The sequence below is a fragment of the Syngnathoides biaculeatus genome, chromosome 19 (assembly GCF_019802595.1).
Source record: "Syngnathoides biaculeatus isolate LvHL_M chromosome 19, ASM1980259v1, whole genome shotgun sequence".
In the NCBI taxonomy this organism is placed as follows: domain Eukaryota; kingdom Metazoa; phylum Chordata; class Actinopteri; order Syngnathiformes; family Syngnathidae; genus Syngnathoides; species Syngnathoides biaculeatus.
The window spans coordinates 2,715,652-3,004,009 of record NC_084658.1 but is presented as its reverse complement, the minus strand read 5'-3'; the positions used below and the strand labels follow the sequence as shown (position 1 = coordinate 3,004,009).

At 41.4% G+C, this 288,358-nt stretch overlaps 1 protein-coding gene across 1 annotated transcript; it reads left to right on the top strand.

The window, feature by feature from the left end:
* The first annotated feature begins 49,953 nt into the window (after nucleotides 1-49,953).
* Nucleotides 49,954-181,704, top strand: ofcc1 (orofacial cleft 1 candidate 1). The gene is made up of 15 exons (XM_061805561.1): nucleotides 49,954-50,008; nucleotides 51,167-51,293; nucleotides 57,345-57,587; nucleotides 61,319-61,467; nucleotides 61,685-61,799; nucleotides 62,870-63,158; nucleotides 75,880-75,971; nucleotides 77,871-78,007; nucleotides 106,291-106,548; nucleotides 117,101-117,353; nucleotides 122,497-122,660; nucleotides 129,174-129,333; nucleotides 167,549-167,749; nucleotides 175,042-175,180; nucleotides 175,376-181,704. The coding sequence occupies exons 2-15, from the start codon at nucleotides 51,204-51,206 to the stop codon at nucleotides 175,423-175,425; spliced, it is 2,340 nt and encodes a 779-aa protein (XP_061661545.1). The 5' UTR covers nucleotides 49,954-50,008; nucleotides 51,167-51,203; the 3' UTR covers nucleotides 175,426-181,704.
* Nucleotides 181,705-288,358: the final 106,654 nt, after the last annotated feature.

Here is a 288,358-nt window from a genome sequence, read left to right as displayed (position 1 = left end):
CCGAATTATGGCAAAATTTCGTGATACAATAAGATTTTTTACCATGCCCGATCATGGTGGTTCTTGACATCACATCTGCACACGTAGGTCCAGTTCGTTGTGAAAAATGGATTGCACAGGTGCAAAGGACGGGAGCTTCGTGGGTTCTAAATGACAGGTAGGTCTGTATAGCACTATTAAAAAATATAATAGTTTGGGGGGACGCGGTGTTGTCGTCGCTCACGGCTGAGTACGCTACATACTGTCATACATGCTGTCAGGGAGTCTGTTGTTAGTTAGATGTGGTCCACATATCATCTAAATATGGATCAAAATGATAGGGGAATATTGCCCTGGTCACTTCACTCATTTGTGAGATGTTCTCTTCTTTCCGTGTCCGTGTCAGAAGGGGCGTCAAATCAGAAAATCTCTGTTCTTCGTCTCCCATAGCAGGTGGCACAGCGTCTTCTCAATGGGGGCTGTCGCAGTGTGACAGCTGTAAATGACATAGCAGGCACCCTGGCTACCACTTGGATGTCAAGTGAGACTTCCGCAACTTTGCACACGAATGACATGCTCTCCACTCATATTTATTTTTTCGTGTAGACATTGAAGTAAATAATATTTGATGTAATTTTTTTTTCATAACAATATCTATTTTACAATGTATATAGAGATGACAGTGGCACTTTAAGTGTGTGTATATCATGAATGCTGGCTCTTGTTGGTTTTCTGAGAATGTACTGCCCCAACTGGTAATTTTTTTAACATGTAGCAAAATTAAATATACTCAAAACGTGGAAAAATCTGGTTAGTCACGTTGGAGTGCTGTTATTTTGAACACCTCTATAAGTGTTTAATTGCCTCACTGTATTACATACACAACAAATTGAAGGACAACTTGTTTTGAAATCAGAAGACAAGCATAATTTTGTTCAAATAGTAACTGTTAAATGTGGTTAAGTAAACAACAATGGATTACTTTAGAAACGTGTTTTACAAATACTAAAACCTCATGTAATCTACTGCAAATTTACAGATATACAAAAATGCTGATTTATGATATTAATCATAGTTATTTGCTGTTATAGTTAAATGACTAATTTAACTCTTCATTTACATATATGGCACGACTATTTAAGAGTATTTTACAGTCATGAAATTAATTTAGAACCATTTTAAACTGTCATTAAATTAACAGATTTTCATTAAAATGCTGTTTCATGCTTTTAAATTACAGTTATTTGCTGTTATTGATGAATAACTAATTAAACTGTTAATTTTCCTGCAGGGGTTAACAATTTTACAGTATTTTGCAATTATGAAATACCGCAACATGCTGGTGTAAAGTCACCAAAAATGAATCGAAATTCATGTGTAAAATTACATACACTGTTGGTAGCAGTAATGATAATGATTGGTTTTGGATAGAAATTTGTTTTGAAAAGTTAATTTGATGACACTTGTGTAAATCCTGAAGGAAATATCTTGAACATAAGTTCAAGAATGAGGCAGAGGGGAAAAAATAACAGCGTAACCTTGGTTACCTTCTGCATCATTGCTCGTGTTTTAATATGTCAGTGCACACACTAGTAAAACTCTGCGTTGAATCATTAACTGTAGGAAATAGATCATTAAAAGTTCAAAAGAGATCTAAGTTAAACCCACAGAGTGAACACTATACCCTTTAAAGAACTTAAAAGGCAAAAGAGACTAAGGACGCAGTCTATGAATAGTCCAATGAGCTCACAAGTACCCTGAGGGTCAGCGGTGCGTGTCCTCCGTAGACAAGTAAAGTGAAGTTTGTCATTGAGGACATTTGAATTTCAAACACTCTAACAGATATTTTGACTTGATGTGGCACCCTGTGAAATCAACTCTACAGGAAGAGTTAGTCTGGCAAGTCGTTACCAGGTATATTAATCCAAACCTTTAAAGAATGGCCCAATAGCTGGGCTTGTCTGAGTATTTTGGATACGGTGCACAGTATCTTATGTATATTTACTGGTGCATATTTTTAGGAAAAAGTACAACCCCTGCACTTAGCTGGCAACCAGCTCAGGGTGTACCCCGCCTCCTACCCGAAGATAGCTGGGATCAGATCCAACTCTCCAGCGACTCTTTTGAGGATACGCAGCTCAGAAAATGGATAGATGAGCAAACAACCCACAAAAGTGTGAAATAATTGCAGTCAATAATTTGTTACCCTCGTCTGGAAATGATCAAGAAAGTTTGGAGTTTCCTAGGGATAATTTTATTGGCAGTGTGCCTTTTATTTCCTTAAAGTGCTTAAAGCAAGTGGTAGGTATAAAGTAAAATCCTTAGTGTAAACTATAAAGAAACATGGGACTGCAAAATGTACTAAAAGAATACACATTTTAATACATCATAGCGAAAGGAAAAGAAGAAGGTAGCCTAGCATAGCAATTCCCATATTGTGTATAATGTTGCCTAGACTGTGAGCTTTATTGGGATGACGATAATGTAATGTTTCAGTACATTTTGGCAGTGCAATGATATGATTTCTACATCATTGGTTTTCTGTCTATTAACTTGCATTTGACTACAAAATAACACATTTTGTTGAGGAATCAGTGACATGTGAGAGGCCTCATGACAATCTCCAAGATTCTTCTAAGAGTCACCCCCCCACCGCCCCTCCCACCCCACTTCCTCACTTCCCCTGGCTCTCAACTTCTCTGAGATCATGCCCTAATGATGACCCAAGGCCCACTTTTAATCACCATTTGCCTTGCCCCTTTAATATATCATTCCACTCGCCTGCACAGGTTTAATTCCAGAAAAGATAGATTCATGATTGTTAACTGCCCTTTGGAAACAATCTTTTCGGGCCCATCTTTTTTTTTTTTTTTTATTCCCAAGAACATTTTTATACTAATTTGTATTTGCTTTAATAGCTTTCCTGCAATAATTATGTTCCATCAAGGAAGGCAACCTTAATAATGAAACATACGTCCTCGTTTTTGACTGCCCTCTTTTTTCCCCCAACCAAATGCTATCTACTCTTTCACATACAGAGCAAGGATGCATGGTCCTGCTTTTATGAAATGGGGACATTAAAATGATTAAATGCAGCCTTAAATTATTTTCCTTTGATTGCATTTGTGAAACAGATGATGATGATCACAGAAAAACAATAGTTATGTAGCTATTTTTCTTTGTCTGTAAAGTAAACCGATTAAATGTAAGGCCAGGAGTGCTGTGCCCTTTCTGAAAGTGATTTGCACACCATTGCTTCCTCTGTGATACCTGCCATGCCTCACGTAAATCTGTCACTCTGATAACAGTTCTGTGTGGGGCCGTGAAGACGTCGACTTCTTGTCTCCATCTGATTTGTGAAATGTAGTCAACCATTGCTAGTGGTAACACTAGATTGGTGGAACAGAGTCATGTGACAGCTCCCGAGACACAAGTCTCTCTAATGACATAAAAACAAATAGATCACACAGGTAATAAAATGAAAAGTTGGCTGATTCAATGTCGCAAAGCTTGAGCTGGCATTTGTTACACACGGACATGTACAAAATACACATGAACCAACCACAGGACAGGATCGAACAGCAATAACACAGAAGTAAACTATTGAATATTAGTGCTGGACCCCACCCCAACTATCATCAGGGAGGAGGCAGGGTACACCCTGAACTTGTTGCCAGTCAATTGCAAGGCACATAGAGACAAACAACAGTCGCACTCAATTTAGCAATTTAGGGTAATTTAGAGTCTCCAATTAATGCATGGTTTTGGGATGTGGGCAGAATGCAGAGTGCCCAGTGAAATCCGACATATGCTCTAACCAGTTGTTCTACCATGCCACCTGTTGTGTGTTTTAATGTCTCACAAATATTTTTTTTTTTTGTCAAAATGGCTGTCTGTTGTACTAGAGCAGCTCCAACTAGAGTTTTTGACATACAGTACTTTGCAAATAATGATGAGTCTGATATTGAGATTCAGGAGCAGTGTCCTTTTCGTCTTGGTCATGAAACAGTGGACCAACTGGTATATTGATGGAAGTTCACACAAGTAATAAAGTGGAAAGTTTGTTTTTGTGAATACTTATATTACAGTATATATAAAATACTGCACGAGACACGAAACTCCCAAACTATCATGTATAACTCATCAAAAATGTTTTTGGAAAAAGCAAAAAGAACCGTTACCATCATCTGAATTGAAGCCTATATGAGGACATATGTATTTATGACATGAGAATCAAAATCTTTATTTTTATTTTGCCCTTCTGTAGCTGTTCAATATGCATTTAACACAAGAGACCTGCCCTACAATGTGGCCACATGAGAACAAATGCCAGGTTTTGGTCCAAGCATCAAGGAGCCAGGACCTAGGAACGCTGCAATTTAGTGACGCTATCTGTGCTGCCTAGCTTTTGTTTCACAATCACAGAGGCTGCGGCTTAACCTCACTGATTGGTTGCTACACATTAGGAAAAATAAGGAGGTTTGAATAGTAAATAGTGGACAATAATTTTAATAATTTTTCTTTTAATTTTTCAGAGAATTTAGAACTACGCTTTTGACATCAACATGTGCAGCTATAGCACTGAGGAACGAAACATCATTGCACAGTGGTAATTTGAGTCCCTTGGGTCAATTTCAGAAACGCAGCTTTCTTGCTGTTTTTTTCAATACAAGAATCGCGATTCGAGAATTAGTTAGCTGTTTTCAGGAGCAGGATGGAGTTTGTGATCGCCAAAGATCTCGAAGGCCTTGTACGCCAAGAACTCTTGAGAATCAACGAGAATTGGAGCAAAGCCTGGAAGAAAATCCATCAGTTTCACCCTGAAGATCATAACAAATGGAAGTTTTGCATTCCTCTTTACAAAGAAAGTTGCACAAAATGGACATGTTTACAATAAATGCTTTAAAACACAATATTGAGGATAAAACAAGAACCAGAAGCCCAGAAATTATTTCAAATGTAATGGAACATTTCTTGGACAGGGTCAACCAGGGTAAGACCAAAAACAGTGGAAAAACATTATTTTTTTAAAAACAGGACATTTTGTTGCATAATGTATTGTAATTTCCAATATATAAATATTGCCCAAAATCTCGGAAGTATCATTTTACCTTTTGCTAAAATTTTGTAAGTAGAATTTGAGGATTAGTTAAATGTTTAAAAGGGTCAGTAATTTTTGGGCCATCCTGTATTATTTCAACAATGAAACAATGAAGAACAAATCTCCTTTACTGTGACCTTGTGAGCAACCAACAAAAAGAAGTGCAATCAATGGCGAGGCCCCAGTATTGTATAGTGGTACCCCTACTTACAAAATTAATACATTCTGGAAGTAAGTGGTAGTGTGAATTTTTCATAAGAAGAAGCTCATTTTACATGTAAATAGCTTAATCTGTTCCAAGCCCCCCACAACACCACCACCAAAATAAGCTTTCAAAGTACATAATCTAAAGAATAGTAAAAATTATGTTATTTACCTTTGGCATTGGGTGACTATGCGAAAAGAACGATGAGTGACAAGAAAAGGCGTCACGGGTGATGGAGGAGGAGGAGGCCAACATTTGACAGCTGATAGAAAATATACGTACGAATGGACACACGCACACAATTCCACTAAAGTACCTTGAGGCCCATGGTGAAGAAAGACTCATAAACTTGCAAAAAACAAAAGAAAAGTTGTACTTTACCAATAAGCGCGAGCGTAATTCGGTGACAGTCGTGTGTCCAAGGGAAACGAAAAGCATCAGAGGTTAAGATTGATGTCTTTCCTTACCAATGGGATGCCAGAAAGATGCTATGGTGATAGCCATTGGAAGAGCAGCTCTATTGTGCCACACGACCCAAGATGCAGGATGTTTACTTTTGGTGAAGTTTTGGAGCTGCAAATCCAGCGCCCATTTTTTTCCTTTCGTTTCCTAAATTTTCCTTCATAACGAGAGACAATGTTTTTCCGAGAAGGCGTTTCGTAACCTGAATTTTTCATAACTAGAGATGTTCGTAAGTGGAGGTACCACTGTATTTTAAAATAAGGGATGGATAAAACAACAACACACAAGTGAGTCGTACAAACAGCTGTATCAAGATAAAGTGTCCTTCCATATGGAAAACAATATCTTCACATTAGAGTTTGAAGATGAAAAAAACCTCACTTAATCAACTAACATTGATATTACTTCTGGAAATTAGGGGCCTGCTGGTAATGATATGAGTTTTCAGCTGTAAATAATTATGCTGCCTGCAGGCCATACTTTAATTCTCGGCTGTATCTATAAACAATAATCAAACCAACAGCGGTAGACTAAAAGTTGGAGATTTGCTCTTGCAAAGAGCAGCTTATTGGAGCCCTGTGGTGGTGCCACAAGTCAGGGTCACCTTCAGGTGTTGCTGCATATACACCAGATTGCTATTGCAGATTGCACCCTCCCATTCTCATTCGAGTCATTGCACAGTAACTTCATTATGGGAGCTCAAACGCGAGAAATGTCTGAAGATCTGAAAAAAATAAAGCGTGCAGAGGCCAGAGGTGTAAAACTTGTCATTCAGAAGCCACATACGTTCTAATTTGATATCAGGTGGGCTGGACAAGTAAAATTATAGAAGTATCAACCATAGTATAACAATTTGCATATGCCCATGTCATTTGCACCACCCCGCAAGAATTTGCACAAATCCGCACGAACTGGATTGATTTTCTATGTAATCACACGACATGAAACACCCAAAATGCATCCATTCATTATGTAGCATTAAAAAGACTTGATTTACAGATCTGTCTGATTTTGAAAAGATCTCCGGTGTGAATCTACAGCTGTTGTGTTATATTTGGTGTTTTCACCCTCACATTCTCATTCTAGTTTTCATTTCTGAGTCGCTTATCCTCACAAGGGTCGCGGGAGTGCTGGAGCCAATCCCAGCTGTCATCGGGTACGAGACAGGTTACACCCTAAACCAGCCAATTGCAGGGCACATGGAAACAGGTGCACTCACAATCACACCTCGGGGCAGTTTAGAGTCTCCAATTAATGTATGTTTTTTGGGTTAGGGTTAGGGTTCATAAGTTTTGTTCAGAAGTGAGGCAAGAATGGCGCGGGAGATCGTCAGGCGGATTGGTGCAGCGTCTGCAGTGATGCAAGCTTTGTATCGGTTCGCTGTGGTAAAGAATGAACTATTTTTAAAAAGGAAGCTCTCAGTGTACCGGTCGAGCTACGTTCCTATCCTCACCTTTGGTCATGAGCTATGGGTCACGACCAAAAGAATAAAATCCCAGACGAAATCAGCAAAAATTAGTTTTCCCTGCAGGGTGCATGGCCTCTCCCTTAAACCGGGATGACCCAGGAGTGATTGTGAGTATGACTGTTGTCTATCTTTATGTGCCCTGCGATTGGCTGGCAATCATTTCAGGGTGCACCCTGCTTCCTACCCATTGAGAACTGGGATAGGCTCCAGCACTCCCGCGACCCTTGTGAGGATAAGTGGCTAAGAAAATGGATGGATGGATGGATGGATGGATGAATGGATGGATGGATGGATGGATGGATGGATGAATGGATGGATGGATGGATGGATGGAACCGGCACTGGTTTTGAGATTAATCATGCTTGTCGATACTTTATGAATAACCGATTAACTGACGACACATGGCCAAAAAAGGGCTATTGATCTGCTCCTGGTTTGCTGGTTTATTGGTTGTAGCTGATATTGAGAGTGAAAAGTGACACAAAGTGAAGAAGCTTGTGTGGACGATGCAGAGGGCTTAAATCCAAAATTGCAAATGTATTCAAACTGCATTGATGTGATGTGGTGTCAAGGGAGGCCAGTGATTACTGTGACCACAACTGATCTTATTTGAATGTGCCATAATTCCCATCATTTCAGTGATAATTAATAATGACCCCAAAGGACCCTCCCCTATTTCTACAGAAATAGAGCAAAGGACTCAATCTAGATTAATGGCATTTGAATGGCCAGCATCAAGTTAGCCACTTTATGATAATGATTGCAAAGATAATAATGAACACTTGGATGAAGAATGAACACTCCCTTGTCCTGCAGTGGAATCCCTATACAGGTTAATTAGGTAAGATAATATAATTAGACACTCTCATGTTTCCACCAAGAATAAATTGGACAAGATGGTGACTTAGGTCTTTATTAATCGCTTAAACTATCAATGACAGCTTGGCGAAGACTTTGGCGATTTGTGTTAAAGCATATCTTATTAAATTTAAATATGTCAGTAAGTCACACTTCATCTATTATGTACTTTACAAAGAATATATATGTTCTTTATACATATACAGAAATGCAAGGCCAATGCTCTACAGCTGCGCTGCCCCTGTGTATATATATATATATATATATATATATATATATATATATCCATTTTATAAGCCGCTTATTCTCACAAGGGCCACAGGAGTGCTGGAGGCAATCCCAGCTGTCATGCTGTCATCGGGCAGGAGGCGGGGTACACCCGAACCGGTTGCCAGCCAATCGCAAACCACATGAAGAGAGGCAACCATCACACTCACAGTCACACCTCGGGGCACATTAGAATCTCCAGTTAATTGATGTTTTTTGGGATGTGGGATGAAACCGGAGTGTTCAGAGGGCACCCACGCAGGCATGGGGAGAACATGCAAACTTCACACAGGTGAAGCCGGGATTTGAACCCTGGTTCTCAAAACTGTGAGGCCAACGCTTTTACAGCTGCTCCAATCATGACTGCTTATACATATAAATGGAAAAAATAGGGAGGAGCACGTTGATGGTCAAGATCTCAAAATTAAAGTGTAGGAAAGCAGAATGCAAGTGGAAAAAGTTTAAATTCCAAATTGACTATCAACTCTACTGTCTTTGGAATTTTAACAAATACTTAATCAGGGCTAGATAACGACACTTTTCTGATATCATCAGTAAGAACCTTAACCTAAGAAGAACCTAAAACCCCCACAAATCAGATATCTCCACAACTCGTAACAGCTGACAAATGCAATGAGTTTGCCCGTTATTTTAGGAAATACAATCCACCTAGTCAAATATCAGCACAAATCAGCAAAATGATAAAATGAGTCAACATCTTAAGCCACCCAGGGAATACTCTATTACCTTGTCAAATTGTGATACAGATGACCGAAAAACTGAAGTGAAATTTGTTCAGCAGCCGAAACAATCAATAAGCTGTCTAGATTCAACACCATCTGACTTTTTCAAAACTTTAGTCTGGCGAGTTTCCTAAAGCACTTAAAGGGCTCCTGTCATGAAATGGATGATTTTTAGTATGTTATTAATTAAAAAATGTCAGTCAATATTGACGTATACAGCTTTTTGTAACTCCCGCCATGAAAATCCTCTTGAGGGTTTTCGAGAAGAAGCAGAAGTGACGTAAAGGACAGCAGCGCCCCCAATTGGACTCATTTGTTTCTATTAGTTTTACCTCCGGGAAGGCACCTCGTTGTTTCTTCGTGTTAGCCAAAATGTCGGCTCATTGCATTGCTGGACATTGCTTGAACACTTGGGAGAATGGATTAACCCTTCACAGCTCTGTCATAAGCCACACCAGCCAGCTCAACTGCGATGGCTCATCTCCGCCGCGGAAGTGGATTGGACGGAGATGCGGTTTGGCCGTGATCGCAGATCATCTGAATATGGCTCGAAACAATACTGTAATATTGCCCCAAGGGCTCGAAACAATAGTGTAATATTGCCCTGGTAACTTAACTCGGTTGTGTTGTGTTTTCCTTTTCGAAAAGAGCTTCCGTGTCAGAAGGGGCGCATTTGTCTCCCATAGTTAGGGTGCAACGCGTGTTTTCATTGGCGAATGTCGGGTGACGTCACGGACGGAGGATGCAGCCAATATGGCGACCACTTGGATATCGTAGAATGACACTTCTGCAACTTTGCGCATGGACGACGCGCTCTCCGCTTACATTTATTTTTTCGTATACACATTGAAGTGAACAATGTTATATGTATTTCTCTTTACAATATCTATTTTAGAATGTTTATAGGGATGACACTTGGGCTTTAAAGTTGCTGCTCTTAGGCCTCTCCTAAAAATCAGAGCACAGGATGATTCCATGTTAGTAATATAGACCTATCTTAAATCTCCCTTTCATAGCCAGGTTTCTTGAGAAAGTCATTTTTAATGAACTCAGCAATTTCTTGAACTAAAATGGACTTTCAAAAAATTTTCAATCAGGTTTCCATACACATCAGAGAACAGATTCTACTCCTATCAAAGTACTAAATGAAATAAGGTTTAATACTGACTCTGGAAAGGTGTCAATTTTGGTCTTGTTGATTCTCAGTCCGGCTTTTGATAGACTCGATTATAATATACCGCTTAACAGGTTGGAAACATGGGCAGGACTAAATGTAATGGTCCTTAAATCGTTTAGGTCCTACCTGAAAGAAAAAAACTACTTTGTAACCATTGGAAATGCTCAATCTCAACCAATGGTAATCACCTATGGGGTCCCTCAAGGGTCAGTTCTTGGACCCCTCCTGTTCAGTCTGTGTTTGCTACCCTTGGGTCAAATTCCTCAAAACTTCAATTTTGACTATCATAGCTATGCAGATTACACGCAGTTATATTTAGCAGTGTCTCCAGAATCTGCAGTTCAATTAGGTGTTGTGCCAGTGTCTAAAGCATATTAATAACTGGATGAGCCAAAATTCTCTTCAACTAAACCACAACAAAACTGAGAGAATTGTTTTCCCAATAAAGAAAAGAGAATTGCTGTTAGTAAATACATGGACTCGCTATCTTTAACTTCTAAGGGCTAACTCCGAAACCTTGGTGTTCTGATTGATTCCGACCTGACTTTCAACAGTCATATAAAATCAATCACAAAAACTGCCTTTTACCATCTGAAGAAAATATCTATTCTTCTTTTATTTTTGGCTTGTCCTGTTAGGGGTTGCCACAGCTTGTCATCTTATTACATTGAAACCTATCTCCTGCATCTTCCACTCCAACACCAACTCCTCACGTCTTCCCTCCCAACATCCATCTACCTTGTCTTTGGTCTTCCTTTTGTTCTTTTGCCTGGCAGCTCCATCTTCAGCACCCTTCTACCAATATCCTCACTCTCTCGCCTCTGGACATGTCCAAACCATCGAAGTCTGCTCTCTTGAACCTTGTCTCCAAATCATTCAACTTTGGTTGTCCCTCTAATGAGCTCGTTTCTAATCCTATCCAACCTGCTCATAACCTCAACATCTTCATTTCTGCCAATTCCATTTCTGATTCCTGTTGTCTCTTCAGTGCCACAGTCTCTAATCCATACCTCATGGCTGGCCTCACCACTGTTTTATAAACTTTGCCCTTCATCGTAGCAGTGACTCTTCTGTCACTAACACACACCAGCTGTTCCAACCTACTTGGATCCGTTTCTTCACTTCCTTACCACACACATTGCTCTGGATTGTTGACCCCAAGTATTTGAAGTCATCCACCCTCGGAATTTCTTCTCCCTGAAGCCTCACTCTTCCTCCTCCACCTCTCTCATTCAGGCACATACATTGAAGAAAATAAGTATTTGAACACTGTGCCATATTGCAAGGTCTCCCACTTACAAATCTTGGAGGGGTCTAAAATTTTCATCATAGGTAGGTGCATGTCTACTGTGAGAGAAATAATCTAAAAAGAAAAATCCAAAAATCACAATGTATGATTTTTAACCATTTATTTGTGTTATACAGCTGCAAAAAAATATTTGAACACCTGTACATCAGCTAGAATTCTGACCCTCAAAGACCTGTTAGTCCGCCTCTAAAAGTCCACCTCCATTCTATGTATTATCCTGAAATAGATTCATATGTGTGAGGTCGTTAGTTGCATAAGGACACTTGTCCACCACATACAATCAGTCAGACTGAAACTTGTAACATGGCCAAGACCAAAGAGCTGTCCAAAGACACCAGAGACAAAATTGTACAACTCCACATGGCTGGAAAGGCGCGACGGAGAAAGTGCCAAGCAGCTTGGTGAAAAAAGGTCCTGTGTTGGAGGAATCATTGGAAAATGGAAGAAGCTAAACATGACGGTCACTCTCAATCGGAGTGGAGCTCCATGCAATATATCACCTCGTGGAGTCTAACTGATCCTTAGAAAGGTGAGGAATCAGCCCAGGATTACATTACAGGACTTGGTCGATGACTTGAAAATAGCTGGGACCACTGTTTCCAAGGTGACTGTTCGTAATACACTAAGATGTCATGGTTTGATATCATGCAAGGCACAGAAGGTTCCCCTGCTTAAACCAGCACATGTCAAGGCCCGTCTTAACTTTTCCAATGACTATTTGGATGATACAGAGGACTCATGGGAGAAAGTCTTGTGGCAAAATGGAACATTTTGGTCATAATTCCACTAACCGTGTTTGGAGGAAGACGAATGATGAGTTCCATTCCAAGAACACCATCCCTACTGTGAAGCATGGGGGTGGTAGCATCGTGGTTTGGAGTGTTTTTTCTGCACATGGGACAGGACGACTACACTGTATTAAGGAGAAGATGACCATGGCCATGTATTGTGAGATTTTGGGGAACAACCTCTTCCCCTCAGTCAGAGCATTGAAGATGGGTTGTGGCTGGGTCTTTCAACATGACAATGACCCAAAACGCACAGCCAGGAAAACTAAGGAGTGGCTCCGTAAGAAGCATATCAAGGTGCTGGCGTGGCCTAGCCAGTCTCCAGATCTAAACCTAATCTTTGAAGGGAGCTGAAACTGCATGTTTCTCAGTGACAGCCAATAATCCTGCCTGATCTAGAGAAAATCTGTGTGGAGGGGATGGCCAAAATCCGTTCTGCAGTGTGTGCAAACCTGGTGAACAACTACAGGAAACATTTGCCCTCTGTAATTGCAAACAAAGGCTACTGTACCAAATGTTAACATTGTTTTTTTCAGGTGTTCAAATACTTATTTGCAGCTGTATCACACAAATAAATCATTAAAAAAATCATACATTGTGATTTCTGGATTTTTCTTTTTAGATTATCTCTCTTACAGTGGACATGCACCTACGATGAAAATTTCAGACCCCTCCATGATTTCTAAGTGGGAGAACTATACATACAATATAGCAGGGTGTACAAATACTCATTTTCTTCACTGCATATTCTTTCCTTTCCTTTGGCTAATCTTCATTCCTCTACTTTCCAGTGCATGCCTCCATCTTTCTCATTGTTCCTCCACCTGCTCCGTCCTTTCACTGCATATCACAATATCTTCTGCGAACATCATGGTCCAAGGGGATTCCAGTCTAACCTCATCTGTCAGCCTATCCATCACCACAGCAAACAGGAAGGGGCTCAGAGCTGATCCCTGATGCAGTCCCACCTCAACCTTAAATTCTTCTGTCACACCGACAGCACACCTCACCACTGTTCTGGTGCCCTCATACACGTCCTGCACTATTCTGACATATTTCTCCATCACACAAGACTTACGAATGCAGTACCACAGTTCCTCTTTTGGTATTCTGTCATAGGCTTTCTCTAGATCCACAATGACACAATGTAACTCATTTTCACCTTGTCTGTACCTTTCGACAAGCATCCTCAAGGGAAATAATGTATCTGTGGTACTTTTTCCGGGCATGAAACCATGCTGTTTCTTTCAGGTACTTAAAACTGTCCTGAATCGAGCCTCCACTACTCTTTCCCATAACTTTATAACAGTAACCTTCAGATTACATCGTCTGTCCAAAATATAATCCACCTGCGTGCTTCTACATCCGCTATCATAGGTCACTCTATGCTTCTGCTTCTTCTGGAAAAAGGTGTTCACAACTGCCATTTCCATCCTTTTTGCAAAGTCCACCACCATCTGTCCCTTAAAGTTCCTTTCCTGGATGCCGTACTTATCCATCACTTCTTCCCTGTTTCCTTCACCAACATACTTACACTGGCTTCCAGTCAGCTTTAGAATACATTATAAAGTTCTGCAACTGGTCTATAAATCACAAAAAGATTTAGGGCCTGAATACCTGAAAGAAATGCCTACGGAATACAAACCCACTAGAGCTCTGAAAGCAACTTACTAAGGTCAAATAGGAAAGCACGGAGTCCAAGGCAAACATGGTTTAGCTATTTAGCTATTATGCTGCAAACAAATTGGATACGTTGACAACAGAAGTGACATCAGCCCATCAGCATTTTTGTCATGCTTTTCAGAGTATTTCCAATTTCTAAGTTTAATGTTTCTTGCACTGTATGCTTCTTTTAAATTGTGCTTTTATTTTTTATTTTTTTCAATATATATTTATTGTTGTCAATTTTGTTGTTGTTTCCCCCCATTTTAAATGTTTCATCTCTTTGTATTCAAATCCTTTAATCAAGTAAAACACATTCAGTTACCTTGTTTATGAAATGTGCTGTATAAATAAATTTGCTTTGCTTTACTTTGCTATCAAGTCACAAGTTCTTTCAGGTTATCTGAGAATTTAAAAAAAGAATCTCAGTGCACCACTCATTTGTGAGACTGGGTTGTTCACTTCCTGCATCTTGTCATGCCCTTTTCTGTCCTCTCATCTTGTTCTCTTAGTAATTGCATGTCCTCACCAGGTGTCCCCTTCCCCATCACAATTTGACTGTTTTATTATTTGTGTCCAAATAACTAGACTATCTTACAATTGTTGTGCTGTGGTTCTCCTTTGACTGGCTGGCAACCAATTCAGGGTGTACACCGCTTCCTGCCCGAAGATAGGTGCAGGCATGTGATTTGACTGAATAAAAAAAGACTGGGGTTCTAGGGGCTGCAAGAATGATCAAAGAATGATCAAAGGATGATCACCAATGTTAACATGCAAGTTTTATAAATTATTATGAATGAAATACATCTAGTACATCTATAAATAAAGGATATTCTGTTTTCAAAATGTACACAATATTGGTTCATTATTTAGGTGCATACCTTTACCCCAAAAAATTACAAATTCAAATACAAGATCAACTAAGTTTTAATTTCTTGTTTTTGAAATTGATTGAAATGCATGAATTTGACAATTATTAACGTCATGTTTCGTTATCAGTAAATAATACAAAAATTTTTACAAATAATTGCTTCTGAACTGTCACCTCATTATTGACAACCCTGTCTGTAACTGGAGTTGGTTGTTTCGGTGGATCTTGCCTCTCAATACCGGGAGTAGTGAAGATAAACAAGGGATGAAGTCCGTAAGGCTTGTTGGCCTTGGGTTGACTTCCGAATGTACCAGTTAAGGAAAAGTTCGTTTTCCTTGCTTCCAGTTGTTGATGTGTTTTTGTCGTTTCGCCGGAACTTCCAAAGCCTTGAAACCTCTTGATCCATACATTGTCAATAGTATCCTGACACCATGTGCACAATGCTTTACCAATTTTGTGAATGAAGTCACTTAACAGAGTGGTAATTTCCATGTTTCCAACGGTATCAACGATTTCTCGTTCCATCCAATCCCATCAGAACTTACTTTTTGACATTTCTATCAATTTCTTTCACTCGCGAAGGGTCTTGCCATTGTGTTCACTTGCAAATGGGCCCATTACCTGCCTGTTCACATTTTGCGCCTCGCTTCCACCTCGCTTGAAAAAGTGAATTCTGGCACAGCTTACGGTCGGAATATTGCAGAAAAACATAAAATATAGATTTTTTTTATCAATACAATGTAAAAACACAGAATTCCATCTACAAACGGAAAAATCACATGTGTGTAGCTGGGATGGTCTCCAGTAACCATAAGTCATCCAGAAATTCACACCGCCGGTTTAAGAAAATCTATCTTAAGTGGTTAATCGTCAAGTATGCAGCAAATTCAAGACAAGGAACGTGAACAATGGTCAACATCGTCCAGGCAATCGGACTGAGGGAAGAGATCAGGAAAAGGCCCATCAGAGACGGAATAATGAGAATGTCCATCGTTAACAAAGACTGTGTCAATCATGAGCGAAACCAGAGAGTTCACCAAAGGGTCAAAACAGCACAACATAAGACAGAGGACAGCGATACAACCATAATTACCATCCAAGTCCAGCCAACCAACCCGAAATAAGAGGTCCTTACATGCGAAGTGACATGAGGTTTTTGATGCCTCTAGTTATGATGCCAAGCATTGTCAGGAATGTAGGTGCAACATGTTTGGTTTAAAAGAGTACAAATACCACCCTGTGAAGCCGATATCAGATCAAGGATGATGCAATTTTGGAGAGCCATTTCATGAATAGTGATGACTTCCACATGTGACGCCTCAAGAATGGCAAGGGTTGCATTGACAAAACTATTAAAACGATAATTCAGAGCCTCATACCATAACATCAGTTTGCTGACCCCAATTTGAGGAAAAAGTGAGTATCATATCTTAGTACCTGTACTTCAATTCTTGTGATCAGTGGGGGCATCTGTGCCCCAGACCAGATCGTGTTCCTTAAACCAGGTTTGTCGCCGATGACGGGATCGAGACGTGGTAGAAATAATGTCTGCGTGTTACATCAAAGCAATAGGAGCACACCGACATCACCAATCTGAAATGAGCTTAGTGTAGACACTGTTTCAACAAAGCCAATAAATGACCACAAAAGGCAATATGCCCAACTGATCAGGTGCCAACATATAGAGCAGACAGGTTGCATTGGGGCAGCATGGTGGATCAGATGGAAAGCATTGGCCTCATGGTTCTGAGGTCCTGGGTTAAATCCCAGACCCACCTGTGTAGAGTTTGCATTGTTCTCCCCATGCCTGCGTGGGTTTCCTTCCACATCCCAAAAACATGCATTCATTGGAGACTCTAAATTGCCCCTAGGTCTGATTGTGAGTGTGGCTATTTGTCCTGAAGTGCCCTGCGACTGGCTGGCAACCAGTTCAGGGTGTACCCCGCCTCCTGCCTGTGGACAGCTGGGATAGGTTGCAGAACTCCCCATGATTTCTTGTGAGGATAAGCAGCTAATAAAATGGATGGATGAAAGGCAGCAATGGAAGAAGCCCAAGTAGTGTTCAGCGAGGAATTAGAGACAAACAGCATGCATGTTACATAAAGAGAATGACTTTGGGACCTTCCCAACTAACACAGGCTACACAGACAGAGTTTTGTCCTGCGGAACGTTACCCTGGCACGAATGTGAATTGGGCTCAATAAAGGTACAATACCTGAATCATTAATGAGTTTTGAACCATTAGCATTTTGTGTAATATTGACGTAGGGAAGAGGGGAACCTGTTTCAACCAAGACAGTATAATTAAGTTTGACCAAATCTACATGATTGTATCACAGACTAACAAATGAAACCAATACGTGAGGAGAAAGTGATGATGAATTAGGGTGTGGAGCAGGCACAACGTGGATTTCCAGTTGCATGCCGCATGAAGAAACAAATATAGCAGTTCAAATGATTTTGCAACCGTGCAGCATGAAGGGTATATTGAAAACAAAGAATCATGCTGCAGGAGGTGAACAAATCAGAAGTAGAGGAAATTAAATGTTACCAAGAAAGCTTGTCATGGCTGTCACGTCTTGTGTGGTACAAGATTGTGTCAATTGTCATAGTGTTAGCATCAATACTGAATTTAATGACAACAACCATGAAAATAAATGTCGTCATCTTCTTTTCTTCTGCCGAGTTGTCCGAATGTCTGTGTATGCGTCTGTTTGCGCGTGTGTCAATTCACACAGAGGATTGGTCAGTGCTCAGCTTTATGACCTTTTTTTGCTGCTCCTCTATGACTTATCAACATGCAATCAGTTGCTAACACTGATTGTAGCTAAAAGTGTTCTGTAGACATCATCAAGGTCTTTGGCCACTGCCCAGCTCCCACTGCACGAGACCTCTATTGCCCCTCCTACAGGTGGTGAGCCCATGGGAAGTGGGACCCACGTTACCCCTTTGGGCTATTCAAGCCCCATGGGTGTAGGCCTGGCCATCAAGCGCTCACCTGGGAGTCCGACCTCCAGGCCTAGTTCTAGAGGGGGCCACAGGCAACCCTTAACCAGGCAAGGGAAACCTCAATCCATTTGTTTTATTCATCATTGGGGTTTATGAAGCCAAGGTTTCTCTGGTCCCTCACCTCGGACATTTTTCCACAAGACAATCCTATCAGGGACATGAAACACCAGACAATGGGACACACAAAGCCCTCCACCATGATAAGGTGACGGCTCATGGATGGGAATACAATGTAATAGCATCCACATTGTGTCGAGTCGGCTAGTTGGCTTTTCAAAGACACTCTAGTCTATCCAGTCAAAACAGTATGAAGTTCCAGCTTTGCCTCTTTGGTCAACTTTTTTACTGATTTTACCGAAGGATTCTTGCATGTAAGTACTTTCCTGTATAAACTGTATGATGTAATTCAGTTAAGCAGTGATCAAAGGAGCGTAGGGACAGCAAGGAAGGGCAAATTTTATATTTTTTACTGTGGTATACCAGTGATCTGAAGTATTATTTTCCCTGGTCGAACAATCTATGTGCTGTTTGTATTTTAGGGAGTTTGTGGTTGAGTTTAACCTTGTTAATGTCTCCAAGAATATTGAGGGGTGAGCCTGGTGTCTTTTTTTTAATCTCCTTTACTTGTTCGGTGAGCCTTAGCAGTCTTGTGTTCATGCCAATGATGTAGAATAAAAACGACACTACGGACAGACCCCTTTCATGTGGTAACTCGGGTTCAACTTCCGGTCCGGGAAAAACATTGCTTTTGGTACTATTTTATGTGAAAGTTGAGATCCTTTGATATCCTTATAATTATACATTGTGAAACATAATATTGGAATATATTAGTTTTAGCTTTTTTAATCCCAGTAAGGTTAATTCTTCTCGCTGTTAGCTGTCAAAACCATGCAGGCGGTCGCAAAGAAGTAACTTTTCACCGGTAAGTGTGTTTCAGTTTAACCTTCATAATTAATTATTCTAATTATGAATGTGGAAAATATATAATTACAATATTATGAAGGTCTTTAACTCCTAATACATATGTATGTGTCAATGTATCTTTTAAACCTTCCTGGGCATGCTGCAAATGTTTAGATTATATTCATGTCTCTAGGGATCCAAAACATGCCAAGTATTTAGATTTATTACAACATTTTCCATAATGATGTGTGTATTGTTTACCATGATTTTTCCCCTCACCGGAACTCAGAGCCTGTTGACCATGGTGGAACCAATGTTGGATGCAGAGTTCGCAGTCTAGTTTTTATTCTACGTCATTGGTTCATGCTATTTTGAGGCTGAATGTAGACACCGACAAGGATGATAGACACAAACGTGGAGAATAGAATGCCTTACATTTCAACAACAGTCACTTAAAATTGGGCTGCAGTGACGTCCATGCACCATTTTTCATTGATATCCCATTGCCTTTTGTTTTCCACGACAACTCCGCAAAGTATCGGTAAAGCACAGGGCAGCAGAACATCTTAATTCTTTGCCCGGCTTTGGAAGAGAGTGTAGACCAGCAAGTTGAATTGATAAGAACCACAATCTGTATCCTCTTTTGCAAAACCATGCTTGGATTCCGGCACACTTCCCTCTGTGATGTGTCTTCCGCTTCCATTCGCCAAAGACCACAGACGCTGTGGCAGTCGCGGTGTGTAACTGCACGAAAAAAACTCAGTGGATTTGTGAAAAATGTTGACAAAAATGTTTGGGGTAGACTCCCTTATGGTTAGCAAGTCTTCCCTTTTGTATGCGAGTCCAGAAACAAATGAAAAACACCAAAACAAGTACAGTAGTATGCAGCACCAAACCAAGGGAGCCACACAGATGGGCCCTATTTTGCATAAACTTACAAAATCAGTGAGGTAGGGATCAAATAAATTTTTCTTCTAATGTGCATATGTTATTTTCTTTTGATTGTGATCCAGCCTGATGCTGATGCTTCGCTTTGTCACGCTCTCCAAAATATATCGTCCTGCAGATTTTTGTTGAATTTTTAAATGTGCTGTCTCATGTGTTGTTCATGAGTGTTTCCACTATGGTTTAAATAGTGTGGCATAATTAGTCTTACATTTTCAAATAATAGTCAATCTCACTGTGCTTGTTAAACCTTTCCTGAGAGCAGCTGTTCTGTTTTCTGGGCTTCTGCTTGAGAAATGCCTTTTTCTGCAGCTTGCTCTTAATAATGTATAATGCAATAGTCATATGCTACATAATGCATGTTTACAAAACACTGTGAGTACTTTACGTTCGGTTTTGGGAGTTCATTGTCGTGACTGAAAGGTGATGAAGTGGTCGTCTTTACCAGTAATGTCTACCTCTGTGTCCCAGTAAAACAAAAAGAGGCACTGATTTTTGAGCAGAACAGCATTTCACACTCATTAATAATGAAATGCCTTGACAAGACAACAAACAGTGATGACATCTGCTATTTGAGACTGTAATAAAAATGCAACTTTATTGTGGCAGGAGACAGTTTTAAAAAGGGCATGTTGTCAAAAGGCATATATGTCGTGAATGAAATATGAAAACTGTTTTCAAGAGTTGATTTCCTTTTTCTTAATGCAGATCATCCATCAAAAAAGTCAGCCATAGGCCCCTCTATTTGTACTTTGCATCATACTTTCTGTGCTCCTTGTTGCAGTGGGTGAAAGAGAAGACGAGGGCGTTATATGACACACACGTTTGTGTGCTGACAACAACTCCATGACAACTACTTTGGAGGGGACCATGAGGACAGACCATTTGGGACTCTATAGGTAAAGTCCCTTTATATTAACTTCAAAATGTGTTTATGCTTAAAACGTCAGACTGTCACTGTTGTTGCAGTATGTGGATACCTGTACTGTGTAATGTGTTTCTACTGTGCATTTGTTAAATACTTTTTTAAATGCTTTAAAATGAGTGACTTAATAACGTGTGCATGACATCTTTGTTAGATGGAAGGAGAAAGTCTGTGCCCCCTTCTAGAGCCATTTTTGTTTTGGGTGAGGTTCCCTGTTTTCAAAACTGAGAACAAATACAATATTCTTTGGTGCACTGTGCCCTGTCCCTTGGTGACTATTGAATTACACACCTGATCCATGTTTCGCAGGAAAAGGAAAAGAATGTCAAGTAAAGATTTTCTGTGCCGTAGAAAATTCAAAGTGGCCTGTATAGTGCAACACAGAGCCCAGTGTTACTCTGGATGAAGGCCTGATTGGATTTAGGGGACTGGATAACAGAGGAGATGGTCACTCTCAGGGAAGGAAAGGAAGAGTATTGAAGGTCAACTACAAACCCAATTCCAATGAAGTTGTGACATTCCGTTTAAGAAATAAAAACAGAATACAACAATTTGCAAATCATTTTCAACCTATATTTAAATGAATACACTACAGAGAAAGTATTTAATGTTCAAACTGACAAACATTGTTTTTAGCAAATAATCATCCGTCCATCCATTTTCTTTTGCCGCTTATCGTCACGAGGGTCGCGGGAAGTCCTGGAGCCTATCCCAGATGTCAACGGGCAGGAGGCGGGGTACACCCTGAACTGGTTGCCAGCCAATCGCAGGGCGTATGGAGACAAACAGCCACACTCACAATCACACCTAGGGACAATTTAGAGTGTCCAATTAATGAGCAAATAATCATTAACTTAGAATTTTATGGCTGTTCCAAAAAAGATGGGACAGGGTCATGTTTACCACTGTGTTACACCACCTTTTCTTTTAACATTCAATAAAGTCAACATTCAAGGCTGGCAACATTCAACATTTGACATTCAATAAAGTTTTGGGAACTGAGGATGCTAATTGTTGAAGTTTTGTAGGTGGAATTCTTTCTTATTCTTGCTTGATATACAGCTTCAGCTCTTCACCTGTCCGAGGTTTCTGTTGTCGTATTTTACACTTCATAATACACCACACATTTTCAATATGAGACAGGAGTAGACTGCAGGCAGGCCAGTTTAGTTTAGCCAGTTCTGCTCTCTTTTATTTCAAAGTCAAATGTGCAGAGTGTCTTGTGGCATTGTATTTCGTAAATAAGCAGGAGTGTCCATGAAAAAGATGTTGCTTGGATGGGAGCATGTGTTTCTCCAAAACTTGTATGTACCTTTCAGCATCCAAGGTTCCTTTGCAGATGTGTAAGTTACACATTACATTGGCACTAACACACCATACCATCACAGATGAGGGCTTTTGAACTTTAACTACATAACGGTCCAGATGGTTGGAGCCGGAAGGTCCTTTTCCACTTTGGTCTGGAGGACACAACATCCACAATTTCCCTAAACAATTTGGAATGTGGATTCGTCAGACTACAAATCACTTTTGATCAGTCCATCTTAGATGAATTCAGGCACAGAGAAGCTGGCAGTGTTTCTGGGTGTTTGCTTTGCATAGTAGAGTTTTAAATTGCACTTTTGTATGTCTTGTCGAAATGTATGTACTGACATTGGTTTTCTGAAGTGTTCCTGAGCACATTTGGTAATATTTATTACAGATTCATTCGGTTTTTCGCCTGACGGATCGAATGTCATGGGCATTCGATGTTGGTTTTCTGCCTTCTCACTGACACACAAGGATTTCTCCAGATTCTCTTAAACGTTTGATGATATTATGGACCATAGATAATGAAATCCCAAAATTCCTTGCAATAGGATCTTGAGGAAGATTGTGCCCAAGCTGTTTGACAATTTTCTCACACACTTGTTCACAAAGAGGGGAACAACTGAAAGATTCAGGAAGCTTCTTTTTTACCCAATCACGGCACCCACCTTTCCCAATTAGCCAATTCACCTGTGCGATGTTCCAAACAGGTGTTTGATGAGCGTTTCTCAACTTTCTGAATTTTTTTTGCAACCTGTACCCATTTTTTTCCGAACGTGTTGGAGCCAAAGCATTCTAAGCCAATGATTACTTGCTAAAAGCAACGTTTACTCAGTTTCAACATCAAATATAATCTTTGTAGTGTATTCAATTAAATATCGGTTTAACATGATTTGCAAATCATTTTTTTCAGTTAATATGTGTTTAACACATCACAACATTATTGGAATTGGGATTGTATAATGTCAAGTCATACTGACATGATCAAAGACAAATGGAAAAAAATATATAAGCAGTTTTGTATGTATTTACATTAATTGTTTAAATGTACAGAGTCCAATACATTTGAGTCAAAATGTAGAAACCATCAACCACCACTGGACAAAAATAGACAAAGCAGACTGTTTTCTGTTCCATAAACAACCTCAATTGGGCATGTGCACACTGTCAAGCATTAATTGAGTTAGAGGACAAAACCAAAGCAGAGGAACCTGCTGTTAATGAATGTGTGAGTGCATCTACAGAATCTGTTGTTGCTCCTCAATACTGTTGTTCACCACTACACAAAGATATTCCCATTTTTGGGTTCTTTTTGTATTTGTTTTATTTTATAGCACTCTATATGAATTAATATTGCAGCATATGTAATTCAAATTGATTGCCTGTATGTTTTACATTTTAAATTCATTTTATGCATAATTTAGTTATCAGTTATTTGAAACAACACTAATACTCTCCATTATTGGCATATCTGTTGTTGACCAATACTGGCCTCTCATCTGCTTTAGAAACATCTGCACCATTTGCACAATTGGTATCGTCCCCAATTCTTGCAATCCCAGTCACTTTAAACTGCTTAAAATAATTGAAGTTTCTGTGCCATTTGCACAATGGTCACTGTACCAAATGGTACCAAATTCTTGCTCCATTAGTCATTTCAAACATTTCTAAATAGCTAGGAGAGTCTGTATCATATGCACTATTGTAAAAAAAAATAAAGAAATAAAATAAAATAAAATAAAATAAAATAAAATAAATGGTGGTTTCAACTACTGGAGAAAAATTCCTTGTTTTTTTCACATGCTTGGTAAATAAAGATGATTCTGATTCTGAATTGAGGAGCCAGTTTCTCTATTAGGGAGCTGAGCATAAAAACATGTCTTGGGCAGAAATTCCCATCACTACATCGGCCAGATTGCTGTTCATGATCATCTCCATCTATGCAGATGATGGTCATAATCAAGTGAGTCGCCAGTATCTTATGAATAGTGGCACCGAAAGACATTGTGCGGACCTGACTCATAGTCATTAAATTTGACTTGTTGCTCACTTTGAGGGGTTGGTATTACGTGTTCATTTAAATTAAGGTCAAAGGTTTGCTCAAGAGGCATCACTGTTCAAGCATCTGCCTCACAGTTAGGAGGATTGGTGTTTGAATCCCAGCCTCACCAGTGTGGAGTTTGCATGTTCTTCCCGTGCCTCCGTGGGTTTTCTCCGGGCACTCCGGTTTCCTGCCACATCCCAAAAACATGCAATAATTGAAGACTCTAAATTGCCCGTGGGTGTGAATCTGTGTGTAAATGGTTGTTCATTTCTATGTGCCCTGCAATTGGCTGGCAATCATTTGAGGGTGCACCCTGCGTCCTGCCTCAAGATAATTGGGACTGGCTCAAGCACTCCCATGACCTTTGTGTGGAAGAGCGTCTTAAAAAAAATTGATGGATGGGTTACTTCAAAAGATTGTAATTCTATGACATCCATCTGATGTGCAAATATATGTATATACGTGAGATTTCAATGTAATTTTATAATTACATTTATAGCAATGTGAAAATTGGGACTGTTGTGCAATTTGAAATTATTTTCTTTGAGGCAACCTATTTTGCTGTGAAATGATATCCAATACCTATTTGAAACTCATTTTCAATAAAAGTTTGTATTTTAATCTCCAAATTAGCTTCTTAATTTCTTCAAATATACTCATTTTAAATATCCTAAATAAAGGCTACTAGTTGGACCCAGAAATATATTTTTACTCATTTGATAAATAAGTAAATAAAAAGACATATGCAGTGTATAAATGCAGTATCCTGTACAGTTTTGATCCTTACTCACAGGTAGATAAAAGATGATATTAAGGCTGAAAGAGAAATGAAGCAATGCTATCATAGTATGTCCAAAAGATCATAATATTTAGTGCATTGTATTTTGTCTACACAACGTTTCTGACCAAAATGAAAGACCGCAAAGTGAAATTTGGGCTTGTTTGGTATATTTTCTTATACTACTTCTTCAGTTAGCCTCATTTGAACATCCAGTATTGCACATTTTAGGTCACTGATGATACGATCAATATACAAGTATGTTTGGGTTTTATTCCTTAGTTGTTAAAATGTGTTTTTTTTAATCTTATTTTCCAATGGGCCTGGATAATGTGCATTGATTTCCTGTGGTCTCTGCCTCATTAATGTCCACCGCACACTGGCTCTGCTTTCACGGGCTTATTACACCACATGTAATTTGAAACAATTACAAAAACATTGGGCCACTTGTTACAACACTCATTTTACCGAACATATACAAATCACAGATTCAAAAGTTTTACAAGTTTTTCAATCACATCCCACTGGAGCAACAGTGTTCAGTGAAAAAGAAAAAGTGTTCTATTTCAAACTAGCTTGCATGGTATGGGATAGTCTTTCATAGTTTGCCTGGGGTGTGTTTTGATATTTTAGCAAAAAAACTTGTGCAAGCTATGTTAATTAATGTAGGGAAAAAAATTGTAAAAATATCAATTGAGGTCCAGTTTCAACTGATAAGCTTAGTTGAACAATAAGTGGTAAAAATGTTGTCTATATAACTGGTGTCCATTGTCATATATTTACAAGCAGTATCCCACTGCTTGTGAATAAATTAGTTTAACATTTTTTTTAAAAAACAAAATCCTAAGAAATTATTACATTTAAATCATACGCAGAGACTATTTGTATGTGACCCATGTCGAGAGAAAAGGGGGCAGAGTGAAGAGCGAGTGAAGATGCTGGACCAATGTGACCAGTGACATTTGGCATTCTTCCATGGGGACTGTGGTTCCCCAATAAGGGATTGAAGAGCTTCTCAAGGGGAACTCCTCAAGGGGGAAAACAAAAAAATAATGCCAACAAATCTGAAGGAGTTCCCATGATCCCAGGAAATATCTTGATCCAAATTGTGGTGGATTTCTATTCCACAGATTAGGGCACATAGCAACCAAAAATTTTGCCTGAATTTTCTTCACTTAATCCAGTGTTTTTCTAATTTTTTTTAATATGTACATGGTGATTTTACTGCAATGAGAATTTTGTTCAGAATGCTGGTGATTATATTCCACTATCATTCATTTATCATCAGTCCATCTTGTGACATTTTTGTAGAGGAAAGTTTTCAAAGTCAATTTTTCGCTCTTTTTCAGCAACATACATAATCTGTTAGCATCAGAGGAGCACACATCCATAAATAATTGCCCAATTCACTTTAAGGGGGCTAGTGTGGATTAATTAAACCTGAATACTAATTATGTTTCCTGTCTACACTACACCAACTGATGCGGTTGTTGTGTTAATAAGAAACTATTGGGTGGGTTACAATTACTGTGCATATATAAAAAAGATCACAGTTTGAGGGTAAAATTGGCTCTACAGTATGCCAAATACCTAGCATTAGATGCATTTTTTTATTTCTATATGAAATTTCATTGGCCTCAAATGATCTGTCGTATAGTCACACTGGCAAATTTTAAGAGATATTATTTACTATATTATGTCGCCAGAAAAACCTTGCATCATGCATGCAGGCAGCAAACACAACTATGACATGCTGTATAATATTGTAGATGTAAGTGAATTAGAGCTCCAGGAAGACACAAACGTGCAGCGATTTCCATATAAGCCCTGTCATTTAAAAAAAAAACCCATGTCCTTGACTCCTTTGCCTATTGCACAGGGTGCCTGTCTGCAAATGGTAGCTTAGCTCCGTGAAGATGATTTTTTGTTGTCCACGGTCTCCTGGCACTAGCACAAAACGGGACCGAAGAAGACAGCTTAAAGCCGGGGCCTTGTTTACAGCTGCGTGGGGAAGAAAACAGGCAGACGTAAATGAGGGTTGACGGTTTCATGAAGCACAATTGCTTGACGGCAGATTCAATGTGACTGGGCTGAACTGGGCGATGATCCGTACAGTATGCAAAATTCACTTTCTAGCTGGTCTATGCCCACCAACCCCCAGCAGCAAGCGGTCTTCCCCAAGCTCTTCTAACTATGCCTTTGAATGCAACAAGAACTGAACAAAGCATCGTTGTGCTCAATTCTTTATGACAACAATCGGGGAAAAGTTGGTTATGCCACCAGTAACAAATGGAAAGGAAGCAATTTGTAGGCCAAAAAAAACAACATAGAATGAAGTTGGAGAAAACAAGAGAAAGACAAAAAAAAAAAAAAATCTCGTCAATATACATGAAATAGACACAATTGTTTTGGCACTTGGGTTCTAGTGCGCCAACACATATTTTACATATTTATGCCTTGTATCTACCAGGAAAGCGATCGCAAATCGGCACATGCGCACTCCATTGTTGACGATGCAGATACAGTGTCAGTGCTGTATAGTCTTTCTTTGTGTCCCTGAGGATGCAATTCTTGTTTAGCATTTTGGAAATGCAACATCTGTATGTTCCGTCCAGTTATGGCACATTAAACAACAGGCCCTATACTGTAAGAAGCATGCTGTCAATGTCAGTCGGATAAAGAAAGCAAGACGGGAAGCAGGCATTTTGCTCTCTAGACACAGAGGCTCACGTGGTGTCTCGTGGATTAGATTTTTACTGACAATGACCCAAAGCACTCTGCCTAGGGTGTACTATGTGCTCTAGTGCTGATGTTGATTTTTCCCTTCTGTATTTATGAGGGTTCTTTCTTTTTCTTCGACAGGAACCGAACATATGGCATAAATACAAGATCAGTGATCAGATGACTTTTTATTTTTTGCCAGGTAAGGCCAATCACAGCAGATTCTCAGTTGCAAAGCCAATACAATAAAAACATGCATAAAAATATAAGAAATAAAAACACTAAGTAAAATGTTACCACGATAATATCTACTGGAAAGATTATGTACACAAAACCTGCTTTGCTCTTTTTTCAAAATGAGTGAGTTTGAAAAGTGTGTTTCATTATTATCCTAGTTAATGACATTATTTTAATGAAACAATTCAGGCATTTCAGTGCATAAATTGGTGCTGATCCAATTGTTTTAGTATTGATGATATAATATGTTGCCAAAACTGCTCATCAGCAACATTATTTGGGGTTACATTAAGATTTAAAAATCAACTGCGTTTTCTATTTTGTTTTTGGCAACAGAGAATTATTTTAGCCCCAATGGTAAAAATTATGATTTAAGATATCAAAGACAGTTGTCCTCCTATATTATTTCTCATTTGATAATGCATTACAGGCAAAAACACGCCTTAATTTTCAACAGTTTAAATCACTAAGCATAGACGGAAGCAGCAAAAACCATTCCCAGCGGCAGCACTTTCGTGTGGAAATACTTCTTTTTTAATTTCCAAATTCTGTTTCGAGGTTCCAATAATGTCTGGAATTTTAATACCATGCACCAAATCATTTAACTGTTTTAAATGACCACTTTAATTTGCACTATAATATTGTTAAACTGACTTTGTATGAGTGCTTGATGATGCAGTGCCATTTTTTTAATCCACAAATTACCGGGTTAATTTTCTCATAATAGTTGCTTCCTACTTTGCAAGTACACCCAAACACCATTAGTCTTAGCAGTAGAGATGCATAAATGCAATGAAAATGAGAACATAATAGAAAACACATGAACCACCAATGCTAGATTCGCCTGTCTTTTACTCCTCTGGTTTTTGTAATTCAGAAAGCTGATTGGTACTCAGTCAAAAAGAAAATGGTTTTTAAATAAGTTACAATTAGATAAGCATTAATCTCAGTTGTATAAATGAATGTCTAGCTGTCGGGCTTGTTGAATGTAAAAACAGATTCCCAAAAATTCCATGTACCAGATTGCTCTGGAAGGAGTCCCCTCTCTATTTTAATGACTTTGTCATTGAGAGTTGAAATAACCACCCTCCCCATCCACTTTCCCCCTTGATTTTCTCCTTTGAAATTAAATATTGTATACAAATACATGCCATTCATGGGTATGAGTGCAAATCATCAACAAAATCTGCATAAAATGATGCTTAAAAAGCCTCAAACGCTTTGAGCAAAAAAGACCTTTTTTCTTCTTCTATATGGTGCATCCTTGTGTAAACATATCCATAACCAAAACAACAACCTATGGGATTTACCTCTGCACTCCTATTGTTCTCGGCGCCACAGAAATGAGAGAAATGTGGGACTGCTGAGTTTGTTCCACATTCTGCTGATTTCAAAGGAAACTTGCTTGAAACATTCTTCTTGTTTCCTTGTCACGGAAGTGTACAGGAGACCACCTACATTTCCTGATCGAGCTGTTTATCCCACTTGCATGAATGCAGTGTGGTTGGATTGTACTCCAGAGAACTAATGTAACTTTAACTTCTCAACTGGATAGTGTTATACTTGATGTCAAAGTTTTTGTACCTTGATGAAAAAGACAGAGTCAGGCTTTGTAATTTGCTGTAATATCTCGTCTTTGGCTCGCGACATTAGGTACTCCTGTACAATCTAATGAGGTCCATTACAATTCCTCTTGTCATGCACTTTCTCTACCACAGAAAACCGCTGCAACAATCATAAATACAATACATTAACAGTGCAGGCTGTTATCATAGTTTGTTTTTTTTTAATGACGTGTCATGTCTTCATTTTTAACCATAAGACTTCAAGCTTCCAGTTCACCATAAAAGACTATACAAGAGTCATTAGTAACAGTAAAATGTGCTATTTGGCACTGATAGTAAACATTTGTGGGGAATCATTTGAAAGGGAAATAAAGGCTCTCCAGAAGTACAGCATTTTTTTAATTTGCATTACAATATCTGAACTTGTTTTTTTGTTGACAAGTGTAGTGTAAGACGAGGTACTTAATTTCTTTTAAATAATTAGATCAACAATGATAAAGACACTCAAATCTAATTTAGTTTTTTTTAATTCTTGGTTTGATATGGGGAAATATCTACTCTACTGACACAGCCTCACTTAAAATCCTATATTCACAATTATATTGATATTTTAATGTTGTAGCCTTTCATTTTGAAGGCAAATGTTACTGACAGAGCAAATGCTGCTTCTCTATTAAAACAAAATTTCTTGCATATAGGTAAAGAGAAGACCCGTAATATTAACGACATAAACAGCTGCATAAAAAGCTTGTGTTGCACAATTTGTGTAGCCCTTCAAAAGTCTGCAGATACAAGTGCATGAGTGGTCCTAACTACATTCTTGTCTTTACTGATTTATACTAATGGTAAAGACGAGCAATATTTCTGATGCAAATTCATACATATATTTGATATGAATTCATAAATATTAAGTCATATCACAGAAGTAACACCATTCTTGTTTAATTATGTGAATGCAAAATGGCTGCCTCACCTCTGGTGCATTGCAAAAACATAATGAGACCTTGAGTGACAAAAAAAAGGGCTGTTTGTAAAAGTATCAAAATAAGGAACTCTGAACACACTGAGATGCATTTGGGTTGGTTTCCATGGAAAATGAAATGTTAAGCAACACGAGAAAAATCTGTTACTGTAAATAAAAAATAAATAAATAATGAGCATCTCCAAAAATTGGGAAAATCATGAAATTCAGACACCCAATGGTAAAGAAATTTTGGCTTTGGAAGCTATTACTTTAAAATATTTAAAAAAATAATAACTTTTTTATGTAAAACAGCTGTTAATAATTTAAATCTTCATAGCAGTAAAATTAATTTAATTTCAAGAGGAAATTCAGTGGGCTGTGTCTTTACCATTATTGACCAAATTACTGGTACATCAAAATGATCTGTACTTAAGTCTTAAATATTTTCCTGTTTTGTGTGTTGACTGGTTGTTCCCAAGACAACCACAGTAATGATTGCCCAAGATTTTGTACAATACAGTATTACACTATGCAGTAGGTACAGAAGGTGTGGATGTGGTCTGAGTTCTAATGAGTGGTTGTCATATCAAAAGCAGAATTTAAGATACTAGCTGAGGTTTTGGATCTCGATCAATTATGCAACAGTCACAAAGGTTGTGAGAGGATGTGTGTACTTTCTCTAAAGGTGTTTTTATTTTTAAAGCATCTGATCACAGTGTATCCACTGGAACTTCATCCCTCACTCATGCCAAGTCTATGCATTCTAGTGCCACTTATGAAGATGCACATAATTTTCCAGGAGAGAATGTTGTTCCCTGTTCATGAAAACACACACTCGCTTTCCTTGTTACCACTACACACACAAGCACACGGAACAAGGAGAACGTATTTTAATGTGACCTTCATTACACATTCATGTCAACGTTTCTTATCTATTTATGATGAAATTCTTTTCCACTTCTGTTGTTCAATTAGCGCTTGACCCCTTTAGCGGGGATGTAAATTAAATGACATTTCAGTGTCGTCCCATATTTAAAATACTGCGTTAGTTGCGGATCATAAATGATGATCTTCATTCTGCAGCTAATTTATTCATTTAACAATTTCCCTCCAGAAGTTACAGCAGAAGGCTCTGCAGCAACCTAAGCAGAAGAAATCCAAGTCGGCTGAATTTCTGATGGGTTAGTCCTGCTTGATGAGTTATTGCTCATAATTTGTGTAAGGATTAATTAACTAATTACAGACAAATGGCTTTGGGCTAAATTTTGCTCTTGCTTGTCAGGGCACAACTTGTAATTATTTTAATCATTTCTTTTTCTCCATTTCCCCCACCCCCCTCCTCTTCCTGCAAGATTCTGATTTAATTTTACCCCAATTGTTTTAGTGTCTTTCATTTAGGATGCGTGAGAACATTCTGGGAGAAGACAACTCACCGATCGCAATATTTTGCTTGTAAATATGCTTTATTTTACAATGGACCCCTTACATTTGCATCTGTCCTTCATGTCTCTCTGTGTATTTGTATTGATATTTCCGCTTATTTTGTCAGCAAGAAGAGATCTGGTGGGCAGAGAAAACCCAGCCTTCAACAGAGGAGGAAGCACTGAGCTTTCCCTTCTTCCCGTTTGGAAGCAGAGAGAAATTCGAGGTGACAGGCCAGATAGCGCCCTTGCAGCTCACCAAAAAAAAAAAAAAAAAAAAAAAAATGGAGCTGCAAGCCCCAGCCAAAGAAAGAGGTGAAGCTTCATTTTTGATTAGCTTCAAATTTGTTGGCAGTAGATGTATTCCTGATCCAACCTTTACTCCCGCTTTCTTTCTAATGCTCCTTTCCTCCATTCAGGGGCCCCTTGGTCCCTACATTCCAAAGCAAGCATGTCCTAACAAGCAAAAGCCCCTCCTATAACTCCTTCCTCCACTGCAGAACGCCGCACTAGTGGGTGTTCTCTCTATCTAGAAGCACCCTCGACACAATCAGCCTCGACTCCCACTCTCAGCTTCATGCCTTGTGGTGGGCTGGAGTCATAGGAGAGTGCATTTACATACACTACTGTGATACTGAGCCCATTCGTTGTCTGTGGCACTGTACTCGCTACGCCCCCGAAACACGGCTTGGGGCCAATCAAGCATACAAATATGCCCCCTTATAATTCAGTGTGTCAGGGAAAACTCTTGAGGAATCGGATGGTAAATTAGGATGCGTCTAAGGTTGCGAGCGTGCCAGTTTTTCTCAGGGATGAGTCATGTCAGTTTCTTGATTTGTGTTCTTTTTTATTTTGCTTTTGCACTCCGTGCAATCTAATTGTTATGAATTTATTGATATGGTGTTTTAATGCAAAAGAGTTAGGACAGCGTTTTCTTTCCTCTATATTTAAATATTGTGTCAAAAGGTCTAGAATGTTAGTAAAATTGGATATGTTTCTGATGAAAAAGTCAGATGCTAAACATACATAATAGAGAATAGGATTGCATTTGTATCTAGATAATGAAGTATTCGCAAAATTGTTTTGTTGGATAAATTATTTATTGCAGGACAGAAGTTTTATTTTCAACCCTTTCATTATGTGTGCCCCACATTTTACTAAATAGGTTGGATGCAATACAAAAAAAAAGTTATCTTGGGAACAGAGACACACCAGAGACACCTGACACAAGAGCTGTATCAAGAAATTAAAAACTAACACTGTCTTTGTATTTTTTTATTATTGTGTTGTTAAATACAATCATGGAGAATATTGTTGGATCACCCTTGCTTTTTTAAATTTGTTGTTCATTTTGATGCCCGGTATATTACCTGGAAAAATATAAACACAACAAAAATCCAGTTAATTTCTTAATATTTGATGTTGTATGTAAATGTTTTAAGATTTTATTCCCAGTGACTATGGTAAATATCAATAACCTTTTTAAACTCAGGAACAACTTTTAAATTATAATCTTATGAGCTATTTCTGTGGTCATCAATATGTTTGTTCAAACAAATGTACCTTGAATTGAACCAGACATTAAAACTGAAAATGAAACTCTCAAGTTTGTGAAAATTTTTATCATATTTTTGGTAAAGGCAGAGATTTTTTTTCATGGAGCTGTTATATTTTGGTTACAATGTTCGACTAGTGGAATATGAAAAGCCAATACTCTACTGTATAATGCCAACATAATTCTAAAACGATCTGTATATTTAACCGTCATGACATTTTCATTCAAGAGTCCCATAGACAATTTCTTTGTGGTGTGAAAATCTCATGATCCTTCTCCAGCTACTTCCTGTGACAGTGCCAGACTTCTAAAAAGGTGATACTTGCCAAGTGGAATGCATTTGATAGCCCACACAACCTGAGAAATACATGCAAAACTATTTAGATGGTAGTGAAATATTCAAAGGCTGTAATGAGAATGATTCGAGGTTAAGAAAGCTGCTCGGTGGGGTGTACCTTTAATAGAGAGTTCCCCCAAGCAGTCGGTTTCCCATAAACTCTGTGCAGCAGACTTGATAGGTCAGTGATTGCTAATAAGAAGTCAATGAGACATGGGCCCAGTTTATTTTCCCTTTGGATCTACCTCTCCACACTTACCCACTCCTCTAGGCCGCTGACCCCCTCTGTATTAGGGCGGTATTGTCTTTGAAATTCCAGGTACTTTTGAGCTTGTCGACTTTCTCATTAGTTCCTTTTGAACACGGCAAACATATGGCAGTCGTATTTAAGAGATTGCCTTCCATGACCTTTTGCAGCATGCTAATTAGGCCCCAGAGCACTGCAGGCCATGCAGGGGCATGCATAGAAAATCTCCTCTCTTTCTCTCTCTCTCTCTCTCTCTCTCTCTCTCTCTCTTTCTCATTTCTGCTTCCCTGCAAAGGTCTCTTCTTGGCTATGCCTTATCTAAAAGCACCCGTTGGCCCTGCCCTTCCATAGTGTGGGTTTCACACTTAACATTTTGCTTCGTGTGCTTCTCATAACTACTAACCTGAACCTGTACAGTGTCACTAACCCATTACCCGCCCAACACCAGCCAAACCTTTCATTATCTTGCCTCTTGTACTTTTCGCAGGAAATGAATATGCCAGAAATGACTTTGACCCAAAGTTGCCAGAGCAGACGGACTCAAGGCAAAGCAGCAAAGGCAGGGTCTGCATTGAAGATGAGCTCGAATTAGGTATGTCATTCACAGTCCTAATAGTTCTCCTTGGTTCATTAAAGTGAGGACAGATAGGTCACCATTGGTGACGGCAGGCCCAGTCTACTGTATGTAAATACACCAAATGAAGGTTTCAGTAGTTTGGCTTTCCATCTTCACTGTCATTGATGAAGGTCATGAATCATTGGTCACTTTTCCATTTCACTTCTTTTCCTCCCATGTCCAATGTCACATGCAACTCAATAGTTTGCAGCCCCCACCTAAAGTAGGCCTGTTAAAAGTGAGCTCCTGGGAGCCAAGTAATATGCATGTTATAATGAAGCATGGCTATTAATGGCGAAGCCATTTCACCTGTATCTTTTGGATATCACTGCCGTGTAATATCCAAGGATTCACGAAAGAAAATCTCATCAGATGGTGACAGGCCACCGAACAGGCATGTCAATGCTCCAACTTCATTACCCAATTGCATTTACTCCATTTTCACCTGCCCTTGTCTCATCTAATACGAATTGGTTGCATGTTAACATGTGGTTTGGATTGACATGTCTGATAAATTAGAAGGGATTTTGAAGCACACTTCTGAAAGTAGTCTTACTTTTATTTTGTCAAAATTGTTATGTGTTTACAGCAACATTAAAAGGTGCAGGAAATGGGATGCAACGGAAAAGAATGGCTGTGTCGTTGGATGAAAATTATGCCTTTGTTGACATACCAGGTATGTGTTCCTGTAAGATTGTGCTCCTAATATAAGGTTTGATTCTTAAACTTCCTGATGTGCCCTATAACAATCAAAAATATCTCCTAAAAAGTGTTTGTTATACACACATATATATAGGGGGGCGGCATGGTGGATCAGCTGGTAAAACGTTGGCCTCACAGTTCTGGTCCTGCCTGTGTGGAGTTTGCATGTTCTCCTCGTGCTTGCGTGGGTTTTTTTCGGGCACGCTGATTTCCTCCCACATGCCAAAAACATGCAACATAAATTGGACATTCTAAATTGCTCGAAGGTGTGATTGTGAGTGCGACTGTCTGTCTCTATGTGCCCTGCGATTGACTGGCAAGTAGTTCAGAGTGTACCCTGCCTCCTTTCTGTTGACAGCTGGGATAGGCTCCAGCACTCCCCATGACCCTCGTGTGGATAAGCGGCAAAGAAAATGGATGGATGGATGGATGGAGATTACATCATTTAATTTCCAAATGTATGTAATTTTAATACATACATTACATGACGGAGAAAATCTGTCGTTAAATTATTTATTTGGGAAATTTAAATGTCTACAATTTTAGCAAAATGACTGAGAAAACGTCCAGGTTTTATTATTTCAATATAATTTCTTCCTTATATCAACATCCTTTGAAAAGTTTAGACTCAAAGTTATACTTTTGCACACATACAGCGACTGAAATTAAACACGTCACCATTTTTCTCTTAAGGTGTATATTTCCAAAGGTGCTGCTGACATGAAAATTTCACCAGATCCTACAGACAAAGATAGTACAGTATAACAAATAAGCATAGAAACTAAATTGTAAACAATAAAAAAGTATTGAATGCGCCAAATTGTATTTAGTTAATAACTTTATACAAAAGTCTTTGTTTACAATAACAGCTTCAAGATGCCTCCTGCATGGAAAAATTTGTTGCATGCATTGCTCTGATGTGATTTTGGCCCATTCCTCCATATAAGCAGTCTTCATATCTTGAAGAATCTGTGGACTTTGGTTATGGAAATTGAGATTTAGTTCTTTCCATAGATTTTGATTTAATGCAAATCAGGTGATTGGCTGGACCATTCTAGTAACTTTTCCCCTCTGAAACCAATATAGAGTTTCTTAGCAGTATGTTTTGGATCTTTATTGTATTGAAATTACCTCATTTGTTTCATTTGTATTATTCTCATAGATGTCAGGAGATTTTTGGTCATGGTGGCAGTGTACATTACTCTCTTTTCCTTCCAACAACAGTGCCTTTAATTCTGGGTCTTTTAAAATCCCTCCGCAGGTGGTCTGTGGCTCTTGGATAACTGTTCTGATTATTCTTTGCATTCCTCTGTCATAAATCTGGTAAACAGTCCCTAATTGAGGCCAGTTTATGCTGGTATGATTGCCTTTCCACTCAGGTGTTGTGTCTGGCACTGGAAAATTATGACTTAGCAATGTGGCTGTAACCAATGGCAATGTTATATTTTACAACAATTAGTTTGTGAGGGGGGGCAGCACAGTGAATCACTTGGTAAAGCATTGGCCTCACAGTTCTGAGGTCCTGGGTTCAATTCCGGACCCGCCTGTGTGGAGTTTGCATTTTCTCCCCGTTCTTGCGTGGGTTTCCTCCTGGCACTACGGTTTCCTCCCAAATTCCAAAAACATGCAACATTAATTGGACACTCTAAATTGCCCCTAGGTGTGATTGTGAGTGCGGCTGTTTGTCTATATGTTCCCTGCAATTGGCTGGCAACCAGTTCAGGGTGTACCCTGCCTCCTGCCCGTTGACAGCTGGGATAGGTTCCAGAACCACCCATGATTTCTTGTGAGGATAAGCAGCAAAAGAAAATGGATGGAGAGATGATTATTTGCTAAAAACAATGTTTATCAGTTTGAACATTAAATACTTTCTCTGTAGTGTATTCATTTAAATATAGGTTGAAAATTATTTACAAATTGGTGTATAATGTTTTTATTTCTTAAACGGAATGTCACAACTTCATTGGAATTGGGTGGATGGATGGATGGATGGATGGATGGATTGATGGATAGTTTGTGAGGGTCTTGAGATGGCTCTCTCCTTTTATCCATCATGAGATGTGTCTTGACTCACACCTTGGCAATCAGACCATTTTGTAGACCATCGGTTAGGACTGAAACAGCTGATATTCATTTTCACAGACAAGGGGCTGGATTGCGGTCTAATTATTTATATATTTTAGGTATTGTCCTGGCTTTCCATGCCGCATTGCACCTTCCTTCCTCCCTATGTTCAATACTTTTTCCTTGTGTAAGTTCACATTATCACACCCAACTTATTGTCTGATCTTATTTGTTGTGCTTTCTTTGTATGTATGGTTTATTTGGGTTCTTACCAACATTTGGCATTATTTTCCGGTCAATAACACCTTTGTAATCCATCCATCCATCCATCCATCCATCCATCCATCCATCCATTTCTACCGCTTTTCTGGGTCGGGTTGCAGGGGAAGTATCTTCAGCAGGGATACCCAGAGTTCCCTTTCCCCAGCCACTTCCTCCAGCTCTTACGAGGGATCCACCTCATCTGGCTCCTCTCAATGCGGAAGAGCAGCGGCTCGACACAGAGGCCCTCCCGGATGACCGAGCTTCTCACCGTATTGCTAAGGGAGCGCCCGGGCACCCTGCGGAGGAAACTTGTATCCGAGATCTTGTTCTTTTGGTCATGACCCACAGCTCGTGCGCATAGGTGAGGGTAGGAACGTAGATCGAATGGTAAATTGAGAGCTTTGCCTTTCGACTTAGCTCCCTCTTGACCACAACGGACCAATACAAAGTTCGCATTACTACAGACACTGCACCGATCCGTCTGTTGATCTCCCGCTCCATTCTTCCCTCACTCATGAACAACACCCCAAGATACATGAACTCCCCCACTTGGGGCATAATCTCATCCCCGACCCGGAGAGGGCATTCCACCCTTTTCCGACTGAGAACCATGCTCTCAGATTTGGAGGTGCTGATTCTCATCCCAGCCGCTTCACACTCGGCTGCGAACCGCTCCAGTGAGAGCTGGAGATCACGACTTGATGAAGCCAACAGAACCACATTATCTACAAAGAGGAGAGATGCGATGCTGAGGCCACAATACCGAACATACGCTACACATCGGCTGCACCGATAGATTCTGTCCATAAAAGTCATGAATAATATCGATGACCAAGGGCAGCCTTGGCACAGTCTTCTTAAGCCTGACAGCATCCCTCACTGTTGGTGTCCACCAACGTGTTCGCGGGTTGCTGCCACGACAGGCACCGGCTACTTTACGGCCACAGCTCCAGCCGGCTGCCTCAGCAGTTGAGACAAGGGGCATCGTCATCGACTCAATGTCCCCCACCTCCTCCACGATGTGAGCAAACTTCTTTCGGAGGTGGGAGTTCAAATTACTTCTGACAGGGGAATCTGCCAGCCGTTCCCAGGAGACCCTCCCAATACGTTTGGGCCTGCCACATCAGACCGGTATCTTCCTCCACCATCGGAGCCAACTCATCACCAAGTGGTGATCAGTTGACATCTCCGCCCCTCTCTTCACCTGTGTGTCCAAGACATGTGGTCACAAGTCCGATGACACGACCACAAATTCAATCATCGAACTGCGACCTAGGGTGTCCTGGTGCCAGGTGGACATGTGGACACCGTTATGCCTGAACATTGTGTTCATTATGGACAAGCCGTGATGAGCACAGAAGGCCAGTAACAGAACACCACTTGGGTTCTGGTCGGGGGGGGACCTTCCCAATCATGCCATTCCAGGTCTTACTGTCATTGTCCATGTGGGCATTGAAGTCCCCCATCAGATAGATGGAGTCCTCATAGGGGGCGCTCTCCAGCGCTCCCTTTAAGGACTCCAAAAAGGGTGGGTACTCTAAACTGCTGTTTGGTGCATAAGCACAAAAAACAGTCAAGACCCATCCCCCTACCTTTAGGCAGAGGGAGGCTACCCTCTCATCCAGCAGGGTAAACCCCAACATAGAGGCCCTGAGCCGGGGACAATAAGTATACCCTCACCTGCTTGACGTCTCTCCCTGTGGGCAACTCCAGAGTGGAACAGAGTCCAATCCCTCTCAAGAGGAGTGGTGCCAGAGCACAAGCGGCGCGTAGAGGCGAGTCCGACTATATCTCGTCAGAAATTCTCGACCTCACGCACCAACTCGGGCTCCTTCCATGCCAAAGAGGTGACATTCCACGTCCTATGTCCTAGGGCTTGTTTCTGTAGCTGGGGATCGGATCGCCAAGGTCCCCGCCTTTGCCCACTGCTCGCATTGCACCCGACCCCTATGGTCCCTCTCACAGGTGGTGAGCCAATGGGAAGGGGGCCCCATGTTACCCTTTCAGGCTGTGCCTGGCCGAGCTCCATGGGTGCAGGCCCGGCCACCAGGCACTCGCCTTCAAGCCCCACCTCCAGGCCTGGCTCCAGAGGGGTGCTCTGGTGACCTTCGTCCGGGCAAGGGAGACCAAGATCCAATTTGGTACACATCATCGAGGTTTTGGAGTCGTACTTTGTAAGTATATTTAGTGAGAAAAATGGTAGCGTTTTAGATTCCTATTCCAGCTGCTCTAAAAGAATATTAACTTTTGGACAGTTTCGTATTTATAATTTAGGACTTTTTCATGGAACAACCACTTGCCTTAATTGCCATATTAAGCACCATTTTATCAAGTTTTGAACACATCATTAGGTCAACATGGTGTGATATGTTGTTTTTACGCATGCTGCAAACGTTACATTTACATTTCATCATATTCAGTTCATTAAAAAAAAATATGTGGTTGATTCCAAAATAATGATGTGCTGCTTTAATCCACTTTTTAGATGAAACATCCATGTCTCCTGGTGATGCATTCATTCAGAATTGAGAAAAGTCATCAAACTTTTATCCCTATATTGCTATGGCAAAGTAATTTAAATAATTACACTACTCCCATATTTTCAACAGTGTAACTTGTAATTATAACTAACTACATTTCCAAATAATCTTCATTACACTCCAGGTGAGTACATAGTACGTAGAATACGAAATACATAAATAATATACATAAATAATGTTAGATTTATGGTGACTTCATGTTACAAGTATAATGCAAAATATTGAAATGCCATACCATAAGAGAGATAGTGAACCTGGTGATGATTTATGTAACAATGCTTATCAAGTGTCTATTGTTTAGTACTATTTGTGCTCCTGACATTGTGACATCATAGTGTTTCCATCTTAAACATGACAAATGCATTGCATACAAAGAACATGACCAGAGCTCACTGGTAGTGAGTGCTTTCCAAGTACTGCTTTTGTTTGAAGGCAGTCGTGCCCGTGCTCATTAGCACACACTCTTTTATTTAATATGGGGCAGACCAGGTCCATGTTGAGGCAGTTTAAGCTTGGCATTGTTTAGGCTGAAGACACTTGCACCAGATACCGTTGACATGACGGGCGGCTTCCTTGTAATTCCCAGCACACAAGTGATGGGTTTAGGGCTGCTTCAACACGGTACAATTTAGTCGGCTCTTATTATTTGCCTTTGTCTCGGATTTAGCTGTACCACAGGGATTAGCAGCCCCAACCCCATTGTTTTGCAATGTTCATGAAATCCCACAGAAAAAAGTAAAGAGGATCTTGGTTTAACAGTTCCTGCATGCAATATGGGCAGAAAAGCAGGCAAGAGCAAAAGCTTTCTTACTGGACTTCCAGACAATCCTTACCCTGTTGTATGGATGCCTCCCACCCGTCGAGGCTGCATGTCTTTACTGCAATTGCACACGTGGATCAGAGTGTGCCGGCGTTAATCCAGACATTTTCTCACACTCCTGCTTTCTGTTTCACTTGCTTTTGTCTCATATTTGCAGCCTGTCCCTATGCCCTGAAGAATTACAAATATCCATCCATCCATCCATCCATCCATCCATCCATCCATCCATCCATCCATCCATCCATCCATCCATCCATTCATCCATTCTCTTAGCCACGTTTCCTCACAAGGGTTGCTGGAGCCTATCCCAGCTGTCAATGGGCAGGAGGCAGGCTATACCCTGAACTGGTTGCCAGCCAATCGCAGGGCACATAGAAACAAACAGCCACACTCACAATCACACCTCGGGGCAATTTAGAGTGTCCAATTAATGGTGCATGCGTTTGCATGCCCAGAGAAAACCCACGCAGGCACGGGGAGAACATGCAAACTCCACACAGGCGGGTCTGGGATCCAACCTGGGCCCTCAGAACTGTGAAGCCCTACGCTTTCCAGCTGCGCCACCGTGCCGCCCAAAAACAAACAAATATTGATAAAAGGAACAGTGGACTTTGACGTCAACAAGGAGGATCAATGTTTTCAGGAAAACTAAAGCTTCCCTTATATGATCTTAAAACACAAACTTTCAGGAGTTTCTTCATACACAGGCAAAACAGACATGAAGTGATTTCTTTTTTTTTCTTTTTTTCTCTCCCTGACTCAGCTTGGGCTGGGAATGGCCATATCGTGGGCTCTGCAGGATGTGGGGAGCTTCCTGTTCTCCTGAGCTGTAGGGGTGACGTAGGGTGGAGTGGAAGAGTGTGTGGGGCAGTGGTGGAGGGGGGTGGCTAGGGGGGGCAGCATTGGGTCCCTGCAGCCATCCCCCAGTGGCCAGTTGCTGAGCCACCTCGGGGTGATTAGCGGACCAACCTGGCTCCCTCAGCATGGGACGTGTCCAGTCCATCGAGTTGCTCTTGAGTGGAACCCTGGGCACAGGTTCCGTCCTTGATTTATTGGGTGAAGTCCTTCATCTCCTCGTTACTGATAAAGCAATTCTTGGACATTTCTGTCAGTCCTTTTTCATGCACAATGGTACAAATTCACTTGCATGTGTCCGTAAGCACACAACCCTGAGATTCTTTCACTGGGTGTAGGTCTAACCTGTTGCAATAAAAAACCCATGTATACATGAAGAGCTTATGTATCACCCCACTTATATTCTCATTCAATAGACCTCTATAATTCACTTAGTCCCATCATATTCCAGATGTATATCCAGGTTCACGATCCTTGTGTTGCATGCTTCTTCTTCTTCTCCTGTTCTTGTCCTGTTCTATCTTTTCCTGCTCTTCCTTCACAGAGTTTAGCACTACAGTCTCACGCAACATCCATATTTAGTGTTTCTTTGTTGGAGATATGGAATGATTTACTTTTCTCATTCTGTTTATAGTTAGCACTTTGTCTTTGTCTTTGTCCTTTTTCTCTCTTACCTCTCTAGAAATTATATTTTCTTTGTTCACCTGTGATCCTCAATAAAAATTCAATTAAAATACGAAGAAATCACAGAGGAAGCTCAAAACAGTGCGACACAGTAACACTGTTCCAGCATGAAAGAGATGGAGATTCTCCATTCTGCTGGATCTAACAGCCGAATAAGGCATATGCGCACACACACACACACATGCACAGACGCACGCACACAAAAAGCACAGCCGTTCTTTTGAGTGAACTGCATCACTGGAATCAGTTCATAAAAAGACATGTTCAAAATAATACTTTTAAAAAAAATGTTTTATAGAGAATTGTTCAAGTGGTGGCACGGTGGACCAGCTGTAAAGCATTGGCTCCACAGTTCTGTGGACTGGGGTTGAAAATCCCGGCCCCACCTGTGTGAAGTTTGCATGTTCTCCCCTTCCTGTTCTCTGGTTTTCTCCAACATCCTCAAAACATGCATTAATTGGAGACTCTAAATTGCCCCCAGGTGTGATTGTGAGTGTGACTGTTTTCTGTCGCTATGTGCCTTTCATTTGGTTGGCAACCACTTCAGGGTGTACCCCACCTTCTGCCCAATGACAGCTAGGATTGACTACAGCACTCCCACGACCCTCGTGAGGATAAGCGGCTCAGAAAATAAAAAGATGGATGCTAAAGTTATTCAGTTCATGATTCAGTTCCATAGGTTAACAGTCAGTCAACATGTTCACTGAAGGACAATGTGTTGTTTTTGTATGTATTGTAAGATAGAAAGGATGGTGATATAAAAACAACAAGAATAATAACTTTCCCCTCAATCATTAACACTCTCTCTATCTCTCTCTCTCTCGCTTGCTCTCTCTCTCGCTTTCTCTTTCTCAGCAAGCTCTTGACTACCTTGCTTTGGTCATGACTTGTGAACATCTTGTACGTCACATTTTAAAACTTGCTTACAATTTAGCACTACAATAATAATAATAATAATACACAATACTGTAATATATAACTAACTAATATATACAAATGTGTTATTTAAAATTCATGATAAATCTTTTCAAATAAATCTCCCATTTCAACTTCCTGCTCCTGCAGCTTCAACCTGCCTTGCTCTGGCGAGTCTAACTGGCCTGTCATTCTGTTCTTCATTATGTGTAGTCTGCTAAGAAAATGGAAACCAAGACAGATACACTCACTGTGTGTTTGCTAGTTTTCATGTGCTTGATTGGCTCAACATCAGTACATTCACTACGTAGTAGTAGGTAATTCTTTGCTGAGTCAGAAATAACTCATTGCTGGATGTCTGCTGCTTAGTACTACAAGGGTGGAGGCTATAAATGCCTTTTTGGAGGAAAAACACCTGAGAATTACGTTAAATAAACCTTTATTGTACATAAAGAAGATATCTAAATGTATAATAATAATAAATCTCTCTGTGATTTTGCTTCTTGCAGCTACTTTCATTTTATGAAATACATGACTATATCCTTAAATTGTTATTTTGCAGAAATATTCAGTATGCATCCTTGTATCTCTGACACGTGTCAGCCTATTCACATTCAGCGATAGGATATAGTGTCAGGGAAGTTGCTCCATGGCCAAACAAAAGTCTGACAGTGTAACTGTAGCTCTGTCGTTGGTGTTGCCTAACAGAACCTTAAGATTGTCACCAAACTGTTCAGGAGTCAGCATCTTCCGCTTTCGACCTTCAGTGTTGAACATCCTAAAGACATGGCTTGTTCTGGGTAGTGACACTGAGGTATATCTGGCATAAGTTACTTCATCTTTTATTCTCTTGGTCTTTGTCTTTAGGTTATCTGCTGTATTCTGAAGGTACTCATCAACATGTTCAGCTGCTGTGAATGGTCCGCCTTGGTCCTTCAGTCTGTCGAAAATATTTAGTTTTCTGTTCTCAATGGGCAGCAGATTAGCTTCCTTCTTACTAAACCCAGCAGCTCTAAGATCCTGCTGGCGTTTGTTCCAGTCTGCAGTAATATTATCCATAATCTTGACCACTGGACCCATTTCATGGAAATCACTTGAAGCATCTTTTTGGGGCAAGTCTTTAGTCAGCTTTATATACTAATAGTATATTGCCATGAGATACAGTGTCCGAACTAGGCTTCTTCTTTAGCCACTGATCTGTATCTCAACACTGCCTTTCCAACTGCAAGTTGTGAACAGGAACCTTGTCGATATTCTGGGCCTGTTCAAACACTGGATATTCTTTTTCATATCCTCCAAAATCATAATATTTGCCCCTATGCATGCCAAGGACATCAGCCATTTTGGGAAGAATTCTGTTTGCCAAAGATACACATTCTTTGGTACGTGTAGTTGCCATCTCTTTGACAGATTCGACTACATCAAGCTTGTAGTTTGCCTTGACTGCATCAAAGAGGATCTGAGAAATTCCACTGAAAGTAGGTTGCTGGATACAGAAGAATTCTTCATCAACTTCTTTGTTGGAGATCACTGTGGAGTGATGCAAAGAATTCTGCAAAGCTTGTATGTGTTGCTTTGCTTGAAATAGTCTTTGCATGAAATGGAGCAACAAGGTGCAAGCCAAAGGCAGCAACAACAGCAATAACCACTTTGACATATTCAAGAGCTAACGCATCTAGAACAAGGCATCCTAGCTTGTTGGTAATGTACTCATGGCTACTCAGGAAGCTCCTGAAATCCTTCCAGCGATGGCACATGATAGCACATGATTTTGAAAGCGCACTTGGCTTGGGTTTCTGCTGCATGAAGACTTTGAAATCCTTGAAGTAGTTCCATTGTTTTTGGATGTTATCTGGTCCAAAGAGACTCAGTGCCCAGGAGACAGTTGTCATGGAGACTGTATCTTTTCTTTGGTCAATATCCAGGTCTAAAAGGAAACCATTGAATAGGTTTTGCATTCTCATCTTATCCTCAATACTATTAACAACTTTGGACATACCACGATCAAATCCAAGTGTTGTGTGACTATCACAAAAGATTTGTCCTGCAGTTTCATCTCGGTTGAACTTAATTGCCAGTGCAGCCGCCACACCTTTGTTGTGAACAGTGGAGGCAGTAATGTGAACATCTACACCTTTGTAGAGTTCCTCAGCTGTATGTCCAGATCCAACTTCTAGAAGCTTAAATTCAACTGCTATTGCATCTGCTGTAGCAATCCCTTGGGCGGGAAGAGGAACATACTCATCTTTATTGATATGCAAGCCTGCTAGTGCAAATGCTCCTACTAGTAGTAGTGAATGCATGCATTCAGTTTGGCCACTTAATGGTCTACATGATATTGATGATAAACTCTCTCAGTGTGTTATTTAGGCAAAAAGTTTTTCGGTTTTCACATATACTGCAGTAGCCAAGAGAAGCCAACTCTCAATGAAAAATTATGTTGAAAAATGTAGTTTTTATGTGTATGTAGTTAATTTTAATTAATTCCCGGCATTTTGTAGAATTATAGCCCCCTTCTATGTACGCTGTTCCCTGGCGCATTGTGAATCTCAATATAATCATTTCACTACATAGTATGTCGTTCCTTGAGGAATCACAATCCACACATGGCAGTACATGCACTGCCTAGTAGTACATTGCTCCTTGGCCAATCACAAACAAATCACTCATGAGTAGTACATTTAGTTCAGTACAGTAAAGTATGTACTTTATATGAAACTGTTGTTTTTTGTGAAAAAACAAAGTATCATTATGTTCTGTTGAGATTAGTGTTGTAGTTGGGCGTTAGGTTGAAATCTTTCATGGTTAAAAGTGTCTGTAGGCAAACTTTACCTGAAAGACACTTTTCAGGTTGGTTCAGGTTAGCTGACTTCCTGTGAATGCTATGCTAATGAGAATGACTATAGTTTGATGACATATTGTTTGAAGCTGAACTTGCTAACATGCCTCGTGTCTTCGGAGAGAAGTTAAATCACTTATTATGTACTTTTACAAGTATGATATGATATACGTAAACAAGAAAAAAGCCTAAACATCAACGACTGTCATCATGGGAGGATGACGTGTTAAAAAACAAAGAATAAAACCTCACCTGCTTCAATCTGTTTTGCTGAATGTGGAGCTACAGTAGGTTGGGCATACTGTATACCGCATTTGCTCTTGCTGCTGTTTTGTTTTTTTTTTTTTTGCTAACGAATGCCCTGAGTTTCACATCAAAAACTGAGATAGATTCCAGTTTCCCTTTGATTCTGAACAGGCTTAGCAAAACTGGTCAGAGACTATCTGGATATTTCTTTTTTCATTGTTTAACATTTCAAAGTTATTATATATAATACAATGCAATTCGTTAGTCAATGTATTCATGTGATGATGTTTATGTGTACTGATTCATGTGTGTGCGAGGGTGTGTGCATATCCACTGATGCATAACTCTCCAGGTACACTGGTAGCCTCCAGGGACGAGGAGGTGTTAGAGGTAAAGACGGGTAATCCAGTGCTGCTCCATGGTGGTTGTGATGGTGCTGCCTCAGGCTATGAGCCCTCCCAGGCTTGTGCCACTGCTAAAACCCAAGCTGAGCTCGATGCTTGGCACACAGGAGAGGATGGAGTACGAGCAGCGAGTACCATCTTGGGCAGAGAGAGTACTATACAAAGTAATGCGAGGATTCTATTCACCTTACTATGCATGTGCACTCACTGGCAATATTAGAGAATAATTAAAATGTATTTCTTTAAATGAAATTTGTTAATATAATATTAAAAACCTTTCTGAAACATTTTAAGTACAATGACAAAATAAACTTAAACAATTTAACACTACTTTATAGCGATATTTGTCATAGTTTGTATATTCAGTAGTATGCAAAATATCCATGTTGTGTTAAATAGAAGCTGGATAAGGAAGTGGTCTTGTGCATTTCCTGCTAATAGGTGACATGTGCTAGTAGTCTTAAAAATATATTTCTGAGAGCCGCATTTATTTTTGTTTATAGATTGTTCTCAAAATTGCATCATACTATTTATAATATGTATTAGTAGAACAAGATATCTTGTAAGAGGTCCTTGATGAATTCCTTTTGCAGTAAAAGAGTCCGAGGAGGTGGTCCCTCGCCATGCCTGGCTGCCGAGGGAGCACGCACGACCTGACATGATTACGCTTGGCAGCCTTTCACTGCAGCAGGTCAGCTACAAAAAAGGAATATCTGTGTCATCATCCCATATTCACCAGCACATCAGCCACGTCCATTATGCTGTGTATGGGTGGCTTTAGCTAATGGACAAAGAACATGTGCATGCACATTTATCTGTTGCCGTCACAGTATGTAAGTTTCTGTCATTTTTATTCGCCCACTTTCTTAATTCTTTGCCCCACTTTCCTTTCTTTTTTTGGTCTTTTCCCCCACTGCAACTATTTGGAATTGGCAATATCTTATTTCCAGCAATACTCTGAAAGTCTCTTGGATGTACTCAAGTAAAGAGCTCTTACTAGATCATGCATTCAAGACAACTTAAATAGTTGGATATTTGCAAAATCTACTGTACAAAAGTCAGAGACCTCATGTGTTTGTTTGTCCATTGGATGGTTTTGCTTCCTGGGTCATGGAGGATTACAGCAGCGTCACGCTGTTGAGAATCTGGGGGCTGCATGGTTCAATTGAGGCCATCATGACATGAATCTGCCTATCTATTTTCTAAAGCTCTAGTCCTTTGGTCACAGGTGAGTTGGAGAGTGCCTATGGAAGCTTTTGCAAGAAGGGGGGTATACCCATGACTGGTCACCAGTCAATCACAGGGGAACAAATGGACAAACATTTATGTTCACATTCTCACAAATGGAAAATTCAGAGTTAGGACTGATAACTCAAGATGCCAGTTTTTGGAATGTGCACAGTAAAAGTGCCTGGAGAAAACCCAAATTAGCAATGTGAGAATAGACACATTTCACACATCAAAAGGCTGGAGCATATTTAACTAATATGTTGTGGTGTAAAAAATAAAATAAAATCTATTACGGCACAGGGAGAACATACAAACTCCACACAGGTGGGTCTGCCAACGCTCTACAGCTGCGCCACAGTGCCACCCTCTCTATTTATTCATTATCTCATTTGAAAATAGAATTGGAGTATTGTCATATACGAGTGTAAAGTGAGTGGAATTGGTAAAAATTTTCCAACAATGTCTTGTCACCACATAGAAGCCAAAGAAGAAGTTGACTCATCCTCTCTTACTGGATAATCAGTGGGTTATATCAATGTTTGGATCGTTGTTATCTTATTCTCCCATTATATTTATGCACTCCACAATTATTTCAACAGTCACTTGTCCATTCAAACGGCATTATCTACTAGAGATTTTACATCCATTCATAATAAAATAATTGTGTTTTTCTTCTTAGGTTATTCTTCCATAGAAAGGCTCTAAAAACAGGAAGATGCCATCACTTAACAGCATAAATGTGTCTATATAGCCCCTGTGAATGTGCTGACTGGATGTAAACTCACAGTCATGAAACGCAACATGTCTTCAGGGTGTACCCGGTATCGATTCACTACAGATTGCAGGAGAGTTCATTTCTTTTGCTCAACTCTTCTATTGTGCTTGTGAATTTACAGAACACTGCTCTGAAGTCAACGATGAAGATGACCAAGTGGGCAAAGATGGTGAGAAGGCTTTTGGAGATCTTCAATGGGAATGCAAAAGTAAGACCATTGTAGATAAAAGCATTGTTGCTTTCATTTGTATTTCATTGTCTATACTTGGCAACATATTTAATTGTTTGAAAAAATGCCTCAAGAAGAGTTACATAATGAATGGAAACTTGAAATTATTACTGCAAATTATAGTGACAATAATAAACAGACTCTATGGTTAAATAAATACCTCTCCACCAGTAGATACACTTTTTTGATGCACCTCACATTAGATTCTACCTAATCTGATGTAGTGCATGTTAATTTTTTTTAAACTGTCTGTATGACCTGACAGCAGAATATTATTAAAAAATTATATTTTTAACCCTCTCTGGTCCCAGCTTTGATCATGAGCACATCTTTAATTTCATTTTAATCATTAATTTACAACTGGGATTGAACTGGGATTGAATGACCAGAAACTGGAGGTGCTGAAGAGTCTGTCGAACATTTGCACACTCACATGAGGATCCCTGCATGGGGACACAGCTGCCTCTTGCAAAGGAGACAATTATAGTGTCTTGGACAGATTGTGTAACTCCAGTTCATAACAAAAGTTGAAGGTAGAGTGAAATTCAAAGCTTTCTAGATGTCCCATCCAAATAAAATTACCAATTCTTATTGAGCCGAAGTTAAACATAAATGAAGAAAGCGTATTATTCCGGTACATCAGTGTCTCTAGCTTCTAACATTACAATGATGTACTTGTTGAAAAAGTGAAGAATAAATCGTCAATATATTATTTGATTTGTGCAAGATTTAACTTTGTGGCCAGCGATTTTTCCAGTTAAAATAAGTGTTCTCTTTGCTCTGTAAGTGGAAGCTCTTCACAAACCTAGAATGGAAAAAGGCTCTTCTGGACATTTCAAAATCTATTCACAAGACTATAGTAATTGTTGCATTTAGATATTGAACCTTCTTTCACATTTTAAAAGGTCCCCCATGCACAAAGCCACTGTGAGGAGGTTGCACAGGCACAATCCAGAATAAACACACAAGCCCACTGGTGAGTCCATTTAATTTTCATAAATTTTCTCTCTAAATGTACATCTGATGTCACATCATCATTACACGTGTGAAAAGCATTTGTATTCCCACTGACATTTGAGAAAGCATGTAATCTTCCAAGTCTTACATGTGCGTTGCATTGTGGGTATAGGATGGCTCCGGGCCACAGAACTGCGTCCATGTCATTGAGCTCGTAGGCGCATCAATTCTTCGTGTGTCCACTTGAAGTCAGAGATCACACGTCACATCTCCTAGCAAATGCCCTGTGGGCATTCATCTTAGCATGTTTTTGTTTTTAAGCAATTACGGTCTCGCATGGCGCTTGACATAATAGAATCAAGAAACTACTGTTCATATCAGGATCTTCTCTTATGTTTAGCGGTTTTATGGGTGGGTGGTAGTTGGACACCAGCCCTGTCAGATGAATGTAGTTCAGAGTTTAGCGCAATGACCTCCTCTTGACAGCTTTGAACCCTGTAAATTCCTTCCGATATCAATGGTGGGTGGCTATTAGACACGGGAGACTTTCTACGCATCACCTAGGGCTACATCTGCCTGGAACTGAATGAAAAGTTATTTCCCTATCGCTCTCACCATGCTCATGAAAGGAAAAAAAAGAAGGGTGACATGAAGCTGACTTGTGTTTTTTTGTAACAAATGTGTAATTCATTTGTCTCTACTGTTTCTGATTTAATGGAGGTTGAGTAATTGCATTAAGGAGGCACATTGTGCCGTGTTGTGAACTGATGAAAGCACATGTAACACTTTTGATAGGCAAACAGAGACGGTGGGGAAGGATAGAAAAGAAAGCGCGAGTGCCTGCCTTTGATGCTAAGCATTTATTTACAAATTATCCCTCTTTTTACTCACATCTTATCCCCAGTCACAGGCAGGTCAGGGCCCCTTGTGATATTGCTTTATTTTGAGGAATTAAGAGATGTAGCGAGGAGACAGAGCGAACCAGCCGCTTATTACTTTACCCCTGATAAGATTGAAAGGGTGAAAAAGGGAGCGAGAGGAGCGAGAAGTGTTTTGTTGTTTTGTTATTAGATTGGGCTGCTGTTGGCTACAGACAGACAACAGAGTCCAAAATGCAGGTTGCTAACAGGGTTAACTTGTTTTTTTTTTTTTTTGTGTGCGTATGTTGTTCATGTAGTAGCAACAATACCCTTGAAAGCTTGTCCCACCGAGTTATGGGGGAAGGCCAGAAAGCCATGTGCAAATATGGACAGATGACTGAACTCCCAGAATCCTCTTTTTCGGTGTCCCGATGTCACTTGCAGGTAAGGTTTATTTCCACACCACAAATTTCATAAATTAAATTTATTAAATTAAATAAAATGATTCCGCATCTCTCAACCCTTTTGGTACCCTTTCTCTGCAGTACTTAACCTATGGAGAGATGTCAAAAGTTAAATTCATATCAAACAGGCCGAAATTGCACTGCTTGATGAAACAGACGGCGCAACAAATACGGATTTCATCTTTAAGAAGAATACAGTTTATTGATCCTGAATTGTTTACCAAATGCCAAATCAGTGCAGAATATATATTCAAAAATACCCATCTGATGTAATTGCATGAAATCACGCAAAAGGAAGACAGGTCATGTAAAACTGCTTGAGAAAACTGCAGATTTATTTCCCAGGAGGCAAATATGCTACACAACACTGAGCAAATTGACCTCCCCGCTGCCAACCATCCAGCAGCAGACGACGCTTTGTTACAGCTTCATATGACCTGTTTGTGATTTTAGGTGTCTAAGAGGGAAAAGGGAAGTCTTTGGAGAAGGGGGAAAAGTAGGAGAGAAGAGTATGGTGCTTCGGTGGGATCATCAGCAGCTGTGGGAGGAGTGTGCTGTTGTGTTGCGTGTGGGGATGTGGTTGCCGTGCCACCATGCTGGCTTAAAGATGTAATGAATCTTCAGTCAGGGGCTTTCCTTCCAGGGTGACAACTGGCTTTGAGGAAGGTTGTAAATGCAGGGGAGATTGTGGTATAATTCCTCAGACTGGCATTTGTGCCCCCCAGTCACCATTCGATTATCTCCCAAATTGCTGTGTTTCACTGAGATAAAGATTTTTTATGGCTTGCTGACTTGAAACAACCGGCACAGGCAGAATAGGGTGCAGAAGAGGGAGAGGGGAAGAAAGAAAGAGCGAGCGAAAGCAATGGCCAAACCTGCAACGCATAGTAATTTCCTTTGGTAAATGACAAAATCTTTGTTTAGATGACATTTTCCTAAAATTACTGCAGCGAGATGAATCTGAAATATGAAATGCCACATTTGGCATGCAAAACTATGAAAATGTATTTCTGTGCAAAATTCATGGAGGCATTTAATTTAGAACGTGTTTAATAACTATGGCAGCCTGCATCAGTAATCCTGCCCGGAGGTCCCAAAAAGATTGTCATATTTATTCTCTCCTTTCTTCACCCCCCTCCTTCATTCTAAAGCCAAATTTTTTAAGGGTAAATGTTCATTGTTAATTAAGATTTACTAATTAAAATGAAAATAATTAACGAGAAAGCCTAATCTCTGAATATTAGCCCATACTTTGAAAGAAAGGAAGTTTTTGTATGTGTCATTTCCTGTCTCTATTAAGAGTGCATTTTGTGTGATCAATCAATGTGTGCAAAACCTTGGGAAGATATGTCACCGACAGCAGCGTGGTTTGCCAGCCAAAGCATGAAGGCTCCCTCTGTGGAGCCTTTGATCTCATCTGTAGGAGTGCTGTAATGTTACGGCACTTTAGGCACCACTCGGGCTCGCGGCAAACAAACCACGTCTGTTATCAAAAAATTGGCTCACTTCACCTTTTGCCTTCACCTTAATGTCTTCCTGATGCCTGTGAAAACATGTGGGCCAGATAACAACAATAGCTCATAAAGACATGCATGTGCAAATTGAAGTGTGATGCCATTATATTGTCATTCCTTTGCTTCTTGATTCATTTTCTGCCCCTCCTCTTCTTGTGCACTCTTTGTTCAATGTGGGGGTTTGAAGGCCTTTGTCACCTCCTCCCAAATGTGAAATGTGTGGACTAAACCGCTTTGCCACCAATTATACTAATTTTACTTCTACCCAAATTGTTTTTTCCTTTCTTGTTGTTGTTGTTTTGGTATGCAAACAGAGAGATGACAGGGAAGCATTACTGCAGGGCTCAGCACACCACTTGCACATATTGACAAAGCAATAACTGCTGTGTGGCACAGGTAGAGCAATTTTGAGTTGTAAAACTTTTAACTTGTGCCAATATTCCACCACAAGATACTACGCTATCAATATATTATTGTTGGTATAAATACAGGTATATGCGTTGCAAAAAAAGTTGCAATTTGTATTGATGTGGATGTCAATTTTAAAATCGTAAAGGTATAATGAATGCATCATTGATTGATTAGGTTGATTTTAATTGTCAGTTACCTCAGCAGGTAAATACATGTTGGTAAAATGTAAAAAAATAAAAAATAAAAAAAATAACCTAGCATGGCATATACAGAAGGGTTGCGTCAGGAAGGGCATCCGGCGTAAAAATTGTGCCAAACATATATATGCGTTCATCTGAGATGACACGCTGCGGCGACCCCGAAAGGGACAAGCCGAAAGAAACTTGCTTTATACTAGTAATTTGAACATGGATGATTTAGATCAGCTTGCAGTTTGACTTTATCAGTCCATCAGTCCATCGTTTTGTTATAACTGACAAAATGTTGTAGCTGTCTATCATCCGCTTAACAGTGGGAAAGGTCTGACATTAATGATGGCTCGATGGCCCGGGGCTACTACACCATTGTGTCGGGCCACCACCTGCATACATGCATGCTCAGACTAGTACAAATTTCTAAGTCAATGAAAATTTGTGATTGCCAAAAATGGCCCAAAACTGTATTTTCGGTGTCAGTCTAAAATTGTTTTTATCACTCAAATATCTTGTCCATAACAGGATGTTGTGATGACGCAAGAAAAAACTACGCCCAGGACCACCTGATTGGATAAACCGGCACAAAAAGCCCGAAGACAATTGCCAAAGCTAATGAAGCTAATACCTACAGCCTGTATAGAGTCATAAGAGTGGCAGCAAGATCACAGATTGGTGATGAGAAAGAAGCACACCGACACAGTGAAGCTTCATCGCCAGATTGTAATGTCCAATATTATGTAAACAACAACTGTGTTCTAACAATAACTTTAAGTAAATTTATTTATCTGGTGCATTTCATACTCATGGCAACCCAATTCATGTTCAAGTAACTTTGTCAGATGTATGACCTACCTGGTATAGCATTCCTCTCAGACCTGCAGTGCGATAATAGACTAAAGAGTTGAAAAGAAATATCTAAATAAACTGGTCGGTATAAAATATGTACATTGTGCCTTATACGATAGAGAATATAGCCAAAATGGTCAATCTGGCTAATTTAACAATAATTACAATTTGATACTCTCAATGTGCTTTACATGATTAAACACATGTAAGAACAAAGAAATAAAATATTTAAAACAGAGACTAAATTTTTACAATTAAAACATCGTACAGTGCATGAAATATCATTTAAAAATGGAAATACTGTCACGGTTGGGGGTATTGAAGGTGAGGCAGAGTAGAGACACGAAGGACCCAAGTATAAGGAAGTACAGAGGCAAGGCAGGACTTCAGGTATCTAAAAATATATAAATATTTAATTCCAAAAACGGCAAACTAAACAGAATCTAACAACCAAAACCAAAGTAGCAAAGAAAAACTTCAACAAACCTAAACTGGAAACAAGACAAGACATGGCACAGAGAGACAATCACATGGGCAACCAACAACAACCAATGAACCAGCAACCCAGAAGAAACCAAGGAGCTAAATATACAGAGATTGAAGGGACAATGAGGAACACCTGCTCAAGACATAAGTGGCTAGAGGGAGCTGATTGGTCAACACAAGGGAGGATGTTAACAAGAACACGTGGACACAGCTAACAAAGTGAGCACACGAGACATGGAAAACATGAAACAAAACCCACGTAAACAAAATGTAGACCATGACATGTCCTCTAAAAAGCATGAGAAAAAAGAATAGTTTTTAACCTGGACATAAAAACATTCACACTTGGGGCTGACGTCACTTCTTTTGGCAAGTTATTCCATTTGTGTGCACCATAAAAGTCAAGAACTGATAATGGGGTTGGAACCAAAATACAAGACTTTCAAGAGCAGGTACAGTTCGGGGTGAGATTTTTTACGATCCAAGGTCGATACACTGGCAGGCAGTCCAAGCAGGCAACAGTGTCAAAATCAAAAGACAAAGAGGCAAGGTCATCAACGAGGCAGGCTTTGGTGCACAAAGGATCATAGATGTGAACATTGAACTGCAGGAATGTGACATCAAAGTACAAAAGACACAAACACACACTGACACACGTGAATCTTAAATACACAGTGTACTTAGCCTGAACGAAGTGCAGGTGAGGAAGCTGCTACTGGAGGCGGCCACGTCTGGGACAATCGGATGGCCTTGCCCCTGACAACTAATAGCTAAATACTACTTCACCATGTTTGTTTTGGACTCTGCCCTTCACGATTTGACATGAGTTTGTCAATCTCAGAGCCCAACTGACTTTATAGTCCATTAGCATTACTTTCATGTATTCAGGACCTAAACCAACCATCCATCCATTTTCTGAGCTGTTTATCCTCTCGAGGGTCACGGGAGTGCTAGAGCCAATCCAATGACTGGCAACCAGTTCAGGGTGAACCCTGCCGCCTGCCCGGTGGCAGCTGGGATTAGCTCCAGCACTTCTGCGACGCTCGTGAGAATAAGTGGCTCAGAAAATGGATGTATGGATATTGGAGCAGAGCAGGTTCTTACAAGGCCAAGACAATTTGGCTCAAATGGCCCTATAAAACAGCCCAACGTCAGACCTTGGTGCGCCAAAACTATCGTAATTTAAAGATAAAACACCAAATTTAAGGTCAATTGAGTATTCCACAATGTAGTTAGACTACCCTGGACCTAATTGTAACTCAGTGGTGGAAGAAAACAGATGGGTGGATGCCTGGATGAAAACAAGAACTTAAACTCCAATAATGAAGAACAAAATTTTAGATAATCCATTCATCCATTTTCTTTTTGCTGCTTATCCTCACAAGGGTCTCAGGGAGTGCTATGCCAGCTGTCAATGGGCTGGAGGCGGGGTACACCCTAAAGTGGTTTCCAGCCAATTGCAGGGCACATAGAGAAAGACAGTCACACTCACAATAACATCTACGGGCAATTTAGACTGTCCAATTAATGTTGCATGTTTAATGTTGCATGAGTGCCCGGAGAAACTCACAGAGACAATGGGAGAACATGCAAACTCCACATAGGTGGTGCCGGGATTGAACATGGGTCCTCAGAACTGTGAGGCCAACACTTTACAAGCTGAGGCACCACTGTGCCGCCAAAATGTCCGCTAATTTTCACTCAAATAACTGAAAATGTCTATACTATCAGTAATTGCTCACAGGCATATTCTCTCATGCTCCTGCGATTGTTTCTCAGCCTATCCATAGCCTACACTATATGTCATGTAACCACAAAGATTGGAAGAATATTGGCCTTTTGCTCATATCTGTAGTTGTTAGAAGAGGCAAATATTTTAGTGCCCTTTTCTATAATCCGGCTCAGTGCTTTGAAGGAGGACTTACAGAGAAAATGTACACACTTCTGATTGGTTTGACTCCTCTCCTTATTCTGGGTTTGACTTGGCTGGAGCTCAGAATAAAGTTTGTCATTCAATCATATAACCATTTTCTAGAGCAGTTTTATAGCAGTTTTTTTAACAACACAAAAAATGTCTAAATTCATTATTGGCTATAAAATTAGTTGTTTTCCTTTCCGCTTGTCCCTTTTGGGGTCACAACAGCGTATCATCTCAGATGAACGCATATATATGTTTGGGACAATTTTTACACCGGATGCCCTTCCTGACACATTGCTTCTCAGGGAGTGGAGGCCACAGTGGGATACGAACCCACAATCCCTGGTTTACCGAACCACTGCTCTAACCACTGAACTACGGGGCCTCCACAGCTAAAAAAATTAGTTATATTGTCTAATTGTTTTTCACCACAGAGAACAGTTCTAAACATTCCACAATTATTTGTACTTTCATTGTAAAACAAAATGAGCACTACCAAAGCAATTGATCCTTATAGCTTTTTAGCTGTATACGTTGGGGTACTGTCCAGTACCTTAAGAGTGGAGCTCAACATTTGCAAAGCATTTTCACTTTGTAGTCACAACTGGAAATGAATGAGAACACAAAGCTGGTTTAAAAAGTACTTGTATTTGTTGTTACAGATGCACAAAAGTACAACTCCTCAGCCTGTGGAGGTGTTTGTGCATTGTCTCAGGGCCACCAGAGACAAGGTTCCCAAGGGTCTCTACAGTGTCACTGTAGCCCTTCACAGCCATCTTGGGGGTCAGTCACTTGCTTGGAAAAATGACAAAGGGCTACAAGAGTGGATGGCATCAACTGACCCAATTGAACACCAGGGTTGCTTCTACAACATAAACCTTCATATCAACCAGAATCTCTTCATGGTAAGAATGTACCTTTAAGAAACACCATTTTTTTTTTTTTAAAGACAATTTTAATCTAATGAATGCTACATAGAAATGACTGATTCATAACTGCCAAGCATTTTTCTTTTAGATGTGTAAATACTGGCACATCAACATAACTGTTTGGTTTGTACTAAGCATTGCGATTAACAGATAAGGCTTGCATGGCTCAATGAGAACTGAGAGATCTTCCCTGGCAGGTAACAGTGACATGTTGCCTCCATTTCTTCTGTTGACACTAATATGTTTTTCTTCTAGCAGGAAAAGACAGAATCGGGTAGTTCATTCTTTAAACCCTTTATTTACATTATGCTTAGCGAGGCTGCCTTGAAAACATCTTTCTCTCAGATTTGTGCATGATGAAAAAGGCATAAATGCAAAACATCTGCTGCCTCTGCAACGCTCACACTGAATGGAAAACATACTCCATTCTATTGATGGGAAATACAGTGAGACATCAAAAGATGCCATCCCGACAACAAACAACCTTTTTGTGCTAATGTAGCTTAGCCACACAGCACTCCACATGACAGTATATCTAAACTCATTGTCACATTTCTTTCAGTTTCATTTGAAGAGAGGACAGAGGTTTCCTATTTTGAAACGTTCGTGAAAAGTTCCATCACTGCAAAAGACGGTGTACATAATAATATGCCGCTTACAGCCTCCAGGTTTTTCTCCGGGGAGCTTCGCATGAATAAAACAACAAATTTTCAACATGACATTAGACCCATGCATGTAAATCAAAACTGATATCTGTTATTCATTCAAATATGGAAGTCAAATTCTATTAGAAAGAAAATAAAGTAGAAATGCATTGAAAAAAAGGGAAGTGTCAATCGACTGTGTTTATTGGGAATATAATGGTGCTAGATTTGATTGTGGGTTGATGGGAATTAGGTAAAAGGAATGTAGAAAAGAATGCAAAACACCGGCAACAAAAAAAGTGGCAAGGTGTGACAGATTACTATGTACCTTGCCAAAACTTGACTTCAGACGATGTACACATATTTGAATCATGGCGATCCTGTACAGTAACTGTTGGATGTAAATACAAAGAGACACTATAAAATTTGCAAAATCCAGTCACAGGACAGCTTGAACTGTGTGAGTTCACTCAGTTGGTTAAGATTCAGAAGTCTTTCAGACTTTGCAGAATGTATTCATGTCTTAAAATGTAACATTATGGAAGTATGAGTAAAATTCTGAACGCTTTAAATATGTCCTTTTGAGAATGTAAATAAAGATATTGGATAAACTCCATACCAACTATTTATAACTTCTTAATTTGGATAAAGCTTTATATGATTAAAAAAAAAAAACATCTTCACTACTGCAGTTGCTAGATCTTAAGGAATTAATTTTGATTGTCAATAATGACAGCTGAATTACAGCTCTTTGTTTAGGTTTATTCAGTGTTGTACATACAGACCCTGAAAGAGAAGTTGAAGGTTTTCTCCTCACTATTATGATAACCACTCTAAAGGCCTCAGCTAACTGGAGCATTCATCAGATGTGGACACTGTCAGTATACTTGTGGGTGTATTCAGTCCAGATTAGATTGTCTCCTACTCCTATCAAACATAAAGAAGAGGGTAAAAGCTGGCACAAAGTCATCTGGGATCAGATTCAGAAATTAAAAAAAAAGGTTTAAGTAAAGCATAGTAAATAGCTCTTGACACTCACCCGCTCCTTATCTCTTCAAAGCTATTGAAAACCTGCTGTGTTGTCCTCATTGATGGCAGTGAAACCACTGATCAGATTTGTGTGACTATCAGGGCTTTCTTGGATGTTTTCATTTTCCTGTCTGGCCCACACCATGGCATGCGATCTTTCCGAGTGCTCGCAGAACCTTCTGAAAGGAAATGAGGAATTAGTGATAGTAGGAGGAAGCCAGGAGCTTATTTTTCTTTCCTCCCTCTCCCTCCGTCTCTTTTTCATGCACTCTTCGCTTTGCACGTCTGGGTTTGCAATTTTGCAGAAACAAAGTCACTTCAGCTGGTGAGTGGGAGCAAAAGAGTCAGGCCTGCTCTCTTTTTAATGTTGTCTTAACAGTATATGGGAAGCAACACAAACGTTTTAAGCTTAAGCACATTTGAGATTCGGGATCCCCCAATATTCTGTCTTTTCCCCCTTCAACAATCTGCTTTTATGGTCACTAAGGAAGTATTGAACACACATGCATGATAATCACATATATTGACTTTTATGATGTGTTCACAATAGCGTATTCTAATTTCCCACTGGCTAAAGCCGTGTTTGAATCTACTACCGAGCATAGCACAGTCTCACAAATGCTGTAAATTACCTGTTATACAGTGTGTTCGCAGATTTAATGACTTTTACAGATTGTATAAAACTAATTGCCAACTGCTTCAATACAATAAAATGCATTTATACCCATCATATAAAACACGTCACTTTGGATGTTTTGTCTAGTTCATTGGAAACTGTCAAACAAAATGCAGCACCCAGGTTTATATGTTATTTTCCCTTGTCGGAAGTAATCAATTTTCTATACCACTTACAATGGTCAGTGTCGGCAATAGCTGAAGCTTATTCAGCTGACTTTGAGCAAAACAGACTACAACCTGGATTGGTCGCCACTCAATCACAGGGCACGTAGAGGGAGAGTGACATCCATTGGAAAAAAATGAAAATTGAAATAATATGATCCACGGTTAAACAATTCAGTTCTTTTTCGACATTTTTAACAGACTCACAAATGGAAAAACAGCAAACTCGTGTTAATATTATCACGTAAAGCAATAACACAGTCGGCAACACATGTGACACTGGAGGCTTGCTTTAAATAAAGGTCTGATTACTCCTGGTGTATATTCTTCTTCCCTTATCACATCTCGTTTAGACTGGTCCATGTCACACAAATTGGTATTTATGTAGGTAATATTTCTTGGAATATATGAATGATATAAAATAACCAGTTTAATATTAAGTCATAAATTTGTGTCGTAAATCAGAGAGTAATACCTGTCAGTTTATCAGGTGTACTCTGAAAGCAAGGAAGGAAAGAAAGTGATAGAGTAAATGTGATTTATGTGTTAAAACAACTCCTCTATGCTTTCCATTTCAACTAATAGAGAGATTAAATATTTTTACCTGATGATGGATGAAGTAACACACACCTCTTTGTCAGTTCATTTTTTATGTAAGCCCATTTCTGTGGATAAATAACAATGCATGCATTTGGCGTGGAGTGTGAAAATCACTAACACTATCTGCCTCATGCAAGATTGCCTTAATATCACCTGGCTGATTGATGACTGCATCTGTACATTACAAATCTAGTAACTATCACCGGCAATTGTCACATTTCCTCCACTTTGCCTTTGACAATGACTTTCTTTATCGTGCCAATATCTCCATTTTGGAGAGAGTTGGGCGAGTAGGAATGACAGTAAAGGAGGCCAGCAAAATAAATAAAAAATAACTAAGATGAAATAAGTTAAAGGAGGACTCAACTCTAGGATGTAGAGTAAGTGAACCCCTCAGGGCTGCTTTTCTTGTCGTTACCTTCTGTCTGTCATTGGCTTTGTGGGTTAGAGCAAGTCTGTGCATGTTTTCTTCATTAGTACTGTATGAGCAAATCTAGTGTGTGGACGTGTGCTTATGTTTCTGGATGCACCTGCAGGCATGTGCATTCATCTGCATAAAATTAGGAGTTTATTTGCCCAGTTTTGTGTCTACAGATCTTACCTCCAGCCTGTGAGATTACCCCTTCCATGGTCCTAATGTTCCAACTGACTGCTTCACCAGGACAGAGTAGCTACATGAAATCTGCTCTGGCTTGGGGAGCATTTCCTATTTGCGGACCGAGCCTCGACCTGGTCCAAGGCAGGTATGTTAGTGGAAATCAAACTGGACTTTCATGTAACATTTGGACCTATGTTGGTATACAGCATTTAGCTCCTGTCATCCATGCATCCATCCATCCACCTTCGTGCAAGAGTCGGGGTACACTCTGAACTGGTTGCCAGCCAAATGTAGTCAAATCAAATATCCAAGACAAATAGCTATTGGTTCCTTAAGACTCTCCTAACTTTTTACTGAACCAGGTACAAAACCCCACTGCTGAGAGGAGAGCCCAACATGCAAGTGGACCAGTTTCAAAAAATAGAAGCACTCATCTCCACTGATCTAGATCACTGGCTGTGCAATATGTACTTTCAGGTGAGCATTTGTGTGACGAGAATATATTTGGCTTTTTCACAAAGAAAACCAAAAAGTGTATATTGCATTTAAAAGGATGTATGCAAATATATAAATATGCATACTTGTAAATATGAATAAATATGCATATTTGTATATTTTAGTTCTTATTTACATTATTTGATGCTTATTGAACCCATCGAGTCTTGTGGTTTTATAAAGGCATTTGTGCAAGTAATCATATACTTAACTTCGTACAAAGGCTTAAGCAGTCATTGTATTTTTTACACAAAGCAAAAGAATGTGGTCCATGGCCTTTATTGAATTAAAGTGTCACCCTTTCACGCTGTGACAAATATGAATACTTCAGTTTGATCCCTCATACCTGTATTGTAATTACACGCACACACTGCTCTCACGCACAGTTGCAGATAACGATGAGATGGTACAGCCAGTGCGAAAGTTGGCTTTAATGGTGCCGTGTGAAACCCCGAGATGTTGCCCCTTAAGAAATCCATTCAAATCTGGTCCGAGAACACCTTGTGGTAGAGGTTTTCACTCGAAACCCAATCCCCAGAGTGGGTTGGGGGGAGATTTAGATTATTAAATTAATTTATCAAATTGTTTTTATCACCCCGGTGGATAGCTGGTTAGCACAATCTGCCTCACGATTCTGGCCTCACTTGTGTGGCGTTTGCATGTTTTCCCTCTTCCTGTGTCCGATTTTCCCCGTTACTCCGGTTACCTCCTACATCCCAAAATCATGCATGCTAGGTTAATTAGCGACTCTAAATTGTCCGTAGGTGTCAAAGTGAGTGTGAATGGTCGTTTTGTTTGTATGGGACTGAGATTGGCTGGTGATCAGATCACGCTGCAACCCACCTAGCACCCAAAGATAGCTGAGATAAGCAAATGAGGATAAGCGGTATGGAAAATGAATTAATGCATGCAATTTTTTACTAAATTATTATTACCATTATTATTATTTTATGTATTTTTCACATTAAATCCATGTACAGGCTGCCCCACCCCACAGTCAGATGCGTAGATCAAAAGCCAACCAATATGTCTCCATGTTTATTGTGTTTCAGATAAGGAGACTCCCACCAGAAGCACCTGGGGCATCAGAGTGCTTTGTCACCCAACAGATGCGATCTTTAAACGGCCCTGTCATGCTCCACCGCCCTGTCCAGCACAGACAACTGGAACCCCAGGCTCCTTCCAGGTCCAAAGTTGAGCTACAGCCAATCTATCCCCAGCTGAACCAGTGCTATGCCGGCCATAACAATAGTGCAGGAGAGCCCCCGCTGGTGCAATCTCCCCAGGGCTCTCCCCTCCACCTGTCAGATGATTCTGCTTGCTCCTCATCATCTCTTCCAGGTAGGGGTTTAATGTTCACTTCCCCCCAACTATGCCACAGTGGGAAGAAAATGTCACCCTAATGTCACTAAAAGTGGCATTGGAAGAATGGCAGGTTTCACTCAGTGCTCTATCCACTGGTGTACGAATGCTGGAGGGCAGGGATGGGTAGCAACAGTGGGCTTGGCAGATAAACAATGTTTTCTCAGACATGCTGCCAAAAAAATAACAGATGCACAGAAGTGTCAAAAATATAACCAAATATTTGAACAGCAACTATTATGGGTGATAGACCCTGACTTAATACACAATGAACTCCTGCACTGCACTCCACCTCTAAAATATATAAAAAAAATGGCAGGCTAAAAATGGCAGAGAAATGCTATCTTTAAAGGGGGCTTTTTACAACTACGAGCATTGTTAATTTTGGATATACAAGTAGCACTTCATTTAAGAGAAATTTTATCAGACCTTTTTTCATGCGAAGAAGACCTAAGAGCAGCACTGAAATGAAGGTAGTGGCTTAAGATGGCTCAATGTGGTCTGTTAGTCAGCATTGATCCCTTTTTAAATTTATTCCCAACAGTTTTTAATCGGTGTTTTCCTGATGGATTTGTTGAACAATTCATGTAGCTTATTAGTTGAGCAACGAGGATCCAATTTTTAAAAGCATACTATTCTTGGCACTCACACACATTCCCAGCTATCCAAGACCCTCAAACAGAGACTCATTTGGTATTGATCTTCAACGAAGACTGGCTAGCCTCGTTGTTATTAATACATCCTGCCCTTTTTTTCCCTGTCTTTTTGTGAAAGCATGGCTCATCTTTATTTAACAGTCCTCAAAAGTTTCTGGCATGTTCTGCTTTAAACATCACACAGGCTTTTTAATTACAAATGAGTTGTGACAGGTCTGCTGGGTAGCACCCTGGCCCATTTTAAACGTGATGACGGCTGACAGCTCAGCAGTGTTCTCCCAGCACTGAAACATGTGGAAGAAATTGGTCTTTTACATTTCACAGCTTGTCGCTTCCTCCGCCAACTGACCTGTGACCCCCCCACAGAGATCCTAACACTCACAAGGGATAGGTCCCCAACAAACTGAGTGGCTTTATAGGGAGTGCAAGAGAGCGCATGAAGGAGGGAGGCACTCACGATGAGAGATTTATATTCTGCCAACACCGAGCTAAAGGTACTACCACGTCTCTACAAACCACATGGCTTTACTAGCACTCACACAGATGTGCATGTCAGCACATCCACACATTCCTGTTGGTAGGTGAAAAGGTTGCTTGAGAAGTGAACCTGATCCGTAAGTGAAATAACGGATCAAAAGGTGTCCAGCGAGGTCTTTCATTCACTCTGCTGGCTAAGCCAAAGTGACACTTTCTCCTCTTATGCATGCAAATACTTTCACGTTGCATTACGTATTGAACAAATTCAGGTGTTTATATGGAGAGATTACATCAACATTGAAGAAAGTCATTGGTTGGACAGCTTTAACCGATCTTGAAAATACAAATCTAACCAGACAAGGAAAAGAGGATCAAATGATTTGCACCCAGTCTGCAATTTTTTGTGAAGTCCAAGGGATTGAGACATTTTCTTCCCATTTTATGCTTTTTTTGTTTATAAAATGCTTTTAGTGATGGGAGATTTTTCTTATTACCCATTCATGTCAGAATCTACTCAAGTCCCGGGCAATCTCTTCTCATGCAATATAACAGAGACAAAGCCGAGCATGGCAGTACAGCTGTGAATTTGGTTTCCTGTGGCTGAAACTGAATTAATCTTAAAGAACAAAAAAAAATTGTAAGGTGTCTCTTTTGGAATAAGATGTAACATCCCAATGTAAGAGAATAACTGACATGTTTGAATCCCTCAAATATCTGAAAATGATTAACTGTTATTGTATAATGATATCTTTTTGGGATTAAATGTCTCAGTTGACTCATCCAAGCATGATGGAGAGTGTTTGGCTTTTTAACTTGAAGATGAGCCGGAGGCCCTTTGGGTTAAGTGACCTTTCCCATTAAATGAATGATCCAGTTACATCGGGTTTGTTTGAACCTAAATGACTAATTAGATTAGCGTCTTGTTTCGTGATTGCCATTAGTGGATCACCATGAGCATGCAGATGATTCTGACGCAATTTTGCAGCTTCTTCATTTCCAGTCATTTCTGGACTGTTTCCAGGCATCATAGTATTTAGGCAACATATCCTCACAATCAATTTAATATAACAACAATCTCAATAATGTAGTTCATTATTGTATTTGCCAAGTATGTTAAAATGCACAAGGAATTTTTCTCTCTGATGACTGACAGAGAATAGTTTTAAGACATTAAAAAAAAAAAAAAACAGTCACCGAGCAATTAAAGATTGCAAGTAATCTGGTAATCCCTGGACATTTTTTTTTTTACTATTGTGATGTTCTCTAGCATTTAAGATGTTTGAAATGACTACGTAATAGAATAACAGTGTGGCACAATGACCATCATGCAAAGAGCGCAGAGAATTCTAGAAATCTCTGTATTTTAAAGTGACTAGTAGTTGATGCTACTCAGCCACATGAGTGGTCAGTATTGGTCAACAAAAGATATGCAAATAGTGCAGCACGGGGCGACTACCACAATGACTGCACAAGTAATGTACAATTGGCCTGACAAAAACGTGACAACAAACCCAAGACAAAAAACTGGCAGCATTTAGAAATGGAATTTTAAATTAACTGTTTAAGACATTTATACCAAGAGGGAAGGAGATGTTGGAATGTATACTCGTTTTATTAGGATCTGGAAGACATTTTATGAACACTCTTGTCTTAGTTCTGGCAGCGTGCAAGTCCACAGGAATAGGTAGGGGGAAACCGACAATGTTTCCAGCATTTTCACCAGCACCCTTCATGGTGAGGTATTCTGTCTCACCGGAAAGACAACCTGGGGGTGACCCAGGACACGGTGGAGGGACTGTCTCTTGGCTGGCCTGGGAATGCTTTGTGATATCCCTGAATGGTGGCTGGATGAATTGACTACGGAAAGGGAAGTCTGGACATCCCTGCTAAAAGCTACTGCACTTATGATCCAACCCCATATAAGCGGTAGAAGATGGATGGATAGAAGAATGGATTAAATATTTTGTTATATAGGCAGACAGAGCTGTGGGGAATGCAACATTATCAGTCCTAGGTGTGATTTTGAGTGCAGCTGTTTGTCTCGATGTGCCCTGCAATTGGCTGTAACCAGTTCAGGGTTTACCCTGCCTACTGCCCGTTGACAGCTGCAATAGGCTCCAGCACTCCCTGTGACCGTTGTGAGGATAAGCGGCAAAGAAAATGGATGGATAGATATTCAAGCAACCCATTTTTGCTCATTTTCAAAAATTGTAGGGTGAAAGCTGCATCTGGATACAAGTGTGCACCGATGGCAACAATGAGAAAATTAAATGCTAATATTTTATTAAGGGGACTAGCACATCAGCAACATATTGAGAGAAAAAAAGTGCTATAATTTAGTTCATTTTTGCATGGGTGAATTTAATTCAAAATTTGGGATTCTGAACTATGAACTGAACTACTTTGCAGAGAAAATGAACTTTCCCAAACCTCTCCTCATAAGGGTCACGGGTGAGTTGAAGGCAAACCCAACTGAGTATTGGCGGGAGGGTTACACCATGAATGGGTCGTCACTCAACTGCAGGATAGAGAAACACAAACATACCCATCCATCCATTTTCTGAGACACTTATCCTCGCGAAGGTCGCGGGAGTGCTGGAGCCTATCCCAGGTGTCATCGTACAGGAGGCAGGGTCCACCCTGAACTGGTTGCCAGCCATCCATCTATTTTCTGAGCTGCTTATCCTCATAAGGGTCACGGAAGTGTTGAATCCCATCCTAGCTCTCATCAGGGAGGAGGCAGGGTACACCCTGAACTGGTTGCCAGCCAATCGCAGGGCACATGGAGAAAGACAAGTCGCACTCACAACCACACCTTGGGGCAATTTAGAGTGTCCAATTAATACATATTTTTGGGAGGTGGGATGAAGCTGGAGTAACCAGAGAAAACTCGAGCTCAAAAACAGGGTGAACATGGAAGGCTAGAATTGCGATATGAACAGAACTTTAGTGTGAGGAAGAACCATCTAACTACTATTCTTCAGATTAAAAATGGTCCTGTCTTTCTGGTCATTCTTCCCAAAAGCTGTGTCGTGCAAATTAATTTTATTTTCAGATTTAGAAATGGGAGGCATGGTGGCACAGCTGGAGACCGCTGGCATCACAGTTCTGAGGACCGGGGTTCAAATCACAGCCCCGTCTGTGTGTGGAGTTTGCATGTTCTACCTGTGCCTATGTGGGTTTTCGCCAAGCACTGGGAGTCCTTTCACATCCCAAAAACATGCATCAATTGGAGGGTCTAAATTGCTCCCAGGTATGATTGTGATTGTGAGTACGACTGTTGTCTGTCTCCATGTACCTTGCGATTGGCTGGCAAACAGTTCTGTGTGTATCCTGCCTCCTGCCCAGATGATAGCTGGGATAGGCTCCGGAAACTCCCGTGACACTTGTGAGGATAGGTGGCTCAGAAAATGGACTTAGAAATGCCATTGTCTTACATGTCCATAATTCAGGAACTATCCACAAAAAAAAAACACATTTATTTGTTCAGCCTTTCTCTTCGTTTGCATCAGTGCTATTCTATTGTTTCTTTTCTTTTCCATCATTGTGGCCTTATAGTAAGACATTTAAATTGTAGTTTTTAATGTATGTCACAAAGTGCAAAAGCAGCCAAGTTAGTCACATTTCTATGAGAAATGTGACTTTCAAAGGTGAATTTTGGCTGAGTCTAAAAAGGATACGGTTATGGACAATTTTTTTCTAGTATTTTTTTATTAAAAGTTTCAGAGTTAGTCATAATCCACATGGAATCACAATAACAACCTGAGACAGGATCAAGGGTGAGTACCTGATCCAACACTCCCTCTGGAACCTTGGACCAGTCATCAAGCAATTAGGGACCCAGGTAAGGAGCAACCGACCAATTCAGCGGTCATTGCTTACACACTGATGACATTTCGACAGTCTTTGAACCTCAGGCCTTTTCTGTCTCCTTGGCCTGTTTGGGAGTTAGATTTGCAGGAAGGTACACTCATTTGTATTTCCACTCCAGCAAATGCTGAAGCTCTATGTGTAATAATGATCATCCATATGTGTCTATGTGTGTAAATGTGTAGATGTATGCACTGATCTTCACACATGCTGGTAGCATAGGGGATTGTTTCTGGCCTTGAGTGCCTGGAGAGGCTGGAATTGTGGCTGCTCCAGTGCTCTGAGTTCATGGACGTAGCCCTCAGCTGTCTATGCTGCCTTCGCTTGCTTGAGTCATGTATGTTAGCCATTGAGACTTCACAGAATGACTGTGTGTATGCATTATAATGTGTGTGTATATAGATGTCCTTGGTTGTACAAAAACCGAAACGATTCACTCATTATGCACTTTGTATATTGAGGACACTTGTGGTGTAATAACATGGAAAAAAAAACTACCACACTAGCACTACTAATTGGATACCCGGAAAACTGCATTTTTTTCAGAAACTTTTATTTTGCCACACACAGAGAGGACTTACCTGTTTTTACAGTGAAAAACAAATAAAACACTGGTTAACACAAAACAATTGAAGCACTGGTAATCCATCACAGCTAATATTTTAGGTTTGCTTTAAAAAGAAAAAGCTAATGAAAATCAAAACAAAACGAAAATATATTTTTTGGTATCCTGAAAGTTTAACCTCAACATTTTTATTTCATGTAAATCATTTTTGAATGATGGAACAAACATTATAAGTGTTAGCTAAAACATTAGCGCTTGCTAACTTAGCTTACCATACTTTTTGGACAACAAGCCGCTACTTTTTTCCGGTGCCCTTACCCTGCGGCCTGCTTTCCGATGCAATTGAAATGTTGTTGTTGTTTTTCGCTAGCAGCTAATGAGTTTAAAATCACAACAAAACCTTATTCGAATTAAAAGGTTCAAACATGGCCGTTTATTACAATGTACTCGGGTTTGGGCATGCTCAGAGGCTTCAAATGTGGAGAAGAAGGAGATGTTACTTTCAGCGGGCATAGAAGAAGAATCTCCCTCAATTGGCTGTAGAAGAATAAGAAACTCAATTGGCTGTAGAAGAAAACGGTGCTAGTTTTTGGTGCCTTGAGAGCAGAATACTGTACGAAACTCATGAACTCAATGCAGGTTAAAACTGTCTTGACAGTAAGACCCATAGAAGAAAGCTATGTGTTTTTGCAATGGTTCTGCAGCCAAAAGAAAACCCATTACCATGGAAACAAAGCTCAAGATCATAAAAAGAATGTCAAAAGGAGAAACACCGATGAACATCGGTAAAGAGCTAGGCTTCAGTCGGTTGACTGTGGTGACAAATATTAAAGACAAAGCCCGTATTTTAGCGCATGTGAAGGGTTAATTACTATGTGGGCTACAATGATCACAAAACAACATTCTTTGATACTTGTCGAGATGGAGAGGACACTTACGTTATGCATTGAGGGCCAGGTTCCTTCACAATAGCTAAGCACAGCCTCCCCTTTTCTTGTCCATCGACCTCTCAGTATTAACGGTAAATACAGTATTTGTAATAGCTAAGCGCAGCCTCCCCTTTTTCTTGTTCATCGACCTTTCAGCATTAACGGTAAATACAGTATTTGTTTTTCTGTACAAAGTATTTTGATGTAAATTCTGACTTGAATGGTGAAATCTGACTTACAACAAAATTCGAGTTATATTACCAGCATAGGAACGGAACTCGTTTGTAACGCGAGGACTCCCTGTAAATATATTTTTTAATTTAAAAACCGTAATTTCTCAAAAATAATCCATACATTTTTCCCAAATTATTTTCAAAAAGTTAATAGAGCGCATTATATTTAGGTGTGGATGAAAAATAAAAAATAGAGTCACATTGTATAGTTGTATACAGGCACATAGAGTGTTTAAAAAAAGGTATACACAAGCATTTCGATATGAGACTCGATGTTTTATGTTGCACATTTATATATATTACGGTAATGCGTGCCACCAACCTGAACTTTGACCTCCTCGGGGAGCTTTGAATTTTACGATCGTTAGCGTAGCATATTTGTTGCTACTGCACTAAAGATAAAAAACAACTGCCCGTGAGTTTGGTTTAACTTAAACTAAGACAAAAAATGTCAACTACAACGGCTAGTTGTGAAGTGGCTTTTAACAGAAATATGTCATCACTCCGGGCGATTACGCCACTAACCCGGAAGTACCACAGCAGTCCGAAACAACAATAGCTCAATGGCTTCAGGTGGCTATTATAACAATGAGAACATAAACTACATAGTAAGAGCATAATAGGCACATTTTAAAAAAACAGGGGTGGGGGGGGGTAAGCACACAATTGAAATGCTCGCTTTTTTTTTTAAGTGCCCATTACACTTGATTCTACATAGTTTTAGTTAATGTTGTTTTGATAGCCAATTGAAGCGAGAGGCTGCGCTGCGGAACCAAAACTTGGGATTCAAAAAATGTTTCCTCACAAACGCCATGGATGGCACAGAGTATGACATCCTGTGGGAGCAAGAGGCATCGGAACTGGACCAAGTCATCAATGGTGAGTTCGATAGTGATGCACCAAAGTGGAAAGAAAAAAAATTATATTTTTCAGATTGGAGATGAGTCTGATGCTTCTTTTGAAGTCTTGGCCAAGGATGTGTAATGTAGAAGATAAACTGTACTATGCACAAACGTTTTATGCACAAATATTTACTGCAAAAAAATGTTCAAGTTAAACAGTGTTAAATAGTTTATTTATTTAAACTATAATGTGTTATCAACAATATTTATATAATGTTAACATTATTTATATAATCATTGAGCATTTAGTTTAGTTGGTTGAGGGATTCTGTTCTGACGATTACTGGGATCAGGACAAGCGTGTCCTGTGGCCTGTCCAGAGATATATATTGGCGCAGAGAGTGTATTGATTTTTATTTTTGTTAAACGCTACAGAGCGTGGGCGTGGCCTATTAACCAGTGCACGCTGTTGTCTGGAAAATATGGTAGTTTACTTTAGATATCCATGGCAGTGAGTTTAAGTGCTTATAAACATGCACATACTTATACAAGCTTCACACAGGCAGAGCTGATTGAACATCATTTTATGGTGTCCTTGTAGTTTTTCAGAGAGAAATATGTACCCTTAAGCAGCAGCTCCTCCCATCCCCAATCAGCCACCGTCTGACTGGTCTACCCTTTCTTACATTATATTTGAGGAGGGTTGAATAGTATGTCCCGTCGAGAAGATATGCACATTTGAAAATACAAACTGTAATGTAACCAAAATGCAAAGTCTATTAACATTTCTTAGAAATGGTAATGTAGCTCCTTCCGTGCAAGCCCACAATGCATGGGCAAATCACATTCAATTAGAGAAAATGCTTTCTTCAATGAATCATTTCATTTGGGCACCCTGGTGTACATTGAAATTGCAATAAATCAAATACATTTAAACGTTAATATAAATATGAGCATTAACTTAAAAGGAGCAAGCTGATAATTTTCAACGATTTTTTTTTGTTTTTTTTTTAAATGAATAGTTGAGGCAGCTCATGTGGTTAGACACAGGTGTTAAAGTCAAGTCCTGGGGGCCAGTTCCGACTGGCCAAATGATATTATGTGGCCCGTGAAGGCATATCATGTGTCAACTTCCATGATTCTTGTGAAAATCTGTGCCAGAATTTCAAATTGTCATATTATAAATGATAACATTCAGATATTATAAGCATTTTTGTTTTACCAAACATGAACAATGGTTGGAAAAAAAAAATTCCCTTGACTCCTGATTCCAAAACTGGTGTATACGTTTCGTGTGTAAATACATTGAGGCGAGCAAAGATTTTTATGGTTTCACAATTATAACGGCCCTCTGAAGGAAATTGTAACTACAACAGGGTTCGCACGCGGCCCTAAAAGTCCCTAAAAACCCCTAAATTTTCGAAGGTGCATTTAGGGGCTCCTAAAAGTCCTTAAAATCCGTGAAAACCGGTCAAGCCCCTGAAAAAGGCCTTAAATTAAAAAAAAATCAAAGGGAGTACCTCTACCGCCAAATCTTTTATTTAAAAAAAAAAATAGTGATCCGTCTGCCGTCCAAAACAGACGGAAATTGTCAACGGAAGTCACTGTGTTGACAACTAGTCGCCATCTTGTCGATATTCCATATTTTGTTTCCGTGAGTAGGCCTTTCACTTCGTCTTTGCTACGACGTAGCGTAGTTCTTTCATCGATCCAACTTGTATCACGGTGAAGTGCATTTTTCAAGAAGCTTGGGTTGAAAGTAAGGAGTTTGGGAGCTGAGTTTGTTGAGATCCAAAAGATTGGCACGTTTCACTGCCATCTGTGCAAGCAGAGTTACCAGCTTGAAAAGATGGGCGTCAAAGCGCTGGAGTCGCACCGGAAAAATAGGAGACATGCTGATTTGGCGAAGACTCTCTCATCTTTCGTTGGTATGAATCTGTTTCTAAAATATCAAGATAGTGAAGCATCAACTTCAGGCAGTGGTACTAGCAGTGCATGCGCACTAGGGATCTCAAATAAAACGCTTACTTTCATAACCGGTTTTAACCCAACAGCTGTAGCAAAAAAACGATTAACCGGTTTTAAAACCGGTACCATTGTGGTGTTTACATAATTCACCCGCGGGACCTGGAGTTGCAGTGCGGGGTTCCGCATGGACTGTTTTGTTGTTGCTCTTCCGGAGTGACGAGTTCACAGAGTTCCCCCCGTTATGCGAGTAGTGTTTTGATGTCTGCCAATAAAACAAGTTTACTCCCATACTTACATACATATGAGCGTTTCCTCAATGCCATGTTTGATGTTTCTTTGATTTAACTGAATGTTCTTCAGTTAAGTCCAACTTTACTCGAACAGCGAAACTAGAAAAAAGTGGAAATGATGTTGAAAAAATACCGCAATGTGGAGTACCGGAACCGGAAGAAATGATTGGAAATTTTAACCGATTTCGAAAGTCCAATTACGGTTTTGGTTTTAAAAAAAAAAACTAAAACCGGTTATAACCGGTTATTTGTAATCGGTTGCGATCCCTAATGCGCACCTACAGTTGTCCAGCCAGAAGTCAGGCTTTATGAGCGTAGTTCAATACACGAAGACGGACTCGTTAAAGGCAGAGATCGTGTGGACTTTAAAAGTGATCTGCAGCCATTACAGTTACAAATCTTGTGAAAATAATTCGAAAGTGTTTGCAGTCATGTTCCCAGACAGTGACATTGCTAAAAACTACCACTGTGGAGAAAGGAAGAGTTCATACCTGACTACATTTGGCATCGCTGCCCACTTTTCATCTCTACTGCCTCAAAGCCAAAAAAGCCAGAATAGAGACTAACATATCTATGCTTATTGAGAAGGCTGACAGGCTGTGTGAGGCAGAAGAAAAGAGGAATCTGAGGTTTATCACCGAGGCCAATGCACTCAGAGGCAGAGCAAAGGACAAGAGAGCTACTTTGGCACCTCTGCAGCAACAAATAGAGGAGGCACTGGGTAGTCTCAAGGAGCTAGAGTAGGGGTTCTGAAACAGACATCAGTAGAAGACATTTGTGTATATAGTTGCAATTGTAGTTAGAATCTGTTTTTCTGTATACTGTTATGTGAAGACGTTGACAATGGTCATATCAATGAGAACTACCACAAGGGGCGACAGGTGATAACTGTCACAGGTACTGAGATACTGGAACATTTGATGAACCAAGAACGGTTGATGGCACCATTGGGAGAGTCTTTTTTCCTTACTCTACTCCTGATTTCCCACGATGGCCCTAAATTTTTCGTGTCAGCCCTAAATTTTTCGTGTCAGCCCCTAAGAATGCCCCTAAAAAGCCCTTAAATTTTTTTGGTCAGACTGAGTATGAACCTGGTAACAACGTGGCCCGTGACAGAAATGAGTTTGACATTTCTGGGTTACAGCGTCCGCCTCACAGTTCTGAGGACCAGGGTTCAATTCCCAGCACAGCCTGTGTGGGGTTTGCATGTACCCCCATGTGTACATGGGTCTCCAGTTTCCTCCCACATCCCAAAAACATCTATTAATCGAAGACTCTAAATTTTCAGTAGGTTTGAATGTGTGTGTGTGTGTGTCTATGTGCCATGCAATTTGCTGGCAACCAGTTCAGTGTGTACCCCGCCTCCTGCTTGAAGATAACTGGGATAGGCTCCGGCATTCCCGCGACCCTTGTGAGGATAACGGGAACAGGAAGTCAGGAAGTAATTCTGAAATCAGCAATATGAGGTTTGGCAATTAAGGAATCATTATCCATCAATTTTCTTTGCCGCTTATCCTCATTAGGGTCGTGGGGAGTGCTGAAGCCTATCCCAGCTGTCAACAGGCAGGAGACAGGGTAGACCCTGATCTGGTTGCCAGCCAATCGCAGTGCACATACAGATGAACAACCATTCACACTCACAATCACATCGAGGGGCAATTTAGAGTGTCCAATTAATGTTTCATGTTTTTGGGATGTGGGAGGAGCCTGGAGAAAACCCACGCAGGCACAGGGAGAACATGCAAACTCCACACAGGTGGGGCCGGGATCGAACCCGGGTCCTCAGAACTGTGAGGCCAATGCTTTACCGTGCCGCCCAAGGAATCATTACTCTATGTTAAATATACTGTAACTATAACACACTGGGGGCCATATCTATGTTTTTATATCTTGTCCTCACATTCACATACATCATGTTCAGTTTTTAGAGATTTGAGTAGTTATTAAAATAGTTCTGTAATGGCATGAAAGTGCAAATATAGAAAGCATTTCAGACACAGCATCTAACCTTGTCACCATAGTAAGCAGTCCGAATGGTTTGTAGCCTCATAATTAAGCGCTACATCTTTGTTAGGGTAAAATCAGAATTTAGGCTCCCTAAAATCAGAACACTGAGCACACATTTCCTTACATTTAACCGTCAAAGAATTCTGATTTGTAGCCTTATTTAATGTTTCAAGGACTGATGTCGTTATTTCTGCAAAGGAGAGAGAAGGAGGATTTCATATGTCTTGTATAGATGTGACCATTCATGGGGCTGCTAAATCACATAGTGAGATCTTGCATGTATAAAGCTAAGGTTTACTTAATTACAACCTTCAGGCAATGCAGGAACCCCGTTTTAAAATTCTCTGAATGTTAATATGCTAAATAATGCAGATCTCTGACTCTTCAAGCATGAGACACACATCTGGCAGCCTACCATTTAGATTACAGAAAAAAGGATGGGGGGATACTTCAAAAAGTAATTTTCCAAAAGAAAGACAAATAGTAACATGTATTATTTAATTCCTTTTTTACATTACTTATAATTTGTTATTGCATGCAATAAAGTTTGATAAATGTGTCCGCATTTGAAATTATGAGCAGTTGCAAATTGTGACTGTCTCGTATGTGTATCATTTACCATTAGCATTTAAAGTTCTTTGAATATGCTGTATTACCATTGTACTTTTAGCTTGAATCTTCATGTGAGAACCCAATCAAAATATTGATCGTCAGAAATGTATATTGCCGTCATATGTTAAATTATTTAGTCATTTTCATAGTGACAGCTACAATAGTTGTCAGGACTTTAAAATCATACAAAGGAACAAATGTGTAATATTTTTAATCCTGCAGTTCTTTTTTTATTTTTTGATGGGACTCAGGTAAGGATCCTTCTCGAGGAGCCAATTCTGGAAATGGAGGAGCCAAGAGACATCCTCAGAGGAAGAATGAAGAAGATGCCATTCACTTGAAGGTAAGCGTACAATTTGTAGTTTGTCTTTTGTCTTCTTTTCTCATTCCCTTCAAAAAACTTTGTTCTCTTCAACTGATTTACTCTAATTCTCAATAAATAACCATTATAATACTGAGTAATACAAAGAAATCCCAGCTGCTGTTTAAAAACTCCATTGTGACACAGTAAAACTCCATTCTGCTTGACCTAACAGTACAAAAGAACAAAAAAAAAAAAACACTCAAAGGTAAGAGAGATTTTTAAGGCAAAGTGATCCCACCCTGGAAATGAGCATCCTTCTCCACTTTTCCCTGCCTTGCCCTTCCCACCTCTTGCTTCACCCCCAAGACCCAAACACGCATGCACATACGTATGTACACACACCAGGCCATTGTTTGACTATAGTCAAATGGTATTTCACACGAGCAACTATTTTGGAATCTTCCAAGACAGTTTTGATCTGCATGATGAGCTAAATTCAGTGACATCACCAAAGCCAGGCTGACCTCCTCTTTTCTTATGTAGCCTCTGGAAAACTCTCAAAGCATGTTTCCTTTTATGCTACAGAGAACTTAAGAAAAATGAATCAAAGTCTGCATATTAACCACCACACTTTTGAAAATTGTTGTACTTGCACAATGACTTGCTTTTGCTCCAGCCGTTTGATGACATTACTGTTTTGGTTGTTAAAACCTTGGAGCGGCACTCTCAAAGTTCTGTCTGCCAACCCTGCACATCTTTATCCTGGCTCTGCTGATGTACATGTCTCTACAGCCATTAATCTATGGTATCCTATTAAATAAATTCATTTAATGCTTTGATGTTTTAGTTTGATGCAGCCTGCACAGAGGGTGCTTTTTATCCCCGCCTGGTCTTTCAAACATTGCTAACTTTCTCAAATGCTGTGGTGTGGAACCCAGTTGTCGAATGATTAAGTGAAGTGATCTCCAACCTGCCCCAGACTGGAAGCACAAGGGATCAAATTTCAACCATTCAACCTGCAGTGCAGGCCTAATTAAAATGAATTTTCTCCAGGCGACCACTTTGCCCACAGGGCAGAAATCCAGCTATATACGAGATCTGCTTTTAAGGTATTGCATTAAATTTATTGCAGGGAGATGCCAGAGAACAGTGTGCTTCATATGCCCACTGCATTTTTTTCCTCTCTCTCACTCACTCCTTTCTATCTTGCTTCTTTCCACCTTTTTATTGTGATCATCACTCTGGAATCCAAGCTTTCTTTGGCAAAGATTGCCCTATGAAAACAAATGGAGGTTTTATTGGGCTCTGCTCATTTACTACTTCCTGGGCCTTGGTTTGTCTCAGGAGAGATGAAGAATGAGGGAGATGGAGGAGAAGAGCAGGTTAAAAAGAAGGAAACAGAGAGAGGTTGCAACCGTGGAGCTCATTAGCATACATCAGTATGAGTATTTCACAACTTCAAGCAGAAAGGCACTAAGCCCACCCAAGGGCAACGCAGGGCTGACAGGGCCGGGAAAGAAAGCCGTTAACATGTTGGCGGCTTAACAAATAATATCTGCTCCCAAGTACCTTGGTGAAATATTTAAAGCCCCACATCCTAACTCCATTTGACTGTGTTTATGATGATGACAGTAAACGTCTTGTATATGGGGGGTTGAGGAAGTGTAGGTTCTTAGATATCATATATTTAACATCACCGTCACTGCGCACACATTTCCCAAACAAACACCACTTGAATGATGGCGTGCCATATGTGATTTTGCCATTTCTCTCATCTAGTATCAATCGCACAGTGTTTCAGATACTCCGAAAGCATCATGCACGCTGTCACTGTCACTGTCACTGCGTGCATCCCTCAAGATAAATTCCAAATACTGCTTCCTGCTTTGCTTACAAATGATGTCTGCATGTGTTCTCCCCAATTGCTGCTCTTCACAGAAGAAGCCAATCAAGAAGACAAATAGCAGCGGCCCCAGCATGAGCGGCGGCGGCAGCAGCACAGGCAAACAAAAGATGCAGCCTTCAGTGCAGAACCTTGACATGGAGGAGTTGGAGAAGTACACATTCTCCTTGCTGTAAGTCTCATTTTAGCTCATAAAATAAACGTACACATTACGGACAAAATAACTGAAACATCGTAATTAATCAGGGATTGTGGTAGACAACTCATTCGACCCAAAGTTTTAATTATTCCGGATCTGTTTTTGTAGACCCCACATCTGCCAGCATATCCTAATTGCCATTCAAGCACGTGTTTGTGAATTTGGCCGAGCACTCTGAGACAAGCTGGGCGTTCTGTTGCACCAATGGTGTGTCATTTGACATACCCCTGGCAGAGGCACAGTGTGACAACAGAAAGTTGATCTAAATTTCTGCCTACTCAGGCCAACTTTAAATACTTTGCGCATGGGATTTTAGTGATTTTGATCATGTCCCAGGCAGACCGATATTGAGAGCTGCAGACATATTTATTGTAAGTTACGTGTGTGTGTTTCCAGCTCATTCAGTATTTAATAAGTTTATCCGGTCAAATTGTCTGTTGCCATACCAGCCAAGAGTACTGCACTCCTGGCTCACACTTGCTGCGCTGCCAGATTTCCATCGTTCACAAAAATAGGGCCCCCTCATCTCTGTCTTTTAATTGTCTGCTTCCGACTTCATGGGAAAAAATTGGGCAAAAATTTGTTCCGGTGTTCAAAAAGACATGAAAAAAAGTTTGGTGTGAAAGCGGTTCAAAGCCATAACTTCAACGCCATCAAATACCTTTCAGATGAGCTACCAATAGTACAAATACTGTATTTTTCTCACTTAGATTCAACACGGGTGAAATTGGAATGTCTACCAAAAAATATAAATGTTGTTTTTTGCTATAAGATTGAAAGTCATTAGAAGTGACATTAACAATTTGCTTCCATTTTTGACTACTGTTGTGATGATCGGGTATCCCAATATTTTTTCTACATGCATTTTTTTTGTGCAACTGAAAAAACAGTCTTGCCATTAAAAGCAGATGCAGGTATTTTGGGTTGTGATTTTCATCATAACTCTGTATTCGACCATTAAACTTTTTGTGACACTTTTGGACCAAAGGCGACGATGCCCTCTTCATTCCTTAATAACATTTCAGGCATTTTGCATATAAATGAATGTGGACTCCATATTCGTTTGGCCTTAACCATGCTCGTATTCCACTCCAAGCTGTTCTCATCTTAAAGTTTGTGCAACGATCGGTTGTTTTCCAGGCCCATTTTGACATCAAAATTAGGTGACTGAGGTTTTCCTGTTCATCATAGCTCTCGGCATTTAATTTTAATGAGAAAAAAGGGAATTTGGGGAAAAAAAAACAAACAGAGCGAGTGCTTTAGAATTTCAAATTGTATGCCCATGCTGCGTCAAAAGAGGCTGAAAGCAAAATGTCCTATTTCAACAACAAAGTACAGTACATACAGGTATTTTTCATTTTCTTTGAAAGCCAGCGAAATTAAGAGGAGGTACTACACTTAAGGCAAGTAGGACTTTCGTGGCAAAGCTTACCCTGGAGATTTAAAAGTTGTATCCTTGTTTCCTCATTTGTGTGAGTTGGTAATTTATAGCTGCTAGTCACATATTACACAGGATCAGAGACTACAAACTGACATTTTGTGAGCATACTGAGGGATTACCAGGGTGTCCCGCCAACAAATTACGACACAGTCTAGAGACACACGAACTCCCAAAAAATAAACAGCAGCCAAGTAAACCTTTGACGCGCAAAGAAATACAATTAAATGTTTTTGAAAGTTGTGCACAAGACATTTCTTTCATCCGGTTCTTGATGAGGATTGCACTAGGATGGAGTCCTGGGTCCAAGTGTTGCTATTGATTTCATCTTCACAGGAGAACATATTACACCATCTTTGAGCTATAGGCTGTTTTATGACCCCATCTAATCAGAACATTAGAAAGACATAGTGCTGCTGTTGGCTTTCACAGGGATATAAAAGACACCGTAAGCTCAAAGTCATTGCCTCACGCATCCCTCCTGCTGTGATGTTTGACTTTACCAATGCTTCTCCACATTACCGGAGGATGAAAAAAGATGCAGGAGGGAGGGATTGTTTGTTTTTTATCTTTTAACCTTTCTTGCATAATAATGATGTGATGTAATAGCTGCATATTTTCTAATATTCCATCGATGTATCTGTTTTCATGTGTGCATATGTGTACAACTGTACATGTACAGTGTGTGTGCATTTGCCATACACTATGGTGAGGGATTCATGCTGCAAGTGATTGAGGAATATTACTGCCATCTATTGAGTCACACGAGAGTTAGCTCATTAAGATTTTTATAGGGTGTCTTAATATTCATGCATTATTAAGCAAACATTTCCAAACTAAGGGATTGATTTGGGATGTTCAGATGAATCACACATCACATTCATTCCCAGTAAACTGGAATCTGTGTGCACCTTGAAGCAAAAAAGAACATGAGAGACTGCAGCTTGTCTTAAGAGACTCTGTGGTACAGTATGCACTGTAACTAAAACAAACACAGAACACTTATTTGTAATATTCTTGGCTGCAGGTGCAAATTCATCGTCCGTAACAACTCGAGGGGGAATGCATCGACTGTCTGTCAAGCGTATAACAAGTGGCAGCTTGTAGGAATTAATCAGGCAGACATGTTAGTTCCATTGAAGTGTGTGGATCAGAAGCAAATGCCTCCTCTTCTTCATTTTTTTGGCAAAGGTGACTTTTTTTCATTATTATTATTTTTTTAAAGAAAGTCATATTATGCTCCAAGAGGCTCAATACTGCACATTTAGAAACTTCTATGCATAATTACAAATTATTTCTGAGATAAAGAATGGAGCAGAAATCACATGCTATAATTTCCCCCTTTTTATCTGGACGCCTGATATTATTACTACACTACATTTTCTGACCTTGCAGCTCTTAACTACGTCATTCCTCAAATGTACAGGTGTTGCAATTTAGTGAACATTGTTTGATAAAGATAATGAAGCATCATCAAGCAGGACAGTCATTATTAGTCATTTTAATTATCCTGAGACTCTTCTTCTCCCTCCACCTCTTAATTCAGATTTAGAAAACTTTATCCATGGGATTAGGAGCTAACACTGGTAAACTGCTGATGCCATTTTGCATTTAAAAATACAAAAATGGATGGATGGAAAAAGCACATACATTTTGTTAAAACAACATTGTATTAAAACTGACTCAAATTTAGTCATTTGTTGTTAAAGTAATTTGTCCATAATGATTACAAATGAACATTCACATCTCAATATTTTTTAACACTTTTACTTCTACTACTACTAATACAAGAACAACTACTACTACCACTATTACAACTGTGGTGTATGTGAGAAGCCCATTTTAGTCAAAGTCATTCTCATATAGCATCCATCCATCCATTTCCTGAGCTTATTCCCACAAGGGTTGCTGCAGTTCTGCAACCTATCCCAGCTGTCATCGGGCAGAAGCCGGGGTACACCGTGAACTGGTTGCCAGTCAATCGCAGGGCACATGGAAACAGACAACAGTCACATGCACAATCATATGTACGGGGAATTTAGAGTCTCCAAATAATGCATGTTTTTGGGATCTGGGAAGAAAACGGGGTGCCCGGAAAAGAACGGCACCTGGAGAACATGCAAAATCCACACAAGCGGGACCGGAATTTAAACCCCGATCCTTAGAAATGTGAGGCTGACGCTCTATAGCTGCGCCACCGTGCCACCTCTCATATAGCAATTAGATCTAATTAGTTCAATTATCAAAACGTTAAATACATTGAACTATACCCCCTAATTCTCATAGCAATTATATGTATAACATGCCCTGATCAGGAGACAGCGATAGAGAGAGAGAGAGAGGGAGAGAGAGAGACCAAGCCTGAGAGCAGAGCGAGAGTGCATTAGGGTGACCAGAAGGGCCCCCTCAGCTCCAGCAGGCCAAATTACATATTACATTTGTCGCCAAAATCGAATTCCAAAAAAAGCTTTTGTCATAACCAGGACACGAGGCTGGATCCAAAATACACAACTCACGAGATCAGGTACTGTTGTGAGAGCATATTTATTCAGTTCAAAAAAGCAGCAGTGTCAAATCATTAGGTGGAGAGGCAGGGTAATCAACAAGGCAGGGTTTGGTACACAGAGCATCAAGGACAACGACATGGAGTTGTGGGAACATGACATGAGAGTACAATGATCTGGCAAGGACGAGATCACACCCGTGGAAATATATCAGCCGTAATTAGCGAGATGAGAAGCAGGTGGGCGCATCTGCTCACCGGAGCAGGTGCGCACTGGGTTGAGGAAAGACACACCCATGACAATACCTCCCCTAACAGCCGGTCCTAGATGGCCCGGGGGCCTCAGGATGTGCGGCATGAAAGTGTCTGATGACCAAGGGGTTAACAATGAACCGGGAAGGAACACAAGACCGCTCCTCGGGACTGTAGCCTTCCCAATCAACTACTGCACCCCCCTTCCCTTATGGCGCAATGACAGGAGCCAGCGCGCAGCGTAAACTGGACCCTTGTCTGCGATATGGGGGGGAAAAAGGGGTCTGGCAGGCGGGACCAATGGAGACACCCGAGCAGGTTTGAGCAGGCTGACATGAAAGGCCGGGTGGACCCACATCGATTTCAGAAGCCTCAATCGGATGGTGACTGGATTTATAATCTTTGTAATCTGGAATGGACCGACAAATTTGGGAGTTTGGCAGTTTCCATGACTCCACTTGGAGTGAAAGACCTTTCGCTGACTGCCAGATATGCTGACCCACCCTGTAAACTGGTGCCGCCGCCATCCTATGGTCCGCTGCAGCCTTATTGGAGTTCCCGTTTCGTAGTAGCATTATGATGTCGAGAAAAATATGTGACCATGGCCAACGTGGCACGGACAGAGGGCGAATTCCCATGCGCGGTGTTGCCAGGAGAGTTTGTTCTCTGCATAAGCTGAACACGGGTTGACGTACTCCCTGATGTCTTTTTATTCAGCCACCAAAAGCGTTGATTATTGATTGTGTTTTGCCCATGCTCGGGCGGCAAAGACTACGGTTGGTATAGGCCCAGTCAATTACTCTACACCCTAGCAGGGGAACGACATACGGCCTGTCATCGGGGCACCCTTCAGGACTGTGAGAGTCCTGAGCGCATCTTTAACTTGTGTTTCTATTTCCCAGGTGAAAAGTGAGACAAAACAAGCTTGGCGAAGGATAGGCGCGGGGTAGTTTTCAGTTTTCTCCCCATCATGCACGCGCGACAGCGCATTGGGTTTCCTGTTTTTGGATCCTGGCCAATAGGACATTATGTTGGGAATGTGGGTGTAGAGTGCCCACCGAACTTACCTGGCATTAAGCCTTTTGGCTGACCTAAGACATTCCAGGTTTTTGTGGTCAGTTAACATCAAGAATGGAACCTGAGCCCCCTCTAACCAATGTCTCCATTCAGACATTGCTGCCTTGACTGCTAAAAGTTCCCAGTCTCTTATGTCATAGTTGTGTTCTGCTGAAGTCAGTTTTTTAGATAAAAATGCACAGGGGTGTAAACTTCCATCCTTGTGACTCCTATGTGAGAGGACCACCCCTATCTCTGAATCCGATGCATCAACCTCTACGACAAAATGCCAATTGGGATCAGAGTGGAAGTAAAGCTGGGCTTGAGCTTGCGGAAGGCCGCCTGGCATGCTGGGTTCCAATCGAAGGAAGTGTGTGGTGAGGTTAGTGAATGTAATGGGGCCGCAACCGGACTAAAGTTCTAAATGAATTTGCAATAGAAGATGGCAAACCCAATAAACCTCTGCACCTCCTTGCGAATAGTTGGAGTGGGCCAAAGAAAAATTGGCCTTGACCTTGCGGGGATCCATGCGTATCTCCCCCTCTGCCGGGACTAAGCCTAAGAATGATACTGAGGGTTGGTGGAATTCACACTTTTCTGTCTTGAGATTCAGGTCATGACCGAACAACTGCTGTAGTACAGCCCGAATGTGCCTGACATGGGATTTTTCGTCTGGGGAGAACATCGGGATGTCGTTTAAGTACACAAAAACATATATGTTAAGCATTTAGTCTAAAACATCGTTGACAAAATTCTGAAATAGGGCATGTGCATTTGTGAGTCCAAATGGTATCAATAAATATTCATAATGGCCTGTGGGTGTGTTGAATGCCATTTTCCACTCGTCCCGTTCTCTTATCCCCATTAGATGGTACACACTCCTCAAGTCCAGCTTGGTAAAAACATTGGCCCCTTCAGGAGTTCAATGGCTGTGGCAATGAGGGGGAGAGGCTACCTGTTCTTTATTGTGATGTTGTTCAGTCCTTGACAGACAATGTAGGGCCACAGTCTCTTATCCTTCTTTTCCATGAAGAAGAAGCCTGCCCCGGCTGATGAAGACGAGGGCTGGATAAGTCCTGCAGCCAGAAACTCCTCCACATATTTTTCATAGCTTGATGTTCTGGACCTGAAAGAGAATATAGTATCCCGCGAGGAGGTGAAGCCGGGCAGCAAGTCAATGGCGCAGTCATATGGCCTGTGAGGAGGATGCGACTTGGCCTGGCACTTGGAAAATACTTCCTTTAGGTCATGGTAACAGGAGGGGACTGAAGACAAGTCTGGCTCATGTCACGAGGTTTGAGCGCTTCTTGCACCTCTGCCCTCTGGGATGAGAGGCACATCAGTGCGCAATTGGATCCCCAAGACCAGATTTGTCTGGTTGACCAGTCGATATGGGAGTTATGTATTCTCAGCTATGGACCCCCCCAAGATGATATTATGGTTCTTGGCATCAATAACATTTAGCTGATGCATTCCAAATGAGAGTCTGGGAATGTCAATGTGAGAGTCTGAGTACAGTGGTTCATTTTGTCTAGAAAACTGCCATCCGATGCATATGCATTACGGGGGTCCTGAGACCCATGCTTTTGACCAGATGTGAATTTAAAAGATTAGTATCCGAACCGGAGTTTATGAAAACAGTCACCATGAGTGGCTGTCCTCCTGAACACAGGGTGACCAGAGGAAGTTATTGGTACGAGCTGTCCTGGATGAGGTTGAGACTCACGGTAGTCAAGTTTGACCTAGCAGCTGTGTGCCCCGACTGCCCACAGGAGAAGCAGAGTCCCTCCCTCTGCCAGTGTAGATGTTCCTCGGGTGACAGGCGAAGGCGGCCCAACTGCATGGGCTCCGCCGCATCAGCAGAAACACCTTGAGGAGCGTCGGTGTCCCTGATATGTGTCCCTGCCAGGCGTTGTCCTGCTCCTGATCCATGAGTCTCTTGGCAATTTTTAAAGAGAGATGGGAGGATTCCGCGGCAGCTACTGGCACCGGGCTGGGATCGTCCCCACTAGGGAATGATTCTAGCAGGGAACTAAGACGGGCCATTACCTGCCGCAACAGGTTGCCAACGTTTTACAGTGCATCACTGTTCCACCTGGCTAAAAAAATCCTAGGAAGTATTCCTTTCCCTGTATTAAGTAATCTATTGCTATGTTGCTTTAAGGTAATTTTAATGTTCTTGGGGTATCGGCACATTTTTCCCCGATACCATTGTATCCTTCTTTGCTTGTATCGCACTCATCCCCCTGCACCCAAAAAAAAAAAAGACATTAAATGAAAATGCTACCCATTATTCATGAATCTTGGATGATGACTGCTTCAACTCAAACACATTTTTTCCATGAAATTTTGGGTTGAAGTCAGTCACGGGCAGTATATGCAAACTCAGACTTTAGCAGTATTACAAAATTGAAGTGACATAGGTGCAATAGACGTGGAGTGCAACACACACACATGCGAAATGCTCTTCTTGTGGAGTCAAAGAGAACGGATTGACCTAATTTCCCCCAGTTAACTCCTCTCGTTGGGGACCAATGTTCCTCTTCACGTTTCCCCTCACTCAGCCAATTGGAAAGCGACATATTTGTGGTTCTCTTCCTCACCATGTTTATGTTCATCTGTAAGTTTAGTAGTAAAGGAGTAATGTCGACACTTTATGAATCCATCTGGGATCCAAACCTTTTGTGTAAAAATGCATTTGGGCATCTGTAAGGAAATATCACAAATTCACACCTAAAATCAAACAAAAGCTACTCACAACCTCTCAGTCCTGTGCATGCTACAACTTGAAATCACAAAGCAGACCAGGGGGTCAATCAATTTTGATGTAATGCTGCTAGAAGAGGTGGGCGGATGGCAATGTTGTTCACCTCTGGGTCATGCTCTTATACGGAAGGGGCAGGAATATTTGTGTGCTTGAGAGAAAGAAAGAGGAGGCCCCCATGGCTACCGCTGGCCAGGCACACAGGGCAGGGACTTCTGTGTCCAGATTTGCTGTGGTCCTGTCAGCTTCAAGGCAAAGCAATTCATATTTCACGGTCACACATATGCAGGAAGTCCCCGATCTACAAATGAGATCCACTCCTACGCTGGCTCCATAACCCGAATTTCCCTTGGAAGTCAGATTTCACCGTTAAAGTCAAAATTAATGCCAAACTAGTTTGTTTAAAAAAACTAAAATACATGAAAATAAAAAATAAAAAAGATGCTGTACTGACCATTTCTGTGAGAGGTGGATGACAAAGAAAGAGGGGAGGCTGTGCTGAGCTATTGCCATCCATCCATCCATCCATCCATCCATTGATTTTCTGAGCCATTTATCCTCACAAGGGTTGTGGGAGTGCCACGAGACACTGTTTCAATAGTAAAATACAGTGCAGTACTTTGGTGTTCTTCTCACTGAAAAAGTGCTTCACATCCTTGACGGCTCCATCACCAACTATTAATGTTCGGGGTCCTAATTTTTTCTTGGATTATTTAATTTCATACTTTTCAGTGATGGTGGGGGATGAGCATTCTTAGCCAGGGTCTTTTAAAAGTGGCTCAAATTTATTTGTAATTCTGATGTCAGTGTTTTGCATTGACTCGCATTCTTTTTTTCTTGCTCTTCGCTGTAATGACTTTCCATGGCCGCTCACTCGAGGTTGAGGCAGCCCGCAACGCAGGCCAGCCGGATTCCTTGGTAATCTGCTGGTGTTGTTGTGACCTCTTTTCTAGATGTCCCATATCTTTGGGCTTTGCTCACAGTAAATTCTATGGAGAACTGCTGCAGGATCCATTATTATTTCCACAGTTCATATCTGTCCCCGTTGTTGAGCTAAGTAACTGTCTGTTAGCACACCGTTTTGAGTCATCAATAGAGTGGTTTTATTCCTGGACAGGCCATTTACATCTACATAGACTACAAGACGGCAGATTTTCAATTCTAGAATTGAAATCCTCTGCAGTATTCCATGATAGTCTTCAGTAGAGAAGGGAGGCGTCTTGGAGGCTGGTGTTGTTACTAAAACCAGGCTTGTATCAATTAGCAGGCCATCCTCACGTAATGATGAAACAACTGATTATCCACAAAAAAGAAAAATACAGTCCCGTAGAAAATATTCAGAAGTGACTGCTTCTAATTTTTTTTCAGAAAAAAAAACAAGAAAACATGTCAACAGAAGCATTATTCACTTTACGAGAAGCGAGAGCAAGCATGTGCAGGTAGCCTTTGCTAGAAATAAATTCTTCATTCCCAGCATCCTTGCCTTTCTACTCTTTCAATGTTTGGAAAATATGCTGTCCTTTTCCTGAATGAACATTAGGCTAATATTAAGCCTACATGATTCTGAATCGAACAGCCCCATCAGGAAACCCGCCGTAGAGTTGAATCGAAGTATAAAACTTCACCGCCAACAGAACCTGAAGACAGCTGGGTGGATAAACAATTTAAGATGATGAGAGTCCCGAGGCACGGTGGCGCAGCTGTAAAACGTTGGCCTCATAGTTCTGAGGACCCGGGTTTAATCCCAGCCCCGCCTGTGTGGAGTTTGCATCTTCTCCCCCGTGTCTGCGTGGGCTTTCTCCAAGCACCCCGGTTTCCTCCCACATTCCAAAAACATGCATTAATTGGACACTCTAAATTTTCCATAGATGTAATTATGAGTACGACTGTTGTCTGTCCCCATGTGCCTTGCGATTGGCTGGCAGCTAGATCAGGATGTACCCTGCCTCCTGCCATTTTATAGATGGAATAGGCTCCAGCACTCTCGCGGATGGATTGATAGGTGGAGTGGCCTGAGGTAGATTCATTGTTCAACTCTCATGTCATTTCTTTCATCTCTGGCTCAAGAAGGACCTTCCTATATACAAATGGGTCTATTGAGAGATGACACAAAGCTGCTACAAGCTTCGCTGTTCTGAAAGTGTCACAAGAAAAAGAAATACAGCACTTGGAAGAAGAATCAATGATCAACCCATTTGACGAAGAAGCAGCAGCTGTAAACTGTCATTTAGAATGATAAGTTGAAGATTGTAAACAGAATCAAGCTATAAGATGAGGAAGCGAAAATGAAGCTCCTTGATGAAAGGAAAAGAAATATACCGCAGTTGGAGATGAGTGCAGCACAAGCGAGAATAGAAGTGTACAATTTAGTGATGATCTCAGAAGACAATAAAGAAGACTTCATGGATGGTTAGTTGAGAACCGTCAAGCAAGTGTTTGCTACCAAAAGTACTCCATTCTCATTTGTGCTTTCTCCACCCAAGACCGCGATTTCCTCCAAAAATGAAAGTACAAAAGATCTAGTCAAAGTGCTAGCAGATGCACAGAGTACCAGTGGAATCCCAATCCCTGAACCTGTAGTATTCTAAGGGCATCTGTTGATGTACAGTGTCTGGAAACTCTCATTCCAAACTCTGATCAACCAGAAAAATGTCCATGAGAATGATAAGATCTACTACCTCCATGGCTATGTGGATGGAGAAGCAAGGAAATCACTTGAAAGGTATTTCCTACATGGGAGACCATCTGCCTGTGTTGCAGCATTGAACCTCCTAAATGAGAGATATCGAAACCCCTTCCTAATTGCACAGTAATACATACACACTCCAGAAGTACCCCAAAATAGGACTTAGAGAAAGACTCGAGTGGAGAAGTGTCACAGATTTCCTCTGCAGTTGTGTGGCCACGATGACCCACGGAAAGCCTCTGGAAATATTGAATGATTACAACAAGAACAGGAAGATTTTATCCAAGTTGCCACACTAGATAATGGCTAGGTGGAATAGAATGTCTGTGAAAATGGAAGAACAAAGTGCCCATTTTCCCACCTTTATTCAGTTTGTCACATTCCTAATGAAAAAAGTCCAGATTGTCTATCACCTCATTGCAATAAAGGTGAAGTGGACTACCCAAGAGGAAAAAGGGAACAAGATTGTGGGAGTAAAGGTAGGTCCTGGCCACAACCTTGAATGAAAGGGATGTCATGACGTGTCCTTTTTAGAAAGAAAGGTCACATGGAAGATGAAGAAAGAAGAACCTTTATCAAAGAAAAGTTTTGTTTTGGTTGTCTCAAGCCTGGTCACCACTCAACCCAATGCAGCAGTAGAAGTGAGTGTGACATGTGCCACAAGCGGCACCCTACCTGCTTGCCTGAGAACAGAGTCAAAACAGACAAGAAACCAAAACAAATCAAAGAGAAACGAACTGAAGGCCAAGAGGAACCTGAAGTTGGGCCTCCTCAAGGAATAACCATGGTTGCAATAGCACATAGAGTAATTATTGGTGAGGTTGACACTATTTCCTCTGCAATACGTCTGGTCTGTTATCCCTTCTACAACATATCCAGCAGCAGAAGCACCCATTTGCACTTTTTTATGTCTGATTGTTGCTTCCGTGTGGTTAGTTCAAGACTTGGAAGTTGACGAGAAGGAGCTATAGCTTGCGTTCACGAAGGCATTTTGTGTGACTTGATGCATGGGCACTGAGATGACAGGACATTTGAAGTTACCTCACAGATCGGGAACCTTTCAATTCGCTCTTTTATGGCAGTGGCCAATGAGGTATTTTTCTTCCGTTTCATTTCACCATGTCAAGTTGTCTAGTCATGTTGTTCATTTTTCTTTTACGTGAATAGCTTTTGACCTGTCATTATTTTTTTGTACAGTTTTCACAGTGCGATTGGAATGTCTTCAATAAACCTGTTCAAGAAAATTACTTTTGTCATGCTTGCGGAGGGAATTACACACGTTATTTTGCATTGACTAAGTTCTCGTGCTTCACTGTACCTCCCTCACATTGTAAAACTTAGAAACCAATTATAAGTCAAAACACAATTCCTAATTAAGTGCAATATATATTTTTTATTGCTTTGATTATGCTCTCCTTTTCCCCCTAAACTCCAAATAATTGTGATCATTCACCAATACATGGTTATTTTGTTTTAATTACACAATGATATACAGTGGCTGTGCCACAATTCCATTAATCTTCTTTAACAACATCCCAAATGCCTGCCACTGAGCTACCATTTTGTCAGTGAAACTCATTTATGTGTATTCATGCATTCGCAGGGCCTTGCAAAGAAACAAAGCCTATACACCTCCCACATGGTAAATGTTTAGGGAGCTAATAAAATAAAAGCAAATGAGAAGGATGGAAGAATATATAGAACATTTGAGGCAGCATTTTACATACTCAAGATGAATGTTTTCCTGCACATGAGCATAAAAATCCCCAACACATTAATTTCGATTTATGTCACCTTGCAGTACCCAGAGCATCCTGTGGTGTACTCCATACTCCCCAGCTTTGTACTTATCAATATATGACAACATTAGCAATATGTGGGTATTTTATTACAGCGAAGCAAAAGATAATTGATATTTTGAGTCACAGATTAGACACCTATCATGCACAACTCTGCATGTGTTCCGGGATGCGTATTTATACTGAGACACATTATCGTCAAGCCTTCATACAGTAAACCAAGACCAAGTTATAATTGAGATTTTGATGAGTGAAAACAAAGTTAAGACAAAGAATTAAAAATTTTTAGATCAAGTAAAAGAACAATACTAAGAGTGGTTGAGACCTAGACCAATAAAATGAGTGAAGATGGAAATACTGTGCTGTACCCATGAATAACACGTGAATTTGCAAATCATGCAAAGACAGGTAAGCACTCCAGTCTAAACTTATCTTTAGTATTTTTTCTGAATCCCTGTGTTGTGAGTCTGAGACAAGATCTAGTTGTACAACAATTGATTCTGAGCCTGAGTTGTCTTCAATCCAATCTCGAGACCATGGCCAATCTCAATTACTACAACACGAAAGGGATGGTGTACACAATAACCTGCCCATTTTTTTTCTTAGTTTTAAAATATTTTGAAATCATGTAAAGGGGAAGCATGGTGACGCAGTTCTGAGGACTGGGGCTCAAATCCCAGCCCCATCTGTGTAGAGTTTGCATGTTCTCCCCGTGCAGATTTCTCCGGACACTTCGATTTTTCCTCCCACATCCAAAAAACATATCTTAATTGGAGACTCTAAATTGCCCTTAGGTGTGATTGTGAGTGCGACTGTTGTGTATTTCCATGTGCCCTGCGATTGGCTGGCAACCAGTTCAGGGTGTACTGTGCCTCCTGGCTGATGTTAGCTGGGATAGGCTCAAGCACTCATGAGACCCTTGTGTGGATAAGTGGCTCAGAAAATTGATGGATTGATGGCAGCAAAAGATACAGAACACAAATGCCATCAAATTCTCAAATTCCTCATCAAGGGGATGAGATGTAAAGAAAGATAATGTATTACCAGTCCTATCTCTTTCTTTGACACCTCAGATAATCACACTTCCATAATCAGTATGGCAGTCATGCATGTAGGCCACGAAGAGAACAATCACATTATCTGTCAATCTTTTAAGTCTATTTTCACACTATCAATTTTTGCCTTCCATTTTCCTCCTGACAGCAAACCATTCCTCAACTATCTGTGAAAAGATGGGTGGATTTAGTGCATTTATAAACAATGCCAGTGGCCCAAATATGAAAGTGACAGGAAATAACTTAATCCTCAAAATGAAAGGATAATTCCAGTACTTTTAAGTGGCCCTTGACTAGAGGGTTTAAGCATGCAGTGTTTGGCATAAGGATTCTCAGGGTTACCTTCTGTGGTTCAGCCCTAGAGACTTATTACTATTAGTCTGCTTTTTAAAATTGAATGCTCCACTATAATCCTGCATCTAAATCACCTCACATGACGAATTTTCATTACTGAAGCATATTTTGTATATAAAATAATAATAATAATAATAATAATAATGCTTGTTTGTATAAGCTTTTCTGTTTCTATTTCTGGAGAAAGGTCTTGTCCAAGAGATACTTCTTGTCCAGTTGATTGACACATGATTTGCATATCATCCGCAGTCTGGCAAGGTTTTGAGAGAATGATGAGTCAGCTTTTGTGAAATAGGAACACAAACGTATCCAAAGCAAGATAATTAAGGAAAAGCTTCTGACCCAGATTTCACACAATCCTTTCAAGTGCAATTAAAATGTAGTAATGTGTGGCTATGTGTGGCAGTTGAACTGCTTCGTTTCAACTCTGGGCCTTAGCCACATGCTATCAGTCATTCAAGGAAGATGCTGTAATTTTGGAATATGAAAAATCCAACACTTGCCTTTCCCTCTTTTTATGTATTATATTTTTATAAGTGGAGGCCCCTTAATGAAATCAATTCAATTGCGAGAACAGATTTCACGTTTGTGTTGGAAGAGGCACAAGGATGCCAGTCAAGTGTCTAAAAATATTCATCTTTCATGCATCATCAATATCTTCATTATATGAAAGATGGGTGTCAAGACGAGTTTGTTGTTTTCATTTAATGCCACTTGACAGAGGAGCATCCTGTCTGTGTTTAGAGCACACTGATTTTTTTTTTTTGTGCTCTACTTTGCAATTCAAATACAATGAGAAATCCTCCATTTGGTTTATTGGTCTAAAAGCTTGCAAGAAAATAAGAGCCATAATCATTTTGGATAGTCAGAGACATATTTACAAAGATATACAGTTACATAATGTCATTTTTTCCTGCAATGGAGATTACTGTTTTCATTGTTTTGTCTCTGCTATTGACCATAGTTCATCAACATTACATGGCAATATTGAGGAAACTTTGTGGAATTGTGAAATATGGGCTGGGGCCAGACAATTCATTTTGTTACGGATCCAAGATATAACATTAAATAAAAGAAAGGAACTGTCAAATTTTCTAAATTCCTTGAAGTTAATCCTAATACACTGTCAAAATATAGACACATTAATATCTCTCTATCCTCTATCTCTATCCTGATCCAAATGATTACTGATCCGGCCTTAGGGGAGGTCTGTATGGCTATTCGGCTGAAGCAGATTTTTTTGGTAAATGTGTATATGTGTGGATATATATACTCTTTCTTATAAGTGTCTTGTAAAATGTGTGTGTGTGTTGGATTTTTCATGTTCATATAGAAGTGTTTCATATAATCGCAGTCCGATGTGACGACATAAGTGAAAATAAGTGACGATGGATAATAAGAGTAAAAAATGCCTTGGAGTTTGACCAAATTCTCAGAGCTCTAGGACCCGAGCATAGCCAAACACATGTTGAATGGGTAGCCATGTTCAGCCAATCGACACACATGGGACGGTAGCAGATACCTGCCACTGCCCATTTTGAGTCAGGTAGTCATAGCGTGGATGCCCTCATCACATTTCCAAGTGTTTGTTAAGATTATTATTAATTTCATTTTTCCAGTAAAATTTTCTTAGCCATGGCCCCAAAGCAAAACAGTAGTGCTGCCAGCAGCAAAGAAAAAGGAAAGTGTGGCTTTAACGAAAAAAATAATTGCTAGGTGTTATGGCTCTTGCCAACGAGAACCGCACACGCACACACACACACACATTTATATATATATATATATATATATATATATATATAGAGAGAGAGAGAGAGAGAGAGAGAGAGAGAGAGAGAGAGAGAGAGAGAGAGAGAGAGAGAGAGAGAGAGAGATGTGATTGGTGCAGATTTTAATGGACATGTTGGTGAAGGAAAGAAAGATGATGAAGAAGTGATGTTACTTTGGAATCCAAGTGGGGAACAAACGGTATTGGAAAAAAGTATGGAAATGGCTGTTCTGAACAGTTCCAGAAGAGACAGGAACAGAAGGAGATTCCAGAAGACTGGATCACGACAGCTAAAGTGATCAGAGAAACAGACATGAGAGTACTTAGGGTATATTCTGTTCAGAAAATGGAGAAATGGAATGGTGGAACCTCAAAGTACAGGAAATCATACAAGGAAAGAAGTTAGCTAAGAAGAAGTGGGACAATGGACTGATTGAGGAAGGGAGAAAGGAAATTGTGGTGTCTGGTCAAGGTGGAGGTGGCAAAAACCGAACAAGAGGCAGATGATGACATGTATACCAGGTCTTACACTAAAGAAAGGGGGGAAAAAAAAGCTCTATCTCGGTTGATCAGACAGTGGGAAAGAGGTGGGAATGATGTGCAGTCGATTAGATAGAAATGTGGAAATGTGTTGACGAGTGCCATGAATGTGCTGTGGATAGATGGAAAGAATACCTTTAGAAGTTGATGAATGAAGAAAATGAGAAAGAAGGCAGAGTAGAACAGGCAAGTGTGGTAAGCCAGGATGTAGCAATGATTTATAAGAGGGAAGTTAGACACTAAAGAGGATGAAAAATGTAAAGGTAGTTGTTCTTGATGCTCTACCTGTGGAGGCATGGAAGCATCTAAAACCGTTGGCTGTAGGGTTTTGACAAGCTTGTTCAACAGAATTCTAGCAAATTAGAAGATGCCAGAGGAATGGAGGAAAAGCATGTAGGTGCCCATTTTTAAGAACAAAGGTGATGTGCTGACCAGTGGGAACTATAAGAAATAACATTGATGAGCCAAGTTGTGCGAAAAATTGGTGGCAGCCAGACTCAAGACCAAAGTGTTTATTTTTGAACAACAATAGAGTTTCATGCCTAGAAAAAGTACCATGTGCATTATTTGCCTTGATGGTGTTGATGGAGAAGTACAGACTAGGTCAAAACGAGCTATACTGTGTCTTTTTAAGTCCGGCGAAAGCGTTTGACGGATGACACGGAGATGGCTGCTGTTGCTCCATATGGAAGTCTGGAGTGGCATAAAAGTATGTTAGATTAGTACAGAAGATGTATATGGGCAGCAGAACAGTTGGCAACTGTGCTGTAGGTGTGACAGGAGTTTAAAATGGAGGTTGGACTGGATTAGAGATTAGCCCTAAATTCGTCCCTCTTTGCAATGATGATGCTTAGGCTGATAAATGAGATTACACTGGAATCCCTTGTACCATAATGTTCACAGATGACATTGTGAACCACAGTGAAAGCAGAGAACAGGTGGAGGAACAGTTAGGTGGAGCCATGGTTTCAGGAAGAAGAGATACCGAGGGTGGAAGACTTTAAATACATGGGGTCAACAGTCCAGACAAATAGAGAGTGTGATCAGAAAGTGAGGAAAGGATTCCAAGCAGGTTGGGCCATGTGGCAGAAGGTGTCAGGTGTGTTGTGGCACAAGAGTATATGATAGGATGAAGGACAAAGTTTCTGAGTCAGTTGTGAGGGCAGTCATGATGTACTGAACAGGAAGCAGAGCTGGAGGTCGAGGAAATAAAGACATTGACAGTGTTGTTACGTTGGCGAACGATTCATTCAGAAGAATAAATCTTTTTAGTGAGTGAACTGAACCCAATCAGTTCATGAAATGATTCATACTTTTTGCTTGGCTGTTGCCCACTGGCATGAGGCAACAAAGCTTCCTGGGAGCGGAAACGGAACTCTTGAAATATTCTGTCAATCACTTCCGAATAATTGCCGAATGTCCAATGAGGAGCCAGTGTAGAGGCATGGGCGGGACTGATTTGCTACTCACCAGCGATACCACTCACTTTGGTGAATGACCACTGAAGGCAGCACTGTGCGGGCAGAGGAGGGACTTAAGCGAACTGAGTGATTCGTTCACAGAACTGCTGTACTGAAAAAATGGGAAAGTGAAGAGTGATTTGTTCACTAAACTGATGCTCTGACAAACTGAGTGATTTGTTTGTGAGTGATTTTAACATGAAGTCCTAACATCCTTGCGGAGATAGCTTTCAGGAGTAGCTGTTTCTTCAAGCTAACAGCTAGTTTTGAGTAAGTCAAGCACATGAAAACAAGCACAATTTAAAATGTGAATTAAAAATAAATGTATGCACATATATAATAATTCTCTCTAATGTGGTTATAAAAGCCTTTTACTTTCATAGTAATCCATCCATCCATTTTCTGAGCTGCTTATCCTCACGAGGGTCACAGAGTGCCGGAGCCAATCCCAGCTGTAATCGGGCAGGAGGCAGGGTACACCATGAACTTGTTGCCAGCCAATCACAGAGCACATGAAGACAGAAAACAGTCGCACTCACAATTACACCTAGGGGCAATTTAGTGTCACCGATTAATGCATGTTTTTGGGATGCGGGAAAAAACTCGAGTGCCCAGAAAAAACCCACACAGGCACGGGGAGAACATACAAACTCCACACATAGGGGGCCAGGATTTGAAACCCTGGTCATTAGAACTGTGAGTGAGGCCAATGCTTTACAGCTGCGCCACCACACTGCCAATCAGTAGGTTGTTTTCACTGACGTCACATTTTTTTGCTGAACCACTGCGCGCCGCCAATTAACCTCTCTACCTAACACGTACCCAGTGTGGAAGTCTACGGAATACTCTCGGTTACTGTTTATGTTTTTGTGTTTCACGGGCGTCTCGGGACTCAAGTACACAGGAGAGGACTTGCTAACCATCAGAGAGCCTTCTTCTGACTTTTCTTCTGACTTTTTTTTGACAAGTCTCGCCAATTTGCTGAAGCTTATTCTAGAGTTGCTAGGCGGCACGGTGTTCAAATCCTCACGATCCGGTACACAAGTCTGGCTGCGTAAGCGAGGACATCGTCTAATGCTTCCGACGAAAAAATTTGGACGTTCTGCGGCTCTGTACTTCACGGAGACTTCCCTTTGTGGACGATTGCCTGACGCTGCTGTCCCACTGCCCCGTCTCAACCTCCATAGTGCTGATGTGTCACCGAGCTGAGCTAACAGGCTTAATGGATACTCTTTTCAGAAGGCCAATATTCCAGTTAAGATTGTTTTTTGTTAGTCACTTGAAAGATTTGAGAATTTTGTGAAATAATGGATTTGTTTATTCTTTTGTCTTTCTGCCATTGTCATCAAATTTTAAACAAATAATAAACATTTCACTCTGTTTGTGGTGAACTAATATACAGGTTTTACTTTTTGAAAAAAAATGGAATGAATGGAGTTTGCCTCGATGTTAAAAAAATAATATTCCACCGCCTTTCGTTTTCCGTGTTAGCCTACAGGTAAGTGCTCTTCCTTCGTGATTTCTGTCACATAGAGTAAAAGATCAAGGACACAATACTGCACCTTTGTTACGCAGTCCCATGATGTGTGTATGCCAGGTAGCCTAATAGTCAGTCTGGGCTTGATGTGCTGTCGGTTGCGTCTTCAATAAATGCAGTTGGAAACATCATGTCATCCACATTGCCTATGTATGAGTAACCGGAGCTCAGGGATCGAAAATGGCCACCGTTCGAGGCAGCCCGACATCACGTGAAAGCAACCCATAATAATACATTAAACGTATATGGTGTTTCTCATCACTTGAAGAAATCATAATCAAATAACAAAGCTAATAACAGTGAGTGATCATAAAGCCCGGGTGGCAGCTGCTGTTGTCAGCAATGCTTTACACCGGGATGCATAAAAGGTCACGTTGGCTAACAAGAGCCTAGCCGGATATAACTGGACGTGGAAGGATGGTCAGTATCTGTGTTTTCTGCACGCAAAGGTGTTTTTCTTTTTAATCTCCACGCCTTTCCCACTTTGAAATACACAACAGCAACAGCGCGTATAGTGCTTCGGTGAACATGTTGAGTGAATCTGAACCTCAAGGGGTATCATTAATGGAATGAGAAAGCATTTAAAATCATCCATCCATTTTCTGTGCCGTTTTTCCGCACAGAGGTAGCGGGAGTGCTGGAGCCTATCCCTGCTAACTTTATACTATTGTTTTAGGGAAAGAATGGTACACCTTGAACTGGTTCCCAGCTAATCGCAGGGGACATCGAGACAAACTACCATTTGCACTCACAATCACACAAAACGGCAATTTAGAGTCTCCAAATTTGACCTAAATCTCTGATTTGAGTCATTCAGTCCACTCAAAAGAACTGCTGTGCCCACCACTAAGATATTGTGGTTCGCACTAGACCAGGTTGGATAGAATTAGAAGTGAGCACTGTTTCTTCTTCCTCTTTGTCCTTGTTAGTTTGTTTGTTCTGAATGTAGTACCAGGGCACCACCCACTGCCGGAGACAAATTCCTTGTATGTTGTTTAACACTTAGCCAATAAAGCTGATTCTGATTTGGATTCTGAAGAGAACGAAGACATGAGGAGATTTTGTGTTTGAGAGTACAGTTCAGATGATAGGGTCACATGGAAAATGATGACATGCTCTGGTAACCGCCAACGTCGACAAGCCAAAATAAAAAGGAGAAATTTTAACATATGCATCTATCTGTCATGAGCATGCGGCGAGGGACAGGACACAAATGCAGGACTCCGAGGCAAGGACATGAGGTTGAGGGTAGCTTTATAGAGCACGTGCACACGACGTCACCATTTTCATCGTGCCATATTGCCGGTCAAAAAGAGCTGCTCAAAATTGTGGGAGACATTGAACCGGAGGAGAACATTTACAATACCCGAGACCTGCTGTGCTGTTTGTTGTCACAACAGACGAGACAGATATTCAAAGAGATCATTCTATGGAATACGAGCTGAAAAGACCAGACAATATCGATGGATTTCGGCAATTAAATATGATGGATGGTGCCCAACGAAAATACACACACGCCTGTGTACCGATCACTTCATTTCAGGTAGGAATTATTCTTCTCAATATCAAATTACAAAATAACTATTTATAATGCCAAGTTGCCTCATTTCAGAACAATGAGTCACGTAATTTTGCAGAAGTTTACAGAGGTTAAGTGTGGCCGCAATGGCTTCCATCTACGCTCCATGGAGATGACTCCTTCCTCTTTTTTTTTTTCAATCATAGTTAATGAATAAGAATTTGTGGAAAACCAGGGGTCATTTATTTAAATAGTAGCATTTGTATTAAATACTTGGGGAAAACATCAATGGATTCCGGCAAAGATTAATGTGTTGCCAAACATACTATCTGGGATTTATTCCTGATGAGAACAGATCCAGCAACAAAGTATTTGTATGTGTCCAGACTTTTATACGCTTTCAAACATTTCCATGTGAATCTCTACGACTTACTCACCAGATCCATGTGTGTATCCATTTCTCCAAGACAAGCGGAAACGAATCAACAGTCCAATTTCTTATCGGTGAAAACATTTAGGCATTAAATACAGGTCCTCTATGCCGAGTTTATCTAATTTTTCCACAGACCGTCTTTTATTTTCACCTTCTAAATGTATGATGGTATCGGACAAGACTCTGGGCGTCGTGCTACAAGACAATTTTCCATGTCATCTCCGACCGACTTACCATTGACCAATGCTTAGATTGACTGGCAATATGGTGAAGTAAACAAAAGTCACAAGATTTTATGACGTAGGTGCACAAGCTCTATTTCAGGCAGATGTCATAAACAGCTAAACACTCCAAAAAGGCTGAACCACAAAAACGCAAAAAGTCAAAGTCCAATAATAAAATACAGGGCAAACCCCCACCCCAGTGTGTCTGGTGGACGTCCAGGCCACCTAAAGTGAGGAGCTTGGCTGAGTAGTTCAGGTGGTCAGCTAGGACGCCAAGCACCAGGGTCCCTATGGGGAGACTAAGGCGGACATCCACAAGGGGGTCCCATTGGCACAGCAGGAACCAAACAGCAGCTCTACAGCAGGTGACAGCTGAGGAGCAAGCCCCACCGAGGCGTGGTTAGAGCCGGTGGCTGCTGATGCTGGTTGAGGGCCGCCGAGGCCTGGGCCAGAGGGTGGCATGGATTAGCCACTGAGACAGGAGCGAAAGGTGGTCGTGGATCGAACAAGTTGACAGGGATTGAAAGCAGGGAAGGAAAACCCCAAAATTAGCCTCCGAGTCACAATCGGGTAGGCGGTCATAAAGTCCAGGTCCTCCTCAAAATCAGAAAAATCTTAGTCCAGCAAAACATGTGGTACTAAATGGGTCTGGCATAGGAAATAATCATAGCACATGGGTGGTGCAGATGGCAAGGTAGTACAGGACAAAAAGACAGAGCCTGTTTGTATAGCGGACATTTGGTCAATCGGCTGAGTGCGCTCCGTGGCACCCCAGCGACGAGACTGGCGATGCCGCGTTTTACCTTCTGGATCCCTTTCTGGCCAGGTTGTTCTGTCACAAGCATGCAGCGAGGGACAGGACCCAAAAGCAGGACTCTGAGGCAAGGACATGATCTTGAGGTTGGTTTTATTTCAGGCACAGCTAAGTAGTCCAAAATGGCGGAAGCACAAAAACACGTGGTAAAAAAGTCAAAGTCCAATAATCCTGAAACAAGGTCCAATGTACAAGGCAAAACTTACAAGGCAGAGGTACAAAAACGCGAGGCTACAGGCAAGGTCCAAAAACATGAAACGCGGTCCGATGATTATGAAGCAAAACTTGGAAACATGAACAAAAACGTGATTTGACTTCAGTGGCACAGGAATGCTGTAACGAGGGGATTGCACTACAATACACTTGCATACTCACACACGTTGATGCAGTGTCCAACATACAAACATTACGAAATAGCCCTGAAAATGACAAACTCAAGTCTCATATGCCTGGCCTAATTATCGTTCATACGGCACAGGTGTGGGGCTGCTGCGAGAGGCAGCTCCCCCCAGCCCAGTAGCTTGGCCATGACAGAGCCCCCTCCCAAGGCACAGATCTATCTATCTATCTATCTATCTATCTATCTATCTATCTATCTATCTATCTATCTATCTATCTATCTATCTATCTATCTATCTATCTATCTATCTATCTATCTATCTATCTATCTATCTATCTATCTATCTATCTATCTATCTATCTATCCATCCATCCACACAATGATTACGGGAGAACCAGACCCTATCCAGACTACACCCTGAACTGGTCGTCAATCAGTCTCAGGACAGACATCAATACCATCATTGAGCTGGAGTCGATCACACACTGCCCACACCAAAGTCAGGCGTGTGAACTACTACACTATCGACTACTATCACTATCTCTCTCTCTCTCTCTCTCCTCTCTCTCTCTCTCCTCTCTCTCTCTCTCTCTCTCTGTGTGTGTGTGTGTGTGTGTGTGTGTGTGTGTGTGTATATATATGTTTATATATGTATATTTATAATGTACATGATGGATTAGTTTTTATATCCTGAACTATTTTATTTGCATCAATCAACTCTCTTGCAAAGTACAGCCATAGTCAGTTTTTACACACTGTACTTCATCTCAACTCACCGGTGGCCAACTTTTATGACAGATGTTTGCTTGCTATTGTTTCAGGAAACCTATTAATATTCATCAGCCCAAAATTGCTTGCTAAGTATTTCTCAATGAATCCCCCTGCCCATGTTTGCATCAACTGAAGAGCTTGAGAACTTGAAACAACTCAACACCTCGGAGAAAATGCTAGCCTCACATTTTTTTTTTTTTGTTTTGTTGTTCACAAGCAACATTTCATATTTAAGCAACACTACACATTGGGAAGAAAATACAAAGCCATTGCTTGGACTCTAATACAGTAGGGTTCCCATCTAAAAAAAAATCTCACAGCACACCTCCAAACTCTAAAATTCTAACAAAAACAAGAATATTTAAGTAATAAATACCTTGTCTTCATTTTTTCACAAGCTGAAATGGTTTCAAATGGGTGGCTGTTTAATTGAACACAAATTTGACAGGAAGCATGCGTGACTCACCTGACGTAAAGATTGTTTTCGGCTGACGTCAAACACCTTCCAGTTTAGAACGCGATCGCCATTTTGGTGGGGTGAGTTCGAGTACATAAACCTTAACTAAGCAGGAATAATTTCAGAAAGGCGTATGAATGGGGGCGCATTGCTCTTTTATCGTTTGGTCAAACGAAAGTGGGCTTTGTAAAGCGTCTTTCTTTCGACTGCCAGCTGTGATCAAGAACCAGTGCGAGAAAACGGAGCAGTTATCAACCAAACAGTGAGCCGATCGAGCAGCCAAGTCATTCTCTCATGTCAGTTTGCTCGGAGCATTTTGTTCTTGGTAAGTATTGGATACCTTTTTAGATTTTCACACCAACTTAGCAATAACTAAGTTATGTGAAGGAGAAGTATTCTTTTAGGCCAAGGGCCTACATAATACTCGTGTGTGAATGCAATGTATGTCTCCAAAATCTGTATTTTCTGTTTTATTATAATAAGTTTGCAAAAACAAGATACCGCTTGTTTCGTGAGTTGTTGCCGTGGAAGTGGAGAAAGAGCTGCGGGCTCCACTTGGGACTCGTCCCGGTCGAACCTCTCTGTCTCCCACTTGGTAACAAAAACGAAAATAATGATCTACACCTCTTTCGTTGGTATAATCAACATAATTTAATACAACCCTGACAGTAATCACGAGGTACATATTTAAATTGCATTGTGCAGTACACTAACCTTATCAGTGTGGAGACACAGGTTGCTTACAATGGATATCGCCGCATCACGAACCCAGCCATTGATGAATTGGTTGTAGGCCTCCAGACCTTTGTAATTCTTTAGTTGGTCCATGGTATAAGTGCTTGTTGAGAAGAGGAGATAGTTGATGATGTCTGGATAGGTTACCGACACCCACAGTTTGAAATTCTTGTTCCATTTGTGTTTCTCCAAGGCATACGGGTTGATATTGTCGATCAAAGCACACTTCTTGTCGTAACAGTTTCTTGAAACAACATCTAATGAACCCCATTAACTTTCCAAAGTCTTTTTAGCCATCATGTGTCACTTTTGACAGTCATACAAACATTTGTGTAACTGGTCTGAATGCAAAAGCGACAGAGTGAACGGCGTATCAGTAGAGTGAATCCATTCAAAATGGTTTTGTGGCCCGGATGTAGTCACGTGGTTGAAAACAGTCTATACTGTTGAATCAATAGGGATAGGTGGATGCACACATGTATTTCTGCCATCCGTCCATCCCTTCATTCATGCATCCATCCAGCATCAATCCATTTTCTTAGCCGCTTATCCTCACGAGGGTTGCGGGAGCACTGGAGCCAATCCCAGCTGTTCTCAAGCAGGAGGCTGGGTACACCCTGAACTTGTTGCCAGCCAATCACAGGGCACATGGAGACAGACAGCAGTCGCAGTCAGAATCACACCTAGGGGCAATTTAGAGTCTCCAATTATTGCATGTTTTTGAGGTCTGGGAGGAAACCGGACTCCCCAAAGAAAGCCCACGCTGGCACGGGGAGAACATGCACACTCTACACAGGTGGGGCCGGGATTTGTACCCCGGTCCCCAGAACTGTGAGGCCAACGCTCTACAGCTGCGCCACCTTGCTACCTTGTTGAGAATCACGGCATTTAAATAATGAAAGAGGCATTTATTGGGTGGAGGGGTTGGGCAACACAATTGATTCTGTTTTTTGTCCTCAGGCACTGTACCATTTTCCCTAGATAGACACTACAAAGTGAATTCCAGTCATGCTCTGGGACACTGTGGTGAGACACTGGGATATCCACAGGCAAAAGCCTAAAGTCACCCTTATGCTAACTGTAATTTGGCTACCAAGTTTAATTAACTTTAGCCAGATGATCGGGGTCAACCATTGCTCATTTTGTTTACCTGTAAAGTGTACGGTGCATACACATTATGCTCATGTATGAAGATATACTGTATGTGCCATGCCTAAATTAAAGTTTCTCATGTAACAAAAATGCACTTGCCTGGTCTGACATATTGCAAGTTTGTGTCTTTGCCTGCTCCATCTGTGCCCTCCATATGAAAGGGAATAGTAGAGCAGATCAACAAAGGGCAGCATAGAGGAGGCTGAGGTGCCGAGGGAAGCTGAACACTGCTGGGAGGGATTGCTATATACTTGTGTGGCAGTACAGTTGTTTACAAATATGGTGTTAGATAATTTTAGCGATGGTTTACACAAGACCGTCTTAAACTGAAATTGAATATAAATTGTCATATTGGTTTGTTTACATGACGGCTGTCTGGATGTGCATGCATATGTCACACAAACCAGAACGCGTCAGTGTATTAGCTTTTCTGCTCATAATACTTCTCCAGCTCTGTGTCATTTTCCTCATGCTGTATCTAATGATGTCACAATAAATACCAAAATCACTATTAATATCCTTTATGAATAGGGCTACAGTGTAAGGTGGGGTCTCTTTCAATGGGTGGGACATAACCTGAATTTGCATGCTAGTCACTACGTGGTGTAGTCGCTAACGTACACTACTGCAGTATGTGTCATGATTGTCATGTCATGTCATAAATGTCACGATTACAGTCAATGTTAGTATGAAAAACGATTCTAGGAAAACCTAAAACAATCAAATAAAAAACAAAGGAAAATCGTCGTGCGGTGTGAATATAATATCTGCGCTAATGCAGATGTAGATAGTGTTTCTGAGAGCTTTTCAGAATGGTATATGAAAGAATTATGATTCTGTCAATGATGACTGTGGTTCAGTATTGTATGTGAAATGATTTCACTTTTCTACGAGTGTGTTCTACTATGTCAGTAGAGCATTTTTGTACTTTGAGTGAGAAAAATATTGAGGATTTTCATAGAACGTATTACATATTCAGCAAGGTTGTTTTCCATGCCATTGTAAAATTATTTTCAGTATGTAAAATGTATGTACCACCTTAATAAATGTCACTTTGTTACTGAATAGCTGTAAACAGCTCTTTTGGATTAAATTTTCCACCATTGTTTTGTGTGGACAATCATGTGATGATGCTGTACAACTGTATTTAATAAAATAAGACATCATACATGTAATTTCATCATTACTTCCTCCCTCTACACTGACCTCTCTATGCTCCAGATGGGCTTTACCAACTTTCAAAATGCTAAATAAAATGATCTTTAACAGAAACTCCCCACAAACCGAGCAGCCCAACAATTTTCTGTCTCTGGATGGTTTTGCTGTTCAATTCAGCATTACTTGTTTCAAATCAGTTATTCCATATTGCTAGATGACTTACATTTGAAACATAGATCAACACTCTTTCCTTGAAAGTTAAAATTCAATTAGGCTTCCTATACTGGAATAAATCCACATTAAAATGTTCAGATTATGCAAAATTGCTTCTTGTTAAAATGTCTGTCCTCCCATTCTTAGATTAGGCAGATTACTATAGAGATCATTTTCAATAACGCTCCTGAACACCTCTAACTTAGCTCACCCTGCATACTACCACTCACACTTTTGAGCAGTTTGATTATCATTTCCAATCACCTTACTGCTTTTGGTTCATCTTTCCATTTTGCTACCCTAAGCAACTTGGATGACTGGAAAAAAAAATGGTATTCCTGTTTTTAGCCTGTTTTGTACCTCTTATTCACCATGTATTATGTAAATATAGTGTATCACACTGTATACAGTAGTTTGTATTTATTTCACTTGCATTTGCTTTTGTTTTGCATTGTTTTACTCTGCTGCCTGCTCACACGTCAGCATTGCAAATGACAATCTGTTTTTGATTGCTTACCTGGACAAGTAAAGATTACATGATTAAAGTCAGAGATTCTGTACTTTTATACAGAGCTGCCAACAAAGAGCAATAAAATATTCCGAATTACATTTTACTTGAACTTGGCGGGGGTAATGACCACAATGGAAAAACGGTTCCATGATGCTAAATCCATCGATTGATCCATCCATCCATCCATCCATTTTCTTAGCCGCTTATCCTCACGAGGGTCGCGGGAGTCCTGGAGCTTGTCTCAGCTGTGAACGGGCAGGAAGGCAGGGTACACCCTGAACTGGTTGCCAGCCAATCGCAGGGCACATAGAGACAAACAGCCGCACTCACAATCACACCTCGGGGAAATTTAGAGTGTCCAATTAATGTTGCAGGTTTTTGGGATGTGGGAGGAAACCAGAGTGCAGGAGAAAACTCACACAAGCATGGGGAGAACATGCATAACTCCACACAGGCGGGTTAGGGATTGAACCCGGGACCTTAGAACTGTGAGGCCAATGCTTTCCAGCTGAGCCACCGTGCCACCTGATGCTAAATCAGGAAAAGTAAATATATATATATAATCACACCAAATATTTTTTTTTTCTTTTTTGCCCCTATGGAATTATTTGATCTAATTAGGGTATAACATTTGTTATGTATGTACTGTATTCATATGTATGTATTTATGTTCATATCCAGGATATGGTCATTTTATTCTTTATTGTTCTTTGACAGACCTCCACAGGGTGTTTTTCCTCAACTGTCCAACCCAGTCCACTTGGCCCTTTCCATGCTGCCATCTGAGTTAGGCCTGATATTGCTGCGGCAACACCATAACCAACAACAACATCAACAACGTGGTAGCTGGCGGGACTCTGTTTTGCAGCTCGTCCTCATTATGTTGCTGCTGGCTTTGATGTGGTTTGTGAGGCTCTACCTGCATTACTGCAGCCAGTGGCTCTACCTTCAGGCCATAGCAGTTCCTGTCAACAAGTGAGTTTGGTTCCTTTGATGCATACACCTACACACACGACTGTAAGATTCGGAGGGGCTTACACTGATTTGCACGCACAGGCTGACAACAGAAATGTATAGCGGCTTTTGTAGCACATTCTTCCTTATCCTGTTGAACCGTCATATATCAATGTCACTGAAGAGCAGATATTGCAACTTTGTGCATTCATTCACACACAATGAAATAATCAGATGACTGATTACCACGTCTGCCTCACTGTTCTGACGATTGGAGGTTCAAATCCTGGCCCCGCCTGTGTGGATTATGCATGTTCTCCCCTTGTCTGCATTGGTTTTTTCGAAGCACTCCGGTTTCATCCAACACCCCAAAAACACAACTGGAAGGTTGATTGAAGACTCTTAGTTGCCCTTGGGTGTGAATGTGAGTTTTAATGGTTGTTTGTTTAGATGTGCCCTGCGATTGGCTGGTGATGAGTTCAGGGTGTACACTGCCACTTGAAGACATCCGGGATAGGCGCCAGCACACCTGTTAAAGTCCCCCGTTATGACAAAATACTTGTACTCAGTACAAATAACAGCACTTCTAAAAAAATCCTCCATACATTTTCCATTGTATCTTGGAAGTCTATAAATGATTAAAACAATCATCTTTGGGTCACCTTGAACAAAATAAATAAATAAATAAAGATATTCAAGAGAGTTTTCTGTAATTACTTTACATTGAAATAATGATTTAAAAAGAACAGCAATACCACCACCCTTTTCCCCTGTTTGACACTTGTTCAAAATTTGATGGTGTTGCCTGATTTAAAATGTGATTATAGCTACTTTGTGTTAACCATGTTTCATTTGATAAAAAAATACAGATCATAGGTTGTAATGATCTCTTTAATCAATGTGTAATATTATTGTAATTTAATCAATGAAATTATTGCTGCTTAGATTCGTTACCTAGTGACTTAATATTAAAAATAGCTAGTCCCGCAGAGATAACTGCAGACAATTGTTCTATAAATTCACAATTTATACCAAGTTACTAATTCTACTGTTTTTTTGGTGCCATATCTCTTTGTGAACTTTCTGTCCCTTATACTTACAGGGATGAAAAATGCCTGATGTCGATTGGGATCTGAGTTATTCTGGAAAAGTCCCGGTAAATAGTAAGATTTACAGATAAGATTCTTCATGGGTTGAGGAGGGACCTTTCGCATCTTAGTGGACGGTGGTTTCAGCTGCACGGGGATGGGAGCAAGATCTTGGCGTGGTATTGGCTGGATCCCAACAAAAAAATGCAGAAATTGTGAATGAAACTCATGGATAATGCAGTACACACTTACTTAACCACTTATTCAATTCACAGAGCTTCGAAAAATGTTCGTCTCTCAATTGTACACATGGGTGAGGTCCCCATATCAAAACCTCAGCCTCCAAACATTGCGCTTTTGTTAGGAGATCAATGAAATCTCATTTTAGTACCTGTGATTGCTGCTTGAGAACATTCAGGACCCCTGTGTGTATAATGACAGACTCCACAGGTGGGTGCTGATTAGTGATCGCCATGATTTTTTGAGGGATACTGTGTCATGAGTTAAACAGTACTTTGGTGTTCTTCTCACTGCAAAACGTTTCACATCTTCAACAGCTCCATCACCAACTATTAATGTTTGAAGTCCCAATTTATTTCTGGTGTTGTTGTGTGCTTCCTTTTAGATGTCCCATATCTTTGGGCTTTGCTCTCAGTGAATTCGTCATTGTTTCCACAGAATTTTAGAGGGAAGTGGGACTGCATCAGGGATCAGCTTTGAGCCCCTTCCTAATTGCTTCTGGTAATGGATTAGCTGACAGATGAGGTTAGACTGGAATCTCCTTGCACCATGATGTTTGCAGATGACATTTCAATCTGAAGTGAAAGCAGAGAAAAACTGGAGGATCAATAAGAACGATGGAGGCATGTACTGGAAAAGAGAGGAATGAAGATTAGCCAAAGTAAAACAAAATATATGTGCATGAATGAGAAGGGTGGAGGGGGGAGATAGAGGCTACCGGTAGAAGAGAGAGCAAAGGTGGATAATTTCAAATACTTGGGGTCAACAATCCAGAGCAATGGTGACTGTGGTAAGGAAATGAAGAAATGGGTCCAAGTGTGTTATGTGGCAGAAGAGTCTCTGCTCTGATGAAGGGCACTGTTTTATAAAACAGCAGTGAGGCCTGCCATGATATACAGATTAGAGATGATGGCACTGAAGAGAAAACAGGAAGCAGAACTGGAGGTGGCAGAAATGAAGATATAGAGTTTCTCTGTAGGAGTGAGCAGTTTGGGCAGCAATAAAGATGTTGAGGTTCTCTCTAGAAGTAAGAGAGTATGAGAGCCAAAGTTAAATGTTTTGGAGACAAGGTTCAAGAGAGCTTACTTTGATACTTTGGACATGTCCAGAGGTGAGAGAGTGAGTATATTGGTAGAAGGGTGCTGGTGATGTAGCTGCCAGGCAAATGTTCGAGAGGAAGACCAAAAAGAAGGTTGATGGATGTTGTGAGTGAAGACATGAGGGCAGTTGGTGTTAGAGAGGACGATACATGGAAAAAGATGTCAGGCTCTGGTGACTCCTAAAGGGACAAGCCAAGAGTAAAAGAAGAATAATTTTTAGCAAATAATCATTAGCTTTGTATGTATAGCTGGAACACCTGACAAAAAAGCTGGGACAGGGTCATGTTTACCACTCTGTTACATCACCTTTTCTTTTAACAACATTAACACTATTTGTTGAAGACTTGTGTGTCGAATTCCTTCCCATTCTTACTTGATGTACACCTTCAGGTGTTCAACAGTCCAATAGTTAGTTGATTCATAGTTAATAGTTCAAAATTATGATTCCATTTCAATGGGAGACTGGTATGGAGTACAGGCAGTGCAGTCTATTACTTGCACTCTTTTACTACGAAGCCAAGCTCTTGTAACACACACAGAATGTAGTTTGGCATTATCTTGCTGAAATAAGCAGGATTGTGCATGAAAAAGACTGGATGGCATTATATGTTTCTCAAAAACCTTTATGTACATTACAGCATTTTGGTGCCTTCCCATTCCATTGGCACTAACACAGCCCCATACCATCACAGATGCTGGCTTTTGAACGTTTTGTGTCATTAACAGTCCAATAGTTCTTTTGCTTTAGCCCAGAGGACATGACATTCACAATTTCAAAAAACAATTTGAAATTTGGGCTCGCCAGACCACAGAACACTTTACCACTTTGCATCAATCCATTTGAGATGAACTTAGACTCAGAGAAGCCAGGAGAGGTTCAGGGTGGTGTTGGTCATGGCTTTTGATTTGTAGAGTTTTAAGTTACACTTAGGGATGTAGAGCCTAGCTGTATTTAATGGGATTCATTTTCTGAAGTGTTCCTGAGCCCATGTGGTGATATCCACAGTGCAGTGGCACATGAGGCATCAAAGGTCACGGACATTAATGTTGGTTTTCGGGTTTGCCGCTTACATGCAGGGTTTCGACAAATTCTCTGAACCTTTTTATGATATTATGGATTGTAGATGATGAAATCTCTCAATACTTTGCAGTTGTACATTGAGTAACATTGTCCTTAAACTATTTTCTCCCACACTTGTTCAGAGGTAAACCTTGCCCCATCTTTGCTTGTGAATGACTGAGCAATTCAGGAAATCTCCTTTTATACCCAATCATGTTCCCAATTAGCCTGTTCACCTGTGGGATGTTCCAAACAGGTGTTTGATGAGTATTCCTCAACTTTCTCACTTTTTTGCCACCTGTCCCAGCTTTTTTGGAATGTATTGGTGCCATAAAATTCAAAGTTAATGATTATTTCCTAACAACTATTACCTGTTTACCTGTTTGAAAATTAAATGCCTTGTCTTTGTATTGTATTCTACTAAATAGTGGTACATTTACTTACGAAATTAATCTGTTTCAGAAATCGTTTCATAAACTGCTTTTTCCTAAGTAGAAGCGTATTTTACATGTGAGTAGCCTAAACGGTTCCAAGCCACCCGATGCCCCTCCCACACACACACACACACACACACACACACACACACACACACACACACACACACACACACACACACACACACACACACACACACACACCGTCAAAAATAAGGATTCAAGTACGTAATGTAAAGAATAATAAAAATTATGTTAATTTACCTTTGATGTTGGCCAACTTTGCTAAGAGAAGGATGAGTGATAAGCAAAAGATATCATGGGGGATGGAGGAGAAGGAAACTTTGACAGCCAAAACAAAACACACATACCAATGTACACATGCACAACACTTAATCCCACTAAAGTTTCTTGGGGCCAATGGTGAATAAAGATGAATAAACTTCTGAAAAAACAAACAAAAAACTGGAAAGGTTATACTTTTCCAATGTGTGCTTGCGTTATTTGGTGACAGTTGAGTGTCTATCTCACCACACAAACCAAGATACAAAATGTGCATCATGTAAAGATTGATGTCTCTCCTGGCTAATGAGATGCCAGGAAAATTTTGCGGCGATAGCCATTGGTAGAGCAGCTCGATCACGCCACACAAACTGAAATACAGGATGTTCATCATGGGTAAAAAGTGACGTCGCACCTAGCCAATGGGATACCAGGAGGATCCTCCTGCGATAGCTAAAGGGAGAGCAGCTCTATTGCAACACACAAGATACAGGATGTTAACATTCCATGGAATTTGGGAGCTGCGAATCCAGCACCTTTTTTTTCCTTTCGTATCCTGAATTTCCTTCGTAACTAGGTGTTTAACAACCTGAATTTTTGTTACTAGAGATGTTTATAAGTCGAGGTACCACTGTATAGGTTGAATGTGATTTGCAATTTATTGTATTCTATTTTTATTTAATACAAGTTGTGTTAACAAACAAATTCACTGAAGAATTAAAAGTAGTATACTAGTAGTTGTATAAAAGTAGACGTAGTATACCGATATAAAGAAACAACTGAAGTAAAAGTAAAAATTACTGATCCAAATATGTCCTCAAGTAAAAGTAAAAAGTACAAGCTCAGTACTCAAAATAATTTTTAAAAGTAAATAGTATTTCTATTCCATGATACTAATAAAATAATAAATAAATAAAGTACTAAAAAAGCTATTGAACCAAAGATAATTTATCTGCAATCTAATTCATACTGTTAAAGATTTCGCTTTTGATGTGTGATGTGTCCAAGGTTGACACACGTGTCCATGCCTGACGCATCTAAAGATTAAGTTTTACAATAGGTTTGCCTCCTCAACTGTGGTCTCACAAATCATGCTCATCGGTCAACTTTATTCCATATTTTAAATTGCACATCAGGCAACAATCAAAAGTAGGAGCTACAAAATGGAAAAAAAATACAAAGCGAAGAAAAGCTTCTCAAGCAACTGTACTGCTGCTAAATAAATAAAATAAGAATTAAAAGGCAAAAATGCACACTCAAAGGCAGGGTTCTTGTGTTGCTTTGAACAGTAACAACTTTTTTTAGCTATTACTCCATCCTTCTTATGCAAGTTAGGATAAATCTAACAAAACATTTGGTTGAGCTTCGAGAGAAGCGTGTTTTTCAAATTCTCAGAGAGTATCTCAGCCCTCTTGGGTCTAAAAATCATCCCTGCTGTGCTGAAAAGCCTCTCGCAGGCAGCTGAGGCAGGCAGCGGTGTATTGTATTTTGGCTGCACAACTCAGCTCCTTAGGTGAGCTTTAATGTAGTCAAGGCCTATGGAGTGATATATACAAGAGAAAGGGACAGAGAATCAAGAATGCTGGGGAAACAAGGGAACATGGGATGGAGGTATTATTATTTAACATGTGCAACAGTCAGTTATGATCATTTTTTCTGACTGTATATAGAAATGTGGAGAGTCAGTTTTAGGGTTAAAGTACAACATTAATAATAATGGCAGCAGCAATCAGTACTGGATCAGTGAGCATCTCTCTGAAACAATGCTCAAACCCTGCATGAAGAGCATCCAACAGTGGCCTACAATACTTGGGGGCAATGTGAACTTTCCCAAGCTTGGTCTTGACTGGTGTGATTGTGGGTACAAGCCACCCCATCTGCACATTTGCTTCTCCTTGAAGAACATCAATGGCCTTTGCAACTGGGCTCAGGGTCTTTGCATATTCTGTGAGAGATGCAATCTCAGCAGGACTGAACCTGAGAAACATAGGCAAACACACAAAACCATTAGTGTTTAAGTAGTCAAACATATTTACATGATGAAATAACCACATCACCAAAAACTATTCAAGACGGGCAGTTAGTGTTGTGTTCTTCGGAAGCACATTTTACAGTACCTAGTTATACTTGCTGCCACTAAATGTTAACACAATAGATTTTTTAAATGTTCAGAGTAGAACAGCAGGAAACACAAAATGTATCGCCTTTTCAGGTGAAACGTTAATTATTTCCTACATGTTTACTCACACCAGCCAACCCAATAGATAGGTGGCAATGCAAAGGAAACTTACATCTGAGTTTTTAGCTCGCTGCAGACTGGTGCAATGGCCGCCTCTAGAGCCGTACAATCCTCTCAACTGCATAAAAGAGGGAGTTCCACCTTGTAACAATAAAAAAAAAGTAGTTATATTTGAATATTTCTTTACATCTGAAACAGATAAAAAGAGTTGAAACATCTCAAAATGCAAAGTCTACCTTGTTTCACAAAGCCTCAGAGCTGGAATTTGCAATGCGCCACTTCAGATTTGGAGGTTCTTTCCAGTGGGCTGTGACACCGACAAAGCCTTTTTCTGTTTGCTGTTCAGCAATCAGTGGTTGTCCCAATGAACTCCACTTTGTGCATCGCTGTGTTGAGATGTTTTTTCATCTCAATAGTTGCTTTGTCAATTCTGCTCATCATATTCCAACCCTTTAAGATTGAATTGGGTTAAAGGTATTTTCTAGGACTTTGAAAATCAGTCTTCTATGATGCTCAGTGAGTGCAGGTGCAGATGTTCCTATTCACCTTTTTTTTGTCACGCGAGGCGTATCCCACAGATTCAGCTGTTTGGGTGCTGCTTGGTCATTTGAATCTTCACCATGCTTCTTCTTAGCTTGATGTACCTCTCCAAGTGTTTATTGTGCTTTCTTGAGTAGAGGGGTGGTCAACTGGTCTAAGACCACAGACCAGTTATTTAAAAAATAAAATAAAATTGTGTGCTCTTTCACGCACACAAATTACCAGTTCAACTAAGTCTTATCTTATTTGTCACAATTCTCATCTAAAATACTTACGATTGGAGAAATGAATGCAACTGTGTATCAATAACCGTGATAAAGTCCAATATTCTCTGTTCAACTGTGTGGCGGGACAATTAAAGGTCTGATACCATTTGTTTAAGATTTTTGTTTTCAGGACAAAACATTTTAGCGACATCACCAAGGCATTAAAAAAATTAAATAAATTACCCTTCATTGTATGGCTTTTTAGCCCTTGCAATGTTACAAGCTGCTTGATATGATGCAAGCGTTTATTTCTGGATGCTTTGTCATTTTTTTTCACTAACTGCACCTTATTTTATGTGATTTTTCAAAGTGACTAACTTGTAACTCTGATGTGAAGTCCCTTTTGGAACTTCCATGTCAATGTTGGTGTAGAGTGAGGTGAAGTGAAGATTTGAAGCTGATAAATGCAATAGAAATCTGACGCTAAAGGCAGAGTGGCTGGCTGTTGCGCTCAACAAGAAATACAAGCTACCACCCTCTGGTAAAACCATCCTGTTTTCATCCACATATTTTCGTTCAGCATTTTTCCCTGAAATTTTGAGAGCGAAATTGACAAATTATTTTCTCCAAATATCTCCATCTGATTGGGAAACTTTGAGGTATTTTCGACCAGTTTTGCTAAAATAGAGTGGTAAACTTTCCTGCTGCTCTCGTGATTGTGGTCAGAGACGCAAGGGAGACGTCTTATCCAGGGCCAAGGTCGTCCTGCTTGGGGTTAACGCTTCCTTCTCTAGTTGGACAACTGAGCTGGGTGGCAGGAACAATAAAGCCAGTCTTCCCCAGTCACACTTTTTTTCCGTCTCACCCTCCTATAAATGGAAGCAATGCTCTTTCAAAACTACCGTAATGAACTCAAGCAGAGCACCCCCGCACACACGTGCGCATACACATGAACAAACAACGCACGAAAGAAGGCAAAGAGTCACATGCGGCTCGAAAGCCAGGGGTTGGCCACCCCTACTCGAGTCGGACAAATGTACGAGAGTCATTATAAATCAAATGATACAAACATTGACAGTGTTGATCATCGCGTACTGTGGCGGCTATGAACAACCCCCTAAAGTAGCACGGCTCGGCTCCATTATAAGCCACCTTGGCGCCGAAAGTGAGCCACACCGGCTGAGGCGGCGCGTTCGCTGGTCACGGCTTCGTTGAAGGCTGTGCGTCGGGCTTGCGGACGCTGGTGGCTCTGAAGAACACAGCCGACAATGCCTCACTCAGCCGTGTGCGACAACAACACAATAAAGCGTCTCGGCTCAACGGTGTTGTTCATCGCGTACTGCGGTGGCTGTGAACAACCCTCTAAACCAGCATGGCTCGGCTCCGTCGTAAGCCATACTGGTCGGCTGCGATGAGCCGTGATGGCTCATCTCCGCCGCGGAAGTGGATTGGATGGGGATGCGGTTTGGCTGTGATTGCATATCATCTGAATATGGCTCAAAACAATAGTGTAAAATTGCTCCGGTAACTTTACTCGGTTGTGTGGTGTTCTCCTTTTCGAAAAGAGCTTCCATGTCAGAAGGGGCATGTTCCTCTCTAATAGTCGGGTGCACGTGTTTTCATTGACGAATGTCCGGGTGACGTCACGGACAGAGGATGCAGTCAATATGGCGACCACTTGGCTGTTGTAGAATGACACTTCTACAACTTTGCGCATGGATGACGCGCTCCTCCACTCAGATTTGTTTTTTCGTATAGACATTTAAGTGAATAGTGTGATATGTATTTTTCATTACACATGACACTTGACCTTCAAATAAAAACTCAGGCATTGTGTCGGCAAGGACACGTGAGTCAGCCACAAACACGGTGATTGTATTTTGCTAAAAAAAAAGGTCAATATTTGATTAGAATTGTACAGCGTATGAATCAGTGAACAATTGTACATAACAGAACAATAAAAAACATTTATGAATGAATATTATATAAATAATAACTTAATTTGCATATTACCTTATTTTCATCATGTTTTGTATGAAATCCTACTAAATTCTTGTGAAACACACAGGAATGCATGCATGTACACACGTATTACACATATACACATTCACATAGGATACATGCAGATTATTTGTTTGCAATACAGTTTAACACATCTCTTTCTCAATATTAACAAACCTTCTTTGGGGAAATGCAATGATTTCATCACACACCATTCATTAGCTGAGCCAGAGTACTGGAGCCTATCCCAGCTATCTCTTGGCAGGTTGCAGGGTACACCCTGAACTGCTCGCCAGCCAATCGCAGGGCACATGGAACCAAAAAAAACATTCGCTCACAGAATCACACCTAAAGGCAATTTAGAGTCTTCAATCAGTGCATGGGATGTGGGAGGAAATCAAAGAGCTTTGAGAAAACCGATGCAGACACGCGCAGAGTATAAAAACTCCACACAGGCAGGGGTGTGATTTGAACCCCCGGTCCTTTGAACTGTGAGGCAGATGTACTAACCAGTTGTTTACTTTGCTTCCAAATAGTATACTATTACACTATTATTTTAGTATACTATTTGAATAATCTGAAAAAGACTTCCAAAGTTCACAGAACAAAGCTAAATTCATGTCACCTATCTTCTATACAAAATTAGCAATTGGAGACTATGGACTGTATTTACTTGGGGGTAAAGTACAACCACACATCAGTTGTGTAGCACTTAATTCCTTTATTCTAAGAGATATTTTCTAACATTTTAGGACTTCGTAATTAACTTCATGAAATTGTTGCTAATGTGACTCCATGCAACACAAAGATCATAATTTTAATCTTGAAATAGAATGTCTAATGATTATTACTGTAACAAAGGTAGAATCTGCTGTGGTACAGTATTTTTGGAGTTTTGCTTAATATGAAACTCCAATGGACCTCTCCTTTGAGATTAATGAGGAGAATTTGGAATAGGCAGAATCAGAGGGGACTTAATGAGCGTAAACCAGACATGTTCTCTGTTACCACTGCTTTTCCTTCTCTTGACTGATGGGAAGATTAAGGAGCTCATGAGGCTTGCTGTAAATGGGCAGTTGATCTTTTAAACGCTTGCAGGTTAAAATCATCTTGTTTTGAAGTATGAATTTTTTTTTCCTTATCTCGTCTTGTCTTTATTTTCTAGTGCCAATGCTAGCTGAATTTGTAAAAAAAACTGCAAAGTACTAAAAAGCAGTAGAGCAGACAATTTTAATGATGAGGTCATCAAATTAATTCAAAATGATTGCATTCACACATTATATGTTGTCTGAATGGCTTTAAACAATTGCCCCAAAGTGGTACAACATAAGCACAAATCTTCTATATGCATATTGACAAATGCACATAATATCCCCCCACCAGATTTCGATTCCATGCGCACACTGTGGACCTCGTGTACCAGAGTTCTCTGCTGCACACCCGCGAGGAGCTGGCCATGGTGGTGGTGGGTCCCCTGACCTTGAATGCAGTAATGTTCCTGCTGGTTCTGATCAGATGGGGCTGTCAACAGATATTTGGCTCACTCCCTTCCTTCACGTCAAAGTTTATCATGGCTCAGGGAGTGTGGACAGTCCTGCACCCCCTGGCAGTCCTTGCAGTGGATGCTGTCCTTGGGGTAAGTCGCTTAAAAATAACTTGGACACTTGTGCACTTTAAATAGGAGTTCACTTTGTCTTGGCAAAGTGACTTTAGATTATAGAAAAAAAGTATGGGAGTAGGGGATGAGAAAAAAAAGTGGATGTTAGCTCTGTGTGTGTCTTTTTTATCATAGGGAGGGATGTTTTGTGATTCTAATCATTATAAATTTGCTGTATGCCAAGTTTAAGACATATATACACAATTTAGTTTGTGTACAGTTGATAATATTCATTTGGCCAATCACCCTTACAGTGAAGAAAATAAGTATTTGAACACCCTGCTATATTGCAGGTTGTCCCACTTACAACTCATGGAGGGGTTTGAAATTTTCTTTGTTGGTGCATGACCACTGTGAGGGAGATAATCTAAAAAGAAAAATCCAGAAATCACAATGTATAATTTTTTTAATTATTTATTTGTGATACAGCTGCAAATAAATATTTGAACACCTGTCCATTGGCTAGAGTCCTACCCTCAAAGACCTGTTAGTCCGCCTTTAAAAGTCCCTCTTACTCCATGTATTATCCTGAATCAGATGCACCTGTGTGATGTCTTTAGCTGCATAAAGACACCTGTCCACCCCATACAATCAGTAAGACTCAAACTTGTAACATGACCAAGACCAAAGAGCTGTCCAAAGACACCAGAGACAAAATTCTACAACTCCACATGGTTGGAAAAGGCTACAGAGAAATTGCCAAGCAGCTTGGTGAGAAAAGGTCCACTGTTGGAGGAATCATTGCAAAATGGAAGAAGCTAAACATTGACGTTAAATCTCAATGGGAGTGGAGCCCCATGCAAGATATCACCTCGTGGGGTCTCATTGATCCTTAGAAAAGTCAGAAATCAACCTAGGACTACATGACAGGACTTGGTCGATGACCTGAAAAGAGCTGGGACCACCGTTTCCAAGGTGACTGTTGGTAATACACTAAGATGTCATGGTTTCAACTCATGCGTAGGACGGAAGGTTCCCCTGCTTAAACCAGCACATGTCAAGGCGCGGATTAAGTTTGCCAATGACCATTTGGATGATACAGAGGAGTCATAGGAGAAAGTTTTGTGGTCAGATGAGACCAAAATGGAACGTTTTGGTCATAATTCCACGCACCTTGTTTGGAGGAAGACGAATGATGAGTTCCATCCCAAGAACACCATCCCTACGGTGAAGCATGGGGGTGGGAGCATCGTGCTTTGGGGGTGTTTTTCTGCACATGGGACAGGATGACTTCATTGTATTAAGGAGAGGATAACTGCGGCCATTGTGAGATTTTGGGGAACAACCTCTTTCCCTCAGTCAGAGCATTGAAGATTTTGTCGTGGCTGGGTCTTTCAACATGACAATGACCCGAAGACAGCCAGGAAAACCAAGGAGTGGCTCCGTAAGAAGCATATCAAGGTTCTGTCGTGACCTAGCCAGTCTCCAGACCTAAATCCAATAGAAAATATTTGGAGGGAGTTGTAACTCCATGTTTCTCAGTCACAGACCAGAAACCTGTCTGATCTAGAGAAGATCTGTGTGAAGGGGAGGGCCAAAATCCCTCCTGCAGTGTGTGCAAACCTGGTGAACAACTACAGGTAATATTTGACATCTGTAATTACAGAGGCTAGTGTACCAAATATTAACATATTTTTTTCAGGTGTTCAAATACTTATTTGCAGCTGTATCACACAAATAAATCATACATAATTTATATAATACATTGTGATATCTGGATTTTTCTTTTTGGATTATCTCTCTCACATTGGACATGCACCTACGATGAAAATTTAAGACCCCTCCATGATTTCTAAGTGGGAGAACTTGCAATATAACAGGGTGTTCAAATACTCACTTTCCTCACTGTATCGCGTCATGTCTGGACTAAGAATGTTACCAAGGTACACTTACTGTATAAAGAAAATTGGACCGTTTGTTTCACAAATTTACCCCCTTCCCGACCAATGATTTGAATTGACCGACTATCTAATGCATTATTAGATGATCCTATATGATTATTCTTTGATTTGAAATGTGTTATAAGTGGATTTGTCCCACAAATAGGTTTGGAAACAAGTTGGGGCCCACAATGTTAAAAATTTAACATTTGACATATACGGCCCAAAATATTATGTGTGGGGAACTGCTCCCTGAATCAGGACGTTGTGAATTGTGACATGAAGTGGTATGCAATCAATCATTAAAGCAACCTGACTGGTCAACAAGGAAACGGCTGTGAATAAAAGCAAACATGTCCTATCTTATGTCTTTTTTGCATAAAAGTGGGTTCCCCAGAGAGCTAGAAGTACAGTGTTCCCCCGCTAATTACGGGGGTGTAATGAATGTAACCCTGCGAATAACAAAAGTTCCTGAAAAATGGATGCAGTATTATTGTACGTATGTATGATATGTACAATATTTTTGCAATAAATCGGATGCACTTGAAAGGCTTGAATATCCTTAAAAATGGACAGCACACCTTATGTGCACGATTGTTGTTTGACTTGTCCAACGACGTACACTTGAACACACTGGTTACACTGTTAGCACACATGCCAGCACGTGTTTTAGCGTGTATGTGAGATACCATATGACGGTGTTCATGAGGCAGTGAGGAACAATTGCATTTCACATCTATAAGCACAAGTATCTTACGTTGACCCACACAATGGTTTTGTACTGACGATGTACACTCACTGTGTCACATCGAAATTAAAATTATCACACCACAGCAAACAGAAAAGCATAACTAGCAAATAACTAGCAAATAATGCAACAAATAAAAAAACCCTAACCCTTTTATTGATGACATAACCACTCTCCAACACTCAACACTCCGGACCTTTTGGAAACAGTCAGAAAACATCGGCACAAATTCAGAAGTGTCTGCTCGTCTTCTTTTTTGAAGGACCAGATGTGATCATGAAAGATAGCTGCCTCAGAGGACCTATTTCTAAATCGGTGATAGAATGGAATCTTTATCTGTGTGGTGTTCTGTTTTGAGATTATATGAGTGCACCACACACAAAACAACCTCACCTGATAAATTCCAGATTTTTTTTAATCTTCATATGTGGACTGCCACAGATAAACAATCTTTTATATATTTGAAAAATCCTTATGTATGTACCAGCCCTTAGTCACCTGCCCAATTGAATAAGATAAGTCATTTGAAACTTTTTTTTTTTTTACTTCACTAACACTCAAGAGCCACAGTAGCATTTGAAAGAACAATACATAATTCTCCCCAAACTGGTGACATGGCGCTATTCAATAGCATTCCACTCGTTGCATGTCAACATACAGTGCCTTGTGAAAGTATTCAGCCCCCTTGAACTTTTCAACCTTTTGCCACATTTCAGGCTTCAAACATAAAGATATAAAATTGTTTTTTTGTCAAGAAAAGTGCTGCATCCAATATTATTCGGCCCCTTTATGTTCAGTGCAGCAAACTCACTCCAGAGGTTCAGTGAGGATCTCTCAATAATCCAATGTTGACTGATGATGATAAATAGAATCCACCTGTGTGTAATCAAGTATCTGTATAAATGCACCTGCTCTGTCATAGTCTCAGGGTTCTGTTTAAAGTGCAGAGAGTATTATGAAGACCAAGGAACACAGCTGGATTTGGATACAAAAAGATTTCCCAAGCTTTTAACATCTCAGGGAGCACTGTGCAAGCAATCATATTGAAATGGAAGGAGTATCAGACCACTGCAAATCTACCAAGACCCGTCCCTCTAAACCTTCACCTCAAACCAGGTGAAGACTGATCAGAGATGGAGCCAAGATACCCATGATCACTCTGGATGAGCTGTAGAGATCTACAGCTAAACTGGGAGAGTCTGTCCATAGGACAACAATCAGTCGTAAACTGCACAAATCTGGCCTTTATGGAAGAGTGGCAAGAAGAAAGCCATTTCTCAAAGATATCAATAAAAATGTCATTTAAAGTTTGCCACAAACCACCTGGGAGAAACACCAAATGTGGAAGAAGGTGCTCTTGTCAGATGAAACCAAAATCTTACTTTTTGGCCACAATACAAAACGATATGTTTGGCGTAAAAGCAACACAGCTCATCACCCTGAACACACCATCCCCACTGTCAAACATGGTGGTGGCAGTCTCATGGTTTGGGCCTGCTTTTCTTCAGCATGAACAGGAAAGACGGTTAAAATTGATGGGAAGATGAATGGAGCCTTATACAGGACCATTCTGGAAGAAAACCTGTTGGAGTCTGCAAAAGACCTGAGATCGGGACAGAGCTTTATTTGCCAGCAGGACAATGATCCAAAACATAAAGCCAATTCTACAATGGAATGGTTCACAAATAAATGTATCCAGGTGTTAGAATGGCCAAGGAAAAGTCCAGACCTGAATCAAATTGAGAATCTGTTGACAGAGCTGAAGACTGCTGTTCACAAACGCTCTCCATCCAACCTCGCTGAGCTCGAGCTGTTTTGCAGGGAAGAATATGGGCAAGAATTTCAGTCTCTCGATGTCCAAAACTGATAGAGACATACAAGTGACTTGCAGCTGTAATTGCAGCAAAAGACGGCACTACAAAGTATTAATGCAAGGGGCCAAAATAATATTGCACGCCCCACTTTTCAGGTTTTTATTTGTTAAATAAAAGTTTAAAATATCCAATAAATTTTGTTCCACTTCATGATTCTGTCTCACTTGTTGTTGATCCTTGACAAAAAACATGTTATTTTGTATCTTTATGTTTGAAGCCTGAAATATGGGGAAAGGTTGAAAAGTTGAAGGGGGTTGAATATTTTCTCAAGGCACTGTATATGGATGTTGTGGTCACACCAGACCTGACAGTGTTTAGTTTGGTTGAGGTCAGGAACATTGTTTCGACTCACAAATTATGAAAATTGTCACTTGGCGGAGTGAGTTTGGTGCTAGACTGTGGCCATATGAGATTAGGCTTGTTTTCAGATTTTTCTGTGTTGAGAGCCTCAATGACAGGTCATTTTTCCCATACGAAAAGGACAACATTTTTAGAAACAAAATTTAACAGAAATACTAAACCTTTCATTTTATGTATAGATCTAGGACTGGGTCTCATAGATTCTGCTTAGCATTGGCTGTTATTGTGTCTAAATGCAGTACATGTGTTTATCATCACAGCATCTATCCTACAGCCCAGACAGACCAGTGGGGGATGCTGCCAAACTTTTCTGGCACTTCCACAGAATCGACCAATCTGGCGCAGCTGGGGTGGCCATCACTGTCTTCCTTTACGCAGTCATCTTTCTTCTGTCCATTACCATCCTTGGCATTTACTTGCTTAGGTAAGACTCGCAGGACTGAATTAAGATGCTTGTGGTTATGTAAATTGAAGCTTAATAGAAAAAACGAGGTACCATTTCAACCACTTTCACATTTCTTTCTTCAAATCGCTGCATTCCAACAAAATGTGTATCCATCCATCCATTCATTCATCCAAAAATGATCTGAGCCGCTTATCCACAGAATGGTAGCGGGAGTGCTTGCGCCTATCCCGGCGATCTTTGGGCAGGTAGCGGGGTACACCCTGAATTGGTTGCCAGCCAATGACAGGGCAGATAGAAACAAACAACCATTTGCACTCACTGTCACACTTAAGGGCAATTTAGAGTCTCTAATGAATGCATGTTTTCGGGATGTGGTAGGAAACTGGAGAGCCTGGCGAAAACCCATGCAGGAATGGGGAGAACATGCAAACCCAACAAAATGTACTTCATGTATTTTGTAAATGGGATCTGTTCTCTTTTAGAGCAGTTGTTAATGCTACTAACTCACCCTGAGTAATTTTTTTTCTTTGTGCAACTCTGTTCTTTGTACTGTAAATCTGTCTTAGTCTCAGAAATTTTGCTTACGCTATGCTGAATCTGAACCTGAATCATCAGAAACAAATTGCTGTTTGTGAATTCTATTTTTGAGCTCCATTCTAGACTTCCAAGTCACTGATGTTGTTAGCTGGGATAGGCTCCAGCACTCCTGCTACCTATGTAAGGATAAGCAGCTTGGAAAATTGACACATTTTTCATTTCACCAGCGGTCGCGAAACGTCAAGTAGTGAGAACAATGAAAGTCATGGCTATTTCTAAACTGAAGCAATATGTAAGGGGAATCTGACAATGAAGAGGAATACCTTCCTTGCAGCACTCTGGCTTGGCTCTCACCAGCAGACTATATTTAAACATGAATTCAGAAATAACTCTCTCTTTCACCTCCGCAACATTGTGTGCTGGTCCTAACTCTTTCACCCAGGAAAAAAATATGGAAAATGGAACCAATGTTGATCTTATGCTTTTTGATTTCACAGTAGAATGGAATTATGCAGGTTTGCGTGGACCTCACACATCAGCACACTGAGTTTACATAAACAGAAAGACAGATATACACACATATGCATCACACAGCTGCCTTTTCATACCCACCGTACCGTGGTATCAGTTGGAACATTGAAAGCATTTCTAATCCAAAAGTTCAAATGTGTTTTGATATAGCGTGAACATATAACCCTCTTAGATGATCCTATTAGGCTGAATGCTTTGCATGGCTGGTATCACTGAAGCCTTCATGCATATTGAAATGGACCAGATATACTGCGTCTTCTATATGACGAAGCCTCATCTGACAGCGTCTGTGTGTTGCACACGTTTTACAGATTGAGGTCACCCGTGCAAAATCATTGTGTTTGTCAGAAGCTTCTTTAATAGAAAAACAAATTTTGCATCATACTTTATAAGTATAATATAAAACAAAATTAAAGTTTTTTCTTTTTGAAAGATGAATTTCACTGCTTCAAGACCTTAAAAGATGGATGTGGTGTACTTAAGTAGCCATGTTTTTAATAAGGATAATCCCTTAGTGGTAAACAGGGATGTTGGGAGTGGCAAGTTATTGTGGTATGATGGGCAGCTTTACATTTCCGGCGTTCAACAAGACTACATTGCCCAAAGAACACATTTTTGGCATGCGGGCATTCGGAGGGACAGAGAAACACAGGTTATTGAGCACTGAAACCATTTGTACAGACTGTCACAACATTCTATTGTATGTCTTGGAATTAGGAAATACATGATTTGGACCTTCTTAGGTTGAGGGTAAAGTACATGTCAGTCAGTTTCCAGAAAACTAGTCAAAAATTACAACAAGCAACATCTTTATATTGACAGCCTTATTTTTACTCAAACAGGATATAGTTTTAACACCAAATTTCATGAGCAGAAGATCGTGATTATTGATATTTATGATAATATAACTATTAAATATGATGCAGTCTCCTGCATTTCATCAATGGTTGGAAATTGCTGATCTAGTTTTCTGAAACATTCCATGACATACAGAGAAACCACATTTATTTGTTTAGGTGAAAAGCCACAAGAAGCCAAATACATTTTCTATAGTTTTACGCCTCCCATATGAATTAAACATGCAGCCATCCATGCATTTTTGAGCCGCTTATCCTCACAAGGGTCGCAAGAGTGCTGTAACCTATTCCGGCTCTCATCGGGCTGGGGCAAGGTACATGGACACAGACAACAGCAGCACTCACAATCACACCTTGGGACAATTTAGAGTCTCCAATTAATGCATATTTTGGGATATGGGAGGAAACCCGAGTACCCGAAGAAAACCCACACAGGAATAGAGAGGACATGCAAACTCCACAGAGGCAGGGCTGGGATTTGAATCCCTGTCCTCAGAATGTGAGGCCAAGGGTTGACAGTATATTTCCAATAAACTTATTTTAACACATATTTACCTAAATACACTGTTTCAAAGTATTTCTTGGGACCTGTACTCACTTTCTTAGAGTCTAAGAGTCAATTGGAAGATTATTGTTGACGATCACTTAGAAAAATTGAAAAGACAACTCTTGCTCACATAGCTCTCCAAATAAGAATGAAAGCACACAATACAATGATCAAAAGCATATAATCACTCTGTAGAAACAACAACTATTACTATTAAGGACTACAGCATTAGTTGGGGATCTTCCCTGTCACTTCTTCTTGCTCTTAATTATGCTCCATATCTTTCAGTACACCACAGTGCTACCCCGAATGTTACAAAATGATGTAGTGTGGATTTACCTTTAGACTGTACAAAACCCATAAAAAATGATCTGTGGAACACCTGCAATACAGTTGGTGCATGAACATTGAACCAGGACATCGTTTTGGCTTATTGAATTTACAGTAGATCCTTTAATCTTTTAGTGTGTTGGTTTGGATTTGGGTAGAAAATCATTTTGCTTTTTAATTTTTTCAGGGGAGTGAGGGTAGGGCTGAAGGCTAAAGAGCTCTGAGGTATTGGTTATTCGCAAACGACATGCTCAAACAAACAAATATTTTTAGTAAAAGTGAAAGAAATCACTTTATGAACTCTTTCTCAATTCAACTGACCTCAGCTGGTAGGTAAGTCAAGTACTGGATTGCCGTCATAAATGGTGTAAGTTGAAAGGTGATAGTAGCTGAGATAAGTGGGATAAGTGGGAGCATGTTTTTTATGCATCTAAGTCTTATGGTTGAGCGGCCATGACGGTTGGTCAAAATTCAACACAGTATGTCTTTTTAGGCTGGGTGATAAAAACTACAAATAAACATTTTTCAAGTAACATGCTAAGTTAGGTTAAAGCACATACAAACCTACATCAGCAGTGAGATGCAACAGGCGCAAATGTTTATAGCACACTGTTAGCAGCCTCGTGACTCAGCAGTGGTGGAACTTTAAAAAGTTAAAGAAAACGAAACACAGCTCAAGGCACAGCATATATTATTATTGACAAGAAAAGCCTGAAAAAATGGTATTTGTGGAATTATTTGGGTTCTGTAGAGTCTGACGAGAAACAGAATACTGTGCACTGCAAATAACATCATATTTATGTTCCCACCAGCTGCACGGTGGATCAGCTGGTAAAGCGTTGGCCTCAATGTTCTGAGGTCCCGGGTTCAATCCCGGACCCACCTGTGTGGAGTTTGCATGTTCTGCCTGTGGCCGCGTAGGTTTTCTCCGGGCACTCCGGTTTCCTCCCACATTCCAAAAACATGGAAAAATAATTGGATACTCTAAATTACCCCTCGGTGTCATTGTGAGTGTGGCTGTTTGTCGAGATGTGCTCTGCGATTGGCTGGCAACCAGTTCAGGGTGTACCCTGCTTCCTGCCCGTTGACAGCTGCGATAGGCTCCGGCACTCTCCACGATCCTCATGGGGATAAGCAACAAAGAAAATGTATGGATGGATGGATGTTCCAATAATGACATAGGATACCAACAATCTTCTGATTTAGTGTCAGATGCTCAAATGCAAGACGAGAATCCAAGACCAGAGTCAGGGCTAATACTATCCATTCATCCATCCATCCATCAATTTTCTGATCCACTTATCCCTTTGAGGGTCACGAGAGTGCAGGAGCCAATCGCAGCTGTCAGTGTGCAGGGTACATCCTCTACTGGTTGCCAGCCAATCGCAGGGCACATGGATACAGACAACAGTTGCACTCACAATCACACCGAGGGGCAATTTAAAGTCTCCAATTAATGCATGTCTTTGGGATGTGGGAGGAAACCGGAGTGCCCAGAGAAAATCCACACAGGCACGGGGAGAACATGCAAACTCCACACAGGTGTGGCCGGGTTTCGAAGCCTGGTCCTTAGAACTCTAAGATCAACGCTCTACAGCTGCGCCACTGTGCTGCCAGGGCTAATACGGCCACCTCCAAACTAGAAAAAAAAAAAAAAAAAACAACAGCTCCGAAAAATCGTAAAACTGCTTCACAAGAGGCATGCTAGTAGTAGTGATGGGGTAAAATAAGGGATTCAATGGAAAACTTGAAAGCTTAAGCTTTCACCCTGCCCTTAATTGCACTTATATTAAGCACATTAAAAAATGTAAATATATTACGAGCAGCAAAAGAAAGGGTTTCATCTAATTTAAGTAAGCGGGTGGGTTATCGGACTCATGCCATACAAACAATATTAAAACTGCTACCAGGATTAATGATTTCTGCCCATCAACCGCCACACAGATTTGTAATGAATGTAGGCCACTAAGAAGAAGCAAGGCTAATAATTTTATGGCTAACCATTTCCTATTGGCTGTAAGGGCTCTGACACAGAGCATGACCCATTTTGGAAAAAAAGGGCCTCAGGATAAATGGACAGATAGAATGGACGTATCCTCTTTTAATTACATTTTAAACAATCTATAATCACTGGTTGCAGAAATGCATTTCACAGATTGAAAGTTGTACATATTAATCCTTTTGAAACATCAAATAAACACTACAAAGGGTCATGTGACCGCGATGTTCCAGCCAACTAATACAGGTGATGAATTAGTGTTCCATGACCTCACAAGTCTGTTTCTGTGCCTCCTTCATATCATGGTTTTCTATTTATATATTTATCAACCATGGTGGAATAAAAAGTTAAGTGTATTAGGATATAAATTGTATAATTTGACAGGATGAACATCATTCTTCTTTTTCACTGATGGTGTTCATGTCAGAATTTTTAATCTCAGTTGACAACATTATGTACACAGTATTTTATCAGTTGCATAACTAATAGAGCCAAAGAGATTTGTTTTCATTCAAATAGTCACCTATCTACAAAGAAATGTGTTTTTGATCTTATTTTCCTCCCTATAATTTTCTCCACAATGAGGGTTATGTCATATATTCAGTTAAAATATATTTCAAACATAAAATATATGTCCTTACATGGAACCTTTATATTGAAAAGGAATTTGTGAGTGCTTTATCATCCAAGTCATAACCTACATGTAAATAACACTCACAAAGTCGGGGGCATTCCAAGACCAAATAAATCAATGTGGTTTGAAGAGCTGATGCAAAGACAAGGAGGACTCTTCGGAAGACCACATACTGTTAATGAATGAGAACCACAATTCAAGTCTAGAATTAAAATAGATGCTCTTGTTGTGTGTGAGGTCAAGATACTACAAACATCTGCATCCCAAGAGGGAGATGGGATGATGCTGCATTCAAAGCTTTGCACCACTTGCACGGATAAATTCTTGTCTCCTTAATGTTTGTTTTGTTTGAGAGCTGATTACCCTCTGACAGACTACAATTTCTGTGGAAGGGCAGAAGTTCAGGTTTTTTTGATGGTCAGCCAATACAATGTTTTTGTTTTTCAGACATGGTGATTCCTTTTAAAGGGTGGCTGCTTGCTCTACTGTGGGGCTCAGAGAAATCCTAACACTTTGTGATAAACATCTTTGGATCAGTATGCCATCTGCTTGTTCTTGAATCTTTCCTTGTGACTCAGACTGAGCTCTCCAAACTCATCTACAACCAGCCACATGTCAGGATTGGACACCCACACATTACTACCCACATCACACACATTAACACACACAGAGACACACAGATTACTAGCCACATCACACACAGATACACGCACACACACATGCACATGCACTCACACACACACACACACACACACGTTGATAGACATAAATTGCTGAATTCAGTGTGAGAACAAAGTGCTTCCTACTCAAAGGGCAACATATTTGTTTCTATTTGCGCTGGAAATGTTTTGAACCATTGCATCTTGTGATCCACATTTGCCTTCATAAGATTTTTTTCTTTTTTTTTTCCCCATTGGTTGTTAAAAAGAGGCTCTATGACAGAGAAACCAGACTCATATGTATTATAGTCATAGCTTTGCTTAGTCTGTCTTGCATAGGTATTTGACCCCAGATGAGCTTAAGAAAGAGGAGACAGTGATTCAGGCTGGCATTCCGCTTGCTTCCACTCCCACATTTTTGCTTCCACACCCTCTAGATTTCACAACAATGGCCGCATGCTGGACATCTTCCAAAGGCTCACAGCCAAGGAAGGGACTTACTTCCTACCTCAAGACTTGGAGCTGTCCAATCAGGAGCTTAGCTACATCATCAAGAAGGCAGAGCAATGGAGGGGCTTTAACGGCGAGAGGCGCAAGGTAGGCTATTCCATACACTGCAGTCCCTTCTAAAGGCCATTGAGATAATGTTTACATGTTAACTCTTTTTTGAGTAATCGGGCAAATGGTCAAATTTTTCATAAAATAAGAATTAAATTAAGACCTTACATGCTCATGCTGCAACAGTGACGGGACAACCACAAAAGAATGATCATGGCAGCCTAAAGTGCGTATCATAACCATTGCCAATTTAACTGTATTTGTGAGCCCTTCAAATTTGGTGTCAATATCTGATTATCTATTTGGTATTGTAAAATGTTTTTCGAGTCAACCTGCATGTGCACACACCCAAAATGCAGATAAACAGTCAACAACAATAAATACATGTTACTTCCAGTGGCACATCTACCTCACAGTTTTGAGGTTGGGGATTTGTTTCTCGTTTCCTGCCTCCCTGTTTTCATTTGCTTATTATTATTTAATATATTTGTCCCAGCCACAAAGGATTCTGGTTTGAACCTTTACCTGCCTGTTTGGATGTTCTCTGTGTGGGATGGTGATTATCCTGGTACTGCAGCTTTCTCCCATACTCTGAAAACATGACCACCATCAACGTGTAGTCCACCTCTCACCCAGTCAGCTGAAACTTCCTGATAAAGTATTTCATGTCACACCACAGAATTATTTGGGTCAGATGTATTCTTTACTCGACTGGTTTATATGTAGGTAACAAAACATTACTTTATATAGTAATAGTAACAATAATAATAATAATAATAATAATAATAATAATAATGGTGGCATAGTGGAGCAGCTATAAAGCGTTGGCCTCACAGTTCTGAGGACCTGGGTTCAATCGCGGCCCCGCCTGTGTGGCATTTGCATGTTCTCCCCGTGCCTACGTGGGTTTTCTCCGGGTACTCTGGTTTCTGCCCACATCCCACTCTAAATTGCCCCTAGGCGTGATTGTGACTGTTGTCTGTCTCTATGTGCCCTGTGATTGGCTGGCAACCAGTTCAGGGTGTAACCTGCATCCTGACCTTTGACAGCTGGGTAATAGTAATAATATTAATAATAATGTAATATAATATATAAGAGAAACAAGAATCATCATCAGCAGGAGCATCATCATAATTAGGTTATTACGTACAAATATATTATCTTCTGGTATTTGGACCCATGGGAGAAAAAAAAAACAACTTGTCTAATGTGGTGTAACTGTATAAAGAATTATATAAGTTATATATCATTAAGTTTTCTTTAGTTACATTTTAGAAAACTGAGAACTTATCTCTGAGGTATTTAGCTTCATTGTAATTAGTACAGGATAATTACCCAAACAGAAATCCAGCAAGGAAGCTGCCTGATTAGTCTGTGAAAATCACATTGCAAAGATGTTTTAGGAAAATAGACTGCTCAATCAATGTGCATTTATGATGTGTGCATTTGCTTCATTGGGTATTATCTTAAGGTGGAGCGACCAAGTTGATGTTACAAGTGTAGAATTCGACTTTCCATAAATGTCGTTCCACATGAAATTAGTATTGCTGGAGTGAAGCTAACTTATGTTTGACAGTGTGGCGTAGGTCCATAGCAACGCTTCAGCAACAAGTAGTCTATTAGCACCAAGCCGACACCAGATGTCAAAAATGTGAATTGCTGAGATAAGGAAAATAGAAAGTGGCCATCAAACTACAGGCCCCTCTTTAATTTAGTGTGTTGGATTTGTATTGGCATACATCGCTCTGTGTTTGCCATTTTCATGAATTCCCTTTGCAACTTATGTGCCTATCCAAATATTAAAAATACAGGAATTTCCTTTGAATTGACCATCTTGAGTGAGTGTCAAGAAATGTATGCGTCACTTTGACTTTGAGGGTAGAAAAATATAAATTATTAGGACTGTATTTATCAGAATCATAATCATCTTTATTCCCCAAGATTGTCACAAACACACAAGGAATTTGTCTCCAATAGCTGGAGTTGCTCAAGTACCAGTTCTATTGGACAGAAAATACTTTTCAGACATAAAAACACAGCACAGAGTCACTGAGCAATGAAAAGTTACCATTAATGTTGATAAAAAAAAAAAAAAATTAGGACAATTGTACACAGTTCTCTAGCATTTTAAAGCAGTTTGAAATTACTCATGGATGGATAATCTGGTACAGTGAACACTCTGATGGTTAGCAAGTAATTTCTTGTGTACCTGAATCCCGAGATAACCAAAAAACACACACACAACCAAACATTACCAGGGAGCACGTAGTGAAGGCAGCCACATTGGTAGGCGACATCTTGCATTGGTGCTGCTGCTGGTCAAACAATGGGAGGCATGGGTGAGAGGCGGTGGCTGGTGCTGGTCAGGCATCGCTGAGGCAATGGCAAGAGGCACGGATTGCTGCTACTGGTCGAGCACAGCTGAAGCATGGGCAATAGGCAGTATCTGCAGTAGCTGCTGCTGGTTGAACCGCCGATGCATTGGCGAGAGGTGGTGGCTGGTTGAACATTGAACGCCGCCACTGGAGAGCACGAGCGAAGGTTGGTCGCCGCGGACGAGGGGTGAACACCATGGGCTGGGCATCACCAGAACAAAAATAAAAGATGGATGCTGACAAGACAGGTGCATGGAGCGGTGGCCGGGGGTTGGACAATCTCCTCTGCAGAGTCCGATCAAAACATCCCTCAATCCGTCTCAAAAAAGCATGTCTCTGCTAGAAGTTGGCAAAAGGAGTCAGCAGGATATTCTCGCACGGCTTTGTTTTTCAGGCCAAAAAATGGCTGGGTCAATGGCTGGCCAATTCGCTCTGTCACAAGCATGTGACATGGCGTAGGGCCCAAATGCAGGACTCTGTGGTAGTGACATGGTTTTCGAGGGTGGTTTAATTACAGGCAACGGTCATACATAGGTAAGCAGTACAAAAAGGCAGAAGCACAAAACATGTGCCAGAAAGCAAGAACCAAAAAACATGAAAAATAGGTTCAATATTTACAAGTCAAAAAAATGGAAAAAAAAGATTCCACTACACTTGGCTGTGGTGGCACAGGAAGGCTGGAACGTGGTAACGAGGCTGATCAGTCACAAGCTTGTTACCTCGTCTGGACTCACACCACTCACACAACGCTGGACTCACACGACGAACTGGCCAACCAAGACACGACACATGAGTCTTGAATACATGACATAGCTATTCTTCATGAGTCGTAGCTGAGGAGCTGTTGCCAGGAGCAGCCATGCCCATGGCAGTGGCATGACCACACCCCTGACAGCACCATACTGTTATTTTTAATCAAAACAATAATTGCTGATTTGCCATTATTTTATATATATAGGAATACCAAATCTCCATTGAGGGTCACTTTCCTAGACTAATTTCCCCATGTGCAGTTTCTTGTGTCATTTCCCCCTTATTAAATATTTAACACATACAGGGAAAATTATAGCTGTGAAAATTCATGAAGGCAAGCAAAGGAGCAGCCCGACAAGAACTGAAACTAATATTTTGCAACACTAATGATTTTTTGCATCCCTAATTAGATAGAATAAGGTTGATATGATTAGGTCAGGATACAGTGTTTTTCATTAAAAATACATCTCAGAAACTGGATTCCAAATGTCCCCCTGCAATTAAATAATGAATCCACCACATTTCTTATTACAAACCCAATTAATATCAGAGGCAAGGGCGAAATATTAATAAGTGTAGGCCACAAGGCCTTCATTAGCTGTCTGCGAGAAAGGATGAATGAGGGAAAGGGAAAACAAGGGACTCTGTTTGATTTTCAAGCCAGCTGAAATGCATCGTATGAAACATTCTAAAAAGGATATGTCGTTAAACAAATCAACTCAAATCTGGGCCCAAAAAAAAAAAACTGCAAGCACCCATGATTTTTCTTACATACATATGTTAATAGCTAGGATTGATCTGTCAGATGTAAGGTAGAAAATGTGGAAAATTGTTTTCAGTTTAACTTGCCTACTCAAGAAAGATTGAAGCATATCAGACTTATCTGCATAACCAACAAAAAACTTTCCACAGAACCTGATATTTCAGAACCTCAACAATCATCAGTCCAAGCATTTAGTTTGAAGCTACACTATATTGCCAAAAGTATTGACTTACCTGCCTTGACTCACAAATTATTTTAAGTAACATCCTATTCTTTCGCCATAGGTTTTTATATGATATTGGTGCACCCACTGCCATTATAAAATCTTAAACTCTTCTGGAAAGGCTTTCCACACGGTTCAAGCATCTGCTAACGGGAATTTATGGCCATTTTTCCAAAAGCACATTTATGAGGTTACACACTGATTTTGGATGAGAAGGCCTGCTTCTCAATCTCTGCATGAATTCATCCAAAAGTATTCTTTAGAGTCAAGGACAGGATTGCTCTCTCATCCATCTCTCTTCTCTTTATGAACCATGATTTATCTACTGATGCACTTTCATGTTGGAAACCAGAAGGCGCATGCTCCAAACTGTTCCCACAATGTTCTTACTGTCCAACATATTTTCCAATAATCTCCAGTGAATGAAATTATGAATGCTTCAACACGGAATGACATTTTGGACTATCAAACGGTTTCGAGATTACCCCTTCCGGTTTGAATATGTCGGTGCACCAGTGCACAAAGCCAGGTTCATAAAGACATGGATGGGAGAATTTGGTTCAGATGAAGTTGACTGGCCTGCAGAGTCCAGCCTTCAATCCTATGGAACACCTTTGGGTTAATTTCGAAAGGACAGTAAAGTGGCCTTCTTGTCCAACATCAGTGTGTGACCTCAAAAAAATAGTATGTTCCTGGAAGAATGGGTAAAAATTCAAATAACTTCACTCCTAAACCTTGTCAAAAGCATTGAAGAGTTGAAGCTAGTAAAGCTGCAAAGGGTAGACCATCATCATCATTAAACATTGTCGATTTAGAATGAGATATTATTAACTCATATGTGAGTAAAGTCAGATGAGTGAATATATTTGACAAGGTTGTGCATTTTCTATTTGTTGAAATAGAAGTATAACAGCAGTCTCTCTCTCTCTCTCTCTCTCTCTCTCTCTCTCTCTCTCTCTCTCTCTCTCTCTCTCTCTCTCTCTCTCTCTCTCTCTCTCTCTCTATATATATATATATATATATTATCATTTTTATTGTTTATATCCTGTTTTAGATGTTTTATCTCTTTGTTTCAAATGCCTTTAATCATGTAAAGCATTTTGAGTTACCTCATGTATGAAATGCGCTTTACAAATAAATTTGCTTTGCTTTGCTTTGCTCTATGATCAACATTTTTTTCATACACAGATAAACAATGACCATCTTGTCATGGCAATATTGAGAGACCATGCACATGGATGTCTTTGTCAGAATGATGGATCAGAGCAGTCAGTTTGGACCCCGAGTAGAGATGATAGAGATAATAGTTCACCTTTTACCTTCTTCCTAAAACGTCCAATGGAGTCTGCGTCGCTATTAGGTGTAAGTGAAGTTCATCAATAAATTATCATGAATCTAAAAACGTGCTTCATGAGTGCTCTGTTGAAACAACCAAACAATCTAAAAAAAAAAAAAAAAAAAACATTAAGTAGAATATTAAGCCTGAAAGTTTGGATTGAAGGGTTTTCACCTGACACATAGAGACGTGTAAAAAATGTTAATAAAGTTTGTGAAATATCCATTCATCCATTTTATATTTATACATCCACAATAGGTTCCCATGTAAACTGAAGCCTATCGAAGCTGAATGGGGCTGGATGTAGGGTACACCCTGAAATAGTCACTTGTCAATTGCAGAGCACTAATAGATCAATCAACCATGCACATTCTCACTGAGTGGAAATAAATCTATGTCAGGATAAAAGTAAGGCGAGTGAATAACTACAGCAATTTTCTCAAACATTTTTATAGATTAATTCTATTTACATGTCAACACTTTTATTATTTGAATAATTTGAAACATACAATTCTGAAGCCATGTTTTGTACAATTCCTAAACTTCCTGGTCCTTGAACATTTAAATCATCTTTGAATTTAGAGCGCTGGCTGGCTGATGCCTGTTTTGAGAAAGTATGCACATTTTGGATATTGAACCTGAAAAGCAGATTTCCAGTGTCACCTAAACTCCCAAATTATAATTATTTGTACAATAACACAAACACTGGATACTGAATTAGTACCAGGTGGAAAACTCTCCACGGCGTCCATCTAAGTTGACAATTTAGCAAGCTGCTCAAGAACTAAACAATCATAATAGGAACGGGAACCCCAGTATGATCTCACTTCCCAACAAAGGAACTTGGCTATAGCTATAGGTGTGAAAAATGTTGTGGTGAGCCCAGAATATAAATGCACCAACCTGGAACGCTAATGAAACCCCCCAGGATCCCTTATATGAAAACCTGCAGAACAGACACATCTAACCCATTTTGGGGGGTATTGAAACTGAATGAAAGCATCCTCCATATTTAAAATATATTTACTTTTTTTTTTTTAAACAAAAACTGTAAAAAAACAACTATACATTACTTTTTTTAAATGTAGTATTTTAAAAAGAAAAAATGCTGTACTAGCCCAAATATGGTTTGATCTGCTATATCGCTACCCTCCTGACCAGTATTTCTAACTTGCTTAAATCAGGATATATGGTAAATTTCTCAACTTCTTCCACTTAATATGAACACATTATCAAGACAAGGCTACATTTTTTTTCTGCATTTAACCGTGGTTCACTTTTCATGTTGTTAGGTAGGAGTTAGTTGTAAAGTCTGTGTGTGCGTGTGTGCGCGTGTGGGTGTGTGGTCCATGGATCATGTATATAAGATTGTTTTGGCGAAAAAAGAGCCAGGTTCATGTAAGAATGTTAGATCAAACTGTCTGTGGAATTAGAATAATGTATGAGAGGGAGAGAATGCATCAGGATGGCTAGAAGAGCCTCCTCAGTCCCAGCAGGTCAAATTATTACATTTATCCCTGAAGGTTGAATTCTCCACGAGTTCAATACATAGTATTCAATTTAATTGTGTACATTTCTGCCCCTCCTTGAGTCGTCACCTTATCGTGGTCGAGAGATTTGTGTGGCCTGATGATCCCAAGTTGTCTGGGGCTTCACGCCCCTGGTAGGGTCATCCATGGCAAACAGGTTCGAGGTGAGGCACCAGACAAAACATAGCCATAAGACCCTGATGATGGTATACACAAATGGATTCAGACCTCGCTTGCGCGGATGTGGGTCACCGGAGCCCCCCCTCTGGAGATAGGCCGGGAGGTGGGGATTGAAGGGGAGCACCGGCCTAGCACCCATGGGGCTTGGCAGGCCACAGCCTGAAAGGGTAACAAGGGTCCTTCCTCCCATGGCCTCACTACCTGTGAGAGGGGCCATAAGGGTCAGGTGCAATGTGAGCTGGATGGTAGCCGAACGTGGGCACCTTGTCGATCCAATCCCCGGATACAGAAACTGGCTCTAGGGACATGGAATGTCACCTCTCTGGCAGGGAATGAGCCAGAGCTGGTGCGTGAGGGAGAGAAGTTCTGACTAGATATAGTCAGACTCACCTGTAGACACCACTTGGTGAGAGGCACCAAGCAGGTGTGGGTATACTTATTGCCCCTCTGCTTGATGCCTCTACTTTGAGGTTTATGAGAAGGGAGCCTCCATCCCCCTTCAAGTGGGGTGATAGGTCCTACTGTTGTTTGTGTCTATGCAACAAACAACAGTTCAGAGTACCCGCCCTTTTTAGAGTACTTTGAGGGAGTGCTGAAGAGCACTCCCTCTGGGTACTCCATCATTCTGCTGGCGGTCTTCAATTCTCACATGAGCAATGACAGTGAGAGCTGCAAGTGCATAATTGGGAAGAACAGCCACTCTGATCAGAACCTGAGTGGTGTTATGTTACTGTACTTTTGTGCTCATCACGGATTGTCCACAACAAACACCATGTTCAGGCGTACAAGTGTCCACATGTACACCTGGCACAAGGACACCTCAAGTGGTGATTCAAATATCGACTTTGTGGTCATGTCATCGAAACCGCGGCTGGTGAAAAGAGGGTTGGAGCAATCAACTGATCACCACCTGGAGGTGAGATGACTCCAATGGTGGGGGAAGATGATGGTCCAACGTGGCAGCCCCAAACATATTGTGAGGGTCTCCTGGGAACGGCTGGCAGATTCCCCAGTCAGAAGGAGTTTCAACTCCCACCGCCAAAAGAACTTTGGTCATGTTCCAGGGGAGGAAGGGGACATTGAGTCAGAGTGGACAATCTTCTGTGCCTTCATTGCTCAGGTGGCCGACTGGCGCTGTGGCCGTAAGGTGGTTGGTGCCTGTCGTGGCAGCAACCCCCGAACACGTAGGTGGACACCAACAGTAAGGCATGCCATCAAACTGAAGAAGGAGTCCCATCAGGCCTATTTCGGCCTGTGGGACATCCGAGGCAGCTGATAGGTATTGGCTGGCAGATGTTTGGTGAGGCAATGAAAACTGACTTCAAGATGACTTTGAGGAAAATCTGGTCCACCGTCAAGCATCACAGGAGGGAAACAGTACACCATTAACACTGTGTATAGTGAAGATGAAGCACTGCTGACATTGACTCGGGACATTGTGAGTCAATGGGAAGAATACTTAAAAGACCTCCTCAATTCCACTAACACGCCTTACCATGAGGAAGCACAGTTTGGGTTCTCTGAGTCGGCTATCCTATTTCTGGGGTTGAGGTCACCGAGGTGGTTAAAAAGCTTTTCAGTGGCAGGGCCATGGTAGTGGATGAGATTCACTTGCCGTTCCTAAAGGCTCTGGCTGTTATGGGGCTGTCTCGGTTGACACACCTCTGCAACATTACATGGACATCAGGCACAGTGGGACTGGAGGGTGTGTTCCATCTACAAGAGGATCACACTCCTCATGCTCCCTGGTAAGATGTATTTGGGGGTGCTGGAGAAGAAGGTCCATCAGGAAGTCGAATCTCAGATTCAGGAGGAGCAATGTGGTTTTTGTCCTGGCCTTGTAACAATGGACCAGATCTCCACCCTCGGCAGGATCCTTGAGGGTGCATGGAAGTTCACCGAACCAGTCTACATTTGTTTTGTGGACTTGGAGAAGGCATTCGACGGTGTCCCTCAGGAAAAAAATGGGGTTCCTTTGGGAGTATGGGGTATAAAATCCCCTGATATGTGCGGTTTGGTTGCCGACAATAAGTGAGACTCATTTCTGGTGAGAGTTGGACTTTGTCAAGGCTGCCCTTTGTCACCAAATTTGTTCATAAATTTTATGGACAGAATGTCTAGGTCCAGCTAAAGCATAGATGGAGTCCAGTTTGGTGTCCTCAGCATTGCATCTCTGGTCTTTGCAGATGATGTGGTTCTGTTGGCTTCATCAAGCCGTAATCTCCCGCTGTTACTGGAGTAGTTCACAGGCGAGTGTGAAGCGGCTGGGATCGGAATCAGCACCTCCAAATCTGAGACCATGGTCCTCAGTTGGAAAAGGGTGGCATGCCTTCTCCGGGTTGGGGATGAGATTGTGCCCCAAGTGGAAGGTTTGGGGTCTTGTTTTTAAGTGAATGCAGCAGGTGATTTACAGGTGGATCGTTGCAGCGTCTGCAGTGATGTGGACTGCGTATTGATTGGTTGTGGCCAAGATGGAGCTAAGATGCTCTCAATTTACCAATCTACTTTCCTACCCTCAACTTTGCTCACAAGCTGTGTGTTGTTACCGAAAGAACAAGATCCTGGATACAAGCAACAGGTTGTCTGGGCTCTTCCTTAGAGAAAGGGTGAAAAGTTCTTTCATCTGGGTGGAACTCAGTGTGGAGCTGCTGCTCCTCCATATTGAGAGGAGCCAGATGAGATGGCATGACATCTGATTCAGATGCCTCTTGTACGTCTCCCTGGTGCGGGGTTCCAGGACACACTGGAGAGACTACATCGCTTGGCTGGCGTGGTAGCACCTCGGGATCCCCCTTTAAGAGCTGGATTGAGTGGGTGGGAAAGGGAAATCTTGGCATCCCTGCTAAAACTACTGCCTCCACAACCCAAAAAAGTGATAGAAGATGGATGAATGAAAACACAAGTTCTGTCACCTCAATGCCAAGGAAAAACATTTAAACCAAATTGTGCCATCAAACAGACATGTTCAGCATCAAAACTATTTCCCTAAATGACCTGAACTTTAGAGAGAGATTTGATGGTTTAGTCACAGAGTGTGTGTGCAATGGTGATGGGAGATATATATATATATATATCTTTTTTAAGCCATGCCATTCTTGAACGCATGGTTCCCGCAACCCCACCCACCATAGGCATTGCAAGCTCATTCTTGGGGGTTGTGATTTTAAGAACCCCTTCACTGTTTCCCAGCATCCCTAAAACTCTGAACTTACAATCACCCTCCTGAAGAATCCCCTTCATTTGAGTAAAAGGTGATGGCTCGGGCATTGGTAACCACATTTAAGAATGACTTAACAGACATTATATGCTCGCAAGTTGTCTGCCTCTAGAGAACTGGGGATGTGACCTGGAAAAAGATTGCCGGACTTGGGTTGCCTCTGTTCAGGACACCGTCTAGACTCATGAAGAGGATGGTTGAACCTGAACTGTGCAAACACAATTTCAAAAACAACAAATATATTTTACAATACTTCTTTTAGTAGTTTTGGATAAATTTCACATTATAAGCCAAAGTAACATGGTGCAAAAGGTTGAAGTCCTCTCAAGAACACACAACATATTATTGGCATAAATGGGACAATTATGTCGTGGTGGAGATAAGATAATAAAGAAAATGTGACCATTTGTCAATTGGAAATGTGCTCACAACTGTTAAAGTAAAAAAATCTTGTGATCCCATTGATGATAAAACTATCATGTTCTGAGCTATGAAGGATTCTAGCGAGCTATTACTGTTTCAGTAATGAGCTCCATTAATTATATATAGGGAGTGATGCAAATCAACCTTATTAATTGTCTCATGTCAACCCCTCCCGATCACTGTAAATAGAAGCAAGACATTAAATTCTGTAAGACCTTAACAGGTATGCAAACCATTTTTTCAGAGCCATCGCTATGGCAATGATAAATTGTGGCGCCAGCTTAAATCCTGAAAACCTCGTTTGCTGCTAATTCATCTAAAAGCAAAGTTTCCCGTTGGTGGTGACATTGGGATAATTGAAGAAGAGGACAGATAGAAAGCAGAAGATGCCGGGAGGCAGTTTATGCGGTGGCCCCGGAGATGTTTTTGCAACCTGATTGCATCAACAATAGCACTCCTTCATGCCGTTTGTGTTCGTTTGTCAAGGTAATGGATTACGGGCAGACAAATTCGAAAACACCCAAGGTGCTTTGCAGCATTAACATGGTTGGAAGGCTGAAAACCTACCCAAAATATGTTGAATAGTATTTATGAAGCTTTATTTGTTTTGGAAATCTCCTCATTGTCAATGATGGTGTGGATATGTGCCCTGAGACTGAGTGGCGACCAGTTCAGGGTGTAGTCTGCCTTTCACCCGAAGTTAGCTGAGATGGACTCCAGCTCTTCTGTGACTCTTGTAAGGATAGGCATCTTGGATATTGGATGAATGGATGGATTTCCCCATTGCGGTTTGATAAAAGGTTATCTTACCTTATTAGTGCATTATGTTTGACAAAAAAAAATCTAAAATATAATAGGAACCGTTTAGTAAGTCCACCTCAGATATAATTCAGTGACAAGCATTGCATCAAAGATAATAATGGTTTTGTTGGCTTGTTACAAGAAAAAGCATGGTCTGCCAGTGGTCTCTGTGTACCCCAGCTTGTGAGGTTCAAAGAAGATTCTTAATTGTCGAGAAATGACAATGTGACTACAAAATGTCATGTCTGTGTTCAATCCAGAGTGTACCGCACTTCAGATGGGATGTGCTCAAGCTCAACCTATAACTCAAATGAGAACAAGTTGTGTAAAACATGGATTGATTTCTTGATACTCCCAAATAGGTACTGTTTTAATAAAACAGTTTTTATCATTATTATCATAGCTTGATTTGCACTGCTTCATATTTATAAGTTCCTAATAGATTGCTGATCATGCCGACAAAGTATAGACAAAATATCAGTATTATGTAGTGTACATTGGTTAACCTGTTGTTGTGATGACATTGACTTTACACATGCCCTGCACTTGGCTGGCAAAAAATTCAGGGTGTACCCTGCCTCTCACCGAGATTTACCTGAGATGGCTGCTAGCACACAAAAAATACATAAATGAATGATTTTATCCTTTGACAGGGAGGGCGGCAGGCCTTGAGGGAATAGACAAGAAATGCTGTCACTCAGTAACAATAGAAGCCAGAGCTCCTTGTGCAGGAACCCAAAATATCAGCAAAGGAACACCAGGTCTTTGAGAATTAGCTCAGTGCTTTGATGGCGTAGGTCAAACCGGTGGGACATACCTTTGGTCAATGTGAGTAATGATGGGGTGGTGGAGTGCTTACTACAGCTGTCAATGGTCAAAGTGTTTTTTCATATCCTTTACTACATGTGCGAAAATGTCAACTCAGTGCTTATCTAAATCATAGTCATCAAAGTACAGTCATACACAGGGAGAGTACAGTAGTTTTCAAAATAATAGCAGTCCAATGCTAACAAGGACTAACCAGTTTAAGCCACGTTTTTGGCATAATTTTTATTGCTACATTTCAAACAAGTTCTCCAAAAAACGACAAGACCCAGCATTCATGATATAGTTGGGCAATTGGGAAGTTTGTTGAAAGGGGTGTTTTCAAATCAATAGCAGTCTGCCATTAACTTTACAAACTCAAAACTATTTTGTACAAACTTTGTTTCTATGATTTTCCAATCCTTTGAATCACTAAACTAATATTATGTTTGCCCACAATTTTTTTTTTATAACTGCTTCACATCGGTTTGTATTGTGTCAACCAACTTGTGGCACCTTTCATATGTTATTCCTTAACAGCATTCAACAATTCATTTAGATTTCCTGGTTTTGCTTAGGAAACAACATTTTTAATGTCACCCCATAAGTTCTTGATTGGATTGAGGCCCAGGGATAGAGGTGACCATTTTATTGGTTTGTAACCAAGCCTTTACATATTTACTAGTGTGTTTGAGGTAATTGTCTTCTTGAAACATCTATTTCAAGGGCATGTCCTCTTCATCATAAGGCAACATGACCTCATCAAGCATTTTGACATATGCAAACCCATCCATGCTATGCGATAAATAGGTAGGCCCAATACCATCATAAATGCCCGAATTATAATGGTTGCACCACCATGCTTCATTGTCATCACTGTGTACTATGGCTTGAATTCAGAATTTAGGGTTAATCTCACAAACTGTTTGCAGCCCCTGGACCCAAAAAGAACAATTTTATTCATATCACCTTATGAAATTTTCCTCTATTTTCTTTAGACCAATTGATGTGCTTTGTTTGGCACATACCTCTTCTTTGACAGAGGGACTTTGTGGGGGATTCTTGTAAACAGATTAGCTTCACACACTCTCACAGTACCTATTAAGTAACTCCAAATGGTCTTCGATTATCATGGAGCTGATCATTGGCGTAGACTTTGCCATTCTGGTTATTCAACGATCCATTTTGATGGTTGTCTTCTGTTTTCTGCCACGTGTCTCTGGTTTTGCTCTCCATTTTAAGGCATTAGAGATTATTTTAGCAGAACGGCTGATAATTTTTTGGCACCTCTTATAAGGTTTCCCCTCGCCAATCAACCTTTTAATCAAAGTACACTATTCTCTGAACAATATACATTTTCCTCAGGTTTTCAAGGAAAAATGTATGCTCAACAGACGCAACTTTCATCTTTAAATAGGGGCTACCTGATTCATGCCTGTTTTTCACAAAATTGATTACCTCACTGATTGAATGCCACACCTAACGCAGTCCTTTCAACAAATTGCCCAGTTGCTCAGCCTTAAGAGTGTTTATATCATGAAGCTGGGTCTTTTTGATTTTCTGAGAATCTACTGCACCCACTGGTAACTTATTTGACATGTAGTAATAAGATATATACTGAAAACCTGGTTAATTTGGTTGGTCAGATTGGACTGCTATTATTTTGAACACTACTGTACATGCACATAAACCTTTTTGCATGCTTGCATGTGCATGTCACATTAAAGTGGCTTCTTCTACTTCACAGGATGGTGTTTTTTTTTTTTCAAAGTGGACAGAGCTTTGGGCCCTGATAGCTTGAGGCAAAAACAGGAAAGCAAGAGCAGGAAGCACAGCATCCACACACTGTGTATTAGTGAGCTCAATATGAGAAATGACTGCAAATGCTACACGGCCATGTTCTTGAAAAGGTCAAAGACTTGGCTAAGTACTAACGTGTAAAAGCAGTGGTCAACTCAAACTAAAGCTTAAAGATAAAGGTGAAGCACATACGCACAGGCACACACACACAGACACACACACCCACACACACGCAAATGCACGTTCTTCACTCATGTAATATGTTGTGGATGTAAGTCCAAAGCACATTATGGCTAACTCCTGCCTACTGACGAAACATAACCATTGAAGCAAATGCTAGCATTGCTATAAATATTATCTGGTATTATTAGGAATACACTAAAACAATTAAAAACATCTTTTCATTCCAGTCAGTTTTTGTCATAATCAATCCAAAACAGGTATGGGACATCATTTTTCTAGGGTTATATTACTAGATTCCAGAAATTTTGGGAATTTACAAGTTCTTACAAGCCAAAACACATAAAAAAAAAAAAAATCAACTAAAATACAGATACTGTTTCTACTTGTGAAGTTAGCACAAAACACTGTGCCATTTTCATACATGCATACTTTCATTGCTTTTGCACTCACATATTGGTATCTTATATGACATTTCTAAAGGTGATTTCAAGTCAAATATTTTTTTACAATTACATTCATTTTTATTATAGTATTTAATTGGGACATTTGATCTCACGCAATAGTGGTGCCTGCTGCTGCACCTTTGCTTTGGTGTTGGATTGGATTAGAAATGAGCTCATTAGAGGTACAGCCAAAGTTAAACTTAGATAGTAGATTACTATCACGGACTAAATTAAAACGTAAACAAGTAGATTTGGTTTGCTGATGTCAGAATACCTACTAGATTTGACCATATCGTACGATGTTCTTATTGAACATGACATCAGCTGTGGTGTTTGTTTAATTTCACCTGGAAGTAAATTGAAGTCGATGTCCATTTTCTAAGCTGCTTGTCCTCAGGGCCACAGGAGTGCCGGAGCCTATCCCAGGTAACATTGGACTAAAAGCGGACTACACTCTGAACTGGTCACCTGTCAGTCGTATAATGCTTTATACTTCTCAGTCTTTTGAAATACAGCCTTAGGAGATGTACACTTGATTTAAAAAAATATATATACTGATTTTGAACAACTTAACCTATTTTTAAAATGTGACCGACACCCCACATTCGGAGGTGATACAGTAATGCCTATGTTACTTCCTAATTTGCCATAGTTCTGCTTTATATCACAATCAGTCTGCGGATCAGTGGAACTCTAGACCACACACAAGGAACATATAGAATATTTACCGTGGTCAGCCCAACAGTTTTTCAAGTAGATCAAGCAATATAATTGCTTTTAACACAATAGCATAATAGGCCACCATAATCTTATAAAGATATCCAAAAATCAGGCATTTGTTGACTTTCATAGATCAGAAGAGGAAAAGTTCAAAATCAGTATTAATATGTTTGAACACACGTTTGAAACTGCCTCCGCTATTTAATTTTACACAGTGTTCTTTTCTGTATAAAGTAAAACTATGGAACAATATTGGATCCTCTTTCTAGACAGGCCAACGGTTCTCCCACTAGGCAGAAAAAGAAACGAGAAATTCTTCTAGTATGAACTTGTCGGTGTGAATGGTTTAATTACAGGGAGTGTCAGCCCCATTGCTTAATGCGTCCCTCACAATTAATCCTGGGAAAGGACGTCATTATATTCCAAATCCTAGGCCTGACCAGGTTTTGTGGTTTAAAAAAAAAAAAAAAAGGTTGGGAATGAAAAGGAAGGAGAGGCAGGAGAAGATATTTAACAGAATGCTGATGGTTAGAAATTGCAAAAGGAGGCTCAATGAACAGGCATTTTGCAAAACTGTATTCAGATAAATCACTCCACTCATCCTTTCTTGTAAATTAGTTCTTTAAAAAAATGTCAAAGTAAGTATTTTGAACTGAAAGAGTTCTAGAAAATTATCAACAAAATGTTGTTACTGTCAGGGGCATGGCCAACCCACTGCCCTGGGCGGAGCTGCCTCTGGCAGCAGCCCCACATCTGCCCCGTTTGGACATTAATTACGCCAGGCATATAAGCCTTGACTTTGTCACTTTCAGCGCCAGTTCGCTGTGTGTGACACTGCATCATCATTTGTGAGTATGCAAGCGTCTTGTAGGGTATCCCCCTCGTTACAGCGTACCGGTGCCACTATCGTTAAGTCTGGTTTTGTTCATGTTCCACGTTTTTGCCGTGTACTGATCGGACCTTGTTTCAGGATTTGTGGACTCTGACTTTTTGCCACGTGTTTTTGTGATTCTGCCTTTTTGGACTGCTTACCCATGTATGACCTCTGCCTGAATTACACTCACAACACTACACTCGGAAATAATGTCCCTGCCTCTGAGTCCTGCATTTGGGTCCTATCCCTTGCTGCATGCTCGTGACAGTTACTATTCGGCAATGTGGCGGAGCTGGAAAGTATTGGCCTCACCATTCTGAGGTCCTGGCTTCAATCCCGGCCCCGTCTGTGTGAGGTTTGCGTGTTCTCCCCTTGCCTGCGTGGGTTTTCTCTGGGTACTCCGGTTTCTGCCCACATCCCAAAAGCATGCAACATTAATTGGACACTCTAAATTGCCCCTAGGTGTGATTGTGACTGCGACTGTTGTCTGCCTTCATCTGCCCTGCGATTCGCTGGCAACCAGTTCAGGGTGTACCCCGCCTCCTACCCGTTGACAGCTGTGATTAGCTCCAGCACTCCTGCAACCCTTGTGAGGATAAACGGCTCATAAAATGGATGGGTGTTCCTACTGTAAACCTTCTCTCATTTTGGTTAAAGTGTCATGATCATTACAGAGGAAAGAGCTGCAACTGTACGAAAGGTATTCCAAGGTTTTTAGTCTGTGGTTTTAATTTCTAAAACTGCGTGTATCATACTGAGAGGTGCTTTTAATATTCATCGATTTTTTTATTTTCCTTTTTTTTTTTTTTTTCTTTCTGAGCCGATTAGCCTCACAAGGGTCGCAGGAGTACTGGAGCCTATCCTCGCTAAAGGATCAAAATACACAAGTTGAAAACACCATGGATCTGCCTTACAATTTGTGACAGAGGAATGCAAAGAATAATCAGAAGATTTTTCCTCAACCCAAGGAGCACCTGTGGAGACCTTCAAGCAGGTGCTCGACTTCACCAGAAAATGAGTAATGCACTGCGCCACCATGGCCTGTGTGCACAATCATAACACTTTAACCCATTGAGGTACATGTGCCCATTCATCCCGTCAGTAATGTGAAGTTTGCATGGACCATTTGCTGAGAAGCAGCCCCACACCATCATGTTGCCACCTCCAAACTTTACTGTTGGTGTGGGGATTTTTGAGTTACTTTGTGCAGTGTAATTTCTCTCCCAATCATGGTGTGCATTATGCCTTCCAAACACTTCCATTTTGTTCTCATGAGACCAGACTAGATTCTCCCTTTATTTAACTCCCTTGTGAAAGTTTTGTTCAGAATTGAGTGGTGGGTGAATCGATTTGACACGTTTATGGACGTTTATTTGACATTTTTATATGAATTGAAAATGAAATGGGTTTTGGCTATTTCAAAATGAAATATGACATTGATCAACAGCCATAAAGTAAAATAGTAAGCCTAACTTAAGCAGTAACGTTACATAGCATTTTCTTTATCGTCTTCTTTTTCTTCTTTTCCCTTCAGCTTGTCCCGTTAGGGTTCACCACAGAGTGTCATTTTTTTCCCATCGAATCATATCTCTCGAACCATGTCTCTAAAACATCCAACTTTGGCTGTCCCTCTAGTGACCTCATTTCTAATCCAATCCAACCTGCTCACTCCGAGTTAGAACCTCCACATTACCCTCTGCTTCCTGTTGTCTCTTCAGTGCCACCGTCTCTAATCCCTACATCATGGCCGGCCTAACCACTGTTTTATAAATTTCGCCCTTCATCCCATCAGAGACTCTTCTTTCACAAAACACAGACACCTTCCGCCAGCTGTTCTAACCTGCTTGGACCCGTTTCTTCCCTTCCTTACCATAACCACCATCACTCTGGATTGTTCACCCCAAGTATTTGAAGTCATCCAGCCTCACTATCCCTGGAGCCTCACTCTTCCCCCGCCACTCCTCTCATTCACATATATATATTCTCCTTTCCAGTGCATGCCACCATCATTCTAATTGTTCCTCCACCTGCTCCCTGCTTTCGCTGCATATCACAATATCTTCTGTGAACATCATGGTCCAAGGGGATTCCAGTCTAACCTCATCTGTCAACCTATCCATTGCCACACCAAACAGGAAGGGGATCAGTGCCAATCCTTGATGCAGTTCCACCTCCACCTTAAATTGTTCTGTCACACCTACGGCACACCTCACCAATTGTTCTGCTGCCATCATACATGTCCTGTACTATTCTAACATATTTCTCCGCCACACCAGATTCACGCATGCAGTACCATAATTCCTTTCTTGGCACTCTGTCATGAGTTGTTTCTAAATCCACGAAGACACAATTTAGCTCCTTTTGACCTCCCTGTACTTTTCCACTATCATCCTCAAGGCAAATAATGCATCTGTGGTACTCTTTCTAGGCATGAAACCATACTGTTGCTGGCAGATACTTACTTCTGTCCTGAGTCTATCCTCCACTACTCTTTCCCATGACTTCATTGTGTGTCTCATCAACTTTATTCCTCTATAGTTTCCACAGCTCTGAACATCCCCTTCTGTGAGTGTTTCAGTATTATTTATGGGAGGAAGATTTTCATTTGTGCATATTTGAATAGTGTTTGTAAGAGCATTTGAGGAGTGTATACGAGAGCATTTGAGAATGAGGCCCTGTAGCTCAGCGGTAAGAGCACTGGTTTGGTAAACCAGGGGTTGTGGGTTCGTATCCCACTGGGGCCTCCACTCCCTGAGAAGGGTTGCGTCAGGAAGGGCATCCGGCGTAAAAATTGTGCCAAACATATATGTGCGTTCATCTGAGATGACACGCTGTGGCGACCCCGAAAGGGACAAGCCGAAAGATACTTACTTATACGAGAGCATTTGAGAGGTGTTTATGAGAACATTTCAGTCATGTATATTAGACCCTTTCAGTCGTGGTTATGAGAGCAGGAGTCACTTGTGTGTAGGAGAGTCGTAATTATGACAGCCTTTCTTTTGTGTGAGTGAAAGCATTTGAGTATCAAATGGGTTCAGTAATCCTGAATAATGTCCCTAACGGCCCCTCATAATTTAGGGATATCAGAGTTAATCCTGAAAAATGTTCTGAACAGCTCCACATAATATATGCACTTATGCATGGAAAGACAGGTACGCGCAGACGCGCGCGTACACACACACAAACACAGATTGCTCTGTGTGCATAGCTCACATTCGCCACTCTGAACACAGTCAAGAAAAGAGAAATGGAATGGATAGGGTGATCAAACTGTTTTTGGCATGTACTGTATTTTTTGTTGTTAAATCATGAAGTTTCAACAAAGTATAGTATTTTGTTTCTTTACATTTGTTGAACTGTTAAAAAACGACAGTAAAAAAAAATATCTCACCATGTCTCAAATACTGAAGGTTCTTATATTCTCTTTTGGAGTGCTTCATCAACCCCCAAAATGGTCTAGAAATGTCTATGTTCATCAGATTTTTTTTTTTTACAAGTTGTCTTTGGCATGCACAGTGACGCAGCTGGAAAGCGTTGGCCTCACAGTTCTGAGGACCGAGGTTCAATCCCAGCTCTTCCTGTGTGGAGTTTGCATGTTCTTTCCATGCCTGCGTGTGTTTTCTCCAGGCACTCTGGTTTCCTCCCACATCCCGAAAACATGCAACATTTAATTGGACACTCTAAATTGCCCGTTGGTGTGATTGTGAGTGCAGCTGTTTTTTTCTATGTACCCTGCGATTGGCTGGCAACCAGTTCAGGGTGTACCCAGCCACCTGCCCGTTGACAGCTGGGATAGGGTCCAGCTCTCCCGTGACCCTTGTGAGGATAAATGGCTAAGAAAATGGATGGATGATATTTCACACGGTAACATGGTGAAGCTAGTGGTTAGAACACTGACCTCACAGTTCTGAGAACCAGGGTTCAAATCCCAGCCCCACCTGTGTGGAACTTGTAAGTTCTCTCCATGCCTGTGTGGGTTTTCTGCAGACACTCCGGATTCCTCCCACATACCAAAAACATGCATTATTGGAGACTCTAAATTGCTCCAGCAATCCCCCAACCCCTGTGAGGATAAGTGGCTAAGAAAATGGATGGATGGATATAGACATTACTGTTGTGAAAGTTGTAGTAGAGCAAATAGAAAACACACTACTTTGCCAAAAGTACTCTCTCACCTGCCTTGTCATACATTTTCAAATCTCAATCCATTTGCCATTTGCTTTAATAGGATGTTGGCCTACTCTTTTTAACTGTATGAGTTTGAACTATTGTGGGAAGGCTTTTGACAAGATTTATGAGTGAGGTTATGTGAGTTTTTGCCCATTTGTTCAGGAACATACTATATTTGTAAGGTCACACATTGGTGTGGGACAGGAAGGCCTCCTGACTCCCTCCTTGAAATTAACCCTAGACTGTTATGTAAGGTTGAGGGCAGTTCTCTGCAGGCAGTTAAGTTCATCCATACTAAATACTCTCATCCATGTTTTTATGGCCCTTGGTTCATGCACTGGTCCGCAGACATGTTCAAACAGGACGAGATAATCCTTTAATTGTATGACAGTCCAAAATTTCCTTGCATGCATAAGCATTTAGAGTTTAGTTCATTGGAGCTCAGTGGCTTACATTTTGGACAGTTCTAAGTTTGTGAAAAAAGTGCAGAGTGGGCCACTTACGCTTTCCAACATGACAATGGATAAATACACAAATCACTGGGAAGGCTGAGATGACTTCTACTGGGATACAATGCCCACTGGCCAACTAAAAATTCAGTCTTGACTTTTTACTTTACCACTGAGCTGTTCTTTTTGAATAATGACTATAATTATCAACATTATAGAATTGCTTTCTATACCTACAATAATAGATTGGTTTTAGCTTGGTATATATATATATATATATATATATATATATATATATATATATATATATACACACATAATCCGGTGTGCCTTATAATGCGGTGCGCTTTATATATGGAGAAAGTTTTAAAATATGCCATTCATTGGAGGTGTACATTATAACGCGGTGCGCCTTATGGTGCGGAAAATACGGTACCTTTTCAATGTAAACAATTCAACTGGCTACAATTTGCCGTCTGAAATTCAACCGGCTACAGTTTGCTGTCTGAAATTCACAGTCTGAAATTCAGCCGACTACAATTCACTGTCTTAAATTCAACTATCTAGAATTCGCTGTCTAAAATTCACCATCTGTGCCACCAGGCAGGGTTACTTCAGGTCAGAACCAAACAGCCAGCCAATCCAGTTACGCTTTCTTAGTATGTGACATCACGTGCATTTCAAATTCAAATCCTGGTGGCACATATTTACTTCCATAGTAATCCTTCAAAGAAAAACTTTGGTTTAAGTGATGCACTAATGACACCACTGGTGTTGTGAGTAATGATGCCACCATTTGGAGATTAACCACACAGGCGATTATTGTCAAGTGTTAGGAAAGAAAGTGTCTTCTTTTGTCCACAGACACACACACACACACAGTTGCTTGTGAACAAAGCCTCATACGGTGAGCATGCGTACATTGCCACACCCTTTGGGCTTTTGGGGCCAGGCAGCACGGATGAGGGGGAGGAATGGTTTGTGGAGAGATGGGGAAAAGGCAGATGAAGGGTGAGAGGAATATGCACTGTGCAGAGATTAAGTTACGGAGGGTCAAGGCCCCCTCCCCTGCCATCACCCAATATTGCCGCAATGGAATTGACCCTGGGTTCAAGACCTGCTTGCTGGAGCACTAGCTTTGGCTTAATACCACATAGACACTGATTATGTGGACGTAAAAAAAAGAACACGTTTTCAACACAGATGAATTTGACTCATTCAAAGTTTTGACATAGCGAGTGCACATTGTATAGTGTAATACACATGAACAAAACTCATATGTCAAGGTTCACACTACACAAATGCTCATCCACAAATAAACTAACGCACACGCAAACACACAGCAACACAACCACATAGTGGGTTCCTGAAATACACACATGCAAGACAACGAAGTACTCCGACACAGTGAGTGGCTGGGAATCTGGAAGCACAACGCATAAAAGAGCAATTGACATACATGCATGGATAAGCCAAGCAATGTCAGCCATTAGAATGGAAATGGATATGTTATTATTCTAAATCTGGCCAATATGTGGATGGTTGGCAGATATAATTGGAGCATCTTGAAAATGGCATGGATGCATACTCTCTGATTTGGCCCAAGCAAAGGTCCATGTCTTGTTAAACGCACCACTGGACAAGACAGTCAACCCATTCACATTTGCATGCAGGAAAAACACGTACACACATACAAATAGTATACACACATACACATACAGTGACAAAAAAGCAAACACACTGTCTATAAACAGCTCAAGTGATCACAGTGACAGCATCCTAAACTAGCACAGAATCAAATGGGACTTAGAAAAATGAAAAACAACCAAGACTGCCTATAAAGAATTATAATAAGAAGACTTTTAAAAGAACATTTTTCAGAGATAATATAGTTGAGTGTCTGAGATAATCCAGAAAATAAGATATGCATAATTTACTGTTACTAATCTCCTTAGAGGATAAAAAGCCTATTGCCAGCCTAGAGTAAACGTTTCACATTGCAGACCTAGTCTTAATTCTACAACTTGTCTGACTCACCGTGTGGGACAGCAATTTCTTATCTATGTATATACTGTACCAAAATTAATTTGGTGATCGCACATGAATGAACAAGTTATTGGAATATTGAATATTGAACACTAGAAGATTTCAATTAATCAAATATATAAACCTGGAAAGTAACGTCGATATAGCTATACAGTTGCATCTCAGTAAATCATATTGTAGACAAGTTTCTATTGAATAAGTGAAACTGCCATATTTTACAAATTCAATAATCACCTGGCTTTTCAGATTTGATTCATCCATCCGCCATCCAACCATCCATTCTCAACATCGCTTACCCTGGTTAGGGTTGCGGGGCACTAGAGCCTGTCTGAGCTGAGCTTTGAGACTACACCCAAAACTTGTCACCTGTCATTTGCATGCCACATATAAACAGGGACAACCACTTCCTCTCATGTTCACAGTGTCAATGAGTGGGAACTGATCCCACGCTGCCTGCACCAAATTCAACTGTACCACAACACCATCAATGACCAACCTCAATATTAAACATAAAATAACACAAACACAAAAATAATGTTGATTGTTTCTTGAGATGACATATTTTCCATTAGCTGTAAGATATAACAAAATATATATAGAGTCACTGATGGTGTAGTGGTACACATGTCTGACTTATATATTTATTGGAAGATATGTGATTGTGTGAAGTGAATGTATGATTTTATGAATTGATCAATTTGAATCCAAAATGTTCCCACATTGTCCTAGTAGCGTTAGTCTTTGGAACTATTTCCATGAACTGTGCAGTTACTGGCTCAGCATCAGGAAAACACACACACACGGAAATCATAGATGGCCAATTAGATGGAGTGTACCCTCTCGTCACTATCCCTTTATGGTTTTGAGAACACTATGAAACCCGTCATGTGTATGCTTAAAAGTCACAGAAATATATATTTTTTCTTCCTCAAATAACTTGGCACCTGAAAGCACACTTTTTCCCCCTCAACCATTCTTAAATTTGTGTGAATATGCGACCAAATTGCACACTTGAGTCCTGTCTGGTCCCCCCCAAAAAATCCAGCACCAGCACAGCAGGGCTGTACTGTATTTTTTGGGCTGTGAGGCATTTGTTACTGGCTCATAGTGAAAGAATGACCAAACTATACTTTTTGTTGTATTGCAATTCACGTCTCAGTGTCTTTTATTTTGAAAATTGACCAGATTTTCTCGCCCGCAACAGCTGAATGTCTGAACTGGCACGTCAAGACTGCACAAAACACTTCTGTTTCCAGTCTCAGCCGACTTGAACGTTTCAGTTTTCGATCCCAACAGGCTGGTGTGTGGTGCCAGAGCTCAAAGAACGAATCATTTCATAAACTGATTCAGTTCCTTATATTTACTGAAAAGAATTGTTCATTGGAACGAAATTTTCGCGAACAAAACAACTCAATAGCATGACTCCTATTAATAATTTGGTTTTATTGCAGCAGCTAGGCGGCACGGTGAAGCAACTGGCTAGAGCGACTGGTTCAATCAGTCCCGGATTCAAATTTGGCCCCGCCTGTGTGAAGTTTGTATGTTCTCACCCTGCTTGCGTGGGTTTTCTCCTGGCATTTCGTCTCGGCCCCATGAATTTAAGAAACTAAATTGCCCTTAGATGTGATTGTGAGTGTGACTGTTGTTCGTCTCTATGTGCCATGCAATTGGCTGGCAACCAGTCCAAGGTGCACCTCCCATCAATGACCTATTTTCTCAAAACATCTGGATACATTCACTATCCATCCATTTTCCAAGTCCCTTATCCTCACAAGGGTCATGGGAGTGCAGGAGCCGATCACAACAAACATCAGGCGAATAGCTAACCATATTCTAAAGTTGATATCAGTCAATTGCAGGCCACATATTGACACCGTCACTGGGAATCGATCCCACACTAAAGTCAGGTGTGTCAACCACTACACCATCATTGACTTCAGGGATTCTAACTCCAACGTACTACAGTAAAATTACGTTTCTACCATTAAAATTTTTAACAATGGAACCAAAGAAATAGGTGTATAGTCCCACACTGCTGCCTGATTGAAATCTAACCATTTCTATATCAACACCTCCCACGCCACACAGCTTCAGTATCCTCATTGGCCTCCAACAGAATACTATAGCCCTATCTTCAACCTCACTTTCCATGTGAGAATGATACATAAATAACCAAGCCTGTCTGCCACCCAGGCAAATTCAAATGCACCTGTCAAAGTGATGAAGCACCTGCCCGCAGGGAGGTATTGTTTACATTCTCACTCGGCTCGTCACAAAAGTGAGATTCCAATTATTTCCCCCACTGTAAACTAAAGGCAAGTGGGACAGCAGTACAAACCAAAAAGTATCATGGTTTGGGTGCAGGAGCAGTTCTTCCTTGCAAGAATGAACATTGATAATCCTTTGAGAAAGCCAAAAAATGTTTGAGACAGTCAAAATGAAGATGACGTCTATGTAAATTAGGAGACAACAGTTTGTTGCAAGAAAAATTCAAGTGCTTCAACCAACTATCCATCCATCCGTCCATCCTTTGATTTTCTAAGCCTTATTCTCAGTTTTTTGCAAGGGCATGTAATGTGGTGAAAATGTATGGATTTTAGGGGTCCCGAGTTTAAACTCTCAAAACTCAGGAATGAGTGCACCAAGGGAAAGATAATATTTGCCCCATCATCAGTTTCACCGACTGACACAAAAATGCATGCAAAGTCCACCATTAACAGGATCTTCCGAAAAGCCTCAAGAGAAATTGAACGGGAAGCTGCTTATTTTGGTTTGAGACAGCCATTTTGGGCTAATTTTATCGCTTGTACATTGATGATGAAAATCATGTCAATACCACAGATCTATATATACTGTATATAGGAATTTCAGTTCTCATTAAATTAGCCAGATTGACCCTATTGGTTATATTGAGAGGCCCCGTAGCGCATCCGGCGTAAAAATTGTCCCAAACACATATGTGCGTTCATCTGAGATGACACGCTGTGGCGACCCCGAAAGGGACAAGCCGAAAGTAACCACCACCACCCTATTGGTTATATTGTCTATAGTATAAGCCACAAAGAACATATTTTCGACAGACCAGTTTATATTTTAGTTTTTTTCCCATTATTTTAACTATTTAGTCTATTATAGCACCACAGGTCTGAGAGAAATGCTATTTCAGGTATGTTGTATGTATGTATAACACATCTGACAATAAAGTTACTTAAACTTGATATGGTATGACTCTTTTTGATTGGGTCGAAGCTATCCTTAGATCTTTCACAGAAGCTTCAAAACTGCTCTTTCGACAATATTTTGTACAATTTTGTTTCTGGCATTTCAAAAATGTTTGAACAAGCACGAAAGTTCTCCCTTTTGCATCTCATTTTGTCTCTTCTGCACCTGGGACCACTGTGCATGTTGGTTAACATATGCCATATTAGTATTTGAAGATGAAAAATCAGCCAACCTAATTCATTTCTGCTCTGATAAGTCAAACTGTGAGCAAAACTCATATTTATATATAGTTGGGTTGTAACGTCCCACAATCATTCAAGTAACATTTTTCATAATTTTTGTGTCAGTTATTTAAATAAGATATTCATTTTACTTATACACAAGTATTTATTTGAAGAAAAATCTATGAATTGTACTCGATCACAATGATCAGCATGCCACTCGTTACTTTTCTTTACCAATTATTGTGTGCGCGGTCTTATTTTAGATTTCATCTTTAACTTCCGGATTGATCGCCCTTGTTCCAATCTGTAATCGCTGTGTCATTTGATTCGAATTGACCAATTATACATCACAAAGCAGTCACATGACTGCACACAAAGCCTTCAGTAGCTAATCGAGACAGATTGTCATGTTGGAAGAAAAAAAAACTTCCGCAAGACTCTTTACTTAACAGATTATGAAAACCAACATCTTTCTCATACAGCTATTCAATTGTGATTGCCCAATCTTGGATATTTTAGCCCAACTTTAACTTGAGAAAACACCTTCCACCTAAGTTGCAGATGTTTCTATTTTCTCAGTGCATCTGGCCAATGTTCCCTCTATTTTTTTTATGTGTCGGAGCAAACACACAAAGTCCCTGACCTGTCCCTTTGACCACTATGAGGAACATCAGACGTGTCATCCAATGAAGTTACATGACTGGTTAAAATTTTCCATCAGAACACATTTATTAAGAACAATTTTATTTCAGGTTTTGCAAACTTACAATGAGAATGTCAACAAACTTTTGTTCTTTTAACTACACAAACCAAGACAACTATAAATTATAAAATTGAAAGCCTGCTTAAAAATGTATTTCATTCATTTGTATTTAGTTTTTTTTGACTTACTTTTATTGTATCCCCATCTGTTTTTCTTGGTGTAAAACTTAATTATTGCTTGCACAATATTCTTTTGCAGTGCATGCTGACATCTCAATATTGCTCCCAAACAATTTGTTCGTGAATGTTATTTTGCTCCCTGTATTTAAAAGACAGAACCAGCTTTTTGTACATTGTATTCTGTGCTTTCAGCTATGATGAAGGTGTGTTGAGGTGGAACTTTAACATTACTAAATGATTGATTGATTGATCTATTACACTAACTGATTGAATTAAAAAATTCAAAGGCAGACTTGTGGGAATATGACGCTTGAGGTAGTCCACCTTCCATTCGATCCACACTTTTCCTTCCATAAACTCGCTTTCTACTTTGATTAGCAACACATATTTCAGACCAGACATTTCTTGCTTGAAAAAAAAAATCTTGTCCCGTTTCACTGCTGTTTCTTTTATTTGCACATACTACGACAGTCATTGCATCTTAAAATAAGAGCATTTCTTTATTTACTTTTTTGCTTTCACCACGAAGGTAAACATAAGGAGCATGTCTCGCTCGTCTTCGCTCTACGATGCCCAGACCATTTTGCTAACTCAACACCGGTGGTGAGCGGTGCAAAAGCATGCTGTCATTCTAAATGTCCGTTGACAGGCAGCGTAAGTACGTATGTGAATTGGATGGAGCTAGTCACCCCTCACTCATTGAATCACTTTGCAAAATGGCACAAACTGAATAGTTGTATGTTATTTTCTACTTTCGATTCGAGTTGTGTTTTTATTTCATTCACCTATTTATTTTTGTGCGTAACGCAGAAACTGTGCACAGAAACCACATCAGCAATGCGCAATTGCGCATATGCTCACTTTAGAGGAAACATTGTATCTGGCATCATTAGCCCTAACCTAAGAGCTAGGACTAGTGGAAAACAAGAGCGGGCTAGCCGACGACCTCAATAACTTTTACTGGAGATTTGAAAAAGACAATTGCACACCACGCACCCACCAAGCCGCACCACTGTCCACTCCACCGTTTAACATCCATGAAAGGGATGTGAGGCAGATCTTCAAACAACAAAACATCAACAAAGCGTCGGGCCCAGAACTTGTGTCCCCATCCTGCCTCAATGTCTGTGCAGACCAACTTGCCCCTGTCTTCACAAAGATTTTCATCAGTTCTCTAGAACTGTGTGAAGTACCAAACTGCTTCAAATGCTCCACCATCATACCAGTCCCCAAAAAAGCAGCAGTCTCAGGTCTAAATGACTACAGGCCTGTTGCCTTGACATCTCTGGTCATGAAGTTCTTTGAATGCCTTGTGCTGGACCACCTCAAGAGGGTCACAGGTCCTCAGCTGGACCCACTGAAGTTTGCCTAACGGGCTATCAGGTCTTTAGATTATGCCATCAACATGGGTCTGCACGTCATCCTTGAACATCTCGACAGCGAGGGAACCTATGCGAGTATCCTGTTCGTGGACTTCAGCTCTGCGTTTAAGACCATCATCCCTGAACTCCTCTCCTCCAAAATTCTCCAGCTCAATGTCTCTGCTGCCATCTCCCAGTGGTTCTACAGCTTCCTGACAGGCAGGAGGTAGGAGGTGAGGCTGAGGAACACCACCTCTTCCACTTGCGCTATCAGCACTGGGGCACACCAGGGTTGTGTCCTCTCCCCTCTGCTCTTCTCACTCTACACCAACGACTGCACCAGACTGTCAAACTCCTGAAGTTTGCAGATGACACCACAGTCATCTGCCTCAGCAAAGATGGCGACGAGTCTGCATATTGCCATGAAGTGGCAACACTGGAGCTTTGGTGTGGCCAACAAAATCTGGCGTTGAACAGTCTAAAGACTGTAGAGATGATTGTGGACTTCCAGAGGGATTCTTCACCACAGCTGCCCCTGACACTGCCCAACTGTCTCACGCCATCATCCTCCATCACAATGTGGTTTGAGGCTGCCACCAAAAAGGACAAACTTCGACAATAGAAAATGCTGAACGGATTGTCAGCACCACTCTACCTACTATTGAAGACTTGCACACCACTCGGACTATGTGTCCTTTTGGACCCTCCACATCCTGGCCACCAGCTCTTCCAGCTCCTTCCGTCAGGTCAGCACTACCGATCAATGCAAGTCAAAGCTAGCAGGCATTCCAACGTTTTTTCTTCTGGCAATTAAGTCATTAAAATCTTTATCAGCAAACCTACTATTTTCTGCCTTGTACCATTGTTGGAACTCATCTTCACATCCTGCTGGTCCGATCAGTATTAGCATTAATATTGCATGATTCATCACCTTAAACTGCTCTCTTTGCACAATTGTCATTGCACTGATCTATAACAGGAACCACGAATGGGTAAGGGCATTCTGTACAACCTTAACATAATGTGGGGTGTTGACACACACTTATCTCTTATTTGTTCTAAATGAAGACTTTGCATCTTGCACATTGGTGACCCTTATCAGGAATAGTTCCAATTAACAGCATGTCTCTTGTTCTTTGTTCTTGTTACTTTATTTGTTGTTTGTTCTGAATGTCGTACCAGGGCGGCACCGACTGCCGGAAACAAATTCCTTGTGTTTTTAGACCTTGGCTAATAAAGCTGATTCTGATGTGACCTGCGATTGGCTGGCAACCAGTACACGGTGGACCCTCCCTCTTGCCCAATGACAGCCGGGATAGGCTCCAGCACTCCCTTAACCCTTGTGAGGATAAGTGACTAAGAAAATGGATGGATGGGTGGAATCAGAAGTTCCTCACCAGTTACTCGTTACTTGGGTCTGAGTTTCATTGAGTACTTTATTATTCTTACACAATTAAATATTTGAAGGACTATGTTTTACTTTTACATATTTTAATGTAACATTACTCTTATTTGAGTAAAATCCTTGCCTATTCTGCCCACCTCTGCTCCTCACAGAACATGCAAAATGAGCTTTTGTCAGATGCAGTTATTTGTGCAACTGGTTACTAGATCAGTTTCCACAACAACAGCTTCCTTGGGTGAGCAATCGATTTTGCACCCATTTTTGCACTCACAAACCTTTGGTAAATCGGATCCAATATACTATCCAGGGACTAGTATGTGGCACAACAGAGATGTATTATTTATTCATTCATCCTCTGTACAGCTTATCCTCACTAGGATTATGGGTGTGCTGGAGCCTATTACAGCTATCTTCTGGCGAAGGGCGGGGTACACCCTTAACTGGTTGGCAGCCAACTTAACTGGTTGCCAGCCAATCACAAGCACATTCACATCCATAAGCAATTTAAAGTCATCAATTAACCTACCACGCATGTTTTGGGATTGTGAAAGGAATCTGGAGTACCCAGAGTAAATACACGAAGGCGAGGGGAGAACATGCCAATTCTGCACAGGCAAGGCCTAAGACTACTCAGAATTATGAGGCAGATCTGCAAACCACTTGTTCACCATGGCACACAGATGTATCATTCTTTTTTTTCTAGCAAACTGTTTGCTCTCTTTTATCGATAGGTTTAATTGATATTAATAAAACAATAAAATACATTGTAATTGAAGCTATAGTTTTATAAATGTTTATTTTATGTCGAGTTTTGTAATGACATAGGGTTTATAATGAATGAAAAGGATTGACTGGAGAAAATAAAACATCAGTTGTCCCTCATTATTGAAGCACTATATGTATTCAGATGCACTGTGCTATAATTTGGTTAGTGTAAAATCACATTTACCCTGAGAAAGACAGGCTGACTGTCTTTGTGAAGCATTTCTGCAGCTGTGCCATCCACACTTCCTGTGCCCCTGTTACCCTTGCCCGTTCTCCATTTGCCGTAATGTCTACAAATCCTGAAATTTATGTCCCTGCTGGAAAACATGGTTTGCCATTTATAGTCCTCAGCCAAAATACATAAGGTCTGTCTCTTGAGATGCCAGTCAAGGGACTGATACAGACTCTATCAGATTTCTAACTACAGACCTCTACAATAAATCCCAGCCTGATTGGCTTTGAATTGGGTTAGCTCACTTGAATGCTATCTGCTTAAACCACAGCTGGCCTGTCTGCTCCATGCAGGCATTGAACCTAAATCAGTCACTTAGTGCTATCAAATGGAACAATGGCAGAGTGGAAAAAGCACTCAAACTCGTGATAGAGAGCAAGAAGGCAGGGTAGCACCATGATAGAGCAAAACCAGACCAGTACAGTCGTAGTGAGAAGCCTCTAATGCTCTTTCCAGCTGTTTAGTCTCAGCAGTGATCCACCATGAGAGCCATGGCGCATTGCATGAAATGGCATCACCCAAACCTGACATACAAAAACATTTTAAAGCTTTTGTTTGGCCTTGCCAACTGGATTTCACATGTTAATTAGCAGAGGACCGTAGCATGTTGAACAGGAAACAAAATCTCTTTCATAGAGGGCAGTATCATGAAGAGCACAAAGAGACAAACAGATGCTTTTAACCAAAGTGGCTCACAATGCTACCAGCTCTAACCATAGGTTCTAACGCCACTTGGTGTTCCCATCCTTGACAAATAACTTGATTCTCTGGGACAAAAAATGCAAAATCCAGTATTTACAATTATGCAATTAACCTTCCTCGGTATTCTGAAAAACAGGTGAAATAATTTGCTTGTGGCACTAGTAAATGGGAGAATGGGAAAGCACAAACTACCTGTAGGATCTTTAAACAGTACATTTTCTTTTGTGTAACACATTTCTGACCTGGCCAAAAAGGCTCAACAGAGGCTTTGCTTCCTGTGGAAACTGAAAAGAGCAAGAGCCCCATCCTCCATCATGAGCTCCTTTTTACAAAGGGATGATTGAGAGACTCATGTGCAGCAGCATCACCGTGTGGTATGGAGCCTGCACCACCTCTTGTCGCAAGATTCTGCAATGCATTGTGAGAGCAGCTGAGAAGGTCATCCATATCCCCCTCCTTTCTGGACATTTATAACACCTGGCTCACCCACAAAGCCACTAGGATTGCAGGTGATCCCACTCATCCGACCAATTCTCTGGTAATTCTTGCCATCAGGGACGAGACTGCACATTCTTAGAGCCAAAACCAGTAGGGTCAAAGACAGTTTCTTCACCAAAGCAGTCAGGATGCTCAACTCCCTCTCTGCTTTGCCCTCATTGTTATCCCACCTTTGCACCCACCACCAATAGTAAGTATCTTTCGGTCCCGTTAGGGGTCACCACAGCGTGACATCTCAGATGAACGCTCATATTTGTTTGGCATAGTGTTTAAGACGGATGCTCTTCCTGACGCAACCCCTCTTGGGGAGTAGAGGCCCCAGTGAGATACGAACTCATGACCCCTGGTTTACCAAACTAATGCTCGAACCACTGAGCTACGGGGCCTCAACTCACCACCAATGACTCTAGAGAAAAAATTAAGATGCACAAACCACATTTAAGCACAGTATTCATCTTCCCCTTGCACCACTTTACCCAACTGATTATTCTGTTACACTGTTGAGAAATGTCTGTAATCTAATACACTGTCCATAATACTCAACCATGTATAATGCTGCTCATGTCAATAACATATCCTGTATACAGAATGTGCAATTCTTGTTAAATTTACCAAATTGATCAGCCATCCATGTTTTGAGCCACTTATCCTAATGAGGGCCATTGAAGTGCTGCAGCCTAAACCAGCTGTCATTAGGCAGTAAGCAGGTACACCCTGAACTGGTTGCCAGCCAATTGCAGGGCACATGGAGACAGTCAAACTCACAATCACACCTAGGGGCAATTTAGAGTGTCAAATTCACACATGATTTTGGGGATGTTGGAGGAAACCGGAGAGCCTGGAAAAAAACACTGTTCCGCTCAAATTGACCTTATTTGTTATTGACTATTGCACATATTGTAGACAGACCAGTGTATTTATATTTTATTCATTTATTTTAACTATTGAATCTATTATAGCACTGCATAGTCATGAATGATGAGAATATGTTCATGTGTGGGCTTGGATAATATTCATGTATATCATATCATATTTGTATAACTAAATAATATACATGCATTTAACTTTTGTCTTAAGACACTAGCCAAAGCAAAGACAAATCCGAAGCAAAGTGTGGCTTCACTCATGTCATCACATTATGCTCATTAACGTTGCATGCACAAGAATTTCTTTCAGCAGGTTTGGTCACGTAAAATTCCACATCTACAAGACTGAAAAACGGGTCACAGAAGTTTGGTACGACTAATTATTTAAATGGTTCAGAGAAAGGATGGGTTAATGGTCATGTTTGTATGTCGGAGGTTTGCCCCTAATCACTCAACTGAGACACATTGACAGAGTTCTTGGTGTACCATTACACAGTAGATGAAAGAAAAGTAAAAATGATTGATGAAAAATGTTTTTGTAGTGATTGCCTCGAGTTTTTATTCATGTATAAATCTAAAAATATTTCAAAAACTGTTTGTGTTAGATGTAGATAATGATGACAAATATTCCCTTTTTCTTTTGGAATTGCTGGTTGAAGATGAGAAAAAACAAATGATACACAGTTTTCCACCTTTCGTGGTTCATTTAGTTTGGTGTGAAAACAGCAATTTTAGTGGGGAAATAAAACTACAGTGTCCACAGGCAACATTGTCAAAAAAAGGCCAATTTTGCATCATGTTTATGTATCCACCCTGTTTCCTGTAAAGTTCTTCCTGTTAAAATTATTGATGGAAATAAGAAAACTGTCACATGGTTCCATTTTTCTTACTTAGACTCTAAGTAAAAAAAACAAGATAGACAAATACAGTGAAGAAATTAGTATTTGAACACCCTGCTATGTTGGAAGTTTTAGATTATTTCTCTCTCAGTGGACATGCATCTATTTCAGACCCCACCATGATTTCTGAATGGGAGAACTTGCAATATAGCAGGGTGTTGAAATACTTATTTTTTTTCACTGTATCTATCTATAGATAGATAGATATCCATCCATCCATCCATTTCCTTAGCCACTTATCCTCTCAAGGGTCGCGGGCAGTGCTGGAGCCTATTCCAGCTGTCAACGTGCAGGAGGCGGGGTATATATGTATATATTGTAGGCAGCACGGTAGGTCAGCTGGTAAAGCGTTGGCCTCACAGTTCTGAGGTCCCGGGTTCAATCCCGGCCCGGGCTGTATAGAGTTTGCATGTTCTCCCCGTGCCTGCGTGGGTTTTCTCCAGGCACGAGGGTTTCCTCCTACATCCCAAAATCATGCAACATTAATTGGACACTAAATTGTTCCAAGGTGTGATTGTCAGTACAGCTGTTTGTCTTGATCTGCCCTGCGATTGGCTGGCAACCAGTTCAGTGTGTACTCCACCTCCTGCCCGTTGACAGCTGGGATAGGTTCTAGCAATCCCCATGACCCGTTTGAGGATAAGCGGCTTAGAAAATGGATGGAGGATATCTATTGTGTATCGTAATGATCCTAAGATGTAAGTTGTCTGGGGTTGACTTATGGAAAACAGGTCCTAGGTGAGGGATCAGATAAACCATGGACAAATAGTTCAGTTTACCTTGCCAGGAAAAAGGTCACCAGGGTCCCCCTCTAAAGCCAGGCCTGGAGTGTGGGCTTGATGGCGAGCACCTGGTGGCTCGGCCTGGACCCATGGAGCCAGGCCAGGCACAGCTTGAAAGGGTCAGATGGGTCTCCCTTCCCATGGGCTCACCATGGCTGTGGAAGGGACAATAGGGGTTGGTCACAGTGTGTGTAACCCTGACCGAAGGCTGGGACCTTGGTGATCTGATCCCTGGCTAAAGAAACTAGTTGACTCAGGGATGTTGAATGTCACCCAACTGGTAGTGAATTAGCCCTAGCTAATGTGTGAGTTTGAGAGATTTTGACAAAATATAACTGGGCTCTCCTCCATGGATGGTTTGGGTTCTGGTTCCAGTCCTGTTGAGAGTGATTTGACTCTCTTCAACTCTGAAAGAGACCATACTGAGAGGCGCCGAGTAGTTGTGGGTGCAGATATTCCCCCCAGCTCAGTGCCTGTACATTGGGGTTCACCTATTTGGACAAGACGGTTGGCCTCTCTCTACCTTCAGATAGACGGACAGGTCCTGACTGTTGTTTGTGCATATGCACCAATCATCAGTACTCACCATTTTCCGAGTTCTTGGAAGGCTTATATGAGAGCACTCCCTGGAGGGGACTCTCTCGTTATGCTGGGGGACTTGAATGCTCACGTGGGCAAAGACATAGAGACCAAATCGCACCAAATCTGACACCATGGGGCTCAGTCGAAAAAGGCCGGCGAGCCCTCTCCAGGTCGAGATGAGATCCTGCCCCAAGTGGATGAATTCAAGTATCTTGGGGTCTCGTTCATGAGTGAGGGAAGAACGGAATGAGAGATAGACAGGCAGATCGGTCCAACATCTGCAGTGATGCTAACACTTTGTATCGGTCTGTTGTGGTAAAGAAGGAGCTAAGCCAAGACATGAAGCTATCTCATTACCGGTTGAGCTCACCTATAGTCAAGAGATGTGGCTCATGACCTAAAGAAAAAGATCCCAAATACAAGCGGCCGAATTGAGGTGCCTCTGGTGGGTGTCTCAGCTCTCCCTTAGTGATAGGGTGAGAAGCTTGGTCATTTTGTTGGGGCTTAGAGTCGAGCTGCTGCTCCTCTACATAGAGAGGAGCCGGATGAGGTTGCTGGGCATCTATTTAGGATGCCATCTGGATGCCTCCCTGGTGAGTTGTTCCGGCCACGTCCCAGCACGAGTGGACTCTAGGAATGACTCGGGACACGTTGAAGAGACTACATCCCTCGGATTGCCTTGGGATCCACTCGGAAGACCAGGAGTAAGTGGCTGGGGAGCGGGAAATCTGGGCTTCTGTGATTCTGTGACCTCGGATGGATGGATGGATGGATGGATGGATGGACGGATGACAAAGAGTTTATTCAATTTATGGGTATCCGATTGAGACTTGTGAAAAATGCAATTAAGTAGATGTAAAATGGAAACCTGCCAGTGAAAACATAACCTACATGTTGAAGGTATAACCTCTAATAAAGATAAATATTAATCATATAGATATATAGCTGAAAGGCAAACAGTATGCACATACACACCCACAGAGTGGAATAAGATCATCCCTGCATTTTACTTACATAGAACATCCAATATGTCAACATTAAAAGAAATATGCTTGCAATATATCAGGGGTTGAGCCCCACAGTGATGGAAAGTCAAGAACAAATCCGCACACAATCACATGCATACACATTTGTACACACAATTTTGACAATGACATCTTTTCTAATCACATGATTGTCTGCTTTGCAGTTTATGCAGTGTCTCTAATTACAAGTTAGGTAATAGGGCTCACTGTTTTCTCTGCAAAGTGCCTTGAGTTGTGTTTGGCTAAGTGTTTAGAGGTGCCACCTGATATCGATACACCACTAAATTAAACCTCCCCTTCAGGTTGACCGTGACACTCCTGCCCCATTGAATGAGCCCTTTTTTCCCCTCCTCCAACAGTCTCTCTGTGTTTTTAGAAGAATCATAATTACTCTGCCAATTATGGGGTCACCTTGAATTTTACTGTTGAAAAAGTTTATCTTTTCGACTCCACATTTTTTTATGTCCTTTGGCAAGTTCATCGATTTTACACTAAATTCTAAAGCGAGAGTATATTTTTATTATTTTGTTTTCTCTTATATTAGATTCATCTCAGAGGTACGGTAATCCAAAAGTAGTACATCTGAGTGTGTGTTGTTCATATTCACGTTGCAGAATGAATTCTCTTGGTATTCTCTTATGTAAAATCCACCAAAATTCTGCACTCAGGACACATCGAACCCTTTACGAGTGCACACTTTTTCAGAAAGAGCCTCCATGATCTACACACATGGATGACTTCGAGTTACATGACCTATATAACATGTTACACGCTCTGCTTGCTGCCTGTCTCACCCTAATAGAGAAGGGCAGAGTATTACAGGTGTGCAAGCCCCAAATATACACACACACATTGAACAGGCCTGCCATCAAGCGTATGTCTGCATGATCATGTATACAACCTGCCACTGATTGGCCCCCATAGAATTCTGTACTAGTAACAATTCACACCACCTCAGTCACTCAAGTTAACACTTGGTGGCCACTGTACTATTTTTAAAAATTGTATGAAAACATTTGTGTTTACAAAGATAAAGCACTGCTTTGATTGGCACTTTCATGGGGTACTTTTTTCCCCCTTTTTTACTTATAGTAGTTGGAGAGGTACCTCTAATTGTTGATATATTGAGAATTGTATATTTCACCCATCCATTTTCTTGGCCGCTCATCCTCACAAGGGTCGCGGGGAGTGCTGGAGCCTATCCCAGCTGTCAACAGGCAGGAGGCGGGGTACACCCTGAACTCTGGTTGCTAGCCAATCAGAGGGCACATCGAGACAAACAGCCACACTCCCAATCACATCTACGGGGAATTTAGAGTGTCCAATTAATGTTGCATGTTTTGGGGGATGTGGGAGGAAACTGGGGTGCCTGGAGAAAACCCACACAGGGACGGGGAGAACATGCAAACCTCACACAGGCAGGGTCCGGGATTGAACCCAGGACCTCAGAACTGTGAGGCCAATGTTTTTCACCGTGTCACCCAATCATATATTGCATGTAAGATAAATTAGTTGTTACTGTTTTCGTTTTATAATTTTGTGTGATATTTTCAAGCATCTGTATTTGCATTTACTTTGATTATCTTAATGGTGAACCGGTTAGTTTCCAAACAGAAGGACGTTTTTTTCCCATCTGTGTTATCGACTAATACTGTAAAATGGAGATTGAATGTAGGCCATATGTAGTGATAAATCTATTTCTCATTGTGTGTGTGACTAGGTGATAGTCTATGACTATATCTCGACGGCAGCAAACCCATTGGCTGGTTCTGCAACCTCCATAGATGACCCAAATAGGGAGCCCTCTCGCCTACCACAGGGAGGGACAACCACCCATGTGGCCATCTACACGCTCTACGTGAGCGGGCTCAAGCAAAGATACAGACATTTCCTCAGACAACCAGATGGGACCATCGTTGAGGTATGGCATTTAAAACTCACACTTGCTTGATACACTGGGCAACAGCTGCAAAATTAAACATAATTAGTGTTAATAATGTAAAGATGAGAATACTTTATTTTCAAAAACTAACAATATGCATCATTGTTTTAACTTGTGTAAGTTCAGACTGCCTCTTTGCTTTTGGCTTTTTCTTTTTCTTTTTTTTTTTTGGGGGGGGGGGTTTATACAAGAGAGAAGACCAGGATAAAGGTTGAGAAAGAAAGTGGAAAGATGGGTCGGATTCTGATTCCTGAACACTCCCTCTTTTTGACCCTGCCTTCTTTGTTTTTGTGAGGGAGTGGAATTACTAGCCACTTCATTGTTGAGTCAAATCCACAGACAACAGTGCAGCTGTGTGGTGTAAGACTGTGTATAAAGACACTACTAACTCAAAGAACTACAATCAAAAAGTTTTCCTTGGGCAAAAACAAATGTAAAATGGTGTTTCCTTCTCAAATAGAAGAGAAAGGATTTGCCCCCAGAAACAAATCATAACTTAATTCAAAAGATCTCTTGGAGTCACTGCTTACCAAATATCAAGTGCCTGTTAACAGTCCATTGAGACTACAGTTTGACAACGTCAGCCTTACTGCATCAACAGAGGAGCAGTTAGGGAATTTAATTACATCGCCAAGTCTTTTATGTGACTTTTGACAAGATATTGTGGTGTGAAACATTGCTTTATTAGTGCTATGTGACAAGTGCTGCATGTATTCGTTTTCTCAATCATTCCTGTCAGTCCCCGTGAGAGCAACCTGCATCTTCTCCACTATATTAATATTTGGAAGTTTGGCTGTCAGGGAAATCAGGAGGGTATACAGCCATACATAGATGCTAAGTATTATCTCTGAGGGTTTTTTTACATCCTAAAAGCCCTCTGTCATAATGTGACTGATGGAGAGTGTAAACGTGCAATGGTTCTCTCTCTCGTGTGTGTGTGTGTGTGTGTGTGTGTGTGTGTGTGTGTGTGTGGTGTGTGTGTGTGTGTGTTTGTGTGGGTGCGTATAGCCTGGAGACTTAGATCAGACATCTGGGCAAACTATCCAAACAAAGCGCATTGGCATAAATACATTGCTTAATAACGTCTGTAGTTTTAAAGGAGAAGAGTTTCATAAAAGTATAAGTGAAGGATGTAAGCTTCTATCTGTAGTTTGCAACTTCCCCACATGAGACGCTGTTGGCATTTCACCCGGTGGTAGAGGGGGGACCAGAAGTATCAACAGAAGGGCATCATCAAGAGAGTTAAACATGCCATTCCCTCTCCGCCTTAGAGCTGTGACCTCAAATGCATATTCCAAAGTAATTCTCCCTATATAAACCTATAGACTGGTTTCATATATATGTGAGCATCCATGAATTACGAAGGGTCATTCTGACCTCTCAAAAGCTGATTTTTACTATCCCATTTCTGAGCCATTTATCTTCACAAGGGTCACAGGAGTGCTTGAGCCTATCCCAGCTATCTTCTTCCAGGAGGCGGTGTACACCCTAAACAGACAACTCACAATCACACCTACGGGCAATTTAGAGTCTCCAATTAATGCATGTATTTTTGATGGGGGAGGAAGTTGGTGTGCCCGTAGAAAACCCATGCAGGCACGGGGAGAACATGCAAACACCACACAGGTGGGGCTGGGAATTGAACTCCGGTCCTGAGAACTGAGATAAACACACAACAACCACACAACAGCATACCGTGTACAAATTGGCCTCCAGATGTACATGACAGGGATAAGACCTTAGAGAGGAATACTGTAGCTATAAAAAGACAAATAGATGAGAAAATAGAAAAAAAAAATTGAAACCAGATTGATCATAGGATATATTAGTGGTCATGAAACCACATTTGAAGACCCAAACCAATACATTACATTTATTCGTATTACATCACCACATACAGTATGTGTCTTGCCTCATTGTGTATGGAAACCCTTGTCTATACTGACCAAAGCAGTGGAACAAAGTTAAAGTTTGTTAATGCATCTAAAAGGCAAATATATGACTTTCTCTTTACAGTACAACATATATTTAATGACGTTATATTCTTCTATGTTGTTTTCCACATGGTAGAGAAATGCATTTGTGTTTCATTTGAAAAACCTTTTTTCAGTTCTAAAATCTTTGGTGAAACCTGCCCTCCGAGATCGACAGTGATACAAATATTTAACCTGATTTAAATATGTAATAATGTGACTCCACTCTCTTCCCAGCTAGTTACCAAGGCTAATTGTGCTCCTTAAGAAGACTGCTTCCATTTACTGAGGCAATATTGACGGATGGCTCATTTCCTTTAAAGTGCTCTGTTTTCATAGGCAGTGTCCTGGACGCCAATGCCCCGGAGGCGCACCTCCTCCCTTAGACTAACATGACCATAGTGCCAGGGGGCCAGCGGTTTTGCATATTGCTCGCACATTTACAGCCTAAATTTGTCTAAACGAACACCTTAACAACTCAAGTCCCGGAAGAATGGCTCTGAGCTATGGACCTTGTTAGACATTGTTTGGAAGGAACCCAACAGTCAGGTGTGTCCTGTTTGCTGAAATTTTAGAAAATGAGAAGCAGTTCTGAAAGATAAAATGTCTGTTGTTTATAAAGCTATTATTCAACCGGTTACTGTATGTACTTCGAAGTATTTTCTCCCTGAGTTGAAAGGTTAATATTTGGTGTGAATAAAATGGTGCAAATGTGTAGTAAAATGTTATTGACTTCCACTTAAAGTAAGTTAATATTAATGATCCCTCATATGCACTCACTCTGCATATGACCCAGAGGGCTTCTGTGATATTGACCATGCCAGTGGAATTGTTAAGCAGAATCACAACAAGACAAAACATTGTCATCAGTGTGCATGCATGCAGTGAAAAAAAAGACATTGAAGGTAAAGTGAGGTGTAGCTTTGCAAACACTCATTACCTATAAAACAGATGTTCCACAGATGCCAGCTCACAAAAAGTACTGCTGACAACAACAGTTAGGGCCGAAATGACACAGGGAACAGCATCCATATAACGGAGGACCTTCAATGAAGGCCTCATAAGCGCTCTGTCTGCAGAAACAAGATGGCTGAAAAAGAAATTAATGCAGGCAAAGTCATTATCTTTCCTCCTAAAACCACAGTGGGTTTATGTCCCCCCATGTCGCTCTTTTCCTTCCGGGCTAGTGCTTAAGTGTCGGCGGACAACTGTGCTCTCATTTTTGTCTCCGTGCTCCATATGGGTGGTGGCAACATATGCAAAAACTGGCTCTGGTTCTGTAAAACTTCCATTAAAGATGCACAACTAAGGCTCCACCAGCTTGACTATTACCTCTCCCCGCAAATTATTTATGGCGCCAAAAAAAAAAAAAAAAACGCTGATGAAGAGTATCTCCAGCAAAAAAAAAATAGTAAACGCTTTTCACTTGCAATTTCAGCAGTGCCTGTTTTCTTTTTTTTTTCAGGGTGATGTGCTGAGACACATATGGAGAGAGTATACCATTTAAAAACACAGTACACCTTTAGCTGTCGTATACTGTGATTGCTTTGTTGCTTTATGTATTATGCGTCAGCCTGATTTTTTTTTTTTTTTTTTTGTAAAAATGCTTGACCAAAGTTTATGGGACACCTGCCCGTAGATGCTGCATTCAAGACCACTGGGTTATATTCAACTTGCTGCTTACTGTCTGTGTATCCATCCAGCCGTCCATACATCCATCAATCCATCCTCCGCTTATCTAGGGTTGGGTAACGATGGCAGTGGCACCTAGCTGCAGGTAGACCAGACTACCCTGTCCTCAGCCACTTCATCCAGCTCTTATGGGGGGACTACAAAGGGTTCCCAGGAGACCTGAAAGACATAGTCTTGGGTCTTTCCTGGGGCATTTTCTTGGTGGAACATGCCTAGAATACCTCACTGGTGAGGTGTTCATGTACAGTAGGCACGCGAGCAACGACTCTACCTTGAACCAAATCTGGATGACAAAGATTCCCACCCTATCTTAAAGGGAGATCCTAGTCACCATGTGGAAGAAGCTCATTTGAGACTCTTATCTGTGATCTTGTTCTTTATATCACATCATATCTGCCGTATCATATCACTCCAATATGTTGTCCAAGTCTTTGATCTGTAAAGTAGGGTTAGCATTACAACTACTTGTATCTACCAGTATCTTGTTTTCTTTGCCAAGATGGAGATGTGAGTGTGACACAATTGTGGAGTCTGCCATATGTTGTTACGGCACACATCCAAAATGTCTTCTCGAGATGTTGTTCTTGTTGGAAGGCTACTAGAATACTTACAGGATATGTTCTTCTTCAGTGGAAAATGAGACAGCTGTTGTCATCAGCATACTGTAAGTCCAAGAGTGGTGTACCTTGGTTTTGGCCGTCAATTGAATGAGGTTGAAACCTTTTCTATGGGTTTGATATCTGATATTGATTCCTAGTGGAATGTTGTCCCTGATCATGTTGAACATGGTCACAAGAAATATGAAGAGCGTAAAAGTGGTGCAAAGACACACCCCTGTTTTACACCAGATTTAACTTTAATGGATTTGGTATTGTCGCCGTTGATGAGAACTGAGGCGGGTATATTCGTATGGAGAATTAGACTTATGTTGACCAACATTTTGCGGCAGCCTGTCTTCTTAAGTCTCTTCAGACAAGGGACAGCATAGAGTGTCAAATGGCTTGGTGAGCTCAATTAACGCAAGCTAGAGTGTCTGATCCTGTTAATTGTATATGTCCTGCAGTTATCAGATTGTGAACATCATCTGTGTTGTGCCATTCGATGGTCAGAATCTGCATTGTTCTTTGGACAGGATCTTTTCAGCAATTGATTTGACATGATAGATTGTCATACGGACCGAATCTTTTTCATTCATTTACAGGAGGGATAGTATATGGTGTCCCCTTTTTGTTTGTAGATTGTGACAATCCCTGAGTCTCTCCACTCCGGGGGCTTTTTTTCTGGGGGTCCAGATCTTCACAATCAGTTGATAGAGCTGTTCTCTGATCAGATGACCCCTTTCTGTGTAGATCTATGCAGTGATGATGCCTGCTCCCTGGAGATTTGTCTATATTTGACTTATGCTTGGGTGTGGGTGTTAACAGGGGACAGGAAAGGGACTTCATCAAACTGTTCCATCAAATTATGGACAATACGGTAGACATCTAAATAATCTGAGACAATCACTACAAAGAGATGATAAGAAGCACAAGTAGGACGAATTCCTAGCTGACAACCCATGAAATCTGTCATGAAGGAGCTTCTCTTTGTTGTCACCACTCACCTGGAAAGCCATTTGGGTCTTTGCCATACCAATATTGACCTAATTTAACATTCAGAGAATAGGAACAGGTTAACCTTTTAAAAAACACTTGCAGCAACATTAATTGACAAAACACATCAATTCTACCCCACTGCCTCTCTTTTTTGTAATTACTCCACCACTAGTTTGATTGTCGCTTTGGTGCTGGAGGACCCACACTTCATTTGCCACGAGGTCATCATCAGCCCTCAGAAATATGAATCTGATTTATAAAGGAATTAAGTGTGCTCTGAATGCCACGTGTGTGTCCATGTGTGTGTCGTGACAAGACAGAGAAGAACGTCCTTGGCGATATACTGTATGTTGTATGAGATTAATGCCTCCCTGGCAGCCAAATCTGCTTAACAGGACTTCTCCTTAGAATAGCGCATGTAATTATCTGGAAAGTTTGTACAAGTTTTAGATAAAGACACACTCTCTGGCACATTTTCAACTTGGCTGTTTTAGCTCTACAATATGCAACTGTAAAACCAGAGCCTGGCGATATTTTTCCACACGAAACATAAGGAAATGTAATGGAATGGATTCACTAAATGACTGATTATTAAGTTTGCAAAGGAGTGTGAGTATATATCCACAAATCCACTTTATTAGCTACTTTTTTATCACAAGGGTCATGGCAATGCTGGAGCCAATCCCAGATCTCATTGTTCAGGAGGCAGGGTACACCCTGTTGGATGAATATATATACATATATACACACACACACAGACACACATGGACAGACAGAGAGAGAGAGAAATAGAAAGAGCGAGAGAGATCCATCAGTACTGTCACATTTCCCCCTAATTCAGAAATATGATAGAAGTTTGTATCTATGAAGGTCTTTATGTTGGTAATGATCCTTATTAGAATTGGGGAATACAATCCAAATAGTTTCAGGTGTTCCATTCCCCATCGATGATGATGATGACAGTTTCTTGGTAAATGATCATTAGTTGATGAAATGATTATTAGTTTAAACTTGACAAACATTACATGGGAGTGTTAGGTGGTGTCAAACTATCTCAATCTATTTTGCGTGAAAAACTGTAGTTATGACTTCCCTCAAATGGTCATTATGACAGTAAAACCATATAAATATTTAATTGCATCATATTATTATTACATTTGCACTGATGGATATCTAATAGTTTTGAAATCAAAAGCCAAGGATAATACTTTGGTAAACTATTGTTCAAGTTACTGTTAAAATGGGTTTGATTTAAAAAAATGCTGACAATATTTCAACATTACTGATTAAATATCCCAAATAAAAAAAAAAATGGTGCAGATTTTTGCAAGAAACAAGGAGGTTGACGCATGTGATTTACTTTCAGAGGCAAGATACAGTAAAATCATGTCGTAGGCCAGATGTGGCACACAGGCCTTTTGAGTTTTGACACCTGTGAGGTAGGCCAAACATGTTCTCCCTTCTTCCATTTGTGACTTTTTGTCTGAAATGAATTGTTCATTCCAATTTATTTACAGGACACATATACATCATACATAACAACCCTGGTCCCAGCCCTGCCAGGGAATAATATTGAAGTATTTTATTTTGTCCGTCTACTACATACAAATCGGGCTTTGCTGAAGGTACTCTCTTCAAACTATCCATCCATCCATCCATTTTCTTGGCCACTTATCCTCACAAGGGTCACAGGAAGGCCGGAGCCTATCATAGCTGTCAATGGGCAGGAGGTAACGGTACAGCCTGAACTAGTTGCCAGCCAATTGCAGGGCACATGGAGACAGACAACAGTCGCTCTCACAATCACACCTAGGGGCAATTTAGAGGGTCGAATTAATGTTGGAAAGAACACGCAGACACGGGGAGAAGTTGCAGACTCCACACAGGCTGGGGTAGGATTGAACCCTGGACCTCAGAACTGTGAGGTCAACGTTTTACAGCTGCTCCACCAATCAACCCTATTCAAACTTTTTAGTTCATGCATTTGTATAATTGTTTAATCTTTCTAAAGGTGATTGGTGACCTGGAAGACTTAGACAATGCAACCTGGATGGCATCCTTTGCAGGCCAGCGATCAGGACCTCAGAGGACGCATCAGGACAGCTCTGACATCACCCACCTGTTATCGAAAAGACGTGAGGTTTTTGGATGTGAGTGCTGCAAATGAATTAGGATTGCATTTTTTTCCCCATAAAATGATAACACGTAATGACAAGTACACATTGGAGGTGACGCCTCTTCTGCCTCATGTTAAACGTTCAAGCCTTCTAGTTATACAAACATTTTCTTTCTGTTGTTGGTTTAACTGAATTTGCACAGTTCTAATAGTAGCTCTTTTCCCTCAGGGTGCCCTCGTGTTGTGCCAGTAGGAGGGAGCAGGTATGACTCCAGTTAAGCACAAGACCCCAACCAATAAGAATAAAGCAAGGGGTGAAAAGGTTTGAACACTACACTCCTGTCACATAACTCACTTTGACTTAGAGTGTGAAATATGTGTTTAGCTTTGTCAGTATTTATCATTTTAGTGACCCAACCACATCCAGGTATGTATCCATGGATGTATAAATCCATTGATCTCCTATAGTGCTGCTCCTCAGAAGGGTAATCGGAAAGAGAATTTACAGTCTTCAATGTTTTATGTTATTGGAATGTTAGAAGAAGCTGTGCTAGCTGCAGAAAACCGACACAAGCAGAGAGAATTTGCAGACTCCACACAAGAGCTGAGATCTCTCAACTATTTGCCAGATATTCTAACCGTTACCTCATCATATGTGCTGCGAGTTCAGCTACCGAACATCCTTCCACGTCCCCTTTTGGGCACCAAGGCTCTCACCGGCCAGCGAGATTGTTCTTCATTCCACCATGGTTGACAGCATCACTGACACCAGCACCTGTGACAGAGGCTTCCAACAGTGGTACCTTTTCTTATGAAAATAATTATTTCCCAAAGTCATTTCGTATTGTGAACTTTTCTTAAGTAGAAACGCTTTTGACATGTAAATAGTCTAATCTTCTCCAAGAGCCCTCCCTGCCCCAAAAAATAAGCATTCAAAGTAGATGATTTAATAAGAATAAAAATTTATGTTCATTTATCTTTGTTGTTGGGTGACTATGTGAAGAAGAGGGTGAGTGAGAAGCAAAAGGAATTGTGGGGGATGGAGAAGGAGGCAAACATTTTGAGACCTGAACATACAAAACATACGTACGAATGTACGTATGCACACAACTTAATTCCACTAAAGTTTCTTGGGGCCCGTTGTAAAGAAAGATGCACAAACTTGCAATAACACCAACAAAAAACTCACAAAAAATTCTACTTTGCCAATGTGCGCTAGCCGGTGACAGAGTCTGATTCGGTGACACACGAATGTTGAAGTGAAACGAAATGGGTTAATATGGCTAAAGTTTGATGTCCCTCCTAGCCAATGGGATGCCAGGAAGATACGATGGCAATACTCAATGGGAAAGTAGCTCTTTCACGCCACTTTCAAACCAACTTATAGAATGTTTACATTCAGTGAAATTTGGGGGCTGAGAATCCAGTGCCTATTTTTGCATTTCATATGCAATTTTTCTTCGCAACTAGAGACAATGTTTTTCCGAGGAGGCGTTTCGTAACCTGAAGTTTTTATTAGACATTTGTAAGTACAGGTACCACTGCACTCACTCACCTTATTCTTCTTGTCATCTGATTATTGCATACCACCTTTGAGTGTCTTGAGAAGCACTTTAGAAATTTAATGTATGATGATGATGATCATTATTATTATGAGACAAAAATCTTTAATAATTCCATTAGAAACACAGGGGTAGTATGTATATTTAAATGTTTTATTTTCATCTTTTTATTTTTTATTCTTTTAAACAAATCCCTTAACCTCCCTGCTGGTTCCGCTTCAGATTCCCTTACACTGCGAAATGAAACTCGCATGTCGGTCTCTTGTCCTCTCATGAATTTTTGTGTTTATATGCACTCTATGGAGACATCATCTACTCAAGCCCTGTATGTGCACTTGTTCCCATGTGCTTGACTGACTCACCATTAACCCTTGGATTGAAGAAATGGCTGCTAGTGAAAGCTGTGTGAGGACGTCAGGACAATCGTTTAAAATCACTCATGAGTATGTTCACTGCGTAGTTCATTGTTCCTTGAGCAAATAAATCACTCATCGTTAGTAGTACTTTGCTCCTTAGTGGCTCACGAAGAAGTTCAATGAACAAATCACTCTGTAGTTCTTCAGTACATCCGTACATTCAGTTCGATGAAGTCCCTCCCCTGAATGATTCACTCTTCACTTCTTCAGTTCTTGAATACATGAGTACACAAGCACATTCTGTTCATTTAAGTCCCTTACTGAACACATCACTCTTCAATTCTTCGGTACACCAGTACATTTAGTTCAATTAAGGCCCGCACCCACTTATACACTGGCTTTGCATTAGTGATTTGGAAAATATTCAGAAGTGAGTGACAGAAACTTCAGCAGTTCCGTTTTGCCTCAGAGCTGACTCGCTCACATAGCTTCTGCGCATGTACTCATTGTGACTACACTAAAAGCTCCCCAATTAGCCAGCTAGCTAGCTGTAGACATGGCTCTTATCAGTTGTTGAAGATTACAACCAGTGAAAGAGTCCATTTTAACTTTGACCTTGACAGAGTGAGGAAAGAAAAACTCTCCTGTATAGCGACACAATTAAAACTCATTTATAGAGATCGTGCACATGACATCATCGTTTCCACAGACCCATATTGCCAGTCAAACAAAGGTGCTCTACAGTGCGGGAGTTGTTCAGCCGGAGCAGATTTTTCACAATGCCCGAGACCGTGTGTGTGCTGTTGGCTGTCACAATTGACAAAACAGTTCTTCAAATAGATCATTTTATGGAATAGCAGCTGAAAAGATGAGAAAAGATCGATGGATTTCAGGATGGATGGTGCCCAACAAAATACACGTGCTTGTGTAGCAATCATTCCATTTGAGGTACAAATCATTCTTCTCAATCTCATATTATCAAGAAGTATTCATAACGACAAGTTGACTCATTTCTGAACAATACGTATTTAAAAATAAGATTAAATCGTCTGTCACAGAGAGGTTTACAGAGGTAAGCGTGTGGCAGAAATACGCTTCCGTGTACGGAGGCTCAATTTTTTTTTCCAATCGTAGTTAATGAATCCGAGTTTGTGTAAAACCAGCCATTTATTTAAATATTGGTACTGGGGCCTCCACTCCCTGAGAAGGGTTGCGTCAGGAAGGGCATCCAGCGTAAAAATTGTGCCAAACATATATGTGCATTCATCTGAGATGACACGCTGTGGCGACCCTGAAAGGGACAAGCAGAAAGTATTGAAAAAATCTAAGTGGGTCCATTACTATGTGGGATTTATTCTTGATTGAGAATAGATCCAGCAATTGTATTGTAAAATTAAAAGCAATTGTAAAAGTATTTGTATGCGTCTAGACTGCATTTTCAAACTCTTCTGTGTAAATCTCGACAATTTATTCACCAGATACATGTGTATATCCAGTTGTCCAAGACAAGCGGAAGCGAATTAACAGTCAAATTTCTTTATCGGTGAAAACATCGACTTTGGCATTAAATATCGATCCTCTTTGCCAAATGTCTCTAATTTTTGTTTATTATCTAAATGTTTAACGGTATTGGACAAAAAACTCTGGGTGTCGCGCTATAAGATGTATTTCCAGTTCGTCTCAACTTAACTTTCAACAATGTTTTGGTTGACTGGCAATATGGTAGCGTAAACACAAAATCACATGATTTTATAATGTAGGTGCACGATTTCTATAGGTCAAAATGTGCCAGTATATGCTATTACTGTTTTGAAATAAAACGGCACTTTCATCTGTTGGATGACAATTTAGGAATAGGACAAGAAGAAAAACAAACCAAATTGATTTGATAATTGCTAGTTTACTGTATGTTGTCATAAATAGCAAGTAAGGAAAAACACACCACTTCCAAGCCTTAGTAACTACAGTGAAGAAAATAAATATTTGAACACCCTGCTATATTGCAAGTTCTCCCACTCACAAATCTTGGAGGGGTCTGAAATTTTAATCATAGGTGCATGTCCAATGTGAGAGAGATAATCTAAAAAGAAAAATCCAGAAATCACAATGTATAATTTTTTTAATGATTTGTGTGATACAGCTGCAAATAAGTATTTGAACACCTGAGAAAATCAATGTTAATATTTGGTACAGTATCCTTTCTTTGCATTACAGAGGTGGCAGAAATGAAGATGTTGAGGTTCTCACTTGGTCTGAACAGGTTGGATATGATTAGAATTGAGCTCATTAGAGGAACAGCCAAAGTTGGATGTTATGGAGATAAGGTGAGAGAGAGCAGACTTCGATGGTTTGGACATGTTCAGAGCCAAGAGAGTGAGTATATTGGTAGAAGGGTGCTGAGGATGGAGCTGCCAGGCAAAAGAGCGAGAGGAAGACCAAAGAAAAGGTTGATGGATGTTGTGAAGAAGGACATGAGGATAGTGGGTGTTAGAGAGGAGGATGCACGAGATAGGCTTAAATGGAAAAAGATGACACGCTGTGGCGACCCCTAATGGGACAAGCCAGAAGAGAAAGAAGAAGAAGATTATCGTTCTTACAGTGGACATGCACCTCCGATGAATATTTCAGACCCTTCCATGATTTTTAAGTGGGAGAACTTGCAATATAGCAGGATGTTCAAATACTTATTTTATTCACTGTATCTTATACTTCTAGACATACACATAAAGCTAATTTGGGAATTTTGCAAGGTGTATTGACGCTGCAAGGATCTTATTGATTACCAGCAGCTAAGTAACGTGCCTCCAACCTTGTAATCCACCAGTGAAATGCATTTGTTATCCATTTCACTAACACGAATAATATAAAATATCAATAAAATGTAAGATTTTTAATGAAATAATGAAATTAGTTCAATTAATTTACTATTTTAAAATAGAACTCAGGTGAAGGCTCCTATACAAAAATTTGTACTTGATGTCATGTATTCATGTGGAATGAAATGCTGAATGGACAAATACTTTCAGATAGCAATGATATTTATATGCTATAGACAAAAATTAAACCCAATTCCAAGTCGAAGAAAGACATTTGGCAAAAACTTGTTCATGCAACTTGGCAAATGTAACAAATGTAAAAGTTACTTATCTCAAATTAAGTAACTAAAACATCACTATTGGCTTCCCTAGCAGGTTAATAATCTAGCCATCTTGATTTGTATTGAATATGTCTGCTAGTCAGTGCTTAGCGTAATGAAGTGGCTCACAAATCAGGCCATAATGGCCGGCTACTTACACATAGTGCGTAATTAAAGGCTATGATCTTATTAGCACGTGTCACAGCCACGGTGCAAAGGGATGATGGGGATCAGGGGTAGATGTGGTAGAGGGCCAGTCTTTAAAGATTTTATAGATTGCTAATCTGCTGTGCTAAACTAAAGTGCAATAACCTGACAGTTCTATTTATGGTGATTCTCTCCCTTATTGTGAGCCATTACATAACATGTCCATTTTGGGTGTTTGTATGACACTACTTTGGCCTTTGTTGTCTAATTCTCAACCTTCAATGTATTGACATAAATAAACAGAAACTCAGCAGCAGAATCATTTACAGAAGTGGTGTGGCTAAAATGGTGTCAAGGCATCACCAAACATCCAATCACAATGCAGTAATATCATCTGTTATGCTCCTTGCTGTGGAGCAGCACAATACCTAAGCATCATTCTCAGAATTCAAATGGTAACTTTAGATGAATTGCATGATTGTGTGAATTTTGAGTCAAATATTTGCACTAATCAGAATCAGAATCCGCTTTATTGGCCAAATGTGTGACAACATATAATTAATTTGTCTCCGGCAGTCGGTGCTGCCCTGATACAACATTCAGAACAAAGAACAAGCAAACTAAAAAGAACAAACAACAAGAGACAGGAAAATAAAAATATTCAATTTTATGTTCAACATTAAATGGAGAACAATGAGGAAATACAAAAGTTGGAGTTTGTATTTATTCGTTAGTGTAGTTCTAGCATTAAGACATATTGTTGTGCTAGACAGAAAAAAACGTTGTACGTCTTGTCCTTTGAGGAAAGCCACATCTAAAAAAGCAAAAGTTGTCCCAATTCAAGAACTTACATTAGGAACATTTAGCAAAGATACTCCCTCCCACAGAATAGATGACAAGATGTTCTTGCCAGTCTCCTTCTTATACCTTCATCACTCCTCACGTATCATTTGTCATACCAAGTTAGATTCCCCCCCTCCTTCCGCAATGATATTGCCAGCAACACCCTAGTCTCTACCTCACTGTTCTGTTTGTTACAGTTTGGTGTATGAGCACTTTTTGGAATATCAATTTAACCCTCTATCTGGCTGTATTTTATGTATGTCTGTGATTATGGGTGTAAGAACTTAAACTGGTGAGAAAGTCCAACTTATTCTGAGGGAGTTCAATGTAATAACAAGGGACCTTTGTGAAAACTCCATCATATTGCTGTCATTTTTTATTTGTGTGTTAAATTTGTATTGCATCTATTGTAGACATTTTATTAATTAGTGATCTGCAATTTGGAGAAAATTTCATGAGCGTGTATTCCAACTGAATTTAGCCAGAATATTATGCGAGTTTGACAATAGTGCAGTGGTCGATTTATTGTCAAAAGGTTCTCCAATAAAGAACAAACTTTTCTTCTGATCTGTTTTTCTTTGTGTTCATTTCTGTTGATCATTAAAAAAAAAAAAAACGCTTCTTTTAGCATACACATCTTTTTCATCATACCAACAAAGCCTTTTACAAATGTTGCTAAAGGGTGTAGCTGCACAGTGGTTGAAGGTACGCACTGGTTCAAATATTTGATTGCTGAGGACAAACACCATTTCCACACAATCTAAAATTCAAATCGGTCCCTGGGAGAAAAAACATTATTGAGAGGGACAAAGACATGCCGCTGGGTCTCAACACCACTTATTTGCTGATTCATCTAAAAAGCAAAAAATATTTTGCACCGCTTTTATAAAAGAACTGAAAGTTTTTTAAGTTAACGTGAGTGTGTGTGAGTGAGCAAGTGTGTGTGCATGCGTGTGCGCGTCTGCTTCTGCTGTGCTTAGAGCCTAGTCAACCTGGGGAGGTAGCCTAATTGACAAGGAGAGGGAGGAATGAAAAAAATAAAATAAAAATAAAACACTCAAATTCTATGTTAATATAGCCTTCAGGATCAGGTATTCACAAAATAAAATTTGCAATCAGAAGTGTTGCTGAGATCATTATGCTTCTGGTTGTTATTGGCAACACTTTAGGCAAACCCTGATTCTTTTGAATTGAACTTACCCAACTAAATGAAAGGGATTCAAATTCACTCTTTGGCTGGTTTGTGTGTTTATTTTTGTACTTTCAATAGTTTCATGATTGATTTTTAAATCACAAAAAAATTTAATATTGACATTCATTGCTATGCTTTATACTCTGAAATTTTATTTTATTGTTTATTATACATACTTAAAGTTAATGAAAAATTTACAAAAACCATTGTAGTGCTATAGCATGACTATATAGCAGAGGTGGGACCAAGTCATTGCTTTGCAAGTCAAGTCTCAAGTCTTTGCCCTCAAGTTCCAAGTCAAGACAGGCAACCCCCATGTCAAGCTCAAGTCGAGAGCAAGTTCGAACAAGTTCCAAGTAAAGGTGCACATCGTACACTTCAGTTTTTAGTCCTTTTACCAACAAAATATTATATTTTAATATATATTTGATTAATATTGTATGCATACATCATACAGTAGATTTAGATATTTAATATATATGTGTTCATCTGAGATGATACGCTGTGGCGACCCCGAAAGGAACAAGCCGAAAGGAAAACAACAATATATGTCACGAGCAGGTGCAAGAGCAAGAGGTAGGACCCAAATGCAGGACTCCAAGGCAGGGAAATTATTTTTTTAGGGTAGTTTAATTTTGGCAGGGGTCATACACAGGTGAGCAATTAAAAAATGCGGAAGCACAAAAAACACGTAGCAAAAAGGCAACGTCCAAAAATCCAGAAACGAGGTCTGATGTGTACAAGCCAAACCTTGAATAATTAACAAGATTTGACTAGGTGGTACAGAAACACTGTAACAGGGGAGATACTCGAAAAAGAAAGTTGCCTTCTCACACATAGTGCTGCAACGTCGTCCACACCGAACTGGAAATTGACAATGATAAACACAAGGTTTATATGCCTGGCCTAATTATTGAAAATGAAGCACAGGTGAGGAGCTCCTGCCGGAGCCACACCCCTGACATATATTTTAAAATTCGTATTTATTTATCAAAACAGATTTGAGAAATGTGTGCATTGAAAACTAGGAGCCTGATAAATATGTTTCCAGCTTCAAAGCTAATCATCAAGGGAGGGGGGCTTTATCTTTTTGTTTCTTATCCTTTCAAAACCGTATGATAATGGGTAATCAGTTATTTGATGAAAATGTATCCTACTGTCAATTGCACTTGAATAATCTAGTATAAGTATAAAATATATTCTTTTTTGGTTTAAGAGCAATTATGAATACACAAAAGAAAATGAGACAATAATGAACATTCAATTGGTTTCCTCTTTCAGATAATTAACAGTATTAGTCTAAAATTTACTTTGTCCACATTCTATGGCATGAAACTGCATTTTCTTTTTGACAAACATTTCTACTGAGACAAGCTCAAATACAAATACAATGGTACCTCTACTTTCAAAATTAATCTGTTTTGGAAGTCATTTCAAAATTTGAATTATGGTAAGTAGAAACAGGTCCCGGGTTCAATCACGGCCCCGCCTGTGTGGAGTTTGCATGTTCTCCCCGTGCCTATGTGGGTTTTCTCCAGGCACTCTGGTTTACTCCCACATCCCAAAAACATGCAACATTAGTCAGACACTCTAAATTTCCCAAAGGTATGATTGTGAGAATGGCTGTTTGTCAATGTTCCGTACGATTGGCTGGTAACCAATTCAGGGTGTTCATTTACCTTCGGCATTGGGCAATGATGCGAAGAAAGGGTGCGTGACTAAGCATCGTGGGGTACGGAGGAGGAGGCACGAATACATCTTAATTCCACGAAAATTAAATTCCACAATCAATTAATTCAAAACAAACATTATCATTAACTTTCAATGTTTTATGAAGTGCCAATCCAAGGATGTTTGCCTTAATGGCTTTGAATAATCTTGCGGAAAAGTATAAGGCAAACGTTATCGAAGTGAGTGATAGCCCAACTAGTTAACACATTTTCCAGATGATTCTTTTGAATAAATTCAGAATTGTCATGAAATTTCGTCAACACTTCTTTTATTCTGACTGACAGAACAGTGGCTCTTCCTCAAAACCACAAACTCCTGCATTGCCATGTGTTGCATTGCCTCAGCCTTTAACTCTTCCGTCAAAAGATCCTTATGGTGTTCCTAAAACAACTTGTCAATTTCCACCTCAGCCTTTACTGGCGAAACAATTTCCTTAACTTCAGGTTGAACCTCCACATCAATCCACTCAAAATCCTGTGGAGCAACAGCATCATTGGGACGAAGACCAGGCACTTTCCCCTGGTGTCCCGTGTGGCGGTCTCCTCCTTGGGAGCCTTCCAATGCCAAATCACTCCACTCTGACTAGCGCTGTGGGAGGCGCCCTTTTCCCTCATTGAAGCTGCATTGCCTGTCCTGCATCTCCGGTCTCTCCTTCTGAGCGACATTGAGAGCAACCTGGGCCCTGTCATTTGCCCAGGCTGCTCCAAGACCATACGCTGTGACTTCACTCCAATCACCTGTACCGTCTGGCAATGGGGATTCCACTGGACCTGTTCTGGCCAGACCTCAAATTCAATGGGACTTGAAGGCTTCGTGTGCAGTTCCTGCTTGAGTTCTCCCTCGCTAGCTCTATAGGAACAGGCTAGTCAAAGCGCTCCCTCTACTTCAATATTTATCACCCCATCATCCTTTGCTCCCAACATTATCTCATCATCTTCTTGTACTACTTGACCATCATCCAGGAAATGTTTCATTTGCAAATCGACCGTAAGGTCCAACAACAAACCCCTCCCATGCCACACCTGCCCCAACTGGGCTCACCGATCCTGCACTGATATCAATCGCGATGAGTCACCCCCTGCTGGACATGTTCAACCTGCATTTCCCCCGCAACCACGACTACGCAGCACACTGCAGTTGCAATCGCACTGCCCAATGGCAGCCCACCCCGCCCCACTAGCAACCACCTCAACATCCCCAACCAGAAACACCAACTCCCAATCATGAAGTGCCTCCCTAACATCCCCATCCAGAACCGCAAACTCCCAACCAGCAACCGCTCCCCAGCCCCCCAAAAATTTTCCCTGTCCAACATGTAAGGGGAACCTAGCCCCTCTCCTGCAGTTCCTGTAAGACAGGCTTCCACGTCAAGTGCGCTCTTGAAACCAGACCAGCACTAGACCATTTGAGATGACAAAACTCATGGTGATGCCCAACCTGCATTCCAACCTCAAGCACCATCCTGCTCCAAATTCCACCTAACCATCCCGCAGTGGAACTGTCATTCCCTGGCAACTAAAATCACTAGGGACCTTAGCAAAGAGGCTGAAATGTAACATCCTCCTGCTATAAGAAACCAAACTGGGCCTTGAAGACCTTACCCCCTTCCTCCCCAGCTGTGACACAATCCGCCAAGACGGCGCCAACTGTGGTACAAAATACCACCGCGGGGGTGGCTTACTAACCTATGTTCGTCAAGGGATTCCCTATACCCTGACACCGCCAGTTAACTCGCGCTCTGCTGAGATGCAGCAAATCCTTATCCCCACTGAAGAAAGGTCAACTCCTCATTCTCTGGCCCACCAACTAGCCACACAACATGGCTACCTTGTGTCCCCACCTGTCGCGGCTTCATCTGCAGTGACTTCAATGCCCATCACCTCACCTGGGATGATTTTTCACAAACAGACCCAAGAAGGCAAGCCATCCACGACTGGCATGAAGATAAGGACAGATAGCTCCTGAACGTTGGCTCCCCCACGCGAAACTCAAGACACCTGGACAGAAGCAGTCTCAGCGCCCCAGACCTAACACTAGCAGACCCTGTTACTGCAGAAACCTGCAGTTGGACCCCCTTTGTCGAGCTCTCCTCTGACCACCGTCCTATCCTGGTTGAATGGAAGGAGGAGTTCAAGATTGAGGCGGCGAGGCGAAGAGTCACTCGGGACTTCAAGAAATGTGATTGGGGGAAGTACCAATATGCTGTCGTTCGAGAACTGCCCTCCATCGAACTGTCTGCGGCCCCCACACCTCTTCTCGATGCTTTCACTAATGTACTCAAAACTGCGTTCAGGGTGTACCCCGTTTCCTGTTCGATGACAACTGGGGTCAGCTCCAGCACTCCTGCGACCCTCATGAGGATAAGTGGCCGAGAAAAAGGATGAATGGATCACCAGATATATACGTACATCTATTTTCTTAACCACTTATCCTGACAGGGGTCATGGGAATGCTGGAGCCTAACCCAACTGTCAACAAGCAGGAGGTGGGGTACACGCGGAACTGGTTGCCAGCCAATCGCAGGGCACATAGAGACAAACAACTGCACTCACAATCATATGTAGGGGTATTTTAGAGTGTCCAATTATTGTTCCATGTTTTTGGGATGTGAGAGGAAACGGGAGAGGCCAGAGAAAACCCACACAGGCACAGGGAGAACATGCAAACTCCACACAGGGAAGGCTGGGATTGAGAACTGTGAGGCCAACGCTTTCCAGCTGAGCAGATATATATATATACATCATGAAATGAGACATTTAAACAGAAAGATTTTGCAAATGTTCATTTACTTACTTTTGTTTCTAAGCCGTAACTGCAACACGGCAGTATAAAGGCTCAACCAAAACAGAAAAGTCATTGATCCCCTATATTGAAAGTCATGATCTTCAGTATTGGAGTTGAAGAGGCCTTGACCGTTTCCGTCACACACACCATTTCAGTCTCATTGTCATTTTTCATGTCGGGACACAGTAGCCAGTGACGTTGTACTTTCCTCATGTTGCAATCCAGCCTTTCACAATGCATTGGTGATGGTAGGGTTTAGAGACCTTAGAAAACAATCTTCGCATGCGGCCAGTTTTTGTGAAAAAAACATTTCCACTGCTCATCCAAGCCTCCCACTCACCTTGGTGTTCAATATTATTCACATTGATCTTCAGTGTCTTCAAAGGCTTTGTTGTACCTACAGTAATCATAGCTGGAATTGAGTTTGAGTTCTTGATAGCTGTTTTACAGAATCTGTTTTATGGGCCCTCGTGCTGTCCAAAACAAGCAATGTATTTTTTTCCCGTCAAAAAATCCTCCCGGATGCCTATGTAACTATTGCCGTCCTCTTCTGCACACTGGAGGTAGCATTGTCTTCTAATACAGTTTCAAGACGGCGTCCTCTTTTTCACGCATGCTCAAACCCTAGAGCATTATAGGGAATGGCCATTTTTTCAGCATTACATTGTTGTACCTTTAAAGCCGCTGTTGAAAAAAAATCTATCTATCTTATCTATATATAGATATATCTAATCTATCTTTAGCTGCATTGATACATACGCTGGGGTCACAGTGTGGGTGAAAAGTAACTGCTTATAGTTTGGAAAATACAGTACATAAATGAGGTTACCGCCACAAAATTAATGGAGACCATAGCTGTGTCACAGATTGTGAACGCTGAGACACTTTGTGAACTTTTAGATGGATTTACCTGGAAAATCTCAAATGTCACGAATGCTGTATTTAAAAAAAGGGTGCTAGATTGGGGTGACCTAGAATAACATGGAGTAGCACAATGATGGTAAACATAACATAATGTCATCTTTATTTTGTCAAGTAGGTCAAAAACACCCAAGGAATTTGTCTCCGGTAGTTATAGCTGCTCTAATAAAGACAACAGTCAATTGTCAACAGTCAATTGACAGAGAATACTTTTTAGATATAAAGACATAACAAGAACAGTCACTGATCACACAGGGATATCCAGGATTTTTTTGAGCGATATCAGAAACTGTGTCATTAGTAAAACACAGTACTTTGGTGTTCTTCTCACTGCAAAAATGTTTGAAGTCCTTGACGGCTATATGACCCACTATTAACATTTGTGATCTAAATTTTTTTTCTTGCATATAACTTTTTGTCATGTTGGGGGATGAGCATTCTTGGCCAGAGTCTTGTAAATATGGCTCAAAACTATTTGTAAGTCTCATGTAATTGTTTTGCATTGACTCATGTTTTTTTCTTGCTCTTCACTGTAATGACCATCCATTGCTGTTCACTCTGGGTTGAGGGAGCTCGCAACGCAGGCCAGCCAGATTCCTCGGCAATCTGCTGGTGATTTTATGTTTTCCTTTCTCTACGTCCCATATCTTTGGGCTTTGCTTCGAGTAAATTCCAGGCTGAACTAATCCTGAGCCACAATGGATCTACGCTGAGCCCCTCCCAGATGAGCAAGCTTCTCACCCTATCTCTAAGGGAAAGCTCGGACACGCTGCAGAGGAAACCCATTCCAGGCGCTTGTATTCGGGATTTTTATCCTTTCAGTCAAACCCTTGTGACGATAGGTGATGGTAGGAAGATAGTTTTATGTTGTAGTTTTTAAAAAATATATATATATTTTCAATTATATATGATGATGATAAATGTTCCCGCAGTAAATTGCACATACAGCCATAGAAACAGAAAGTGTCTGTCAGGACAAGTCACTGGGTTGGACCCAAATGCACAACTCGGGAGAAGTAGAGGCAGTTCGGGAAACATATTTATTCAGTCCAGTGTCGAGGATCAGGCAGGAAGTCAACAGGAGCAGCAGAAAGAAGAACGTCAGGCATAGGAGGCAGGTCAGTGGGCAGGCAGGTACATGGGAGATCAGGAATGGGATTAGGATAGTTCAAGAACGAGGCGTAAAGCAATGATCTGGCAAAGGCCTGACCGTACGTGTGGTTCTATATAACTGAGAAGTAATTACTAGAGACGAAGCAGAGGTGTGTGCCTCTGCTGATTGCAGTCGGTGTGTGCCGCATCGGGGACCGGTACGGCCAGGACAGGGCTATGACAGTACCCCCCCTCTTAACGGCCGGCCCCGGATGGCCCAGGCGCCTCAGGGTGAGAGGCGTGAAAGCTTCTGATGAGAGAGGGATCAACCATGAACTGGGACGGCATCCATGATGGTTCTTCGCGACCGTAGCCCTCCCATTCTACCAGTCACTGGACACCCTTACCCTAACGGCGAGATGACAGGACCCGGCACTCAGTGTATACTGGGCCCCCATCAACAATGTGGGGGGGGGAGAGGGGCTCTGCTGCCAGGACCAGTGGAGACGACCAAGCTGGTTTAAGCAGACTGTCATGAAAGGTAGGGTGGACCCACATCAATCTTGGGAGCTTCTATGATACTGCAACTGGGTTGATCACCTTAGTAACGGAAAGGACCGACGAACCTCGGGGCCACCTTGCAAGATTCCATCCATAGCAGGAGGCCTCTCACCAACAGCCAGATGCACTGTCCAACTTTATATGTTCGGTGCCCTCAAACTCAAGCGGTCTACTGCAGCCTCGTAGGTGCGCCCCATATGTAGGAGCATTCGTCTGGTTCACTCCCAGGTCTGCTCACTGCGCCTTACCACAGCCAATGCCGACGGCACCGGTGAGTCAGTGTCTAGAGACGGGAAGAGAGAGGGAGTGTAGCCATCGAGCATATGAAAGGGCGACATACCTGTCGAAGCTGAGGGAAGGGAGTTGTGGGAGTATTCCACCCAGCCGAGCTGCCTACTCCATGAGGCGGGGTCGCGGAAGGACAGGCAGCGGAGACCGGTTTCCATGTCCTGATTGACCCGTTCGGTTTGGCCATTGAACTCTGGGTGCTGATGCGAGGACAGACTAGCCGTGGCCCCTATCAGCGAGCAAAACGCCCTCCAAAATCTCGAAACAAATTGGGGTCCCCTGTTCGACACCACATCGGTAGGCGGTAGGTACCAGAACACGTTGTCCATCAGAAGCTCGGCGGGATGGAAGCGGGATTAAGTGAACCAGTTTTGAGAACTGATCCAGTATTGAAAGCACAGTGTTGTGACCTTGTGAAGGTGGACGACCAATCACGAAATCTAGGTAGATGTGACACCATGGGCGATGAGGAACGGGCAGCAGATGAAGCTCTCCCATGGGCCGTTGCCAGGAGGGTTTGTTGGCAGCGCAACCCAGGCACGTATTAACATATTCTCTGACATATTTTTTGATGTTCGGCCTCCAAAAGCACTGTTCAACCACCGACCGCATCTTGGCCGTGCCCGTGTGGCACATGGTCCGGTTCGTGTGGGGCCAGTCAATCACCTTCCCCCTCAGAGTAAGCACGACATACAGTTTGTTGGCGGGGCAACCTGCCGGACTGGGAGAGTCTTTATGTGCTTCTTTCACTTGGACCTCGATCTCCCAAGTCAAGGTCAACACGAAGCGGGAATCAGGGCGTGATTGGGTTTGCGCCTCTCTCCCTCCTATATGCGCAACAGCACATCGGGTTTCCCGTTTTTGGACCCCGGCTAGTAGGACACAGTGAAGCAGAATCTAGTGAAAAAGAGGGCCCACCTAGCTTTCAGCCTCTTGGCGGATTTTATGGTCCGTCAGCACTAGGAACGAGACCTGAGTCCCCTCCAACCAGTGTCTCCACTCCGCCATGGCCGTCTTGACAGCTAGCAACTCCCAGTCTCCGAAATCATAGTTCCGTTCCGCCGGCGTCAGCCTCTTGAGGAGAAAAGTGCAGTGGTGTAGTCTCCCATCCCTGGAACTCTTCTTCTGAGAAAGGACCGCCCCTATCCCGAAATCTGATGCGACCACTTCGACAATAAACTGGCTATCACGGTCAGGCAGGATGAGGACCGAGCGGACGTGAAGAAGGCCTTGAGCTTGCTGGAACCCACCTGGCTGGCCGGATCTCAGTTGAAGGCACTGCAGAGACAGGTGAGTGCATGCAATGGGGCAGCTATGATGTTCAAATTCCGAATAAACTTACAATAAAAGTTGGCAAACCTAATGAATCCCCGTGCCTCTTTGCGATTCGTAGGAGTGGGCCACTGAAGGACAGCCTTGACCTTGCCGGGATCCATGCCTATTTCCCCCTCTGCCAGGATAAAACCCAAGAATGAGACAGAGGGTCGGTGGAATTTGCACTTCTCTGCCTTCACGTACAGATCTTGCCTCAACAACTGCTGCAGCACGGACCGGACGTGCATGATATGGGACTCTTCGTTCGGGGAAAAAAATCAGTATGTCGTCAAGCTATATGAAAACATACATATTGAGCATCTCGGACAGGACGTCATTGACAAAGTTCTGGAACACTGCTGGTGCATTCGTCAGTCCAAAAAGCATCATCAGGTACTCATAGTGCTCTGTAGGCATGTTAAAGGCAGTTTTCCATTCGTCTCCCTCCCAAATGCGCACCAGGTGGTATGCGTTCCCCAGGTCCAGCTTAGTAAATATCCTGGCTCCCTTCAGCAGCTCGAAGGCTTTGGCGATTAGGGGAAGAGGATACCCGTTTGTTTTATGGTGATGTCATCCAACCCCTGGTAGTCAATGCTGGGATGCAGGGATTTATCCTTTTTCTTCAAGAAGAAGAAGCCTGCTCGGGCGGGTGATGACGAGGGTCTGATGAGACCCGCCACCAGCGACTCCTCCACATAGTCCTTCGTGGCTTGGTGTTCAGGGCCTGTAAGAGAGTAGAGTCTCCCCCGTGGGGGTGAGGTGCCAGGCAGTAAATCAATAGCACAGTCATACGGACGGTGAGGCGGAAGCGACTTAACCTTAGCTTCAGAAAACACCTCCTTCAGATCCTAGTTGCAGTCAAGGACCAAGGTTAAATCTGGCTCCCAAGGAGAGTCCCGCGGAGGTTCTGAAGCGACCTGCGAGCCCTCGTTATCAGGGGATGTGAAGTAAGCGCCTCTGCATTTTGAACCCCACAACTTGATTTGTCCGGATGGCCAGTCAAAGAGAGGGTTATATTGCCCGAGCCAGGGACTCCCCAAGATGAAGTCACTGATTCTTGAATCGAACACGTGAAAACTCGAGCATTCAGTGTGTGCATCTGGGAACGTCTTGTTTAAAGCCTGAGTGCGGTGAGTAATCTGGCACAAAACTTGCCATTGGCTGCAGAAGCGTGTCGGAGACACTGCGTTTTAAAAGTCTCTAAGCCCAATAAGTCAATCACTCGTGGGTTCAGGAGATTGGCGTCAGACCCGGAGTCAATGAACACCATAGCCGTGTATGAACGTTCTTCTGCGCTTAACATCACCTGAAGGGACCATGTCGGGCTGTCCAAGGTGTAATTCAGACTCACCGTCGTGGATACCTTGAGTGCGGGTCGTACGGGTTTGACTGGGCAGCGAGCCACAATGTGGCCCAGTCGTCCACAGTAGTAACAGTGACCCTCTCGCCGGCGTCGTCGTTCTTCAGGGGAGCTGTGAGCCCCGTCAACTTGCATGGGCTCTGTCTCAACAGCCTGAACCGGACATTGTACATCCCCCTGTAGCGCGTCGACCCTTCCCTATGTTGCGAGCCTCTGGCTGACCCTCAGGGCAAGGGCGATGAGTGAGTCCAGGTCTGTGGGCAGTTCCACTGGGACGAGGTAATTTTGAATCCTGGGCGAGAGCCCCTGAAAGAACACATGGTTCCACTCGCTCTCCGCCCCTCGGATGCGGAACTCGATGGTGTAATCCCCAACGCTGCGGTGCCCCCGCCAGAGCGAAATCAAAGCAGTCGCCGTCTCACGTTCCGCGTTACGCGTATTTGAAACACCTGCATCATTGCACACACAAAGGAGGTCCAGGTGCGACAGGCATCTGAACCACGGCTCCATTCGGTTTGTGTTCTGGGGACGCAGGAGGAAACGCAGGAGGAAACCGGAGTGCTGGGAGAAAGTGACAAAATGTATGTGCTCAAACTTAGGGACTTGAAGAGGGTGGGTGATAGGTGCCTGAGCACCTTCCCCTTTTCTCCATGATGCCCAAAGTACAATTTTGTCTTTTTTTTTTTTTCACAATGCACGTGTGCAAACCTGTCTGTGGCCTTTGAGAAACATGTGATGTACCACAGCTGATAATGCTGAAAGCTCAAATACCATCAAGTATTTTTCACGATTTTTAGTCTGTTTATTTTGTTTGCTTGATTGCTTAGTTTTGGAAATGTCCAGGAAGTCCTTTTGAAAAATCATAAAAGCGTAAAAGCGTGGCAATTTACGTGACAAGATTTCTCATTCATGTTTGATATGTGAATAAGATATGTATACATTGTAGACTTTACAGAATGTTCATATATAAAACATTCAATAGGAAATAAGCAGGTTTGCCCACTGATTTATTAATTAGAGGAACCCAAAAGTGTTACAAGCATTGTTTTGTTCAAGAACACTAATATGCAAATTAGATATATGTTGTCAGGTGTTTTCATTCCAGCTATATTCTTTGCTAACCTTGAACATTATATCCTGGTGTTTAAGCTGTGGAAAACACTTGAAAAAGGAAGCAAAAAAGGACAGAAGGGCCGTACGAGCATGTCAACGTTATGGCATATTTCAGTGGCATCTGGATAGATCATGTGCCTGCCTGCACACACATTTATTTATTTGAGTAAAGTCGGGCGGGCAGATGTCTTGCTCACAGGAGAAATCATTTGCAGTGGGCGAAAAATGGGAGGGGAGGAGGAGTGAAAAAAAAATATGAATATGCAAATCTTGTCACAGTGTGGAACGTTGTAATGAGTGGGAAATGTAGACCCCATCTTTCATTATGCAGAGGTCATTGCTTAATGCCATGCAGCTGGGCCTAGGTTCTTTTCTCTGAAACCCCATTAGCTCCTCCCCACCACTAACTCCCACCTTCTCTCATCTCAAAGCAACTTGAAGAAACCGGTAACAAAGGAACATGGTCCACATGCGCATGTGGACTAAACACAAACCACAGCTGAAGGTCTCTTTCTGTATCATTGCACACCAAGTGGCACCAACTTTCATGGACACCAAATTTATATAAAAGTTACATTTATTGTTTAAAATAATCAATACAACAGGAATTGTATTGAAGTACATTCATAGATGTGTCTCAGTATGTCAATTTTAAATTAATATAAACTTTAAATAACATGATGGGCCATTTACATGTTCCTTTTGAGAATTTGTTTATACACTATACATATGTCATTTCTGTTCCAATGAACACATATAGCGATGCGATGCAGCAACTGGTTAGAGCATTGGCCTTATAGTTTTGAGGACTGGGGTTCAAATCCACCTGTGTGAAGTTTGCATGTTCTCAGTATGGCTCTGTAGTGAGATGAGTGTTTCTTTGTGCAATTTTTTTTTCTTTTCATCTTTTCTGTGAAGCTTAAGTATTGCAAAGTATCTTTTCTTTTTCCTGATCTTTATTATTTTCTGCTATGCCAAAGAAGTGGAAAGGAATGTTGTTTCTCGTTGATCGGGGAATCGGCTGTCGACTGGTGTGAGTGAGTACTCGATGATCGATTGGTGCTGTCTCAATCCTTGACAGAGAGTGCGTGGGTGTTCTCTCCTCAGCGCACTTGTGAATTCATTTCTCTTCCTGTTGCTCTTTTCGCATCTAAAACTGTCATTAACAGCTTGAATTATAGTCAAACTATGTCGTGTATTGTTGACGATCTGCCAAGCTTTAATTTTTGTGGCGCAAGGAATATTTTAAGCAGTATGTTGATGTCAGGTGATAATCATTCTAGAGTGGCATTACGTGCGGCCACAGAGTCCTCCATTTTGTCCAGGATACATATGCCGACTTTATGTGTCATGTGCGGTTGTGTTCCATGCTGCTGTGATAACTTTGTGAAGGTGTTGTTATATTTTTGAGCTAAAATGAAGAAAGTTTATTGATACCTTGTTAATTGCAGTTCCAAAAGTTAAATGCACTTTATTTGAATTGTAAATACTGTATGTGACATTAACACTTTTAAAATATTGTACATTTCATATGTGAGAATGTTGAAACAAAACGTGTTCTTGCTTTGCTGTAAACTAAATAAAGCGTGCATTGTGTCCTGGAGAGGAAGACACCACGTTGTAAATTCATTGCTCTTCACTTTGCTCCATCCGCAGAGGAGCGCTACAGTGGGTTTTCTTCAGGCACTCCGGTGTCCTCCCACATCCCCAAAACATGCATTAATTAGAGATTCTAAATTGCCCCTAGTTGTGATTGTGAGTGCGGCTTTTGTCTGTCTCCATGTGGCCTGCGATTAGCTGGCAACCAGTTCAGGGTGGACCCCACCTCCTGCCCGTTGATAGCTGGGATAGGCTCCAGTCCCAACGTGAACCTTGTGAGGATAAGCGGTTCAGAAAATGGATGGATGAACACATATTTCTGTACTAATAATAAGTATATAATGATGCACCTAATAAAATAAACAGGTATATTTCTGCTTCATCCAGAAATAAGGTACAGCAAAATTTTTCTATTTTCTGTCATTCATGGTTAAATGTTTACATAAAATGTTACAAGAACACCATGATAACAAATCGCTTTAACCAATGGGCAACAAGATGGACCATGTTGTAATTGGCACAACTTGTTTTTGCCAATGGAAGAAAGGGGTCAGTGGTGTTGAATGCTGTGTGCCTGTGCAGTGGAAAAGGGAGTTTAAAACGGTTGATGTCAATGGTCATATTGCTGTTGTTAGTCCAAATTTCTTTTTGATCCACCCTCTTATGTTTTGTAAATTCATAGTCAACGCCTCCCCTCACAATATTGCAACATACAACATTACTCACATTTACACTGTCATTTGCCTGACTTTGAGCTATCAGATAAATCATTGGAGAGACTCTTCAAATAATCCAGAGTTTCAATGGTAAAAATGTAATGAACTTCACGGTTCATCGGCTCTGACACTGCTTAATTAATGGGTGAATTTAAAGTACATAGGGCCCCTGTAATTGATTTATATGCATGATTTGCATATACAGCTGTTAGCTCCTGTAGGAAAGTCATCACTCACAAAGGGGCGGCAGTGACGATTGTGTGGCAAGGTAACAACAGCGCACTCAGTTTGCTCATCCAGCATTGGGAAAAATATTAAGCACGGAAGGAACATTTTTTGTTTTGTCCACATGTCCACAAAAAGCCCAGCAGAGGATGTACTTGCAGCTTCTGAGGAACCACGGCCTGTCACAAGAGCTGCTGAGACAGTTCTACACAGCGGTTATCCAATCAGTACTGTGTCCCTCCATCACAGTCTGGTTTGGGGCTGCCACAAAAAAGGGCAAACTCAGACTGCAACGGACAATCAAAACCGCTGAACCGATTGTCGGCACCACGTAACCCACTATTGAGGACTTGCATGCTTGAAGCAGGTCCAGAGCAGGCAGGATCCTTTTGGTTCCTCCACATCCTGGCCACCAGCTCATCCTGCTCCTTCTGTCGGAAAAGCGCTACAGATCAATGAAAGTCAAAAGTAGCATTCAAACATTTTTTTTCCGCTCTCCCAATTCAATAATTAAATTCTTGATCAACGAACCTATTATTTTTCTGCCTTGTGGCATGTTGGAACAACTCACTCACATCCTGGTGGTCCAGTCAGTATTAGTACTAGTAACATATATATATATATATATATATATAATATATATATATATATATATATATATATATATATATACACCTTACCTGTTCTAAATGAAGATTTTACATCTTGCACGTCTTATGGAATAGTTCCTACAAACAGAAATGTCTCTTGTTCTTTGTTCTTGCTGCTGTGTTGTTCCTTTTTTTTTTTTTTTTTTTTTTTTTTGAATATCATACCAGGGCAACACTGACTGCCGGAGAAAAATTCCTCATGTGTTTTTACACACTTGGCCATTAAAGCTGTTTATGATTCTGATTCTGACGTGTCTTCATTTCCATCACATCTACACTGTTAACATAAAACCACATAAAATTTCATCAACTTCTCAATTAGATCTGCATTTCTGGCATTTTTGGAAGACAGCCTAAAACCAACCATACATGCTTTATATCATTAATGTCTATCTCACTATACAGTCATCGATACTATTCGGTAATCATTTTTTTTCTATTTTCTATACTCTCAGTCCTCATTAGGGTTAAGGATGAGCAGGAACCTAGCCCGACTGACTTTCAGTGTGAGGTGGGGTACACCATTTAATGGTAGTTTTCAATTGTATGGGGACAACGATACATAATACATTTAAGATGTTGCAAACAACTGCTGACGTGAAAAACATTCGCTCCAATTAAGATGACATGATTATTTGAGTCGGTCTGTTTTCTTTAGCAATATTATGTGATAAACATTATCCAAACAACGAAACCATGCAGTGTCGAAAATGTGCTGAGTTACATGAGTTACTGAGCTACTGTAAGTGTATGTGTGTGTGGAAGGGGGGACAACAATGTCTCCGGTTTGAGAGCACATAAAATGACCAGTGAATTAATTTTCTGGGCTACAGACACAGCTCACCACCAATGTATGTTGATGTACAGTGAAGAAAATAAATATTTGAACACCCTGCTATATTGCAAGTTCTCCCACTTAGAAATCATAGAGGGGTCTGAAATGTTCATCGTAGGAGCATGTCCACTGTGAGAGAAATAATCTATAAAGAAAAATCCAGAAATCACAATGTATGATTTTCTTTAACAAATTATTTGTGTGATCCTGCTGCAAATAAGCATTTGAACACCTGAGAAAACCATTGTTAATATTTGGCACAGTGGCCTTTGTTTGCAATTACAGAGGTCACACGTTTTCCATAGTTGTTCACCAGGTTTGCACACACTGCAGGAGGGATTTTGGCCCATCCTGGCAGCTCAGATCTTCTCGAGATCATAAAGGTTTCTGGGCTGTCACTGAGCAGCCGCGCCAGCTTGGGATGCTAGCCATGGCTCCAGCCGGGCACAGATCTCATGGAGATGTTAATTCATTACCTGGAGAGCAGCCTCCTGCTCGACCAGGCGTCTGCCCTGGATTTGCAGCGAGTGGCGGATGGCCTCAGAGTCTGTTGGGTCCATGTTTTGGCCAGATCATTCCGTCACGAACAAGGCTCGAGGGCGGACCCAAATGCACAACTCCAGAGGCAAGCAGGTAGAATACAGAAAGCCTTTATTCGGTCCGTGGTCAATGATCAGCGAGTCAGTCATGAAAAGCAGCAGTATCAGAAGAGGCAGGCTTACTAGGATGGTCAGGGAACAGGCGAGGGTCGGTACACGGTAGGTCAGGTATACGGGAGTGCGGGAACGAGGCATGAGAATCAACGATCTGGCAGAGGGCTAGTTGTCCCCCGTTTCCTATAAGTACCGGGTGTAATAAGTCGAAACAGGTTGCAGGTGTGTGCCGACTAATTGGCTGACCACGCCCAGCCTGGGGAGGATGCCAGGGCCATGACAGTCTTATTTTTAAAGTCCCAGACCAATGCGTCAGCTGCTTCAATGATTGCTTGTTTTACCATCTCCGCTTCTTGGAAGAACTTCACGCAGAATGATGTTTCTGTGACGGGTTTCGCTATTGAAGTATGTTGTGTGAACTATGACTTCTGTCCGGAAAACTGGAATTCTAGTTCCTTCACTTTGTTAGCTTGCTTTTTGGTGCAAAGTCAGTGTCATATTTTCCATGTATTGTTCTAAAATGCCGCTTCATGTTTTTCTTCTTTGCTAAATGGGTTTGCAGACTGGCAGGTGAGAATCAGAATCAGTTTTATTGGCCAAATATGTAACAACACATAAGGAATTTGTCTCCAATAGTTGGTCTCCCCTAGTACGACATACATGTTGAGTACGAAGAACACAACAAATGAACTAACAAGAACGGACAATAGAGTGTTAATTAACAGAGAACATTTTTTCTTATAAGAACTCACAGTTGTACAAAATTGTCTTCCAGCCTTTAACAATTAGTGATCGACCAGTGCAATGACTATAATGCAAAGAATTTCAAGGTTTAAGGAGTGTATGTAGTTTAATGTGACAAGTTGTACAATATTCTGTCGTAGATAATATTAATATTGATTGCCCCAGTAGGGTGTGACAATAACAACTCAAGGCAGAAAACTGGCAGCATGTTGCAGTGGAATTGTAGGTTAGTGGTTCAAGAATTTAATAACTTAATTGAGGAGGAAAGACGGAAGAAACCTGTGTATTGTCTGGTAGTTTTGATATGCATTGATCGGTAGTGCCTATATAATGGGTCTAATTCTGCGTTGTATACTTTTTTTTGTATGATGAATGTGAAGACACAAACGTTGGCTGGTCTGAATCTGGTTTAATCCGCTCTGTATTATAAACGAGACACATTCACAAATGTTCACAGAACTCACTTGACAAAGACCCTCAAATCTCTTACACTTAGAAGCCAGAAACACAAGAAGGAATCTCGCCTAGCCACCTAATAAATGTGGCTTCAAAATAAAACATGCAGCCTGCTTCCTGTGTTTCTCAGATCTTCCACCAACACTTCAACTGCATTTTTCCTGTTTACCATGAACATTTTAAACACCCATTTCCTTGGATCAGTAATAATGTAAAAAAGAACGAAAAAAAGAATAAATGCCAGAGCACATGCTGCCTTTCAAAATAAGAGTGTGTTCTACGCCCTGTCCCTATTATAGCACACAACATCATACCATTAAACCTTACAGTTTTGATTATCAGTTGAAATCGGAGTTTGTTCTTTTTTGTGGAAGCCCCAAACCAGACGGTGATGACACAGTACTGGTCCAGTGACCGCTATGTAGAAATTTCTCAGCAGCGCATGCGGCAGGCCGTGCTTCCTTAGAAGCCGTGAGAAGTATATCCTCTGGTGGGCTTTTTTGAGGATGGATTCAATAGTTATCTGTGAGACTGTAATTCCCAGGAGCTTGAAGGTCAGCGGTGGACACAAGGCAGCTGTATAGTGCTAGAAGCAGCTGTGGTGAAGGATGCCTCCCGAAGTCCAGAAAAATAGTGGGTTCGCTGATCAAGAATTTAATGAACTGCTTACCAGAAGGAAAAAAAACAGTTTGAATGCCTGCTACTTTTGACTTAAATTGATTTGTAGTGGTTTCCCAACATATAGAGCAAACTTCAGGAGTTTGACAGTCGGGTGCCTTGAGGTGCAGTCGTTTTTGTGGAACGAGAAGAGCAGCGGGGAGAGGACACACCTTTCTGCCTGTCAGTAAGTTGTAGAACCACTGGCAGATGGCAGCTGAGATGAGCTGGAGAAGTTGGAGGAGAGGAGTTCAGAGATGATGGTCCTAAGCGCAGAGCTGAAGTCCACAAACAGGATCCTCTTGTACGTACCCTCTCTGTCAATATGTTCAAAGATGAAGTGCAGACCCATGTTCACGGCATGATCCGCAGACCTGTTAGCTAAATAGGCAAACTGCAGTGGGTCCAGCTGAGGTGGTTCAGCACATGGCATTCAAAGGACTTCTTGAACACAGATGTCAAGGCAACAAGCCTGTCGTCATTAAGACCTGAGACTGCAGATTTTTTGGGCACCGGTGTAATGGTGGAGTGTTTGAAGCAGGTTCGTACTTCACACAGTTGTAGAGACCTGTTGAAGATCTTTGTGACGACAGGAGCAAGTTGGTCTGTGCAGACTTTGAAGCATGATGGGGACCCAAGGTTTGGGCCTGGCACTTTGTTGATCTTTTGTTGTTTGAAGATCTGTCTAACATTGCTTTCATGGGCATTAAACGGTAAAGTGGAAGGTGGTGCAACTTGCGGTGCGGCTTGGAGGGTGTGTGGTGTGAAAGTGTCTATTTCAAAACTGCAGTATAAGCTATATAGGTTGTCAGCTAGCCTGCTGTTGTTTTCTACTCGGGGAGAACGTCGCTTGTAGTTAGTGAGCGATTGTAATCTGTGCCAAACTGATTTGGAGTCATTAGCGCCGAGATGTTTTTCCAGTTTCACTGAATAATCCCTCTTTGCAATGTTAATTTCTTTAGTCAGCTGGTTTATTGTGCAATTTCTCCAGCTCACCGTCTCACCTGCCATCTCCCGGTGGATCTACAAGTTCCTGACGGGCAGGACACAACAGGTAAAGATGGGGGACACCATCTCTTCCACGCGCACTATCAGCACCGGGGCACCCCAAGGTTGTGTCCTTTCCCCTCTACTCTTCTCCCTCTACATGAACGATTGCACCTCGTGGCATCCAATTGTCAAACTCCTGAAGTTCGCAGATGACACCACGGTCATCGGCCTCATCAAAGACGGCAACGAGTCTGCATATTGACAGGAAGTGGCGAGACTGGAGCTTTGGTGTGGTCAACACAACCTGTCGTTGACCCAGCAAAGATGAAGTTCTTTGCAGATTCTGAGGAAGCATGTCCTGTCACAAGAGCTGCTGAGACAGTTCTGCACAGCGGTTATCCAATCAGTTCTGTGTACCTCCATCACAGTCTGGTTTGGAGGCGCCACAAAAAAGGACAAACTCAGACTACAACAGACAATCAAAACCGCTAAACAGATTGTCACCACCACGCTACCCACTATCAAGGAATTGCACGCAACGCGAACCAGGTCCAGAGCAGGCAGGATCCTCTCTGACTCTCCACATCCTGGCCACCACATCTTTCAGCTCCTTCAGCCCCACTACTATACGCAATCTCTTTAGCCTGGCGAAGCTGCCCAAGTTTAGGTGAAAACCATGGCTTGTTGTTCTTGAACGTGTGAAAAGTTAATGTTGGTACACACACCTCCTCACAGAAATTGACATACGCAGTAACAATATCTGTGGACTTATGCAAGGAGGATAAGTGTTCTGTGGTTGAACGAGTCCACATATTTCAAATTGTTTTTGGAAATTGTGAGTCTTGTGTCCTCCAGGCCAAAGAGGAAAAGAACCATCCGGGCTGTTTGATAACGAGCGTGTCAGCAGGAAATGCTTCTAATCAGTTACAAATTTTGGATGTTGGTTTATATATAAGGCGCTTTGCATGATACTGGATATTTTTGAGAAAACGTAAGACTTGTAAGTGCGCAATATAGTTGCAAAAATACGGTATGCGTAACACAACGTCCTATTTTTATAGGAATTGGGGTTGTACTTGCATCTTCACTCAACTTGTAACAAGAGGGAATAAAACGCTACACATATCCCATATGCTAAATGTCAATGTAAATGAAGTGCTTGTTTTGATTAAAAAATAATTATTCAGGTATATATTATTCTATTAATATTTTTAAATATTCTATTTTATTCTCAGCACTTTTTTCAGCTGTGGAAGGCCACAGAAAATGAAACTGGCATTGTAGCATCAAATATGTTCTGTTTTATGAGTCGTGTATATGCTTTCATACACAAAGTAATGTGATATTGATTTGGCTCTCTGTTATAGTACTCCTCCCTTACACCACATTGATGATTGGATTTTCACAAATTTTGGCATGTTTTATTCCTTGAGCCTTCTTTATAGTCCAACATTCCTTCCTTATGCAAATCTGTATTACCATGGTGTTGCCTCACTGAATGTTTTTGTAACAATTATTACTTTATTGCAAAATAAGTTTGAGCACAATTTGACCAAATGTACGAATAAGCAACTAAATTTGCATTCTGTGTCATTCATTGTGCTTTTCTTATTTGCGCCCCTCAACTCGATTGAATTAAGCCTTGTTTTCTAGGGCACTTTAGCAAGATCCACAGCTGAAAAAAGTGCTGAGAATCATTAAAAATATGAATAGATTAAAATAGAACTGAACTTATTGTTTTAAAATTAGCACAACCACTTCCTTTACATTGACATTTAGCATAAGGGATGTGTAGCTTTTTATTCCCTCTTCTTGCACAGTCTACATGTTCAGTGAAGCTGCTACTACAACCCTAATTCCAATAAAGTTGGGATGTTGTGTTAAACATAAATGAAACCAGAATACAATGATTTTCAAATCATATTCAACCTATATTTCACTGAATACACTACAAAACCAAGATATTTAATGTTCCTACTGATAAACTTAATTGTTTTTAGCAAATAATCATTATCTTGGAATTTTATGGCTGCAGCACATTCCAAAAAACCTGGGGCAGGGTCATGTTTACAACTGTGTTACATCACCTTTTCTTTTAACAGCATTCAATAAATGTTTGTGAACTTAGGAAACTAACTGGTGAAGCTTTGTTTGTGAAATTCTTTCCCATTCTTTCATATTGTACAACATCAGCTGTTCAACAGGGGTCCTCGTCTTTTTTTACAATTCATAATGTGCGACACATATTCCGTGGGAGACAGGTCTGGAGTGGAGGCATACCAGTCAAGCATCCGCACTCTTACGACAAAGCTTTGCTGTTGTAACGTGCAGAATATGGTTTAGCATTGTCTTGCAGAAATAAGCAGGGGTGTCCATGAAATAGTTGTTGCACGGGTGGCAACATGTTTCTCCAAAACCTCTATGTACCTTATATCATTAATGGTGACTTCACAAATGTGTAACTTACCCATGCCATTGGCACTAACAGAGCCTCATATCACAGATGCTGGATTCTGTGCTTTGAATCCAAAACAGTCCAGATGGTTCTTGTCCTCTTTGGCCCGGAGGTCACAAGACCCACAATTTCCAAAAACAATTTGAAATGTTGACACATCGGATCACAGAACACTTTTCCACTTTGTATTAGTCCCTCTTAGATGCGTTCGGGTCCAGAGAAGTCAGCGGCATTTCTCGGTGTCGTTAATATATGGCTTTAGCTATGTGTAGTAGTTTTAAGTTGTACTTACAGATGTAGCACTGAACTGTATTTACTGGCATTGGTTTTCTGAAGTGTTCCTGAGCCCATGTTGTGAAATCCTTTCGGTTTTTGATGCAGTGCCGCCTGAGAGATCGAAGGTCATGGGCATTCAATGATGATTTTCGGTTGTACAGCTTACATGCTGTGATTTTTCCAGATTCTCTGTTGGACTGATCAAAATCAGCAGAAAATGGAACAGCCCAGAACAATAACAGAAGTTGTATTGCCTTATAGAACAGTGAGAAATTTGACATTTTAGGTTTCCAACTTATAATGTCTTTGTATAGTTAGGCACGATGTTACTGCATTTACTCTGCATCAGTATGAATTAATTTAACATGTAATGAAAAACAGAACAAGGCTGCCAAGTCAGCTTGCTGTATTGATTGTAATTGATTAAACTCTGATCAGAATCAGCTTAATTGACCAAGTGTGTAAAAACATGAGGATTTTTTTCTCCAGCAGCCGGTGCTGCCCTGGAATGACAGAACAAAGAACAACAAAGCAACAAGAACAAAGAACAAGAGACATTTCTGTTTATAGGAACTACTCCTTATAAGAGTCGTGCAAGATGTAAAATCTTCTTCGTTTAGAACAGGTAAGAGATAAGTCTGTTAATGTCCCTCATTGTGTTAAGCTTATTCAATGTGCCTTTACCCGTTCACGGTTTCCATTATAGACTGTAGGGATTTACAACTTTGGACCCTACTTTTGTGTTCACGGATCGAGGAAGAGATGACGTAAATGTATTTATTGCAAAGGAATGTGCCATACAGATGTCCGGGTCTTATCTAGGCATCTGTTGCAAACGAGACGTGTACTTTCTGGCAGGATAGCCCAAAGAAGATGACAAAAGCTGCACGGTAACAAGGTTTTTATATGTATGGGTCCATGGTAAAAGTGGCTGCCCTTCGCAGTCTGGTCCTGGGCCGGGATAGTAACTTTCCGCTCCTTATCTGGTGTCATTCGTCTCCACGGCAATGCCTGGACGAGGAGGATGTCACCAGCCAGTTTTCTGCGTACAAAGATCAAGGACAGCCAAGTGTTCCACAAGACATCCTTGTCTGATTAGCAAATGGACAATGCCTTATCTGTTGATTAAACGTATCAGGTCATATTTAAGCAAATAATGAAAGAACAATAAAAGTAAAATAGTCTTCAAGACCATGATTGATGCTAAATGACAGAATGATTCAGCTCCTCACCCATTTTTTTCTCTTGACTGGTGGTTAAACATTAGAAGTTCCGCGTGTCAAATGTTCTATGGTGCAGCAGTCTAGAATGCAGCATTTGTAATGAAACTGATGCACAAAAGGATTCGCTGATGTGTCAAACCCCTACATTCTAGCGCCAACTATTGATGAGGAGGACTTAAAGCTTCATTTTACTCGCGTGTGCAGGGACCGTGCTAACTTCACTTCGGGTCTGTTGCATGTAGTTTGCCTTGATACTCAAGCACAACCCACTCGCTTGATTCTAAAAATGTACTGCAGTTCTTCTCTAAGGCAGAGATGTCACTAAGCCTGGTATTGGCTAGAATGCCCTGAGAGTAGTTTCTTCAGCACACTTTGGTCATTTCTGGTATCTTTTTTTACTTTCCTTTCTGTAACAAGGAACAAAGCAATAACAATGGCGACTGTGAAAGTGTGTCTGTTTGAACAAATTGACCTAAATGACCAGATTATACATTTTGCGCAGCCTGTTACATCTGGCGTAAAAATGGCACAGTATTTGATAAAAATATTATGCCAACAGTGAAGTCTGTTGGTGCCAGTGTGATGGTCTGGGGCTGCTTTTCTACCTCAGGACCAGGACAACTTGTTGTGATTGATGGAACAATGAATTCTGTTGTTTACCAGAAAATCCTGAAGGAGAACGTCCGTCCATCAAGTCGTGCCCTCAATCTCAAGCGCTTTTGGATTATGCAGCAGGACAACGATCTGAAACACACCAGCAAGTCCAACTCTGAATGTCTCCCACAAAAAAAAAACAAAAAAGAAAAACAATGAATGTTTTGGAGTGGCCAAGACATGGTCCATATTTAAATCTAATTGAGATACTGTGGTGTGACCTTAAGTGGGCAGTTCATGCTAGAAAACCCCAATCGCTGCTGTTCAGTGCTGTATGTATGAGACAGAACAGAAAATAAACACATCGAACTGAGTGAAAAAAAATAGAACAACCACAAGACAAATGGGTGTTTATTCGACTAAATAAAGCTGAGCTGGAATAGAAATGAGGGATAGTGTGTCACAGTCAAGCTCTGGTTAAAAGATGACTTGCTTCATCTGACATTGGGATTTCATGAATATATTTTCTGAAGGGCTCACAAAAACAAAATTTATCATGAAGTTTGTGAGGGCCAGAATGTCACAGCAGACATTCGTCAATTTCCTAAAGGACTGTGTGGCAATGTTGAGCATTACGTCTCCCTGAATACCTTATAAAGTTGAGTCTTTCTTTTGTTGTTTTGCTAAAATATTGTTCAAATACATAAAGATGCTTATAAAATTCTAACAAATTTAAGATTATTCCAACTACTGATAAATGATATGAAAAAATCAATTGAAACTGTATTTTGTTCAAATAATAGATTGTATTATAGTTATTTACATTTTCATGTATTCTACTCATTAATTGTATTCTACTCCTTAATTGTATTTTTATGTTTATTTTTATTTAAATTTAGAGTCCATTCATTTTGCTGATTAGTCTATTGATGATGATAATGATATTTATGATGGTGTTATTTTCATTATTTTGTTTTTAATTGTTGCCAGTAAAATACAGTTGTTTTTCTTTTATTTCAGATAAATTTGGATTTTCTTCTTTGCACCATCTTAAACTGCAAAGTTCCACCAATGCTTGAAGGAACATCAGTCCAACTGTTGCTACGAACAGCCTCCTCCAGTGAAGCCCCCTCTAATAGCTCTAAGTCTTCAATATGGGGCCATCAGGAGAAACAAGGCACCACAGCTTTTTGAATGATTAAAAACTCATTTTCTTAACAGTCCTCCCAGGATTTGTGAGTGTTTTTTTTTTTAATATGAAAACATTAAATTGCTCCAATCAAGCATAAATGTCTGCTGCTTGTGCTGCTGTTCACATAGTGGGTGCCTTTTTGTCATCCTTTTCCTTTGGCGCTTTTCCTAACTGCCTTGATCAACAATTAATAGTTCAAATTGCTTCCTGTTACTTGTGGCTGTGCATGAGACAGATGCTCAACAGAAAAAGAGTTTCATTGAGGAACGGAAATTCTGTATATAGGGTTAATGCAAGGCACACAGTTTCAACTCTTGATTGTGATGCACAAAATAGTCTTTTCAATAGCTCATGCTCTTTTTTCCCACCCTCCCCCACTCAGTTCTTTTGCACAAAGACCTTTAGTGCCCGTTTCTTCATTATGGGGACAGGGCATGGCCTGGCATCTGATAGAATCAATATTCTATTATGATAGTGCGTGGAGCGTGTGGGGCTTTACAACTCCGCAGTAATAGTCTCGCTATTTCATCCTGTGGCAGCCAATGGCCTGAGGAATCATTTCCAGCTTCTCCAGGCTCTATGCTCCCAGCATCCCTTCTTTTCCATTAACGTGGCAGGCCTCTCTGCCTACCATGGGACAATCTGCTTGAGAGATGGATGGGGGCCGAAGAGAGTACAAACCAGGTGTATTGTATGAAGTGCATGCAATTGTTACTCATAAAAGTACAGATCTACAGGTATATGTTAAGAAATAAAAATTGATATTTGTGACATATGTCTCATTCTATCACAATACATTTCCAACAATTAAATCCTCTCCTGCAGTGGAAATCTGAGCTAAAAGAGGAATATTTGGAATTTTTTTTATCACTGTTGAGAAAGTGATATTCCATTATTGGTTTTGTGAAAGATATAATTATCTGTTCTTGGTCATTATCTCTGTTAGAGGCAAATGCCTTACTCATTGATATAGTGAGGTGAAAAATTGGAATTATTTATACAAATTTCCTGCGACCCTTGTGAAGATAAGCGGCTAAAAAAATGGATGGATGGATTTCCCAAGTAAATTATGTCTCCATCTGCTGTTACCTCTGTTAACTAGACAGCCAAATCAAACATGAATAATCATATTTTGTTACATCTGAAGCATATTGAGATTTAGCATTCTGGGACTGTAATTTGAAGATTTCGTTATTTTGATTTCGTTAGCTGATTTCATTTTCAAAACATTTTCTCCAATAGGGAATGATGGAAATTGAAATAATGAGTTCCAGGGTGACATTATTTACTATCATAACACCACTAAAAGATGTAAAAAAAACCCAAAAGGTTCAAATTTAATGTTATAATTTTTGTGTAAAAAGTTAAGGACTCAACTCCGATAGCACTTGTGCTCTTTCAGGGAGTGGGTGATCTGGAGCGTATCCTAGCTGAGTTTGGGAAAGAAGTGGGGTACCACCTGAACTGGTCGCCAACCACTCAGAGCAGATTAAAAAAAACAAAAAAAATATTTAAACTCAGGCATGTGAGGGGTTCGGTGAGGCCATTGAAAAAGACTTCCAGGTGGCTTAAAAAACATTCTGGTCCACTATCCGACGTCTCAGGAGGGGGAAACAATCCACCATCCCCACTATAGTTTGGGGATGAGGTGTAGCTGACCTCGGCTAGGGACCTTGTGGGTCGGTGAGGAGAATACTTTGAAGACCCCTTCAATTCCATCGACATCCCTTACCATGGGGAACCAGAAGTCAGGGTTTCTGAGGTGGGTTTTCCGACCCCAGGGATTGAAGTCACTGAGGTAGTTGAAAAGATCCTTGGTGGGGAGGACCCAGGGGAAGAGGAGAGTCGCCTGGAGTATGGAAAGGCTCTGGATGTTGGTGGGCTGTCCTGGTTGACATGCCATTGTGTGGACATCGGGGACTGTGCCTCTGGATTAGCAGACTTTTTAAGAAGGGGGGCCAGAGGGTTTATACTATAGGGTGATCACATTCCTTTGCCTTCCTTTTGTCTCTTCAGTGGTCCTGGAGAGGGAAATCTGTCAGGAAGTCAAATCTCAGATAAAGGAGGAGGATTGTGGTTTTCACACTGGCCGTGGAACAGTGGACCAGCTCCACACCCTCGGTAAGGTCCTTGAGGTTGCATAGGAGATCACCTAACCAGTCTACATGTGTTTTGTGGACTTGGAGGAGGCGTTCAACCATGTTCGTGGGGGAGAAATGGAGAAAAAGGATGGATGGAAGGATTTTTGTGCAAATGAATAAAATCAGGACTCCCAGTAACAGGGATGAAAAGAAAAGTTGCATGGAAGCAACAATTTTTATTACACATGAAAAGGCAGCTGTTGGTACCAATGAGGCCTATCAATGTTCATGTCGTACTGTACAAGCATGGAGGGAGTGCTAAAGTGAAATGTTAAGCTATTAGAGATCATTCCACCAGGCAGACCTCCTATAAAAGACTAATGTCATTCCAGCTGCCTTTCTCAAATAATTAACTTATGTGAGTATTTTACACTACTCAATGCAGTTAGGCTTTCAAAATCCTTGCTTTCAAATGTCAGTCGGGTGTGGAGTTTTGATGTGAATAATTTAATTGTGACCAACGACCATTACGAGGTTACCAGGGCATGCAAGGAAAAAAAAAGACTTAGTCTTTTCAGTGTAAAAGTCAGCATTTGTTATTGAAAAATATGATGCTTTTCCGTTTAATCCATAATCTTTTGCCACAGATGTCAAGACCAGAGATTTCAAGCTTCTGGTCAGAGCTCAAATGCCCCTTTCGCAACACTTTAATATTTCCCCAGAGTGATCACACACAACTTTTGCAAAATAGATTCACACAGCCACAGTCTCATTTCTTTCCTGTGGACCAGCAGTTGTCCCTGACAGCATTCACGTTCCTCATGTTCTTGAGAGTTGTGTGTTTGGAGGTGTACGTGATGAAGCCCCACTCATCTCCTATTCATCATGATGTAACCGTGAGCAACGCGGATCTAAATTACCTTCGTCTGGCATAACTCCAGCACATGCTATAAATGAGCTAATCGTCCTTGACTATAAAATTAGCATTTTCTAGACTTAATTGCTATCATTACATTTTTTTGCATGCTTCTATTAATTTAACAGAATGGGTTAGATCAGAGACTCTTTTTATGGTTATAATTTGCAGTAAAAGAATGCATTTGCAAAAGAAAAGAAAAAGAAGTCTGGTAGCATTAGGGTCCACTTCCATTATCCCCAACCCCCACCCTCATGTCATTTAACAAATACGAACAATACTCATAGTTTGACACAGAAATGAGTGAGTGAAAGGCAGGATAAAAAGCATTGGAATGAATGCAGGAAATGCATCAGCAATTTATTATGTGAGCTAACTGAAGCTTGTGTCTCAAGATAGTAGGAATCGGGTCTGTTTTTGCCACCCTTATTTTTTTTCTCCCAAGCACGGCTTGCCTCTTTTGTGCCTACACCGTGTCAGCTGCACTCAGCAGTACCATCCCCAAATGGTATGGAGGAGAGCACAGCGGATGACATGGAACAACAGAGCCATCAAGTCCCATTTATGCCTCCTGCCGTGACCTTGCCACAGATGTCGACGAGATTCAGCAACGCACCGAGCCGAGTGCCGGCAACATTCTGCAACCCGCTGCACTTCCGCGGCACTCCGCTGACCTTAAAACAGTGTCCTCAATTTGCGGGAAGGCTGAAAACATTCATAAGCATTCTAGTCCTCCTGTTATTGCCTTTGTTTGCAATGGCCTACTTCTTTTCACAAACTGGCTTTCTATTTTCATTAAGCAGATGTCATTATGTAAAATCATTTCATAAAATGATGAATGAAAAATCCTGTATCTCCCCTTCATGATTTTGACGTTTACTATGTTTCCATGTTTTCCTTTACATACTGTTAAATGTAGATTGCCGAAGAGCCAATAAAAACACATTTTTCAACTCCATCTTTACAATGAGTATCTGCATTCCAGAGCTGTCCATCTAACACAGAATCAGAATCAACTTTATTAGCCTAGCATGTGACAGCAACACACAAGGAATTTTTTTCCAGTAGTTAGTGCCGCCCTAGAATGACATACTTGTTGAGTATGAAAAAACAACTGACAGGGAACTTTGTTTTATTTATAAAAACTCACAGTTGTGCAAAGCTGCGCAAAGGATGCAATCTTCTATCATTTTGAGCAGCTAAAATCCCCATTAGAGTGATAGTCCAGTGTAATGACCATTGTGCAAAGGGTATCAAGACTCCAAGGCGTGTATGCAGTTTAAAGTGACTGGTTGTGTGATAATCTATCGTATATAAGACTAATACCCATTTGCCCAGCAGGGTATGACAACAACAACTCGAGGCAGAAAACTGTCAGCATGTTGCAGTGGAATTGTTAGCAGTTCAATAATTTCATAACTTAATTGTAAGAGGGAATAAGCTGAGGTGGCCAATTCATTTACCAAAGGGGCAATGGGCGATGTGCAAAACTGAATCAATTATAGTGGACCATGCACACATGCTAACCACAATTGCCTTTTGTGTTAATAAACTTATTTGTGCTCCTCTGCATAGACAGGACCTAGGTAAGGTGACTTGGGCATTTGGTTAGGATGCCCCTGGATGCCTCGCTGATGTAGTATTTCAGGCACATCCAGTCAGGAAGAGGCCCCATAGATAACCCAGGACATGCTGGAGAGGCAGTGTCTCTTAGCTGGGTGAAGTGTTTGCAGAGAGAGCGGGTTGGGCGATTTGTCCTAGTCTTCACCCAGTGTCTGTGTCAATATGTGCTAATCACTACAGACACTTACGTGCGTTGCTCATCCAATCAAACTCCCCCAAAATGCCAATATCTTTCGAAACCTTTTTTAGTGAATCTGAAATATGATTGGTTAAAAAAACAAAAAGAATTGTAGTGTGTGGATTATATTGATATGGCGAGATGTAGGAGCTGAATGGTAATTGGGGACAAAAGGAAACTGGGGAGCTACACTAAGAAATGCTCTGAAATGAAGATAATACTAGATAGTTGGAAATAACTCAAAACATTGAGCTGCAAAAAACTAAGAGAGGAGGAGAGAACTCTTCCACCACCTTGACTCAAGCTAACCAGATCTCCACCGTACCCTAAGACAGAGGTTAGTAGTACAGACCACTCAGTCTGATAAAAACAAGCAAAATACCCAAGTAAAATATGAGACACCACCAGAAAATATTTTTGGGGTTTTCACATTAATTAATATTATTATTTATATGAATTATGCTTGGCCCGAGATGTGCCACATTTATCCCATAGAAATTGCTCTGACTGTGACAATATAATGCACTAGTATAAAACAGGTCAGATTAGTTGAATATACAGTTCATTAAATACAATTGTGTGTTTGTAGATGGGATACTGCACACTTACAATATTTACACAATAGCAAGTAAACGTTTTTTAAATGGATGGATGGATATATTGCAACCCAAATTATCATATGTTTTAGATTAAAAAAATACTCATAGAAATACTAATATGCAGTCTTCTTCATTCTCTCTCTCTTTCTCTCTCCCAGTTTTATCAACCAAAAGACAGATAACGAAACAATCAATTTTTATCTAAAGATAGATATAAACTGATAAATGGACATTTTGATCTAAAACTCTGATAGCTTGGATTCATAATGAGGCGACCTGGCTGTCTGCACTCATTCACACATGCACATGCACACACACGCACACAGAATACACGTGACAAAAGCTTGTTTCTCTCATTTTTAAAAAAAAAAAAAAAAAAACTCTAACTACTTGTAATATTTCCAAGCTAAAAAAAACAAATCAACGAACTACTAGTTAACAACATGAACCGTGACTTATGGTTAACTTTTGTGAAAATGAGGCCTGGTAATGATAACAATATGTTGGTATTGAGTGGTGTAGATTAAGAACCGCACAATATATCCTGGTATATGCAAGGTAGGCAAATGAACGTCACTAGATATTCCGCTGTGTAGCTCACATTAGCAGCTCTGAATGCAGTCAAGTGGAGATGGGAGAGAGAGGGTGGATCAAATCAATGTAATACTGCCTTCTTGATATTAAAATACTACAAATGAAACAAGTATTGTATGGCTCTTTCACTTTTCTATTTTGTAAAAAAAAAAGAAAATAAATTCTAAAGAAGTCTCAAATTTGAGTGGTGCTTTTAGTCACTTGAGTTACTTGGGGTGCAGTTTTTAATGGATTTGGGTAACCTGCAGGGCGTTGATGGAAATTCAGCTACTGTGGGTCGAAGACAAAGAAGAGGAGGAAACCGGATCCATCGTCAGAAGAAAAAGAGGAACGCACAGAGCCTACAACTGAGTGTAGGGACTTTGAATGTTGGGACTATGACAGGAAAAGCTCAGGAGTTGGTTGACATGATGATGAGGAGAAAGGTTGATATTCTGTGCATCCAAGAGAGCAGGTGGAAAGGCTAGAAGTTTAGGAGCAGGGTTTAAATTATTCTACCACGGGGTAGATGGGAAGAGAAATTGAGTAGGGGTTATTTTAATGGAAGAGCTGGCTAAGAATGTCTTGGAGGTGAAAAGAGTATGAGATCGAGGGATGAAACTAAAATTTGAAATTGAGGGTGTTATGTATAATGTGGTTAGCGGCTATTCCCCACAGGTAGGATGTGACCTAGAGTTGAAAGAGAAATTCTGTAAGGAACTCGATGAAGTAGTTCTGAGCATCCCAGACAGCGAGAGAGTTGTGATTGGTGCAGATTGTAATGGACATATTGGCAAAGGAAACAGGGGCGATGAAGAAGTGATGGGTAAGTACGGCATCCATGAAAGGAACTTTGAAGGGCAGATGGTGGTGGACTTTGCAAAAAGGATGGAGATGGCAGTAGTGAACACTTATTTCCAGAAGAGGGAGGAACATATAGTGACCTACAAGAGCGGAGGTAGAACCACGCAGGTAGATTATATTTTGTGCAGACGATGTAATCTGAAGGAGGTTACTGACTGTAAAGTAGTGGTAGGGGAGAGTGTAGCTCGACAGCATAGGATGGTAGTATGTAGGATGATTCTGGTGGTGGGTAGGAAGATTAAGAAGACAAAGGTAGAGCAGAGAACCATGTGGTGGAAGCTGAGAAAGGAAGAATGTTGTGCGGCCTTTCAGAAAGAGGTAAGACAGGCTCTCGATGGACAGCAGAGGCTCCCAGAAGACTGGACAACGACAGCCAAGGTAATCAGAGAGACAGGCAGGAGAGTATTTGGTGTGTCTTTTGGTAAGAAAGGGGAGAAGGAGACTTGGTGGTGGAACCCCAAAATACAGGTAGTCATACAAGGAAAGAGATTATCGAAGAATAATTGGGATACTGAGAGGACTGAAGAGAGGCGAAAGGGGTACATCGAGATGCGATGTAGGGCAAAGGTAGAGGTGGCAAAGAATAAACAAGAGGCATATGAAGACATGTACACCAGATTGGACATGAAAGAAGGAGAAAAGGATCTCTACAGGTTGGCCAGACAGAGAGATAGAGATGGGAAGGATGTGCAGCAGGTGAGGGTGATTAAGGATAGAGATGGAAATGTGTTGACTGGTGCCAGTAGTGCGCTAAATAGATGGAAAAAATACTTTGAGAAGTTGATGAATGAAGAAAATGAGAGAGAAGGAAGAGTTGAAGAGGCAAGTGTGAAGGACCAGGAAGTGACAATGATTACTAAGGGGGAAGTCAGAAAGGCACAACAAAGGATGAAAAATGGAAAGGCTGTTGGTCCTGATGACATACCACTGGAGGTATGGAAGCAATTTGGAGAGATGGCTGTGGAGTTTTTGACCCACTTATTCAACAGAATACTAGCGGGTGATGCCTGAAGAATGGAGGAAAAGTGTTCTAGTTCCCATTTTTAAGAACAAAGGGGATGTTCAGAGCTGTGGGAACTATAGAGGGATAAAGTTGATGAGCCACACAATGAAGTTATGGGAAAGAGTAGTGGAGGCTAGACTCAGGACAGAAGTAAGTATCTGCGAGCAACAGTATGGTTTCATGCCTAGAAAGAGTACCACAGATGCATTATTTGCCTTGAGGATGCTAGTGGAAAAGTACAGAGAAGGTCAGAAGGAATCCCCTTGGACCATGATGTTCGCAGATGATATTGTGATATGCAGTGAAAGCAGGGAGCATGCAGAGGAACAATTAGAAAGATGGAGACATGCACTGGAAAGGAGAGGAATGAAGATTAGCCGAAGTAAAACAGAAGTGACAGAAGAGTCTCTGCTAGGATGAAGGGCAAAGTTTACAAAACAGTGGTGAGACCGGCCATGATGTATGGATTAGACGGTGGCACTGAAGAAACAACAGGAAGCAGAACTGGAGGTGGCAGAAATGAAGATGTTGAGATTCTCGCTCGGAGTGACCAGGTTGGATAGGATTAGAAATGAGCTCATTAGAGGGACAGCCAAAGTTCGATGTTTTGCTGACAAGTTTCGAGAGAGCAGACTTCGATGGTTTGGACATGTTCAGAGGCGAGAGAGTGAGTATATTGGCGGTAGGGTGCTGAGGATGGAGCTGCCAGGCAAAAGGGCGAGAGGAAGACCAAAGAGAAGGTTTATGGATGTGGTGAGGGAAGACATGAGGGCAGTTGGGGTTAGAGAGGAAGATGCAGGAGATAGGCTAGGATGGCAAAGGATGACACGCTGTGGCGACCCCTAACGGGACAAGTGAAAGGAAAAGAAGAAGAAGGGTGAAGTTATGAATAGATTTCATATTACTATGTATGGGTGGCAAAAGCATATTCATGGATGAGCCCACATAAGATCAATTTTCCTGCAAAGACATTGATGGCCACCATTCCAAAAACATGCATGTATGGTTTAAGGAAGCCTCTAAATTGTGAACGTGAGTAAACATGAAGGGTTGTTTGTATTTGTGTCCTGGTGGGAAACCAATCCCTGTACTCCTACTCAAACTCAAAGTCAGCTGGGATAGGTTCAAATGGCTGTACACAGCATTTAACGTCTTTAGCGCACATATTTTTCAAGCTACCACATACATATGCTATGAAACTCGTCCTCGTATGATAAAACTGATACATCACCACCATGTGCGTTAATCTGTCATCCTGTAACAAAAATAAACAAACATCCCTCCGTTTTTGAAGAAAATAATAATAAAAATAAAAAATAATTATAAGAATAATAATTATAATACTAATGAAGAATTGACACCTTAATAAAGTTTGGAAAAGTACAGGTAAAGCAAGAAGGAGCTACATTGTGTCTCTGTAGACCTAGAGAAAGCCTATGACTGAGAACCAAGAGAGGAACTGTGGTACTGCATGCGCAAGTCTGGCGTGGCGGAGATATATGTTCGAATAGTACAGGACAAGTAAGAGGGCACCAGAACAGCGGTGAGATGTGTCGTAGGTGTGTCAGAAGAATTTAAGGAGGAAGTGGGATTGCATCAGGGATCCGAGCTGACCCCCTTCCTGTTTGCGGTAGTAATGGATAGGCTGACAGATGAGGTTAGACTGGAATCCCCTTGGACTATGATGTTCGCAGATGATATTGTGATCTCCAGTGAAAGCAGGGAGCAGGCGGAGGAACAATTAGAAAGATGGAGACACGCACTGGAAAGGAGAGCAATGAAGATTAGCCAAAGTAAAACAGAATATATGTGCGGGAATGAGAAAGGTGGAGGGGGAAGAGTGAGGCTACATGGAGAAGGGATAGCGAGGATCGAAGGTTGGCATAAGTTGGCGGAAGGTGATTGTTGTTCTATGTGACAGAAAAGTCTCCGCTAGGATGAACGGCAAAGTTTATAAATCAGTGGTGAGGCCAGCCACGATGTACGGATTAGAGACGGTGGGACTGAAGAAACAACAGGAAGCAGAACTGGAGGTCGCAGAAATGAAGATGCTGAGGTTCTCGCTTGGAGTGAACAGGTTGGGTAGGATTTGAAATGAGCTCATTAAAGGGACAGCCAAAGTTGGATGTTTTGGAGACAAGGTTAGATAGAGCAGACTTAGATGGTTTGGCCATGTTCAGAGGCGAGAGAGTGAGTATATTGGTAGAAGGGTGCTGAGGATGGAACTGCCAGGTAAAAGAGCAAGAGCAAGACTAAAGAAAAGGTTGATGGATGTTGTGAGGGAGGACATGAGGACAGTGGGTGTTAGAGAGGAAGATGCACCAGATAGGCTTTGATGGAAAAAGATGACGTGCTGTGGTGACCCTTCATGGGACAAGCCGAAAGGAAAAGAAGAAGATTGAGGAATTTTTCGATCTGGCTCGGAAGAGGAGACTGGCCAACGAGCATCCACCACTCTGTGCTCCCTTCTTGTTGACACCTGGCCTGCAGCCCCCCTTTCATTGATGGAAAAAGATGACACGCTGTGGCAACCCCTAACGGGACAAGCCGAAAGGAAAGCAAGAAGAAGTACACCTTAATAAAGTGCATTTAGGATTTCTGTTTTGTGACGTAACATGGAGCAAGTAATAAAATTCTATATTGAATAATTCTCATTTATTTCTCCAAAAGAGGCCTTAGTTTCCTCCAGGTCTCTCGTTCTCCTGTGGAGCCCTCATGCTGACTGCTGCTGACACTGACCAGGTGCTCGTCACAATGGCTTTCCACAGCGCCTTCAAACAGGAAGCAGGTATGTCCGATACACCACTCGGCCTCGTGCCCAATGTAGCGATGCAAGAACAATGTTGTGACTGTGTCAGGCAACATTAGCTCAAAAGCTGGGCTGCGGGGAGGGAGCACTGGGGAGCTTTGGTGCCGGTCTTTGTTTCAGCATCTGTGGTGCAACTGAGTGTTGTGGCTCTGTTACAGATGTGCTTAGGAGACACTGTCAGGTGTTTACACGCCAACAGACAGCATCAGTGCACTGCTGACAGCAACATTTTTGTGTAGGTGTCCATGGCAGTGCTTGACTCACCCCCATGCTTCATGGGTGGGCAGGCCAAGCTGTACATGTCTTAAATGATTCAGTCTCGATGTGTTTGCAGTTGGTTGGGAAAAACAACACCCCCCCCCCCTTGCTTCATGTATTAAATGTCACATAGCAGCTATTAAAGCTACAAACCAACTCCAATCACGTTCAATACACAGTACATTTTTAATTAAATGTTTAAATTCTTGATTATACTATATCTTTTTATGGGGCAACAGTGAAGAAATGATACATAGCTACCATGTAAGATGGATATCATGTACCAGGGAAACCTCCTACAGTATTTCTAAATTGGTCAATATCATATTTATTTCAAGATGTGAAACTATTGTTCAGTCCTCAAGTGTGTTTTTTTTATTTTTTGCAAATTATTTCCCCCTCTAAAGTACATAAAATTGCCTGCTTTTTTGATGATAAAATGTCAATGGGTAAAAACTAACCTATTTCTTGGCTATCCCAAATATAATTTAGTATAACAATTTAGAGATAGTTTTTTTCCACCAATTGACAGCTGGAATATGTTTTCAAAAGTCTTGCGTACAAATCGGTTTCGAACACCCTTACCAGCAGACCCATGAATATTTGTTATTGTGCTTTTGAACGCATCCCCGAAAAAATCAGAAAAGACGTAAAGGGCGCAGCCAACCAGTTCACTCTAACACTCCTCAGCTCACGGACGTTTCTCAGGGCTCTAGTGATTTTTCTTCAAATTGAGCAACATTAACCCTCAATCATGTCTCCAAAGGCAAGTGGAACTGTTGGTGTGTAAAACTGTTGAGTTCAAGAAGGATTTGATAGCGGAACACGAATCTGGTTTGGAAAACGTGTATCTGAGCGATCAAAGAAGTATGGTATGGCGAAATCGACGATCAGCACCATTCTGTAACACAAGGATGCCCTCAAAGCAAGTGATGTTGCTAAATGAGCAACCGTGTTGACCAAGCAGAGGCCACAGATCTTGGAGGAAGTCGCAAAGTTGCTTCTTATTTTTGTGAACGAGCAGCAGTTAGCTGGGGATAGTTTTGGCGAGGAAGGGAGGAGATGTTGTCTGATGAGGCAGAAACAGGAAGGAGGTCTCAAGTGCTGATATTAAAGCTATCTGCGCTAAATGGAATGACATTCATAATTTTGTAGAACTTCATTACCCAAATAAAGTTGAATGCTGCAGAGCACTGCAAAATTTTAATGTTATGAGCCACTTCAGAAAAGTGCTTAAAAGACGACAGAAACAAATGACATTAGATTTGTTCTTTGTGAAAAGGGAGTGATTCACCCCCACCGAAGACATCTTAAACTGTTTTGCATTGGTTTTTTCTCTTGTTCCATTAACCCTACTTCTAGTTGCAAATTAATTTTTTTTGTACGTTACGTACTTTCTGTGCAAAGAAAAAAATTTATGTTTTTTTTTCCCCCTCATTATTGCTTGTTTAAAGTTATTCTGCACTTTTGTTAATTAAAAAAAAAATTACAAGGCTGGGGGCCGAGTCGCTACTGTCATGATCCTGCCGCTTCAGCATGAGCTGTGCAGGTGCCCGCGCGGCTGCGCTGATTGGGAGGCGCACACCTGCTCCTCATGCGGGCTGATCATCCCCTGTATATATAGGACCCGGTGACGACTGGTCCTCGGCCAGTTCATTGAGCTTTATGTCCCGTTCCAGCACTCTCGTATTCCTGACTGAACCTGTGTGTACCGACCTCCGTCCGTTCTCTGACCAACCTTGTAAGCCTGACTCCTTGACACTTCTGTCTGCGTTGATTGTTTCCCCGTGTACCGATACTGCCTGCCCACTCATCTGCTCTCTTCGCCCGACGCCCCAACAACCGCTGCTGCACCGGACTGCCTGCTCGATCCCCGAACTCTGCATACAATAAACGTGTCTCTTCTTGAACTACGTTGCGTCTTCCGAGTTCCTGCATTTGGGTCCTACCTCTCGTTCCGATGGGACGTGACAGAACGAACTGGCCATCACAGGACCCAGCAGGAAAGACCCGGCGTCGCCGGGACCGACGCAAGGTAGACCGTCTGCCGGAGGACCAAGCCTGTCCAATCCGGGTAGGCTCCCTGACATCCTCCACTTCCGTGTCTTACGCTCCGCCAGCGAAGTACGAATACGTCCCGAACACGACCCGTCCGGCTCCTCATATTCTTCTGGACTCTGACTTTTCGGAATATGAGGAGGACCGTGATTTGTATGCCGCGCTGCCTGAGTACGACTCCGACCAACCTTGTAAGCCTGACTCCTTGATCCTTCTGCCTGCGTTGATTGTTTCCCCGTGTACCGACTACTGCCTGCCCACTCATCCGTTCTCTTCGCCCGACGGCACAACTACCGCTGCTGCACCGGACTGCCTGTTCGATCCCCGACCTCTGCACAGAATAAACGTGTCTCTTCTTGAACTACCTTGCGTCTTCCGAGTTCCTGCATTTGGGTCCTACCTCTCGTTCCGATGGGACGTGACAGCTACAGATATGGCAATGCACTCCCAGCCTAGCATACTCTACTAGACTAAAGCATACATTTTAAGCAAAAAAATAAATATATTTCTTAAATGATTTAATTATATAAAGTATTTAAACTATACATGTATTTCTACTGTGCAGTTTATTATCAAGAAAAGCTAAAAAAATCGCTTAAAATACTTTTTAGGCTTGGAACGCATTATTTCATTTTCCACTCATTGTAAAGGGAAAACGTGCTTCGGTTTTTGAACGTTTTGGTTTTCAACCGGCCTTCAGGAGTGGATTGTTTTCGAGAACCGAGGCACCGCACTGTGTATGTGTGTGTGTATATATATATATAATGTGTTGTATATTTGTGTTTGTGATTCTCTGTGTGTGTATATGTATGTACTGCCTCACAATTCTGAGTTTTAGGGCTTGTACCTGTCACGATCCTGCCGCTCCAGCCTGGGCTGTGCCTTGATGTGTGCGGTTTGCATTTTCTCCCTGTGCTTGTGTAGGTTTTCTCTGGGTACTGTGGCTTCTTCCTCCTATATGCATGTAAAGATTGAGTAGAATCTAAAATGCAGAAGATAAATTGTGCCCCTGTGGGAATGTCAATTATTGTCAGTATGTGGCCAGTGATTGGCTGGAAACCACTCCAGGGTGTATAATTCCTCTTGCCCAAAGTCAGCTGGGATATCCTGTAGATCAGCTGTGGCCCCACTGTGGAAAAGTACTAAGGGAGATGTTAACCGAATAGACATTTGGATGTTGATTTGCCCAGAAATTAGCCTGAAGAAATTTTTCCTCTGGATAGACTGTGCACTACAAGCTTTATATTTCATAATGTTGTGAATTAACAAGAAACTATCTTAACAACAAATTTGCAGAAAAGATCCTTTTTTTTATTTGAATTGCATTTACAGAGTACAGAATGTGTGCACTTGGCACCAGTATTGTTTACGACTATCTTTAACAAGAGATATTAAAACCTCTAAGTACACACTTTTGTGAGATCTGCACCTTGTTTGGGTCTGTTGGTGTTGAAAGTTCTGTGACTGTTATATTAATCTTGATCTATTGACACACTAAGATTGCTGTATTTGATAAATACATCACTTTTTCCTTTTAATGTCAGATAGTGTTTTTTTACGTCCGTGCATATCAAATTTCAGCATGCAGTGATATTTTTTTTCTGTCGTTAGTTCAACAAAACATGTACAGAAGGAATTGTGTCTTCTCTTACTCAGAAAGCATAAAAATAAATATATAGATAAATAAGCACAGCGACATTTGGAAAATTGCACGAATGCCAAAATCAAGAGGTCATTTAACTTTGCAACAGAGGGAATTTTAGTTGCTGAAGCACTGTTCTTGGCATTTGTCTGTTGTGTAAATTAACATTTAACAGCACCACAGATTTGAATATGTTATATCCCAACATAGTGAGAAACCAGCAATGCGAACACCACATGCACACACACACACACACACACACACACACGCGCACACACACACACACGCACACACACTGAGGGGGACGAGAGCGAGCGTTTTTTCCCGCAAGCAATTTTGCTCACCCATAACACCATTCATTGTTTCCCCAAAAGTAAACCACGATGGACATTTTTCAATGATTTGTCTTATGTTCCCTCTTCTAAACAACCAGTGAGTTAAAACAAGTTCTTCGTAGCTCACGCTCAAAGTAGGATACAAAATAATAAAACAGGGATCCGTGGGCAGATGATAGTGGGTGGAAGGTACTGTAAAGTATAACATCCATCTATTATCTGAGCCGCTTATCCTCACAAGGGTCACACTTGTGCTGAAGCGTTTCCCGCATATCTTCGGGCAGGAGGGTAGGTACATCCTGAACTGGTTGCCAGCCAATCGCAGGCACATAGAAACTCACAACTATTTATATGCACAAGCACACCTATGAGCAATTTAGAGTCTCCAATTAATGCATCTTTTTTGGATGTAGGAGGAAACCAGAGTGTCCATAGAAAAACCACACAGGCGCGGGAAGAACATGCAAACTCCACACAGGTGGGGCTGGGATTTGAACACCGGTCCACAATACTGTGAGGCAGACACAGACAATCGTCTACAGTGCCGTCTTGTACATATCAAAACAGCAATTTCACAATTCTTCTCAACATGTTGAAAACTCTGAACTACAACCACAAAAATTATTATGGACAATTTTCTGTTGTTTTCTACATTATCAATTGCTTATGTCTTCCATCCATTCATTTTTTTTTAGCTGCTTATCGTCAAAAGGGGATAGGGAGTGCTGGAGCTTGTCTCCGCTGTGAACGGGCAGGAGCCAGGGTATACCCTGAACTGGTTGCCAGCCAATCACAGAGCACATAGAGACAAACAGTTGCACTCACAATCACACCTAGAGGCCATTTAGAATCTCCAATTAATGTTGCATGTTTTTGGAATGTGGGAGGAAACCGGAGTGCCAGGAGAAAAACCCACGCAGACATGGGGAACCCTGGACCTCAGAACTGTGAGGCCAACATTTTACAGCTGCCCCACCGTGCCGCCTGCTGATGTCATGTTGATCAAAATGTTAAATATTGTAATAAGTCTCTGATGAATAGTCTCGCTGCCAACATTTAGACATTTTCTTCAAGTCTTTACATACAAAAAAAAGATTAACATCATTTTCAACAAATTAACAAATTACAGTCAAAATGAAAACAATGATAATAATTGTTCAAGGGGAATTGTTTATCTTGTCAAATCAATCCCTAACATAGACTAAAGTGTAATTTACAATTTAAAAAAAAAAACCTGTTAATTGTCTACAAAACTTCAACTATAGCTTACATCTATCATCCTTTCAGAGTAATCAGTTACTGTATATGGACACAATGATGCTTGGGGTATGTGTTTGTCTACATTTGCCTTGTGATTAGGTGACAACCAATACAGGGTGTAGCCTCCGTTTATGCCCAAAGTCTGCTGGGACTTGATGAAGACAAGGTTGATAAGTGGTATACAAAATGGATAGATGGATTATAATTCTAAATAATAATAAAAGGACCTTTAAATTGGTACCCATCAAGCAATATAGTTTAGATCAGTTCAAAGGTTTAGGTATAGTTCCTAAAGTGTGAAGATAGACAGTGTGGCCTGCTCTTTGGTTGACAGAATGGGGACAACACACAATATATATATATATATATATATATATATATATATATATATATATATATATATATATTCCGAACAAGAAATATACGGTGCCATGTATAACCTTTTGCTCCCTTTTCAAATTAATCTTTTTGCATAGTTTCACCACTTTTAACTTTTGAGATCATCAAACAAATGTAGATATCACACCAAGGTAACCAAACTAAACCAAAAATCCATTTGTTTTTATGAGTGACAATGGTAATAATGCTATCAGATCCTCTGTGAAAAGGGTAATTACCCCCCATCCCAACTTGTTAAATATTGAATCATCTGGAAGATCACATTTTTGGAAAGTTCCTTCTTAATCACCACACAAAACCTTGATTATTTCCAGACCTGTTCACCTAGAAATCACATTAATAGAAACTACCTGACTAAATAAAATCAGCCAAAAGCTGTTCCTGAATTCTACAAGAAAGAGTGGGCCTTCTCTACAGATACGTGGAAGACTGCCAGTTATAGAAAACCTTTGAGTGGACAGTAGCTCAAACACATATTTGGTTTGGAGGACCATTACTTTTCACAAGGATAGAAAGCATGGAATTTTTTTTTTTTGATTCCCTGAAATGAAATCACATTTAAAAACTGCATTTTATCTTTAGTTCCAATACTTTGTCTTATATTTGCATTATTTTACTGATCTTTACCATTAAAATAGGGAAACTGCTCAAAAAATTACAATTTGAGAAAAGGGCAAATAACTTTTCATGGCTCTGCATATCGCGCCATCATTCTCCATAAAATTTGTTCATCAGGTTTCAGTAATGACTATGGCTTTTGTGTAGTGATGAAGTATTGGTATTTACTCTAATATTAGTGTTGTTTCTGGTGTTGAATTGTTCCTTAATCTCATCTTGAAGAAGATACCCCTGAGATAGTGGAGCGGGCCTTTGCGAAGTTGTCACTTAAAGAGGCTCTATGAAATGTGGAAGTTTTTCATTGCCACACAGGCTTTTTCTCCCTCCCTCAGGTGTGACTGAGGTGACAACAAGTGGGAACAGTGTTTAGCACTTGAAGGATGGTGGAGTCAAATCTCCTCCTGGCCAGGATCAGGTGCTCTCTATGTGGAAACCCTGATAGCTATCTTGACCCCGCAATAAGCACGAGGTTCCATGTATGTGTGAGTCTCTGTGTCTGACTGAGACTGATGCATGCCGATTGGTTGCCAGGACGTGCTCAGCGGCAGCTCGCCAGTGTCAGGTGAAATTAGCAGTCACATCTGAAAACCACCAGACCTGAGGGATTCATTATGGATTCATTACCCCATGCGCACACCCACTCCCACACACACAGCACATCCGAACATCTTGACAGAACTTCACACTTGTACCCCTCCTGCATGCAAAGACACGAAAACACATAATTCATGTGACACTCAGTGTACAGAGACACTTCATTAGCTACTAATACTGTATTGACAAAAACCTAGCACAGCAAAAATAAAGAAATATAATAAATACATTTATATTCATGAATGAAATATAAAAAAACATTATTTTAAGTATGATATGATTAACAAAGTAGTGCTCAAAGATTCAAAATGAAACTTTGTTGGATCAAACTTTTAGACTGAGCATGTGTACTTTATGTACCTCTGCATTTGTACAATGCCCAAGGGGAATTGTAGCAAACAGCGTAGTTATATACTGTAATGATACACACTCAAGTTTCAGTTTGCTTCCTAACTGCATCACCTTCTATAAAGTTCTCCTGTCTTTGCAAGGAAACACAAGAGCTCTGGCTTTCTGTGGTTTCATCCATCCATCCATTTTCTTAGCTGCTTATCCTCAGGAGGGTCACGGGAGTGCTGGAGCCTATCCCAGCTGTCAACGGAGACGACGCAGGGTACACCCTGAACTGGTTGCCAACCAATCGCAGGGCACATGGAAACAAACAAGGCACATGGAAACAGACAACAGTGCACTCACAAACACACCTCGGGACAATTTAGAATCTCCCATTAATACGTGTTTTTAGGATGTGGAAGAAAACCGGAGTGCCCGGAGAAAATCCACGCAGGCACGGGGAGGACATGCAAACTCCACACAAGCGGGGTCGGGACTGAACCCCGGACCTCAGAACTGTGAGGCCAGCGCATTACAGCTGTTCCACCGTGCCATACATCAACAAGTGGTAGTAAAAAAACAATGTTTTTCCTCATCTCTAAAATCTCGCATACATGACATACTGTAGATTCTTTAGTTAAGATAACTCCCCAAATTTGAAAACATCAAACAAAAAAACTAAAGCCTGGGAGTTTAGGATTTTAGCCATGAACTTTTATGTAAAATGAAATGCAACCTCTGACAGCTATGAAACTTTAAACCTGGAAGTAAATATCGTGTAAAATATTGTCCTCACTTGAAAAAGAGTGTGTAAACATTGTGAAAACACTGTAGTTGCAGACAACTACATGAAGCAGTTGATTCTCAGCTATTTCCTATAGTTTCTTCCACTTCCTTCTTTTGTGCCAAAATATAATCAATCTGCCACCTTGGCTGGTCTTCAACTATCTTCTGGATATTCATTTTCTTATCATTGTTTGAATTATACTAATATTTAATAATTTATTTAATGTATGATAAACCAACAGTAACACCTCACTTACCTTACTTTGCAGAACTGTTTCTTGGCTATCCATAATATATTTACATATTTGGAATCAATGGATTCATCACATAGCGGGACGGTGGTCCATTTGTACTGTTTGCATCAAAGTTCTGAGGACTCGGGTTAAAATCCCGGCCCCACCTGTGTGGAGTTTGCATGTCTTCCCCGTGCCTCTGTGGGATTTCTCACTCCGGCATCCTCTCACATCCCAAAAACATGCATTCACTGGAGAGTCTAAATTGCCCCTAGGTGTGATTGTGAGTGTGACTTCTCTGTCTCTATGTGCCCTGCGATTGGCTGGCAACCAAGTCAGGGTTTAACCAGCCTTCTGCCTGATGACAGCTGGGATTGGTTCATGAGGATAAGTGGCTCAGACAATGGATGGATGGATGGATATTTTACAGACATCGAGATATTAACACCTTGGTTTTTGTAACAGATAAACTCCCGTACAGCAAGGCTTTTTTGTCGTTCTTTTTTTTTTATTTTTTTTTTTGGGTTTGTTGAGAATAACAATATATTGTATCAATCCAACGTTTTCAGCTTTGACCGAAGAATTTATTTCAGATATATCAAGCTTTGGAAATGACGAAAAACTTTGGTTCTGGTTTGTTTTGTCAAGAACCTTACTCCATGTTCTCAACCTTTGTGGGGATTTTTTTTACTTTTTGAAGTTTTACAGAAATCTTCTGGTGACTCTGAAACACTTAAATTGTGAAATAAAGCTGGAGAAAATAACCAATGAAAATAACTAATTTGCCAAATTGTATTGACAATTTTCAAATTTGAGCCTGGCTCACTCACAGACATATTTTGAGAAAGAGGGATCTAACAAAAGTTTTTTATTCATCTTCATGAGTGGATAGGCCCAACCTTTTGTATTTAAACAATTAAAGAGTACATTTTCCATACAATGGCCTCATTATGCACAGTATTAGGATACTTGGACAATACAATCATCGGAGGCATAACAGCTCCCAGGGAGGAAAAAAAATTGTATATTTTCCATTCATGCAGTAGCTCATTCAGTAACCCTACCCAAATCAATATTTATAGAACACCACAGATATCTCTAGCTGTAGTCTATAAAAGTGTGAACACCTCTGATACTTCTTTTTTCTTTTGTTTTTTTTTATGTACCCAAATGTGATAAGTGACTTCTGATACTCATAATAACGATATTAAGATTTAAAAGACCAACTAACTCAGTGAATACAGAATTTAAACACCCAAATTAGGTTGAATAGACAGCGAGTCACTGTGTACATCTACTTGTTTGTTCAAAGCAGAGGACTTTAGAATGATGGCTCTATTTGATCTCTGGAGAGTCTGTTAATCCAGTGTTTATCACTTTAGGAGCATTGTGGCTTTGACGCTCATTGGGGGACATTAGTTACGACCAAAGGAACTCCATTTCACGCATGTCTCCCCGACTCACTAAATGAAGCTTTGCAAATCGTACACATTTTAATAGCTGCCACTAATATTACAGGTCACAAGTGATAGCTCCCTATGACGTTGGCCTGATCAAACACAGCGAGGGATTATCAGTGTTATTTACGCTTATGTATCATTCTGGCATAAACATGTATTTTTGGAAATGGAATCTCTCAATTGTAATGCGGTAGTGCACTAATGATGATTTATGTTACAATGAATCATGGGAAGAGCTGCATCATCATCCACAGTGCTGTCGTTGTGGTTTGTAACTGGTTGGACCCGGTGTAAAGCAATTACATTCTTTACTCCACTAAAGTTTCAACAAAAAGTGCTACTGCAAAAAGTGCTACTGAGAAGTAGATACGGTCTGGCCACACAAATTACAAAATAATAATACTGGTAACATAAAGCACTAGTAACAAGAAGGAAAAAGTACAAAACAAAGCTACTGACGAGTAGAACAAATACTAAATGCACAGAATGTGCAGCTTGCCACAAAGCGGCCAGCCAAATTGACAAACATGCATGGGGAGCCTTGTGCCTGCATGAAAATAAGGATACACTAGCATTTCCACTCCCCCGTACATGCCCCATCTGCGGAAATAGAGCCAAGGAATTTGATTACAAAAGCTCCCAGAGGTGTGCTTCTCTGTTCAAGTCCTGTACAAAATCTGAATCCATCATGGATTTGTTGAGTGAATATCCAAATATTCAGCCCAAGACCAAAGATCATGATACCAAATTTAGGTAATTGTATGAGCTATTTGTTAAAATATACCTGGATGATGAATGAGAAACAAACCATTAAAAGACGTCAAATTGGGTTGTGTAATATTTACTTTACCTCCAATCCACATACAATGCATTAACCTTTGCAGTATTAAGATGAACATTCAAAATTCCACTCAAACGTACTGAAAGATCACACGTATAGTCACAGGTAGTCAACATATTACCCAATTAAATTAAAGGATTACTATAGCCTTACTGGCTGTTGGGTGATATGTGTGTGTGAGTGTGTAAAGGCAGGCTTGCCTCACATTGCCCACAGCTACTTGGTAAGGATTCCCGATAAGAAGAATTAGTCAAAACTTGGGAGCTGCCAGTCAGCGCCAATTAAACTTTAATCTTGGGCTGAAACAGGCACAAATAAATTAAACCCTTATGAGCGGCAATGTGCACTCTCCTGATAATAGGGGATTGAAGTCATCTCAGAGCAAGGCAGCGCGATCCCCAAGCTCAGCCTTGGCTGGAAAGACGATGGAGGGGGAGCTCAGTGTGAACTGAGAAGAACTCTTCAAGTTGACGAATTGCGTAGACATCAACATGGGCACACTGACTGAAACACAATCAATTACTTGGACAGCAGATGCTGGACTGCAGGGGATATCGGAAGTTGATTTGCTTTTTTTTTTTTTTTCCCAGCAAGGATACACATTTGCAACTGTTAATGTGCACTCCGATTTGGATTACTTGGTTATGTGATGGTGTTTTTTTAAGTAACATTTTAAATTAAAATTTCTTACTTTGCAAGAACGTCCATATGCGGTTCACTGCTCATAAGATCTCTTTGTGATCACTGGTATGCTTCTGTGCCAGCCAAAGAAAAAGTAAAACACACATTTGAGTTCCTCCGCTGTATGCGGAGATCTTGTTCTCAACTTGTGTCGGAATTTCCAAATGTAAATTGTATTTTTAATCACGATCATGCAACCCAAATTCATTCATTACACAAATACTAATAAGCAAGATATAAGCTAGAATCAAATCATTCATTGACATTCCTCCATGTTTACATGAATATTTGAATTTAACAGCTGTCAGTGGCAGTGAATTATTTAATATATACTACAAAACATAGTGTCCTCGGTGTACACTGCAGAGAGCGTATTTCATTAACACTTTTAAATTAATCTACCATAATAAGCACCCTGATGTCTAGTGCCCAACCTGTGTTAGTTTGGTGTTTAATTTTAAAGTCATTTTTTTGCTGTATAAGCGTGCCGATTATTTACTAATGTCTGGGGCTTTTCAAGCAATGCCATGATTCAAGAATTAGCAGCCAAATATTGCACACGCTGATCATTTGCAAATAAGTCCAAGAGAATGGCCATAGTAACAAAACAATAACATTAATGAAAATAATTGCCAGTGGCACAATAACTGTAATCAAACATAAAGGAATATCTCAGTGTTTGACCGAATCATACACAATTATCATGCATGTGTATATAATATAATTAATTCTATGTCTGAGCCTCTTCGCCCAAGGGGATCGCCATAGAATCGGTTTTGTATGTATAATAGATCAGAGAGCAGTTCATGAATAAAACAAATGTGGGGAAGTGTGCAGCAGTGACTGTGGATGTTTGTCTTTGGACAGCACAATCGAAGTGAACATGTAATATTGTGATAATCCATACTTGATGAATTCAAGGAGCTGACTTTCCTTCACTAAATTCAGCTAATTTCCAGGCATGGCTTGCTTCTGTAATTGAGTTTCCAATAACATATATAGAATATTTCAGTCCACATGATAATTGAATCCTTGGTATTTTTGTAATATTGTAGGTGTGTCATTATTACATATTTATATGGAGATTCCAGTGCCTTCTTGAAACTCATCACTTTTCTCGCTAACTGGATTTCCAATATTGTAGCATAAATTTACTTCATAACAAATGATGGAAACGCTGCACATCATAAGTATAGTCAATGAGCCCAAAAAGTTCATTTTTATATAAATTCCATCCAATGTAGTCGTATTACAAATAAGAGTCCTCCCAAACAACCCCCCAAAACAAACCAGACATCTCAAATCTCTGCAGTGAAACACATTTTTTTGATTGAAAAATATACCAAATATAACTTGGGAGTTCAAACATAATTTAGCACACGACCTAACAGAGATTCCAAAATATTAACTCCACAACTGTGTTTTACTTTTTTATTTGCTTCTTTGTTGTCCCAGCACAGAAGCAGTAAGAGTAATTGGCATGTGTGAACTGTGTGATCGCACAGGAAGGCATGGCTCCAGTGTCAGGAACATGCAGGGGGAGTTTTTTTTTTTATATATATGGATGATATTATTGTCACCAACCAGTGAAGTTTAAAATAATGCAAAAATAACTATTAAGGTCAGACAAACATATTATAATTGAGCAACGGTAGGTAGAGTAGCCAAATATTGTACTCAAGTAAGAGCACTGTTACTTTAGAATAATATGACTCAGGTAAAAGTAAAAAATTGTCATTCAAATATTTACTTGAAATAGGGTAAGAAAATAATCAATAATTAAACTACTTAAGTATGGAGTAACTTGTGAGTAACTTTTTTTTTTTTTCAATCTGAGCATGAACAACAACAAAAATAAATAAAATAATAATAATGTAGGTGTTGGGACATTTGGGGCAACTGGTTAGAGTGTTGGCCTCACAGATCTGAAGATGGGTTCAAATCCAAGTCCTGCCTGTGTGGAGTTTGCATGTTCTCCCTGTGCCTGGGTGGGTTTTCTCCGGGCAGTCCGCTTTACCTCCCAGATCCCAAAAACATCTGTAAATGGAAAAGCCTATATTGCCCTGAGGTGTGATTGTGAGTGGGATTGTTGTTTGTGTCCATGTGCCCTGCGATTGGCTGGCAACCAGTTCCAGTCGTACCCTGGCACCAGCACTCCCACGACTCTTGTGAGGATAAACGGGTCAGAAAATGGATGGATAATAATATACGGGAGTCGATACATACCCACCACATTTCAATTTTAAATTGTCCAAAAACCAATAACACATGCATTGGGCCCAACGTAACTATTAGTTGCTTTATTCACCTAAATGACTTAATGAAAAAGCTGTTTGCTAACCAGACTGAGTGGTTGTGTGTGCATGTGCAACACCATGGGATAGGGCTAATGTTGCCATATCCATTGCTGAAACAACAGTAGAAACATCAGCATTTTACTACAAGGTGTTTACTCAAGTGAGAAATGGGCTAAAACATTCAATTTTGGGCAGTGTTGCGGGGGAGGATCCAAATGCAGGACTCCGGAGGCGCAGAGGCATTTCGGGAAAAGTGTTTATCCGTTCCAAGGTCAGGGATCAGGCAGAAAGTGAACTGAAGCACCGGTAACCAGGATGTCAGGCATAGAAGGCAGGTTAGCGGGCAAGCAGGGATCGGTACACGGGAGATCAGAAACAGGATAGCAAATGTGCGGGAACGAGCCATTAAGCAACGATCTGGCAAATACCAGTGACAAGACTCCAACTTAAATATATCATCCAATCACAGTCTCAATGCTAAAGAACTGAGAGCGGTGACAGGTGTCACCGGCCAGGGTAGGGCATGCCCCTCCTGGCCATGGTCCAGCCCGGCTCATGACAGACCCCCCCCCCTTAAGGCGCGGATCCCAAACATGCCTAAACGAAAGAAACACACACACCAAAAAAACCCAACATGTCCAGGGGCGGGTGGAATGGGGTCCGGGGGAGAGCACGAGCTCACGTCACTGGTGGCAATAGTTCCACTGCCGTGTCACACCCACGCCGCGGCGGCAACAGACTTCCGGGCAAGTGTCGAAGTAAAAGGGCCAAATTGGCGATCGAAGTTAAGCCTGCCAGAGCGCCTCCAATGTGTGTTTTTCCAAAAGACAAAACTCAGAAACAAATTGCAGAGGGCTTAAGTTCAGAGGATAGAGTGAATTCAGATAAAGATGAGGCAAACTATATTCCTCCAGTTAAGGACTTTATCATTCCCGTTGCTCCATGCTGTTCCCAAGAACGATCTATTCATGCCCCCTTGTTTCTGCCAGTGTTGCTCTGGGAACCCTGACTCTGAGCCAGTCGGATTCCGTCTGAAGCAGTCGACATGGGCAACGAAAGAGCAACAATCCAAGGTTCTGCGGCCAGTGGTTTTTCAGGAACCACTCTCCAAATCGCACGCTCCTGTTCAGGCAGTGGCAACGGCTCTGCAGCCCTCTCCCACTCCTGTCCAGCAGGTGCTGACGGCTTGTCGGCCGCCTCACGTTCTTGTTCAGTAGGTGGCGACAACATCATGGTCCCCTTTGTTCTGGTACTGGCACCGACAGGTATTTGGAAGTCTCTCATTCCTGTCTAGACTGCGATCACCCCGCGGCCGCCCCCCACTCCTTTGACGGCGACCAGCCCGCGGCCGCCCCCCGCTCCTGCTTCGACGGCGACTGGCACGCAGCCACCTCACACCCCTGTCTCGACGGCGATGGGTATCCTTTCATCTCTCATTCCTGTCTCGACAGCGACAGGTATACGGCCGCTAACCCTGTCTTGATGGCTGCCGCCTCCCTCTCCTGCTTCAATGGTGACCGGTCCATCTGAGGGCGACGATCTTCGTCCACCCTCCGACCTAGCTTCGGCAGCGACTGATTCCCAACTACCTCAAGACCGAGCCTCACCAGTGACTGATCCCCGGTCGCCTCACGACCTAGCTTCGGGGGGGACCGGCCCGTGGCCGCCTCACGACCTAGCCTCAGCGGTGACCAACCCACGGCTGTCTCCTGACTGAGCTTTGGCAGTGACCGATCCCCGTCTGCTTCACAACCACGTTCTGTGTGGTCTTCATCCAGAGCAGTTGTATGCTTCCGTCTGGTTTCTGCTTCACAATTGAGTTCCCACTCGAGGACGTCCGCCTGAATCACCCCGTGGGGACCCTGGTGCTTGGCGTCTGGGTTGACCTCCTGACCTTCCCAGCCGGACACCTCGCTTTTGGTGGCACTGACGGCCGCAAGACAGACTAGGGTTGTGGGGGTGGGGGGGTGCTCTTCCCTAACCTTAACCCTAACCCTATGGACCAAAATAAAATGTCAAACATTGTCAAACATTTAGACTTACTCTGCTTCTCTGCTCTGCTCCACATAACCTCCTCTCTGTGTGATCACCCAGGTAAGTATGGCAAACCAACACAGGTGTGGCAATCAGCACAGGTAATCACCTTGTGGATCACCCCAGAACATGAATGGTTCATTCAATTTACTCAACTGGCCACTAAGAATTAGAAAATCAGGAAAGTATACATTTTTGAGTGAGCCTTTTAGGGATGATCAAGTTCTACGAAGCTTGAAGCCCAATTTAGTTATAAGGAATTTTAGGATTAAGGATTAATTGTCAAGCCAATTTGCCCTTCTTAGGTAACCACGTAATATCGCTGGTATTATCCTGCCATTACCTTTTTATAGTAGTTGTTTAGCTCGTGCCCAATCTTAAATGAAGAAGTCAAAAATAAGCATCCCAAGTTGCTCGAAGACTTCTCCCCGCCAGCTTGCCCTACCACAATTACTCCCTGCAGAAAGGCCTGTCTCTTTGTCAGTGTAAAACGAACAAAGAGCCTCGGACTTCCGTATCCAAGGCTTTTATAGCTTTTGGGTGGAACATTCTGGAAGGTTTTGGCTTTACATAAGCCCAGTGGAAAGTACCCCTTTTGTTATTCTGTCAGACACCTTTCGCCATCCCTGGGTTGTCTTGTCATGCCCCTCTTAGCTCACTCAAAATAGGGCAAGGCGCCCACAAACTCAACTGTCACTTCCCTTTTCATCAACAAACAACAGGTGTATCCTGTAGCTATAACCACAAACTTGCGTTCAGTTTCACTCTAGTTCTAAAGCAATAGCGATAAATTATGTATATATATATATATATATATATATATATATATTATATATATAAATAAAAGTTCTGTCATGCATTCATCAGGCTTGTTCTCGTTGGTCGCGCATCGTGTGTTGCTTTGTCTGAGAGAGACAGTCATACACAGGTTATATTCTTTACACAAAGCAGTTTCAAAGCATCATATTTTTCACTAATGGTTAAATGGAAAAATAGTGATAAAAAATTAAGATCAGTTACATGCAAACATCCTGTGTGGTAAGTCAAGGATGTCACAGGCTTCCTGTTCAGCAACCCAGCGATGATGCAAACATATTGTTTGTCACTTGTATGCAGCTGTTCTCCGCCGTTGAAAAACCGTTGAAAACTGCAGTGTGTGAACAGCTGCTGAAACCCATCCTGTTGATGTCTTTGTGTCAAAAACAAGATTTGAATACAAAGATATGAAAATAATTGGGTTTTTAAGGTTACTGACTTTGGTATATGTACGTAATACAAAGATATGAAAATAATTGGGTTTTTAAGGTTACTGACTGTAGTATATATATGTAATGCGGTGAGATGCTGCTAAATGGGAAGGCTACGTTTATTACATTATTAGTACAGTTTTGTTTGGCGACATCTGGTGTTCAATTTGAGAGTTGGTTCGAGGGCACAGCTCAACACATGAACTCGAGCCACACAAGCCAATTACTATCAATTTCCTCCAGTGCTATATGTGGCATAGCAACTTACTTGGCAGCAGTGACAGGTGTCACCGGCAGGGCAGCGGCCAAGCCCCTCCTGGCCGTGGTCCAGCCTGGCTCATGACAGGCAGTCATAATTGGAGCGCTGCACGACAAATCTGTTGTTATTTGGAGTCTGTAAAGTAAATTTATATGGTTTTCCTCCAAAATTTATACATTTTTTTCTCCATGTGTCATTTTGAATGCAACGCGAAGGCTACACGCATGGTCATGTGACTGCCTTATGTCTTCGGATTGGTTATTTGGAGTCAAATTAGATTAGTAATCCTGTTGGATTGGCATAATGAGTGCCTGATGTGGAAGTCGAACATGGAGTCTAAAAAATAGATGTGCACATGAAAGAATTGATTATCAGCAAAAAATTATGGCACATTGCTGGATTCGCCAGAAAAAGATGAAAACAGAGCAGAAATACCCAACAAGGGCCGTGACGTCAGAGCCAGTGAGAACATCATGGCGCCCTTCAACTACAATGCAAGAACACCGATGGCTTTCCAGGTAATTCGAGTAATGAACATGAATCTGATGGGTCCCAAGAAGACTGAAGTATACGAGCTTTATAAAGGCGTTAAAGGTTATTAAGTTTCACATGTTTAAAATAGCTCGAGGTGAAGGTGGCAACCCAGCTAGGAGGACATCAGAATCAGAATTAGATTTAATGGCCAAGTGTATAAACACACAAAGAATTTTTCTCCAGCAGTCTGTGCTCCCCTGGTATGACATACAGAACAAGGAACAACATAGCAAAAAGAACAAAAAAAAACAAGAGAAATTTCTGTTCCCGATGGAAGGAGCTGGTGGCCAGCATGTGGAGGAGCCGAAAGAATCTTGCCTGCTGTGGACCTAGTTCGCGTTGCGCGTCAGTCCCCAATAGTGGGTAGAGTTTTGCTGATATTCTGTTCAGCTGTTCATGGTTGTTTTGGAAACATGGGACTGGTAAGTATTATCTGAATTTTTTTTTATTTAGCTATTAACTAACAAATAGTAATGGCTTTGATATCCTGAATGTATATACGAAGTTTTCGGTCTTGTTTTGAAACTATGCAAATGCTGTGTATTTAGTGAATTGGTACCTGACAACTAGTTTGCGTGTGCTATGCTTATTGCAACAAAACACACAAAAGCTGATAATGTAGTTCAGTCTAAGTTGGTATATTTTCACAAATAAGGATTTTAAACAACAAAATCAGTTTAAAATGTTGCCACGTTAATTTCAGAGCAACTTACCCAGACCCGTCCAAACTCCATTTTTAGTCACAATTTTCTCAAGCTGTCAAGAGCAAAACGTTACACTGAAAGCTGTAAACCAGTATCTTGTGGTTTTGTTTTGCACTAAATGCTTAAAATAGAACTGTAAATGGAGTAGATGGTTCTGTTTACTAGACTGATATGGGTCTTTTAGCTGTAAAAGTTTGTGAATGTGAACAGATTCTTTTATTATATCCACAGGTGTGCATGTAGATGTTGCATACCTATGCAAACAGTTTTTGTTGCCATGAATCAACAACTTCACCAGAAAATGGCAGACTATCCAGACCATCTGCTGCAGTGCATGATTGAGCACCCAGGATTTATTGCCAGCTGTCTGTACTGGAGGTTGCCTTTTTACAATTCAGGCAAAAGTATATGCAGCGACTGGATTTTTCACAGCACAAGTAATAGCTATTTTAAGAATTATTTCTCCTAATCAGCCCAGATATTTCACATTTACACTCAGTCATCCATTTTATTCATTGCTTATCCTCACAAGGGTCGCAGGAGTGCTGTGCAGCCTATCCTAGCTGTCATCAAGCAGAAGGAACTGGGCATCCCGGAGAAAATTCACGCAAGCATGGGGAGAACTCCATACAGGTGGGGCTGGGATTGAACCCATGTCCTCAAAATTGTGAGGCCAATCTTTACAGCTGTGCCTCCATGCCACCCTATTTACATTAAGATTTTTAAAATAATTATATTGTAGCATTTCTCCAATCAATGCTTGTTCAATCAAAATCCCATTCTGGGAAATTGTCATTTTTTATTTTCAGGTTAATCTGACATACTGCTTTTGACATCTTGTCAGATGGTATTGGAATTGTTGGCAGAAATAACCGGGTGGCACTTCCACCCTGCTGTGTCAAAGATCAGTGACATCTTTCCTAATCCAGAGGGCCAAGATTACGCAGGATTTAAATGGTCTACATCCTGATTTATTTTTTCTTTGTAATTGTTGATGTATATGAAGTAAACAAACACCACAGAACTCAATTCATAGCATTTTTATTGAACTGTATGCTTATATTTTGTATCAATGTTACGTAACATTTGCACAGAATTATTTGGTCTCTCAATAAGAGTACTTTGAGAACACCTGAGGTTGAAGTACATGTTGCAGATTCTCAGATGTTGGAAAGATATGTTCCATTTTCATGTATAGGCCCTTCATCAGTCTGGCAACTTTTGGAATGGACCAAAGATGGAGATTCAGCATCTGCTAGTTCGGTATCAACCTCTTGTGCAGAAGATGCTTCCTGCAACATCTAATTAATATAAAAAAATAAGGTGAAAAAAATGTGTAGATAAAGCACTCGGTCATTTCAATCTATTTCATGGTGCACAAATTATTTTTGATTAAATTGCAAACAGGTCTTCTATTCTGAGTGAATAGTATAGTATGTAATATTAGTTTTAACACTATACTATTTTATTAAAATCAAAAACCATGCACAAAATATGTACACGTCCATCCATTTTCTTAGCCGCTAATCCTCAAGGGTTGCGGGAGTGCTGGAGCCTGTCCCAGATGTCAACGGGCAGGAGGCAGGGTACATCTTGAACTGGTTGCCACCCAGGGCACATCGAGACAAACAGCCACAATCACACCTAAGGGCAATTTAGAGTGTCCAATTAATGTGACATGTTTTCGGGATGTGGGAAGAAACCGGAGTGCCTGGAGAAAATCCACGCAGGCACTGGGAGAACATACAAACGCCACACAGAAGGGTTGGGATTGAACACTGGTCCTCAGCACTATGAGGCCAATGCTTTCCAGGTGCTCCATGGGGCTGCCATTTGTACACATCCTGCTTTTCTAGTTGAGAATGGTCAGGGTTAGCGATTCATGGTAATTTTTCACTAACAATGACGTGCTTCTATCATTCAACCATGTAAATAGTGTTAAAGGTTTTCTGGAAAAAGAAATACCTCCGCAAATTGTCTTTTAACATAAGCTCTTTGCAGTTTTGGTACTTTGTGGGGCAGGGGTTGAGCTTGTCGAAGCATGTCCGGGTTCAGTGGCCGATCCAAGTTTATGTTTTGTGCCTATACCAAAAGCGATCTGTTCAGGTGTTGGAACCGGCTTTATGGTAGGCACTGATCCAGGTTTCAACAGTTCTTTACATTTAAAACCCATTGTCCGGGGTGAAATGTTCACTGCATATGACAGACTGTTGACCGGGGAATTCTCTAAAGGAATGGGTTTTTCTTTGGTATAAATACGAAGGCTCCAGGTTAATGCTAGTCCCGCAACAGGATGTTTACCTATAATGAAGTCAGAGGTCAGCCACACGAAAGGAGCCATTTTTCAGACACGGGAAAGTAGGTCAAAGTTTGCGGAATTGAATTCTTTAAGGCTTATATTTTTGGTAAAATCATTGAAAAGGTTATGCATTTTATGGTACAGTTAAACATATATTTTAATCTAGATAAAATAATTTGCATTAGAAATGAGACATTCTTTACACTTTAAAATGTTGCTTTTAAATGCTAGCTGTATTGTTAACAATGAACATTTGCTGATTCTCTAGGTTGAGTTAAGGGCTTATTAACCCACTTTATATTATACAATATGGCACAGTGTCTCAGCTCGAAAGTGTTGGACTCACAGTTCTGAGGACCCGGGTTCAATCCCAGCCCCACCTGTGTGGAGTTTGCATGTTCTCCCCGTTGCCACGTGTGTTTTTCTCCAGGCACTCTGCTGCCAGACTTCTCACATCAGGCCGCATGGGTTCAATTCCCACTTGTTGGTGATATGTTAGTGTTAGGTCATTGTCTCACTTTCTGAGTGTCCTGTTTCCAGTCCAGTGTGTAGTCCACCTTTCACCTGAAGACAGCTGGGATGGACTCCAGCTCACCTGTTTTCCTGAAAAGGATACATGAATGGATATGAGCTGACATTGGAATATAACCTGTCCTGAGTGTAACCGGCCTTTAACCTGTGACCCTTTTTCGCATAAGCATGATTGAAAATGGAGGAATGTATGAAAATGAAACAACTTGGAAGTCACAACTCAGTGTTCAACTTTGGAACGTGCGCTGCATTATGGGCAAAGTGAATATTTTTGTTTAACTCATCAAATGCACATTCACTCCAGAGTTTGATCCTGCTTAAGAAATGCTACCAAACCTAGACACTGTGGCCCCAATGCTCATCTATTGCATAATGTAGCCTGTATAAGTAGAACTTCTGGGGATGTGAATGTAATTTTCAACAGGCTGATGGCACTCTTGTAGTCTCGCTGAGGTACAGTAGAGACTCATTTTTGGAGTCTTTGCATTCTTCTTTTCAAAGACTCACATTTCCTCATGGCTCGAGGTGAATTTGCTGGCGTCGTCTTTGCCCCAGTATAAAATGAATTTTTGAAAAGGCGAACCCTAAGATGTTGTTGCATTTATACATGACAAAAGTGGGGAATTATTTAGCCCAGCATCAAAGTGAGCACATATGCTTGATACTTTGACGTTAGCTTTAGCCTCCCATGGTAGCTGTCATGTCAAGGGAACGACTGGACAAGCCGATGAATGGAGGCACTCGGCACACACAGGGTGGCTGTGAATAGAAGCGCTATCCATTCTCATCACTAGGAGTTGCCACAGGGCCTGCACACTGCATGAGCATGGCACCAGCCAAGACGCTATGCCAGGCTTTAGCTGTTGTTATGCATAAATGTTGAATCATGCCAACGTCCTTTTTAGTGTGTGACAACAAAGCACATTGATACTGATTTAATGCTCACTAATATTTAAACTGCCCTGAGGGATCAATGCAGTTCAACATGATTTAATGTGGTTTACTAGTACTGATATAAATACAGCCACAAAACATAAAATCAATATTGCTAAAACAGGTTTCAAATCACAATGTTTCTTCTCTTTTATTCCAACATAGTATACCAAGGATAGGCATTTCTACATTTCCTGAATTGATTTTCGTGGGAAATTAAAAATGATATAACTCGATGGGAGACTTTGTCTCTAAATGTTTTAAACTCTTGCTACAATGCCAGTATTATAATAATGCTTCTCTGAAGAGTTTCATCACATGGATGTAGCTCAACACTCCATAGCTGATGTCATGTTGTTGGGAAAACAAAAATGAACAACAATAGTTTATTTTGGAATCCAACTCAGGACAGTAATATACATGTTCTTGTAGTTTTCTGTTTAATTTCCCAAATGGATATATTGTACTTCATTTTGAAAGTATCACCCGCCAATGAGAAAGGTTGCAACAACTTTCAACAAAACATGACATCCGAATGAGTTCTGACTATTCATTTACATATGCTGACATTTTCCCGAGAATATTTCAACATTGGGCTGTGGCGTAATGAACTCCTGCCATGGAGCAGTTGAAAAATAGTGTTTCCATAAAGGTAACTTGTCCACATCTCCTCATGGAGAAATATGTTGTGGAGGAAAAGTGCGCCCCATTCCTCTACTTTTGGTGCCTGATATCAAGGGGTCATTTTCCTTTTAGCGGTCTACAACTGTCTTTGCCCATGCTGATGTATTTTTCCAGCGTTTTTCAGACTAATTGCACTCAGAGTCTGTGAATTTGTAAGGGGTGACACCTTGTCTACCCACTGGGAATGTGTCTCATTACTGGACACCATGTCGAGGAACATCAGATGTTATTAGTTGTCATTAATCTGCAAGGTATGGTGAGTGGATGGAGAAACTGGGGAGCAAAAAAAAGGGACAATATATCTACATATATAATGTCTATAGATGTGTAAGTATATACATGAATATCCATTCACTTTCTGAGCCACTTATCCTCAAGAGAGTCGCGGGAGTGCTGTAGTCTATACCAGCTAACTACCGACAGGAGGCGGGTACATCCTCAACTGGTTGCCAGCCAATCACAGGCCACATGGAGCCAGAGAACAGTCACATTCACAATTTCACCTAGGTGGAAATTAGAGTATCCAATTAATGCATGTTTTTGGGATGTGGGAGGAAACTGGAGTGGCCGGAGAAAACCCAAGCAGGCATCCAATTTCACTGTTAAAGTCAAAATTTACGATGACCGCTGGGATTGGCTTCAGCATTCCCATGACCCTCCTGAGGATAACCAGCTCAGAAAGTTGATGGGTTTTGGTACTTCATATAAAAAAACTAAAATATATTAAAATAAAAAAAATATAAGATGAGGCACTTACCATTATTGAGAGAGGCTAAATACTTTTTGCTTCCTTTTTATTTCTTCACAAGAAAAGCTGCTTCATGATCACTGTATCCCTCACAGGGGTGAAACCCTTCACATGCGCTAAATACGGGTTTTGTCCAGAATAATAATCGCTACGGCTTTCCGACTGAAGTCCAATCCTTTACCGATGTCTGTTCCTTTCTCCGATTTTTTTATTTTTCTTGTGACAGTAAGCTTTGTTTAAATTGTAATTGCTTTTCTTTCGGCTGGGACAAGCATTGCAAAAAAAAAACCATCTTTCTTCTTTTGGGCCGTAATATGTAAAAGGTGGGCAAAAAAGCCAAATATACTTTCAGCGTACAAACACAGATAAGCAATATGACTTAGCTAAGCAGAAACACTATGGTGCTGGGGCCAAAATGGTGCACGGTACAAACTGTAGGGAAATCCCAAGCACAAAGAAATATGGTTGCATCATGAAGGGCATCTGGCTTAAAAGTTTGCAAAACAAATATGAGTCTTCGTTTACAGAATGACATACCAAATCCATCCCAGGTTAACAACACCCACCCCCGGCACCATTAACCTGTAGGACATCTGGGGAAATTTGTCGACTGTGGGTAAAGCAAAGAACAGAAGGAAAGTGGATTCTTTGTCTGAAAGAGAAGAGGAAATAGCCCTTACCCTATAGAGAAATAAAGTTGATGAGTGACACAATAAAGTTATGGGAAAGAGTAGTGGAGGCTCAACTCAGGACAGAAGTAAGTATCTGCAAGCAAGAGTATGGTTCTATGCCTAGAAAGAGTACCAGAGAAAAATAATTTGCCTTGAGGATGCGAATGGAAAAGTCCAGAAAAAGTCACAAAGAGCTACATTATGTCTTAGTGGATTGAGAGAAAGCCTATGACAGAGACCAGGAGAGTAACTGTGGAACTACATTTCCACAATGGAATTTTGGAATGACAGAGACAGAGATGTTAGAATAGTACAGGGCATGTATGAGGGCAGTAGAACAGTAGCGTGGTGTACTGTATGTGTGACAGAAGAATTTCAGGTGGAGGTGGGACTGCATTAGGGATCAGCTCTGAGCCCCTGCCTCTTTGTAGCAGTCATGAATAGGGTGACCAATGAGGTTGGACTGGAATTTCGTTGGAACATGATGTTCACAGATGACATTGTGAAGTGCAATGAAAGCAGGGAGCAGATGGAGGAAGAATTGGAAAGGGGGAAGTATGCACTGGAAAGGAGAGGAATGAAGATTACACAAAGAAAGATAGATAATACATGTGCAGGAATGAAGAGGGGGCACCAATTCAGAGCAATGGTGAGTGTGGTAAGGAAGTGAAGAAAAGGGTCCAAGCAGGTTGGAACAGCTAGCGGAAAGTGTCAAGTGTGCTCTGTGACAGAGTCTGTTAGGATGAAGGGCAAAGTTTAGAAAATTAGGTGACTCCAGCCATGATATGCAGATTAGATACGGTGGCACTGAAGAGACAACAGAAAGCAGAGTTGGAGGTGGCAGAAATGAAGATGTTGAGGTTCTTGCTCGGAGTGAGCAGGTTTGATTGGATAAAAAATGAGCTCATTAGAGGGACAGAAAAAGTTTGATGTTTTGGAGAAGACAGTGCAGACTTTGATGGCATGGACACATTCAGAGTAGAGTAACTGAGACTATTGGTAGCATGAGAGCTGTTGGTGTTAGAGATGAAGATGTAGGAGATAGGCTTACATGGAAAACATAATATACTATGTGTGTGTTTCTTTCGGCTTGTCACTTTTCGTGGTCACCACTGCGTGTCATCTCAGATGAACGCATATACGTGTTTGGCACAATTTTTACACCAGATGCCCTTCCTGACGCAACCCTTCTCAGGGAGTGGAGGCCCCAGTGGGATACAAACCCACAACCCCTGGTTTACCAAACCAGTGCTCTAACCACTGAGCTACAGGGCCAAAAAAAAAAAAAAAAAAAAAAAAAAAAAAAAATTATATATATATATATATACCATATATATCTGACCTCTTGCCCTATGATAGCTGTGATAAGCTCTTTGACTACCGTGACTTATGGATCATTTGCATGATTGTAAGAAAATCACTACTATGTTACTCTTATGATGTGAAGAGGGGCATTGCCAAGGATTTGGAAGCCTGTGAAAAAAATATCACTTTAGGCTACAGCTCTTCAATACCACAAATTGAAAATAATGTTTTTACGGCCCCTGTCAGTCATGGGCCTTCAGAATTGTCAATTGTTCTTGACGTGAAATGCCATTTTATGAGGAAAAGTCAAGACCACAGGACAGCATTGCCACTGTATAGTAGTATTTGTATTTTCTTAAATCGCTAGTATTGATTATTGAGGTAATGAATATCATAAATGAGATATTTTGATATAAAGCATTGTTTGGAAATATTTTAAAATTAGTACTTCATACCCGAAGGCACAGTATAAGCAAGCAAATATATAAAAATAGCATGCTTGCAAATAAGTATCTGCCATGAGATTCTTGTTTTTTCCACCTTTTGTCTTTGGCTATCTTTATTGCCAAAAGCAAATGTTGGCGGCATCCCATGTGGAAGAAACAGGGGCATTGATGCCCGGGACTTAGCCAAGTGGCACCAATTCTTTTCAATGTTGGGGGCATGAAAGCTGAGCTAATTCTCCACTAATCAAAACCTTCAAAAAGGTCTCTATATAAATCCTGAGACTACTTCTTCCTTCGCCTCAGTTCCCCCACCCTGCTATTCTCACAATTATGCACACACATTGCCATAAATCTAATGTGCTTTCATGAGCTGTGAGAGTACATAAAACGTGTTTGCTAGATTTGCATACAAACATACTTATTCTAAATCCCCCTCAGAAGTTGTAAATGATTGTCTTTTCCTGAAATACATCTCAGAAAATTGTATTTGGACATGTTTATGAATCCCATTATGGCATAGATTTTATCATATTTTGTGGACAGTGATGGCTTCTCAGTGAAGCTGTTAAAAAGAGGGAGTGAGGGGCCTTGGGCAATAGACTTTGTCATTTGTTTTAGATGGGCGGTGGATTCCCTTTCATTGCTCCATGACAGGTTCACGCTACAAAGATGTATCACTTAAGTCCCTCCATTAGGCCAAATTCAGTAATGACTATCTGGTGAGTCGAACAGGCTGCAGCCACTCTTGTTCTGAATGCATTCTTTGAGCTGCACAAAATATGGATAATGGTAACGACGCATACCCCTGAATCAATAATTATTTTTGACATTTCTATGCTTACAACTTTATAAAGAAGATGTTATGAACACAATCAATAACTATGGAAGAAGAGGAGAAAATGTGACAGCTGCAAAACAGAGGCACACTACACACTTTCCACCATTTTGGGATGTCAGGGATGTCAAACTCAAATTCACAGTGGGGCAACATTTTAAATTGAACAAAGCTGCGGGTCAAGGTTGAACAAATGAATCTTTTAATATGGAACCAAACAAGTGTGTAATACTTGTGATACCAGCAGACCAGCTCTAATATTAATTTGAAATTGCCTCGCGGGCCAAATATAATTACACCGCAGGCCAAATTTGGCCTGCAAGCCAGAGTTTGACAGCTATGCTCTAGAATCTCGAGTCGAGATAGTGACATAAACATGTAGAATGCTGCATAATGCAGCCACCATGAAGATATTTTTGATGAGGAAGAAGCTTTTGTTAACATTGAGCTGCCAAGATGACAGTAATAAGCAAATGACAGTCAATACCTGTCAGAGTTCTAGCCATAAATCAAAAACTTTTCAACAATTCAACAATGTCAAATAGTCTCCACTTATTTTTCTCCGGGGCCACATGGACTCATCGAGCATAAATTAGTGTGACATGCTACTGAGCAGAGAGGTCATAAACATTTCAAGAGTTATAAAACTTTCATTAAGTTCTCACGATATTGCACAAGTGACTGACCGCCTTTCTCTCTCCCTCACTTTTTTTTTGTCTGGGTACTGTTGAAGAGGGAGCAGCTAGTAACAAGAGGCCTCTTTGTGGTACGAGGAGCCTTTTTTAAACGGTCTCGGCCTCTTGACTTGTCCTAAACCAGAGATCAGAGCTTGGAAAGTGGAAAACAAAAGGGCCGATTTAATGAGATTGTAGAATAGGCAGAGTGGAAAGGAGGGGGTTACCAAATAACCAGACTGCCGGCTTTGGTCCATTTCAAAAGAACTATTCAGGATCTTCTTGAAGGTGTCTTTAATTTGAGCTGGATGAAATCAAAGGGAACCGGTGCTCTGACAGCTTTGACGTGATGAGGATGTGAATATTTGTTTCGGTTGCACAATGGAGTCACATTGCTGACATTTAATCTGTCATTTTAATATTGCATACCAATCTGCATGTTTTTGCATGGATAGAGTGTAACTTTTAGAGTTAAAAAAATCCATTTTAGGATGATCAGTGTCAAACTAATACAATAGTGTGTGTGTGCATGGATGCGTGTGTGTGTGTGTGTGTGTGTGTGCGCGCATATGGTGGACAAATGGTTAGAGTAGAGGTGTCAAACATACGGCCCGCGGGCCGAAGGCGGCCCACAAGGAGGTTCGAACAGGCCCGCAGGAGAATTTAACAAAATGCATAAATGACACAGAATAAATATTTTTAATAAGATGCAATTCATGGATTATCTGTTTTGATAAGTAGATAAGTAGAAGATAACATTGTTTTGATCAGAGAAAATGACAACAACACCTCCAACACAGCAGACGGTATCAATGCACAATGCATCTGCTGTTTGTTCCGACTTTGTTTTTACACAGGTCTCTACCCCTCCCCTACACACTCATTAGCCAAAATGTCATTTCCCAAATGGAAAAAGTAGATACGGAGTGTAGAATTTTCGATGAAAAATGGACCATGTCGCATTTATTTATAGAAATGTATGGAAAACCTTTGTGCTTGGTCTCTTTGCAACAAGTTTCGGTATTGAAGGAAGATAACGTTTGACGATTTTTTTTTTTTTACCAAGATTGACCAATAATGAAATAGAATGACCAAGTCACAAAGATCTACCCACTACAAAAATGCAAAACATTTATATTAAAGTATATTGAGGATTCTTTATGTGTAAATGTATGTTTGTGTGCCTTGCATAACTGCATGAGCCAATATTGCACAACAGAATTAACTATGAACATTTTTTGTAACTATCTGAGTTCACGTTTGATAATCATTTAACACCATGTGAATGAAAATGCACACAACGCCTGTGTCACTAATGTCAGTGGATTCGTCGAACTGCAGTGAGAAACACTCACAATCTCCAATGTCTTTCCACACATCAGCCATGGCTTCACAGTGCCCAGGAACTGTACTCCTTTACAGCTGCAGAGATTTTATTAAAGGTAATATTTCTGCCTTATTTTTAAAAGATTGGATCAATGAGTCAGCTATGCCTCTTTTACCATCTCTCCATCTTGGAAGGACTTTTTGTTGTTAACTATTAATTATTATGATCTAATGAATCCGGAACGATGCTTCGGTGGCAGCTTTCGCTGTTGAACTATATTGTGTGAAAAGTGACCGCTGTGCGGCCAATTGGAATTTTAGTTCATTCACTTTTCTCATCCTCAGCTTGCTTTTCATCGGAATGCTGGTGTCCTATTTTCCATGAACAGTTTTAAAATGCCACTACATGTTTCACTGCACTGGCAGATGAGGCAAACGCACTTAAAAAATGACATCATGAAAAAAAGTCCACCTCCCATTCCGTATAAAAGTGATACGTTTTTGTCTTCTTTACTCCAGCATCCATACTCATGCTTGATAAGACTTTTTAAGTGAGGGCTTAAAATAGGGGGGAACTCGCTGTCATCATGTTTTCCTGTACTAAGTGTTGTTGTTTGCACATGTGCGGTGAGCTAAAGGTAAAACAAAAGACGGCTGATGTCCTTTTTTTCTCTCTCTCTCGGCACGCCGTTGCGATTGACCAAAACTGCCTCTTGATTGATGCACTCGGGTGAAGAGAGGGGCAGAGCTGTCAACTGATCACCATCTGTTGGTGAGTTTGCTCCGATGGTGGGGGAAGATGTTGGTCCAATGTAGCAAGCCGAAATGTATTGCGAGTGTCTTCTGAGAACAACTGGCTTAGTCACCTATGAGCAGGGGTTTCAACGCTCAACTCCAACATAACTATGGTCATGTTGTGGGTGAGGTGGAGGACATTGAGTCAACTGGTCTATTTTCTCATCCTCCATTGCTGAGACAGACGACTGGAGCTGTGGCCATAAGGTGGTCGGTGCCTGTCGTGGTGGCAATCCCTGAACACGTTGGTGGGCACCAACAGTGAGGGATGCTGAAGGAGTGACCGAAAGAAGAAGATCCCAGACACAAGCAGCTGAAATGAGTTTCCTGTGCAGGGTGTTCAGGCTCTCCTTTAGAGATAGGATGAGAAGCCCAGTCATCTGGGAGGGGCTCAGTGTTGAGCCGCTGCTCCTCCGCATTGAGAGGAACCAGAGGAGGTGGCTGGAGCATCTGATCTTGATACCTCCCGGACTTCTCCCCAGTGAGGTGTTCTGTGCATGTCTCACTGGAAAGAGAGCCCGGGGATGACCCAGGACATGCTGGAGAGACTATGTCTGGCCTAGAAATGCCTGGGGATCCTCCCGGAAGAGGTGGATGAAGTGGCTGGGGAATGGGAAATGTGGGCATCTCTGCTAAAACTACTGCCCCCACAACCCGACCTGCAAAAGTGGTAGAAGATGGATGGATGGCTTTTCAATCGTTCATAGTTTATAGCTGAGGCTTGGTTTAGTTAGCAATGTTTTGTGGGTGTTTGTGTCGTTAAAAGAACATGAACTTGTTGACATTTTCTTCTTAAAAAAACAGTTTTGATGTAAATGTAAATGGAGGAGTCCGTTTTTTTTTTAATAAGCCAGGTAACTGTAATGGATGACACTTACCTGACCAAAGTGCACATGATGTTGATGTTGTCCCAGTGGTCAAAGGGACCGCTCTGGAACTTAACGTGTTTGCTCAGACAAGAGTTTAGAGGGAACATTTATACTAGAGCTGACAATTTTAGACCGCGGTCAAGGGATTCTGCAGAGTCCTCACCCCACCATGATGCCCCCCAAGGTTTGAAAACCAATGTTTTAGTGTCATATGAAACAACAGGAAAGCTTGCAAGAGTATGCTTTATATGCTTTGCAGAGAAATAATTATGATGAAAAATGACACGCTATCTTGTCAGAAAAAAACAACAACTTCCAGTTATAATAATAAGAGTGAGGACCTTTTTTATAGTCTACCCATACACTTTATAAATGGCTTCAGCACACATCACAAAAGCTGCCATTCATGTCATTGGCGTCATACATTGCTCTAACAATTGATCTATATCGTTGAATTTCTCACTTATCTATACTTTCAAAAATCTCTGTGGAATTAGGCCATTTAACCCCTTCGTTTGTCATTAGATGGCCGTTGGGTAGGTTTGCATGGGTGGAGGAAGGGGAGTGTGGGAGAAGAATGAAAACAAGTCAAAGTTGAGGAGATAACCATCAGCCTCTTAAAGCCATTATCTGGCCCTGGTCCACTGTTGAGTGTCAGGAGTCACACCCAGGTCCAACTTAGCCTGGAGCTGTTGACCCGATGCTCTATGCTGACATTTTCATTCAGATAAATGGCTCTTCACTGCATGCTAGGAAATGTCCAGTTTGACCCTTAGCTGCCCCAAGATTCCCCCCATTATTACCTGGGATGGGGATCCACTATCTAACCTGTATTCTATTGCCAATTCCTTTTTTGTTCCCTTTCTGTGAGTGCTAATGGTGGACAAATGAAGCCAGACTGTCCGATGGTGGTGGATTTTTATTGACTTTGTTTTTTTTAAATAAACTCTTATTGTGAAGACTGACAGAAGTGTAGAGAAATACCATGTTGACTTCAGGACATTATTTTCCATGTGCAGGCAGGGTCAGTGAATAAAGCAGGGTGGCCATATTTTTGGTAACGTAACCCTAGCCCCGCTTGCTAACAATTAGACGCTGTTGGTTGGCTTACAACATGACGCGTTTGTGATCCTAGTCTCGCTTGCTAACAACTAGACATGGTTGGTTGGCTTACAACGCATTTGTGATCAAACCATTATACCGAACGTGAATAAAAGCCTAATCTTCTTCAAACAACATAATTTGTACAACGAGGATCATGAGGACGATTCAACCGAGAACTACTGGAGGGAGAACCATTGGTTTGAATCTCTTTCATCCCCATATCCTTTAAATCTACATAACTTTTACATTTTTTATACTTTTAATTTAATTTTTTTATTGTGGAACGTTCTTATCCAGATACCCTTTTAACTTTAACTTTAACATAGACTAGGTAGTTTGTGAATTGTGTTACTCATGTGCTGACTTTATTTGACTGCTTTTATTTGTACATTAACATAGATTAAGATTGTTGGTGAATTGTGTACCCTATGTGTTGACTTTGTTTATTTGATTGCTTGTTTGACTATTTGCAGCCCTTTGGAGAACACAATATAGGTGGTGGACTTTGCAAAAAGGATGGAATTGGCAGTGGTGAACACTTATTTCCAGAAGAGACAGGAACATAGAGTGACCAACGAATACAAGAGTGGAGGTCGAAGCACGCAGGTGGGTTATATTTGTGCAGACGATATAGTTTGAAGGAGGTTACTGACTGTAAGGTACTGGTGGGGGAGAGTGTAGCTCGATAGCATAGGATGGTAGTGTATAAGATGACTCTGGTAGCGGGTAGGAAGATTAAGAAGGCAAAGGTAGGGCAGAGAACCAGGTGGTCGAAGTTGAGATAGGAAGAATGTTGTGTGGCTTTTCGGAAAGAGGTGAGACAGACTCTAGACGGACAGGAAAAGCTCCCAGAAGACTGGAATACTACTGCCAAGGTTTTCAGAGAGGCAGGCAGGAGAGAAGTCGGGGTGTCTTTTGGTAGGAAAGGGGAGAAGGAAACTTGGTAGTGGAACCCAATAATACAGAAAGTCATTCAAGGAAAGAAATTAGCGAAGAAGAAGAGGGACACGGAGAGGATTGAGGAGAGGCGAAAGGAATACATTGAGATGCATCGTAGGACAAAGGTAGAGATGGTGAAGGCTAAGCAACAGGCATATGACGACATGTACACCTGGTTGGACACGAAAGAAGGAGAAAAGGATATCTCTACAGGTTGGCTAGACAGAGGGATAGAGATGGGAAGGATGTGCAGCAAGTAAAGGTGATTAAGGGTAGTGATGGAAATATGTTGACTGATGCCTGTAGTGTGCTAAATAGATGGAAAGAGTAATTTGAGAAGTTGATAAATGAAGACAATGGGAGAGAAGGAAGAATAGAACAGGCAAGCGTGAATGACCAGGAAGTGGCAATGATTAGTAAGGGGGAAGTTACAAAGACACTGAACAGGATGAAAAATGGAAAGACAGTTGGTCCTGATGACATACTATTGGAGGTATGGAAGCCATTTGGAGAGGTGGGTGTGGAGTTTTTGACCAACTTGTTCAATAGAATACTAGTGGGAGAGAAGATCCCAGAAGAATGGAGTTCCCATTTTTAAGAACAAACGCGACGTTCACAACTATGGAAACTACAGAGGAATAAAGATGATGAGCCACAGAATGAAGTTATGGGAAAGAGTAGTGGAGGCTGGACTCAGGACAGAAGTAAGTATCTGCGAGGAACAGTATGGTTTCCTGCCTAGAAAGAGTACCACAGATGCATTATTTACCTTGAGGATGCTCGCGGAAAAGTACAGAGAAGGTCAGAAGCAGCTACATTGTGTCTTTGTAGACCTAGAGAAAGCCCATGACAGAGTACCAAGAGAAGAACTGTGTTATTTCATGCGCAAGTCCGGTGTGCCGGAGAAATGTTAGAATAGTACAGTACATGTATGAGTACAGCAGAACAGCGGTGAGATATGCCGTAGGTATGTCTGAAGAATTTACGTTGGAGGTGGGACTGCATCAGGGATCCACCCTGAGCCCCTTCCTGTGGTAGTAATGGATTGGCTGACAGATGACGTTAGACTGGATTCCCCTTGGACCATGATGTTCGCAGATGATATTGTGATCTGCAGTGAAAGCAGGGAGTAGGGGGAGGAACAATTCAAAAGATGGAGACACACACTGGAAAGGAGAGGAATGAAGATAAGACAAAGTAAAACAAACTATATGTGCATGAATGAGATGGGCGGTGGGGAAGAGTGAAACTCCAGGGATAAGAGATAGCAAGGGTGGAGGACTTCAAATACTTGGGGTCAACAATACAGAGCAATGGAGAGTGTGGCAAGGAAGAGAACAGACGGGTCCAAGCGGGGTGGACCAGTTGGCGGAAGGTGTCTGGTGTTCTATGTGACAGAAGAGTCTCCGCAAGGATGAACGGCAAAGTCTATGAAACAGTAGAGAGGCCGGCCCTGATGTACGGATTAGAGACTGTGGCACTGAAGAAACAACAGGAAGCAGAACTTGAGGTAGCAGAAATGAAGATTCTCTTGAGGTTCTCGCTCGGAGTGAGCAGGTTGGATAAGATTAGAAATGAGCTCATTAGAGAACAGTCAAATTGGTTTTGGAGACAAGGTTTGAGAGAGGAGACTTTGATGGTTTGGACAAGTCCAGAGGCGAGAGAGTGAGTATATTGGTAGAAGGGTGCTGAGTATGGAGCTGCCAGGCAAAAGAGCAAGAGGGAGACCAAAGAAAAGGTTGATGGATGTGGTGAGGGAGGACATGAAGACTGTACTGTTGTAATTTTTGTCTCAAGTATGTGAAGTAGAAATGCTGTACTGTTGACATATTTCAAACATTCTGGTACCCAAACACATACACACAAAACTCCTCATCGTGTGTGCCTCCAGCAGAAGTCTGAATGATGAATGGTAACTATAGAGTAATATAATACAATAAATGTTTTATAATGTATATTTGTCTAATAAATTTATAAAGCTTTGTATATTAACAAATTTTTATCATTAAAGATTTAACTAAATACCTCTTTTTGTCTCAAATATACAAAGTACAAATACTTTTTACATATTTTAAACGTTCTGGTACCCACATAAACATGCATCCCCTGCTACATTTAGGGGTTTTCACTTTATAGTTGTTCTGGTCCCAATTAACTGCAAAAAATGAGGGAATACTGCATTGAAATGTATATTTTTGCCCAAGATTACTTTTATTTTATCCATACCTTGAATGAATTTTTGTCTTTAGCTCAAATTGAATGCAAAAAAATTACATCTACAACCCCAATTTCAATGAAGTTGGGATGGAGTGTTAAAAATAAATAAAAACAAAATACAATGATTTGAAAATCATGTCCAACCGATATTTAATTGAATACACAACAAAAACAGGATATTTAACATTCAAATTGATAAATGTGATTGTTTTCAGCAGATAATTGTTTACTTACAGTTGAACGTCTACAACATTACAAAAGAACGATTTCAAGATTGCTTCATGGAAATTCTATTCCAGCATCTCAAGAAGGGGAAGTAGTGTGAGTAGTGAGGGTGGAGCACTGCTGACCTGTAAGTCAGTGGGGAGAATACTTCGAAGACCCACCTCAATTTCACCGACAAGCCTTCTTATGAGGAAGGACAGTCTGGGTTATCTGAGGCGGGCTCCTCCATCTCTGGGGTTGTGGTCACAGAGATGGTTAAAAACCTCCGCGGTGGGTGGGCCCCATGTGTGGATGAGATTCAGCCAGAGTTCCTAAAGGCTCTGGATGTTGTGGGGCTGTCCTGATTGACACGCCTCAGCAACATCGCGTGGACATCAAGGACAGTGCCTATGGATTGGCAGACACCCTCAGCAGGATCCTCAAGGGTTCATGAGAGTTCCTCCAACAGGTCTACATGTGTTTTGTGGACTTGGAAAAGGTGTTTATGTGTGTCCCTTGAGCAGTTCTCTGGGGGGCTCTTCAGGAGTATGTGGTACCGAACCCCCTGATACGGGCTGTTTGGTCCCCGTACGATCGTGTCAGATTTGTTTCCAATGAGAGTTGGACTCCTCCAAGGCTGGCCTTGGTTACTGATTTTGTTCAAAACATTTTTGGACAGAATTTCTATGTGTATCCAAAGTATAAAGGGGGTCCGGTTTGGTGGCCTTATCATTTCACCTCTGCTCTTTGCAGATGATGTGGTTCTGTTGGCTTCATCAAGCCGTGATCTCCAATGCATTGTATCGGTCCGTTCTTGTAAAGAGAGAGGTAAGGCGAAAAGCAAAGCTCTCAATTTACCAGTTTTACGTTCCTGACCTCACCTATGACCAAGAGCTATGGGTCGTGACCAAAAGAACAAGATCCGGGATACAAGCGGCCGAAATGAGTTTCCTCCGCAGGGAAGTGTCGAGCCGCGGCTCCTCCGCCAATGTCTGGGGCATCTGATCCAGATGCCTCGTGGACGCCTCCTTGATGAGATGTTCTCGGGACATCCCACCGGAAAAAGATCCTGGAGACGACTCAGGACATGTTGGAGAAACTCTGTCTCTTGGCTGGCCTGGGAACACCTCAGGATTCCTCTGGAAGAGCTGAATAAAGTCACTGGGAAAGGGAAGTCTGAGTATCCAGAGCAATGGTGAATCCGGTAAGGAACTGAAGAAACATGTCCAATCAGGTTGGAGCAGTTGGTGGAAGGTGTCTGGTGTGTTATGTGACAGAAGAGACTCTGCTAGGATGAAGGGTAACATTTATAAAATAGTAGTGAAGCTGGCCATGATGTATGGATTAGAGAATGGCAATGCCAATGGCACTGAAGAGAAAACAGGAAGCAGATATGAAGGTGGCAGAAATGAAGATGTTGAGGTTCTCGCTAGGAGTGAACAGGTTCAATAGGATTAGAAATGAGCTCATAAGATGGACACCCAAAGTTTGATGTTCTGCAGACAAGATTTGAGAGAGCAGACTTCGATGGTTTGGACATGTCCAGAGGCGAGAGAGTCAGTATTTTGGTAGAAGGGTGCTGAGGATGGATTTTCCGCTTTTCATCAGTCCATTTAGATGAAGTCAGGTCAAGAGAAGCCAGCAGCGTTTTCTAAGTGTTGTTGATAAATGGGTTTTGGTTCCCATAGTAGTGTTTTAAGTTGTAACTTATGAATGTGGTGGCGAACATTATTTAATGACAATGGTTTTCTGAAGTGTTCCTTAGCCCTTGTGGTGATATCCTTTACCTATTGATTTCGGTTTTTGATGACGTGCCTCCTGAGGGATCGAAGGTCACATTCTGTGTTGCTTTTCGGCCTTGCCACTTACATGCATGGATTCTTCCAGATTCTTTGAAACTTTTGATGATATTGTGAACCATAGATGATGAAATCCTGAAAAATCTTGCACTTTTACATTGAGGAACACTGTCCTTAAACTGTTCACAACTGTTTTCTCACACATTTATTCACAAAGAGGTGAACCTCACCCCATCTTTGATTGAGAATGACTGAACAATTCAGGGAAGTTGCTTTTATACCAACCTTTCCCCAATGAGCCTGTTCACCTGTGTGGGATGTTTCGAACAGGTGTTTGATGAGTATTTTTAACTTTCTCCGTCCTTTTTGCCACCTGTCCCAGCTTTTATGAAACCTGTTGCAGCTATAAAACTAGTGATTAGTGATTATTTGCTAAAAAAAAATAAAATAAAAAAATTATGAAATCACTGATGTTGTAGTCAACGTTCCACATGCCTGACTTTAGTGTGGGCAGAGTGGGATCAGTTCTCAGTCAGTGGTGGCATTGATATGTGCGCTGTGTGTGACTGGCGACCAGTTTAGGGTGTAGTCCACCTCTTTCGCCCAATGTTAGCTAAGAAAGGCTACGGCATTCCCGTGACACTCTGAGCATAAGAGGCTTGGAAAATGGACAATAAAGTTGATCAGTTTAAACAGTAAATATTTTGTCTGTTTTGTGTATTTGTAGTGTACCTGAAACCTTCCGAAATTGAATGACCTTGTAAAGCTGTAAATTTGTTAAACAACTATCTTGGGAGTAATAATTTGATATAATGCACTTTAATTTTTTTTTACATTTCTATAAAAATATTATCATTGGAAGATTTACTCAAAAATCTTCACTTCCTGATTTTGTGGGTTTTATGAGCTTGAAGCCCAAACTAATTCAAAATGAACCAACATTCATCCATCCATTTTCTTAGCCGCTTATCCTCATGAGGGTCGTGGGAGTCCTGGATCCTATCCCAGGTTTTAACGGCAGGAGGCAGGGTACACCCTGAACTGGTTCCAAGCCAATCGCAGGGCACATCGAGACAAACAGCCGCACTCACAATCACACCTAGGGCCAATTTAGTGTCCAATTAATGTTGCATGTTTTTGGGATGTGGGAGGAAACCGGAGTGCCCGGAGAAAACCCACGCAGGAACTGGGAGAACATGCAAACTCCACACAGGCAGGTTCCGGGATCAAACCTGGGAACTCCCAACTCTAAAGCCAACGCTTTGCAGCTGCTCCACAGTGCCGCCTAATAAACAAACATATACTTGAAATTGTTTAGATCGTGGTACTTGAATGTATGATGTATGAAAATTTTACTTTTTGAATGGAATTATGGAAATAAAATTTTCCATGATACTCTAGTTTTTTGGAAAGGGCCTGAATAAGCGCTAACCTTTATGACAACACAAACAGGGCAATATGGCTAATGAACTTCTATTGAGGGTCTGTTAGCACAGAGATACAACATTATTCAAGTTTCAACCATAAATAAATACATCCATCGATTGTCTGATCTACTTCTCCTCACAAGGGTCAGTGGAGTGCTGAAGCCTACCCCAGCTATCAACTGGTCCAAGCTATGAATAATATCATAGAAGCAGTAGCAAGGGATGATAACCTAACAGGATCAAGTGGAGTCCCAAATTTTAGGGGCATTTTTGGCTTTCCAAACAGAATCTTGAGGGAAAGAGTTGGGATTGAGCTTTGAGTAATAAATTGTGTTTGTACTTATTTGGTAAGAAATTATTTGCATGGTGCACAACTGGTTAGAGCGTCTGCCTCACAGTTCTGGGGACCGGGGTTCAAATCCCAGCCCCACCTGGGTCATGTCTACTTTGTCTATAGTAGACTCCAAGAAGGACCTCTCGTCACCTTTTATATTGTGAACTGTGTTATTTAAATTATGCATCCATCCATTTTCTTTTGCCACTTATCCTCACGAGGGTCGCCAGGAGTGCTGGAGCCTATCCCAGCTGTCAACACACAGGAGGCCGTGTGCACCTTGAACTGGTTGCCAGCCAATCACAAGTTATTTTAATTAATTATAGTGAATATATTTTAATGGACGTTAGAAACTAAAGTCTGTTTGAAAGAGGTTTATGGACCAAAAATACCAAAAGGACCTTCATGTGTGTGCTTCGGTTAACCAGGATAATTAGCAAAAACAGAAGTAATCAGTCCAGGCAAGTGTGTCATTAAATGACAGCCCACCCACCCACCTTCATGAGTAATTGGCCCGATCTTTGCGCCAAAATGAACCTTCTCCATGTCCTTAATGACCCTAGTTAATCTTTTAAAGAAACGGGGAGGGTGCAGCCGGGTAGTTAGAGATGCATGAGGATACAGTAGCGTGTCAATGAGAGGCACTCAACAGTCGTCGTCATATTACATTACACTGGACATCTACGGTACACTTGAGCTGATTGGTTAGGTAGCAACACAAACAGATTGAGTCCATAATATTGTATGTGTGCACGTGTTTATCTGTGTCTTGGATAATCCCCGTTTAGCGCCATTAAAGAACAGGCAAGCACATGGCAGCCAACATCTGACACCAAGTTGAGCTGGTGAGGAGATTAGTGCAAAAGAAAAGAGGCCCTATTATATGCCCTGTTGCATTATTAAACACACCTCTATTTTATTCATTCTACCGTGGAGTACATATTTGTCTTGGTAATTTTTCTTAAGCCATGATGAGGCAGAATTAACCACTTGAATTAATCATGGGAACTAATGCTTTGATACCAGGCATGAGTCCTTCCATGCAGCTGCACAGGCCAGGGCCCAACTGCTTAGCACACCAGAAGTGGTAAGCATATGCTAGTTGGGAGAAAGAGGGTCCAAAGGATGGCTGGGGTGGGCAGGGAGGAGGTCCCTGCGGAGCTCTTCACAATGAAAAACAATATCCTCCTCCTCAGACGCGTGCAATGACTTTAACACTCCATTGTATTAAATATGAATGAGCTTCCTTATTGTCTGGGCGCGGGCGAGCGGGGAGATAGTGTTGTCGATTAGCCACATGATTAACCAGACGACACGGTAGGGGCCACTGAGGTAAATAAAGGCCACCTTCTGTCATTTTCTTGTCCCCAAGTCCCCCACCCCTCCCTCACAAACTTAAAGCCAATTGAGAGAAAAAGTGATAATATATGAGCGTGAAAACAGCTGAGTGATAGAACGCAGAGAGATTAGTTGACTAGGAAGTTCCTATGAAGTAAGCAGACTGGAGACAGGAAAAATTTTCAAAATGAACATTTGGGGATAGTAATGAAATGATGAAGACCGTAAGGAAGTGTTATGGAACAGTGTATCAAACAGAAAACAACTGAGACCACAGCCTTTTATTAAACAGGCAGGATAATTTAGTCAAGCCTCATGTCAGGTGTTTATTATCACATTGTTTCATTTGCATGTGAAAGAGGACTCCCTGTTTGCTGCTTTGTGATTGCTCAGCCAGGCATCTGCGCAACATTATGGCCAAGCCCTCGCGTCCCATGAGTTGAGTGCATGATCCCTGTCACGGATATTCCCAATAGGCCTAGTGTGTCAAATGGTTATTATTGGTGGTGTTAGTAGGAATACAAATAGCAGGGAAGCTAATAAGGAATGGGAATACATTGATTTAATCAGCTCCCCAAATAAATCAATTTGCAGCAATATGTTACAGACAACAGACTGACAAGCAACTTGAATGTTTACAGGATAGTACTGCATCATACTGAAACCTGTTTCTAATATTTACCGCACATAGTATGACAAAAATAACAAATAGCAGGCACTTGACTATAATGCGAGTTGACTTGAAATAGTTCATGTACTGTTGGTGATGAATGAAGACCACTGTGTTAAAATGAGGCGGATGCACCTTCGGTAGCGCTGAGGGTTTTTATCATGGGGTATTTGTGAGAGAAAAAATCTTTGTGTGTTTTTACATACTTGGCCAATAAAGGTATATTTATATCAATGACCTGAAAAGAGCTGGGACCACCGTTTCCAAGGTGACTGTTGGTAATACACTTATACGTCATGGTTTGAAATTATGCATCTCATAGAAGGTTCCCCTGCTTAAACCACGTCAAGGCCTGTCTTAAGTTTGCCAATGATCATTTGGATGATACAGAGGAGTCATGGGAGAAGTTTTTGTGGTCAGATGAGACCAAAATGGAACTTTTTGGTCATAATTCCACGAACTGTGTTTTGAGGAAGACAAATAATGAGTTCCATCCCAAGCATCATGCTTTGGGGGTGTTTTTCTAAACATGGAACAGGATGACTGCACTGTATTAAGGAGAGGATGACCGTGGCCATGTACTCTGAGATTTTGGAAAATAACCTCTTTCCCTCAGTGAGACCATTGAAGATGGGTCGTGGCTGGGTCTTTCAACATGACAATGACCCGAGTAAAACCAAGGAGTGGCTCCGTAAAAAGCATATCAAGGTTCTGGTGTGGCCTACCCAGTCTCCAGACCTAAACCCAATAGAAAATCTCTGGAGGGAGCCGAAACTCCGTGTTTCTTTGCGACAGCCCAGAAACCTGTCTTATCTAGTGAAGATCTGTGTGGAGGAGTGGGCCAAAATCCTTCCTGACCTGGTGAAAAACTACAGGAAATGTTTGACCTCTGTAATTGTAAACAAAGGCTACTGTACCAAATATTAACATTGTTTTTCTCAGGTGTTCAAATACTTATTTGCACCTGTATCAAACAAATAAATCATTAAAAAAAATCATAGATTGTGATTTCTGGATTTTTCTTTTTAGATTATCTTTCACAGTGGACATGCACCTATGATGAAAATTTCAGGCCCCTCCATGATTTCCATATATATATATATATATATATATATATACATTACTGAAATACAGAAAATAAACCCAGAAACCATATGAAAGACATCTTCTTTTCCTTTCAGCTTGTGGAACAACAATGTATGGAAATTGGATGTACACGTACGTAAGTGCCCATCCTGTCAAATAAGTGAACAGCTCAATAGATGGATGGACGACATGATTTGCATATTGCACATTGTATTCTGTTTTTATTTGACACAATATCCCAACTTCTTTTGAATTGGCGGTTGTACAAATGGTAGACACACTAATTAGAGTCCATGTAAAGTTAAAGTATATATTGATTTCTTAATACATTACACATTTAAAGATAATGTAATTTCTGAAAACGTGCAAAGACTGCTCTAAAGTACAGAATTGTAGAGTATATTAGACCGTTTTTCTCCATTTCTTTTTACCTGATTTTTTTAGGGGCCTGGCTAAAATGGCACGCAGTGACATACTTGAATGTCTGGCATAAGTTGACCCGCCCCCACTATATTACAACAGTAGCTGCACAGTGACATACTGTATACATGAAATACATTCTTGAAGCATTTGAATGCATAGACAAACCATGACACAAACAAATGGTAAGAATGACTGACAGGTACAGGACAAGCAATAGACTTGAAATTAGCATATTAGAATAAGCAAAACATCGAAAATGATGAAAGGCATCTTCCTTGCACTTCTGCTCCCCTTAATTTGTTTACAAGGGAAACTGGGGAACACAAATAAAAATACGGTACGTCCAGGCAAGAAACAGGCACACGATAAACTCCCTATTTTTGTCAGTGGTAAAATCCTGCACCGTGGTTGGCATATCAACGCCATAAGCAGTGTTGGCGCTTTCGTAGATAAGCACAGCCCAATGGATCTGTGAGTCGGCTGGCCTACTAGTATTCACAATTGACTTCATTTACCGCTATTCAAAGTGGCTCGTCTTGTTCCCTTTAAATGTGACGACAATGGACATGCCTGTGCGGAAGAGGGCAATGTGTAATTATGCTGAACCATGTGTGAGTGGAGCACTTCACTGCTCATGTTTATGGCAACTAACGATATGAGCTGGTTATCCTGTTAAATACAGAATGAGTTTGTGAAAGCTGCTAGGAATTTATGCCTGCAAAGCTCAGTGTCTGTGTCCCACTCAAATTCACCATAATCACATTAGCCTTGTGGTCTACCTTGGCACTAATATTTAGAAGTACCCTGAGCAGGCATGAGTTTGGATTGACTTACTGCCACCAGCTATTCACTCCGCCAGGTGCATCGTTTTGGACATTAGCACACTGCACCGGAACAGAGAGTTTGGCTTAGACTGGTCTGTCAACTTGCCAACCACACGCAGCGAGCCTTGTACATGCACAGAAGTCAGGATCTACCAATTTCTGCTTAAGCCCTTTGTGTTATCAAATTAAAGTATTTTTTACAACAGTTTGATGCGAGTCTTATCTAATGCTCAAGTCAATCAAAAATGAGCATTAATGGCTGTATAACAACACTACTGTAAATAATACAGTATCACCGTCAAATACATTTTGCTTTTTGTGAATTTACAACTTGACACCATTTTTAGTCTTCTCAGGAAATTCCATTTAAAAAACAATACATTTTGCATTTTATTGTCATTTTTTGTATCATCTACAAAATGGAAAAGAAAAATATATACAATCATTAAATATTCAATTCTGTATCTGATACCACATTACTTACAAGGAGTGTACATATTAAGGCTGGTAATTACAGAATAATTATTCATATAATATCACAATATTTTTGCCAATTAAATATCAGATTAAATATACAGAGTGAAATGCCTGAATAACAAGAGAATTTTTGTAGTTGTAGCAAAAATATTTTACAATTACACGCTATATGGGAGGATTTTTTTTCCAGATAATTGGGTTCACCAATGCCATTAATGAATTTTCATACTGGTGTCATAGGAGCATTACAATGGATTAAGTATTTATATATTGTCCTAGGCTTATATACAGCTAAACACATGTGCCTTGCACATAGGGTATGCATTAGAAATCCCAATACTGTTGAAAATATCCCTTGTGGGGAGCGCCATCATTTCACTGTAACTATGATTTCCCCTCTTTAATGATATTAAGCAGCTCACCTTCATCCAATCTCCTGTCAGCATCCCACTCTCCCTTTGCAACAACCAACCTACCCTCTTATCCCGATGCGGGACATTCAGGTAACTAATCTGCCTTTAAATATGTCTCGAAGGAAGCGCGCTAATTAGTATTGGAATTTACTGCCTTCACTTTTATTGACTTGTCCTATTTCTCCGATAATTAACTAATGAGCAAAGTAATGAGCTATGTCGTTCAGTCGTGCTGTTCAATTAGGGTACAGAATCAATTATTGAAAATAGTTTCTGATGCCAACGTCTGTTGTGTGCATGCAGAGAGAGGGATGTCAGTGAAGAATCAAAACCATTGACGAAAAAGGGTGAAATGAGCAGAATACATCTGTTTCAATATAGTTAAAGTGGACTATATAACCCCCTCAATTCAGTATTTTTTTTTAAACTTTGTCCAATTACATGATGTGAACAAATTCATTTAAACTTCTATACAGGCTGATGAAACATGAGTGACGCTTACAGCAGTCCACTTTAATACACAACAACCACACTGCAGAATTCCCGTTGGAGCCCAAAAGAGCTTTCACAGTAAACAAACGTGTCATTGAAGCATTTCAGAGCTTAACAAAAATACTGGGTTCATTACAGAAAATTAATTAGAGGAACACACTCCCAAGTGTTTTGGCTAATAATGATTGCTATTTCATCAGGCCACTTTAGTCTGACTCTTTGATAATTGTGTTTATATCCAAAATCAATGCCCCTTATAATGAAATATGTCATAATGCATCATGTGGTTGCAGTTTATATGCAGTTTATATCCATGAGATAACATAACAACATGTTTGTTTGATTATAAAGTTTTCATTTTGTTTGTTGAACATCAATCAGTCATGCACCTTCCTGGGATTTTTGATTCATGTTTTTGTTGCAAGTGCATTTTATTCTGTTCATCATCATTACCTTATACAAATTTGTGTGCAAATTTTGATAGGTTTAAGGTGAGGTTTGGCGTGCAAATTCTAATTTATATATATGTTTGTGTTAATCATTTAATTTACAGCATTTATTTATTTATTTATTTATTTATTTATTTATCTATTTATTTATTTATTGGACACCATTTAACTGACTGTTACCAAAGACCGTTCCTTCAACAAGAAAACAATGGAGGGGCACAAAAGAGTCGGTTTAATTCTTGTTACATGTGTTGGGGGTGGGGAGTGTTTTGAGGGAATCAATATTGTATTAATATTCATATTGCCAGGGGTCTGCGCTGGTGTACGCTATTCAGCAATGAGCCGATGTGACATGCTCCCAAAAAGATGCAAAAGCCAAGTACATGGAATTCCCCCTGACAGCAACCTTGGAGGCCAGTTCAGGCACGCGTCACTATGACTTCGCTAAATTCCAGAAACCACCTCAAAAGAACATAATGAAGTCAGATCTCATCATTGTGATGACAAGTGTGGTTTGTGTAGTGTAGAGATTCCTTACCTTCTGATTGTATGTATAGTATATGTGTGAGCGTATCCTTTTGGTTATATGGATAGTATATGTGTGAGTGTATTTACTGTAAAAGCTTTTCCTCGCTGTTGTCTTACTAGACAACCCAGGACTCTCAACCCTCAAACACGTCTGCAAAGCTTAAAGGGCTGCAGATGCAGGAAAAATGAAAGATTGCATTGACATATAAATGCTGCCAATGAACAAAGTTCTTTGTACATTTACAGTGCAGGTGCATAACAAAACTGATTAATGGAAATTGTTTCTAACAAGAGTTTTGTATGGCAGCAGAATACATCCAATTATAAAGCGGAGATGACACATTTCTTTGTTATGTCCTATGTTGAATACAATATGTTAAGCTATATGAGAGATGGAGATAACATGTCTCCTTGTCAACTGCATTTGTTCCTCTGATTACATTCGCAAAAGAGGAAATAAAACAACAGATTATGACACCACAGAAAGCCTGAAGCAGGGCCCAATGTCTTCTATTCCCCCCTTTTATTGAAGTCTTGGCCCAACCTTATCGCCATTGCGCCCATTTGAATAGTATCACATACACGCCGGCCAAGAGAGATGGAGATGTCATAAAAAAATGGTATTGATTTTTTTTTTTTGCTTGTCCTCATGCATTAATATCATATCCTGTTTTAGCATGTTCTTTGTGTGTGTGAGTGCGTGCGTGTCTGCGCATTTGCGTGCGTGTGTGTGTGTCACACTTCCATCCCCCAACACCTCTCCTTTCAATGTGTCATAAATGATTCTTATGACGTTATCTTTTCAGAGCAGCATGACTGATCCCTCTGGATCTTGTCAGGCTTCCCCAGAATAAATAAAATAAAATTAAAAAAGGCCTGTTTGACATGCACAGTGATGCTGCACCAGGATTTGACATGCAAACATGAACCGTGGGTGACCAAAACTAACATTGTCTGCACGTCCGTAATCCAACTATGCATATTTTTCTCATGTATGCTATTGTGCTGCTGCTTGTCCCAACATTTGGTGTGTTGCTGTCATGTGAATTCTAGCTAGGGCACAGTTAAAAACAACAAACAGCAAACAACATTCAGCAATGGCATGTGTCTTTCTATTTAGCAGTAGCACTAGAAGAGAACACTAGTGTTCGTGAGAACATGCATTTTGTCTACTTCCAATTATGTTCTTAATGTCATACTCATAATTTAGCTTTATTGAATAATTTTTTCATTAATGGCTTTGATATTTTAAAAACAACCTGCAAAAAATTGCAATCTCCACACACCCATTTAGATAATCCCAATCCAAGGTATCGCTATGTATACTTTTCAGTACTGACTGAGTCATATCCATACGTATACATCCATCGAGGAGCCTATTGCAGCTGTCATTGGGCAGGAGGTGGGGTACACGCTGAACTGGTTGCCAGCAAATCGCAGGGTACATCAACACAAACAGCCGCACTCACAATCACACCTTGGGTAATTTAGAGTCTTCAATTAATGGAGTGTGGTGTTTACATAATTCACCTGCGGGACCTCGAGTTGGGGTGCGGGGTTCCGCACGGACTGTTTTTGTTGTTGCGCTTCCGGAGGAAAGGTTAAGAGAGTTCCCGCCGTTATGCGAGTAGTTTGGTGATGTCGAACAATAAAGCAAGTTCTGTTTCTGTGTCCGACACTCCGCCTCCGACTCCTTTTCTCCGGCGCTACACTGGTGACCCCGACGTCAATCCCGGCGTTTTCGAGACTGAAACGAACATGGCAACCGCCATCCTCAAATTGCCGGAGTTTTGGGAGACGTCCGCGGCAGCGTGGTTCGCACAGACTGAGGCTCAGTTCGCCCTCCGCGGGATCTCAGATGATTCCACGCGTTACTACCACGTTGTCTCAGCACTCGGGAGCTCAACGGCGGCCAGAGCAGTGAACTTCATCACCTCTCCCCCGGCCCGAGATAAGTATGCTGGGATCAAGGCTCACCTTCTCAAGGTTTTTGAACTTTCACGGCCGGAACGTGCCCGACGTCTGTTGGCTATTAATGGACTGGGGGACAGCAAACCTTCCGAACTCATGGAAATGATGCTAAACCTGCTGGGCACGGAAGAGCCCAATTTCATTTTCATGGAACTGTTTCTCAGGCAAATGCCACCGCATGTTCAGACGGCGCTCGCGAACAGTACTGTCGCTGAGCCCCGGGCCCTGGCCGAGGAGGCCGACCGTTTCTTCCTGGCAACCCAGCGCTTCTCCCCTGAGACGCTGGCCGCGACGCGCAGTTACTCACCTTCGGGCGCGGGGGTGGCATCCAGCAGGGGCCCCTTCGGCACCGACGGCCGTGCTGGCACAGGCTTGTGCTACTTCCATGCCCGTTTCGGTGCGAAAGCGAAGAGGTGCCGCGCCCCTTGCAACTACGACGCGTCGGGAAACGCCAAAGCCCACGCTTCGCAGCGGCCGTGAGCGTGGGCGCGAAGAGCCGGCTGCTGTTCGTCAAGGACAACCTTTCCGGGCGCAAATTCCTTTGTGACACCGGCGCCCAGAGGAGCGTCCTGACGGCCACTGCGGAGGACGCCGCTGGCGGGACTCATGGGCCACCCCTACTGTCCGCTAATGGCTCCCCTATCCGCTCTTATGGCATGAGGACTGTGGACTTGTGTTTCGGGAGTCAGCGCTTCACATGGGACTTTGTCACTGCGGATGTCTCATTCCCTCTCCTCAGCGCTGATTTTTTTTGTGCCCACGGGCTGCTGGTGGATATTAAGAGGGGCCGTCTGGTGGATGCACTGACTTTTTCCACGGTCGCCTGCGTCCGCAATGAGGCGACTTATGGTGGTCTCTCCAGTTCGCTATCGGACGGCACCAAGTACCAACTCCTCCTTGGTGAGTTCCCTGCCTTGACACGGCCCACTTTCTCCTCTGCCACGACTAAACATGGGGTCGAACACCACATTGAGACCAAGGGCCCCCCGATCCACGCGAGGGCCCGACGGCTTGATCCCGAGAAGCTAGCAGTCGCTAAGTCCGAGTTTGCCAACATGGAGCGTCTGGGCATCGTCCGCCGCTCGGATAGCCCGTGGGCCTCGCCACTACACATCGTCCCTAAACCGAGTGGTGGGTGGCGACCGTGTGGTGACTACCGCCGCCTTAACGACGCCACTACGCCGGACCGCTACCCTGTTCCACACATTCAGGACTTCTCAGCCCACCTGGCAGGCAAAATCTTGTTCTCCAAGGTCGACCTGGTGCGCGGGTATCACCAGGTTCCCGTGCACCCCTCAGACGTTCCCAAGACAGCTGTAATCACTCCGTTTGGACTGTTCGAGTTTCTGAGGATGCCGTTTGGTCTTAAAAACGCGGCACAATCTTTCCAGCGTTTAATGGATTCTGTGCTCAGGGACTTGCCATTTGTGTTGGTCTATTTGGATGACATCCTCGTCGCCAGCTCCTCGGAGGATGAACATCTGATGCACCTCCGCGACCTCTTCGCAAGACTTGAGCAGCATGGCCTGATCATCAACCCGGCAAAGTGTGTTTTCGGGGTGCCCTCTATCCAGTTCCTCGGGCACCTCATAGACAAGAACGGCGCCGCCCCCCTTCCGGCAAAGGTGGAGGCCGTCTCCGCTTTTCCCCGACCTCGCTCGGCTCGGGGCCTCCGGGAGTTCCTGGGGATGTGACTTTCTACCACCGGTTCATCCGCCGGGCGGCCCACATCATGCGCCCGCTCTATGAGGCTCTTAAAGACAAGGCCCCCAACCGGGACGTTGAATGGACGGCCGAGAGGATGGAAGCCTTCGAGGCTACGAAGGCCGCACTGAGTCGTGCCGCTATGCTGGCTCACCCGACCCACGGGGCCCCTGTCGCTCTCACTACCGATGCATCGGACTACGCTGTTGGAGCCGTATTCGAACAGTGGGTCGGCAGCGCCTGGCAACCGCTTGCCTTTTTCAGCCGTCAGCTGGTCCCCAGGGAGCGCAAATACAGCACGTTCGATAGAGAGCTCCTCGGCCTCTGGCTGGCGATCCGCCACTTCCGCTCCCTATTGGAAGGCCGTGAGTTCACGGCATATGTGGACCATAAACCCCTCACTTTCGCCATGTCCAAGGTGGCCGAGCCGTGGTCCGCCCGCCAGCAACGCCAACTGTCGTTCATCTCTGAGTACACTACGGACATCCAACACATCGCCGGCAAATCCAATGTGGTCGCGGACTGCCTCTCCAGGGCGATCGTCGGCACTGTGCATCTGGGTCTCGACTACTCCCGCATGAGCGCAGACCAGGCCTCGGACCACGGGGTGCAGGCCCTCAAGACTTCTGACACGGGTTTGCGCCTGGAGGAAGTCGCGGTTGGTGACTCGAGCGTCAGGTTGCTGTGCGACCTCTCGGCTGACCAGCCTCGGCCGCTGGTCCCTGCAAACTGGCGAAGAGCTGTTTTCGAGGCGGTCCACAACCTCTCCCACCCCGGAAGGAAACCGTCCGTGAGGCTGGTGGCCCAGAAGTTCGTGTGGCGTGGTCTCAAGAAAGATGTGCAGGCCTGGGTCGACTCGTGCGTGGCCTGTCAGCGGGCTAAGGTGCATCGCCACACAAAAGCCCCCTTGGTGCCCTTTGCTGTCCCCGAGAGGAGGTTTGACCACGTCAACGTTGACTTGGTAGGTCCACTTCCTCCCTCGCACGGATTCACCTACTTGCTCACCATGGTGGACAGGACGACCCGCTGGCCCGAAGCCGTTCCCCTCTCCTCGACAACGTCGTCAGACGTGGCCCGGGCGTTCATCGGCACGTGGGTTGCACGCTTCGGGACACCGTGCGACCTTTCTTCAGATCGTGGCCCTCAGTTTACCTCTGAACTCTGGAACGCAGTCGCTGAGAGTTTGGGGGTCAAGCTGCACCGCACTACCGCCTATCACCCCCAGGCGAACGGTCTTTGCGAGCGGTTCCACCGCTCCATGAAAGCAGCCCTGCGTGCCGGCTTAACGGACGGCAACTGGTTGGATAAGCTCCCGTGGGTCATGCTCGGCCTCAGGTGCGCCCCCAAGGAGGACCTGTTGTCCTCATCCACCGAACTCGTCTACGGCCAGCCACTGCGGGTCCCCGGCGAATTCATCCCGGACGCCACAGCGCCCTGGTCCGCAGCCAGGCAACGGTCCTCCCTGCTGGAGGCCGCAAAAGGGTTTGCGCCGGTTCCCACGTCGCAACATTGCACCCCAGCTGCCCGGCTGCCCCGTCACCTGCGCTCTGCGGATTTTGTGTTTGTTCGTCATGACGCCCACCGTGGACCTCTCCGCCCCCCATACGACGGGCCGTTCAGGGTCCTGGAGCACGGGGATAAGAGCCTGCTCGTGGACATTGGCGGCAGACCCGAGACTGTTTCCGTGGACAGGGTCAAACCCGCGCACCTGGACATTGCCCAGCCTTTGGGGTTGGCCCTCCCCCCGCGCCGGGGTCGTCCCCCTTTGCCCTGTGCCCCTGCGCCCGCCGGGGTACCCTTGACCCCGCCTGAGCCCTTGTCCCGTGACTCAATGGACAGTGCGGCCCCGCCCCCATCGGCCCCTACAGTGCACACTCGCCGGGGTCGGGTCATCATCCCTCCACGGCACAAGGATTTTGACTATGGGTGAATTCTGGGGGGGCTTGTGTGGTGTTTACATAATTCACCCGCGGGACCTCGAGTTGGGGTGCGGGGTTCCGCACGGACTGTTTTTGTTGTTGCGCTTCCGGAGGAAAGGTTAAGAGAGTTCCCGCCGTTATGCCAGTAGTTTGGTGATGTCGAACAATAAAGCAAGTTCTGTTTCTGTGTCCGACACTCCGCCTCCGACTCCTTTTCTCCGGCGCTACAGGAGCATGTTTTTGGGTTGGTGGGAGGAAACCGGAGTGCCTGGAGGAAACCCATGCAGACATGAGGAGAACATGCAAACTCCACACAGGCGGGATTGAACCCTGTACCTCAGAACTGTGAGGCCAACGCTTTCCAGTTGTTCCACGGTTCCACTTGGCTGAAACATGGGCTCTATATCAAAGGGAAGAATTGTGTTTCAATAGTTTTTTCTTTTGGCAAAGATGCATCCCATAGAGAGATGCGATGTCTTATAAACACATTTTGATACAGCATCATGCATCCACATGTATGAGCATGACAATAGCTGCATCAGTCACACGGATTTCTTGAAGGTCAAGTGTCGTCAAACGGATGATTTTTGGTATATCATTAATGAAAAACCCACATCCAATATGGTCCCATGTGTTTTTTCACCACAAAATATGATTTTGACGTATACAGCTTTTTGTAACTCCCGCCATGAAAATCTTCTCAGGGATTTGTTTTCGAGAAAAAGCAGGAAGTGAACGTAAAGGACAGCGGCGCCCCCTTGTGGACTCATTTGATTAGTTTTACCTCCGGGAAGGTAGCTCTTTGTTCCTTCGTGTTAGCCCAAATGCCGGCTCATTGCATTGCTGGACATTGCTTGAACACTCGGGAAAATGGAATTACCCTTCATAAGTTTGAAAGAGACCCTGTTCGTTGTGAAAAATGGATTGCACAGGTGCAGAGGACGAGAGCTTCGTGGGTTCCAAAAAATAGGTAGGTGTGTATACAGCTCCAAAAAAAAAAAAAAAAAAAAAAGTTTGGGGCGGAGAACGTAATCGGTCTCTCTCGTAACGTAACAAAAGATCCGCGTATGAAATGCGTCGATGTGCGCGTCGCCCAGCCAAAAATGTCTCGATAGTGTTCATCGCGTACTGCGGCGACTTTGAACATACATCTAAAAGCAACATAGCTCGGCTCCACCTTCTCCTTATATGCTACCTCGGGCGCCGAAACGCGTTCGGCGGTCACAGCTTCTGCAAAGGCTGCTCGTCGGGCTTTGCGACGGGGGCGGCTCTGAAGAACGCAGCCGAGAATGCCTTACTCAGTCGCATGCGCGCATAAAGCGCCCTGGCTCGACTGCGAGCACCCCCCTAAAGCAGCACCGCTTGGCTCTGTCATAAGCCACACTGGCCGGCTGCGATGAGCCGCGATGGCTCATCTCCGCCACGGGAGTGGATTGAACGGGATGCGGTTTGGTCGTGATCGGATATGATCTGAATATTGCTCAAAACAATAGTGTATCTGAATATTGCTCGAAACAAGCGTGTAATATTGCCCCGGTAATTTGACTCGGTTGTGTGGTGTTGTCCTTTTCGAAACGAGCTTCGGTGTCAGAAGGGACGTCGGAAAAATGCGAATATCGCTTCCATAGTAGTAGGCACTGCAAGTTTTCAATTGCGGAAGTGACGATGACGTCAAGGACAGAGGACGCCACTAATGTAGCGACCACTTGGATGTGGAGGGACACACAATTGCGCAACTTTCTGCATGGATGACGCGTTCTCCGCTCACTTTTTTTTTTCGTATAGACATTGAAGTGAATACTGTTATGTGTATTTTTCATTACAATATCTATTTTAGAATGTTTATAGGGATGTCAGTCCCACTTTAAGTTGATAAGGACATGGGCACGCTGTTTTATCCAATGAGTTCGGCACATGAATTTATGTGTTGGTGTTGCTGGACCCATCACAAGGTGTCACATTTTGGAAACCTTTGTCTAATTGTTGTTCCCATAAAAAGACAAATCCCTTCCTCCCAACTCCTGCCATCCATTTTCTACAGCACTTATTCTCATTAGGGTGACAGGTATACTGGGGCCTATTTCAGATATCTTTGGGGAAGAAATGGGATACTCTCTGAACCTGTCACAGTTCAATACATAGCTGAATAAACAACCAGGAATTTGCACCCTTATTTATACCAATGGATAATTTTGAATCTTCAATTAACCAACTGTGCATGTTTCAAGGGTGTGGGAGGAAATGGGGAAAACCCCAAGCAGGTACGGGGAGAGGCTGGATTCTAAATTGGGTCCTCAGAACTATGACGCAGATGTGGCCCACCATTTGGTCACCATGCTGCCCCACTCCAAACTCTACAAGTACCGACAGAAACAATCTAAATGGTTCAGAAAATGGATGAATTTGTACTCCCTCATTGACCTCCCAGACTCAACCCACCTAAAAAAAAAAACCTAGCAGAATGTTCTGACACAAGGAGGCACCAACAAGGAACTCAATGCACACACAAAAAAATCAGAAGGGGTCAGCATATGTCCAGTCAGCGTCGTACACCTAGCAAGACAACTGTTCCAAGCAAGCAGATTGGCTCTCTTTTGTAGCGCAGGCCTGGTGAAGTTGTTTGCATTTAATGTGTTATGTTCATGTGTGTGCATGCGTGTGTGTGTGCATGCGTGTGTGTGTGTGTGTGTGTGTGGTGTGTGTGTGTGTGTGTGTGTGTGCGCCAGCCCATGTCAAGTGCAATACCATGCAAGTGAAGAAGGGGCAGAATAGAAAGAGAGCTGCATGGGCAGATTTGGTTGTTGCCCCAGGGTGTGTTCATTTGGCACCGTAAGTAGCAACATGACAGGCCTCAGACGCATTTTTGGGGGAGGTGGGGTTGTTGCTCCTTGACACAATGCGGGTCAAGGTAAGGAAGTATGAAACTATTTTTTCTTTTTTCCATAATAATACAACACTTTAAAAGATGTGGTAACCAATAAGAAGCAATAAATAATTTAAAAATGACAGAGCTGTACAAAACTACTAGACAAGTACATACACTAACACACACTAAAACACAATGTGGGTTATTGTAAGTAATGTTTACTGTAATCCAGATCTTAAGATTGCAGTGCTTTCAGAAAATATTGTTCATTTTCCAGTTATATTGTATTACTTATTACACCAACTAAGATACCTGTAAGTACGTTAGGCTCCTTACAAGGTCAAATTTCATAAATAAATATATATATATCGGGGACCTTGGCGATCCGATCCCAGTTAGAGAAACTAGCTCTAGGCACATGAAATGTCACCTCTCTGGCAGGGAAGGAGCCCCAGTTGGTGTGTGAGGTTGAGAAGTTCTGAATAGATATAGTTGGACTCGCCTCGACACACCGCTTGGGCTTTGGTACCACTCCTCTTGAGAGGGGTTGGACTCTGTTCCACTCTGGAGTTGCCCACGGAGAAAGATGCTGAGCAGGTGTGGGTATACTTTTTGCCCCCTGGCTCAGGGCCTGTACGTTGGGGTTTAGTAGATGACAGGGTAGCTTCCCTCCGCCTGCAGGTAGGGGGATGGGTCCTGACTGTTGTTTGTGCTTATGCACCAAACAGCAGTTAGAGGACCCACCCTTTTTGGAGTCCTTAGAGGGAGTGCTGGAGAGCCCCCCTCTGGAGACTCCATTGTTCTGCTGGGGGACTTCAATGCCCACGTGGGCAATGACAGTGAGACCTGGAAGGGGGTGATTGGGAAGAATGCCCCGAGTGGTGTTCTGTTATTGGACTTATGTGCTCATCACAGATTGTCCATAACGAACACCATGTTCAGGCTTAAGGGTGTCCACATGTCCACCTGGCATCAGACACCCTAGGTCGCAGTTCGATGATCGACTTTGTGGTTGTGTCATTGGACTTGCGACCGCATGTCTTGGACACTCAGGTGAAGAGAGGGGCAGAGCTGTCAACTGATCACCACCTGGTGGTGAGTTGGCTCCGATGGTGGGGGAAGATGCCGGTCTGACATAGCAGGCCCAAACGTATTGTGAGTCTCTGCTGGGAACGGCTGGCAGATTCCCCTGTCAGAAGGAATCTCAACTCCCACCTCCGAAAGGCCTTTGATCATGTCCCAGAGGAGGCAGGGAACATTGAGTCTGAGTGGACGATGTTCCACGGCTCTATTGCTGAGGCAGCCGACCGGAGCTGTAGCCGTAAGGTGGTCGGTGCCTGTTGTGGTGGCAACCCACAAACACGTTGATGGACATCAACAGTGAGGGATGCTGTCAAGCAGAAGAAGGTGTCCTATCAGGCATTTTCAGCCTGAGGGACTCCCGATGCACCTGAGAGGTACTGGCTGGCCAAGCTCACTATGGCATGGGGGACCTGCCGATTGAGCACTGACGTGGCATGGGCGAGAGGCAGTAACTGCTGCTGGTCAAGCATCGCTGAGGCATGGGGGAGAGGTGGTGGCTGCTGATCGGGCACCGCCAAGGCATGAGTGAGAGGTGGTGGAGGAGCAAACGCAGGAGATGAAGGATTGGTTCCCTGCTGCTGCCCAAGTGCACGAGTGAGGGGTGGTTACCGCTGGCCGGCGCTAACAAGACAGGTGCACATGGTGAACACTGTGGGCCTGATGCCAAAGAAACAGGAGCATGTGGAGAATGCCACTGGCTGAGCACTGACGAGAAAGGAACACGAGGGAGACGGCACAGGCTGGGCGCCAATGAAACAGAAATGTGTGGTGGATGCTGTAGGTGGTGCACCGATGCTGAAGCAAGAACGAGGGAGTCGCTGCTGCTCAGAAGCCACCGAAACAAGAGTGATAGGTGGCCAAGGCTCAGGCATCACGGAAGCATGAGGAGGAGACGGCCACTAGGTCGAACGCCGGTGCTGGAGAACACGGGCAAAGGTTAATCGTCATGGACCAGGTGCAGACGAAACAGCGAGGTAAATGCCATGACCCTGGTGCCAATGAAACAAAAACAAGATGCAGACTCTGCAGACCAGGCGTAAACAAGAAGGGAGCACAGACTGATGGATGCTTGTTGGCCAATCTCCTCTTCCGAGCCAGATCAAAACATTCCTCAATCTTCTTCTTCTTCTTTTCATTTCGGCTTGTCCCATTGAGGGCCGCCACAGCATGTCATCTTTTTCCATCTCAGCCTATCTCGTGAATCTTCCTCTCTAACACCCACTGTCCTCATGTCCTCCCTCACAACATCCATCAACATTTTCTTTGGTCTTCCTCTCTCTCTTTTGCCTGGCAGGTCCATCCTCAGCACCCTTCTACCAATATACTCACTCTCTAACCTCTGAACATGTCCAAACCATCGAAGTCTGCTCTCTTTAAAACCTTGTCTCCAAAACATCCAACTTTGGCTGTCCCTCTATTGAGCTAATTTCTAATCCTATCCAACCAGTTCACTCCAAGCGAGAACCTCAGCATCTTCATATCTGCTACCTCCAGTTCTGCTTCGTGTTGTTTCTTCAGTGCCACCGTCTCTTATCCATACATCATGGCCGGCCTCACCACTGTTTTGTAAACTTTGTCCTTCATCCTCCATCTTCTGTCACATAGAACACCAGAAACCTTCCACCAACTGTTCCACCCCGCTTGGACCCATATCTTCACTTCCTTACCTCACTCTTTCACATTCCTCAATTAGCTTAAAAAAAGTTTCCAATAGAAGGCAGCGAACACAGTCACCAAGAAACTCTCAAACAGCTTTATTCCCTGGGCAAAAGTCTGTTGGTTTCATGTCTGGCCAGTTTGTTCTGTACAAACACAGGACATGGGGTAGGAACCAAATGCAGGACTCTGAGGCAGTTACATGGTTTTCAAAGGATGTTTAATACGAGGCAGAGGTCATACACAGGAAAGCAGTCCAACAAGGGCAAAGGCACAAAAATATGTGGCAGAACGCAAGGTCCAAAAACGTGAAAACGAGGTTAGATGACTACAAGGCAAAAACATGGAAAAACAAGACTTTACCAGACTTGGCTGACGTGGCACAGGAACACTGGGATGTGGTAACAAGCCAAATACACTGACATGAAACCCATATACTCATGTAACGAACTCCCCACTTGTGACCCCACAAACAATGCTTAAAAACATGGCATGATTAGCAACAATGAGGCGCAGGTAAGGAGCTTCTGCCAGTGGCATGACAATGGCCCTGACAAACAGTATTACTATTTGAGCCAAGCAATCTGTGATATTGGATTTCTTTAGAATGCTCAAGTAGTAATGTGATTGGCTGAAAATCACAACGGTCATCGTATCATTCTTCTTTGCTACTGTTAGTGGATTATTATAATCACAAAATCAACATTTATTCTATGCCAGTCATGAATGTGGCAGGCATTGTGTTGTTTGTGTTCCGCCTGCTGCACAAGCCATTGATGCATCCAAGGTAATCACTCCAAACAGTTTTACAATTAGTGCACTGTGGAGACAAACATCCATCTCGTGCTCTATCTATCACCATTTTTTTCCTCCCCAATGTGATAATATTCCCCAATTAAAGCATTATTGTAGCCTACTTCATCAAGGGCTAAAGTAATCAAGATTAATCTCAGTGAGCTGACACGCGCTGTTTGCTAAGGAACACACAGAACAATCGCTCTGGGCAAGTATCATTAGGAAATGTAATAAAATTGGGCAAAGTGATTATATTTCAAGACTGGGAGAGCAAAATAAAATCCCAATTTGGGGAGGGCTTCAATTATTCTGGTTGCACTTTCATTTTCCGCCATGCAAAATGTTGATTATGTATGTTTTTGCAGATCAGGTTTTAAACGTCCTCTTCAGTGATGGAGTAATGGCATGACTAATTTACGTTCCTTTATCCAATAACACATAATCTTCCATTGCCGTTAGATGCTTGCACATAGTATGGCGCATTACTTTGAAAGTTAAATAATCTAGGTTTTTCATCAGACCAGTGGAATTTCTAAACCAAGACTTTTTTTATTGTTCTTCTTTGTGAGGATTCACAAAACGAGCTCATAAGAGATTATGACTGGCTGTGAGAGAGTCAAATTTCATAGTAAGCCAAACAGCAGTACAGTTGGGCGTGTGTTGTTGACACAAATGGAAGCTAGCATAGTTACAAAGATATACACGAGTACACACAAGTAGTGAGTTGGGTGGAATCCAAAATATGTTGAATGGTGAGATTCAGAGTCAAAAACAGAATCAGTTTTTTTGGCCATGTATGTCATGTTTGTAAAAAAAAAAAAGAATTTTTCTCTGGTGGTTAAAGCCGCCCTAGTACGATATACATGTTTAGTACGACAAACAATAGACAGTCAATTGATGGACCTTTTTTGTGCTAAATCTAAGGGTAAACCAGCTTTCTTTAACTGCAAGTATGGACATTACTTTTGCCAATAATTAACCTAAAGGAAATAATTCATATTTCAAATGCAAATTATGTCATGGAGAAAAGTGCTTCCCCATGTCAGAGTTAATCCAACCTGATGAGACATCTTTCAATGTAACATGCTTCAATGAAAGGAACATAGAAAGCCATCCCCTCCCTCTCTTGGAAGCCTCCGACCATAGAGCCAATCAGAAGCTATGGCTGACAGAGGAAGTCCACAGGATTCTCAAGGGCTGGAATGTTGCCTTCAGAGCTGGGGATGAGGGTGAGCCTAAGGACAGCTACCGCCAACCTGTCACATGGCATCAGAGAAATTAAGAGGTAATACTCCAGGAGGATTACCAACCACTTCAACAGCGGAGACACCAGGAACCTGTCGCATGGTATCCATACTTTCACGGACTACAAGCCCCCCGCACCCTCACAGACACGGGACAACTCTTCTCTGTTCGATCAGGTAAATGTCTTCTTTGCTCATTTAGAGAACAACATCTTCCCAGCAAAAAGGATTCCTCTGCCTCCCAGAGACTCGGGGCTGCTGCTGACTCTTCAAAGCATGCAGAGATCACTCAGAAGGACCAATGCAATGAAAGCCTCCAAATAACATTTCTTGGCCGTGCCCTGAGAGACTGTGCAGATGAGCTCACAGATGTCCTCACAGACATCTTCAACACCTCACTGAGCCAAGCCGTCCTCCTGCCTCAAAGCCACAACCATCATCTGGGTCTCAAAGAAGCCATCTCCCTCATGCTATAATGATGTAGTCAGTTGCACTCATTCCCATCATGAAGTGTTTAGAATACCTAGTCATGGAGCACATCAAATTTGCTTCTCCCCCTTTCCCACACTGGACCCCTACAAGTTAACAGATCGGTCCAACTTTTTGACCAATGATGTTATCTCCATTGCCCTCCACTCAGCCCTCACCCATTTGGCGACCAAAGACTCGGATGTCAGAATGCTGTTCATCGACTTCAGCTCAACATTCAAAAGCATCATTCATCAGCAGCTCATCCTCATTGTAAACCAGCTGGAACTAAACACCTCCCTGTGCAACTGGCTGTTGGACTCGATGCCTCTATCCCCTCCCTTTTTGACATTTATCACACCCGTCTCACTTGCAAGTCCACCAGGATCACAGGTGACCCCACTCACCCATCCTACCGCCTCTTCAGACTGCTTCTATCAGGGAAGAGACTGCAGAAACCAAAACTAACGGGCTTTAGGACAAATCCTTCCACCAAGGAGTCAGAATGCTCAGCTCCCTATCTGCTTTGACCTATTATCCCTACCTGACACCTACCACCTCCATCACCACTGACTCTAGAGTGTAGACCATAAATTCAACTCTTGCACAATCTGCACTTTAAGCACCGTATTTGCTCGACCCTTGCAGCCCTATGTACATTACCCAACTAATTATTCTGTTATACTGTTTATGAATGTCTATAATTAAATAAGCTGTCCATCAAACTCAACCCTATACTTTGCTGGACATTATGTCATTATCACACATATATACATAGTATATATAGGAATTGCAGTTACTGTTGTTAATTTAGCAAGGTTAACAATTTTGTTCATATTGTTTATAATGTTTTTACGATGTCCAATGCACAAAGAACATATTTTAGACTGAGCAGTTAATTTATTTTGTGTTCATTTATATATTTATTTATTTTAACTGTTTTGTTTTGTTTAGTCTGGGAGTAATGCTATTTCAGTTATGTTGCATGTCATGTATGTGTAATGCATCTAACAATACCTAACCCCAAATAGAGACAAAATGTTGCAACTACATGACCATAATTATGTATATGATTGATACGACAATACATACAGTGGGCATCTTCACAAGAAACAGGTCAAAAATACATGACTTCTGTAAATCTGATGTTTAAGAGAAAGTGCTGTTGTACACTGCACAGTACATTTGATATATGAAATCTGGGGAAGAAAGAAACATAGATAGCGAGCAGTTAAATTTGGATGTGGATTTATTCCATGCTGAACACTACAAATATGATGAATGTTATATTGCATAGTGATGGGAAATTATTCAACATTTACATAACATAAATTCAACATTCAACCTCATATTAAAAATGCATTCATATAAATATGAGACAACGTGCTAAAAAATAAGGGGTGAAATATCTTCAGTTGAGTAAATAAATACACCTCTTGGAGGAAATGCAGTTATATTTCTTAATATCTGTGTTTGTAATCTGTGTTTGTAATTATCAATACAGTATTGTGTGAAAAAACTATAATTATCCATCCATTTTCTTTGCTGCTTATCATCACGAGGGTTGCGGGAGTGCTGGAGCCTATCCCAGCTGTCAACGGGCAGGAGGCAGGGTACACCCTGAACTGGTTTCCAGGTCACATAGAGACAAACAGCCACACTCATGATCACACCTAGGGGCAATTTAGAGCGTCCAATTAATGTTGCATGTTTTTGGGATCGGGGAAGAAACCGGAGTGCCCAGAGAAAACCCATGCAGGCACGGGGAGAACATGCAAACTCCACACAGGCGGGTCCAGGATTGAACCTGGGACTTCAGAACTGTGAGGCCAACGCTTTACCAGCTGACCCACCATGCCGCCAAAATTATAATTAATACAAGTGAAATAATAAGTATGGTAAAAAATGTTCTACAAAAGAGAAAACAGGGAAAAATAACAATTGTGATTATCACATTTATGAATTCTTGAATGAATTGTTTTTTTTTTCAATAACATAAACATGAGGGCTTTATTCAATTCAGTTAATAAATGAAACATGTACTTTTTTTTCTGATACGATACGCATATTCTCTGTTTGTGTATTTCCGTTTAATAACTGTGTATACATACATTAGCATTGAAGATCCATGCTTACTTACTTGCATATATGTGTATTAACACAATAGCTTTCTGCTGGTGCAATCTGTTTATGTCATTCATGGCCACTCAGTAGTGAACAATACTGTGAAACAGTCACTGTGATCTGCTGCTTAGCGTTGAAACCGTTTTAAATGCTTATTAATCTTGCCTGAGGCCAACCACCCCCTTGCCAAAATAGGATGGAATGAATGAAAATACAGTGAAATATGAAAAATACCTTATCTTATCACCTCGTGGAGGTAATAGCGTGTGATCCTTTGTGGAACAGCCCATGAATATATTTGGAATACAGTATTCACTTGCCTGCATTTGAATTGCTGTACAGTAGGCCCTACAAGAATTCACACATCACTTGGATCCCAACATTCTACCAGTCACCTCTGACACATTTGTTTCATTCAGATTTGATGATAGAATGCAATAAAATGTTCTGACATTTCTTCCCCACAATTCGGATTACCGTTTGTTGACAGTAGATAGATGCTGGAGTTGAACATACCATATATCTTACCTTGGGAGGATGAATCCCTCCCCTGTTTTCCCCACACATGTGGTCCACTTGTTCTGAAGGGAAGACTGTGAGGAACTGAGGATGAATGGAAAAGAGGATGGAGAGAAATGCAATGATAAGAGAGAGTAAAGAGAAGGAATGAAGAAAGGATAAAGTAAATGAAGGAAGAACACAGAAAAATGGGAAAAAATGAAGAGCAGAAAAAAATTAAAAATAAAAATAAATAAATAAAAATTGAAATAAAGAAAATGAGAGAAGGGAAAGTCTGTAAGGACTCAAGGAAGGTTGACAAGGAGGACACACAATATCCCTCACTACTTCATGCTTCACTTTTTGCGGCTTCAGTGCTTTGGAAGTTTTTCTTATTGAAAAAAAAAACAGCCAGATCGGCATATTGCGGAAAGACACATTGATACAAAGCAGGTGATTGGTTCCCAGCGTGACATTGACCAATGAGAGCACGAGTGGCTTTACCCCGAAAGCTGATTGGTTGGGCATCAACAAAGCCTCACCCAGCACCTACCTTTGTCCCACCTATTTCCTTGTTTTGTATTTTGTCTCATCCACGCTGCTGACAATCTTACATATATACTATCTATCTATCTATCTATCTATCTATCTATCTATCTATCTATCTATCTATATCTATCTATCTATCTATCTATCTATCTATCTATCTATCTATCTATCTATCTATCTATCTATCTATCTATCTATCTATCTATCTATCTATCTATCTATCTATCTATCTTAGTGTTGCTTTCGTGTCGACTTTTTCTTAAGCGATAACGTTTTTGATTACATAGTTACAATACCACCTCAGTGTTGTGCCTCAGCGAAAGCTTCCTCCGTGGCAATTGCCGGAACCGGTTCTGTATTCATTTCTTACCTGTATTATGGAAAAGACCAACAAAAGAGCTTCATACAACCAGATGGTTTCTGCCTGAAAAACAGATTTCGGATTACGGATCAACCAGGGAAATCTACACACATCTGCAGTGATCACTTCGAAGAACGGTTTCTGGAACAGGACTCTAAATTTTCCATCATACCACATCTTTACACCAAACAGAAGAAATCACTAACCGTGAACGCCTATCCTAATATTTTTGAACATGAAAAACAGTCAGCCATGAGAGAACTATCAATCAACAGACAAAAGAAACGCCAAAGAATAGAAGTAAGTTGTTTGTGTGTGCTACTTATGTGGGCGATAATAGAAGCTAACATCACCATTATTGGTTATTAGTCACGTAGCTATAGCCCCAATTGCCGGTAGAAGCAACAAGATACTTTATGATGGGTGTTCTGCCCTGCAAGATGTCATTAAGTATTCTTCTGTTTTGCATATTTTATTATAATTTTCACGTGTTAATCGGTTACATTTGTACACAGCCTTGTTAATTTAATGCATTGGTGTAATTCCGGGTGGTAAAGAAGTAAAAAAAAAAACCTGACCTCTGGGTGGCAGCACTCATTCATTTGTGCCTAGTACGTTTACAGAGAAGATCAAACGTCCTTTGTTGTCACCAAGAACGCATGTGAAGTTCATCCTCATGTTGTCCATCATTTCGTGTATGCTTGCCTTCAGAAAGCATTGGTTGTAAGTTTGTTGTGATGCACTAACCCTATCGTGGATGTTTATGTTGGTGAGTGTTGTATGGGAATGCAAATATGGTCACTTTGATTTTGTGCATAGCCTAGCTAGCGAGATACTCTTTGACCATTGCATGTCAGATCTCAGGCTGGCTGTTTAGCTATTAGTGTGGATTTTTATGTAAACCTACCTATTGTAATATCTGTTCATAAATGAATAGGATTTTCAATTGGTTAACACTGTTAGTTTAGGCTGGTACGTTTTATTGGTGTACATTACAGGCTGAATGGACAACTCACCAAGTGCTGTATATTTCTTGTCACTGTTTACAGTTTCACTCTGCTTCAATTGTTCAATAAAGGAGCTATAGAATCCTCATCTCCTGGCTCTTGAACAGAGTTTGGCTGGCTCTTATTTCTGTGTTCCACACTGAGAGCGTTATACATAGAAAGAACAGTACATTGGGTTTTGTTATGTAGTGATATGTAACACACCTTCGTCTAAACAAACTTCATATCTACAGTGAAGAAAATAAGTATTTGAACACCCTACTATATTGCAAGTTCTCCCACTTATAAATCATGGAGGGGTCTTAAATTTTCATCGTAGGTGCATGTCCACTGGGAGAGAGATAATCTAAAAAAAAAAAAAAAATCCAGAAATGATTTTGTAAAGATGTATTTGTGTGATACAGCTGCAAATATTCTGACCCTCAAAGACCTGTTAGTCCGCCTTTAAATGTCCACCTCCACTCCATGTATTATCCTGAATCAGATGCACCTGTGTGAGGTTGTTAGCTGCATAAAGACACCTGTCCACCCCATACAATTGGTAAGACTCAAACTTGTAACATGACCAAGACCAAAGAGCTGTCCAAAGACACCAGAGACAAAATTGTTCAACTCCACATGGCTGGAAAAGGCTACGGAGAAATTGCCAAGCAGCTTGCTGAAAAAAGGTCCACTGTTGGAGCAATTAGAAAATGGAAGAAGCTAAACATGATGGTCAATCTCAATGGGAGTGGAGTCCCATGCAAGATATCAACTCGTGGGGTCTCAATGATCCTTAGAAAGGTGAGGAATCAGCCCAGGACTACACGACAGGACTTGGTCAATGACCTGAAAAGAGCTGAGGCAACCGTTTCCTATGTGACGTCATGGTTTGAAATCATGCATGGCACGGAAGGTTCCCCTGCTTAAACCATCACATGTCGAGGCCCGTCTTAAGGTTGCCAATGACCATGTGAATGATACAGAGGAGTCATGGGAGAAAGGTTTTCTGGTCAGATGGGACCAAAATGTAACTATTTGGTCATAATTCCACGAACCATATTTGGAGGAAGATGAATGATGAGCTCCAACCCAAGAACACCATCCCAACTGTAAAGCATGGGGTGGTAGCATCAGGCTTTGGTGGTGTTTTTCTGCACATGGGACAGGACGACTGCACTGTATTAAGGAGAGGAGGACCACAGCCATGTATTGTGAGATTTTGGGGAACAACCTCTTTCCCTCAGTCAGAGCGTTGAAGATTGGGTCGTGGCTGGGTCTTTCAACATGACAATAACCCGAAGCACACAGCCAGGAAAACCAAGGAGTGGCTCCGTAAGAACCATATCAAGGTTCTGGCGTTTCCTAGCCAGTCTCCAGACCTAAACCCAACAGAAAATCTTTGGAGGGAGCTGAATCTCAGTGTTTCTCAATGGCAGCCCAGAAACCTGTCTGATATAGAGAAGATCTGTGTGGAGGAGTGGGCCAAAATCCCTCCTGCAGTGTGTGCAAATCTGGTGAACAACTACTGAAAATGTTTGGCCTCTGACATTGCAAAAAAAAGGCTACTGTACCAAATATTAACATTGGTTTTCTCAGGTGTTCAAATACTTATTTGCAGCTGTATCATACAAATAAATTGTTAAAATATCATACATTGTGATTTCTGGATTTTTCTTTTTAGATTATCTCTCTCACAGTGGACATGCACCTATGATAAACATTTCAGACCCCTCCATGATTTCTAAGTGGGAGAACTTGCAATATAGCAGGGTGTTCAAATACTCATTTTCTTCACTGTATCTGAGGAAGTGATGCAGACATGTTGAGCGGGAGATCTAAATTCATTCCGATATGTTCAATTGTTTATTTTATTTTATTTTTTTTTACCTTTTTGAACTCACGGCAACACTGGCATTCCGCCACTGTTTGTATTAGGTCACAGAACACAAACACCAGTCTTTTGAAATGAGCCTGTCTGAAAATCTCTTTAGTGTTGTTGTGCTGTGTCTTCTCTTGTCCAACATGTCAAGGTCTGACTGTGTGTGTTCTGGCTGAAACGCATAGGCTTAAACATGGTACATTGCATTATTTTTGTTTTATTTTGATGTGTTTGTAATTATTTTCCACAAAAATTGGCCACGGAATGCCAGATAATGGACGTTGTCTGTTCGGTGAAACCATATCCACTCATAATGGGGTAAGCAAGCACTGCTGACGTGGCAAACGCTGATTGGCTGTCAGTTTTGCAGCTGGGGCAATCTGAATCTCTGAGCGAGAGAAGAATTGCGTGGCATTTTCGAAAATAGTTATAATGTTTTAATGTGAATCTGTGGATATCTGCATTAAAAGAAACACCGAGCCCTCATCGACTGACTTTTAATGTGTGCTCCCATGCCTATTTTTTTTGACAAAAATCATCCTTGAAGAGCGGGCACATTGATACTGTGTGCTTAAAGGATCTAATAAAGCCTTCCATGCACCAAACTGGTGCTTGGTACTATTCTTATTCTCCCCACCAAGGCGTCTCCCCTACGTTTCCCGATCACAGTCAGCCTATTGTTGCTGGAAAGATTAACAAAGGTTTTATAATTGAAGATTTAAGTAAATACGTGTACTGTTGTAATATTAGTCTCAAATACGTAAAGTATGAATACTGTGTACATGTTTTAATAATTTTTGTACCCAGATGGAGATACATGAAAATTCCTGGGGTGTGTGTGTGTGTGTGGTGGGGAGTCCTATTTCACGGTTTTTCACATTTCGTGTGGGTTTCTTCTCCCCATTACCGTGAAAAATATTTTTGCTCACTTTATCCCTCTTGGTGTGGAGTGCAGATATTGACATCAACTTCATATCTGTATGCCACCTACTGATGTGAACTGGCCTACCTAACAGGAAAAATGCCACACCCCTGACACTGACCAGTGTTGTACTAAGACAATGACAACAAGTTCAGGAACGCATTTGTATTTTTGATGAACATCAATTGTATTCAGTTCATTTCTTCCTGACTATCGTTCTTGATAATGCTCTCATTCTGGTGTCAAAGAACAATTTTCAAAGGAGAGTTCTGTTTCGTTCGAGAGTGCCTGTTTTTGCTCGGTACTGCGAGGATAAAAGCCATCTGGAGACACGATATATAAGCTGGTAGGGTCACCCATGACAAACAAGACCTAGGTCAGGGACCAGACAAAGCAAGGCTGCCTATAAGACTATAAGAAAAATGCCTGGTGGCGAGGCCTGCACACATGGGGCCCATCCAGGCAAAGTCTGAAAAGGTAATGTGGGTCCCCCTACCCATGGGATCACCACCTGTGAGATGGGCATATGGGTCAGATGCAGTGCAAGCTGGGTGGTGGGCAAAACCAGGGACTTTGGGGATTTGATCCGTGGCTACAGAAGCTGTCTCTAGGGACATGGAACATTAGTTCTCTGGAAGAGATTGACCCCGAGGTGGTGTGTGAGGTCGAGAAGTTCTGACTAGATATAGTTTTAATGGCCTCCACACTCTGGTACCAGTCCTCTGGAGAGCGGTTGGATTCTCTTCCTTTCTGGAGTTCCCCTCACTGAGAGGCACTAAGCAGATTTAAATGTACTATTGAATCCTCTCCCAGAAGGAGTCCCAACTCCCACCTCCGACAGAAATTTGTTCATGTTACTGGTAGGTAGGGGACATCGAGTCCGGGTGGTTTATGTTCCTCATCTCCATTACTAAGGCAGCCGACCAGAGCCGTGGCCAAAAGGTGGTCGATGTCTGTCCTGGCTCCAATCCCTGAACCTGTTGGTTGATACAAACGGGGAGGGATGCTGTTAAGGTGAATAAGGAGTCCTATTGGGCATTTTGGGCCTGTCAGACTGTGGAGGCGCCAATGTATACCGGCTGGCCAAGTGAGATGTTTCTTTGTTGGTCGCTGAAGCAAAAATCCGGCTATAGCAGGAGTTTGGTAAAGCCACGGAGAAAGACTTCCGGATGGCTCTGAGGAAATTTAGAAATCCGTTCACCTGTCGTGGCTATACTGACTTTCCTCGGACAAGGTGACAATTACTTTCTGGTTGAGATAATTCTCAAGCTTCTACCACAAGTGGTGGAGAATTGTTCCCTCTGCTTTTTCAGCATAGTTGTCACTAAAATGGCCTGTTCAACTGAGGTCATGAACATCCATTCACACTTGACCGATGCACACTTTTTCACGGAGTTTAAGTAAATTAGAGGACACCGTCGCCCTTTTCACAATTTTTACGACTTCTCTGTCCGGGTTACCCGATAGAGACTAGTATTGTCAGGGTTTATTTTCTGTAGCAGTCACTCAGATGGGCAAGTCGCTCATTCCTATCAGTTTCCTACTCACCAGAGATGTCTCCCTCCTTTGGCTCCCCGTTAAGCATCAGTCTCCTGACGCAGAGCCGAGGCCCGGGCCCGTAAAAGGGTCTCTGATGCCGTGGCCTGGGTGTTTAACGGGATGTTGGCTCAGCCTCTTGGGGCCTCAGGTATCTTGGGATCAATTTAAGGACCAATTAAAAATGTCAGGTTCACCAGGGTGACACTTATTTAAACCAGTCAAAATAATGAGGACACACTCATTACCAAATTGCTTGCACGCAAGGAAAACGGAGAAGAACTGTACCCCAAAATTCTCAACTATGCTCTAAAGCAGTTCTCCCTGACTCATTTTATTTGAATTCACAATTACAACATTCCCAAGGGGGGAGGGCAGAAGCATTGTGTCATGCAAGTAAGTGGTAAATACTTAGTAAGGCATTTTGGAAACGGTAAGTGTGGTAAAAGTCATTGTGAAGTTATCTTCAGGTGCCTTCCATCAAAATGCCTCTGTCTGGTCTTCCACAGGCGGCTACTTCCTCTTTTGATCTGTTTCCTGATTAATTGCTAAATAAAGCTCTATTGCAAAGCATTTCTTAATTGCACCAACGCACTTTCTTCATTGCACAGCAAATGTATGATAGCTAGATTTACAAATATTCCAATACTGGGGTAGGTCACCGAGGTGGTTAAAAAGCTCTGGATGTTGTGAAGCTGTCCTATTTGCAAGATCGCATGGATATAGGGGACAGTGCCTCTGGATTGGCAGACTGGGGTAGTGGGCCAACCTTTTTAAGAAAGAGGACTTGAGTATTGGTTCCAACTACAGGGGCTGACACTTTCCTAGTAAGGTCTATTCACGGGTGTCAGGAAGTCGGATTCATAACGAGCAGGGTGTTTTTTTGTCCTGGCCATGGAACAGTGGGAAACAGGGTCCTCGAGGCTGTATGGGAGTTCACACTACCAGTCTACAAGTGTTTTGTGGACTAGAGGAAGACATTTAACCATTTCCCTGAGGGATTCCTATGAGCGGTGCTTCAGGATTATAGTGTACCAAACCCCATGATGTACACTGTTCGGTCCCTGTACAACCAGTGCCAGAATTTAATCTGCATTGTTGGACTTGTTTCCAGTGAGGTTTGGATTCCACCAACGCTGCCCTTTATCACTGATTCAGTTCATAACTTTTATGGACAGAATTTCTAGGGGCAGCCGAAATTTAGACGGGGTCTGATTTGGTGGCCTAGTTATTGCATCACTGCTTTTTGTAGAAGATGTGGTTCTGTTGGCTTCATCAAGCCATGATGTCCAACTATTACTGGAACAGTTCAGAGCCAGGTTTGAAGTGGCTGGGATGAGAATCAGGACCTCCGGGCACATCTGACCATGAGGAATTCCCAGGGACCACCAAGGGCATGCTTGAGAGATTTTGTCTCTCGCCTCTTTTTTGCCATGACTTCTTTGATAAGTCCTGTATCACTGCAACTTTCCTGACTTTATGGATTAATATTTAATTGTGTGTTTATTTCCATTGTGCAGGTGGGCAGTCATCATAATGCATGAGGTGACTGATTGTACCATAAATGTTTTTACCCAAACTTTTGTGGATAATTTCAGCATTTCTATTAATTTCTCTCAGACAATTATCAGTTAGCAGAGTATCTATGATCATATTACAGAAATTGTATGGTGTGTCTACTGTCTGCATTAGGGCACTCACACAACCCAAGCATGGAAAGGAATTTCTTGTCTGCATTTACCCCATCCATTCATCCATCCATGCATCCATCCATCCATCATCCATCCATCCATCCATCCATCCATCCATCCATCCATCCATCCATCCATCCATCCATCCATCCATCCATCCATCCATCCATCCATCCATCCATCCATCCATCCATCCATCCATCCATCCATCCATCCATCCATCCATCCATCCATCCATCCATCCATCCATCCATCCACCCATCCATGCCCTTATACTCATAAGGGTCGCGGGAATGCTGCAGCCTATTCCAGCTATCAACGGGCAGGAGGCAGGGTACACCCTGAACTGCTTTCCAGCCAATTGCAGGGCACATGGAGACAGATAAGAGTCGCACTCACAATCAAACAGAGGGCCAATTTAGAGTCTCCAATGAATGCATGTATTTGGGATGTGGGAGGAAACCAGAGTGCCCGGAGATAACCCACCCAGGCACAGGGAGAGCATACTAAAACTACACGCAGCGGGAGGCCGGGATTTGAACCCTGGTCTTTAGAACTGTGAAGCCAACACTCTACAGCTCTTCCACCATGCTGCCCATTTACCCCTAGAGCCTGAAAAAAAAAAAAAACTATTTTAAGTACAGTATTATAGTTTTTCAGTTCTTTTGTTGACAGGCTTGTGTACGGAGTCAATGATCAGACAAAGAATTTAGCTCAATTATATATTCAATTCATACCAATGTCATGCACCCAAGTTATTTTGGAAATAATTCAACAAGTTTCACCAGAAACCCTCTTCGGAAATCCCTCTTCCTTGATGTGTGTCACTATGCCCGCAAAGTATGAGGAATTTCCGTGTTATCTTAGGAGCATAGCTTCTAGTCAGGACGCGTGTATGTACTTTGCTCGGCTCATATGCAAAACTTGATGGTTGCTCCAGGGTGATAAAATACTGCTCACGTGATTATTAACGTAATAGTGTGAATAGAATATTAATATTTTTCAATCAATCAATATATGTTGATATATGTAGCACTTTTCATATTTGCATTGCAACCTCTACATGAATTAAAATCAATCCCCCTAACCACATGTCCACAGGGACACAGACACGCACAAACATACAGATTAAAAAACTTGAAACATACACATTCAAAGAGATTTTAGTAAAAACACCATGCCTCAATTAATGTCCTCAGAAACCACCAGCTGGCCATGAAGTATCCAGGTGAG

Bases quoted from the DNA above. Each gene is read 5' to 3' on its own strand.
- ofcc1 (XM_061805561.1), top strand. From the start codon at position 51,204: ATGGGGGAAGGCCAGAAAGCCATGTGCAAATATGGACAGATGACTGAA. The intron at 75,972-77,870 runs GTAAGCGTACAA...TGCTCTTCACAG, and splicing joins AAGATGCCATTCACTTGAAG to AAGAAGCCAATCAAGAAGAC. The intron at 117,354-122,496 runs GTAAGTCGCTTA...TTATCATCACAG, and splicing joins CAGTGGATGCTGTCCTTGGG to CATCTATCCTACAGCCCAGA.